Below are 288,358 nucleotides of genomic sequence, written 5' to 3'. Positions count from 1 at the left end.
CTGCCGCTCCAGGACGCAGAGCAATCTAAAACTGTCTTCAGGAAGTACATCCCTCCCCAGACAGAGGAAAAATGAGATCCACACTGAACGCAGGGAAAAGGGAAAGGAACTTATTTACAGGGAACCAATATTTAGCTGAATTTCCTACCGTGCAACTAGTCTTCAAATTTTATGCACTCAAGCAAAAGTTTGCATATCTGTTCTCTAAGAGGAGCATTGGGGCCACTGCAATCTTTATTTTACTCCCTGATAATTGGTGTATAATAATCATATACTTCTTGTTTAATGCAGTGTTTCTTACTTTTGATATAATGGGCGAAGTGTCAAGCAAGATGATGCTATGGTTGGTTTTGATGGTTTAGATAGACTTCCCTCATCAGTGAGGTATTATTGTAGCATAGTATATTGAATATTCATGTTTAGTATTAATACTGAAACATTTTAGTTCTTTAATATCTTCAGAATTTCAATTTCAGAATAATTAAAGCAAATCTAATTAGCCTTATAACAGCTGTTGTATTTATTTTTAAGAATACATTTAAGTACAGGCAGTTTTGCAGCTCTAATTTATTTTCAATGGAAATTTGTACTTACAAATAGTAGTAGACACCCCTATGGCACTTTAGGTATATAAAGTATCTTTTCTATGTAATAGGGGTCTGGCTAATGAGGCTCCAGTCCTAGGAGCATACAGGTCTGGTGGGTTTATTTCTAGAAATATGATATATCTAGAGTACTGGCCCTTCACTTTTGAAGATGCACAGGTATTAATATATTTCCTGTATACTTGACTCTGGTGAAGGAAAGCCTTTTGATTGGCTACCGAGCTGGAACTGACCTTCACAGTAAGTGGAAAAGGAGCTCATAGGCCAAAGTCAGTCTATCAAATAAGTCAATCATTAACATTTACTTTTTTCAGTCATTTTTCAGTTGTGTTCAACTCTTTGTGATCCAACTTGGGGTTTTCTTGGCTAAGATACTAGAGTGGTTTGTCATTTCCTTCTCCAGCTCATTTTACAGATGAGGAAACTGAGCCAAACAGGATTAAGTGACTTGCCCAGGGTCACACAGCTAAAAAGTGTCTGAGGCCACATTTGAACCCAGGAAGATGACTCTTTCTGACCCCAGCTCTGGCACTCTTTCCACTGTACCACCTAGCTACTAACATTTAATAAGTGCTTACTATATCCCAGGGATTATAGTAAGTGCTATGCATTCAAAGAAAGTAAAATAAACAAGCAAACAAACAAAAAACAGCCCCTACTCTCAAGGAGCTCTCAGTTTAATGAAGGAAGCAACATGTAAACAACTGCGTATAAACAAGATGGTGTACAAAGTGAATTGGAGATAATTAATGGAGGGAAGGCATTAATATTAAAAAAGATAAGAAAAGACTTTTTGTAGAACATGGAATTTTAGCAGGAACTTGAGTGAATTTATGGCAGGAATAGAAAACATTTCAGGCATGAGGGGAATCAGTGAAAATGCCTAGAGTTGGGATATGGAGTCTCGGAGGAATAATAGAGAGGCCAAGATCACTGAATCACAAATTATGTAGTGGGGCATATGGTATAAGAAGACTGGACAGATGGGAGTGAGGCAAGTAATGAAGGACTTTGAATGTCAAGCACGAGATTTTATATTGGATCCTAGAGGTGATAGGAAGCCACTGGAGATTGTTGAACAAGGAGGAAGGCGTGATGTGGTTAGCTTTGTGAACTAAGAATATCATTTTGAAAGTTGAGTAGAAGACGGGGTGGAATGGGGACTGCCTTGTGGCAGGAAGACCAACCAGCAGGCTATTGCAGTAGACCAGGATTGAGGTGATTAGGGCCTGCATCCAAGTGGAAGTGTTTCTCTCTTCCTGGTTACATGTGTGTGAGGAAGATGAACTACTATGAGCCTCCAAGTGACCATCATAATTCAACGAGTTCAATACCAGTGATATCCTGGCCCCCATTTTAGAGATGTAGAAAGTAGGTAACTTTTTTCTGCAGTAATATAGCTATTGAGTGCCAGAATCAGAATTTGGATCCAAATTACTCAAGTTTAGCATTCTTCCCATTACCCCATACTTCCTGGAAAGATAGACTCAAAGTCTGGAAAAAGTTACATCAGATTCCTGCTTTTAGTGCTTACTAGTTGTGTGACCATGGACAAGTCACTTAACCTTGAGGGTGAACCATACTTCCTTATCTTCTTTCAGTCTCTCCAACCTCCTTCCTCATCTTACATGGTCCTTCCTCTCCTCAGCATCCTGCATGCTTTGATCCTTGATCCTTTCATAGATGCCTGATTTCATAGGTGTCATTACTCATTTCAATAATGCCGTAGACATTTCTTCAGATCTTATTCTAAATGATTTTACCCATATTTTCTTATAAATCTATTATAATTCATATATTCTGGGTTGTATGCCTTCCTCTTGTTTTCATATCTCTGATATGTCAATGAAGCATTTAGACTATCCAGCTGTTATCTCTAATTACCATGTAAACAGCGTCCCCTAGTCTTCCTATGCTGATCATCCTTATCCTCAATCACGTCTACTACTTCGGGCTGTAAGTCATCATGGGTAACATGCTAATCCCTGGTTATGCCCACTATGCATCTTTCATTGCCATTTAAGTTATTTATAATTTGTATAGCAGCATGTTTGTTTTAGACAAGTGCTCTAAATGGATAATGAGCTGGGGCAAGACTTGAGTAGCAGAGAAGATGGTGTTGGATTGCACTTGGAAGACTCCATGGTGTTCCTAATGATCCCAAAGTTCTGGTTGCAGCTGCTGCAAAAAAGAACCAATATTATTGAACATCAGGTTTCTCTTAGTGATTTTCCAATGGTACGAATTGTCAACATTACTATTAAAGCATCTTTTAAATAAATAAATGGACTATAATTTATGTAAAGTTACCTTATTGCCCAGTGTAGAAGTCGTAGACTTGACTTACATATAATTTAGCTTTATTTTTCTGTATGATATACATGTATATGTGTACAGGTACATACATTCTAATTTACATGTTACATGCTTGTATGTTGACTATGTATATTATTTAGTTATATATAATAACTTGGCAACAAAATAATGTGATGTATCATGTGTGCAGTTGCTAGGTGGCACAGTGAAATAGAGTACCAGGCCTGGATTCAAGAAGATCTGAGTTCAAATCTAGCCTCAGATACTGACTAGCTGTGTGACCCTTGGCAAGTCACTTAACTTCTATTTGCTTCAGTTTCCTCAATGGCAAAGTGGGGATAATAATAGCATCTCTCTCCCACCATTATTGTGCTGAACAAATGAGATAATAATTGTAAAGTACATCTGGCATATGGTAGGTGCTATATAAATGTTAGCTATTGCAATTATTATTATTTTATAATATATATTACATATTCATAGGATCATAGAGATCATTGAATCCAAGCTCTTCATTTTACAGATGAGGAAATAAAGGCACAGGAGATTAGGTGATTTGCCCAGGGTCACACAGCTAATAAGTTTCTGAGGTGATAGTTGAACTCAGATCTTCCCGACTCCAGATCTAATTCCCAATCCGTTATCATTCCTAATAACTAAATATGATATTCTCATTTATGCCTATTATACAAACCTATGTATTAGTAAGGTTTTTTTTTCTGTATGAGTGAGTCAGATCTTTGCTCTATCATTTTTGAATTGTGGTGTCTTTTCCAGGAATATTATCACTATAATTTAGGGATTGCCTGTACATAATAAATCTTATGACACTTTTATCTTATTTTATGATTTCTAGGCCAGCTGAGATTTGGGAATGGGCAATAGTTTTCTTTGCTTCTTTGTTTATCAAATTTATTTAGATTCCAAATATATGACGTCTAACGAAGTTTTCTGCAAATGATGTTAAATAGATGTTGGATTAACAAACTAGGGAAATCAAGAGAAAATGAAGATTGAGATTCAGATGACTGATGTGGGTTTGGGCTCGATCCATTGCACACTTCCAGTCAGTTTACATCCTGGAGTCGCTAAGCCTCCCCCTCAGAATCTCCTGAGGATTGCAGGCAACATCATCCCTTTCACATCCCAAGCTTTATTACATACCCTAGGGCCTGTGGGTATATTAGTTTTGAATCTAACAGAATCAGTTTCCTTTTAATTCAGAACTATGATTCATCAGGTCTTACTTTCCTCAGTACTGGCTGGAAATGAATGGGAGAAAGGCAAGTTACACCCATATTATTACTTACAGAAGGCAGCTCACAAACAGAACCCCTTCCCCTTCATACACACATACATCCCTTTTCAAAGAGCTAAAAGGTGATGTTGTCAGTTGAGATTATGATATCTATAGCACTAGTATGGAATGGCCACACACAGTAGTGCCTCACACTTCTCAAATAAGAATATGGACATCTATTTAAACTCTGGATTATCTTACTCTCTCCATATAGCCCTCACACTTGCTGGCCTTGGTTCCCAGAAAAGGAATATCTTCACTATTAAATTCTCTCAGGTCTCTAGGTGTAACTCTACTATGGGGGGAATATTTTCACCCTAATTTCTCCTTTAGCTTTTGGTCTCCCACCATATGCTTCATTTATACAAAACCATTCACTTACAATAAAGACACTTTTGGATCTTAAACATAACTTCTTAGCAATAAGTCCAAATAAACAACAGAGTGATAATATCGCAAGTACTTATAGAAGATACACATACAGGAATGATAAATAAATTATAACCAACAGTCAAGGGCAGCTAAGTGGTGCAGTAGATAAGGTACTAGACTTGAAGTCAGGAACATTCATTTTCCTGAGTTTATCCAGCCTCAGACACTTACTAGCTATGTGACTTTGAGCAAATCATTTAACCCTGTTTGCCTCAGTTTCTCATCTTTAAAAAAGTAGAGAAGGGAATGGCAAATCACTCCAAAATCTTTGCCAAGAAAACCCCAAATGGGGTCACAAAGAGTCAGACATGACTGAAATGAATGAACAATAACAATAGTCATGACTTTAGCTTTTGATCCCCTACTAGTTTGCTTCCATTTATACAAAACCATTCACTCACAGTGAAGACAATTTTGGATCTTAAACATGATAACTTAGCAGGAAGTCCAAATAAATGACAACAATAATAACACCACAGGTCCTTATATGCAAAAGATATGCAGGAATAAAAAATTATCATCAACATTTATTTATCTGTAAGGAAGAGTGGCATGCCCCTTGTTAGGAAGCATGGGAAGAAGGAAAAACCCATTTCCTCAAAGTAACTCACAACTCTGAATTCAGATTTGGATGGCATTGGTCCATCCAGGAACATGTGTTCCTCAAAGTAACTCACAACTCTAAACTTCAGACTTGGATGGAATTGGTCCATACAGGAACATCTGGACCACAGGAAGCCACTTCTATCCTAACTACTCCATTCTGTTTCTCACTGTTCTTCAGGTGAGCAAATCATGTTCTCTTCTATGCTCAAGCTAATGAATCATTTGCAGACACTTTCAATTCACCCTTAAAAATGGTACTGATGAAATATTGTATGATTTTTTTTTTTGGAAAACAACTCCGTAAGCTAAGGAATTACAAAATTCATCAGATTGGCTCTTTATGGGCAGGAATTCAGACAAGCTCAGCCAGCTGTTTACTCACCAGGATATGATATCAACCAAACAGTTTGTAGCAAATAGAGGTCATAGTAAAACAGCTCAGGTTGACTCTCTGGGCAAAGTACACAAGCCCAGGCAATTTTCCATTCACAAGGATGATTGCTGTGTTGTCAACCAGTCATCAACAAAACAGCTTTTCCCTTCAAACCAGAGGTGGGAGCAAAGGGCAACATACGCTGTTTATTATATATTATATTTCAGCATATATATTATATACTATATATATATATATATTATATATTAGTGGGGGTACCACTAATAGAAGCAGAAGATTTCATAATATTAGACAATTTGTAGAAGGAGATAGAGGGGATGCGTTTTTTAAATTTTCTCTTTTATTCTAGAACTTAAAACTATCAGCAAACAAAACATTTCAAGATGCAAAAGCGGTTTATATAACCTTCTATTATTTATTCTCTGTCCATCTATATATACACATGTCTATGTACATACTTATACATACAGAAAATATTACATACTTAATATGTAATATTTTATATTTATAAACACACGATCGAAAGTGGATCTATGATTTCACCCATATGTGTATGTATATATATATGTATATATATATATATATATATATATATATATATTTCAGCAACGTTAAATATTTGTGTGTGCGTGTGTGTGGCATGTGAGACTTGAACTCATGTCTTCTTGGTTTCAAGGTTAGCTGTCTTTCAACTATACCATGCTGCCTCTGTCCTACATATATATTTCTATATATACACACATGCATATAGATACCTATGTGCATGTGTGTGTATATATATACTCATCTATATGTATACATATATACACGCAAATACTCATATATATTTATATTTAACATATTATATATATGCATATTTAGCAGATTCTGTCTGAGTCCTGTTCTGTATTTTCTTAGCTTAGATAGAATAAGAATTTGAATTACTTAATCTCATGGAAGTTGAAAAATCATAACTGAACCCTTAAACAAACAAAAACCATCTTATACGTGGCTACTATTAAACATTAAAAGAAATAAACCCAATACTAAATGCATGATTTGAAAAGTAGAAAAATCAAGCATCATACTAAAACCTTTCTATATATGAAGTGGCTAGGTGGTGCAGTGGATAGAGTAATGGGCTTGTAGTCAGGAAGATGAAATCCAACCAGTCTCTGAAACATACTAGCTGTGTGACCCTAGACAAGTCCTCAGTTTTTCTCATCTATGAAATACGGATAATAACAGCACCTGCTTCCCAGGTGATAGGTGTTAAAGGATCCCTAGGATTTAAAAGATCAGAGGGAAGGACATTCCATATAGAGAATGTAGAAAAAATTAGCAAAGAACTGAGAGGACAAGGAGTAGGGCAGTTTGACTGAAATCTAAGGTTAGTGTAAGAGAATGCTAGAAGTTAAAAATGGAAGCATAGGTTGGGACTAAATTATGTAGGATTTTGTATACCAAAATAATGAACTTGGATTTTGAGGGGGATGTTTAAAGAGCTATCACTGTAGTGGTATGAATGAGAGAAAGAATGGATTTTGAGAAAAAAAATTAAATGGACTTAATGGCTGATTGATTGTGGGAGTCAAAGAGGGAGGACACAAATATTACTTGTAGGTCTCAAATTATGATGATTGGAGAATAGTGGTTCCCATTATAGAAGTAGGGAATTCAGTAGGGGGCACTAAATATTTATTTGTCAACATGCTATCAAGGAGCTACTATATGCTGGACAAAGTACTAGAGACAAAAGCAAAATCATCCTTGAATATAAGAAGCTTAATTCTGTTTAGAGGAGACAAAACCTACATAAATAAGCACATATGCCATATAGTCAAAATAAATACAAAGGCAGTAACATTGGTATAATAGTTACACAGTGATGTAACAATACTATTGAAACTTTCGAAAGCACATAATTAAAATTTTAAAATCTCTGGTTAACATTCTATGAATATTTTTGTTGTCATTCAGTCATGTCCAACTCTTCCTGACCATGTAGACTGCTCTTGTTCATGGAGTTTTCTTGGCAAAGATACTGGAGTGGTTTGCCATTTCCTTCTACAGTGGATTAAGACAAACAGAGGTTAAGTGACTTGCCCAGGGTCAAACAGTTAGTAAGCATCTGAGGCCAGATTTAAACTCAGGTCTGCCTAACTCCAGGCTCTGCATTCTATCTGCTGAGCCATCTAGCTGCCTCTTCTATGGATGTACACATCAGAAAACTTAAATGTGCATACCATACATCATTCCAGACATAGCAATAGTTAAGAAGGGAGTAATGTGTAGGGGGAGTGGGAAGAGGAATAGCAACAGGGGGAGGAAAAAATCCCTAAAATAAATATGGGGTTCCTACTCCTAGCAGATCCATCCCTCATCACCCAGAATTACTCTTCTCCTTGGCAGAAGAGAATGTCCATGTTCCACCCACCTTCATAGTGAGATAAAGAGGAGCCATCTCATCTTTTGTTCTTTAGAGGATTTCAATTATTTAATAAGTGCAAGTAATTAAGACATTAAGAATTAAAGTGGCTCCAAATGGCAGCTCTCGAGACTCTGAAGTAGAAGTGTTTCCTAGGTTTCTAAGTCTGAATTTCAACGTAACTGAAAAGGCCATGTTAGGCCTTTCTTATATGAAAGGAGTTGAGCTGTGATGTTTCTTTTTATCTGAATCTGTTTCATACAGTGCAGAAATTTATAGTATTTGATATTATTACAATTCCAGATAAAATTTGCAGTTTAAGTTGGAAGCACTGAATGTCTATACTAAATGTACATATTTTTCTTTGATAGTGTTGGATCTTTGGGGAGCAGGGAAGCAATGTTATTTCTTTATGTTTTATCTTTATTAATTATTATATTAGTGCTAACATTATTGTATTAATATGATCTAATGATGGTTATCTTACCATAGCAGACATAGACTACTAGATGATTCAGCTACTGGCCTATTAAATTCTTTCATAGCAACAAAAATATTTGACTAAAACAATAATTTATCATTAATTTTCTCCTCATCCCACACTCTTGCCTAGACTCAGACATGTTTGAACATCCCTGAAAACAAATTGTACTAATTTTGAAATACAAAATTTAAAAATAAATAATGTGAAAATTGCCTTGGAATTCAATTCATACTGCCAAGACCTCAGCTGATTTGAGAACAATTTTCACCTGCTGTCAAAATGGTCATTTTGTAACTTATATGAGAGTACTAAGCCAAAGTTTTTGAGTTTTGTTTGGACCACGTTAAATAATTTTACAAGTCTGTCTCTTGGCATGACTTGGAACACATAATCCTTTTTCCTTGAACACATCATTACATACTGTAGGAAGAAGTTTGTTCATTTTACCGATGTGATTTTGATAATTTTGGAAGGAATTAGGGAATTTTTTTAGAGTTGCTGCCTTCATTTAATTATGGATAAAGGCAAAGTAATCCTTTGAGAGTTACTAGGTATTAATATAATAATTGAAAGGGTAGATTTATAGGTTGAAGTATCCCTAGTTCAGGAGCATCTTTTCTTAGGAAATATCCAGTTTTGATTTTTATTTGTGTTTCATGAATTGGTCTAATTTTTATCCTTTTCAAACAAATCCATTTGTAGTTTTTTTTTTTAAATCTGTATATATAGTTATTTCATCTATAATAGTTGTATCAGGTATAATAATAAATTGGTCAATAGGGATAGATCTGTGTGAAGGTAGAAAAATAGAAAGTAGTAATTTTATGCTTTTCCTTAAGGGAGAGGGCCATAAACATCCAATTAGTACATTGGCACTTGCAAACAACTAAAATAGCCATACACAAATCTATTACCCTAAGATTTAGGGCAAATAACATGGTCAACAGGGGATAAGTGATGGATTTTGAACCCCATGTTGGCTCTTCTTCATAGTGAGAGAGCTAGTCAGTGTTTACAGTTGTTAATTGCTATCTGAGCTATAAAAATGGTCCAGATCATATTCTGGTAATTGTAATTGCTGAGCAGAGTAGGTTGAACTGAGAAACTGGTTCCGGGATGCATGAATACAAGGAATGTGAATCATATATTGAGCAGTTTCAGAAAATGAGAGTAGATTACTTGTATGAAAACAATATTTGAGTTTTTGAGAGCATATGACAAGAGAGTAATTATAGAAAAAAACATGACTTGAGAAGATATGGGTCAATGTTGCTGTTTATAAGTGAGTTCAAGTGGGTATACCTCTATAGTGGACCTTAGAACATCAAAATGGTGAGAGGTAAGATGATATAGTTGAATCACCGGTAGATTTGCGATCAGATGGACCCTGGTTCAAATCACATTTATCTCATTTAATAGCTTTGTCTGGTCTCAGTTTCCTCATATATAAAGTGGGGAAGTTTCACTGATTGTCCTCTAAAATGCCCTCTTGCTTTAAATCTGTGATGTCATATTGCTATACCATTCAGGCATTACACAGACTGTGCTGAAAACTGGTGAGATTAGCTGAGATCTTAGTCCTAGTGCCCTCACCGTAAAATAATTCTCATTTGCTCAGGAGAGTAAAAGAGCATTGAGGAATATTCTTGCTAAATGATTCTGTTCTATATCCCTAGAAGTCTCCACAAAAGAAAAGGCAACAAGCAGAGACTGAAGTGGATTGAGATTTTGAAGACTAATTGGGATGGATTGTGAATGGACCCATAAGAACCAAATGATTATTTCAAATTAAAGCTGATAAAATCATTTCTACTTTAATTGTTTGCTTGTTAGTTTTTTCTTGAATTTGTAGGGATAACTCAATTTACTTTCTGCCAGACTTATGCTAATATGACTGGAATGACCCCCCTTCTTACCTCTAAGAGGCCTTAATTTCCTTCAAAACTCACTTCAGGTGCTACTTTCTGTAGGGATCCTTTCCTGATCCCATTACTCATATGGACTCTCTCCCTACCTAAATGATCATGTATCTACTCTTCTGGTTATACAATATATCCCCTTCCCTTTCTCTCTCCCCAGTAAACTCCTTGAGGCAGGAACTATTTTTTGTTTTGTTTTGTTTACTTCGCTTATTGTGTTCTTATATCCCCAGAACCTATCGTAATGCCTGGTACAAACTATATACTTTATAAATGTTTGTTGTGTTGTGTTGCATTGTATTTCATTATATTGCATTGCATTGTGTTATATTTTCAAAGCCAGCTGGTAAGCTCAAATGATGTACTTCTTGTTATTTAGTCCTTTTATTAGCCGTGTCTGACTGTGATCCCATTTGGGATTTTCTGGCTAAAGATACTGGAGTGGTTTGCCTTTTCCTTTTTCAACTCATTTTATAGATAAGGAATTGAGGCAAACAGGATTAAGTGACTTGCCCAGGGTTACCCAGCTACTAAGTGTCTGAGGCCAGATTTAGACTCAGGAAGATGAGTCCTCTTGACTTTCACCCCAGTGATCTATCCGCTGTGCCGCCTAGCGGCTCTATACCTGTTGTATAGCTAGCTAGATAGGACAATTTTTCACATTTGGCATTCTTAAGGACTCCACCAAGAACTCAGGGTTATTGATCGGATCATTGAAGCTAAGTTCCAAGGCAATCCACAGAATGGATGTGCCATTATGGTGGGAGTAATGGAACTCCAAGAATAAAGGCGTAGAGTTGGTGGCACCTTTATACACTTTGTAGGCAATTGAACATTTGTCAAGTACAAACTTTTTGAATGAAGAGAATTTAAATGACATTTCCTTTTAAAGACCAAACTTGTGCTACCAACCTTTTTCACTGCTGGATTTGTTATTTTTGTATTCGTCTGTCTACATTGGCTTAATTCTAATCCTTTCTAGAGATAGGAAGATGGCCTGAAAGACCCAGCATTTAAGATTCTTTATAGTCTGACTCTATTCTTCTATTCTTGTCTGATTTTAATAGTATTTTCCTATATAACTCTTATTTTCTAGTTTCATTGGAATAATAGCTGTCCCCTAACTTCAACTTTTTGCTTTGTGGTCTCTATTTATTTATAGAGGATTCTCCACTCTCCCATTCCTGAAATGTACGGCTTACTGCCTCTCAGTATCCTTTTCCTTTAAAATGCCAAATATTTGAAAAAAAATTCTTAGAGTTCTCTGTCTCAGCCTCCTCTTTGATCCAATACTATTCTGCCACTACTTATGCATAACAAATGTAGCATAAACATATAATATTTAAAGTAATATATAGATGTATGTATGTATTACCCATCCGTCCATCCATCATCTATCTCTGACCTCCTCAGGGTAAGGTTAATGAGAGCAGGAACTGTCATTTCTTATCTTTGTATCTTCAGCATCAAGGACAGGTGTAGTGGATAGAGCATTGAGCCTGGAGTCAGGAAGACTCATCTTTGTGAGTTCAAATCTGGCCCCAGACATGTACTAGCTATATGACCCTGGGCAAGTCACTTAACCCTGTTTGCCTCAGTTTCTTCATCTGTAAAATGAGCTGGAGAAGATGATGGCAAACCACTCCAGTATCTTTGCCAAGAGAACCCCAAATGGGGTCATAAAGAGTTATACACAACCTAAAATAACCGAACAATGAAATCAACAAAATACCTAGCATCTAGCACAGGGTCCTCTATATAGTATTTTCCTAATAAATGTTTGTCAAATGAGTGAAATAATTTCATAGTTTCTTCCATCATTTCTTATACTTATTTCAGTGGATCCCTATATATATACTTCCTGATATTTTTCATTTTATTTCCATTTGTTTCCTCACTTTAAAAAAGTTATTAAATAAGCCCATTTAAAAATCTATTTACTACTAAAGGTAAATAATTTTGTAATTTTGTATACATTTAAATGATTTTGCACAGAAAATTAATGTAATTTGAATAAGAAAGGAGACTCCATTTTCGATATTCTCTTTTGGTGAAGACACCCAAACCAGGAAGGGAACTAGAGTGCTTCATGAGTGCACTAAAAACAAGGTGTGTTCAATGTGCAAAATAATTTTCAGTGTGACAGACCAGGTAAAGGAGGCCATATCCTCAAGGACTTCTGAAATGAAGCAGATGTTGAAGCCAATAGACAACAGCAAAATACTGGCTCAATACTAAACCAAACCAATTGTACATTTCTATTGTATATGGCACTGTTCTGTATACAAGGATGTTTAGTTCTTGGAGGGCCAAACATTATTTAAACTCTTCATTGAGTTATTCTGATTGTTTGAAGTTACAAATCTCAAGGTTAGGTGAGGGTTCCAGAAAGGTCTTTGGGAACTAGACAGTAAATCTTACGTCTATACTAGGTAAGCTGGTAGAACATGTAAATGTGGGTAGGTTATCTGAAAATTTAAGAAGTTTGTTGGAAGAAAGTCAACTTAGTTTCTGTAAAATCAAACTTATAAAGTTAACTTAGAGTCATAGAATTTTAGAGCTAAAAGAAACTTTGGATATTTTCTAGTTGAGTTTATTCTTTTTAAATAGATTTCTTTGAGTGAATAAACAAATATATATAGTAAACATGGGAATACTGGCATATGTAATGGATTGAGTCCTTTTCAAAATTATTAGAAAGTTTACAGTATGACAGTCATAAAAAAATGTACAACCTTGGGACAAGTACATTGGAGATAGGGAACTGGTTTAGAGACACAAACGAAGAATATTAGGTTAATAACCACAGTGTAAGCAGCTATCTTTCAGAATTAATGCAATTGATTTTATTTAGAATTTTAGTATGTAATCTAAAAGAGTGAATACACATTAAAATCTTCATTTGCCAACAATAGTAAGCATCCAGGTAGTTAAATCTTCTACAAAAGATATATTAAATTTATACTGCTTAGCCCCATACAGCAGTGTAGGGGTAATGGTTAGGGATTGCAGAGGAATGTTTAGGCTCAATGTAAGAAAGAAAACAACAAAAATGAGACAACAACTTCTTAATTATTTGAGCTATCCAAAAGTAGAGTGATCTGACTCGAGGCTGTTAGGCGATATAATAAATTGATTGCAAGGAAGACCTAGCCACTCCTGAGCTATGTCACCTGGAGGAAATCCGTTAACCTTTCAGCCTCATTTCCCACATACACTATGAAGGTTATTGTAAGGATCAAATGCGATAACATATACAAAGCACTTTGAAAACCTTAAATATTATATACGCAGTTATCTATTATTGGCTATTACTAAAATGCTTCCTCTTTATTCAAAGTCTTTAAGCAGGAGGAAAATATCCAATTGTCAAGATGCTGTAGAGGTATTCCTATTCAGGAATGGTAATGGTCCATCTATCCCAAACACTGACATGATAATGTTTGAATATCATATGTACAGCACTAAATTATCAGGGAACCCTAAATTTAGAGTTGGGAGGTATGATGTGAGAAAGCATGGAGAATCTGAGAAAGCATGACCTTCAAAATGAGTCTCAGATATGTTGCTACTTGCACAAAGTTACACATATTATAATACATATCAGGTGGAGCTGTAAAACACATACCCTGGCTCCAAATGCAGTCCTCATTCTATTTTACCATGCTACCAGAGCACAACTGTCCTGCCTGAACTCAGTTTCAAAAAGTTTAGGGATCAACTTTATAATATCCTTGTTTTCCTTTACAACTAATTATGTGCTAGGTATAGTCCTGAATTGCAGGAGTTTGAAGGAACCTCAAAGAAGGTCTAATGTGAGCCATACATGATGGAAAATTCCTTCTTCTACTTCCCTGACAAGTCTTTTCTTAAAGAATTTTAGTGGGAGAGAACAAACTACCTCCTAAGGCAGCCTATTCCACTTTTCAAATGGTTCAGTTGGTAGGAAATTTTTGCTTCACATTGAATGCAAATATACCTCTGCAATTTCTAGCCATTGTTTTACAAGCTGTAAGAATTCATTGAGTTTAGAATTCATTTTGTAAAGCAAAATCCCTTTCATTTGTTGTAAATGTATTTTCTTGTAGTCTCAAGGATTGCCCAATTACTTTTATACTATGATTAGGTGTACATGCCTATGTTCACCCTATCAATATTATTTATAGTTTTACCAGCTTTGCCCTTCTTTCCATTAAGTCTTCCTCCTTGAAATCAGAGTATTTGTCATATTTTTTAGTCAGTTGTCACACAGAAGTCAACCCATTTCTCATCACAGTTTAGTGACTACTTTAATGATTCAATACTTTGAGCACCTGTCATATATACTTTATAGATTTTAAGGGAAGATTTCTCTTCCATCAAAGGTCTCAAATTTCAGCCAGAGGGAGAATATGTATATGTATTTTTTTTCAAAAGAAGACTTTTACCTTGTACCCTGTAGTGGAAAAATATACTGGACCAAGAGTCAGGTTGCAGCCATATCTTTGCCCATTATTAACTTTGCAACTTTGGGCAAATCATTTGGTCTCTCTGGGACCCAGTTTCCTTAGCTGCAAAATGGAAATAATACCTGCTATTAACTACATGATGGATTTTGTGAAGACCAAGTGAGATAATGTATGTGAAGGTACTTAGAAAAAGCATGATGGAAGTAGAAGGGCAAGGAGATAAGAATTACCTATCAGTGAGTGCAGATTAACATGGTGTAAGAGGATTGACTATGTGTTGCTAGAGATGCTGAGCAGGAATGAATGATATCTTAAGAAGATAGGATTTGAGGCAGCTGAAAGGCAATCATGAACCAGTGTAAGTATTTCAGCAGTTGAGTGTCACTGTGCTTTCTATTATGAAAAAAAGAAATGACAGGAAAACCAAATAGGATAAGTGTGTAAGGTGACTTCTCTTTTGTTTTATGTGCTACATATAATCTTTATATGTGTCACTACAGAAAATGCTCTTGATCACATGTTGGTATTTTAACCATCACTAGTGTCAACTTCAAATATGTAAAACTCAAATTTAGAATTTCAACTAAGGGTCTCATCCCTCCATACTTTTTTTTTTACTTCTATCTATGGTCTTCTCTAATTTTTTAAGCATTTTATTTTTGCTGGAGGAAAATTGGATTATTGAAAACTATTCAAAGAAACTTTGACTACTTAGTAAATGTGAATGACTAGTAAAAAGTATTTTCTTTCATAGTGCTCAAATATATCACTTCAATGTGGTGTTTAGTTAGATGTTTAGTCAATAAGACTTGGATTTAAGGCCACATATTTTGGTTCACATGTTTTGGTTGTGCAACCATGGACAAATCACTAAAAGTCTCAGCACCCCAGATGACTTTGAAGGCTGTAAGCTACTGGTGAATGGAAGGATTTTCCTACACTAAAAATAGTATATTTAGATTGATATCCATTGCCTCCCTGGTTCACTAAAGCAGACAGATTTCTTTTTAGTCAGTCGATAAGCATTGATTAAGCACTTAATATGTTCCAGATACTGTGCTAAGCAGTGGGAGTACAAAACAAAACAAAAACATGGTCATTGTCCCTAAGGAAGTCACGTTCTAATGGAAGAGACAATATGTAAATAGCTATGTACCTACAAAAGTAGGTAGATAGAGGAGATGGAAGATAATCTAATAAATACGGTATTTAGGGGGGTGGGGAGGAAAGCCTGCTTTAAAGTCTGGGATTTGAGTTGTCTTGATAGGAACCAGGTAAACTAAGAGGTAGAAATGAGGTGAGGAGAGCATTCCAAGCATGGGGGCTAGAACAAAGAAACAGAGTCAGAAAATGAAACATTGCTTGTGAGAAATAGCAAATAAGTCTGTGTAATTGGGCCATAGGTCCTTGATCCGCTTCTAAAAGTCTTTAAATAATGGATAACTTTATATTTGATCCTTTGCATACTAAAGGGCCATTGGAGAATTTTGAGTATAAGGGAGGCATCAGAGAATATTGAGAATAAAAAGGATAATATGGTCAGATATGCCCTTTAGGAAACTCATTTTCATATCTGAGTGGAAGGTAGCAGTCCTGGAAAGAGACTTGAGGGAGGGAGACCAATTAGAAGGTTATTTTAATAATCCAGGTGAGAGGTGATGACGTAATAGAGTTGTAGCTGTATGCATGGAAAATAGAGGTTATACATGAGAGACATTTAGAAGGTAGAAACTACTAAGTTTGACAAAAGATAGGCTATGTGAGATAAGAGTGAGGAATCGAGAATGATACTGAGGTTGTGAGCTTGTGGGCCTGAGAGTTTGGTGGTATCCTCTGTGGTAACAGAAAAGTTGGGAAGACGAAAGGGAAAAGAAAGAGTTTTCTTTTGAACATGTTGAGTTCAATATGTCTATTCAATATCTAGTTCAAGATATCCAAAAGACGGTTGGTGATAGCAGCTCAGGAGAGAGGCTAGGGCTGAATATATAGCAACAGTAATGGTAACCATCTACATAGAAACTGAGACTGTAGGAGCCAATGAGATCACCAAGCAAGATAGCATAAAGGCAGAAGAGGGCTGAGGACAGAGCCTTAGAAGATATCTACAGTTAGTGAACATATAGCACGGTTGAAAATGTAGCAAAAGAGACTAAGAAGGAGTAATCACATAAGCAGGTGGGGAATCAGGCAAGATATTATCTATTTATTAAGAGTCTATTGCACAACCCTTGCTCTGTTCTTTATTATCTCTGTGACTTTGGGAAAGTTGTTTAATCTCCTCAGGCCTGAGTTTCTTCTTAGCTGAGTGACAAATTAATCAATTTATTTAATCTATTCAAAACTCAGATGCTTTCACTAACTACATTAAAGGGTCGTTGTGAAGATCAAGTAAAAGAACACATAAATTGCTTTATAACCATGAGTTATTATAGACATGTTAGCTATTATTATTATTTAAATCCTGTTAAAATCTACCTCCACCATTGGAAATATCTGATATTCAAATTATAATTTTAAGTAGAGATTCTGATCTATAAACATCTTTTTTGGATGAAGGGCCTTTAAAATAAACTGGATAGGATGATTAAAACCAATTTTGATATTTTTGGAAGAGTATTTTTATGATGTATATACCATGGCATGGGAAATATCCCCCTACTATGCATAAATAGAGAAACATCTCTTAATGTTTTCATCCCCTCAGTCTGGTTAAGTGGTTTTAATATTTTCTTTTGGTGATTTATCAGAGTATGTATCTTGAGCAAAGTGTGGTAGGCTAAGTATGTTTACAACACAGAAGTATGTGGTTTGCTGGCAGGCCCTAAGACATGGTGACTCATGTTGGTACATGGCATTTTTTTAAACATGCACTAGTTTTTGCAAGACTATTCACTAGTTGCTTTTAGGCAAAACAAAATCCTTATGTTTCCATTCTCATCACTGTCCAATTTCTTCATACTATTTGTGAGTATTTTGTTCTTCCCCTTAGCTACCAAAGTGGTACTCGGAACATTGGAAAGGATTAATATTTCTCTACATAGGTTTTATGAAACTGAGCACTTCAAACTTAACTGTAATATTCCTTTGTTTATAAAATATCTGCATAGTGATATAAAATGTGAAATAAATGAAACATTTAACTAATACATTGACCCTATAGTTTGTTAGACTGACAAAAGCAAGACAGAAAAGAAGCATATTGACACCTGTCAGCTTGTGAGCTTTAATAAGGGGATTTTCAGTTAAGTGATCAGATATTATATGAAAATGTGATTTCTGAAAAAGACAATTTTATAATAGTGAATAATTCCCTTTCTTATTTCTAGAATGGTAGAAACTATTAAATAATGCACATTCCCAAAGCCAGACTGAAACCTAGCAAATCCCTGTGTCATCATCAGCATTATTTAAAAGATGGCACGGATGGTGACATCTGGGAGCCAATTCATCATTTAATTAAATTATCCTGTAATGAAATCTCCTGTAATGAGATTAATTTTAATTATTAATCGGGAGTTGACATGGGCACAAGGTATCATGAATAATAAATGAAAGGCTTTGTCTGTTCCATTTCTAAGACAGGACCTACTTTACTGCAACACTGCTTTTTATGAAGCCATTCTAGGTCCTTGCAATGTGATAATCCATGTTGCGCAATTGATTTTCATTTCAAAGCCCATGAAGAAGAAAGATATTGATCAAGAATTTTAAACTGATTCTAAATTTGTAATTTGGGGAAAAAAACCACTGTACTTGGAGGTTGTGTAAGTGAAATAGTACTCTTCTTAAAGAGAGTATTCATGGACTGGTTAAAGTTGTCTATTTTTGGAAAAAAGGAGGTTATTCTTCATTGATGGAAGGCAGATTCATAATCTGGGCATTAAAATGGTAATTTTGGTTTTAGTGTTATATTTTATGATTGACCTCTGCGTTTGTTTGTTTTGTAAATTATTATAATTTTTCTTTGAACTTATCATGGAATTGAAAAGTGCTTTGCTAATCTAAACTTGTTTATATATGTGTGTGTATATTATGTAAATATGTGTTATAAGGTTATAAATTTGTTTTATGGATACACACGTATATAATGACATGCATAATAAGCAAATATATATATGTATAAATAACAAAATAAACATATATACATCTATCTGTACATATGTATGTGTGCTCAAATAACCTTATAGCAACTCTTGGTTACTTGCTAGATTAAAAGAAATAAGGTTTTAAGCTGAGAAAAACTGTCCCTTATTGTTGTTGTTGTTTTAAACTAGTGTGTTTCCTGGATAAACTTGTCAAAATTTACATATTTTCTGGAATATGTGTGTGTATGTGTGTGTGTATTCTTGAGTATATTTCAACCCTGAAAAGATTCTATGTGTGAACTGAAGACGCATGCAAATCTCAAGGAAGTGAGACACGTAGTGTTGTCTCCTTGACCTTACTACAAGAAGTCAGGAACAACTAAGTGGCACAGTGGGCCAGCCCTAGAGTCAGGAAGACTCATCTTCCTGAGTTCAAATCTGGCCTCAGACACTTACTTGCTGTGTGACCCTGTGCAAGTCACTTAACCTTGTTTGCCTCAGTTTCCTCATTTAGAAAATGAGCTAGAAAAAGAAATGGCAAACCATCCCAGGATCCTTTCCAAGAAAACCCCCAAATGTGGTCACAAAGAGTTGGACACAACTGAAACTATTGAATAATTACAACTACAAAAAGTCATGACTGTGCTGAATTCTTCCACCATTTCCTTTCAATAAAATGTATTTGTTTTTTGTTTGTTTGTTTTGGGGGGTGCATAATTAAGTAACTGCTACCTACAAAGTCCTGTGTTATGTGGGGATTTTTGGCAAAGATAATGGAGTGCTTTGCCATTTTCTTCTCCAGTCCATTTGACAGATGATGAAATTGAGACAAACAGTGTTAAGTGACTTGCCCGGGGTCACACAGCTAGTAAGTGTCTCAGGCTAGGTTTGAATTCAGAAAGATGAATCTTCCTGACTTTATGACTGGTACTCTATCCACTGTGCCATCTAGCTGCCCCATAATAGTTACGTACTAGAAAAGTAAAAGGAGAGAGCCTACACATAAAACTTATGTATTCAAATTGGATTTACTGAAGGATATTCTATGTAGCTACTAAGGCCTTAGGATAGCTGGACACTTGGGATACTGCAGTGGCTTCCCAACTTTCCCTTATCATACAGGAAAGGTTTGATCTCCCATGAGTTATTTCACCAATTTTCCACATTTCTCTGAGAGTCTAAGTCAGTGAGTCGTGAGGAAGTAAGAGGTATCTGCTAATTCTACCCTTGACTCAATACTTTGGCATCTTGAGCACTACTACTGGCCAAGGCTTAAGGAGGGATGAAAAGTGGGCAAGGGAAGAAGAGAGAACCTACTCCATGCCATGGCCCACTTTGCTTCTGTTGTAGAGACAGGGGTCTTGGCTAACTTCTGAAAAATTTTCAATCTAGCGGTCTATCCCTCTGTGAAGACCATGAGCTTATGAAATATTGCATTGCAAAACAGCAAAGAGAAATGTCAGCTTTCTCTTATGGCCTAAATTTCTTTTGTTTAATTCAGTTTATTTTATTCTGAATTTAATAAATAAAACAAGCATTTCCATAACATAGAAAAAAGGAGATGATTGTACACAAAACTGCAAATCTATTATGTACAACTTTCTATTCCCTTTAAAATAAAATAAAATTATCATAACTTTTCCCCTTTTTTCCTCCCCCTAGATATGGCTGTCATCAGACACAAATATGTGTGTATATAGACATACACACACACACACACGTATGTGTATATATATATATATATATATATAATTCATACATATCATATATAATATCATCCTTACTTCTATTTATCAGTTTTTTCTCTAGATGCAGATAACATCTTCCTTCATATGTTATTTGTAGTTAATTTGGGTATTTATAATAGTCAAAATGACCCAGCCACTCAAAATTGTTATTTAAAAAAGATTGTTGTTACTGTCTTGATTCTGCTGATTTTGTTCTTCATTATTTCATGCAAGTGCATTTGTGTTTTTCTAAGATAATCAAACTCATCATTTCTTATAGCACCATATTATTCCATCACAATCATATACCACAACTTCTTCAGCCATTCCCCAATTGTCAGGCATCCCCACAATTTCCATTTTTGTCACCACAAAGAGAGTTGCTATGAATATTTTAAAACACATAGGTTCTTTTCATTTTTCCCTAATTATCTTTGGAAACAGATCTAGAATATGAGTCATTTCCAATTGACAAATGGTCAAAGGATATGAACAGGGAGTTTTCTGATAAAGAAATCAAAACAATTTATAGTCAAATAATAATACTCCAATTAGAGAAAGCAAATTAAAACAACCTTGAGATATCATTTTATACCTATCTGATTGGCTAAAATGATTGAAGGGGAAAGTGATCAATGTTGGAGGGGACATGGAAAAATCAGGACATGATTTCACTAGCAAAGAAGTATTATCCTGAAGCAGAATCAGTTATCATAAAAGTAATGGTTGGATAACTCCCTATCATTTCTCTCATAGTATACGTAATTTCTGAGGTATAGATTTGGCTTGTTGGCCCCTAAGGTCTCTTTCAAATTTAATGTTCTTTTTTCTGTGATAAACTGTCCCAGAGACCTTAATGTACCTCCTGAACTTAGATCACACGTACTATTCAATGTCAGTTGCCTCCAAAATCTTTTCTGGTACCAAAGGAAAACAAAAGAACCACACAAATTATCAAAATCTGAAATAGAAAACTCGCATCCTTTCTGTGGCCTATTTCCTGCTGCTTCTGGCCTTTTTAAGGGTAATAACTTAAGGGTCCCGCCTGATTCTTGACTTTGCTTTTTTTTTTTTTTTTTTGCTTCCCATTCTTTTCTCACTTAGAGGTTGGAAGATTTTCTCTCACATTTAAGAGGGGCTTAAGAAGTACAGTAATGTCACTGTCTATGGTAGGCCACAAGAAGTGAAGAACAGAGAAGTGAAGGAGTAGAGTAGTGGGAAGTTTACTCTAAAAAAATTGAGAGCCTAATATGTAGAGACCACTATGCTAGAGTTCAAATTTTCAAGTGGATCTGTGATCGCTTCCATTTGATTGATCAAATGAATTCGAAAGGAACTGAATTTTACAAACCTTTAAGGCCCTCTATAAATGCCAACTAGAATGACTTTCGTCGTGGTTTTGTTCATTCATTCATTCATTTATTGGAAAATTTCTTCTTACGATGCAAGTCACAACCCATCTATGTTTCTCCTCCCAAAAGTTTACCACTGGGGACCTGCTCTCCATGCTAGTGGCCTTCCTTATTTTCTTTTGCTATTGAAAGAGTATCACTGAAGCAATCAGGCTATCCACCTGTCATCCTTTACCCTTGCCTCTTAACCAACTCATATTATCTTCCTATCAAATATTTTCTTAATTACTTGTTCAGTCATTTCAGTCATGTCTAACTCTTCATGACTCATTTGGGGTTTGTTTGGCAAAGATACTGGAATGGTTTGCCATTTTCTTCTCTGGCTCATTTTTCAGATGAGGAACTGAGGAAAATGGGGTTATGTGACTCACCCAAGGTCACATAGCTAGTAAATGTCTGAGGCTAGATTTGAACTCAGGAAGAGAAACTTTCCTTAGTTCAGGCTTGATGCTATCCACTGTGCCATGCAGCTGCCCATTCTTCTGTGAAGATCCTGATTAGTTTTATGTTGGAACCTGCTTACACCCATCATGTTCCTCTCCTTTTGGGTAATAATAACCTTTCCGGATAATAATCATTTTTAATTCTTCAGACACTGCTATATTCTGTCTAATGGCTACATAGCATTATTTTTTGGATATTGGTATTTTTTCATGAGCTTTTTTCCCAGTGGAAGTTTGGGGTCATTAAAATAGTTTTGTAATTTGCTGAAGTTGATCACATTGTGCTCTCTGTGGCTCGATGGGATTTATAGTCTTGTAGGTAAATATAATAGATACCCAAATACTTTCATATATGTGTATATACACACATGCATACAATACCATGTATTCATGTATGTATATACATATATATGAGAATTATAATTGTATATATATATATATATTTGTATATTTACTTATATATGCCATGTCCCAAAAGTCTTAATGCAATTTCAGAGTTTAAATCTGCATTAAGACTTTTGGGACTCATGTGTGTGTGTGCATGCATTGGCAGAAGCACTATGAGGAGTTACATGAAATTGAAATGGATAGAAGGGTCATTACCTAATAGAGGGATCAGTGAAGGTTCTTTGGCATTTGAGTTGGGCTTTCATGGATAGATAGGATTAACAGGTGAAGAGGGAGAGGGAGATGATTTTAGGCATGGAGAACAGCATGAACAGAGGTTTGAGGTGCTAATGCTTCTATCTTGGAAGAATGCATTCTGCAATGTCCTTTCTCCTACCCTGTTTCTAAAGAGAGATGGGCACCTTCTCAGCCTCTGCTTTACTGTTCTCTATGGGATCACATATTAATTTTTATCCTTCACAGAGTTCCTTAAACTTTACAAAATTTTACAACATTCACAGCACCATTGTGAAGTTGACAGTGCAAGCATCGCATGCTTGCTACAAATGCTACAAATATGGAAACTAAACCTCAAAGAGATTTAGCATCCTGTTCTTAGGGTTACATGACTAAAAGTCAGAAATGAAATTCAGCTATCCCATGACCCCAGGCAAACCCAGGCTGTGTGTGTGTGTGTGTGTGTGTGTGTTTGTGTGTGTATCTGTGTGTGTGTTTCATTATTCCGGGGGCAAGAAGAGAATCATTTTGTAGTTTTTTTTTTGTTTTTTTTTTGTGGGGGGAAGGAGGTTTAACTTAAAGGAACAAAAATTTGTCCACTCAATATTGAAACAATGCTTTTAAATACCAAAAAAGTGCTATTTAATTGATTGTAACTTAATAGGCTTTATTTTAATTCAATCTTCATTTTGTGGAGATATTAGATAAAACATGGTAAGAACTCAAAAATACATACAATCTCAAAGAAAAAAATAAACAGCTTTCCCAGGAGAACAGTTGGAATTCTTCAAATAAATGATGTAAGAGTAGTATTTTTTTCTAAAAGAAATAAGAAATACAAAAGAAAGACTTGGGAAAAGAATCAACATCTAAACAAAAGAGGTAAAAGACCTCACCACAATATAAAGGGAACAGATCCAATTTTTTTTGATAGTTTGCAATCCTTTTTTTTGAAACACATTTATTTCTTATTTGTTTTAAACATTCTTTTTTTCTCATTTTGAGTTCAAGATCTTCCCTCACCCACGGAGGTGAATGTAAACAACAAAATCATACCAATTATACATGTGAAAGGAAGGAAGAAGGAAAGAAAGAAGAAAGTAAGATAAAATTATATTTCAATTTGCTCTCAGAGTTTATTAGTTCTCTCTCTCTGAATGTGAATAGCATTTTTCATCAGCAATCCTTTGGAATTGCCCTGGATCAGCATTTTGATCTGAGTAGCCAAGTCTTCCACAGTTGATCATCTCTACAAAATTGTTGTTACTGTGCACAATGATCTCCCAGTTCTTCTCACTTTACTTTGCATCAGTTCATATAGGTCTTGTCATTTCTTTTTTTCTGAAACCACCTCCTTCAACATTTCTTATAACACCATAGACTCCATCAAAATCCTATGCCACAACTTATCCAGCTATTCCCCAATTGAGGAACATCCCCTCAGTTTCCAATCCTTTGCCAGCACATAAATAGATGTTCTAAATGTTTTTTTTTTCTTTACATATTGGTCTCTTTTCTTTTTTCTTTTCTCTTTGTGGTACAAACATAGTGGTGGTATTGGTGGTCCAAAGGGAATGCATAGTTTTAGAATGTTTTCTAGAATGGTTGGACAAGTTCACTACTCCACCAACAATTCATTAATTTACTTATATTACCTCATCCCCTCTAGCATTTGCCATTTCTGATAGATGTGAAATGATATGTCAGAGTTCTTTTCATTTGCTTTTAAGCAATAGTGATTAAGAGCATTTTTATATAGAACTATAGATTTCTTCTTCTGAAAACTGCCTGTTCATATCCTTTGAGCATTTATCATTTGGGGAATGGCTCTTATTTTGATAAATTTGATTCAGTTTCCCATATATTTGAGAAATGAGGCTTTTTATCATAGAAACTTGGTATAATTTTGTTTTTGATATTACTTTATTAAATATGGCATCTTTAAGCAAAATGTAGTTTCTCCAATTATCTCAATTAAGTTTATTTTTATTTTTACTTTGTCTGAGATCATGATTGCCACTGTTGCCCTCTTCACTTCAGCTGAAGCATAAGAGACACTGCTCCAACCCTACATTTACCTCTGTGTGCGTGTGTATCTTTCTGTCCCAAGTGTGTCTCTTATGCACAACATGTTCTTGAATTCTAGTTTCCAATCCATTCTGCTCACTGCTTCCATTCTATGGATTAGCTCATCACATTCAGCTTCATAGTTGTAATAATTAACTGTGCATTTCCCTCCACCTCATTTTCCTCTGTTTACCCTTTCTCTCTTTTTATCTTGTCCATCATCAAAAGTCTGTTTTGCTTTCACACTACCTCCCTTAATTTACCCTCTCCTTTATCATCCTTCCCCAACCCTTATCCCTTCCCTTCCTCTTTCCCTACTGGGTAACATAGGATTCTATAGCCATCTGAGTGTGTGTGTGTGTGTGTGTGTGTGTGTGTGTGTACACACATAGGTATATATGTATGTATGTGTATATAGATATACATATATGTGCATATGTGTTTATATAAATATATGTTTGTCCCTCTTTCAACCAATTCTGATGAGAGTGAAGTTTAAGCATTTCCCGGTACCCCCTCCCATTTCCCCATTCACTATAAAATCTCTTCCTTGCATGCCTCCTTGGGAACACTTGCCCCATTCTATTTCTCACCCCCCCTTTTCCCAGTGCATCCCTCTTTCTCACCCTTACATTCTTTTATTTTAGATCATCCCAACAAAATCGACTCACACTCATGCCCTCTATGTAAACTCCTTGTAGTTGCCCTAATAATGCTAACATTCTCAGGAGTTACATGTATTAACTTCCCATATAGTTAAGTAAATGGTTTAACTTTATTGAGTTCCCATGATTACCATTTACTGTTAACATTTTTATGCTTCTCTTAAGTCTTGTGTTTGAATGTCACATTTTTAATTTAGTTCTGTTCTTTTCCTCAGGAATGCTTAAAAGATCTCTATTTCATTAAATATTCATCTTTCCCCTGCCTGAATGATTATACAAATTTTTGCTGTGTGGGTTATTCTTGGTTTGTAATCTGAGCTCCTTAGTCCTGCAGAATTTTATATTCCAAGTCCTCTGCTCCTTTAATATGGAAGCTGTTAAATATTGTGTGATACTGAGTACGGCTCCACAATATTTGAATTGGTTCTTTCTGACTGTTTACAATAATTTTTCTCTTGACCTTGTGGCTCTGGAATTTGGCTATAATATTCCTGGGAGTTTTCATTTTGGGATCTCCTTCAGGAGGTAATCAGTGGATTCTTTATATATATATTTTAATTTTACCCTCTGCATCTAAGATATCAAGGCAGTTCATTCCTGAAGAATGAAATTAGCAGAACCTGAACAATTTGTATAACACTGAACCTATCCACAACTTTGAGCTGTAAAACTTATGAGCAATTCTGAAGGATCGATGATGAAACATTTTATCCACATTTTGCCAGAAGTGCTATATTTATGATACACACAAACAGAAACACACACACACACACACAGAAGCAGAAAGAGAGGCAGGAGAGGGAAAGGGGGGAGAGGGAGAGAGAATGTATCAGTAAGGAATGTTTTTGTTTGACAATGCATATTTGTTCCAAGTAATTTGTGCTTTTATTTTCTCTTTTTAATGGAGCATGAACTGGAGGAAGAGAAAATAGATTTCTTCTCATTAATAATACTTTAAATAGAGTAGGTGTGGACCAGTGCTACAGATATGAAACGTTGCATATATTTTTAGATGAAATGACTATATTATTGATTTTACTTGTTTTACTTTGTTATAAAAGACCTAGCGGGAAGTGGGAATAATATGTAAATGACTGTAATCAATCAAATAAAACCATCATATAACATCCATAAAACTTAAAAAAAATAAGCTCTCTTGTCTTTAGTTTCCTTATCTATAAAATGTGAAGGTTAGGCCAGATGACTTCCAAAATTCTTTCTAGCTCTAAATCTTGGAAACTCCATCTCAACAAATAAAAATAATTTGCAGAGCATATCGATTAAGTACACCTAATGCAGAGCTTGTCGATATTTAGTAAATGCTCAGTCATTGGTTAAGGCTGATTGACAAATAGTGTAAATCTCTTTTCATTTAATTTATAGAAGGATTTTGAGGACTACTCCTGTAATTTAACTTATCATTCCTTGGCTTATTGAATATCATCTGTATGAAAATTATCATAGCAATAATTTGAAAAATCCACTCATGTATAGGTATACACAATTCATGCTGTGTATAATTTTTAATTTATTTTAATTTTTTGAGAAATATCCATATCCTGACCAAATATCTCACTTTTTCTAGATATTTTATTGCTGTATAGATACCAGGGCTAATACTACTTAGCAGTGAGTTGCTGGAAAAAAATTTTTAAATCACTGTGATAGCCATAGGTAGTTTGTTTGCCAGCATATATTACCATTATAAAATGCTGATTAATATTATTGGTTTTCTTTGAAATATAAGAAAAACATAAGAGTTGTGAGAATGTGTTAAATCTATAATGCATAGAATCTGGCATTCTTTGCCTGACTTTGCCAGTGAAGAACATAGTTTAGGAGGGTGTAGCTGTTCTCTCTGACATCATCCAAATTATAAATAAAAGGTAATCTGAGTTGACACAGGCATATGCTATAGCTAAGTGGCTTTTATGGTTCTGGTCTCACATTAATTCCTGGTTTTTCCTGGTATATTTCAAATGCCTAATAGCACAGACTCCCCTTCCTGGATTCCTGGTCTTTAGTCATATGTAAGAGTAGAGAATCAAGTTATCACAGTTTTGCCAACCGTATTTTAATGCATTCCAGTCAAGAATGGTTCATTTCTTTCGATGTGTTCTGTTCAGTTGCAAGATGGTAGTAATAATAAGCTTTCCAGAATGAGATTGTTGTGTGCTTAAGTGGGACCTGGAAATTGTATTAGTAATTGGGATTAACAGCCTCTCCTTGGATACATTTCCCGGCCACCATGTGCCTAGTTTGTATACATTCATAAAGCTAAGTGTTTTCATAACAAGTAGAAATTTCGTTCAGTTTCAGTAATTTTCTTTGCACAATTGTTAACTCAGTTTTAATCTGTAAGACTGATAACCCTCATCATGAAGTTGTTTAAAAATGGCATAATTCTTTATAAAGCAATAATCCATAGAGCTACTGATATATTGCAAACGTGTTTTTAAACCACTGGTATTATAACAAATGCTTAAAATATGTTTATATCAGTGAACATATCTATTACAATTTCATTTCCTTTGGTAAGAATGTTCTTCCATTTTTGAACTTTTAAAATCTGCCAGCCAGAACTTGTTATTATGCAAGTCAATAAACAGTTTTTTAGCCACCTTTGAAAATGGGACTATTCAACCATTTGATGCAGTTTTTCCTCTATAACACCTTTCTTATAAAAGAAATTTCATTCGTGTTTGTGCATGTGTGTATACATATACATATGTACATATACATGTATCTCTAGGCATTCAATAAATGTTTTTTCCAAGACAGGATATTGATCCATTGATCTATTTTAATTCAAAATTTCTGGGGAAAATTTAACTTCAGTCACTTAGCAGCATACTCTTTTATTAAACTTTTGCTTCTCTGGTAAGCCAAATTCAATCATATTTAATAGAAGGCAGATACAGTCTGTGTAATTTAACAAAATAACATACCTTTTCTAAATGGTTTTTCAGATCTCTACAAGTGTTTAATGTTACTTTTTAATTGAGAAAGAAAGTTCATGCCATTCAGATCTCATTAAGCTGAAAGACTATATATCTTGAAGAGCTTTGATGATTCTCTTTGCAACATATATACACACATATATGCACATATGTATGAAATGTATATGTACATACATATGTATGAAAAGTTTATGCATATGTCTAATTATGTTTGCTGAAAACAATGTCAAACCATTGAATCTCACATCTCTTAAACAGTTAAGGCTGTGAGATATTTTTACTTACATTGTTCATTTTCCACAAAGCTCTATCCTTGCAAATAGAATCTCTCCTTTTATTTTTTTAACCATAATTAGAATTTTAAGAATGTAGGAATTTAAAGAAGCTATCTTCTATTTCAAAAATATCTTTATGCTTGGTTTATCATCCTAGTGTCCTTATCTATTTAATTTTTGATGCAATTTGCTGCTCAGTTAGTTTAAACTTGCTTTATATTTCTGCTGTACGCTGTTTCTCTAAAAAAAAAAACAATCATTAGCCAGTTATATGTATGATTATCACATTTTTATTGCCAAAAGACACTGGATTGGCATGTTTGCTTCATTTGAATATGTATGGATTTTATATGGCAGTGATACGGAAGGGCATAGATTTGTTTTTAGAATATAGGAAATATCTATAAAATAGCATTTCTATTTTTATATCCAAATTTCATTTCTCAACTTGTAAAAACTTTTTAAAAGTGATACATTGGGCAAAGGGCATAACTGGCAATTTTTGTTATTATGTTGAGAAATGTTCCATTGGCTCCATCTGGCATTACTATAGCTCATCTTTAACCATAATGCAATAAATATTAAAACAATGTAACTTTTAGTTCTCAATAAAACTAAATAATGTCTATCTTTAATTATGAAATTATTGCCTAATTGCTTAATTGTCATCTAGGGGATTGATCTTATGATATATATCAAATGCTAAATATTGTACTCCCAAACATATTTTCTATATGGTTTAAAATATCTCTTCCCACACCTTTTCAGCTGCTTAATAAAAATACTGAAAGAATAAAAGGATAGATTTAGAGCTAGACAGGACCTTAGAAGGCTGCGTGAAGTCATGGTCATCATCAGCATTGATAAATATTTAATTAGTTCATCTAATACAGCACTGTATTAGACAATGAGATGCAAAGTCAAAACTCTTTGGAAAGGCCTATTTTGGTATAGGGTCAAATGCCTAAGGTTGTGCATTGAGAGATCTGAGTTCTAATTTTGGTTCCACACTTTTTATACATCAAGCTGTTTAACCACTGTCTTAGTTTTCTCATTTGAGGCCAGGGCTAGACAACAGAATTTATAGCCCTAAGACACTTTCAAAATCACTTCATCCAGCACTCATTTTGTAGTTGGAGAAACTTATTCTTGTTATATGAATCAAGGGAATTAATACAAGTGAGCATATTTTAAAATAAATGTATCAATGGGAAGTTCTCCTTATGACCACCCCCTTTGATTGAAAAGAATCTTTTAGTTTAGCTGTCATTGAAAGAATTCAGTAGCTTTTTTTTCCTATCTTGAAAACAAGGAACTTTTGCAGCACTAAAGAAAATCATTGACTCACAAATGAGTTGGATATGGGAGGACAGGATTTCTAGATAAGCAAGACAAAAAACTTCCACTGTTTCTCACCAACTATGTAGCTAATGGGATTGGTGGCTATAAGCCAACCTCCACTTAAGGGAGAAAAAAAAATAAAGGCCCCACCATTCAACAAGTAAGAAAGTTAGTGTGGAATGGATAGCATCTAATGAAATTTGATTTTCACCAGTCTCCCCAAGTGATTGAGTCAGAAAGTTTTTAACCTGTTTAATTTTGCTATATGTCTCCTCACATGGCTAGTAAATTTTAGAGCTAATTACAAGACAGTAACTGAATTAGCTCTATAGAATTCATTGTTTAGTTACTTAAGAGTCAAGGTACCTAAGAAAAACTTTAAAATAATAGGAAACCTAGGTGACTATTTCTTATTCATGTCCTTTATTATTTGATAAATATGTTATTATAATTAAACAATGGGAAACCTAGGTGTAAATTTCTTATTCATGCTTTTTATTATCTTATAAATGTTATTGTAGTTAATAAAAAATAATACACTCAAATAAATTTGATGCATTTTTTTGTAATCCATAGAGAGTCAATGAAGGGAGTAAAAACCACTAGGTACATAGGATGGAGACTATTTCCCTGATTAGCTTTCCATGTAGAAAATAGCAGCATAGTCTAAGATGACTTAAGTAGCTATCAAAGGGACCTTTAATTTTAATTTGAAGATGCATGTAATTTTTCATGTGTTATAACCTTGTGGAAAATTTTAAAGGAAATTGTATAAATGTATATGTAAATATTCAAATTAAAAAGCTATATTTTCTTTTCTTTTTCAAAGGGAATAGTAGGATACTTTGTTAGAAGTTCAGCAAATTTTCAGATGCATTTTTCCCACTGATTCAGAAATGTGCTAAATTAAATGCTTAATTTAGCATCATTTTTGTTAAGAATAAATAACACATGCTTCCTTTTTAAAAGTGTTGATAGTTATGTTTTAAAATTTTTTTTTGCATTTTTTGCCTTTTTTCCTTCATATCATAAAAAAAGTTTCTATTGCTAAAGTTAACTATAATTTGATTATTCCTTGACATTGCTATTGCAGGATGTATTCTCAGATATTTCAATGAATTTAATATATGAAATGTCAAACATATGAAACTAGAGGAAACATAAAGGCCCTTTATATTCCATCCTATTCTTTACATCCCCATTTAAGATAGATCTAAGTTTTTTCATTCTAAATCTTTTAATAAAACTGACATGAACTGTCATCAATCCAGATCTTCTTTACTTTATACCTCAATAATTCATTTTAAAAATAATTTACATATCGGCATTTACATTTACTTATATTTCTCTATTTCAGTTGATCTGTAACCTGTGATGGAAAATGTTAATTAAATTCTTCTGTACTTTAATTTTAAATTAGTGTATTTTAACATCAAAACAAATATTTATTTTATGCTTGTGCTTCTTTAATGTGGAAATAGATTAGATTCTTACCATTAGTCTACATAACTATGTGAAACAACATGTTCATTTTAGGCTTCATTTGTATATATTTCATTTATTTATTTTTCATGGTATAGAAAAATATACATTTGCAAAGTTTTGAATCGAAAGAACTCTAAGGTTCCTTTCAGCTCTAGATTTATGGTCTTATGATCTTTGATTTAGGCTAACAAAAATATTAATTTATGTTCTTTGATTTGGTTAGTTTTATAGCTGAATTTTCTCTCTAGTGTTGACTTTATGGTAGGTGGCAAATAAATGAATTTAATGTTATGTGTCAAGGGAATGTTCTGTGAAAAGTAATGAAAATATTTTCTATTGTAATTGTCTATGTGGTGTTTGAGCATAACAGAATAATTTAGAAAATCATGATGGGCTATATGGTGACTGGGGAGGGGGGCACTAATTAATGATGATATACAAGAGAAATAGAAATACCTAACTTTTCCAAAGAGACAGAAAGTAAATAGAGCAAGTACTGTTATTGGAGTGTCTGCCAAGTATGAATGAGACTATTTTTTAAAGGAAAGAAAGAAACTTTCAAAAAAGGAAAAAGGAAAGGAAGGAAAGAAGGAAGAAAAGAAAGAAAGGACAAGACACACAGAACATGAAGGAAAGATAAGGGGGGGAAAGAAAGAAGGAAAAAGAGAAGGAAGAAAGAGGAAGGAAGAAAAGAAGGAAGGACTCATGTTTGATAGTGAGGTCTTCACATTTTCAATATTAACTTTACTTCAGGAACTTTGAAGTTGCCATTCAAATGGCCTACTTTGAGAAACATGAAAAATGAAAGTTTATTATACAAAAAATTAGAATAACTTACTATTAATTCTGTTTCACTAATTAGTGAAATTGCCAAAGGCAAATGCTTATAACTATTTTGGATTTTGGTTTTGTCACCATTTGTCCTGAATTTAAGGGGCAATACATATATAAGGTGTTCTCTCACTGTGTGTGTGTGTGTGTGTGTGTGTGTGTGTGCGTGCGTGCGTGTCTGTCTGTCTGTCTGTCTTTGTCTCTCTGTCTGTCTTTGTCTCTCTGTCTGTCTTTGTCTCTCTGTCTCTCTCTCTCTCTCTGTCTCTCTCTCTCTCTCTCTTTCTCCCTTCCTCCCTTTCTGTTCAGCAACAACATGAGAATTAGAGTTATCAGGGAAAGAATTTCAAAGGATAACTTGGAAGCAAATGCCAAGTGAAAATATTTTGTGGATGAGAGGACACATTAGGCATCTCTTCTATTAAGATTGCTCCATCTTATCAGTTCTCTCCCTAGAGATGCTAATTTGTAGACTCAGAAGAGGGCAGGGCATGACCATATTTTATAGGAACATGGAACCTTAGAGTTGGAAAGGATCTTACAGTCATCTTTTCCAAACTCCCACCCAATGCAGGAATTGCATCCCTAAGAAATGATCATTCAACCCCTGCTTGAACTCTTCTTATAATGAAGGGCTATTTGCTTTTTGAGAAAATCTGTGCAAGTGTACTAGAGCCACCAGCTCCAGCTCCTATGAGCCAATTGTTAAATTTTTGATATGAGCATTTATACCTCAGAAATTGGCAAATGCTGCAAGTCAGACCTTGATTTAATGTTTTGTTGATTGTCTAGACTCTAGACTTAAGAAAGTGATAGAGGGGCAACTAGGTGGCACAGTGAGTAGAGTGCTGGCCCTGGAGTCAGGAGGACCTGAGTTCAAATGTGGCCTCAGGCACTTGACACATGTACTAACTGTGTGACCTTGGACAAGTCACTTAACCCCAATTGCCCTGCCAAAAAGCAAAAAAAAAAGTGATAGAGAAAATATTAATGAAGATTAAACTTAAAAGTCTATTATAGAAATGTAAATTAAAACAACCCTTAGGTACCACCTCACTCCTCTCAGATTGACTAATATGACAGAAAAAATGATAAATGTTGGAGGGGATGTGGGAAAATTAAAATACTAATGCACTGTTGGTTGAGTTGTGAACTTATCCAACCATTCTGGAGAGCAATTTGGAACTATGCCCAAAGTTCAATCAGATTGTTCATATCCTTTGATCCAGCAATAGTACTGCCAGGTCTGTATCCCAAAGGGATCATTAAAAAGAAAAATACAAGGATCTACATACACAAAAACTATTTGTAGTAGCTTTTTTTGTGGTGGCAAAGAATTGGAGATTGAGGAAATGCCCATCAATTGGGAAATGGCTGAACAAGCTGTGCTATATTAATGTAATGGAATGGTATTTTGTTGTAAGAATTGGCAAGTAGGAAGATTTCAGAAAAAGCTAGAAAGACTTACATGAACTGATGCTGAGTGAAGTGAACAAAACTAGGAGAACATTGCACACAGTAAGAGCAACATTGTATGATGATCAATTATGAATGACTTAGCTCCTCTTAGCAATACAATGATTCCAGAAAATTCCAAAGGACTCATCATGGAAAATGCTGTCCACACCAGCATGAAGAACCGAAGGACTGTGAATGCAGATTGAAGCATACTATTTTCACTTTCTTTATTTTTTTTTTACTTTTAGTCTGTTTTTTTTCACAATAAGACTAATATCAAAATATGTTTTATGCAATTTCACATATATTACCTATTGCTTACCATTTTAGGAAGAAGGGAGAGGAGGAAGGGAAGGGGAATTTTGAAAATTTGGAACTCAAAATTTTGTAAAAATGTCAAAATTGGGGGGGCGGAGCCAAGATGGCCGCATGAAGGCAGCGTCTTACCAGAGCTCTCTCACAAGGTGTGTCAGATTCCTATAAAAAAGTGAATTTGAGCAGATCTGAGAGAGTCAGAAGCCGCGAGCAGTCTGCATGGGGCAAATTTCCGAGCCGGGAGAGTCTGAAAGGCCGGAGGCACGAACCTGTAGACTCAGAGAGTGCTCGGTGCAGAGCTACTCCAGATCAAGGCAGAAGCGGCTGGCCGGGAAATCCATGTGGGAGATGGGCTGGGAGAAAGCTGGGTGCCCGAAACCGGCGGAGATCCCCAGGACTCCCAACACAGGACGGCAATCTGTGGAAGCGACGAGAGGCAGCGCAACACCACTGGCCGTGAAATATCGTCTCCAGAAGTTTGCAGCCCACACGTATGAACCATGGCTTCTTGAACTTCCAGGAGCCTTAATGGCCAGGTAAACAGCTCTAATCCCTCCCCTCCCCACCCAGAGAATCCCTCAGGGGAAAAAAAAAAGAATGCTGGAACTGAGCAGAAAGTTGTGGGGCTTCAGTGGTCAAATAGCAGAAGTTCATCAGTCCCAGAGGGGCAGAGTCAGCAGGAGTCAATGCCAGGAGCCCAGACGTAACCTTGCTCCCCCAGGGGAAGTGCCAGACATCAGCTCAAACAACAAAAAGCTGAGACCATTGCTGAAAAGCAAGTGATGGAGAGCACCCACAGGGAGAGAGATGCCAGGGAGCCAGACCCCTCCCCCACACCTCAGGAAACTGAAGGTTATAATTCTAGACTCACAACCCCCAGAATAAGAAAGCTGGGACAGAAAGCCCTGAGGCCCACAGATAGAAATTCGTTGTAAAGCCAACAAAAGGCAAACCAACATGAAGAAGAACACAAAAAAACCGAGGACAATAGATTCTTTTTATGGAGACAGGCAGGATCAAAATACAAATATGAAAGAGGGAAGTAACGATATTGCAAATACATCAGATACCTCAAAAGGTAACATGAACTGGTCTCCAGCCCAAAAAGCACTGCTGGAAGAGCTAAAGGAGGATTTTAAAAACCAAATTAGGGAGGTAAAAGAAAACATGGAAAAAATGGAAAAGTCCCTAAAGAATAAGATTGGTGAAATGGCTACGGAGATTCAGAATCTAGAGAGAGAAAATCACACCCTGAGAGGCAAAATCAACCAATTGGAAAAGGAGACTCAAAAGCAAAATGTAAACACTAACTCATTAAAAATTAGACTTCAGCAAGTGGAAGCTAATGAATCTATGAGGCACCAAGAAGTAATAAAACAAAACGTAAAGAATGGAAAAAATAGAAAAAAATGTGAAATATCTGATTGGCAAAACAACTGACCTGGAAAATAGATCCAGGAGAGACAATTTGAGAGTTATTGGTCTACCAGAAATCCACGATGAAAAAAAGAGCCTTGACAGTATCTTCGAAGAAATTATCAACGACAACTGCCCAGAGGTCCTAGAACCAGAGGGCAAAATAGTCATTGAAAGAATTCACCGATCACCCCCTGAAAGAGATCCCAAACTGAAAACACCAAGAAATATTATAGCCAAATTTCAGAGCTATAAACTCAAGGAGAAAATACGGCAAGCAGCCAAAAAGAAGCAATTCAAATATCGTGGAACTACAGTCAGGATCACACAGGATCTCTCAGCTTCCACATTAAAAGACAGGAGAAATTGGAATATGATATTCTGAAGGGCAAAGGAGCTGGGACTACAACCAAGGATCAACTACCCAGCAAAACTAAGCATAATTTTCCAGGCAAGGCAATGGACATTCAATGAAATAAGGGAATTCCAGACCTTCCTGATGAAAAGGCCAGAACTCAATGGAAAATTTGATCTCCAAATACAAAATTCAAGAGAGACATAAAAAGGTAACCAGGGGGAAAAACCCCACAAACCTTATTAACCAATAAGGGCAGGTTGTTTACATCTTTATGTGGGATTATATCATCTTATGTATGTTTTATATATACATACATGTATAAGTCATTCTTGTGAATGGTACAGCTATTATGACAAATGAAAGGGATATACAGAGGTTGTGAATGCCTGTATAAATTAACTGATCTAAAGATATAAAATATAAGTAAGAGATATAAAGGGAGGGCTATGAGGGGAGTGGTAAGGAGGTAGTAGAAAAGGGTAAATTACACCAAATGAAGTGGCAGAAAAACATATTATAGTAGAGGGAAAGAAGGGAGGGAGAAGAGCAGTATTTGAGCTTTACTGTCATCTGATCTAGTTCAAGAAGGGAATTACATATTCTGGTAAGTTTAGAAATCTAACTTGTCCTACGGGAAGTGAGAGGGTAAGGGGGGAAAAAGGGAGGGGGGTGGTCAGAAGGGAGAGGAGAAGTAGCAAGTGGGTTACAGTAAGATAAGGGAGGGGAATAAAGAGGGAGGGTTAACTGAGGAAAGCGGTGGTCAAAAGCAAAACTTTGTTGAGGAGGAGAAGGGGAAAAGGAGAAATAAAAGCATAAACAGGGGGAATTAGGATGGAGAAAAAGACACAGATAGAAATCATAACCCTGAAGGTGCAGGGGATGAACATTCCGACACAACAGAAGCAGATAGCAGAATGGATTAAAAATCATAATCCTACAATATGCTGTTTACAAGAAACACATTTGAAACAGGGGGATACACATAAGGTAAAGGTAAAAGGCTGGAGTAAAATATATTGTGCCTCAGCTAAAGTGAAAAAAGCAGGTGTAGCAATCCTAATCTCAGACAAAGCAAAAGTAAAGATAGATTTAATTAAAAGAGATAAGGAAGGACATTATATCCTGCTAAAAGGCACCATAAACAATGAAGCAATATCATTGCTTAACATATATGCACCAAGTGGTAAGGCATACAAATTCTTAGAGGAAAGGTTAAGGGAGTTACAGGAAGAAATAGACAGTAAAACTATAATATTGGGAGACCTCAACCTCCCCCTTTCTGAACTTGATAAATCTAACCTCAAAATAAATAAGAGAAAAGTTAAGGAGGTAAACAGAATTTTAGAAAAGGCACATATTATAGACCTCTGGAGAAAACTGAATGAGGATAAAAAGGAATATACTTTCTTCTCAAAAGTACATGGCACATACTCAAAAATTGACCATGTACTAGGGCATAAAAACCTGACAATCCAATGCAGAAAAGCAGAAGTAGTCAATACATCCTTTTCAGATCATGATGCAATAAGAATCATTTTTAATAAAGTACCATGGAAAAACAAGCTAAAAACTAATTGGAAACTAAATAATTTAATTCTAAAGAATGAGTGGGCCAAAGAACAAATCAGAGAAACAATTAATAATTTCATTCAAGAGAATGACAATAATGAAACAACATACCAAAACTTATGGGATGCAGCAAAAGCAGTTCTTAGGGGAAGTTTTATATCCCTAAATGCCTACATGAATAAAATAGGGAAAAAGGAGATCAATGATCTGGGCATACAGCTGAAAAAGCTAGAAAAAGAGCAAATTGAAAACCCCCAATTAAATACCAAATTAGAAATACTGAAAATCAAAGGAGAGATTAATAAAATTGAAACCAAGAAAACTATTGAATTAATAAATAAAACAAAGAGCTGGTTTTATGAAAAAAACAATAAAATTGATAAACCTTTGGCCAATTTGATTAAAAAAAAGAAAGAAGAAAATCAAATTACCAGTATCAAAAATGAAAAGGGTGAGGTCACCTCTAATGAAGAGGAAATCAAAACAATAATTAGGAATTATTTTGCCCAACTCTATGCCCATAAATTTGACAACCTTAGAGATATGGATGAATATCTACAAAAACATAAACTGCGCAGGCTAACAGAGAAGGAAGTGAAATTTCTTAATAACCCCATATCAGAAAAAGAAATTGAGCATGCCATCAATGAACTCCCTAGGAAAAAATCTCCAGGGCCAGATGGTTTTACATGTGAATTCTATCAAACATTTAAAGAACAACTAATTCCAATACTTTGTAGACTATTTGGGAAAATAGGTGAAGAAGGAGTCCTACCAAATTCTTTTTATGAGACAAATATGGTACTAATACCCAAACCAGGTAGAGTTAAAACAGAGAAAGAAAATTATAGACCAATTTCCCTAATGAATATTGATGCAAAAATTTTAAATAAAATATTAGCAAAAAGATTGCAGCAACTCATTACGAGAATAATACACTATGACCAGGTAGGATTTATTCCAGGAATGCAAGGCTGGTTCAATATTAGGAAAACTATTAGCATAATTGACTATATCAACAACAAAACTAGCAGAAACCATATGAACATCTCAATAGACACAGAAAAAGCCTTTGACAAAGTACAACACCCATTCCTATTAAAAACACTAGAAAGCATAGGAATAAGTGGAACCTTCCTCAAAATTATAAATAGCATCTACCTAAAACCATCGACAAGCATTATTTGTAATGGGGATAAACTAGATGCATTCCCAATAAGATCAGGGGTGAAACAAGGATGTCCATTATCACCCCTATTATTCAATTTGGTACTAGAAACATTAGCTGTAGCAATAAGAGAAGAAAAAGAAATTGAAGGAATTAGAATAGGAAAAGAAGAAACTGAATTATCACTTTTTGCAGATGATATAATGATTTACTTAGAGAATCTCAGAGAATCAAGTAAAAAACTACTTGAAATAATAAACAACTTTAGCAAAGTTGCAGGATATAAAATAAACCCACATAAATCCTCAGCATTCCTATACATTACTGACAAAGCCCAACAGCAAGAGAGAGAAAGAGAAATTCCATTCAAAGTTACTGAAGGCACTATAAAACATTTGGGAGTCTATTTGCCAAGACAAACCCAGGGCCTATATGAACATAACTATGAAATACTTTTCATGTGAATAAAATCAGATCTAAATAAATGGAAAAATATCCGTTGCTCATGGTTAGGCTGAGCTAATGTAATAAAAATGACAATTTTACCTAAATTAATCTATCCAGTGCCATACCAATCGAACTACCAAAAAATTATTTTACTGAGCTGGACAAAATAATAACAAAATTCATTTGGAAAAACAAGAGGTCTAGAGTATCTAGGATATTAATGAAAAGACATGCTAAAGAAGGTGGGTTAGCCACACCAGATATTAAACTGTACTACACAGCAGCAGTCATCAAAACTGCCTGGTACTGGTTAAGAAACAGGAGCATGGATCAGTGGAATAGGATAGGTACACAAGTAGGAGAAATCAACAAGTTTAGCAATCTACTCTTTGATAAACCCAAAGAGGCCAGCTTCTGGGCTAATAATTCACTATTTCACAAAAACTGTTGGGAAAATTGGAAAATGGTAGGGCAAAAACTGGGCATAGACCAATATCTTACACCATATACCAAAATAAAGTCAAAATAGGTTCATGATTTAGGAGTAAAAGCTGACACTATAAGTAATTTGGGAAAGCAAGGAATAGTTTACCTATCAGATTTATGGAAAAGTAAAGAATTCATAACCCAACAAGAGATAGAGAGCATTACAAAATGCAAAATGGATAATTTTGATTATGTCAAATTGAAATGTTTTTGTACAAAAAAAGCCAATGCAACAAGAATTAGGAGGGAAGCAGAAAACTGGGAGAAAATCTTTGCAACTAGTATCTCTGCTAAAGGCCTCATTTCTAAAATATACAGGGAACTGAGCCAAATATATAGGAATACAAGCCATTCCCCAATTGAGAAATGGTCAAAGGATATGAACAGGCAGTTTTCAGAGGAAGAAATTAAAGCTATCTATAGGCATATGACAAAATGCTCTGGATCACTACTGATTAGAGAAATGCAAATCAAAACAACTCTTAGATACCACATCTCTCCTGTCAGATTGGCTAATATAACAAAACAGGAAAATGATAAATGTTGGAAAGGATGTGGGGAAATTGGAACATTGTTGCATTGCTGGTGGAGTTGTGAGCTGATCCAGCCATTTTGGAGAGCAGTTTGGAACTATGCCCAAAGGGCTATAGAAATGTTCATACCCTTTGACCCAGCAATACCACTTCTAGGGTTGTATCCCAAAGAAATCACACAAGCGGGAAAAGGACACATATGTACAAGGATATTTATAGCAGCTCTTTTTGTGGTAGCCAAGAATTGGAAATCAAAGGGATGCCCATCAATTGGGGAATGGCTGAACAAGCTGTGGTATATGAAGGTGATGGAATACTACTGTGCCATAAGAAATGGGGATGATGCAGACTTCGTAACAACCTGGAAAAACCTACACAACATAATGCTGAGTGAGCAGAGCAGAGCCAGGAGAACGTTGTGCACAGCCACAGATATATGGATTCCGTGAGGACCAACCCTGACATACTGCACTCTTCTCAGCAACCTAAGGGGCAAGGACAACTCCAGGGGACTCACAATGGAGAATGCTATCTTCATCTAGAGAAAGAACTGTGAAGCTTGAATACAGATTGAGGTGCACTACATGCTCGCCTTTTTTGCTTCTCTTTTGTTTTTGTTTTTGGGTTGGTTTTTTTTTTTTTGGTTCTGTTTCTTCTTTCTCATGATTCAGTCCATTGTTCAAAATTCTTCTCCACAACTTGACTAGTGCATAAAATAATTCAATGCGAAGTTATACATGACAGTTATATGAGATTCCATGCCGTCTTAGGGAGGGAGGGGGGAGGGAGGGGAGAAAATCTGGAACTCAAAACTATGTAGAACCGTGTGTGGTAAACTAAAAATAAATAAAGAAATTTTAAAAAAATGTCAAAATTGTCCTTTCATATAATTGGAAAAAATAAAATACTACTATTTTTTTCCTTTAAAAATTAAAAAGTGTATCATATAGCCACATTTTCCCCTGGAGAGCTGATTGTTAAACATTTAGTGGCACACCCCCACCTGTACGTTTATTGGACTACCCTAATTGTTAGAAAATTATTTCTTATACTGAGCTAAAAATGTGTTTCCTTATAACTTCTATCCATTTCTGCGACTTCATCTATTAAGGGAGCCTAAGATTATACTGACTTTTATAGGAGCCTCAGATACCTTGTGCTTTGACCATTCGTTGCTGTTAATATTAGAGAATAGACACAAATATTTCTGTGAATTTCAGATCTAAAATGTCAAGTTTACAAAAAGGCCCTTTCTCTATTTCTCCTTCCCTCATCTCCACTTGCCTTGCCTTTCCTCCTCTCTTCTCTCCTCTCCTTCCTGTTATTTCTCTCTGTCTCTCTCTGTCTACCTCTCTTTGTGTCTCTTTCTCTGTATCTCTCTCTGTCTCTCTATATATGTATGTATGTATATATTTTTATAAAATCATTACATCACTTTATATGCATGTAGATTGCTGTTCGTGTTTAGCCATTCAGTCACAGCTGACTTCATGTCTCCATTTGGAGTTTTCTTGGCAAAGATTCTGAAGTAGTTTGTCATTTCCTTCTCCAGATGTCCCCATTTTACATCTGAGCAACTGAGGCAAACGGGTTAAGTGACTTGCCTAGGGTTGCATAGCTAATAAATTTCTGAGGCTGGATTTGAACTCAGATCTTTCTGACTCCAGATCCAGTACTTTATTCACTGCATCATTTAGCTGGAAAATGTTGTAACTTGCTTATATCATCTATGAATCTTTCCATTACTCTTTGAGTTATCTATGTTTAATTATTTTGAGATGGTGATGATTTATGATTCATAGCCATCAACACCAGGAGAATATAAGCATTAAAGAGTTGGATTTTGTGTCTGCAAAAAACTTGAGAATATTGAAAGCACTGTGTGATTTCCAAAATGCTATCAAACTATCCCATCTATTCAGTTTTGGCCCCATCTCGTGGCCCATCTCTTCTAGCGAGTGAATGAGAGAGAGAGAGAGAGAGAGCGAGAGAGAGAGAGAGAGAGAGAGAGAGAGAGAGAGAGAGAGAGAGAGAGAGAGAATATCATAACCTGGGCAACATGAATTATTCATCCACTTTTTCTTCCATAAATGACTATTTTGATTTCTTTTGAGTGATCTTGCAGCATATTTAGAAATATCTGTGTTATCCCAGCATGGAATCCCTCTTCCATTTGTACTTTGACTAGGAAAGCATTAATCACACTAGTGAAAAATTTTGTTAATCATTATAAGTAGACATGATTGATATTTAAAATGGAATGTCCTTTGAAGAATCATATTAATTTTCTACAGTAAACTATATTGATGTTATAGTTAATCAACACTGGTGTTTTAACTGAAGCATATGCCACTAATACCAAATAAAGAATGCACATTGATGCAATATTATTTCAGAAATTACATAAGCATTATTTTTACCCTTCCCCTTTAATTTATTGTTCATTTTATCTCTTTCCATAAAGTTTTCATAAACATATGACAGATAAAATTCCCATACCATTATTAAGATTCTATATTACAGTCTGAGATTAAACAGATAAAAGAAATACATCTAAGGTTATTTTACTATTGGACAAGAAGTAAACAAACACCTTTTCCATGAGCTTTGCAAATTGTACATTGGTACGAATAAGGAATCACAGAGTTTTAGATTTGGAAAGCTCCCCAGAGATCTAGTCTAATAGCTTAATTTTATGGATTATTAAGCATTTATTATGTATTAGGCACTGGACCAAAGGTACTAAATATCCTAAAAAGTCTCTGAAGGGCTCCCCTATGAACTTCAACTTATTAAATAGTGGCAAGTGTCACATCTGCAAAGAATAATGCTATTACTATTACAACTGCCTGTAATAGACTTGGGTTAAGACATTGAAAGCCAGTAACTTGGCAAATATAAAGTAACTAGCCCAAGGTCACATAGTTATTATGAAGCAGACCCAAGATTTTAATCTTGATTTTTCTGTTTCCAAATTCAATGTGGTTCTTTCCACTGCACTACAACTATCAGAATATACAGGTGATGAGATACTTGTAATATCACGTCATATGTTCTAATTTGTGGCAAAAATGGGTACATTACCTCAACTATTCCATTCAAATAAATATATATTAAGAGCTTACCAGTGGTAAGGTGTTATATGCTGTGGATTTAAAGATAAAAATGAAATAGTTCCTACCCACAATAAACTTACTTTGTATGAGAAAGGGAAAAGGGTAAGAATAGAGGGAAATATTTTTTATAATAATTGTATGAGGAGTATGGCTAGTCTACGTGTATATGTATATATTGTTGTTCTTCACTTGTGTCCCACTTTTCATGACTTCCTGAACCATACTATACATGGGGTTTTCTTGGCAAAGATACTAGAGTGGTTTGACATTTCTTTCTCTAGTGGATTAAGGCAAACAGAGGTTAAGTGACTTTCCCAGGGTCACACAGGTAGTCGGCATTTGAGGCCAGATTGGAATTCAGGTCTTCCTGACTCCAGGCCTAGCATTCTATCTACTGAACCGCTAGCTGCCTGTGTGTGTGTGTGTGTGTGTGTGTGTGTGTGTGTGTGTGTGTGTGTGTTTGTGTACACACACATTTATATACTATACTGTATTATAAAAGATATCATACTCAGAATCCCATTGTATTTGGGATTTCCTGATTGAGGAAACTTCCACTACCCATGAAAGCTGGAATATATTCTCTGAAATTTACCAGGATAAATTGACTATTCACAGGCAGGAAAGTATCTCCAGAAAACGAAAATTATGAGGGTATGTGTGAATAAAGAATTTAATGTAAACTTCAAAAAAATTACTCTAATTATTTGACAGTAAGTAATCACATCATATAAATCCATAATAAGTTTGTATCAATATTAACTGATCAAAATACCCCTTTCCTTCCCAATTGTATCACTCCTTTTCTACAAAACTATATTATATATTCATGAAGCCTTATCAGAAGTAAACCTATATCCCTCTTTCGTCATGTTATCCCTCTAAACACCAATTAATGTTTTAAATTCTCTTCTATAATCTGAAGTTGTTTTTTTTTTCCACTCGGAAGGAGGGAATAAACATTTACTTAGCACCCACCATGTTTAAGGCATTGTCGTAAAACACTTTACACATATCTAATTTGATCTCACAAGACCCTGTGAAGTAGGTGCTAAGGACTTAACATAGTACATGGAGTACAGTAGGCACTTAATAAATGTTAGCTGATGATTGATTATTATCCCCATTTAACAGATGAGGAAACTGAAGCAGACAGTTAGTAATTGACTTATACTTTAAATGCCTCAAGGGTTGGGTAATGAGTATTTTATTTCCCTTGTGACTTCCTACCACATCTAAACCAACTGAGGTGCAGGGGAAACTCGGTGGAATCCAATTTATTGCTACTTAATAGTCATTGATTGCCTACCATGCACAAGGCATTATGGTAAATGCAGAGGATAGAATGATGAAACAAAATGGCATAGTCGCTGCCCTCAAGGGGCTACTGGAAGTGAGGAGGTAATATAATATAAACACAAATAAAAGAATATTTAAAAAGAATGGGAAAAGGGGAACGAAGAGATCCAAAAAAGCATGTCTTTTAAAACTTGAGGAAGGAAAGGACATTAGAGGCAATCAAGAAATACATCAGGGATGTGATAGCGCCTAAGAAATGCCTGAAAAGAAAGGAATGGTTTCAAGAGGCATCAATGAGGAGAGAGAGCATTGCAGCCATAAAGCCTAAAAGAGGATGAGCAAACAAAACAGAGCTCTATCAGGACAAGATCAAGAAAATATAATCCAGTTTGGCTGGAAAGTAGAGTCTGTGAAATGGAGTAAAAAAATGAAAGAAATCTGGAAAGGTGATAATATACAGGAAATAAGCCATTCTGGGCAAGAATTTAAAGAGACAGAAATAAGAAACTTTTTGAGATGTTGCTACCTTTCATGATTTTGTCTGATTGCTTGTTAGTTGCACTTGCAATGTTGAAGCCTAGGATAAACCAACCTTTTCTATATGTAGCAATTTGTAGGCAGCCGTGTGTAGCAGCCTGTAGCTGTCCACACTTTGGCTTAATTATACATTGTGTCCTTGGGGTTCATTTAGTCGATTCTCTGAGGGAAGCCTAAAGGGGTTAGGTGTCATACTTTAAGTTAACTTGATCACCGAACTTAAAAAAATCTCTCTGTTAAGTAAAACTTTTAATACTCCAGAGAAATATTGATTTCACAGGATCGTGTCTGTAAGCTCTTCTGTCTGACTGAAATTGAACTAAATAATATATTTAGAGAATATTTTCTGTCTGTTTACCTCATTGATCCCTCCATATACACTTCTCAATCCCATAACTGTATTGTGAATACCAGTAACTTTTAAAACTAAAACACCCCTCCCTTGTCACCAGACCCCTGTGTGTTTTTTCTTCTCTTAGAATATAAACTTCTTGTAGAAGAGTCTGTCTCTTTTCTTCTTGTATTCTCCAGTATTTAGCCATGTTTGCCCATGGCTTTTTTTTAAACCATCCATTCACTTGAGTTAATAAATATAATAAAAATAGCTCATTATTTAGAGTTAGGTGAACTTTACATAAAAAACCAAAAAGAACGAACATGAAATTTAAATAAAAGAAACTCTGTAAATGAGCTAAAAACAGAAAAATAGATAATTCATGTTTGGTTTTAATTGGATCCTTAACTTCTTACATATCCGTTGAAGTTCAACTCAAATATACTTGTCCGTGTAGCCTTTCCTTCCTCTCAGTCATTAATGATCTTCCCTGTAATGGACCCCACATATAGTAGTACTTTCCCTATACTTCACATGCTTACATCATATTGTGTTCCATATATTATTATAGTTCCTATTGAAGTACAACTTCCTTATGAAATGGATAATATTTAAAATTTGTTATCTCTTTAACATTCTAGCTCAGTGTACTACATAGATTAGGCACTTATTAAATGTTTATTGATATTAGTCTTATAAGGTAAGGACTGGACCTTTGGTCTCCTTTTTCATGGGTAAATTCCTATGTGAGGAACTTTCTCTACCAACGTAGACCAGCAGTTTCTCTATATTTTACAGTCATGGGGAGTTGTCTAGAGTGTTGAGACATCATGGAACTTGCGTTGGGTCACACAGACAGTATGTGGCAGAGCTGGGTCTTGAATGTAGGTTTTGTTGGTTTTGAAGCTGGCTCTCTATATACCATACCATGCTCTCCCTTTGTCTTATAGTTATTTTTTCTTGAGAATGGTTAGGATCAACTATATTAGGGGCACTGAAATAAGAGAAACGATTATCTCAAAAGAATCTAGAGAAAATTTCCATTTTGTATCTCACATACAAGTTCTACTGGATACTGATGAAAAGTAAATTTCATTTCTATCCATTTCAGAAATCAGTTTATGGAAATATATCTACCTCAGATTAACTATAAATGCCACTAAAATTAAATTTAGGATAAAATACAGTATTTTTACCATATGGAGGCACAAACTAGGCTTTGGGGAAATAACAGTGTGTGTATTTCACACATACACATGTATAAACATATCTATATATACATAGATGTATAAATGTATATTTCTTCTATTTTAATTCCTTGCTTTTCTTTTTTCTTACTAGCTCATTCACACTACTAGCTTTGTGACTCTGGGCAAGTTGCTTAACCTTGTTTGCTTCAGTTCCTCATCTGCTAAAAAAAAATTAACTATAGAAGGAAATGCATTGTTGGTTGAGTTGTGAACTGATCCAACCATTCTGGAGAGCAATTTGGAACTATGCCCAAAGTTCAATCAGATTGTTCATATCCTTTGATCCAGCAATAGTACTGCCAGGTCTGTATCCCAAAGGGATCATTAAAAAGAAAGAAAGGCAAGGACCTACATACACAAAACTATTTGTAGTAGCTTTTTTGTGGTGGCAAAGAATTGGAGATTGAGGAAATGCCCATCAATTGGGAAATGGCTGAACAAGCTGTGCTATATTAATGTAATGGAATGCTATTTTGTTGTAAGAATTGGTGAGCAGGAAGATTTCAGAAAAAGCTGGAAAGACTTACATGAACTGATGCTGAGTGAAGCGAGCAGAACCAGGAGAGCATTGTACACAGTAACAGCCACATTGTTCAATGATTGGCTGATAGAGTTAGTTCTTCTCAGCAATTCAAGGACCTAAAACAACTCCAACTTTTGCCTCTTTTTGTATCTCCAGTTAGTGCAGTACCTGGCACATAGTATTTAATAAATATTGATTGAATAATTGATTCTCATATGCTTTTATGTAGTTATTTGAGCTTCACAACAACTTTCTGGACAGGTTTTGGTTTCATTTAACAAATTAATAGCTAGCATTTACATAGCACTTTAAGGTTTACGAAGTGCTATATAACATTTCATTTGATTCTCATAACAAGGTGCTGCTTTATTCCCATTTTACATAAGAAGAAACTGAAGCAGGCAGAGGTTAAGACAAAATTGCTCAGGTTCACTTAGCTAGTAAGTGTCCAAGGCTGGATTTGAACTTGGGATATGCACTCAGGTCTTCCTGACTGCAGGTCTGGTGCTTTATCCACTGTTCCACTTAACTGCCTCAGATCAGAGAACTAAGTCTAAGAAAAATGAAACAACTTGGTGCCATACAGCTGCTAAATGGTACTCCTGGGATTTGAGCCTAGCTCTTTTAATTCCCAACCCAATGCTTCTTTTTTTTTCCCACTGCCTCCTTATGATAACTGATATATGAAATAAAAGAATAAAATTTCTTCTTTTGGTACTAATATTTAGCTTTCAGGGTCTTAAAGTTGCTTTTATGGGTAAACTCCAAATATCTGGTACTAACACTCAACTTTGTTAAAAATGGATATTCTCAAAATCAGCTATTTTGTGTAATACTCCCATTAATATCCTGTAAACTCAAAGTATTTTATAACCAGGCCATAACATAGTCTAACCGCTGCCCTCTACCCCCTCTTGGAGGAAATAATCTCCTTTAACTTCTTTTCATAACAGGAGTTCTTGACATTCGATACCTTTTTCAATGCTCTAGTATTTTTTTGTTGTTGTTTTTAAGCAATAGGATCAAATTAAATGACAGGACTTTAGATGACAACTGTGAACTAGAAAATAAAACCAGAAACCAGCTATAAATAATGCTTTCTTCAAATGAATTTGATTTAAATATTATTTTAATAATACATATAAACATTTACCCAATGACAGCCCATATCTGGAAAAAAAGAGCTGGCTTTTGATTTGAAAGCAGAACTTAAATATTTTCCATCTGAGACCTGCTGTGTAAGTACCTGTGTAGGTACAGAGGGGAAAGAGAGGGAGAGTGTGTGTAATGAGAGGGAGATTTTTGAATTATATATTTTCATTTTCTACCTAAGCTCGATTTTTGTATTTTAAGTAAGTTGATTTCTTCCTTCCTTCCTTCCTTCCTTCCTTTATTTCTTTCTCTCTCTCTCTCTCTCTCTCTCTCTCTCTCTCTCTCCCTTCCTGTCTTTCTTTTTCTTTGCCCTGGAATCATATTGAATACTACAAATAATAAAATATTTTAACTGATATATATGTATGTATATTTGTGTTTTTCTAGTAATTGTTCCGTCATGTCTGACTTTTTGCGACCCCATTGCAGGGTTTCTTGGCAGAGATACTGGAGTGGTTTCCCACTTACTTCTCCAGCTCATTTTACAGATGAGGAACTGAGACAAACAGGGTTAAGTGACTTGCCCAGGGTCACACAACAAGTACATGTCTAGTAGGAGGCCAGATTTGAACCCATAAAGATGAGTCTTGCTGACTTCAGGCCCAATACTGTATCTACTGAACAATCTAGCTATCCCACTTTTTTCTTTATGGATCACTGAAATTTTAAGACAGGATGGTTTCTTAGATATATTTCAGCCCTCTACTTTCTCAGAAGAGAAAATTTGTAAGGGCATTGTTTTCTTGAATATAAAGAAATTATTTAAATATGTTACAACGTTCCCTTAAGTATTCTATAACCCGATGAAATTGAATTATAGCACCTGATCTAACTAGATGGTGATTTTTTTGAGGACTTCACATACCAGAGAAACAACTGAAAGATTGGACACCAACCTCACCAGAAATCTCGGCATTGACACAAATCTAAATAATTCAGTTTCCATGTCAGGTCAAAAAGTTTAACTGCTTACTTTTCAGCAGTTTTCACAGATGAAGGAAATACTTTTTTTTTTTTTGAAGCAGCTGCATCCCTACTCACAATCATGTCTCTGAGAATGCATTCACACACAAAGGAGGGCCCTAACCTTTACTGCAGGTCAATTTATTTTGCAATCAACAAGGCAAAAGGCCTCTTCAAAGTTTTCTTTGGAGTACCTAATTTAAACTTAGGCACTGTTTCAATACAAATTACCAAACATTTTAAAAATCTTTAGGTTCTGTGAATGTGAGGTCTTCCCAGTATTTATATGGTTTCCTCTTGGATATTGTCTGACATATATAAAATATTGAAGAGAGGGTTAAAAAGCCTGGGTTTAGCCCAAAGAAAACCTCAATCAACTTTTGGATTTGTTTGGGATCCTTTTCTTCAGTATACTTGAACAAACTGATATGAAACAATATAGATATTTTTTTTAGTCATTTTTCTTACTCAGCAACAACAAAAAACAATTTTAAAGTACTCATTGTGAACAAGACATGAGTCGTTATGGAATATTTAAGGATGATTAAAATATGGCTCTCTGTGGCCTCAAAGACTTTGCAAGCTAATAGGGTCAATTAAGCAAATGAAAGAATATTCAGTAGTGATTCCATAGTATTCCAAAAATATATAATAACTCTTTAGCAGTTATAGTATAGAACATTATAGAGGACTATGTGAAAAGTGTAAAATGATATGTGACATTGGAGAAGGAATATATCATTTCTGACTTCAGGTGATCAGGAAAAACTTTTTGGAAAAAGTGGTGTTTTAGCTAAGTCTTGATGGATGGATCACCTTTGATAGTCAGGGGAAGAAAGTCAAGCAGAGGGAACACTTTAGAACAAAAGGCAGAGTTGGAAAAGTGTCATATATATGTATATGTGTGTGTATGTATGTATGTGTATATATATATGTATATATGTGTGTATATATATATACACATGTACACAGTGTATGAACCCATGAACACAAATATACCATATATGTGTACATGTTCTCATTTAAAAATATATACACCTATTGTTTTATTGTTGTAGGGACCTTCTTAATGTTTGGAGTGTAGGATGAAGGGAGAAATGAGAAGTTAGACTAGAAACATGTAGTTGTTCCAGAATGAAGGAGGGATGAATGGAAGCCATTGAAGGGTTTTGAACAGAGAAGAATAATTAGATCTAAATAAGGAAGATTCATCTGGGAGCTGGATCAGGCGGAAGGGAAAAAGCATGGCAGTGGGAAGGCTAGTCAAGTATTTCAGTCATGCATCTATGTAGTAATGTAGACCTAAGGTGGGCAACAGGAGTAAACATATTTGAGAGGCACTATGGATATAGAATTAATAGGGAAATAAGACAAGTGCTCAATAGCTACTTTGCTCTGCGGTAGGCCTGAGTGACTGCAGGATGGATTCATAGTGGACAATCAAACCTACTTTATAGTGTGGCCAAGAAAATGACCTTAAACAATGAGGAGAGAAGTGAGAGAAGGATGAGAGTTGGGTATTGTCAAATCCTTTCTGGAGTCATGAGCATGAGTGTGAACCTGTTGAGAGCGATAGGCCAGAAAATACTATACTAAAGCATTTTGTTGGTGTTGTTGTTTAGTCATGACTGACTCTTCATGTCCCCATTTCATGTTTTCTTGGCAAAGATACAGAAATGGTTTGCTATTTTCTTCTCCAGCTCATTTTACCGATGAGAAACTGAGGCAATCACAAGTCAAGTGCCTTTCCCAGGGTCACACAGCTAGTACGTGTCTGTGACCAGATTTGAATTCAGCTCCTCCTGACTCCAGGGCCAGCACTCTATCCATTGTGCCACTTAGTTGTGTGTTTACCAATTTATACATCATAGTCAATATTGTGAATGTTAATTGCTGTGAAATTATGCTTCCAGAGTTTCCTGCTTTCCTGTATGTACCATGACTGCACTCTTGGATTTGTTCTTTGCCCTAATTGAGACTCTCTCCTATAATCCACCTTCTACATGTAGTTTTTGTTTCACTTCTCTTCTACCACCATCTTCACCATTTTGATCAGCCATTCCAACAATATATTTTCCTCCATCCTTAACCCTTTCCCATTAGCCTTCCTAGTTTCTATCCCAAGCCCCATTTATTATCTGAATGAATCTCTCCATCTACCTCCACTGATCCCATTCCCAAACTACCAAACATAGCCATGACACTTCTGACTAAATCTGTGCTCTCTAGCCCCAGCCAGATTTTCTCTACAATGCAGCAATCCTTTTATTTATCACTTAAAATATTTACTTCTTATCACATTCCCCATAGTAGCTATTTTAAACCTTCTCTTCTCAAGTTCCCAACTCAACCTCCAACCTCTGTACCTCAATAATGTCTTTATTTCTTCTCTACACCTTGATATTGTATCTTTTCTCATGTACTCTTCCTTCCCTGCAATCTCAGAGGATGTCATCAGTGATTCCTCTCCATTGCTAAATTCAAAGGTCTCACTCTCTTTTACTTCATTACAACACTTGGTCTTATTGACCACTTCCTCTTTGATACCCATGATGCCCTTGGTGCCCATGACATCACTCTGTCCTGAGTCTCTTCCTACCTTTCAAAAAATTAATTAATTCATTCATTCACTAAAAATATTTATGAAGTGTTCACCTTAAAGTCTAATGCCGCATTTCTGATTATAAATCATCTGCCAGCACCTCAAATCTGACGGGAGCCAAACTGATAATTTTATCCTCAATTTTACCCCATTTGTCTTTTTTTCTTCAATATTTCTGTTGCTGTCACCACTATTTTTGAGGTGTATATATATATATATATATATATATATATATATATATATATATATATATATATATATATTTTGTAAAAGCTCCACTGTGTGTGTATATACATATATACACACACAGTGGAGCTTTTACAAAAATATTTACTTCAGCAGATAATTTTAAAATATACAACTTACTCCCCCTAAAACACAGGAGGCATAATCACCCTCCTGCCTTATACCACTTCCATTTCTAGGGAGGGGAAAAGGTTAAGTTTATTGTTTAGCAGAGTTCCTATACACACAGCCCGAGATCCAAGTCCAAAACCCCTCTCAGACTCAAATCTTGAGCACCTTGGCTTCTCTGGCTTCCATGCTGGCCTGACTGGCTGGGTCAGCATGGCTCAAACTCTGGGCTCCCATGGAGATCATCTTCAGTCCCTGAAATGGGACAAAAACACAGAGCAGAAACGAATACCACTAGACCCATTTCTTAGGACTATAGCAAAAGAGAGGTGAGCAGGGGAAGACAAGTCTCTCCCCTTTCACTGGTGCAGTTCATGGAAGTTCTGGTGGTAGAGAGGACTCCTTGAAAAAGTATGGCTGAAAGATGACAGAACAGAGAGAGAATGAATCAGTATCACCACTTTCAAAGATTCAAAGCTACCCTCATGGACATTTAGGGGACTCAGTAGGTTTCATGTTAAGTCAAACTGAGAATGCTCAAAGGCCCCTCAAGGCTGGCCCGTGCTAGAAATGGACATGTTCCAAAGCCCAGACTACATATGAAAGCCCAAATCCCTAAGTTTATCATCAAATTACTTTTTGACCATGTACCCAATCAGTTGCCAAATCCCATCAAGGATTCGCAGGCAGGGTAATGTCCGTTCTCTCTATTTTACTCTCAGCACTACCTCAGTTCAAAGCCTAATTACCGCTTGTCTCAATAATTGTCGTAGTCTCGCAACTGGCCTGCCTCCCTTTTCCATCTACTTCCTGCCCTCTGTCCTTTACAGTACTGTCAATTAATCTCCCTAATGCCAAAGTCTGATCACTTCATTTCCTTAATCAAAAATTTCTACTAGTATTCCATTGCTTACTGGAAAAAAGACAGACTTTTGGCATTCAAGATCCTCTATAATCTGGTGCTAAACAGCTTTCCACCCTTATTTCAAACTACTTCAGTTCCCTAACCTTTGCCTTCCCTTACATCTCCATGCTTTAGTACAGTGTCTCTCAGACTTAGAGCAAACTTCCCTATTGAAAGTTCTTCTTTCTTTTTTTTCTTTTTTTTGAGAGTTTTTATTTTTAGTTTACAACACTTGGTTCTACATAATTTTGAGTTCCAGGTTTTCTTCCCCTCCTCCGCACCTCCCTCCCCAAGACAGCATGGAATCCAATATATCTTCTATATATAACACACTAGTCAAGTTGTGAAGAAGAATTATGACCCATGAAATGGATCATGAGAAAGAGGAAACAGAACCAAAAAAACCCCAAAAACAAAAGAGAAAAAAAGGGGAAAAAGGTGAGCAAAAAGTGTGCCTCAATCTGCATTCAGACTCCATAGTTCTTTCTCTGGATGTAGATAGCATTCTCCATCATGAGTCCTTTGGAGTTGTCTTTGCACCTTGTGTTGCTGAGAAGAGCAAAGTCTATCAGGGTTTGTCACAGGATCCATATATCTGTGGTTGCATATAATGTTCTCCTGGCTCTGCTCTGCTCACTCAGCATGATATCATGTAGGTTTTTCCAGGTTGTTATGAAGTCCATATCATCCCCATTCTTGTGGCAAAATAGTATTCCATTACCTTCGTATACCACAACTTGTTCAGCCATTCCCTAATTGAGGGGCAGCCCCTTGATTTCCAATTCTTTGCAACTACAAAAAGAGCTGCTATGAATATTTTTGTACACATGGGTCCTTTTCTCACTTGTGTGATCTCTTTGGGATACAACCCTAGAAGTGACATTGCTGGGTCAAAGGGTAGGAACATTTTTATAGCCCTTTGGGTATAGTTCCGAATTGCTCTCCAGAATGACTGGATCAGTTCACAACTCCACCAACAATGTAACAGTGTTCCAATTTTCCCACATCCTCTCCAGCATTTATCATTTTCTTGTTTTGTCATTTTAGCCATTCTGACAGGAGAGATGCGGTACCTAAGAGTTGCTTTGATTTGCTTGTCTCTAATCAGTAGTGATTTAGAGCATTTTTTCATATGCCTATAGATATCTTTAATTTCTTCCTCTGAAAACTTCCTGTTCATATCCTTTGACCATTTCTCAATTGGGGAATGGCTTGTATTCCTATAAATTTGGCTCAGTTCCTTGTATATTTTAGAGATGAGGCCTTTATCAGAGATACTGGTTGTAAAGATTTTCTCCCAATTTTCTGCTTCCTCCTAATCTTTGTTGCACTGGGTTTTTTTATACAAAAACATGTCAATTTAACATAATCAAAATTATCTGTTTTGCATTTTGTAATGCTTTCTATCCCTTGTTGTGTCATGAAGTCTTTTCTTTTCCATAAATCTGACAGGTAAACTATTCCTTGCTCTCCCAAATTGCTTATAGTATCAGCCTTTATTCCTAAATCATGAACCCATTTTGACTTTATTTTGGTCTATGGTGTAAGGTATTGGTCTATGCCCAGTTTACACTTTCCAATTGTCCCAGCAGTTTTTGTGAAATAGTAAATTCTTAGCCTAGAAGCTGGATTTTTTGGGTTTATCAAAGAGTAGATGGCTATAGTCATTGACTTCTCCATCTTGTGTACCTATCCTATTCAACTGATCCATGACTGTGTTTCTTAGCCAGTACCAGGTAGTTTTGATGATTGCTTCCTTATAGTACATTTTAATATCTGGTATGGCTAGGCCACCTTCCCTAGCATTTCTCTTCATTAATACCCTAGATATTCCAGACCTCCTGTCCTTCCAGATGAATTTTGTTATTATTTTATCCAGCTCTGTAAAATAATTTTTGGTAGTTCGATTGGTATGGCACTGAATAGATAGATTAATTTAGGTAAAATTGTCATTTTTATTATATTAGCTCAGCCTAACCATGAGCAACTGATATTTTTCCATTATTTAGGTCCGACTTTATTTGCTTGAAAAGTGTTTCATAATTATGTTCATATAGGCCCTGGGTTTGTCTTGGCAGATAGACTCCCAAATATTTTCTGGTGTCTACAGTAACTTTGAATGGAATTTCTCTTTCTCTCTCTTGCTGTTGGGCTTTGTTAGTAATGTATAGGAATGCCAAGGATTTATGTGGGTTTACTTTATATCCTGCAATTTTGCTAAAATTGTTTATTATTTCAAGTAGCTTTTTATTTGATTCTCTGAGATTCTCTAAGTAAATCATTATATCATCTGCAAAAAGTGATAATTTAGTTTCTTCTTTGTCTATTCTAATTCCTTCAATTTCTTTTTCTTCTCTTATTGCTACAGCTAACGTTTCTAGTACCAAATTGAATAACAGGGGTGATCATGGACATCCTTGTTTCACCCCTGATCTTATTGGGATCTTATTTTTCCCATTACAAATAATGCTTGTTGGTGGTTTTAGGTAGATGGTATTTTTAATTTTAAGAAAGGCTCCATTTATTCCTATGTTTTCTAGTGTTTTGAATAGGAATGGGTGTTGCATTTTGTCAAAGGCTTTTTCTGCATCTATTGAGACGATCATACAGTTTCTGCTAGTTTTGTTGTTGATATGATCAATTATATTGACAGTTTTCCTAATATTGAGCCACCTTGCATTCCTGGAATAAATCCTACCTGGTCATAGTGTATTATTCTGGTGATAAGTTGCTGCAGTCTTTTTGCTAATATTTTATTTAAATTTTTTGCATCAATATTCATTAGGGAAAATTGGTCTACAATTTTCTCACTCTGTTTTGACTCTACCTGGTTTGGGTATTAGTACCATATTTGTGTCATAAAAAGAATTTGGTAGGACTCCTTCTTCACCTGTTTTCTCAAATAGTCTATAAAGTATAGGAATTAACTATTCTTTAAATGTTTGATACAATTCACATGTAAAACCATCTGGTCCTGGAGATTTTTTCCTAGGGAGTTCATTGATGTTTTGCTCAGTTTCTTTTTCTGAGATGGGGTTATTTAGAAATTTTACTTCCTCTTCTGTTAACCTGGGCAATTTATGTTTTTGTAGATATTCATCCATATCCCTAAGGTTGTCAAATTTATGGGCATACAATTGGGCAAAATAATTCCTAATTATTGTTTTGATTTCCTCTTCATTAGAGGTGAATTCACCCTTTTCATTTTTGATACTGGTAATTTGATTTTCTTCTTTCTTTTTTTTAAATCAAATTGACCAGAGGTTTATCACTTTTATTGTTTTTTTTCATAAAACCAGCTCTTTGTTTTATTTATTAATTCAATAGTTTTCTTGGTTTCAATTTTATTAATCTCCCCTTTGATTTTCAGTATTTCAATTTTGGCATTTAATTGGGGATTTTCAATTTGTTCTTTTTCTAACTTTTTCAGTTGTATGCCCAATTCATTGATCTCCTTTTTCTCAATTTTATTCATGAAAGCATTTGGACATATAAAACTTCCCCTAAGAACTGCTTTTGCTGCATCCCATAAGTTTTGGTATGTTGTCTCCTTATTGCCATTCTCTTAAATGAAGTTATTAATTGTTTCTATGATTTGTACTTTGGCCCACTAATTCTTTAGAATTAGATTATTTAGTTTGCAATCAATTTTTAGCTTATTTTACATGGTTCTTTATTACAAATAATTTTTATTGCATCATGATCTGAAAAGTATGCTTTGACTGCTTCTGCCTTTCTGCACTGGATTGTGAGGTTTTTACGCCCTAGTACATGGTCAATTTTTGTATGTGCCATGTACTGCTGAGAAGAAAGTATATTCCTTTTTATCCTCATTCAGTTTTCTCCAGATATCTAATATATCTGCCTTTTCTAAAATTCCATTCACCTCCCTAACTTCTTTCTTATTTATTTTGAGGTTAGATTTATCAAGTTCAGAAAGGGGGAGGTTGAGGTCACCCAATATTATAGTTTTGCTGTCTATTTCTTCCTGTAACTCCTTTAACCTGTCCTCTAAGAATTTGCATGCCATACCTCTTGGTGCATATATGTTAAACAATGATATTGCCTCATTGTTTATGGTGCCTTTTAGCAGGATGTAGTGTACTTCCTTATCTCTTTTAATTAAATCTATCTTTACTTTTGCTTTGTCTGAGATTAGGATTGCTACACCTGCTTTTTTTTTTTTTTACTTTAGCTGAAGTGCAATATATTTTACTCCAGTCTTTTACTTTTATCCTGTGTGTATCCCCCTGTTTCAAATGTGTTTCTTGTAAACAGCATATTGTAGGATTATGGATTTTAATCCATTCTGCTATCTGCTTCTGTTTTATGGGAGAGTTCATCCCATTCACATTCACAGTCATGGTTTCTATCTGTGTCTCTTTCTCCATTCTATTTCCCCCTGTTTATCCTTTTATATCTCCCTTTCCCCTGCCACTCCTCAACAGAGTTTTGCTTTTGACTGCCGCCTTCCTCAGTTTACCCTCCCTCTTGATTCCCCTCCTTTATCTTTACCATTTTCCACTTGCTACTTCTTCCCTCCCTTCTGACCACCCCCCTCTTTTTCCCCCCTTTCCCCTCCTACTGCCTGTAGGACAAGTTAGATTTCTATACTTATCAGGGTATGTTATTCCCTTCTTGAACCAGATTCAATGACAGTAAAGTTCAGATACTGCTCTTCTCCCTCCCCTCTTTCCCTCTACTATAATGTGTTTTGTGCCTCCTCATTTGATGTAATTTACCCTTTTCTACTAGCCTCCTTACCTCTTCTCACATAACCCTCCCTTTACATCTCTTAATTATGTTTTTTTATCCTTATATCAGCTATTTTATACAGATATTCACAGTCTATGTGTATTCCTTTCAATTGTCATGATAGCTGTATTATTCTCAAGATTGACATATATATATACACACACACACACACACACACACACACACACACACATATATATATATATATATATATATATATATATATATATATAACATACATAAGATGATATAATCCTGTATAACGATGCAAATAGAAGGTCTGGAATTCCCTTATTTCATTGAATGTCCATCTCCTTGCCTGAAAAATTATGCTTAATTTTGCTGGGTAGTTGATCCTTGGTTGTAGTCCCAGCTCCTTTGCCCTTTGGCATATCATATTCCAATTTCTCCTGTCATTTAATGTAGAAGCTGAAAGATCCTGCGTGATCCTTACTATAGTTCCACGATATTTGAATTGTTTCTTTTTGGTATCTTGCAGTATTTTCTCCTTGACTTTGTAATTCTGAAATTTGGCTATAATAATTCTTCGGGTTTTCAATTTAGGATCTCTTCCAAGGATGATAGTTGGATTTTTTCAATGACTATTTTGCCCTCTGGTTCTAGGACCTCTGGGAAGTTATCTTTGATAATATCTTCAAAGATACTGTCAAGGCTCTTTTTTTCATGTGGATTTCCGGTAGACCAATAATTATTAAATTGTCTCTCCTGGAGCTATTTTCCAGGTCAGTTGTTTTTCTTTCTTTTTTTTTTTTAAATGCAATTTATTTATTTAACATATTTGGTTTTCAACATTGATTTTCACAACAGTTTGAATTACAAATTTTCTCCCCATTTCTGCCCTCCCCCCCCCACTCCAAGATGGCTTATATTCTGGTTGCCCTGTTCCGCAGTCAGCCCTCCCCTCTATCACCCCCCTCCCCTCTCATCCCCTTTTCCCTTCCTTTCTTGTAGGGCAAGATAAATTTCTACGCCCCATTGCCTGTGTATCTTATTTTTTAGTTGCATACAAAAACTTTTTTTGTTTTTGAACATCTGATTTTAAAACTTTGAGTTCTAAATTCCCTTCCCTCTTCCCTTCCCACGCACCCTCCCTAAGAAGTTGAGCAATTCAACCTAGGCCACACATGTATTATTATGTATAACCCTTCCACAATACTCATGTTGTGAAAGGCTAACTACATTTTGCTCCTTCCCAACCCATCCCGCTTTATTGAATTTTCTCCCTTGACCCTGTCCCCTTTCCAAAGTGTTTGTTTTGATTACCTCCACCCCCATCTGCCCTCCACTCCGTCATCCCCCCGCCTTTTATTTTTTTTTTAATCTTCCTCCCTCTTCTTTCCTGTGGGGTAAGATACCCAACTGAGTATGTATGGTATTCCCCCTCGGGCCAAATCTGATGAGAGCAAGGTTCACTCATTCCCGCCTCACCTGCCCTCTCCCCTCCTCCCATAGAACTGCTTCCTCTTGCCACCTTTATGCGAGATAATCCACCCCATTCTATCTCTCCCTATCTCCCTCTCTCAGTATGTTACTCTCTCATCCCTTAATTTCATTTTATTTCTTTTAGCTACCTTCCCTTCATCCTCAACTCACCCTGTGTCTGCTCTCTCTCTTTTACATATATATATATGCACATACATACACATACATACATATACACATAGATACATACATACATACACATTCACTTATATATATACATAAACATATATATATATATACACACACACATATATGCATATATATATATATATGCATATTCCCTTCAACTACCCTAATACTGAGGTCTCATGAATCATACTCATCATCTTTCCATGTAGGAATGTAAACAAAACAGTTCAACTTTAGTAAGTCCCTTGCAATTTCCGTTTCTTGATTACCTTTTCATGCTTCTCTGGATTCTTGTGTTTGAAAGTCAAATTTTTTATTCAGTTCTGGTCTTTTCACTGAGAAAGCTTGAAAGTCCTCTATTTTATTGAAAGTCCATATTTTGCCTTGGAACATGATACTCAGTTTTGCTGGGTAGGTGATTCTAGGTTTTAATCCTAGCTCCATTGACCTCCGGAATATCGCATTCCAAGCCCTTCGATCTCTTAATGTAGAAGCTGCCAGATCTTGGGTTATTCTGATTGGGTTTCCACAATACTCAAATTGTTTCTTTCTGGCTGCTTGCAGTATTTTCTCCTTGATCTGGGAGCTCTGGAATTTGGCAACAATATTCCTAGGAGATTTCTTTTTGGGATCTATTTGAGGAGGCGATCGATGGATTCTTTCAATTTCTATTTTGCCCTGTGGCTCTAGAATATCAGGGCAGTTCTCCTTGATAATTTCCTGAAAGATGGTATCTAGGCTCTTTTTTTGATCATGGCTTTCAGGTAGTCCAATAATTTTTAAATTCTCTCTCCTGGATCTATTTTCCAGGTCAGTGGTTTTTCCAAGGAGATATTTCACATTGTCTTCCATTTTTTCATTCCTCTGGTTCTGTTTTATAATATCCTGATTTCTCATAAAGTCACTAGCTTCCACTTGCTCCAATCTAATTTTTAAAGTAGTATTTTCTTCAGTGGTCTTTTGGACCTCCTTTTCCATTTGGCTAATTCTGCCTTTCAAGGCATTCTTCTCCTCATTGGCTTTTTGGAGCTCTTTTGCCATTTGAGTTAGTCTATTTTTTAAGGTGTTGTTTTCTTCAGTGTATTTTTCAGTATTTTTTTGGGTCTCCTTTAGCAAGTCATTGACTTGTTTTTCATGGTTTTCTCGCATCCTTCTTATTTCTCTTCCCAATTTTTCCTCTACTTCTCTAACTTGCTTTTCCAAATCCTTTTTGAGTTTTTCTATGGCCTGGGGCCAGTTCATGTTTTTCTTGGAGGCTTTGGTTGTAGGCTCTATGACTTTGTTGTCTTCTTTAGGCTGTATGTTTTGGTCTTCTTTGTCACCAAAGAAAGAATCTAAAGTCTGAGACTGAATCTGGGCGCGTTTTCGCTGACTGGCCATATTCCCAACCAACTAACTTGACTCTTGAGTTTTTCAGTGGGGTATGACTGCTTGTAGATTACAGAGTTCTATGTTCTACGTTTGGGGGGGAGGTGCCAGCTCTGTCAGAGCCGCACTCCTCCTTCCCCAAGGACCCCCAGTCCAGACTGGGCTCAGATCTTCGGCAGGCTGTGCACCCCTGCTGTGATCCGCCACTTAATTCCTCCCACCAGGTGGGCCTGGAGCCGGAAGTAACAACAGTTGTAGCTGCCCCACCTCCGCTGCCCCCGGGGCTGGAAGCCGAACCGCGAACTCCTTCCACTCCCGCAGCTTTTCCCACTAACCTTCTCCGCAGTCTTTGGTGTTTGTGGGTCGAGGGGTCTGGTAACTGCCGCAGCTCACATATTCAGGGCGCTAGGGCCCCCTCCACCCGGCTTCTGGTCTGGATCGTCCACGCCGCTCAGGCTGGGCTCTGCTCCACTCCGTTCCCAGCTCCCAGCTCCCAGCTCCGTGTGGAATAGAGCTCACCCAGAGACCATCCGGGCTGTCCTGGGCTGGAGCCCTGCTTCCCTCTGCTGTTCTGTGGGTTCTGCCGTTCTAGAATTGGTTCAGAGCCATTTTTATAGGTTTTTGGAGGGACTCGGGTACGGAGCTCACTCTAGTCCGTACTTACCAGCCGCCATCTTGGCTCCGCCCCCCAGGTCAGTTGTTTTTCGAATCAGATATTTCACATTATTTTTCTATTTTTTCATTCTTTATATTTTGTTTTACTACCTCTTTATGCCTCATAGAGTCATTAGCTTCCACTTGCTCAATTTTAATTTTTAGTGAGTTGCTGTCTTCATTTTGCTTTTGAGTCTCCTTTTCCAATTGGTTGATTTTACCTCTAAGGGTGTCATTTTCTCTATTTAGGTTCTGAATCTCCTTAGCCATTTTGGCAGTCTTATTCTTTAAGCATTCAATTTCATCAGTGGATATTTTTTTTCCATTTTTTCCTCTTACCTCCCTAATTTGGTTTTTAAAATCCTCCTTTAGCTCTTCCAGTAATGCTTTTTGGACTTGAGACCAGTTCTCATTCCCTTTGGAGGTACCAGATGTGGGTATAGTGTCATTGCTACCCTCTTCTGAATTGGTATTTTGATCATGCCTATCGCCATAAAAAGAATCAATGGTCCTTGGTTTTTTTGTGTTTTTCTTCACATTGATTAGCTTTTTCCTGGCTTTACAGTGAATTTCTGCTTTTGGGGCTCAGGGCTCTCTGTCCCAGGTTTCTTGTTCTGGGGATTGTGAGTCTAGTTACTGGCTTTGTGTATTATAGCCTTCAGTTTCCTGAGGTGTGGGGGAGGGGTCTGGCTTCCTGAAGTCTCCTCTTCCCCTGCTTTCCAGCACTGTTGCTCTTCAGCAATGGTCTCAGCTGTTTGTTGTTTGTGCTGTTGTCTGCCAATTCCCCTGGGGGTGCAAGGGTATGTCTGGGCTCCTGGTGTCAACCCCTGCTGGCTCTGCCCCTCTGGGACTCAGGAACTCCCACTGCTCAGCCACTGAAATCCCACTTCTGTCTCCTCTATTCCAGCATTTTTCCCAAGGAACTCTCTGGGTCAGAAGGGTGCGGGGGAGGGATTAGAGCAGTTTACCTGGCCATTATGTCTCCTGGAAGTTCAAGAAGATGCGTTTCATACTTTGGGCTGTAAGCCTCAGGAGTTTATGTCTCATGGCTGGTGGCGCTTCCCTGCTGCCTCTCATCCCTTCCACAGACTCCCATTGGGAGACCTGGGGGTCTCCGCTGGTTTTGGGCACCCAGCTTTCTCCCATCCTGTGTCACTTGTTGGTTTCAGCAGCTTCTTCCGCTTTGGTGCTGTCTGGAGCAGCTCTGCACGCTGATCACTCTCCCAGCCTACAGATTTTTCACCATAGGCCTTTCAGACTCTCCTGGCTTGGAAATTTGCCCCACTCAGACTTTTCCACTTTTTGATATGTATCTGACAAAGCTTATGACTGAGCTCTGGTAAGACACTTTTCATGCAGCCATCCTGGCTCCGCCCCAAAAGCTCTTCTTTCAAATCAATTCAAAAGACATTTCTAAATCCCCATTATATCTAAGGCACTGTGCTTCATTCAAGGGTTAGTTAAGCTGTTAGCTCTTCCACAGACCTTTGACAGATTATGTTCCCTAGAAGTGAGCCATCTTCATTCTATAATCTCATAAATCATCCTTTTCTTAAAATCTATTTTTATGTCCACATGACTTGTTCTGACTTTATCAAGCTCAAAATACCTCCTGTACTACATTGTGACATCTATGGTCACTAAACAAGAGATTCACCTATCAATCTATCCTCAGAAGAAAAACCAAGAGGATGAAAAGTAAATGTTGCTTAAATTATAGTATGTAGTTGGATAAATAACTCTTTGATTTTGTCAATCAGTATATATATTTTGGATAAACACTAAGAATGAACAATGGGTTGGGCCCAAAATTGAATAGAAGAGGAAATATGACTGAAGTCTGTGGAATTAAATTTCTGAAAAATTAAACTCTCATATTTGACCTTCTACTGTGGACTGTCAAGATCTTTTTGCACTCTAATTCTGTTGTCTCTTCCATATTTATCTTCCATATCTTCCATATTTATCTTCCATATAGTCCATACTAACTGTCTCTTCCAAATTCATATCATCTGCAAATGGATCTTCCAAATTTATGTCATCTGCAAATGTAATAAATATGACATCTATGCATTCAACCAAGGCAGCCATAAAACTATTAAACAATAAAGAATCAAGGTGAAATCCCAAAGGTGTTAACTTAAGGCTTCACTCCAGGTTAATATCTCCCTATTAATCTTGATCTTATTCACCTTTTCTTACTTTAAACAAAACTGAACACTCTTACTGTTAATCAAGACATGGAGGGAGCCATCCTTAGATGACTGCAATTAGAATCAAATACTTTTAAACCAGAAATGATCTAAAAATCATTTGAGTCAACCTCCTCATTGTAAAGATGAGGGATTTGAGTCAGAGAAATTAAGTGAAGACTGTAGTCATGTAATTATTTTGTGATAACCTGGTGCAGAGCCCAAATTTCTTGATTATTATTCCAGGGCTTTTCTCATACCACATTGAATTCCAAAATCTTTTTCTTTTTTTTGGAGGGCAGGGAAATTGGGGTTAAGTGATGTGACCAAGGTCACGGAGCTTGTGATTATGTCAGGTGTTTGAGGCCGAATTTGAACTCTGGTCCTCCTGACTCCAGGGCTGGTGCTCTACTCACTGCCCCACACAGATGCCCTTCAAACTCTTTTCATGGAGTTATACATTGAGGGCAGGAAGACATCTCTGTAGCTATCTGGTACAACCTTCTCATATTATAAATGAGAAAACTGAGGCTCATGGAGTTTGTTTGCCTAAAGTCACACAGGTAGAAATTATCAGAGCCCCTGCATTCTTTACATATAATTTTGTAGACAAGGCTTACCTTTTCTTCTGGAACAAAGCCTTCCTGCCTAGTAAAAGCATCATACAAATATGATATATTATTAGCCGTGGATTCACTAAGGATAGTGTAACTTATGAGTTGGACTGAGGCAAGGAAGCCCAGGAAAGTTGTGGGAGGTTATGGGATGAAATTACTTGTCTTAAGCTGCTTGCATGTATTTCTTCATACTTCACCTAGACTGCTTTTAAAAAAATTCACAGAATACTATTCCATTTCCCTTTCTTTGTGAATGTGAAAGAAAAAACCCTCATCAATCATCCTTAGCATATTGTTTGAGCTTATATATCCTCATCAGAGTTTTAGGTATGGTTCACTGGGTCTTCATTGTGTCAGGACTGGCCTATATTATGTTTTTATGAAGGTATCTAGAGCTCTTAATGCTTTTGCTCCTTTAAATGACTGATACCTACTTAAGTGAATAGCCTTTTCAAAATTCTTTTCCTTTGTGGTTTAAAATTGAGCACTGTGCCTAGAAAATAATAACTACTTTCACAATTTTAATTACAAAGACTATTTTAGCTATAGTCTTTAGTAACCCTAGCCATCTGTAAAATATACCTGAATCACAAAAAATAAAAATAGGCAAAATGATAACATCCATATTCTGCATTAAACTTGATGTAGGTTTCTAACCCTTTTGATAAATCATGTTTTATTAACTCTCTGGAGCCAAGCTGCTACCTGTCATTTAAACCATGAGGTGGTGACAAAAACTGGAGCCAAAATATGCTGCAGGTGTAACTTTCACTGTGAACTTTTTTCTGAGCAGCAGCTAATGTGCATTCTCTGCTCCTGTGGGGAGACAGTGCCATCTTCAGTTACTTATGCCACCATCACACAGTGCAGACCTGCAAAGGTATGGAGAGCTCCACTCAATTTCAATCCATGGAGTGGTTTAACCCTTTAAACTGTAGCAACCTCAACAAAAAGAATTATGGGCTATTAAACTCAGAAAAAAAATGTTTTTAAAAGCTTGAGCATTTAGGTTCACATGGTAAAAAAAAATTAGATAGCAGATTTTTGACAACACTGGCACATATTGTAGCAGATATAGCCCTTCTAGGTTTAATTTTTTTAACTATAAGGTTATATAAGTTTACAGTAACCATAATGCTAGAGAGAACTATAATATGGTAGGAACTAGTGAGTAAACTGAATGATTCTTTTGAGATTTAGAGTGAATTTTATTTGAAAGTGACACAAAATCAGGAAAATATTATTTTTCAAAAAAGAATACTTTCTCTTATACTTAATCAGTTTAAAAAATCAACTCTTTGATCCTAGATGGGATACATAGTCCTGTATCTTGAAAATTATTCTTGTTGGATCCTATTTATATTTCTGCTGAACTAAACATATCATATCTCTTCTTTTTGAGATGATAAAAATTTGGCTTTAATATAAATCTATATAAATGATTATCAAATGAAATATTCTATAATGATGTTGTCTTAAATGATAATTTGATAATTAATTATATGAATGTATTACTTTAATACTAAATTTTTGCTATCTCCAATAAAATGCATATAATTTTAAATTATTTTTCCTTAAAAACATGTAATTTAACTATGAATGTAAATCTATGAATACTATACCAACAAAAACATATGTTTAGAGGAAGTGAACTTTGAGTTTTTTGTTGTTTTTTTTTACTTATAAAAGAAAACAATCTTTAGAATGAAATCATATAATATTTCCCCAGCATGTCTCAGTCTTATATTTGTATTGGGATAGGTGATAGGTGAAGTTGGGGTTAGGGAGCTTGAAGGAAATACTCTCCTATATTAAATTACAATGAAATATTTAAACTTTAGAAGTGACTTGCTGTAGCATTAAAAACATTCAAAAGGACATCCTGCTTTTTTCAACCCAACTTGTAATACGCAGAATTACCTATAAGAACAGCTATAATACAATCCATAGCAAGTGTGTCACCGTGACAGCAGGCGGGCAGAGACAAGGAGACATGGAACGTGGCTTCATTAAAGGCACCTCTGGGTAAATGCAGCACATTAGATACCCACTGAAAGACAGGAGCTGTTGATGGGGGTGACCTCTGACTGCAAGTCATCTTACTATAAACAGAAGAGTGTGGAAAGCCATTGGTCAGAGCCAACTGTGTTTACTATCCAGTTCTCTTAGTTAACCTAAATAACTACACCGATCCAGGAGCATGGTGACAGTTCACAGAAGAACAAGGTGTTTTTAAGGCTACCTGGATTGGTCCAAGAGATCAGCTACTGCTCAAAGAGTTCTCTAATCCTGAAACTACTTCTGATACTTCTGACATTGGATAGTGGAATTTAGTTGGTGTTAAGCTTCACAAAGGACTCTCTTTCCAAAGGTTGAGTTGGCAAATTGTGGAATTAATTTCAGCTTCTCGGAGGTGAATGAGGTAAGTTGTGATGGCCTTTTGATTTGAGGCATTATTGTTATATTATTAAGCAATACATTGTACTTGTAAGCATACAAAATCCTGTCTTAGCAGAAAAGTGAGCACTTTTCTGCGTATAATTCATTGTTTAGATTTCTCTTTTTCTCTCTGTCTCTCTCTGTTTCTCTCTCTTTGGCGGGATGGTAACAGGATAATACTTACTCAGAAGTTGAACAGGTAGCTCAGGATTCAGAAAATCTTTTATCTACATATCCTCTAAACACTACTTTATCTCCATTTTCAAGCTATTTCATAAAATGACTACCTTATTTATATTATCACATTGATGAGAAATTGCAAGTTAGTATGAAAGAACAGTGGCCAAACTATAAATTCAATGAACATATTTGAATGTGCAGAAGTTTACCATAATAGATCTGTATGTGTATTAGATGTGTACGTTTGTTTGTATGGGGGAAAATTATTTGTGAGAACTGTAGATATTTCAAATCAAGCATATTCTTTCTTATGATATTTCGCATTTTTAAGCTGTGCATAAACCATGCTGAATTTAATTGTTAAATATAATCAACTCTGCATTAAAAACCTTAAATTCTTAGAGAGACATTTTCCCTTTTTATAAGGGGGTGTCCTGAAATAGAGAGATCTAATTTAATTGTTGCTTTTCTGTCTATAGTAAACAATTTGTTTTGACCATATTTATCCTGATGTAAAAACAGTCTTAAGAATGGATTACACTTTCTGACATTGACCTGTAAAGCTATCTTTTCTTGGAGAGATTTTGTTTAATTCAAATACATTTCAGTAAGCGTGAGTTAGATGAGAGAGGAAGGTAACAGTCTATCCTACTGTATTCAGGGCCATGATGTGAGTTGGCACATGATTACTGGCTCTTAAGTGCCTGTTTCATTCATGACAACTCAGGGATGAGTTTTCATAGGAGGGCTGTTTTGTTAGCTTAGTAGGGAAAACACAGTTCAGGAGGGAATAAAGAATATCCTCTCTTGTTGGCTATCTGTGCAAATTGATTTATAGCTACAGAGAGTTTCATTGTTTAAGGGACCTGTTTTGAAGAAAGGTATGATAAATTATTACAGCCAATAAGTTCTTCAATTTAGTTTCAAGGGTCTGCTGAACAGCAATCAGTACTATCTAGTTACAAGCTCCTTTTCTTGGATTGCTTTCTACTTTCTGAGATATAGTTCAGTTCAGTAACTTTAATGGTCTATCCATGTTACTTTGCCTTTTTTGTCTTTGAAATAGTTTATTAGACCACTAAAATCCTGTTTTTAACTTTCCTCAAACAAAATAGAAAGTGCCAACTTTTGTCATTTCTTAAAGAAAAACAAATTGAGAATCCAAATATAACCCTTTTACATTTTTTTTTGATGTTTTCCCTCACCTCCCCTATATCCTTTGGCAAAAAAAGCAACAGTGATTTGTTGTTATTGAAACCTTCAAAAGTGCATGATATGACTTAATGAGTTAATGTGGCTCAAGCCACAGGGGGAAGCTTGTTCAGTGTGTCTGGTGTACGATCTCAAATTTAGCTTTGGGGGAAATGGAGTGTGCTTGTTGAGAAGGTAATGCAGCTGTTGAGGACACACAAAAGCCAAATGACTTCATGAACCTGTGCTGACTTAGCAATGATGTATTGTTCCTTAAACTACCTCTCTAAAAATCTTTAGATGGCATTAATGAGAAAGTATATATATATATATATATATATATATATATATATATATATATATATATACACACACATATATATACATATATATATGTTTATGTATATAAATATATTTTTCTTTTTTTTAAATTTTGATGGCTCATTTTCTTTACTACCTAGTTTCTCCCTTTTCTATCTAGGTGTCTATGTAAGTTGAAGTGATAAATAAAATACACGTGGAGCAGAACATTAAATGTATCATATATTTAGGGCCAAATGTGATATGTAGTTTTCTACTAAATCAATCTCATTGATCTTTGTTGGTTTTTGTACTTAATAAAATGCTTATTACATTAAATGGTTAGTGTTCAGCTGAAGTTAAGCAGTGATGATACCACCATTTCTTATGCTATATTTCTGTGTACAAAAATCCTTTTACAAGGAAGTTTAGTTTGTTGCAATTGTTGGCATTTAGTTCTTCAAAACCAATGTTATTTTGATTCCAATATGAATTATAAAAATGTAAACATGTAATTGAGTATTCTTCTACTTGGAAATCACTGAAATCTGTGTTTTGTTTTCAATTATTTGAATCAAGAATTACATTTCAGAGTAAACAAACATCTATTGAGAAATACTTTACAAGGAATTATAAAGGCAATGGCAAAGAATGTGAATATTAGCCAACTATTTAAAATTCATTTCCTACCTTAATATACAATACTTGACTCATGATGATAAAAAATCATAAGGTTGAAATGTTTTATTTATAACTGGCAGTTCTTCTTCTTAGGATGTGAAATTTAACTTAAAAATTAAGTACTATATGTAACAAACTATGTAATGAAAAAGTTATTTAAATACAAGATCAAAATATGCAAATTACTTGAACTTTCTGAAAACAATAATATTTTCCTCTTTACTGAAGGTAGTTACTCATCACATTTCCAAAGTTGTTAAGGTTCCAGTTACTTAACAAAATCCTAAATGTAAATACATGTATACCAAGTAAAAATGCTAAACAAAAATGTATTGAAAGTACCTAGGAATTTCTTTTTAAATTAAAGAAGTTTCTAAATGTTCTATAGGGAGTATAGCAGAATTGTAGATAAATAGGGGAAAAAATAAAATTCACTGAAAAGTTTTCTGTGAAAAAGGTATCTTAAAATTCAGAATGATTTTAACAATGGCTTTCATTAAATTTGTTGAAATAGTCATATTGTATACCAGACGATCCTGCATTCAATTACAGTTTGAATTGAAAACTCCCCATATCAATTATTCCTTATTTTCAAAACGTTACCTCCCCCAAAACATGTTACAAAATGATTGATATTTATGTTTTAAAGCAAATGAAAACTAATCTGTTCCTGTGGCAAATTCTTTTGAAGTTTTCTGACTATGATGAGCTGGATTATTAGTTAAGTAGTGGAAGTCTGCCTTGGACTATGGCCCTGTTGTGCTTGGCAGGTCATGATAAATGGGGGAATCTTTCTTAACCTTGTGGTCAAAACATTCCAATATTCATGCGGGGAGGAGAAAAGATACAAAAAATAAAACTCGTAGGAGTACTAGCAGAATTTCTTTATTTGAGAGTGTAAGGTAAGTATATTCTATTTGTTTTGTTTGATGTAGAATTTGACAAATTTTTTCCTGTAAAACCCTGGGTTAAACATAGTTGCAGAGGAATGATTTATTTGGATTCATAAATATCTTTTGATAGTAAAATTTTAATATTAGATTTCAAAGATGTTAAAATATTGAAAAACACTTTTAGCTTTGCGTCATGTGAAAATGCCTGTGAAAGTAAGCAATTTTATTAATTGCAATGAATTTTTATTACATAGTAAAGGCTAAGTAATACCTTACTTAGTTCTAGTATAATATTTTACTTTGAGCCACCATAATCATATATGAACCACTTTAAGAAGAAAAACTGCCAGCAAAATATACAAGTTGAAGTAAGTATATAACCTAAAGCAGACTAATGGCTATTGCAAAATAATCAATTTTATGCATTTGTCACAAATATTTTTGAAGTGAAAATCGCCATTTTGTGATTTTACCTTTAGTATCAGTGCAGAGAGTTAAGCCTGGAAATAATACTCTAAAGTGACAATCTGGTCAAATTTCCAAACTTGAAAAAAAATTAAAAATGAAACACTTTCATATGAGCCTGTAATACGATCCATCAAGGCATCTTGCGGTTCCTTCTGTGGCATTTTAAGTGCTGTGTTACCTCTGATGTCGTCCCTGTTGGGTAATAATGAAAAATATACCCTTGGAAGAAGGTCTGAATTTTTTTTAAATATTTCGTACAGTAAATGTGTAGTTTGAGGCAGGTGACAAAGATCTATAGCTAATCAGAGAAATAAATGTGCTTTGGCATTCTAATCACTCGCATGGTTTGGCTTTCTCTTTAATACATACGAATTCTACATAAATAATTTGTACTTGTTTTCCTGTGTAATTATTACCCAATTACTTTAAAAATATATTCAACCTTGCAATGAACCCTCAAATAAGATCATTAATATCAAAGGTATTTTGACAGTGGTAGTTGATTAAGAGTTATAGTCTATAGTCCCCAACCCCCAACCTTTGTAAAACCCAATTCGTCTCCAGTGTGTGATTCTGTATATCCCACCCTCTGAAACCAGAGGCTTGGTAGTCCTGAGAGAAAAGGCCAGAAATCAAGCTAAGGTGTTGTCCATAACAGCCCAATATTTGAAGGCTAAACTCATTTCTGCTTCATATTTTTGTCAATGGAATTTAATTTATTAAAATTTTTATAAAACCAATCTTAATCTTGATTTGAAGATAAAATGTGCATTTGAAACATAACATGCATTTTAGATATTTTGTTGGTGTACAGAAGGCAAAAGTTATAATTGCGTTGAAATGAAGTATTAGAATGTTTTCAGTTATGTGGCCTGGTTTGTTAATTTTCCTAATTAAGAAATAATGGCTAAGCATTTGGAAAACACATGAATGGGTTTCCTGGGAGAGGCTGTAGGGCAAGGATATGGAGATTAGGAAAAAAAAAAGAATAAAAAAAGAAAAGAAAAGGAAAACTTTTCTGACATGAAAAAGATAACTATACATTTATGGACACCGAAGCAACAAATGTTATTTCACATTAGGGACTAAGACTGTGAAGATTATGTTTATGCCATTTAATACCTGTATTTTGTCAAATTGACTTTTAATTAATTAGACTTTTAATTGTAGTATTTTAATATCTCAACAGTTTCTTACGGTCTCTTGGGGAAGTGCCATTTTAATTGATAGTTTTAATTTTAAAAGCCTTTTAATTTGATTTTGACATAAACAAAACAGGGTATTATCTTAAATCATTTAAAGGTGCATTCTGTGCTCTCATAAGCTTTTCTTTAACACATCTATGTGCATATATGTATACATACATGCAAATTTGTATGTATAGGGAGATACATGTTTCTGCATCTATACATACATATTGATTTTTAATGTGATCGATACATAATATAATGGAATATAGGCAGCCCTTTGGATAGTTTTTCTATCCTGAGAAAGTTAACATTTTGCCCCAAGTATCTCTATGTCTAGATATATAAAATGAAATAAAAAGTCTCATCTATATAATTCACATTATGAAGTAATTACACTCAAAATTAAAATATAGCATGGCATTTTTATTAAATTACCTGAATGGTCACATTAATATATTGTTTATTCATATGCAGACAGGCACAATTTTCAGTAAATTCTTCTGTAGAAATTATATGTCTGATTTTTGCTAACTGCATAATCTGGTTGCACTTATGGACTTCAGAGATATATCCTGGTTCTTAATTCATATCCCTACTTCAATCTCTACTTAGTTGTGTGAATATACACAAATTCTGAAAATTAGTAATGAATACCAGAATTTGTTTATGAAACTAGTGTATTGAGCAGGCAGGCGATGATGCCAAAGAGAGAAAATGAATTATTAAAACATGTATTGATAAATAGCCTTTTGTAAGTTGAATTCATCTTGTTTAATGAAAAACTTTAATTTTATATTTCTAGACAACAACTTTTACTTTCATAAAAATACTTTTAAAAGGTGTTTCATTTAACCAAAAAAAGCAATTATCCCATCTTTAGGGGAGTGAATAATATTTAAAAATTATTTCAGTTTCTCTAACGATATATTTTGTAGGATGGTAATTCCTTAAATGAAATAGCTTAAGTAATAAGAATCCAGTGTAATAAGGAAATAATTTGCACCCATATGCATATTTTTTTTGCAAAAATACACCAGAAATAATTTTTCTACATTTTTTCTATGTGTTTTTTGCAGGAATAGTTATGATTTGGGATATTATTAGTATAAAGTTGTTTTTAAGAAGCATTGGAAAACAAGTAGTGGTAGTATTCAATCAAATTCAGTTTTCAGTTTGTAAACTTGGAAAGCCAATGAAACTGACAAATCCAGTTCACTGTTGTTGGAAACAATAACCTTGTATTGCTTTATTTACAAAGAATTTCCCAAATAATTGTCCATAATATAACTAAACTGTATCCAGTTGTTTCTCTTGAGCTGACTATCTGACTCTGCATTTTATTTTTTCTTCATTTATAAAACAATCACATAGTCACAACAATATTATATTGCACCTCTGCTGATTAGTATAGACGTGTGTGACATGTATAAATAGAACATATAGATAACTCTTACAAGATATTTAATCATTAAAGCAACACACCTACTATATGATATAAAGCTTTACAATTATCATGTCTAGTCATTGGGTAGAAGTATTCTAATATATGATTATTAATTGATAACTGTGAAATAACATTTCAGCAGGGATTCTAATTTTCTACAATTGCCTTCCATTATATAATAGCTTTTTAAAATTATTTGCTATTTTGGCTATTGTAGATTTTATAAATAAAAGTTTGGTTTCCAGAAATAGGAAAGAAAACAACCAAAAGCAGAAAGCAAAAAATAAAAATTGATGTGTAAATTAAAACAAGGACAACCCCTTAACAAGTGGCAATGGATTTCAGAAATAAAAAAAATCAAACCCCAAAGGGAATTGAAATTTTTTAAAACAAATATAACCTACATTTAGAAACATGTTAGATAAGACAAAAACAAACTCAGGTTAGTATACATGGTGTTTGCAATTGTCTTATTTTTTCATGTGTATATAGTTTTCTTTCCCTGGACAAAGACTATAATCTCCTTAATGGCAGACTTTTTTCTCTACTTCTTCTGCACGCCCTATAAGAAAAGCAAAGTAAATGCATGCTTCTTGAATGTATGAAAAATTAGATTGTGACTAGACAACACAAAACAACTTTGGAATGAAGTCTATGCAGGAAAAGTATACTTTTTTGCAAAGTATTTGATTTTTATTTTATAAAGACAGAAGTATGTTCTCAATTTTCATGTCTCTTAGTAGCAGCTATTATATTGTTTATTTTACTCTTGTTGCTAAAACTTTGGTAGCCAGGGAGCAAGCAGCATTGTATTATTATATCTTTATAGGTTATAATAAATTTTAGACATTTATTCATGTAAGCAGCCAGCCTAGATAACTCAAATGAAGGGGAAAATAATTCATTTCCCTTGAGTCCTTTTGGATTTTCAAGTTCTATGGATAATTATTCCAATGCTCAATTTCACTCTGGCTGTGCATTTAAATGTTTAGATATACTTTTTTAACTCGTCACCAAATTTTTGTGAAGTGTTTTGCTTCAAGAGTGCAATTAAAATGTACTCTACATTAAGTAAGCCATGCTTTCTAAGAAAGATAAGTTAAGGCACTTGTTCTCTTGCTAGGCAGTGCCTTGTACCAAGGGTCTGCCTTCTTTCCCGTTTCATTGACATGGGACAAATGGGATCTGTTTGTCTAAGTCCTATTTGTTTCAGTTGTCAACATTAAGATTCACTTTGGTGCTTTTGATAGGATATAAATTTGTGTTTTCCAAATCATTATAAAGATGTATGTTTTTAATTCAATGTTTGGACATTGTCACATATGACCTTGTATATTGAATGTGCACTAGTACATACTAGGAAACCACCAAGTTATTCCTTTGTTGCATTTTACAAACTAGAGATACAAAGGCTTTGAACATGTATATTATTTTCAGTGTATCATTTTATTTCCTGAAGGAGAACAATAATATTTTTGGTAACTCCTTTGGTAACTCCTTCCTAGTAGGCCACTTTTTCTACCTACTACCTGTAGCACAGGAAGCATCTTGGTGTCAAAATGGGTAAAAGCATTGAACTTGGAGTCAGGAAGACCTAAGTTCAAATCCTGCTACAGACGCTTAATGGATATGTAACCCTGAAACAATCACTTAAGCTTTTATTCAACCTCACTTTCCTCAATATCACCTATGTCACAAGGTCATTGTGAAGACACATGAAATCCAAAACACTATATTAAAGCCAGTTATTTACTATTATTATTATTAACTATTAGTATCAATTAAATCTTACAATATTTTCCATGTGGGCTTAAATAATAGGCATGGTATGGCAGGCTGTTTCTTCTTGCATGTCCATTTTATCACTATTTTGTTGTTCAGTCATGTTTCTGTCAGGTCTGACTCTATCTGCCCAAACTGTTGCTATTTGTCAGTCATTTCTAGTTGTATCTAACCCTTCATGATTCCATTTTTCTTTGTTTTTTCGCAAAGACACTGGAATAGTTAGCCAACTTCTTCTCCAGCTCATCCTACAGTTGAGGAAACTGAGGCAAACAGGGTTATATGACTTGCCCAGAGTCACACAGCTAGTAAGTGACTGTGGCCAGATTCGAACTCAAGAAGATGAGTCTTTCTGAATACAGGCCCAACATCTTATCCACTGTGCCACATAACTGCTCTCTTATCACTGTACTGAAGCATAATTTAAAACCACTGAATAGTTAAGAAGGAAACTTGGTACAGTGGAAAACACACAAGAAATGGAGTCCAGGGAACTGGATTTGAATGCCACCTCTGCTGACTACTACCTGTGTGACCTTTGACTAGTCACACCTTCTCTGGTCCTGGATTCTTCATCTGGAAAATGAGAGTTTTAGACTGGAGGGCCTCTAATGTCCTTTAAAGTTTCAAGTTATAATCCTTTGATGCTGAGACTTTTCAGCAGAGCTTAGAACTATAGAATTATAGAATGCTTGAGCTGGAGGAGACCTTAGAGAATATCTCATCAGAGAGGTGAAGTAGCTGGTCCAAGACCTCACAGATAGTTAGTGGCAGAGCTGGGACTATATAATCTGTCAAATGAGGGGTTTGGATGAGATTATTTCTAGGTCTTTTCCAGCTCTAACAGTCTATAACTGTGGCTATAACCCAGATTCCCTGACTCCCTATACAGTGCTCTTTTCTTTCCACCAGGACTAAATGGAACAAACTGAAGTATTTGGATCATTTTTCCTTAATCATACTTGTAATAAACAAACAAAATGGGTTTTGGGGGATGAATGATCTGAGTAATTGTGGTTGAAAATGCATAGCCTTAGGAGACTTGAGAATTTTGGCTTTGTGATTTTGAAATGAATTTTGAAGTGATTTTCTTTATTTTGCCTTCTCTCCGGTTTTTCTCTTCTCTCTCAGTGTAGTTATGGGAAAGTATGCCTCTGTAACAAATATGTTATTTTAAAAGTGTTCTGAGAAGAATAAGGAGGGAATAATTTAATCAGCAGATTTCTCTTGGGATTCCTCAAGGTATTGCGTTGATGTTCCATCATTTAAGGGCTTTTCCAGGGGATCTTAATAAATCTTTGAAGCCAGAGTAGAAAAGAAGGAAATGAAAACAAGGTTTTGCTAAACATCTCTTATAGCCAAACACTACGCTAAGTGCTTTACAAATATTATCTCATTTTAGTACACAGTAGCTGCACATAAAACAGCAATATGTTCAACAAGAAGAAAAAATAAAATATATTCCGTTTTCCCAAAGCTAATGCTTGCCCCAATACCACAATAAAGATGCATTTTTCCTCAATTTTTATTATTAAACCATCACATATATATGATTCTTATTTCCTTCCCTTAAAACAATACTTTAGAAATATCTGTGCATTCCATGATGGAAGCTAACTAGACCTCTGAGAGTAGAGAACAGAGTACCTCAGCCTTCCCATCCAGGCCTTCTAAGGCTTAGGCTGCCTTCCAGAATGGGCATTTTAGCACTTGGTGCCACTTTTGCCATATTCAAATCAACTTCACAGACATGTAGAAAATATAGATGCAAATAATTAACAAGCATTTTTAAGTAAATACTATGTTCCAGGCACTGAAATAGGTTTCTGGAGAAATAGAAACAAAAATGAAATGGTCACTGATGAAAATGAAAGAGCTTCATTTATTGGAGGAAACAACATGGACTCTGTGAGCATTGTGGTGTCATAAAAAGACCGTAAGAACTGATGTGATAGGACCTGTGTTCAAGTCCCAGCTCTCTCTTACTCAAGTCTGTGTGATTTTAGGCAAGTTACCTTATCTGTTTGGGGCCTTAGTTTCCTCATCTGTGAAATGAGAGATTTAAATGAGATGGCCTCAAAGGGCTTTTGCAGGTCTAAACACGATTTCATTTGAGAGAGAAGAGACAGAGAGAGAATGAGAATCCTATTTAAATCCTCCCTATTAGTGTTTCTACAGACTCTGTGATAAAGCATGTTGCCCTTTTCCCTCTTTTACTAAAATTTAAGTTCTAAATTTAGTTGTCAGCTCTATGAAGGCAGGAACGTTTATTTCTTTTGCATTCCTCGTTCTCCATTCCCCACCTTCAAGTACCCAATCTGCATTCAGTTAATAAATACCGTCTGATCACTGACTTTCAAGTGAGATGCCAAAGAAATATTTTAAATAAATGAATACATAAACATTCATTGTTGAAATTGTTTTAAAATTCATGTGACTTACCTGTCACTTGATTCTCTAGTTCCTTTTCAAGAATGCCATAAAAATTTGTTTCTCTTCAATTCAACATTGAATCATAGAATCACAAAATCTCAGTTATTAGGGACCATAAAGGAGATCTTGGCTAATCCAGTCCTTTCTGAAGCGCATATATATATATATAAAAATGTGTGTGTGTGTGTGCGCGTATATATATATATGTGTGTGCATGCATGCATATGTATGTATGAATACTCCCTATCTTACCACCAACTTTGACATTACAAAGGTACAAGTCTCAGCATTTTGGTAAACTTTTTTTAGAATTTGTTGTTAAAGTTTTCCAGTTATACAGAAATCCAGAATTATTTCATAAGGATTAGCTATATGCACTTTGAAAAGATATAGCGATCAAGGCATATTTAGAAGAATATCAAATTTCTTTATGCTACTTAATCACTTTCTTAAGAGAGTATAACAGAGATGTCCCCACCTTTTGACAAATGAACTAGAATCCCAAATTTATTTTGGATACTATGCTTTGCAAAGTTGTGAATGTAAAGGAAGAAACACACACACACACACACACACACACACACACACACACACACAAACTATGGTTAAGTGACAGTAATTAGGGATAGCAAAGAAATAGGATATTTCCTGTTTTTAATCCTGTTTTAGTGATACAGTGACTTATTTGGAAAGGGAGAGATGAAAGGTTTGGGAAAATGTGGTTTAAAAAAAAAAAGGCCCTGAAAGTCTTTAGATGAATGTCCAGGTGAATATCACCTCTTCTTTTCACCTCAGAGGATGGCCTAGTTCTGGCTTATCTCTGAGAATGCATGCCCTGTCTAGGGTGTCTGTTTTGATCTGGAGATGCCACAGACTGCTTGGCCCACATTCCAGTCATGACCAGTGCAGAGGAGAGTTTGAAGTTCAGTGCATTCTTGTCAGCAGTGCATATACTCTCTCCTTTTCCCTGCTCTTTTACCTGTCTTATTATTTAAGACAAGACAAAACAAAATGTCTTCCACCCTTGCCCCTTGATTTTACAAATGCCTAATGCTAAAATTGAGACAGGCTTTGAATATCCTTTTATACAATTTTAATAGAAAATATTTAAAATAACTTTTCAAATGGAGATTTCTCTTTGCCTTTATCTAGTTTACCCTTTTGTTAGATACATTTTCAAGGCCTATCAAGGACCCTTATGGGGAAAATAATGCCACTTTATATATCTCCTCATGTTCCCATTATAATCTAACTGTATTGTCGGGGCAAGTTAAATTCTTTCAAATAGAGAAATGAAGCAACTTCAGAATGTGTTTGATATATGGCTGACTGTCCATTTATCAGACTGGATATGAGGAAAACTGGAATCTACTCCAAGTGCTACCATTATTAACAAGCTGTTTGACCTTAAATCACAAACTTTCTGGACCTCAGTTTTCTCCAATGTGGAGTGAGAGAGCTCTGTCCCTTCCAGCTCTCACATCCATTAACTCTGTTCTCTTACCACCATGCAGAGTTCAGAAGTGACTCATGAGCTTTTTATTTTTCTCTTGCATTAAGGTATTTTGGTTTTTAGGATGGACTCCAACAAAGAGTGAGACAAAAATCTTGTACTTGAATGCAAGTATGTACAGGAAAAAACCCCATAATTGGCCACAGAATTGTGTCAGAGATTTATGTGAATGCTATTTGTCCTTCAATTCCTTTGAAAAGAGAGAAAAAAATGGCCCTTCTGCCTTCTCTGCATGTTATTGCAGTAAAGCACTCTGAAAAAGTGAAGTTTCCATTTCCAGTGAGGCATAATGCCCTGTCTTCTATATGACTGAGAGATCCAGTGATAACCACTCTGAAGATACAGGAATGGAAAATTACAGTATAAGTGGCAGCTAATAGTAATGACAGGGAGGAGATCCTGACAGATTGTCTGGAGTGAGCGAGAGTGTAAGAATGCCAGCATAAACAAATGTCTGCTTAAGAACTTTTTTTTTCTATTAAGTTAGTTACTTTTAAAAAAAGAAGTAGATTTGTATTTTAAAATGTGTATTCAATTAAGAAACAAAATTGTGAGATTTTACTCCTTTTGTTGGGGTTAATGATATATCTAATTAAATATATTATCTTTCTGCATAGATATAATCTTTACATAAAGTAAAACATAAATGACTTCACAAATATTAGCATTTTCCTCAAATTCTTTTGCATTTATACCATATGTTTTTATCCAGTAGGTTTAACATTGCACAGATTCCAGAATTTCCCTTCTCCTCAGTCACCATTATCATTCTAGTTGCTATTAAGATCTGCATATTGGATTAGTATTTTGGATCTATTCACAATACCCACCATGCTTCAAAACCTCATGACCTGGATTATTGAAATAGCCTCTGTTTGGTCTTCTTCCCTCAGGCCTCTCCCCAACCAGATCCAACAGTGATTTTCCTAAAAGACAGATCTGACCATATTACCTCTTCCCTCACCTTGCCTCCTGCTCTACCCCGACCCCCAGCCCCACCCCACCCCACCCCCCGCTGCCAAGACACACATACATACATACTCTTAATAAACTTCAGTAATTCTTTATTGACTCTAGGGTGAAATGTAAACCTTTTTGGCATTTAAAGTTCTTCACACTCCAGCACCTTCTTACCTTTACAAATGTCTTACACAACATGTCCCTCCATGAACTCCACAGTCCAATGATACTGCTTTTCCATACACCTTTTTGCACTTGCTGTCTCCTTACTTTTGCCCTGGCTGGGCCTGGAATGTACGTTTTTCTCACCTAAGATTCTCCTGGATCCCTGATTTTCTTTAAGACTCATCTCAAGAGCCATCTTCTACATGAAACCTTTCCTGATTTCTAAAGCTGTTAGTTCACTTCCCAAATTACCTTGTATTCATTTCGTTTGTACTCTGAATGTACATGTTAAGATATATGCACATGTCATCTCCCCAATTTGATTGTAAGTTTCTTGAAGGCAGGGGCTATTTCCCATTAGGGTTTGTACCCCAGCACTTAGTCCAGTGTCTATATAGTAGGTATTTAATTTTAAAAATGCTTATTGATTGGTGTATATTTCTTCTCCATAAATCTGTATTTATCTTGGGAAAACTTTTAATTAATATGAAACCCATATTATAGTTGTTTTGGGGTGGTATTTGTGCTGTCTTCCCTTAAAACAATAGGTACTTGCAGTGGTGCTGTTTATTCTCCCTTCTTAGAGTCTACAGGGAAATGCCAGCCAAGAGAAGACTTTTAGGAAACATTATTGATAGTGAAGGTGACCTAATGTGCTCAAATAGAAAGACAACAAACAGACTTGCTATAAATATGGGGTGGTGCCTGGGTTTGTTTGTTTTGAAAATAAACAACACAGATTTTTATTAAGCTAACATTGGTTTTGTTTTGTGAAAAATGCTTTTTGAAATTCAAATTTTTAAAACAGGTACTTGCTATATATGCATATGTGCATGCATAAATACGTACACATTTGTTGTTGTTGCTCAGTTGTGTCCAATTCCTCATGACCCCATTTGGGATTTTGTAGGCAAAGATGCTGGAACAATTTCCCATTTCCTTCTCTAGTTCACTTGACAGATGAGGAACTGAGGCAAACAGGATTAAGCAACTTGCCCAGGGTCACACAACTAGTTGTGTCTGAGGCCAGATTTGAACACTGAAAAATAAGTCTTCCTGATTTCAGCCCTAGCACTCTATCCACTATGCCTAGTTGTCCCCTTCTTTCTCTCTGTCTTTCTCTGTCTCTATCTCTCTCTGTCTGTCTTTCTCTGTCTCTCTCTGTCTCTATCTCTCTGTCCCTCTCTGTGTCTCTGTGTCTCTCTGTCTCTCTCTCTCTCTCTCTCTCTCTCTCTCTCCCCCCTCCCTCCCCCTCATTCCCCCTTTCTCTGTCTCTGTCTCCCTCCTCCTCTTCCACCCTCTATATAAATACACATATGTGTGTATATCTATATATATCTATATCTATATCTATATCTATATATATATATATATATATCACAATAAACCTACACATACGTACATAAATAGTTTGTTTTTATCATTGGCTGGTTTTATGCTATCATTCCCACAAGGAACTTTCTCTACCAATGTGGGTGAGTGCCTTCTCTGAAAACTACATGCTTAGAGAGTTGTTAAGAGCACTTAGAAATGATCATATGCCAACTAGTAGGTATCAAAGATGTAATTTGAACCCAAGTCCTCTTAACTACAAGTTTATCTCTCTGTCTCCTATTATGCATGCAGATTATATACACACATACAGACACATGCACATGCATGTCTATATACACACAAATATGCATTGTGTATTCAAAGTTACATACATACAGACACACACACGTATCTATATCTATCTCTACATGTCTCATACACAGATAGATGTAGATACGGGTGTGTATATTATTGGACTTGAAGCCAGTAACGCCTGAGTTCAGATGCCATTTCAGATGCTTCTAGACTCTTGACCATGGGCAAATCACTTAGTCTTTCTCAGCCTCAGTCTCTTCACCTGTAAAATGAGGCTAATAATAGCACCTACCTCACAAGGTTGTTAGAAGGATCAAATGAGATTACATGTACAGTGATTTGCAAACCTGAAAGTAGCACATAAATGCTAGCTAAAATAGTTATTACGTGCAAATATTATAAGCATAATATATACACAAAATACATATATAGAGTTTATATATAGTTATATATATATATACATATATATATATATACACATGGCAGAGTTTAGGAATCTTAAAATTAAATATGTAAATATACAGTTATACATATTTTATTGTCTATAATACATAAAATTGGGACTATGGCAGAGTGAGGAAAGTTATGGAATTATAGGATTGTAGATTTAGTGCTGGAAGAGTCTTCAGAAGTTATCTTCATTTTACAGGTGAGAAAACTGAGGCTCTGTTTCAACAATCTGGATAGCAGCTGCTGTGAGGGTGTAAAACCAACAACAACCAGCTCACAGAACGCTGCAAGCCCAGATCCTTTTGATCTGCTTTATTAAGGAAAACAACGTTAAAGGGTTAACAATCTTACTTTAATCCAGCATACAAATATCACTTACTTAGACCAGCACCCTGAATTACAGACCAAATACAATTCGTAGTTATCAACATCTGAGTCTTCAGCCTGGGAGCTCCTTAAAACAGCTGGCCCAGAGTCACATACCACTCCTGCTGTGGCTCAGAGCTGCAAGAGAGAATGCTAACCTCAGGGCTTATATATCCTGTTCAGGGCCTGGAGGGCCCCGACCTTGCCCAGGCTGGGTATGGAAAAGTTCCCCACCCCCAATATCACATCAGATACAAATCAATGACTCCCAATTGTCTCAGTACTGAGAAATACAAAAACATCCCACTTTATCTGCCCTATTCAAACAAAGGCCAGAATCATTAAAGGTCAACAGCAAAAAGTCCCACCTTAATGACTATTACAGGCTCAGAGTGATCTTGGTTTGAATCCTGCATTTAATATTTAGTAGCTGTGTGACCATGAACAAGTCACTTGACCTCATACAGTCTCAATTTCTACATCTACAAAATAGGGATAATAATGCCTGTAAAACCTTGAAAGACTAATGAAATAAAGCATGGCAGATGCCTTTTTAGCCTTAAAAATTACTATATAAAAGAGAGTAATTTTATGAGGATTTTTTTAAAATTAACAATACATTTACATTTAAAGACCTTGATACACCTCATTTTGCCAATTGAGTTTAATGGATCAGCTATTTGAATTAATAATGGCTACCCATATCTAGAAATTATCTTTCCCTCCTTCAATACCTTTTTTTGTTACTGGATTTCTCTTCTACAAACTTACTGCATTCTCAGTTGCCTTACTTAATATTTCATAGTTTTTTTTTTCTTTACATGTTTTATCCTTCCACTTAATTTGATTACAAATTCCTTGAGGGCAAATTACATTACAAATTCCTATTTTGATATCCCCAGTACCCATTACTTTGCACTGGAAAAAAAATGACTTTAACTTAATTAAGAAGTATAATATGTTGAAATGTTTCATCTTAAAGGGAATTTTCAAATCATCTCATGGTTCATTCTTTTGTTTCAAGATTATTATGTTCAAAATAATAGCAGCAGCAGCACAAGTTTTATAGAACAATTTTAAGATTTGCAGAGAACTTTGCATACTTCACTTATTTTGGTATTTTACAGTTGAGGAAATTGAGTCTTATAGAAATCAAGCAACTTATTCATGGGTCACACAGCTAATAAAGGTCCAACCTGGGGTTTGGCCTTTGGTTTTCTGATTCCCAAGTTCAGTTCTTTGTCCATCCTGCCATAAAGTTGCTCGTGACCAAAATGAATTTGGCCTTGCCTTCATTTTAGGTTGTGTTCTATACCCTGTTGTCCAGAAATGGACAGTAGTAAATAGCACTTTATACTGAGAGATGTTTTCATTCTTTAACTTTTGCTAGCAGTTAACCATCTCCAAAGCTGAGTTTTTGAAGGCTGAAATATAGCCTGCATAAATATACTGCAAATATGTGTGAGAAGTCTGCACTCAGTACCTGAACTTAATTGACATGCTGAGAAAATATATGAAACATATAGTCACCGGATTCAGAAAATGAAAATTAATGTATGAATTATTTAGCTAACACTGCACTTTGCCCCAGAATCTGGTGTTTATTATTGTGAGTTTTAGCAGGAAACAGAAGCAGTATCAATTGGGAAAACATTTCTTTACTGAATTGAGAACAGTATGGCTTTCTAGTTTCTAAGTAGAGAAACCTGGTTCTTTGGTTTCTTTGTTCCTAGTTAGACTACTCCCAAGCTATTTTAGCTCAACATTTTACATACTAATGGAGTCTAGGGAAGTGCAGTTGGCAGCTGTTCATGGGATAATAATGAAACACACTGTTTGGTACTGCATACTGCTGCTGTAAAATGCGGGAAGTATTTTATAGAGATCAGGGTGAGTCAAGCTATATCCACTTTAAGCACTGTATGTGTGTGAACTGAGAGTGAGGAAGTTGTATTTTCATATGAGAATAACTAGCAATCCCTTTCTCCTCGCAGGTAAAGAAAACGTGCACAGAAACAGATGTTTCAGAGCCTCAGAATTCCAGGTACAGTCCATAGAGGCAAATGCTGAACTGAGGAAATGTGGGGGGAACTAAGAACCTAAAAAAAATTGATCTGCAGGCATAAATCTATCAGGTGACCCACTATCAGGTTCTTTTTGAAGTTTTAAAAATAGGAATTTACTTGGCATAATACAGAGGGTATAATCATTTAAATAGTAATGAGAGGCACTCAACATTGGACATAGGGAAATTTTCAGATCAATAGTAGGAATTTGTCACTGGTACTATTTGAAAGAAAATTACCATAATATTGTATATGGGAATAAGAAAAGTGGATATTAGTAGTACTGAACCTCTTCCTGTAAGGATCTGGTATGTTTTACCTTTTTAATTAGTAAAATGAGTTTTAATAATTTTTAAAATGTATTTTTGAAAGCTTGAGTTAAAATTACTTTTAAGAAGTATTTAATATTTTACAAACTTTTAAGAAAATAAAATTTCACAATCACTTGTTTTTTTCAAATATTATTAAATTTCAAAAGCACCATTCAATTAGAAACTTCAGAAATTTAGAATGAGTTTACATGAAGTTGGCATATGGGGTCTATGGGCATGTGGGGCCTATGGAACAGTAAGTATAGAACCAAAGGTGAACTGGAGATTAAGGAACTTCCTCCATATTGTGTTTTTTTTAATAAATTGACCATATGCTTTAAGTGATGCTCTTCCAGAAGATATACGTATATATGATGGTATATCATATCATACATCACATCATATTTTGTTATATTACAGTAGTGTTGTAGATTTTATGGCAAATCTATATGAGGGAGTGGGGGGGTGATTTCATTGGTGTTGGGAGCCCCCAGCAAGAAAAGCCCCTCTGCCAATGCAGCAACTGTTCTGTGCCCTAGAACCATAAAGAATTTCACCAGGTCATGGAAAGGACAGAGTAGCTTGCTCGATATCACACAAACAGTTTGTGTCAGAGCTGAACTTGAAGTCGGATCATTCTGATTGAGTTCAGCTACACAACTGAGAAATGTAATTGGCCATTTCCTAAATCAGGACTCTAGCATATTAGGAGATACAGTGTTGCAGCCTAATTATTGAAACTATCCTACCTTGGCACACAAAGTGTCTAAGACATCTAGATGTATACTAGCGGCTTTTTTTTAATGACCACGCAATTACTTTTTAAGACACAAGCAAGTACCGATCAGTATTAGCTAATGTAAATAGAATTCTGCATTTATAGAATGCTAATCACCTACTTCATTTAATTGGAACTTCCTCATTTTAAAATTCTTGGATACAATTAGATACAGTATGTGTAACATTGGTATGGTTGCATTCAATCAATCAATCAGCAAGCATTCTGTTAAGCCCTGGGTACACAAAGATAAAAATGATACTGCCCTGGTCCTCAAGGAGCTTGTATTCCAACAAAGGAGACAACATGTACATAAATTAGAATATTCAGAATAAAGGGGGTTCATTGAAGAAGAAGAGGCACCAGCACTGGAGACATGAGAAAGTCTTCTAAAGAAGCTACAATGAGTGAAGTTTTAAGGAAGTAAGGAATTCAATTTGACTGATGGGGATGATGGGGGAAGCACATTTCAGGAATCAGGGTTAACTAGTGCAAAGGAACAGAAATGGGATATGGAGTATCACATGAGAGGAAGAACAAGAAGACCACCATGGATAGATTGGGGAGTACAGTAAGGGAAGAAATATATAATACGAGTGGAAAGGTAAATTAGGGCTGGGTCGTCAAGAGCTTTAGAAGTTTAAAAGGACTTATATTTGATCCTGGAGGCAATAGGATGGTTATTGCAATGAATTGAGTAAGAGAGTCAGATATTAGATCCATTGCTTTGAATTATCAAAATCACAAGAATTTTGGCCTTCATATATTCTGGGTATTCTAGATTATAAACAAAGAACTTTGGCTTCTTGAACACCAGTTCCATTCCCAGATTCTGGAGATCTGAGATCCTTTTACTCAATTCTAAAAGGCAATGCAAGTCAGTGGGTTAAGCAAAGAATTTGTCATTAGAGTCATCCTGTGTCCTTACACTAATTTAGATCCCAATCAGGTTGATGAGACAATTTGGAAGTCCAAATCATTGAGTTGGTCAGATCATTTCCAAGCTTTTGGCAAGCATGGGACTGCATTGCAGAATCACAGAAATGAAAGGGGATTTAGAGGCCATCTAGACTAATTCATATCTGCCCGGGAAACCCTGCTATTCAAAAACCTCTAGTGAGGAAGAACCCCTTCCATTTGGGCATGTCTCCAATTATTAGGAAGGTTTTTTTCCTTATTTGGAGCCAGCTGCTTCTACCCTTGTCCCTTATTATTTTGCCTACAGGGGCCAGTGACACAAGTCTAGTCTCTTCTCCTTCAAATATTTTGAAGAGAGCCCAATTCTCTAAATTAGTGTTTAGTATCATCTAAATGTTACAACTGCAAACAGTTTTGGGTATCTCCTAATCCTCTCATTTTATAGATGAGCAAACCAAGGGCCAGAGAGTATGGGTTGCCTAAATACAGAGTCCATTAAGAAACAGGGCCAGTCCTGGAACCTCAGGATCCATGCTGCAATTCATTGCTCTTTCCACTGTCGTGTATGCTGAATTTTTTGACAACAAATATTTATTAGGCAAGAACATTTAGTACTACGTTCAAGGCTTCAGGGATGTAAAATGTAGCACAGTCACAGCCTGAAGTTACATTCCACTTCAGGGAAAGTTGGGTGAGGGCAAGAGAATTAAGGCAATAACAACAATAATAACAACCACACAATTTACACAACATTTTCAAGATTTGCAAATATTTTATATACCTTACCTGATTTGATCCTCACAACAACACTGAGTTTTGTTATTGTTCAGTCAGTTTTGAATTGAGTTTGACTCTTCATGACTCCATTGGTGGTTTTCTTGGCAAAGATATTAGGGTGGTTTGTCGTTTCCTTCTCCAGCTCATTGACAGATAAGGAAACTGAGGCAAACAGGGTTAAGTGACTTGTCCAGGGTTACACAGCTAGTAAGTGTCTGAAGCCAGATTTGAACTAAGGAAGTCCAGGCCTGGTACCTCCACTGCACCACTTAGCTGCCCAACAACTCTGGAAAGTAAGTGCTATTTTTATGCTCATTTTTCAGAGGTTAAGTTACTTACCCAAGGTCATAAAGCTAGTAAGTCTGAAGAAGGAAGCAAATCAAGTTCTTCCTGACTCCAACTCTAATATTCTATCTACTAACTGCCTAGATATGTACCCAAGTGAATATAACAGAAAGTTATAGGAAAGATACAATCCATAGATTATCCTAGGAATTTTGAAGAAGGAGAAAATACCTGAAGGTTTGAGAATCAGGGGAGACTGCTCATAGGTGGCAGTACTTGAATTAAGCCTCGAAGGAGGAAATGGGTTTGGAAAAGTGGGGGGAACATCTCCTGATGATGATGAAAGTAGTATTGAATGATCTACTCCTTTGATTTATCATTCTGAATGGAAGAATTGTTCCTTTAAGAAGCTTTGATTTTTTTTTTAAATCAAGCAATAACTATTTGAATAAACATCACTTCAACCAAACAAGTAACACAATTAACAAATTATATGATTGCTGAATTTGTAGCTAACCTTAAGTATAGGGAAAATCTGTTAATTCAGAAACCTGTGAATTTAAGATGAAAAGCAAAGGCGTGAGGGGGTAGAGAGATGATTTTAGAATATCTTTCATAGTGGAATAAAAGGGTACAAATATACCTAGAAAACCACATGGTTTGAAGCCATGTTCCATATACACCACACACACACACACACACACACACACACGCACACACAGAAATACACACAGACTCAGAGATACTAACACAGTCTGAACCAAGTAATTCTTTTCTAAACAAGTCTTAAGTGAAAACATTGAACACAAAATGACATATCAGCATAAAATGAATGCTGTAGATACACTGCAAAGTAGTGCCTGGATTGGAACGTAAGGCTAATCTCATGCATTTATTTAGCTAGCTTTATAGTGTGTTGGTTTTGGATTTGAAACTATTAGAATAAATGCAGATGGAAAGTGTTTTTACAGTAGGGAAGTAATTAAATTGGGTGTGGGAACTTTGTCAGGAGAATTCTTGGAGTGACATATGTGTATCAGCAAATTCTTTGTCTTGCTTGGCCTTCATTCCTCTTTTGGAAAGAAACACTTGGGCTACAGATGTGACTGGCACATTGGGATAAGGGGAATTTAGAAACCTATGCAATATAACCAAGGCCAAGAATGTCTTACCAGAAATATTTTTTGTTTATGCATTGAAAGCCAGGCATTAGTGGCAATATTTTTTCAGTTACGCAAAACTGTATTTATCTTGATGGATGATTAACATTAATGGATACACTGTGCTTCATTGAAGAATTGTCATTCTTCAAAAAATCTTCTGTTTTACTTGTTCTTCTGTGATGTTCCCTTGTCCAGAACACACTCACGCACACACACACAAACACACACACACACACACACAGAGTAAGCAGTATATTTCTCTTTAACACTATGATTAGTGCTAAGCAACTAACCATAAAGAAAACTGAAATTTATGTTGTTTCTTGATCAATGCTTAACTTTATGGATAGATTGAATGAAAATTGAAAAATTAAGGATGCTTTTAGCAGCCTATACTTGACAGTTCTTCAAATCTATTAATTTTTAGCAAAAGAATCAGTAATTCTCATTTTTTAAAAAAAAATCCATTTTTTGAATGGCAAAGCCTTTCCTATCTCTGGACTATAGGAGATGAAACTATTTTTCTCATATTTTGACAATATTGCTCACAATTTTATCTCATTCTGTTGAAATCTTCCCCTCAGAATATAAAAAAATTGTTGAATTTTTTTATTTTAACTATTGATTGTTCAGGTGACTTATTAACAAGACTTTTTGCCTGCTTCCTGTTTTTTTTTTTTTTTTGGTAAATTCCCTTTCAGCACTTTTACCAGAGGGTGATCAGGGACATAGAAAGGAAATGAAACTGAAATCAATCAATTTCGTTGCATGTTTGGACCATTAGCAAAAGTTTGGTGAAGCAGAAAGTCAAAACCATTGGCTGAGATGAGGATTTGTATTTCTCTGTGGATTTCATCATCAAAAACATGTGTTGAGTGACTTTTGGACATGGCACTGTATGAATCATTGTCCTTGCCCTATAGTGGCTTAAAAACTAAGACTACTAGCAATCATATATAGACAGAACTATGGATAGAATGACATAAGGGAAAAATAAAAGATTAAGAAAATATTTGAAATATTTATAGCTTTTATAAGGTGGAAAGAAATATAATTACTTTATCAATTCTGTCCCCATCCTCCATTAGCCTAGGTGATTGGGGATTGCCTATATGCCCCATTTTTCGCTCCATGAGAACTTTAATGATTTCCCTGAGATCACACATGGTGCTAGTAGCTGAACCAGAAATAGATCATAGGTCTCCTGGCTCTGTTCTCTAGTTACTTGGCTATTATCAGGAGAAAGACTAAATGAGTAGGATGGGTTCCCCACACTACATATTCCAACTATTTTAGCAGACACTTGGAACTAATTTTGATTTACCAGTTAATTTTAAAGTCAGGCACAGGAAGTTTAACTGGCCAATTTCTATGCAAGGCCAGAGAAATCATACAACTAAATCACCTCATTTTAGCAGTTATGAGTAAATATTGAGGTAGCATATACATACAAGTTTTCTCTGTGAATAGAAAACATGCTATTCCTGTATTGTCTGTATAAGTATGCAGAAATCAAATTATTCCTCCTTTGCACATCTCTTCCAGCTGTCCCCTTCTCTCCACTTATGTAATTACAACCCAAGGTCAGACCCTTATAACTTCTTGCCTGAACTGTTCCAACAGCCTTCTAATTAGCCTTTTAGCTTCCAGTTTCTCCAGTTTGTTCTCCACTCAGTTGCCCAAATAGTACTCAAAGCACAAGTCTGATTATGTCACCCTGCTCCCCCCACTCACCCACACAATGAAATTTGAGTGGATCTCTGTTGCATTTAGAATAAAATTCAAACTCCTCAGCTTGGCATTAAAATCACTTCACAATCTGGCTCTAGCCTAGCTTTCCAGGCTTGCTGCCCACTCTACATTCCAACCAAACTGCTTTACTTGTTGTTTTCCCAAATGGACACACAATCTCCTCCCCCTGTTCTTCCTCAGTCTTCTTTGTTGGCTCATCATCCACACAGTTCACCCTTACTGCTGATATTCTGCAGTGTTGTCTTGAGTCCTCTTATCTCTCTACAGATCATCTCTTGGTGACATCATCTGGTACCACTGTTTTAATTATCATCTTTATTCAGAAGACTCACAGATCTATAAATTAAGTTTGAGGGTCTCTCTTGAGAGTCCATCCCACATTAGTAGCTACTTGTTGGATTGTAGGTGCCAGGAACATTTCCAGCTTACCTTGCCAGTTCTCATTATCTCTAGTCCTAAATCTGCCCATCTTTCAAATTTCCCTGTTACAGTCAAAGGTAACACTAGTCTCTCAGTCTCCTAGGGATGTAACCTTGAAGTCATTCTCAATTCCTCATTCTTCAAACTCCACATTTGGCAATTATTTGCCAAATCTTGCCATTTCTACCTCCAATACATCTCTTGCTTATGGCCCTGTTGCTTTACTCACTGCCCTCAGATGAGTTTAGATGCTCATTACATCTTGTCTAAATTATTTCAATGGCCTCTCCATCATCAAACAAGCTTTTCCTGAAAACTTCATTTTATTTACTTACCAGAGATGCAATTGGTCTTCTGTTATATGCAAGACACTGTTGCATTCACTTTGTAAACTAAAATTACCAATAGAACCACTATTTTGTTTCTGTTGTCAAAGATTACAACCATAAAACCATAGAATGTCAGAAATGGAATGGACTTACACCTAGCCCAACTTGTTCTCCTTCAGGACTCAGCTCATGTTGCACATCTTCCATGAAGCCATCAGTGGCAATTTTAATTCTTTGCTCTAAACGTGGACAGTATTTTGAGTCTTTTCTATACAATTTAACCATACACTATCTTAAAGGGATTGCTGTTTTGTGTATGTTAATCCTGTTTGTCCAAATAGACCATTAGTTAATTGATAATAAGAATCCCGTTTTATATATGAGTCCCACATGCCCTTCTGTGCAGTATCTTGCTGGTCAATCCATACCCTAGCACTTCCAAGTGAGGCAGAAATTTGAAAGGTGTACGTAATAAATGTATGTAATTGATTCATTAATTATTTCTACCTAATCCTAAAATTTATATGTAACACCTTATTATAATAATTAGTTCATTTAAAGCCTTGGAACAGAATAATGGCATCTAAGATCTACATCGTTCCTTCCTCTTGAGCTTTACGGAGTTAATTTTAGATGCAAAGTTGTAAGTTCAGTTACAAATTTTTCAGACCTCAAGCTAGGATAATTAGTAACGTTTAGGCAGAAGTTGGACTTTCTGACTAGCTTTACATTTTTATCTGTCTCATCCTTGGCTTATTGTGGTTTAAACCAAAATGCAGTTTTTTTGGAAATGGTTTAGTAGCAAAATAAGAGATTGTATTACACACACACACACACATACACACATGCACACACAGACACACAGACACACACACACACACACACACACACACACACACACACTTTGAGGAGAAAGTGGGGAGAAATGCAGCCTTTTCTCAGAACTTCTCCACCCACCCCAGTGTGAGTCTTCTGCTTGAAGATACATATAAAGCCAATGACCATTCTTGATATATTCCTTTTCTGCCATAGCTCAGCATTACCTTTGTTCTTCAGACATGCACTAGAATGACATACTTTCTTCAACCTCTTTCATTCTCTCTGTGTCCTAAGATAGCTCCTGCTTTTTATACAGATTACTTATGGCATAACCAAGTTTATCACACAATGGCTTTGATTCATTCAAGGAGGTATGCAGACCCTATTCAAATTAAATTTTGATTGACTGAACTAATCATGATTTGTTCTTGCCTAATAAAAGAAATTACTTTTTAAATGGGTAAAATAATCAATGGAACCCTATCTTTGTGTGTGTGTGTGTGTGTGTGTGTGTGTGTGTGTGTGTATACATACATATATATATATATATATATATATATATACACATACATATATGTGTGCGTGCCTGTGTGTGTAGTCAGTCAGAGGTCATGCCTATTTTTTTGGTTCAGTCATACTTCCTGATTTCCTTCTCTCTTGTTGCCCTCTTTATGGAAGATTCGCTGATCACTTCCCCATTTCCCATCCATTCCTTTCTCATAAGTTAACATCATTATATGTTTACCTGAAGAGAAGAATAATTTTCCCTTCTCATTATTTTCTTAAAATACCACTGATGATCCCACTGCCAAATTCAGTGACCTTTTTATGAGTCTTTATCTTCCTTTCTCTTTTGCTTTTGACAATTAACCATGTTCTCCTACTAGATACTCCTCGAAATCTCAGTCTGTCCCAAGAACTCAGCTGTCACCCTAATTCAGATCACTCCTAAATAGATCTCTAGTGCTGACCTCTTATTGATCTGCTAGACTACACATTTTTGATATCGTTTATAGGCATCTTTGACTAGATACTCTGTTGACAACTTAAACTCAACATGTACAAAACCAAACTCCTCTTTACCCCATAACTGTTCTCCTTTTAGATTTCATAATTTCTGTCCATAGTGCTACCATTTCCCCCAATCTAATCACATTCATGTCTTTGACTTTTCTTCATCCTCGCATGTCATAATAATTGCCCAATGGCCAAATACAGACAAATACATTCCCACAAAATCTCTCACACATCACCATCCTATTTCCACTGCTCTTTTTCTAGGATAGGTCCCTTGCTACTTGCCTGAAATATTTTAATAGCCTCTGAATTCATGAATGTTTGTCCCTCCCACAAAAATAATCTATCTTAGAAATAGATCTACTTGTGTCACTCAGCTGTTCAAAAATCTCCAGTGACTATTGCCTCCTGACTAAAGTTCATATTAATTTGCGCAATATTCAAGGCACTCCACAAATTGTTTCAAATCTATGTGTCTTCCAGGGGTTCTTAACCTTTTTTTTCCATGGACCACTAGTGAAGCCTATGGAACTCTTCTCAAATATATTTTTCTTTTTAAGTAATTGAAGGAAATATTTTATTTCAGTCAGAGATTAATGAAAATAAAGATAGATTTTTTCCCCCTATCAAAGTTCATAGATCCCTCTGAAATCTATCCATGGGCCTGAGGGTAAGAACCTCTGTTTTCGTTTTATCTCATATTTTCACTCTGCACTCCATTCCAACTAGTCTACCCTCTGTTCCTTGCACATGCCATGCACCATCCCTCTTTTGTGCCTTTTTTTGAAAAATGAGCACAGGTACTTGTATGTGCTCTAAATTGTGTGTATTTCTAATCTTAGCTGTGCTCTGTGCACAGCAAGCTCTAGATGCATATTTGCTTAATGAATTAATGATGATTGTTAATATAGAGACAATAATGGGAACTATCGTAGTATTGTTCCTATAGATTACTATCACATCCTTTCTCTTCTCCTCTCTATCTTGCCCCCTCCCTCTCCCCCACCCCAACACACAACATGAAATGATCAAAAAGATTTCTGAATATGGAATCAACATGATATGATTTAGAAAAGAGTTCTGAATGTGGAATCAGGGGGCATAAGTTTAAATTCCAGCTCTAACGTTTCCTACCTTAGTCACCTTAAGCCAGTCCTTAACTTCTCTGACCCTCAATTTGCTCATAATGTTCATCACTGTCTCTCAGGGTTATTGTGAGGGTCAAATAAGATGATTAATGTAAAAGTTGATAAACAGAAAGTGCTGTATTATGTATTATCAATATACTCTTTTAGTCTGACAGAAAATTTACATATGTTAAGGTGTTAGAGCCTACCATTTTTAAGACCAGGGTCAACAGCTTAAGCCAGTGGAGTAGAAATTCCAAATTATAGGGAATAATTTGTCTTAGGAGTTTAGAGAAAGTAGTAATGTGGGCTGGGGGCTGAAATAATCATACAAAACTGCATAGTGACTGAAACGTGACCTTGGTCTTGAAGGATGATGAGGGCTTTAGCAGGCAAAGATATAAGGCATTCTAAAGAAAGGGAATAAGATGAGACCAAAGGTTCAGGTAGGAATGAACCAGGTGTGTTTAGGGGAAAATAAGTAGAGTAGCTTATTTGGAGTGGAAATATCTTGCTGAACAAAGCTAGAAATTCAGCTTATAGCTAGATTATAAAGGACTTTGGTTGCCAAATTAAGAATTTTAAAATTGTGATATGTGAATGCAATCAAATGGTATTTGTGCTGGAAGAAATGACAAATAGTGATTCTGGGAAGAATGGGAAAACATTAATAAACTACTATAGAATTAAGTAAAAATCATGTGAATGAAATACAAAAAGACTGCAAGAATTCAAAGGAAAGATCATTTAACCCAAAATCTAACATTGAGTTATTGTAATGATCAATCTTGTCCCAGAAAAGAGATGAGGAAGTAACTCTTTTGGGTAAACAAGTGAGGAGTAGGATGTTGCATATATTGTTAATGAAACATAATAATAGCTAACATTAATATAGTGCTTACTATGTGCCAGGCACTGTGCTGAACACTTCACTTAATTCTCTCATTCAATCCTCCCAACAATTCTGGGAGATATGTACTATTATTATCCTTTTCTTATAGATAAGGAAATTGAGACAGACCATAATGAAGTGACTTGGCCAGGGTCAGATAGCTAGCAAATGTCTGAGGCCAGATTTGAACTCTGATGTGCCTAAACTCCAAGCCCAGCACTATCCACTGCTTCACCCAGCTGCTATCATTAGATACTGTCTTGAGGGTGGTTTGTTTTGCTATCTGGTTTTCTTTGTTACAAGGAAAGGCTCATTTGTTTCTGGGGCAGGATATATTGAAATCAGTCTGATGCCAAAAGAAGAGGCATCCTACATGAGTGAACAGATCAATTAAACAGTCTTGACTGAAAGTGGGAAATGAGTTAGAATCATAGTACTCTAGAGTAAAGTGATAATAGCTTAAACTAAGGTTGTGTGAATGTGTGTGGAAAGGCCATGGTAAATTAGAAAGATATTGGTTAGGAAAAAGTGGCAGATGAGATATTTGTTAGGAAGAAGTAGGGAATGGATGGCTCAACATGAAGATTTGAAAAAGAAGAGTCAGTGATGACTAATTCTTAAGACTTGTCTACAGAACGTATTACTCTAATTTCAACTCTATGTTCTCTGGTCCAGGATGTGCTTTTGTGGTATTATATGGTTGCCACTTAGTGTTGAAGAACTATAAAAATCCCATTTTCCTTAGCTGTATATATCTAGCTCATAAGTTATAAATTCCAGTGTCAGTACAAATTTGGGCTACATAGAGTTTGTACAAGGAAGTGAGATCAATTTTTAGAAGTTCCTTTTTCCTTCTTAAATAATAAATACATTTCCTATAATAAAAATTTCCCGCCTATGAAAACTTCTCACTTGAAAAGCTGTACATGTCTCCCTCTAAATCTAAAGTTGTTATTTCCTACTTATTAGCAGGCTGGATACCTATTTCCTGCCAATTTGTACTGCTCCTCAGGTACGAGAAAATTCAGGATTTCCTCTCATGAAAATGGTTGATTCCAACTCACAAGTCTGCAAATGGTTATAGTACTCATCCAGAAAACAGCCAATGTCTTCTATAATGAACTCAACAACTGTTATATCTTTAAGAGCATAGCATAAGACAAATCTTGTTTCTTGGTAATTGTCTGCTCTGAGTGAATATAGTTATAGTACCCAAATAGCTAAAATAACAGTCAGATTGTATTTATAGCCTTGAAGAACCATAAAAACTGTAAAAATCATCTCTGTTCCATTTTGCTCTTTTTCATTTTGAGTAGTCTCAAGATATTCTAGAAACATTTATTAAACACTTATTGTATACCAAAAAAAAAAAAACGGTACTACAGGATGGGATTAAAAAAAAAAGAAAAGAAAAGAAAAACAGTCTGGACTCTTAAGCTTACAGTCTACAGTGTTGGGGTGATACAAGGTATACTTAGATAGGTAAATACAAAGTAATTTTAAGAGGGCAAAAGCACACTTTTAGACAAAGGTGGCACCTAACCCAAGATGAAAGTTATTTAATAATAGACTGTGATCTGTATAGTGCTCAAAGCAGTAGTCATTTAATATCTTTTGCAAGTATGAATAGTCCCGGTTAGGTAGTGAAGAGTTTCTCAGCTAGTATGGCAAGAAGCAAAACAAATTATAGACAGCTTTGGAAGACAGTCAGCCACTCACTCCTTGCCATCTGGCTTTCATCTGCACAGCCCTCTTGAAATCTGGAAATAGCTCTCTCTATAGGATTCTTCCTATGTCTGATGGTGCAGTTCATTATTGAGAGTGCTTGCCTTTTCACTGACTACTCCCCCTGACCAAAATGCTCTGCCTTCTCACCCCCATCTACCTACATTTCTGGCTTCTTTCAAGATTCAGCTCCAACCTTGCCTTCCGCAAAAGGACTTGCCCTGTCCGCCACTGGTAATGCCTTTCCTCTGAGATTGTGTTCCATTTATACTATCTATATCTTGTACATTTTGATTTGTGTATTATGTCACCTTTAGAATTTGAGTATCTTAAGGTCAAGGAGCCTGTTTTTTGTCCAGCGTTGTATCGTCAGTACTTAGCAAAGTGCCTGGCACATAGTAAAGGTTTAATAAATGGTGGGGTTTATTTTGACTGGCTGGGAAATTCACTTAGTCTGCAAGGTGAAATAATTTAGTCACTCCCAGAAATAAACATAAGCACTTGGGATAGAATTAATAAAAAGAAAGATATTCCCTACCCTCAAGCTTGTAACCAAATGGGGGGGGGGGAGGGAATAACACATAAAAGGAGGCAGGAAAGGGGGAAGAAGGGAGAGAAGAGCTGAGAATGTTGTTGTATGGAATTGAAACCAGGAAGAGCAACAGATACAAAGTAGAGTAAGCCCAAAAGTCCAGCTTCTGCCTTCTATAAAGGAAGGCATTGGGTGGAGTTTGGTACTCCTCCCTCAAGGCCTCTCATCAAAGGGGAAAGGAGGCTGAGGGAATTAATGTCAGTCAAGGCTTCAATTAGCCTAGTGACAAGATTAGAGGTGATGACCTTAATATGGGAGACATATCTTATTCCATGGAGTTGAGACCAGGAAGGGCAGTAGTTTCAATCAAGCCAGTTGCAAATATTTATCCTTTAGTTTTTTCTTGTGACATATTCCTCTGGATTCTAACCAATACTGTCTAAAAATAAGTTAATTGTTAAGACCAGCCTGAACTCCTTCCCCCCTTGTAAACCATACTTCCTCCCTTACCCTTTCTACAATTCTCAATACTATTATAACCCCAATAAGATTGACCCCTTCTGATAATAATACTTAAAAGAGCTTCACAGATAAAACTCAAAATCCCTGAAATTTATCAGTGAAGCTGATGTAGTTTTAGATATAAAAGTAATATAAAAGACATTTGATTTCACAGACTGTACACAGGATATTCATTGCCTCATACTTGATTATGAAGCTTTATTAATCCCATTTTACCAATAAAATGACCTTTCTTGATTTGTAGTAAGTGTTGGGAGCAGAATTTGAACATAAATCTCCAAATAACAGGTCTATCAACTTTTCCACTATACTACATACACACTGCTAGAAGACCAAAAAAATCACCACTTAAAATAATTTAAATATTTTTTTTTAAAAATCTGTGCTTGAGAGAAAATAAAATACCACCTAAAACCTGGCTATCCAGGATGATTAACTTTTTTTCTCAGAGTTCTAGATATTCAAAGATCATACACAAACACACACACATGCACAGACACACATATACACATACATACATATATACACATATGTATATATAATCTTTTCATTCTCCGTTGACTTACAATTATAACTAAATGTGCATTAGTTAGTTTTTTTTTTCCCCACAAAATCCCTAAATTGAGCAGCTTTTCATAGATACAGCTATATCTATCTGTATGTATGTGTGTGTTTTTTATATATATATATATATATATATATACGTATATATATATATATATATGTATATACATGTATACATATATATATAATTTTCAAAGGAATTCTTGTATTTTTATATACATTTTTTCTCAACATGGTTATAGATTCTCTTGTTTCCTCCTTTATCACATTCAGCTGCTGTGTGTGTGTGTGTGTGTGTGTGTGAGAGAGAGAGAGAGAGAGAGAGAGAGAGATGGATGGGAGGTATCAACGAACAAATGGCCCAGACAATGAATGAGCAGATAAATGGCTATGTTAATGCCATCCCATGAATGACTAGGATAGGAAAAGTGATGGAGAAGACACTCATGTATTTTGATGAGTTCACATATGTTTTGTGGAATGAAAAGTGTTAGGCAAGAGGACCTGGCTCATGGTGCTAATGGAGCCAAGTTTCTGGGTTTAATCCATGTATGAGACACTTTGTCTTGCACCAAGAAAAAACTATTTGTTCCATAGCCATGGATGGCCCTACTAATTCTAGTCATCTGTTAAACAAATGTGTGCCCTTGGTACAAGGGGGTCCCAGAAGAGAATGTAGATGGATCTGCATATCCCATGAGAACAACAACTCCACGGCAATTTTCCACTGACAGCAACATCTCCTAATAAAGAAAGGATGATGTACATATTTTCTTGATTCCTGAGAATGGGTAAACCCTGGGTCCCCATATTTCAAGGGCTCACAACCCTTGATGAAACAAGAGTGTGCCGATCTCAGGATTCTTATGGTATTCCCCAAAGTCACTACTAGTTTCCATGCCAAATGAGATAAGCTTTCCTGTGTTTCCTATGCTGTTTCTAAAGAGCATTTCTGTCAGTCTTCATATTAAGTCACTCAAATATTCACAGAATTGAGTTTCACATCAGAGGAAAAAAAAATTAATTTTACCCTTTTAGGATAATTGCCAAAGACAGAATTGTCTTTAAAATATTTTGATGACTTTTTTTCTAAATTTTGATCATCTTAGACAGATTTATCATTTTAAATTTTAAATGCTGTGTTTCATTTACTCTATTTTTACAAAGAAAACTATGTATAGATCACTATTTCAAATTTCCAATAGAGAAAAATCTTTTGGATCACTATAATCTCAGATAATTTAGGCAGCTAGTTGGCACAACGAATAGAGTGCCAGGACTGGACTCAGGAAGATATGAGTTCAAATCAAGTAGATCTAACTTCAAATTAGTCCCCTAAATGCTTACTAGCTGTGTGACCCTGGCAAACCTCACCTTATTCAACTGTAAAATGGGAATAGTAATAGCACCTAACTCCCAGAGAGGATAAAATGAGATATTTGTAAAGTTCATAGAGCAGTGCCTAGCACACAATAGATAATAAATAAATGTTTCTTTCTTCTTACATATTATATATATAATATATATATATATATATATATATACATATATGTGATGTACACATATCCATATATTCCTACATACATATACATGTGAATGTATGTCTGTATCTTTACTGTTTACAAAATGTTTTGTTCACAGCCATCCCACGAACTAGGTGGTACTAAGTATGGCTATCCTTATTTTACAGAAAGGAAAAGTGAGGGTTAGAAAAGTCACTTGTTTATGGTCACATGACTATTAAGTCATGGAACTGTACCTGGAACAAGGGTTTTATGACCCTATCTCCAATACCCTTTCTACTGTGGCACAGTTCAGTCTCTTGGGAAAGTCCTTGTAGCACAGATACATCATTGCAGAATTGACTGTGCTGAATCCTTTACTTTGAGCTTGCACCTGGGCTCAGTCCTCAAGTATTTGTTATCTACTTCATATCCAGTACTGTATGAGGTGCTAGGTGGGTGTATCAGAAGTATAAAACGTATTCCTCATTTTTCAGTCTGGATCCAGATAAACAACAATGATGTTTGATGTCCATTATTTTGTGACCTCAGTATAGAAAGCTGATTTTTTGGTTTATTTTCAAACACAGACTAATGATACTTATTTGTGTATTTTAAAGACTTTGTAATTACGTTCTGTGGAGTAGTGCTGGTGGTATTTTTGAAGTGGTTTATCTTTTTCCCAAAAGGGAAAGGGCCTATTCATGAATATTCAAAGAACAGAATTTCATTTAACAAGACTTTTACCTGCAAATTGTCCTTCAGCTAAGAAGACATATCAGTTTGCACAGTTCTCCCTAAGTGAATGAATATCAAGACAGATTTCAAAGTGTACTTATTTAGGTAGTCTGGTTTATTCAGCTGCTAAGATTTTTTTTCATATTTTCATATTACTTTTAGCCAGTTGGCTTTTCTGTTTATAATGTCACTCTTAAAGAGTAAGACCTACTTTGTCTGACATGTGTTTTTTATTTCAAAGTACTCTTCTAATATTACTCCCTTTTCATGAATGCTGTGGGAGCTTTGTTTGAAGAATTGGGGAAGACACTGAATTGGCTCAGTCCATTATCCCGCCAAAAGTCTGATCATTTTGATTGGTAAATAGACTGTCTTAAGGAATGAAGCCAATTCCCACAGGTGAACCTTGATAGGGCCTTTTTTTTGCCAGAAGGCCAGCTATGGATAAGGTTCCATTTAATGGAGTTTTTGCTACCATTCAACCCTTCAGAGGAAAAAAAAAATCTGTGAGTTAATTTCTGACACATGGTTTTTAAGCTTAATCATAAAGCCACCAGAAGAAAGTGAGTGAATTTTCAATGTCATTAATGATCAAATATGACTGTGCATATAAAGCCCAGCACAAGCTATTGAGTCCTATACAAAGACAAGATGCTATTGTTATTAGCAAATATATACTATAGGTTTTTGTACATATTTATGCTAACCTTCTAGATAAAATTCGGTTACAAACAATTAAATAATGCCAAAGTAGAATTATCATTCCTACTGTTTTCCATTTCCTTTTTAAAATGAAGCTCCATTTGTCCTATATGTGCATTCTGCATTATGTTCAGTTAAAGTCAGTATTCTATGATTTTTGCAGCCTAATTTGTGTGTAGATTTATTTAAGGTGTAATTTCTATTTTTTTTTAGTGGAAATGAGTGTTGTATTTTGTCATAAGCTTTTTCTGTGATTAATGCTGGAGAGGATGTGGGAAAATTGGAACACTGTTACATTGCTGGTGGAGTTGTGAACTGATCCAGCCATTCTGGAGAGCAATTTGGAACTATGCCCAAAGGGCTATAAAAAAAGTGCATACCCTTTGACCCAGCAATACTACTTTTAGGGCTGTATCCCAAAGATATCACACAAGTGGGAAAAGGACCCATATGTACAAAAATATTTATAGCAGCTCTTTTTGTGGTGGCAAAGAACTGGAAATCAAGAGGATGCTTACTAATTGGGCAATGCCTAAATAAGTTGTAATATATGAATGTAATGGAATACTATTGTGCTATAAGAAATGGGGATGATACGGACTTCATAATAACCTGGAAAAACCTACACGATAAAATGCTGAGTGAGAGGAGCAGAATTAGGAGAACATTATACATAACCACAGATATATGGATTCTGTGATGACTAACTTTGATAGACTTGGCTCTTCTCAGCAATACAAGGCTCAAAGCCAACTCCAAAGGACTCATGAGGGAGAGAGCTATCTACATCTAGAGAAAGAACTATGGAGACTGAATGCAGATTGAGGCAAACTGTTTGCTCTCCTTTTTTTTTTTTTGGTTTTCTTTCTTCTTTCTCATGATTCATTCCATTGGTCATAATCCTTCTTTACAACTTGACTGCTGTGTAAATAAGTTCAATCCAAAGTTGTATTTAGAAGATGTATCGAATTTCATGCCATCTTGGGGCGGGGGGAAGAAAATCTGGAACTCAAAATCAGGCTAAACTGAGTGTTGTAAACTAAAAATAAAAAAATCTTAATAAATAAAAGATGTATTTTCTATATAATCAATTTCAGCAGTGTCATGTACAACAATTTTAATAATAACTTTTATTTATTTCATTAAATATTTCTTAATTACATGTAAAAGATTTTTAACGTTTCATTTTTTTTTTTAATTTTGAGTTCCAAATTCTTTTTCCCTCCCACCCTTCTGTCCTCCTTGAGAAGACAAGCAATTTGATATCCATTATACTTGGAAGTCATGCATATCGTATTTCCATGTTAACCATGTTTCAAAAGAAAGCACAGTCAAAAAAAAGTTTTAAAAATGTGCTTCAATCAATATCAGAATTCATCTTTTCTATCTCTGAAAGTGAATAGCTTTTTCATTATGAGTCCTTTTGAACTGATCATTGTCTTTATTGGAGTAGCTGACTTTCACAGTGGATCATACTTACAGTTTTGCTATTTCTGTGTATAATGTTCTGATTCTGCTCGCTTCAATTTTCTTGCATTCATATAAGTCTTCCCAGGTTTTTCTGCCTGCTCATAATTTCTGATAGCACAATAGTATTCCATCAAAATCATATACCACAACTTGTTTAGCCATTCCCCAATGGATAGACATTGATTTCCAATTCTTTGTCACCACAAAAAAAAGAAGTTGTTACAAATATTTTTGTACAAAAATGGTCCTTTGCCCTTTTCTTCTATCTCTTTGTGATACAACCTAGAAGATGGTTCAAATGCTATGCAAAGTTTTATAACTTTTTTGGTTTAGTTCCAAATTATTCCCCAGAATGGCTCTTCCCATAGTGCCTTAGTGTCTCAATTTTTCAACATCCCCTCCAGCATTTGTCATTTTCCTTTTCTGTCATGTTAGACAATCTGATAGATACAAAGCAGCATCTCAGAGTTGTTTTGATTTACATTTCTCTAATCAGTAGTGATTTAGAACATTTTTAATGTGACTATTGATAGCTTTAATTTCTTCTGAAAACTTACTATTCATATCCTTTGACCATTGATCAACTGGGGAATGGCTCTTATTTTTTTTTTACAAATTTGGCTCAGTTCCCTATTTATTTGAAAAAATGAAACTTTTATCGGAGACATGTACTATATTTTTTGTTTCCTATTTTCCTTCTAGATAGCTTTGTTTCTGCCAAAGATTTTTTTTTAATTTCATGTAATCAAAATTATCCATTTCATTTCCCATGATCTTCTCTATCTCTTGTTTGATCATAAACCCTTCTTTTTATCCATAGATATGACAGGTACATTTGTCTATGCTTCTCTAATTTAATTACCTAATTTACTCATGATATTACTCTTCATGTTTAAATTATTAACCAATTTTAATCTTATCTTCATATAGGGTGTAAGATGTTGGTCTATGACTAGGTTCTGCCTAAGCACTTTCTAGTTTTCTCAGCAATTTTTGTCAAATGGTGAGTTGTTAACCCAAAACCTTGAATTGTGAGGTTTATGGAACACTAGGTGATTATGGTCATTTACTTCTATGTATCATATGCACAATCTATTCCATTTATCCATTACTCTACTTCTTAGGCAGGACCAGATTGTTTCAACAATTACTGCTTTGTAATATAGTTTGAAATCTGGTACTGCTACGCTACCTTTCTGCTCATTTTTTTCATGAATTCCTTTTATAGTTTTGACCTCTTGTTCTACCAGATGAATTATGTTATTATTTTTTTCTAACTCTACAGAATGAATCTTTAGTAGATTGATTCCTATGGCACTGAATAAATAGATTAACTTGACCTACCCATGAGTAATTAACATTTCTCCATTTGTTTAGATCTGTCTTTATTTGCATGAAAAGAGGTGTGTAATTGTGTACATATTTTCCATGGTTTTGTCTTGGCAGGTAGACTGCCAAGTATTATATATTGTCTGTAGTTATTTTAAATGGAATTTCTTTTTCTATCTCTTCCTGCTGGGTTCTGTTGGTAGGACATAGAAATTCTGATGATTAATTGGGTTTATTTTATATCTTGCAACTTTACTAAAGTTGATAATTGTTTCAACTAGTTTTTTAGTTGATTCTCTAGAGTCCTCTAAGTATACCATAATTTCATCTGCAAAGATTGAGAGTTTTGTTTCCTTATTGCCTATTTGTATTCCTTCAATTTATTTTTCTTGTCTTGTTGCTATAGCTAGCATTTCTAGTACCATATTGAATAATGGTGGTAAAAATGGACATCCTTGCTCCACCCCAATCTTATTTGGAAAGCTTCTAGTTTATCCCCCTTGCAGATAATCCTTGTTCTTGGTTTTAGATTGATACTACTTTTCATTTTAAGAAAGGTTCCATCAATTGCTATGTTTTCCAGTGTTTTTAATAGGAATGAATGTTGTATTTTGTCAAAAGCATTTTTCTATAGCTATGTAGATAATCATATGATTTCCATTGTTTTTTGTTATTGTTATGGTTAGTTATGCTGATGGATTTGCTAATATTGAACCAGCCCTGGTTTAAATCCCACCTGGACATAGTGTATGATCTTTGTGATATATTGCTTGAATATCCTTGCTAGCATTTTATTTAAAAATTTTCACCAACATTTATTAGGAAAATTGGTCTATAGTTTTCCTTTTCTGCTTTGCTCTCCCTGTTTTAGGCATCAGAATTATATATCTGTCATAAGAGGAAGTTGGTAGGACTCTTCCTTTGCCTGTTTTTCCAAATAGTTAAACAGTATTGTAATAAATTGTTATTTAAATATTTGATAGAATGCACTCATGAATCCATCTGGTCCTGGGGATTCTTTCTTAGGGATCTCATTTATGGCTTGTTCAATATTTTTTCCTAAGATAAGATTATTTAAGTATTTTATTTCCTCTTCTGCTAATCTGAGTTATTTATACTTTTGCAAATATTCATCCATTTCACTTGGATTATCAGGTTTATTGTCATGAAATTGGGCAAAATGGCAGCTAATAATTGCTTTAATTTCATTTTCATTGGTGATTCATTCACCCTTTTCATTTTTGATATTTATAAGTTAGTTTTCTTCTTTTTTAAAAAATTAAATTAACAAATAGTTTGTTTTATTGGGTTTCTTTTAGAGGGGGCTACCGCTTAGTTTTATTAGTTCATTTTTTTAACTTTCAATTTTACTAATTTCTCTGGATTTTGAGCATTTCCAATTTGATATTTGCTTGGGGAGCTAATTTATTCTTTTTCCAGTTTTCCTTTTAATTGCATGCCCAATTCATCGATCTTTCCTTTCTCTGTTTTATTCATATAACAGTTTAGGTATATAAATTTCCCCACAAATTTTGGTATACTGTCTCGTTGTTGTTATTCTCTTTCATGAATTTTTTTTTCTATGGTTTGTTTAACTCACTTATTGTTTAGGATTTGATTATTTAATTTCCCATTAAATTTCATCCTTGTTCCATGGCCCCTTATTAAATACAATATTTATTGTATCATGACCTGAAATGGATCCATCTAATATTTCTTCATTTTAGTAATACAGTTTTTGTGCCTTAACATGTAGTTAATTTTTGTGAAGGTACCATGTATAACTTCAAGGCATACTTGTATTTCTATTCTGTTTTCTCCAGAGGTCTTTTATATCTAACTTTTCTCAAATTCTATTCATCTCCTTAATTTCTCTCTTATTTACTTTATGGTTAGATTTATCTATTTCTAAGAGAGGAAAGTTGAAATCTCCAGCCAGTATAGTTTTTCTGTCTATTTCCTCATTTAACTTTTCCTTTGAGAATTTGGATGCTACTCCATTTGGTGCACGTACGTTGAGTATTGATTTTATCTCATTGGCTGTCATCCTCTTTTAGTAAAATGTAATTTTATGATATATGTTTTAGTTGAGTCTATTTTTGTTTTTACTTTGAGATCATGACCAACATTTTTAAAGTTAAAGTTTACTCTTTATAGCAAATCATTTAATTTTGTATATGAATAAGTTATTCCTAATGAAGTTGTAGTGACAGAATTAAATAATTAGGTTAAACTGGTGGTGATTAGTGTTTTATTAACTCCTTTTGAATGGAATATTAACAATGGGAAGCTTATATTCTCTTCTATTCATTATCCAGTATATTACTGGATGGAGATACTGATATGTGATATGGAAAGTTGGTAAAAGTTAGACAGTTAAAACAGGTTGATACAAGCTGTTAAAAAATCAACACAAGATCCTCGTGTTTTAAATCAAGGATATGTTTGCTGTGAAAAAGTTTTTTAGACTCTTACTACATCTGCTAAAAATCAAAATCTCAGTAGTAATACAGCATTGAATGTTGGCATGCGTAAACTCCATGCTGTGAAACAAAGTTCCTGCTAACTGATTATATGTATGGCATTTTCTGGATATAAAAACTTTAGTGACTCTTTTCTATATATTCATTGTTTTCCCCTCTGTATTTGTTTCCTCTTTATTATGAGATCAAAGTAAGCAGCGTGTCTGAGAAGCTTTTCACAAATCATTTTTTTTCTCAAAATACGCTGATGGGAAGATGGTCACTCAACCTCAAGTTATACAATTCAACCAAATCTTCAATGCTTCACTAAGAAGAGGAAAAAAATAGAGAACATTTTTCTCTGATGATTACTATTCAAATCTAAATGGGAAAGTATTGAGCTATTGGAATGCCACCAGGGGGCCAAATCACATAGCTGCTTTGGTTCCTTACTTATATGGGGATTCTTGTTAAGTTGCTTCATCTTTGTATATCCATATTTTTCATTTAAAAATCAGTAGGATGCCATTATCAACCTGCATATCTATATGGACTTGTTGAGGCTGATACCTTTATAAATTATTAGATGAAAAGTGACATGGGGTTATCAAAAAACATAGCTGTCTGCTCCAACTTACATGAAGTAGCATATAAGCATAAAAAATATATATTAAGTGCATACTACTTTTATTACCAAATATATTTATTTACGCATTTGAAAACAAAAGCTTCAAAATATGTTAAAGCTACCTTACCTAGGAATCATTTCATATTATTCTAATAAAGATAATTTAATCTCAAGAAACCACAACACATTGTAATGAAGGACTGTGTCATACTTAAAGGTATTGCATTATTGACACTATTCATGTTTTCTTCTTGTCACTTTCAAAATCAAATAAGGTTGTATTATACATATTAAAAGTGCTTTGCAAACCACAGTGTTGTATAAACGATCATTATTGTTACTTATGTTATTACTATTTTTTTAAAATGCATTAGTGTGGTCCAAATTTTTGTTAATTTGTCAATTCTGATTTTGCCTTCCTCTTTTATGTTAGTTTAGTTATTTTTCTTTTGTTCATAGGTATAAATGCTACCTAAGGAACCCAGAAAAGAGGATTTATATAGTATACATTAGGACAGATTAAGCCTTTAACTTGCAGAGGTAGGTACAACTAATAAATAGTTTAGGCCAGGTACAGCTAAAGCAATGTGAATTTGGGATTGTCTTCTCGGTCGGCGGACATATGACCAAGTCTTGCTGCATCAATGATAGATGGCCCGGGAGGGTTGTGAGCTCGGAAGTGAGTGAAGAGCAAATTAGAATGAGCAACATTGGTGTTAAGAAGTGTCCTCTTTCAACCTCTCTCTAATTCCACAATGTAGCAACTTTATAGGATGTCCAGAGGAGAGGAGAGACAGAAGAATTTGCCAGTGTTGTGCTTCATTTTTCCAGTCTTGGCAGATACAATAGGAGTAGTAAATTAAGAGGAGAGAAATAGACATCCAACTATCAAACTAGCAGTTTATAGGATTTGCTCTCCATTACCTGAACAAAGTGTGTTCCTTCTTGGTGATTTGTGGGGAACTTTCCTTTTGCTTCGAATCTTGGGCCCATTACTTTATGTAGTGATACTATCTTTTCTTACATATTAAAAAGTTCTCCCAACACATGCTCTTTTAATAAAATTGTGCAAATAGTTTTCTTAGGTCATATTTAATTTCAACTAAAGCTGACAGATGAACATTTTTGTAAAAATGCAAAATATTCAAAGTGATGCCTAAAATAAAGTGGGAAATAGTTGTGCTTCATTCACTATCAAAATCAATTAGTTAATAAGCCTTAATTAAGACCTGCTGTGGGTCAGACAGTGTGCTAAGTGTTCCCTGACTTCAAGGAGCTCACAGTCTAATAGCAGAGAAAGGAAGCAAACAAATATATACTAACACTCCATAAGCGGAATAAAAAAAAGAAAGTAATTGGCAGAATGTAGGTGCTAGAAATAAAAAAGAATTTGAAAATTTCCTATAGAAGATGGGATTTTAGTTGATGCTTAAAGGAAGCCAGGGAAATCAGTAGGCAGAGATGAGGAGGGAGATCAACTAAGGTACCAGAGATGTAGGCAGGGAGAAGGGGTGAAAGTTGTCTTCCTTAATGCTTGGATACATCCAAAGATTCCTGGGCTGGGAAGGTGGGAGGCAGTGAGAGGAGATGTACTGTTAAGGGGAGCAAGGGAGTAGAGGTGGTTTTTCTTTGGCAAGGTTAAAGTATTTGAAGATTTCAACCTCATGGTTCCTGACAAGATCGGTTTCTCAATTATTGTATCAGTTTCTCAATCCATTATCTTCCCTTCCTTGCATTCTAGTCTCTGACAGCCCTCCTTTCCAGATTGCTATGGCAACTCCATTCTGACTGTGATATCTTGGGAAAATACTGATATTGAAGTTGTTCCAGAAATCTACAGTGGGAATAATATTAGGACTTGGGATTTGTTTTTTTCCATTTTGAGCAGAAGACTTACCAATGCTGTAGTACATCCTTACCTATCTTAGCAGATTTAATAATAACAGCAAAGTAAGAGGAAAGAAGTGATCATCCAGCCAAGCAAATTGACAGTTTATGGTATTTCCTCCACATTACCTGAACCAGGGTATTCCTCCTTGGTGACTTGGGGGGAGGCTTCCTTTAACCTCCAATTATAGGTTAGTGGTTCCTAGATTCTATGTAGTGACAATAATACCAGCCACTTTACACACAGAACAAATGAAATTCTTAGATCATACTGAATTTTAAGTAAAATTTAAAATATATTTTTTACATAAACATTAACAAAACTTGAAAACACGATGCAAGTAACGCACAAAACAAAATGTATAATAGATGTGCCTTATTCATTGTCACAGTATAATAGAGGAGCAAAGGAAAGAATCCTTTGCAGTGATAATTGTATCTACATCTTAGATTGCTCTGCTGAATGGAATGCTATACTCTGGAGCAGAATCTTTAAGAAGTACATGTGAATCCTAGCTTGCTGAGTCTGCCTACAAAAATTCTCTTCTGTGAAATGTGTGTGTGTACATGAGGGTTTTTTTAATATTGTGCTAGAACACAGGAAGGAAATAAGGCCATGCAGAATGGAATTAGGGTCAACTAGAAGGAAACCATTTACCCCTTTCCACCAAAAAAGTTTTGGTAATCATAAAACCACGGCTCAGGGCAGTCTGATTCTTTTACTTTTTTGTTTGTTTTTATACCTGAATCTTGTTGCTTAATTGTCTGTGACTGAGAGCTAGAAGATTAAATGGCATCCCTCTAAATTTGAATGCCTGCACAAAGTCCTAATTCAGTCTGCATACCAATATTTGAAAGAACTGTTTTTTGTTTGCTTGCTTTTTATATTGATTCTCCTTGCACCAATATAGGTCTTACAATTTCTATGCCATAAGAATTACTCTTTAGGAATTACTGGAACTGATATATTAAGAATTAGTCTTTGGGAGTTAGTGAAGATAAGTCTTTCTGAAAGTAGAAGATTTGACCTTAGATGAAAGATACAGAGTCCACTGAACCTTTCCAACTTAGTAGGACCTATTAGAGCATGGACTCTGTAGCATGATCTTTGAAAGATCGGGGTCACTTTCACATCAGGATAAGGCATTTGAGCTTGGAAGAGTAGTGAAAAGCACCCAAACCATCTTTTACTTAAATAGTGGAGATGAGGGTAAGAGGGCTTATCAGGATACCCATAATCAATTCATTTCCTCCTTATACAGTTGATGTAATCAGAGAAAGTAAGGGGTAGGTAACAAAGACAGCTAGTTGTTATAGTCCAAGTTGAAGTGTCAATAAAAGCTCATACTTTGTTACCCTATTATAAGATGAAAAGAAGCTCTTACAAGACCATCCCAGTAAATGCTTTTGAATTAACTGTTTTTACTGTCTATTAAAGGTAAGGGTACTGGTGGGGCCTTTTGACCTCTAGCTTTAGCACTGATTGGGTAAGGGGGATATTTAACAGGGAGAACATTTCAAGTGAATATCTTGATAATCCAGGAAAATGTTTTATTGCTGCTTATTTAAGTATATTTTGTGGCTCCAGGATTTGAAATTAGTCTAATTACTGTCCCGTAATATGTTTAGTGATAGATGTTAATAGTGATTCACTGACAATTGTGAATTCTTCTTGAGTGACTGCAAAGATGAAGGAGCTCAGAACTGTTCCATGTGGTTGATTGAAGAATGTTTGGTCTGGAAAAAGTCTTGGATGACATGACAGCTGTCTTCAAAGATTTTCAATATTGTCCTGTAGAAGACAGATTAAAATGGCTTTGCTTGGTCCCCAGATGGTAGAACTAGAACAAAGGTGTAGATATTATAGGGAGGAAGATTTTTTCTAAACATAATGGAAAACCTCTAAATAATCATACTTTTCTTTCTCTTTTGGAGGCAATAGGGGTTAAATGACTTTGTACCGTTAATAATTTTCTAAGGCTCAATTTGAACGCAGGTCCTCCTTACTTTACTCCAGGGCCAGTGCTCTATCCACTGTATCACCTAGCTGCCTCGATAATTGTAATTAAAAAGGGAATGGGTTACATCAAGGCAGTGAGTTCCCCATTGCTTGAGGTCTTCAGATAGAAGCAATATGACTCCATGATTGTTATACTATAAAGAGAGTTCATTATTTGGGTAAGGGTTGGGCCAGATGGTTTCTGAGGCTAGAGGCCCTTTCAACTCTTATGTTTTATATGTAGAATATAAAAAATAACCTGTTTTTCAAAGGTAATTTGCTATAGTCATGATTTTTCTAAAATGAAAATTATTTTTATCAATTACTGCTAAGTAGCACTTAAAATAATAATTTCAATCTTCTAGTTGGTTTGTGATACTCCAGATGTGATAGGATTCTTCCATTGTGCTATCCTCAGTCTTGGTTCACTGCTGCCTCCTTCAGGTTTCTATCTCCCATTACTTATGTCTTACCAGGATTTTCCAAATCTCTGGTTCCTTGCGTAAAGACCACAGAGGGTTCCTTTTCACTGCTTTCCCGTTTTGTAGTGGTGGAACACCAACTTCGTAAGTGCTTTAAATGGGGATTTACTATACTATACTACAACTCTCAAATGAGTCAGTCCCTAGAGCAACCTATTGTCTGAGGTAATCATACAGGTAGAAATATGCAAGGATCAGCAGAAACTGTACACTTTTTTTCTTGTATATTTAAGTAGAACTTTGATCATTCTACCATCTCAAGGTTAAGAACATCTGGACACACTTGAGATTTTCTCCCCAGAAAATGGATGCTAAAAATTAGATCTTGTTAGGAAAGAAAATTATAAACATATATTATCCCTCCTACATGCACAGTAGTCCAACAGTCATTTCACTATATGATATTCTGTTCTAATTTTGTTTTGTCTGGGGTATTTTTCATATGTTAGTTATAATGTCCTTCCAAAAGTCCGTCTTTCCTTAAGTAAAAAGCTGTCAAAATGAACTACCTACCTACATTTTCCAGTCCTTTTGGACTTAGTGTGCTCACAAACACATTCTCTCTCTCTCTCTCTCTCTCTGTCACACACACACACACACACACACACACATCACACACCCTAAAGTGAGAAGGTTGTTAATTATTTCAAGGCTCACGAAAGTACAAACTAGTTGGGTCCTTGCAGCATGATTGACAGAGCACAGCATGTAAAAACCATACACTCTGACTCTCTTTTCAGCTATATTCTATATGGGTATTCTTGAGAATTAAGTCTTTTTATTTTCATTGGGGAGCTCTGAGATTTTTATTCTAAAACTTATGTCCTTTTAGTCTAATGGTAGAAAGAGGGGTAAGAGGAATGGTTTGGTTAGGGGGGTTACTTGTAAATGAGAATGAAGAAACATAAATTTTGAGGGCAAAGGAACTTTTGACTAAGCCAAAGAGTTTAAACCCACTGTCATCTGAGGAATTGCTGTGAATGCCTATTATTCATTACCTAGCTCATAAATATTAAACACCACAGGAACCAGGCTACCTACATTTTTTGGGACAAGGATAAAAATTTTAAATTGAGATGAACAATGGAATTATTGCTTTTGAAAATAAAGTTTTAAAAAAAATCTCGTGAATGGAATGGAATGGAATGATGAAAAGTAGAACTGTCTAAAATAATAGAGAGCCTGGATTTTAAAGCCTTTTTTATAAGAAATTTGCTTTTATTCCTTTTAAGTAGTCTATAGTAATTTAGCAGGGTAGCAAGTTTCCCATAGCTTGAGGTCATCAGATAGAAGCCATATGATCCCATGGTTGGTATATTGTAGAGGGCATTCATGATTTGGGTCAGGGTTGTGCTAGATTGCCTCTGACACTGAAGGTCTTTTCAACTCTCAATGTTTTATGTGTAGAACATAAAAAGGACAATGTTTTGTCAAAGTTAACTTGCTATAGTCACACATTTTCTAAAATGAAAAGTATTTTAAATATTAACAAATGAATATTTTCAAGTTGGATATTTGCAGGGCCATCTGCAATGAATACAGATATACTTAGATGAACATACTATTTCTATTTAGAAGTACCTTTCCCATGGCGTACTAAAGTTCTTTAAAAGCCTGTTCTCCTTACTGAGTAAATAAATTAATAAATCAATCTTTCACTTTAAATTTACTTTCTTCATGTGTTCATACAAGGGCAGTCACCCAACTGAGGCCCCATCATCACAAAAGCTAATTTATTACTGTTAAAAATCAGTGACCTTTTTTTGCTGCATATAAATAATAATAATAAAAATTACTAGTATTTATATAGTGCTTTAAGGTTTATAAGGCTCTTTATAAATATCTCATTTTTTTTCCTCAAAACAACCCTGGGAGGTAGGTTCTATATTATCTCAGTTGATAGATGAAGAAACTGAGGCAGACAGAGGTTAAATGACAGGTCAAAGTCATACGTGTAGTAAGTATCTGAGGCCAGATTTGACCTCAGCTATGCCTGACTCCAAGTCCAACTCTCTATCTACTGTGAACTGTAGTTGTTATGTTAAAGATGGGATATATATATATCTAGGACAATTTCAAAAGACTCATGATGGAAAATGCTGTCCACATCCCGAGAAAGAACTATGGAGGCTGATTCAGATGGAAGCATCCTACATTCTCTTTTTGTTCTTTCTTTCTTGTGGTTTTTCCCTTTTGTTGGGATAATTCTTTCAAAACACAACTAACGTGGAAATATGTTTAATATGATTGTACATGTATAGCCTATATGAGATTTTATACTATCTTGGGGATGGGGGAGTGGAGGGAAGCGGAAAATTTAAAACTCAAAATCTTATAAAAGTGAATGTTGAAAACTAAAAATAAAATAATTTAAAAAGATGGGATGTGTAATAGAATTAAGTTCAGTAGAAAGAATACTATTATTATAAGACTTAGATACATAATTATAACTCAAAATACTTGTAGTAATTCACTAATTGAGCATGAAAGTAGTGATATGTTGTTATAAGCAACTCTCTTTTAATTAGAGATTCATTTCGCCTCATACCTCCTGCTATTCACGGTTTGTCTATTTTAGAAGTCATGTTCCCGGACCTCTGGGGCAGCACCGGATAGGGATGGACTTCCCAGGGCTTACCATATTCTCTGTCTACATTCCAGGAATATTCTCAGGGCCACACTTTGGATGTGCCCTGCTGTCCAGCATGCATGGAAATAGCACACACTATATGTAATATGATTCACTGAATACCATTTGACCATTGCATTTATTCATTCATTAAATAGTTACTACTGTGTGTAGCCAAGAGATCTGTCCCCACTTATGTTGAGTATAATAGGAGATTCAAATAATATACAATCCCAATCCTCAATAAATATAGAAGACTGAAATATATGGTAGATAAGAGATTTTGTAAAATACAATTATGTGTCCTACAAGTGGTGTAGACAACACAAGTACTGTCATTTCAGAAGATGGAAAAATCACTGAGGGGTGGCATGGTGTTAGAAAATTTCATGAAGGACATGAACAAGGTCAAACCTTGACATAACTTTCCAGGAAACAAAAGCCTTGGCTTGGTAGACAGAAAGGAAAAGGCCACAGTCAAAGATGTGGAGGGAATGAGTTGGGCATTTTGGGGGGTAATGAACAGATCAACTAAAAGTAGTTGAGGTTAAGGATGGGGATGTGTGAAGACAGTTGGGGCTAGATTATAGAGGTTGTTGAATGGTCAGACAAAACCTACTCCCTCTCCCTGGAATATTCTGGAATTGAGAAATGAGTTACACACTTCTGTGTCTGATTATGCATGTATATATGTATATGCGTATATACATATGTGTGTGCGTACATATGCATGTGCAGTCTTTCCAAACAAATAGCTGGCCAAAATTATGATGTCAAAACTTAGCTATATTCCATTCCACATCACATTGTCTTATTATTTCTAGATTTTCTATCAGTTATTTTCAGTGTATTTTATTCAATTTTAGATGAATTTTAGCAACATTAGAACAGATACTATATTAGATAAAATTATTAGACCTGACATTTTTTAGGCATTTATCAGACAAGGATGCTATTTTTCTGATGTTGAAGTGAGTCAGTGAATTTGATGCTGTTACAGTATAGCTTAGTCAACTGAAGGTTTCAATCTATTAGAGCAAGTACCTACATCACATTCTCCTTTGAACACAAGCTATTCAATGAAAGCCTACTATAAGCTTTTTTTTCCATGATTTACAATAGTGCTGTCAAACTAAATAGAATTAGGGACCCCTAAACCATACATAAGGATCCTTGATGGTTGCATATTGATTTACTTAGTAAATCACATGTTATTATATATTTTGTTTTTTTAATTAATTTTATTAAATATTTCCCAATTATGTTTTAATCTGGTTTGGGATACAACCATGAATGTTGCAGGCTCCATGCAGCCTGAGAGTCACATCTGACAACTCTTTTACAAGGGTAATATCCTGGACCCATCCTGTCTGTCTGAATTTATTAGCCTTTTGTCTATACTTATTTATCTGCAAGTTCATCTTTCTCCTTTCTCAAAAAGCTCAGTACCTCACTAACAGTAATTCTTTCCATTTCTTTTTTTTTTTTTACTTTTTGTATATGTCTATTTCAGCGAGACAACTGAACATACCAACATATTTGCATAAATAATCATCATATACTAGTAATAATAAGGTTAATTTTTGCTACAGACAATAGAATTAGTTAATTATATTTTTTTTTCATTTTTCATTTTTTTTAAAATTTTATTTTAAACTCAAGGGCCAGAACACAAATACAGAATAGAGAAAAGAAACAAATTATACACTTACATATTGAAGCTTAAATACAAAGTAAGAAGAAAAGCATGCTGTGTGCATAGCAGAATGTAAGAGAGGATTCAAAATATATAACAATAGATTTTGATTTCAAGAAAGCCTATATGATAATGCATGTTGTTTTGAGACTTGTTCATCTTTTCTTTGCTTCCTTGTGAGTTTTCTTTTGTTCTCTGCTGTGCACTTTTTTACTTTGTTCTTTTTTCCTCTCTCACCTACCCCCTCCCCAAAAGGCTACAGTAAAGTTATAGGTATGTTTCTCTATAGCTATAGATATATACATATGCATATACATATTTGCATATATATATATATATATATATATATATATATATATATATATATATATATATATATATATATATATATAGACATGTACTTTCCCAAACATACTCTAGTCCTGGTCTTTGTTTTTACATTTGTGCATATCTCTTGTTTCCTATCCCTCCAAATTCCTCTACTCTACTTGACTGACTACCTTGCCCTCCTATTACTTGCCCACCCTCCTCCAAGGATCCCTCCCCTATCCTCCCATTCCCATAAGTCTAAACACCCTTTTACACCCCCTTTTTACCTATTCCCTCATTCTCCCCTCTAAAAGCCCCTCCCTTGTCCTCTCCCCCCTCACTATACTCCTACCATCTTATTACTTCTAAATTTAGAAAGCTTTTATACTCTTCTAAATATATATGTATTGTTCCCTCTTAAACCCATTCCTGATGAAAGTAGGTTACCATAACTACCAGCCCTCCCCCTCATCTAAATTCTTTCAATTTCCAACTACCTGCTTTCCTAGTTGAGGTTTTCAATATGTGTGTTGATGCTTCCTCAAAAACCATGGGAATTCCATTACATGAATCTCCTCCACTCCAATGGCCTACATGTTCACTACCTCAGTCACTCACATTGACATGCCTACATTTTATCTCACTATGACACATAACTGTGCTGCCTCCATAATCCTGAACTCTAAAATTTCCTTCTCAGATTATTATCTCATGGTCTCTCATCTCTACTTTTTTATAACTTCTACTGTTCTTCATCTTTGACTGTAACTTCTAGTTTTCTTCTAGTCTCTCTACTTCTCCTTGCTCTCCCAGTTTCATCCCTGTATTGTCTCAACTCAGTCCTCTGTCTCTTAGTAGATAACCTTGTCTGGAACTTTAATGAGAATTTAAGCTTGTGCTTCATGGGCTTCCTAATCTCTATTGCACACTTTCAAATCTCTCTCCATCTTCACCCATTCTCATTTCAATTACTCAAGTCTACCAGGAAGTGGCCACTCAAATTTGTAACCCTGGAGTAGTCCTTTCTCCTTGCCAAGACCAAGCCAACTCTTAAAGACCTCAACCCCATTCTTTCCTATTTTTACTGGGAACTTGTACCATTGTTCAATCATTCTTAGTGTTCAATTATTCTCATATTCTCTCTGTCTCCTGGTTCCTTTGATTAACATTCTTAGATCTCATCGATCCTTGAATAACTCTTGCTTGACTTTGACATACTTTCAAGTTATTGGCCTGCACCTTACATTCTTTCACTTCAAGCTTCTACAGAGAATTGCCTATAGTCACCATATCCACTTTCTTACCATACACTCACTTCCAAATCCCTTACAGTAGGACTTCTAATACCAGTATTCTAAAGAAACTATTTTCTCCAAGGTGATCTCTTAAATGCTACATCTCAGGGCATTTTTTTTTTCTTTTCAGGTACATTGACCTCTGTAACTTCAACTTTTAACACTATTGACCATTCCCTCCCTTGGAATATTTTCTCCTTCTTTAGCTTCTGTCTGACTTCTCCTTCTCTACCCCCATCCTTCTCATCTGGGTGTCATCAAATAGTTTGTCCTTAGTGATATTCACTTGCCTCTATGTCATTTTCTCCCTCCTTGATCTCATCAAATTCCATGAGTACAATTATCATCTCTACATGAGTGACTCTCTAGTCCTAAGCTCCAATTTCTACTATATCACCAGTTGCCCATTGGACACCTCCCACCTCAATATCAGCATTTTCAATTCAGCATGTTCAAAATAGAACTGATTTTTTTTCAGTCTCCCTCATCCAAACTTCCCTGTTTGGGGCAAAGGCACCAGTATCCTCTGAGTTAACCAAGTTTGTAATTGATCATTGATATTTTCCTTCAGTGTCCTTATCCAATGAGTTATTGTTTAATTTACTTCTATGTCTCTCAATTCTATCCCCTCAAGTCTACCCACAAGCCTCCCATAATTTTTCAAATTCTGATCACCACTAACCTAAACTATTAAAATATCTTCTTAATTTGTATTCTTATTTCCATTCTCTTCTTTCCCAAATATATCACCCATACAGTTACCAAAATAAATTCCCCAAGGCTTGTGTGTGGCTGTATCACTTCTTCACTTACAAAATTTAGTGGCTTGCAATCACTTCTAAGAAAAAAAATATGCTCCTTATCCCAACATGCTTCTTATACCACAATATGGCCTAACCTTTCTTTCTAGCCTATTTAAAATAAATCTCATTTAAGAAGTCTATGTTCCAAGCAAAAATAATGGCTTCCTATTACCTCCAAAATAAATACAAAATCCTCTGTTTGACTTCAAAAGCCTTCATTATGTGTCCACTTTTCTGATCCCTTACTCCACTCTCTTCTTATCCAGTGACATTGGTCTTCTTAATATGCCTAAAACAAGAAATTCTATCTTCTGACTTTGGCCATTTTCACTTGCTATCCTCCACACCTGGAACTCTCTCCCTCTTCACCTTCACCCATTGGCTCTACCTTTTGCAAGTGGTCTTTTCTGGTCCTTCTTAATGCTAGTGCCTTCTCTCTGTGCTTATCCCCAATTTGTCCTGTGTACAACTTGTTTCTGCATAGTTTGTTTGCATGTTGCCCCCACCATTATACTATGAGCTTCTTGAGACCAGTGAATGTAATATTTTTGTTTGTTTTATGTTCTTGTTGCTTTTCTTTGTGTCTTCCAATTCTAATATCTGGCACTTAGCAGGCAATTAATAATATTACATGTACTTGACTTGTTTTCCCCAAACTCATCATTACATCTCCCACCACCATGAATTCAGACAAGCTTGTTTCCCCATGCCTGAAATATACCCCATTCTCACCTCTGCTTATACAAATCCTTATATTCCTTCAAGGCTCAGCTAAAATATCACTTACGTGAAGCTTTTACTGATTCCACTGAGTCCCTAATACTCATTCTCACGATAAGTTATGCTGTGTTTACATATCCATGTACCAGTTGTATCCCTTAGCAGAACATACACTCCTCAAAGGCCGAGATGAATATATGTGTGTGTGTGTATGTGTATGTGTGTGTGTGTGTGTGTGTGTGTGTGTGTGTAGTTTTATATGGTTTTGCTGTATTTGGATCTTAGATGAGGTTTTGCAATGATAGACAATATTTTCTTTAAATTCTTGAAAAATTTTCTAGTCAGTTATAATATTCATAGTCTGATACCATTTAACAGATGAGGAAACCAAGGCAAAGAGCCAAGTTAAGTGATTTGCCCAGAGTCACAGAGCTAGTAAGTCTGAGACAGGATTTCAGGTCTTTCTGACTCCAAGTCTAGAATTATTATCCACTGCTTTATGTAGCTTCTTCTAGCTGGCTTTAGATTGTGATTTGTAGAATGAAGGGAATTTAGAAGCAAAAGTCAGTGTCATTTAAGTGATTTTCTTCTGACTGATAATATAATTCTGTGAACCTTGTGAAGCATTAACATAGGCATTGTTATGGAATAAATCAAAGGGGGATCAATCTGGCCCCTTAAACTTTGTGATTTTGTGTTTCTTAAATTGGAGTAAATGTCAAAACAGATAAAGAAGGAAGGAAACGAAGGAAGAAGGAAGGAAGGGAAGAAGGGAGAAAGAGAGGAAAAGAGGAAGGAAGAGACAGAGGGAGGAAAGGGGGAAGGGAGGGAAGAAGAGAGGCAGAAAGAAAGACATTCTTCACGAATGCATACAGTCCTGGCAAGGAGTTCTGTTTCTTGTTCACTCCAATCCTTGCCTCTGAAAAAATCTTTCTCTGTGGCCTCACATTACATTGAAGCATGAGAAGAAATTCATTCTCTGAGCCACCTTTCCTAACACTCCTGGATAATCTGAAGAGACTCTCCTTGTGCCAAAGATGAAATTCAATAATTTATTTATTTAGCTTAAACTATTTTCTATTGCCAGATCCAGTTGACCTGAGCCTGACCATAATTTGCATATAAAACTAATGAGCCAAAAGTAAATACATCCAAATTTAAATTTATGTTTTGCATCTTTGGATTGGGTTTTCTTTTTAAGGGTAAACAAAGTTTGTTAGTACTTTCCATTTTTCATGTCCCCAGTTCTTTATTGCACATTGAGTTGACCCTGATTTGTTTCTAATTTCTGCACTGTCTACCACACATTGCAACCTATTTCCTAAATGATGAAGTCAGAAATTAAATGTGGATTATTTTTATTTCCTGGTTTTCCCTTGCATTTTTTGGAGGCCACTGAAAATGGAAGAAATATAAAGCTGAAAGATCAGAGTAAACCCTGATTCATTAATTGAACATTGAAAACTAGTCATATAAAGGAATATAGCCAAAGCATTTCTGTTGTGTGCAGATATGGTTTTGTCTTTTATTGAATAGAAATTCTTTCTATATGTTCAAGAGTGCAGATTTAACACATAATGTGTTTCACATTTGGACTATATTCACATAGTAATCAGTTCATCACTCCTCTGCATCCTCTTATATGAAAGGCAATTTTAAGATACAGATGACAAGCTGTGGAAGATATTCATCCATCAGCAACATCAGGCTCCTTGGCAGTTTCCTCAAGGACTTTTATTAATGGGTTTACATTTGCCCACAAGTCTTTTATGTGGTTAAATTACAGATGGACCTTATTTAGAGCCTTGTCTTTTTTAATGTCTTATATATGTTAACTTTGGAATTTACACACACTATTTTTACCCATTGATAAGTTTTGTGTGTACATATGTGTGTGTCAAAAGATTCACAGTTATAGAAGAAATCAGAAAGCTCATCATACATACATACATACATACCTATGTACACACACATATTATATATATATATATATATGTAAAATGTGCATGCTCACTTCTTGACATGTAGCTTTGTAGTAAGTTCAACATTAACTGCCAAAGGCTATAATCCTGTATTACTTAAGTCAAAATATTTGGCAAAGTTCTTTGGGAATTTCAGTGATGTGTGGTCAGTTTAAGTACTGAATAACTTCCCTTCATCTTTAGATGATAAAAAAAGGACTCATCTTTGGTGAACTGGGCTCCTATCTTTTCAAAACCACACTTCTTATCTGGAATTTATTCCAAGTGAAAATGATTTTGATGGTATTAATCCTGCCCTTAGAGAATGTTGCCACATTATAAAGGAAAGTTCCAGATCTCAATTGGCAAGAGTCTAAACCTAAGATGAGCTAGCTAAATTTTTCAGAAGCATATCTGACTAAAACTCAAGCAAAAGAACCTACTTATATACATCCCATTTTCATTTGTCCAAGTACATATTTAAGTTCTATCATCAGTTTTTAATTTTAATAAGTTCTGACACTACTCAAACTTTAAAGCACATATATAATATATGAAAATCTACACTCACTGAAGTCCTAAATTTTGATGTTTTTTATATGTAACATTTAAACCTTAAATTATATCTGTCATAAAAAAAATAGTAGAGACTCATGTCAGAAAAAATGTTTGGTAATTTTGCTTCTTTTTAGCTGTATTAAGACCTGCTCCACCAAACTTATATATTTTCCCAGTTTTTGACTGGCTAAAAAAGATTTATCCAATAAAATTATTAACTTGTAAACATTAGAGAGAATCTAGTCAAGCCCCTTCATTTTACAGACCTGGAAATGAGGTTACCTGAGAGGTAAACTTACTTTCTTGTGGTCTCCCGGGTTGTATCAGTGCCTAGGATTTGAACCTAGATCTTCTGTATACAAATTCCAAACTCTAAATACCATTCAGTAAGACAATCCATTAATTTTTTTAAAAAACTAATTTTTTAAAGATACTAACACAGTCATTTTTATAAGACTACAGAGGTAATAGCTATAATTTCCCTGAGAGAATTAAATAATTTGGCCAAGTATAATTGACGTCAATGAAAGCTATCCCAATTGAATGTTATCCATTGGTTGCCAAGTCTAGTTTCAGAGCTGGCATTTTATATCAAACATTATTTAAAAGAAGGTTGTATTAATGTTCTTTCTCAGCTAAACCTGTATGCTAAGACTTCTCTACATTTGATTTTGGCATTTTAAATGGAATGAAAATATACGTTTGTCTAGTCTGGAGATTAGGAGAAAAGAGAAAGCTCATAGTATTGAGGAAAGCTCCCGAAGTTAAAATAATTGGAGGAATATTTGTGCTTGAATATGAAGGTTGTATAAAGCAGTGCTCACTTAGCAGACTTTTAAAAAGCATATTTATTTTGCAAAGCATCGGTCATAAGTAATGTATTTTTTTAAATGAGATGATCATAATTTAGCTTCAGGGGAGTTATTTTTTGAAGAATTTTTCCATGATTTCTTTTTCAACTGAAATCCTAATTTCTCCCATCAGTCATGAATGTCCTTCTTTTTGCTTAGAAGTTCACATGAAACTCTAGTTCCCTTTTTATTTGACCCTAGTTTTTCTTACCTCCCATGGTCTCCCCTACACTCTACTTCAAACATGGCTCTAGTCTCCTAGTGGGTCAACTAAATCATTGGCCCCAGTTGTTGAATCCTGCTGATCACTGTTACACTGGTCCTCTCTCCAACCCTTATATAATTGTGGGGAAAGTGGGGGGAGGTTGGAAGCAGATCAAAGTAATTGTGCCATGGCCAGAGGATTGGAATGAATACCCTGCTACCATAGGTCCCTCTTCCAGATTTCTGCCCCAACCTCTGTTCTCACTCTTCATCAAAAGGCAAATCAGGTACTATTATTGTCTTTTGAAAAGTGATAATAAGTAGCACACACTGTGACTATGTGTGCAGGAATTTTTGTGTGGTAACTTTTTTGAAAAGTCAAAGAATAAAATTTCTGCATTTATGTTCTAAGTAGATTTAGTAATTAAAGCATAATATAGTTTAGAGCATCTGAAGGCTATTGTAGCATAGAGAACGCTGGCACAATGGAAAGAGTAGCATGGTGGAAAGAGAACTCAACAGGGTCATTGTTTTAGTCCCAAATATTTAGATTACTACCTGTCTGATGTTCAACAAGTTACTTATTCTCTCTGAATCTCATTTTCCCCTTCAGTAAAATGAGAAAGTCAGACCAGACAATAGCTAAGGCCCCTTCCAGCTTTAAAGTACTTCAATTCTTGAATTTTAGTATATCTATATATCTGTTTATCTATCATCCACTGACTAACTACATACACATACACATAGAGTCAACTCAGGAAAAGAAAGAGTCATCCCTTGCATAAGTATTTGGACTATAAATATCTGGGAAATTTTAGTTGTGTTGAAATTGACATTAAGTGAAGCGTGGAAACCTGGAAAAAAATGTCGAAGGTTGGCAACCTTTCTTGGATTGAATGGGAAAAAAAGATGGCTCAGGGGACAGAAAATTTTAAAACATATCCTCTGTTCTTATATAACTAAGCTCTTGATGTAGTAAAATTTTGATTGTAAGAGCAGATTTTTTTTTGGAGTGACTAAAACCAAGAAAAGTTATAAATTATAGTAGAAATAGTGCATAAATAACTTGATGATTTTTTTTTCAAAAACAATGTGCTATTTTATTATATTGGACAACTTCAATTTATAACCAAGGTACAGAATGAAAAAAATAAATTTTGTTAATTACCATTTTGTACAGTCAGTTTAGCCCTTGCCAGAGGAAACATGTTGGATGATATTTTATTTTGGGTGACTGTCTATGAAAAAGAGTCTCTTGTATCTGCTTGGCAAAGGGTAAGCAGGATCAGTGAAGGTTATTAAGGAGAGGTGGAGAGGACAGGCTTAGTTTCTAGGACTTTGAGACTGATAGCAGAAAACAACGATTGGAGAAGCCATCCTGGTACTATAATCTTATTAAAACTTAGCCACCTGGTATTTATTTTTCCTGTTGAGTTTCCAGCAACCACCATAAGGCATCATGCCAACAAGGGCTATGGATAAAGGAGGCAGGAAGGGAAGTTCCATGGAGATTGGACTGTTTGTCTTAGTCCTTTTCTGTCTTGGCTAAATGACATTGACCCCTAATGAACAGGTGGCCTCCTTGGTACATAGTTACGGTAGCATGAGACACAAGATTCATTCTTAATGATTTTTAGTGACTCCTGTAGAATTTTGTGGGTTTCTTTAATGGCCACCTTAGATATCTGGACAAATAGAAATGTTTTTCATACATTTCATGTCAGTTATTGGCAGATTGGCACATTTTAATATTTCAGTGTTTTGACAGGTAATTTGTTAATACAAATAAGCGAATGCTATATTGGAAAATCTTATCAAATCTTACAAACATGTCAATATTTTATCTTGATCTCTCTTTTTCTACAAAGTGGCTTCAGATATTTTAGGTAGTCATTATTATTTAATTAGTTGTATTCAACTCTTCATGACCCCATTTGGGATTTTCTTGGCAAAGATACTACAGTGGTTTGCCATTTCCTTCTCCAGATCATTTTTTACTGGTGGGGAAATTGACGCAAACAGGGTTAAGAATTGTTCAAGGTCATACAACTGTTAAGTTTCTGAGGCTGAATTTGAACTCAGATCGTCCTGACTCCATGCCAGGCACATTATCCACTGTACTACCTAGCTTCTCATTTAGGTAGTTAGTTATAGCTTATTTACAAATAATGTTTTTGGATTATTTTTACTGCTCTGTGTCAAGTTTTTACTGCTGGCCACCAAATACAGGGATGAAATTCCGGCCACAGAAGTGACTGTAGTCAAGGTGTCACTGTAGACACTGTTGGATTGTGTCTCTAACCATATTAAAATGCCATATAATAATGATACTCATGTGCTTTGCATTATCCTTGCCATTACTCTACAACGTTATAAGAGATGATAGAAACTTTTGAAGTAATAACATTATACTACCTTACATTTTCTAATGCTTTATGGCTTTCAAAGAATATATATATGTGTGTGTATATATATATATATATATATATATATATAGTCTTCTTAAAAATCATTCTTTCTGACTCACTTTATATAACCTTAGGTTTCCCTGGAAACTTCAGAAAATGTAATATGACTAGATCTCTAGAGCTATGCATTAAAGGACTACATAAGAATTAACATAACATCAAGAGTAAGATGGACTCCCCCCAATCACTAAGAATACCACCTAGGAAAGATTGTGCAGTAATACAAAGGACTTGCAAGAATTCATGACAGTAATAATAAACAAACAATTTCCTTCTATCCAGTGAGTTTCACCTTCCATTCCAGAGACCTCTATAAAAGAGAAAAGGATTGAGCTGATTAAAGTATTGAAGGCCGGGAGAGATTTCAACAAAGGAAGGGTATGCCACATATAGAGAATGAGCTGAAGAAAAGCATAGAAATAAGAAAGCAATCAATCAATACATATTTCTTGAGCACCTACTATGTGCCAGACACTGTGCTACAATTCTAAAAATGGTAAATAGTCCAATATGGCTATGGCCTAGAGCACATAAAGGGGGAAGACATGAGGAGACATTGGAAATTTTAGAGTGTGGTTACTTTATATTATTCCTTTAATACTAATGTGCAGAGTTTGGATATTAGTGATTCAATTCAATAACCATTTACCAAGTACCTACTATGTGCCAGGCACTGTGCTAAGTGAAGAAATACAATTTTTTTTTAAAAAAAGTAAAGATTGTCCCTGTGCACAAGGAGTTTACAGTCTATAGTTGAAGACATTATACAAAAGGAAACTAAAAAGTATATTGGGGAGTCAATGGGGAGGGGAAGAGTTATGTTTCATGGAGCAGAAACCAAGCCTGAAACTGAAGGAAAAAGAATTACCTAGAAAGTTCTGAGTCCTCTATAAAGGAAGGTTTTGGGAAGATTTTATTGTTCTGCTGTCCACCCCTCCAGTCAAAGGGGAGAGGCCACTGAAGAAGCTGAGATGCTGTTGAGTATCAAAAGCTAAGACTCTACATAGTGATGAGACTTCAGGTGATCAGATGTCCTTAGAGTCAGAACTAGAAACCAAATAGAGCTGCTAGTGGAAATAGTTATTAAACCATAGGGAGCTACTGAAAGCTTTGGGGCATAGAAATGACAGAATCTTTGCCTTGATTTAAGCATTCCAGTAAGATGTGTTGTGAAATGACTTGAGATTCTATTTTGAAGTGAAAGACTTGTAATCAGGTCAGAACCTCTTAGGTTCTCTGACCTTAATTCTTTCCTCTGCTACTGATCTGAGGTGGGGAAAAATGCTTCCAGGTATGCACTAGCTAAGGGAGCTTGAGGTTGAATTTCCTCATAGGCATTCCCCACAGTGATTTATCTGTTCGAAACCAAACTCTTAGCTTACTCTTTTGATGCCATAGACACAGAAACAAATGGAAATCTCCAAAAGCCCTTCACTCTTACAGGAAACACATAGGCAGGGCTTGTGCCTTGCAGGTGATTCCTGAAGTAAAAAACTACAGAGAACCTCACAAATGTTACACCAAAAGGTGTATGGATCTCAGAGGCCGTGGAAACTACTTTGATTCTGTCAACAAAGTTCAACCTGACATCTGTGGACAGGACACACAGGATCACAAAAAAGTGCAGCTGGTTTGGTTGTCAATGTCTACTTCTGAGATTCCACAAGTCCCTCAGTTACCCTCACCCATACTCCAAATCATTATTATTGAAACTTTCCTCAAAACCAAAACTTTCCTAATCATGTATGGTAAGCATCTAGCCTTGATCTCCCGTACATCTGATTGTCTGCTAATTCTTCTTATCAGGAGCATCTAACTTTGGGTTTAATTTAAGCTCCTATTCAGTATTTAGCCATGGCACATAGACCTCATTAGTCAATCAATAAAAAAATTAATAAACATTTTCCTTGTGCCAAGCCTAGCTAGGTGCTATGGGGAATAGATAGGAGTTTAATGTTGGGGAGACAGAATTAACTTATAATATAGTGAATGTACACCTAAATGCTGAAATATATATGACACAGACTATATAAATATTATCATAGAATTTACAAAGGATAGATTAGCATAAATTAGAGGAGACAGAGTAGGCTGTCAGGGAAGGAGAAGGTAGAACTTGAGCTGGATAAGATTTGGCTAGGCATCAAGGAAGTGAGAAGAGATTCAAGGAAGAAGAAACAAGAGTCAAAGAAGAACAGACTTAAGAATAACTGTGACATGTTCAGGAGATGGTGAAGAGACTGGAAACTTGAATGACAGGTTTGTGTAAAAAGTGGCAAATTAAATAGGTCTGATAGATCCAGATTATGATTAACTTTGAAAGTTAAGTAAGGGAATTTGGATTTGATATAGTATCCGGTGGAAAAGAGCCACTCATTGTAGGTTCTTAAGTTAGGGAGTGACACAATGAACATGCCATGTGAAAAAAACTTTAGAGGGGAAAGAGATGGGAGACAGGGAATCCAACTAGGAAACTATTTCCAAAATACATGTATGAGATGATAAGTAAGAATGAAGTAAGAATAAAGAAGAAAGCTTGAATCAGAGGGACACTGCAAAGGAAGAAATGAGACAATGTAGAGATACACTAGCTAAAGGGAATAAAGGAGAGGAAAAAGCCAAATATGCATGATAGATATAAAGGATATATGATATCATTGTGATATCATGTGATATATGATATCATATAAATTATGCATATGGAGACAAAAATCATGGAATCACAGCATTTGAGCATTTGAAAAGACCTTAGTAAATATCTTTTTACTAGGAAGGCTTTCCTGATTCCCCCTTAATTCTATTGCCAACTCTTTATTGATTTTTCTCAATTTATCCTGTACTTAAATATAGCATCTATACATCCTATACATATATAATATATGAATATGTTTATATATATATACATATATATGTACTCATATATGTTTTGTACATAGCTATGTGTATGTTGTCTTTCCCATTAGACCATGAACTCCTTGAGAGCAAGGACTGTCTTTTGCTTTTCTTTATAGCCACTGTGCCTGGCACAAACAAAGTAGGCATTTAATAAATGTTTATTGACTGACTGACTGACTGATACTGATAAGGAATCCCTACTATAATATACGTGATGAATGGCCATGTAACCTTTGCTTGAAGATCTCCAAGGAGGGGGGGATGCCACCCGCAATTATCAAAGCAATCCATCCTATTTCTTTTGGCTACCATGTCACACTGTTGACTGATACTGAGCCAGAAGTCCACTAAAAACCCCAATTCTTTTTCAGACCAATTACTCTCCAAAGTTGGTCTCTCCCAGTATTCCTCCCTCCCCCATCTTTGATTTGTGATATATATACCCTACTGTAATCTATTCTTCATGTATATCCCACTTACTTAGTAGAATTCTATTGCAACATTTTTTCTATGCCAGTGACTACCTGCATTCTAGGGTCTTCTACTGGTAATCCTAACTTCCTAGTGCGGTACCTCATATGTCAACTAAAATTTATCGGGAAGCAATAGAGGATATCTCTGGTAGACCAGCAAGTCCTTTTGTGTATGCCCATATAAAGTTCTCTTAGGGCAGAGATCAAGATCTGCCATACTTCTTGGTTCCCATCAGACAGGGTGTCCCCAAAGTTTAAGCACCGTTCTAAGTGTTGGAAGCATAAAAATATATTTAGATTTTGGGGGTATCTTATATGTTGTCACAGAATATTAGAAGTAGAAGAAACTTTAGGATGACCCATTTTGCTCCCTTTATTTTTCCAATTCGTAAACAGGCCCACAGAGGAAAGTGTTACTCATTTTAATGAGCTTCTCTATAACCAAACACATCTTCACTTTTATATTGTGCAACAGCACTTTGTTTTTGTTTCTTTTAAGTGATTCACATAGCCATTAGGAGCAGAGCTGAGCCAAGCTGAGACTAGAATTGAAGTTTTTCTGACTCCAAGGTCACCATTTAGCACAGTGCCTTATATATAAGTAATTGTTTCCTAATAATTTTTGGATGAATCAATAAAGATTAAGCATTTTTATCACACCTTAAATTCTGGTTCAGTCAGGATGTTGGTGTTGCATTTATAACATACTCTTATGATTACTTTTTTTTTCTGGTACTGGTTATTTATTTATTTATTTTTATAAATTTCTTTATTTATTTTTAGTTTACCACACACAGTTCTACATAGTTTTGAGTTCCAGTTTTTCTCCCCTCCCTCCCCCCTCCCTCCCCAAGACGGCATGGAGTCTCATATAACTGTCATGTATGACTTTGCATTGAATTAATTTATGCACTAGTCAAGTCGTGGAGAAGAATTTTGACCAATGGAATGAATCATGAGAAAGAAGAAACAGAACCAAAAAAAAAAACCCCAAAAACAAAAACAAAAGAGAAGCAGAAAAGGCGAGCATGTAGTGTGCCTCAGTCTGTATTCAAACTTCGCAGTTCTTTGTCTGGATGAAGATAGCATTCTCCATCTGATGATTACTTTAAAGAAAGACATTAGGATCTATACCTTATTTATTTAACACAATAGGCATTAGTAACTTCAAATGCTGACAAGGTTCAGAGTGAAATATTATGAATAAATGCTTTTAAAAAGTAGGGAGGGAGGGCTATAAAGAAGAAAAAGATTGGAAAAGAATGGCAAGGAAACTAGTAAATACATTTCCTTAAAATCCCCTCCCAAGCCTTATTTTTTCTGTCCCTCATGTCTTTTCCAACTTCTGTTGCCTTAGAACCTTTCCAAAATTCCAGTTTTCACCACCTCACTCATTCTGTTTCAGTCTTTTTCTTCAGATAGCACTGCTGACAGTGTTGCATAAAAACATATGGAGGCACTAAGTAGAAAAGTCTGCTAGCCATGTCACATCACAGAGAAGTCATACAACTATTAACACAACCACACAGCACTTTTAAGTTACAACTCAGTGTTTAAATCCTTCCCTCTTTGTGCCGTTTCCTAAAACTTACTCATTAGTATGCAACTGTACTGTTTTTTTCTTTTCTTTTAAGATTATTTTTAAGGATACCTTTTATTTTTATTTATGTTTACTTCCCTGATATAGTTCCCCTTCTCTATTCAGGAAACTTTCCCTTGTCCACAAGATAAAAAAAAAAGAAGGAAAATAATCCAGCCAAAACAAATACATCAAATGCATATGCAGCATTTTATACCCATATTCTTCCATATCTTACCTAAAGTGAGTTAAATGCATTTTCTCCTTCCTTCTCTGGACTTTTTGGTCATTATAATTATAGAGCTTTCTGTTTCATTTTATTGTTCTTTTGGTTTACACTGTTGTAGCCATTTTGCATATTGTTAGTCTGGCTTTGGTTACTTGGATCTACATCAGTTTATATATCTTCCTTTGTCCCTCTGAATTCTTCATATCTAAGAGTCTAGTAATATTTCATTACCTTCATGTTTTTCTAGACATTCCTCAATGAAGGGTCACTTTATTTCCAATTCATTTCTATTACAAAATGTGTTGCTGTGAATATTTTGGTATATATGAGATCTTTTTTTCTGTCTTTGAAACCTTTGAGTGGTATATCCAGAGGTATGCTGGTAAATTTTTAACAACTGACTCTTTGAAAAGGCAAAACAAACTTTTAAGTTTTTTATTAACATTTTCACCAACACTTTCTTAAATCTAGACAATCAACAAAACAATAGACCAAGACCTAATCTGTAACATTTGTCAAAATACAAGACAAATATTCACCCAAAAAATCTCATGAGTTGATATGGGCTGTCTCCAGCACAGCCTTGGATAACCTGAGCAAAGTGATGTCTAGATCAAAAGGTATACATATTTGAGTCACATTTTTAATGGAATCAAATTTGCTTTCCAGAATGATTAGGCTGGTTCACAACTTCACCAACAAGACATTAGTGTACATCTGCATCTGGAAAATTCAGAACCATTTGCAGTTTTTAGAAATTGCTATATTTCCAAAGAGTTGTTATTGAACTAAAAGAGAAGGATTAGGATTACCTACACACTTGCAAGTATCATGGATTCCTGACAGATGACCACCCTGTATTTGTTGACGGTTTTCAAATGAAATAATATTTGCATCAATCTAAGTCAAATAAGGAATTATTCCCTTAATTCTAATTCATTTATTACTCTGTCATTAGATATGTGGTCTTTACTTGTGTATGTTTCCTGCAAATGAGCCCTCTTATTTTCTGTAAACTTGTATTATAGAAATTCAACTTTGAAAAATTCAAATTTCATTTCAAAGTTCATTTCACTGAACTTGAAGCTCTTGACTAAAGGAATTTTCAAGCCAAAGTGCTTATTTGACGAGTGAAACAGGATACTGGAATTTAGCTGTTTTATATAGCTAAATTGTAAGCACCCTGAGGGAATGGATTTTCTTTTATCTCTAGCATCTTTCAGTGATTATTACATCTTTGATACTTAAAGGCATTGTGATTTTGTCCATGTAGATAAAAACTCTGTCTACCAATGTAATTTGAAAATTTTTTCATGCTGTAAATAAGTGCTCTTTTTGAATTACTGTGACATTTATTCATCACTTAGATAATAGAAGTGACAATATAATTATCCTGTCTCCCCAAGATAGAAAACTCATCAAAGGCAAGAACTATGTACTGTTTCCTTTGTACCAACCATAGTACAGTTCCTTACACATGGTAGGCATTTAATAAATATTTGCTGTATTGGAATGAATGGGGAAAATTCCAAGAGTGGAGAGTAGATGGAACAACAGGAGAATTCCTGGAGCTGGAACAGCCCTGCAAAAAATACTTCCTCTGTCATGATCCCCAAGATGACACAGACTTTTAAACTTTCCCTAAAATAATGCTCATCAAAATCTTGTCAACTGAAGAATTATTTTTTCCTATAGGAACATTTCTCCAATTTTAAAATGGAATCAAAGGAAAAATAATAACATACCATTAAAATCAACTTTAAAGTAATTTTTGTTAGAAGACATCTGTCCTTTGAAGCAAGATTCATTCATAATTTTCCTTTGGCTCTATGTACATTGGTACAGGGATCTAGAGGTAATTATTGTTCTAATAAGTGCTCTTGTAATTAATTGGTAGAGAATTAGAGATATGATGAATTGTAGAGAGATTAAAATGACTTGTATAATGTTGCATATTAAGTTATGACCTAACACTGTAGCCTAGGTCTGCTGAATCTTTGTCCAGTGTTTCTTGCACTATATCATATTCCCTCTCTGGTCACCATAGACTCAAAATTCTCATCCTAGCCACCTGAACATGACTTTCTAAAAATCATTCCAACTCTTTGGTCCACATTTTCCTCATCTCTAAAATGACATGGCTGTGTGACATTACTTCCGTGGATCCTTCAAACTCTTAAATTCTGTGAATCTATTTGTTGATGTTATTTCCTTTTTAAGTATGTGTCAATATTAATAGTTTCAAAGGTATGTCTTCATGTCTTTGGCAAATTCACAGAATCTCAACATTTCAGAAATGAAAGGAAACTTAGTGGTCATTTAACCCAACCTATAGCTTAAAAATGCTCTTTATCCCACTTTCCCTTATGATCAAAGCTCTGTTCAATTCTTTTCCATCTCACCTCTGGAGGGAAGACCCACTGAAATAGATCATTTGCACTGCTATAATTGTTTGGAAGGGCTTTTTTTGTTTACTTACATTAAGCCTAAATCTGCTTCTTTGCAACTTTCCTTAAGAAAGTTCTGCCCTCTGAGGCTGAAGAGAAAAAGGGTGATCTCACTTCTACATGATAGATCATCAGATTCTTGAAAGAGGCTTCACTCTACCTAGAAGCCTTCTCCAGACTAAACATTCACAATTCCTCTAGTCCATCTTCCCATTGCATGAATTTGAGATCCTTCCTCATTTTCATTGTCCATCTCTGGAGGGTTTAGAATTTACCAATTCCCTTTAGAAAATGTAGAATACAGAACCAAAAACAATATTCAAGCTGGAGTTTGACCAGGGTACCATACAGTGGGGCTCTTACTTCTTTATTCCACAGTGCTGTGCCTCTCTTTATGAAAACTAAGATTCATTTTTGTCAACTTAATTATTGGTTTTTCTTATAGGAACATTTCTCCAAATTTAAAATGGAATCAAAGGAAAGATAAGAATATGCCATTAAAATTACCTGGAAAGTTCTTTTTGTTAGAGGACATCTTCCTTCTAACAGTTGTGTCTTACATGCCACATTGTTGACTCAAATTGAGCTTGCAGTCCATCAAAACTCTCAGATCTTTTTGAGACAAACTGATGCCTAGGCATATCTTAAATTCTGTCATCTAGGCCGTTGGCTATCCCTCCTTTTGTGTTCTCTACAAATTTGTTAGGGTACCGTTATTTTCTTCATTTAAGTCATTGATGAAAAAAATTAAAAAGCAAAAGATTAACATAGATCCCTGGGGCACACCAATGATGACATCATTTTAACTTGATATTGAACTAATCTCAGATTCCTTGGGGACAGCTATTTGTCCATTTCCAAATCTACCCAATGGTAATATTGTTTAGTCCACATCTCTTCATTTTTCCAGAGGAGTAGCTTTGCCAAAGACTTTGGCAAAATCTAGGTAAACTATAACTCTATAAAATTCTGCTGACCTATCGATTGGATAACTCTGCTTTTGATAAAGTCATTCTGGTTCTTTGAAATTACTGCATTTTTTCTTGATCTTCACCAGCCATGGTTTTAATAATAAATTCCAGAATATTGACCTTAATAAAAGTCAATCTTATGGCATATAATTTTTGTGTGTTTTAAAAAAATCCAGACAGTGTTTTCCCTTCTCCAACCTTGCAGAACTTTTCCTTTTTCTCCATAATTTTTCAAAATCACTGACAATATTTTGTAGTTTATATGCACTATTTTTAGGAGATTTGAACTCATCAAGGATAGCTAAATTCTCTCTTACCTTAATGAATTGGTTTTCCACTAACAGAAGTCACTTTTGTTCTGTCTTTTCACTGCAATGATCATTTTCCAAGGCAGGGAAACAGAAACAAAATAAGAGTTGAACATCTCTGTCTTCTGTCTCTCATCAGTTATTGACCATGCCATCCAGCCCAGGTGTCCCTCATAGCTGAACTGTACTTTGTCATAATTCCACCTCTTAGAATCCTTAAGTTCCTTCTAATTTTAGTTAATTGGGTGTATAAATTACCTCTTAGCAGGAAATCATTGACTACCATCAATTGTCTTTTCTTCCTTTGAGTTCAAATCCCAGCTCAGCCATTTTCTACTTGCCTTTTATCAAGTCATTGACCCATTCAGGATCTCAGTTTACTCATTTGTAAAAATGAGGCAGTTGGACCTTGTGGCTTCTAAGTTTCCTTCCAGTGATCCTTTGATTTTCCTGAATGATATCTAATTTAAAAAAAACCTGTGGATCACATCATAATTCCTTGAAAGAAAACAGTTGTTTTGTTTCAGAGAGTTCAGGACCCTCATTTCTGAAAGAAATTCATATACATTTCTTAGCTCCAGATGTCTAGTGGTACTTTGTCCCTTTCTTCTCTGTGTGAGATTTATCAAACGTACACCTCCTGAGCACAGGTCAAAGTTTTCTTTCGCCTCTGAATAATTTTTCTTCTTTATTTTACATTGCAAACCTTCCTCCCTTTTTGAAAGGAACATTGCATTCTTCCTTCTACCCTGGAAAGTGGCCCTCTCCTCCTTGAGCCTCTTTACTTACTCTTCCAAGAAAGAGAACAGCTTATTCTTTCAACATGGGTAGCAGTCACCTGGTGAAAGTAAACATGTACATTTCAAACACAGTATAAGCCTCTGCAAAATCCTCCCTGCTCTCCATGCTTTTTGTGGAAATGAGATTCTCAGTCTTTCTTTCTAGTAGGTGCTGTGGAGAATTACTGTGGCAAACAATTTTTGGTAATTAAAATTTTTGAATTTTTATACTCTTTATATGTTAGCCCTTTGTTAAACACATTGAAAGTCAAATCTGACATCCTTTTTCTTATCACACTGATATGCCTTGTCTACCTTCTTTTCCTTAAGGCCTTAGTCTCCTTTGCTTCCACCAGATTATGTTTTCTTCTCTCCTCATGTATTAAGTAGAGACTTGTTGAAATACCAACTTTATTTGTTTTAAGTGGTATATTGTCACTGTACCCTTCTACTCCCTAAATTTAGAGACAGACCCTAACATACTTCCTTTCTGAATGTGAATTCCTCTAAGAGCATCACTTTCATTCTCTTCAGCTAAATGTCACAGTAAAAAGACCATTGGGACTAAAGTCAAGAAGACCTAAGTTCAAATCTGTACTTGGTGACTTCATGGCTGAAAGAAATATAACAAACATTTGAAACCTTTGGAAAGATCTGGACTATACGGAAAGAGATAGGGATAGTGCCTGAACCTGTATTTTTACTGGCATAGGGAACTCAAGGATAAGGAAGCTTTCCCTGTCAATGTGGGTTGGTACTTTTACTGCAATTTATAGCCTTAGAAAGTACCCTAGGCCACTGAAGAGTTAAGTATGTCTGTGTGTCAGACAGTATGTTAGCATTAGGACACAGATTACGAACATCTGGATAATTAGATGAAATAGTCTGGGATTCTTTCATCCTCCCTTTTCTCCCCTGGGGAGTACATTGAGAAGATGTTCTTCCTAAGCATGGTGAAATGTTTTTGTCCCTTCATCCTAAACACAATTCCAGGATGCCTAGCACTGGCATAGTGGAGGAGCTAGGTAGAACCCCTTGTATCAGCTAGATGGCAGAGCAAAATTATCTGTTTAAAACAGTGTTGGATGGATGGGGATGAGGATGCATTGTTTAGTCTAGGAAAAGAGAGATGCTAAATGGAAGGATTATTGGGAAATGCAATAATAATGTTAATAATGAGGGAAAAGGTGATAAAATTACTTAGAGTGCTTACATGAATAAAATAGAGAAAGAGGACATCAATGGGTTAGGCATGCAACTAAAAAAGCTAGGAAAAGATCAAATTAAAAATCTCCAACTAAATATCAAATTAGAAATACTGAAAACCAAAGGAGAGATTAGTAAAATTAAAATTAAGAAAACTACTGAACTAATAAATAAAATTAAAATCTGTTTTTATGAAAGAACAATAAAATAGATAAACCTTTGATTAATTTGATTTAAAAAAGAAAACCAAATTACCAGTATCAAAAATGAAAAGGGTGAATTCACCACCAATGAAGGAGAAATTAAAGCAATAATTAGAAACTATTTTGCCCAACTGTATGCCATTAAATTTGACAATCTTACTGAAATGGATGAATATTTACAAAAATATAAGTTGCCCAGATTAACAGAAGAGAAAGTAAAATACTTAACCCTATTTCAGAAAAAGAAATTGAACAAGCCATCAATGAACTCCCTAGGAAAAATCTCCAGGGCCAGATGGATTTACAAGCAAATTCAATCAAACATTTACAGATCAATTAATTGCAATACTATATAGACTATTTGGAAAAATAGGTGAAGGAGTCCTCAACCAGGAAGAGCCAAAACAGAGGAAGAAAATTATGGATCAATTTCCCTTGTGAATATAGATGCAAAATTTTTAAATAAAATATTAGCAAAAAGATTACAGGAACCCATCATGAGAATAATACACTATTATCAGGTAGGAGTTGTACCAGGAATGCAGGACTGTTTCAGTATTAGGAAAACTATGAGGGTAATTGATCATATAAACAACAAAACTAACATAAACCATATGATTATCTCAATAGATACAGAAAAAGCTTTTTGCCAAAATACAACACCAATTTCTATTAAAAACTCTAGAGAGCATAGGAATAAAGGAAGTCTTCCTTAAAATAATAAGTATCATCTACCTAAAACCATCAGCAAGCATTATATGTAATGGGGATAAGCTAGGAGCATTTTCAATAAGATCAGGAGCGACACAAGGATGTCCATTATCACCTCTGTTATTCAATAGGATACTAGAAATGTTAGCTTTAGCAATAAGAGAAGAAAAATAAATTGAAGGAATTAGAATAGGCAAAGAAGAAATAAGCTATCACTCCTTGCAGATGATATGATGACATGCTTAGAAAATCCTAGAGATTCAAGCAAAAAACTACTTGAAATAATAAACAACTTTAGCAAAGTTTCAGGATATAAAATAAATCCACATAAATCCTTGACATTCTATATACTACTAACAAAACCCAACAGCAAGACATAAAAGGAGAAATTCCATTTAAAGTTACTGTAGACATAAAATATTTGGGAGTCTACCTGCCAAAACAAACCCAGGAACCATATGAACACAATTACAAAAGACTTCTCACACAAATAAAGCCAGATCTAAATAATTGGAAAAACATCAGTTTCTTTTGGATAGGCCAAGCTAATACAATAAAAATGACAATTCTACTGGAATTAATTTGCTTATTCAGTGTCATACCAATCAAACTACCAAAAATTATTTTACAGAGCTAGAAAAAAACGATAATAACATAATTCATCTGGAGGAACAAAAGGTCCAGAATATCAAGGGATTTAATGAAAAGAAATGGTAGGGAAGGTGACCTAGCCATGCTGGATCTTAAATTCTATTATAAAGCAGCAATCATCAAAACTATTTGGTACTGGCTAAGAAATAAATTGGTGGATCAGTAGAATAGGATAGGCACACTAGATACAGTAGTCAATAACTATAGTAGTCTACTGTTTGATAAACCCAAAGACTCCAGTGTCTGGTAAAGAACTCACTATTTGACAAAAACTGCTGGGAAAACTAGAAAATAGTATGGCAGAACCTGGGCATAGACCAATGTCTTACACCATACACCAAAATAAAGTCCAAGTGGGTGCATGATTTAGATATAAAGGCTGATACTATAAGCAAATTAGGAGAGCAAGGAATAGTTTACCTGTCATATTTATGGAAAACAGAGGAATTTATGACCAAACAAGAGATAGAGAACATTAGAAAATGTAAAATGGATAATTTTGATTTCATTAAATTGAAAAGTTTTTGCACAAAGCCAATGCAACCAAAATTAGGAGGGAAATAGAAAATTGGGAAAGAATTTTTACAACCAGTGACTCTGATAAAGGTCTCATTTTTAAAATATATAGAGAACTGAGTCAAATTTATAAGAATACAAGTCATTCCCCAATTGATAAGTCATCAACGGATATGAACAGGTGGTTTTCAGAGGAATAAATTAAAACTATGTATAGTCATATCAGATTGGCTAACATGACAAAACGGGAAAATTATAAATGCTGGAGAAGATGTAGGGGGAATTGAAACACTAATTCTTTGTTGATGGCGTTGTTAACTGATCTAACTATTCTGGAGAGCAATTTGGAATTGTCCAAAGGGTTATAAAAATGTGCACAGCCTTTGACCCAGCGATACCACTTCTAGGGCTGTATCCCAAAGAGATCATAAAAATGGGAAAAGGATGCACATACGCAAAAAATATTTATAGGAGCTCTTTTTGTGGTGGCCCAAAACTGGAAATTGAGGGGATGCCCATCAAATGGGGAATGGCCAAACACACTGGTATATGGATATAATGGAATACTATTGGGCTATAAGAAATAGTGAGCAAGCAGACTTTAGAAAGAACTGGAAAGACATATATGAACTGATGCTGAGTAAAGTGAGCAGAACCAGAAGAACATTGTACACAGTAACAGCTACATTGTGTGATGACTGACTTTGGTATACTAGCTCTTCTCAGCAATGCAAGGACCTAAAACAATTTCTTATGAAAAATGCCATTCACATCCACAGAAAGAAATATGAAGTCTAATTGCAGATTGAAGCATACCATTTGCTTTCTTTTTTTGGTTAGTTTAGTTTGGTTTTTCTTTCTCATGGTTCCTCACATTTGTTCTAATTCTTCTATACAACATGACTAATGTGAAAATATGTTTAATAAGAATGTATACGTAGAGCCTCTATTGGATTGCATGTCATCTTGGGAAGGGGAGAGGGGAGGGAAGCAGAGAAAATGTAAAACTTATGGAAGTGAATGTTGAAAACTAAAAATAAATTTATTTATTTAAAAAAATATTTAAAGACACAGTCTGTGGAGATACGTGAAGATAATGATAATGAGGTGAAACAGAAAAAAAATATTGCTCCCCCCAACAAACCAATATATAAAGGTATAGAGTGCTAATATTTGCTACTCCATCACAACTCTTTGTGACTTGCTACTGAGAGTTTAGCCTTCATTGGAGAACCACTAGTCTAGAGAAATCATTTAAGTATTCATGCACATTCCTTCATTAAACAAACATTTCTTGAACATCCCCTTCAAGTCTCAGCTAAAGTCCCATTTCCTGTAAGAAGCTTTCCCAGTTGGTCTTAATCTTAGTGTCTTTCCTCTGAGATTAACCACAATTTATCCTGTTGTTCTGTCATTTCAGTCATGTCCAACTCTTCATGACCCCCTTTAGTTTTCCTGGCAAAGATACTGGAATGAATTGTCATTTTCTTCTCCAGCTTATTTCACAGATGAGGAAACTAAGGCAAACAGGGCATAATGACTTACCTAAAGTCCCACAGCTAATAAATCTGAGGCCATATTTGAACTGAGGAAAAGGAGTTTTGCTGACTCCAGGTTGGGTACTTTATCCACTGTGACACCTAGCTGCCCTAATTTATCTTTTATATATTTTGTTTATATACAGTTGGTTGCATATTGTCTCCCCCATTAGACTGGGAGCTCCCTGAGAGAAGAAATTGTTGCATTTTGTTTACTTGTTTTGCATTTCTTCATATCCCCAGTGCTTAGCACAATGCCTATTACCTAGGAAATACTCAATAAATGCTAGTTGACTGACTGATTGACTGACACATTGCTAGCTAGCCTGGCAGATGTGAGATGAGCAGCATGATAAAAACACCTTTTTTTGGTTTAAGAACATTAAAAAGCAATGCAGCAGGTTCCCATTTTTTTTTAGTTAAAACAGGACTAGAAGGAAAGAAAAAAAACTGAGGAACAGGAAAAGAGACAAACACAGAACACACCATGCCATACCTGTGATGTGATTGTTAGCTAAAAAAATAAGCCCTGTGGCATGTTTGAATTTTGAACTATAAACCACCAATGCAACCCTATCCATGTGTACAAACTGTAAGAGGTAGGGTTAATCAAGGTGCAAGCCCATGGAATCTGACAACCAGCTCTCTAACAATCTGACACTCTGACAATTTAATGCAAGATGAGTAGGCCCCTGGTATAGTCCAAGAAGCAGCTGTGCACTGTATGCAGACCGTGCCAATATATAACAGCCCATCATTTGACTCTTAGTTATTCTCACTTTCTAATACTACTACTACTGCTGTGGCTTACCTACCCTGCCCTACGTATTTATCATTCTAGCAGGAAGGATAAGAATATGAACCTTTAAAAGTACATTTTTTTCCACATCATATTATTTCAGTTCAGCTTATTCTCATGCTTTGTGTTTCCTTGTGGCCTTTGCATAAAACAAAAGAGCCTTGAGGGAACTAAGGTTGATCTGTATCATTTTTTCATGAGTAGGCATATGCAGTAGATGTATTTTCTTGCACAAAGGGCTACTACTATTAATTGGGCATTGCCTTTTCAGATTTACTATAATTATTGATGTATTCATGCTGTACACCTTTGTATTTGCTTCAGATCTCTGTTTCCATTAGTATATGAGGTTCCTGATAGCGAAACTTCCCCAAATAATGCAGGCCAGCATTTGGTTTGTAACATCATCTTAGAGAATTGCCCAGTACATGGAGAAGTTAAATTACTTGCCAAGGTTCACAGACTCATATGTCAGAGAAACCCAGGTTGTCTTTTCCAAGGCAGTTCTCTACTCACTCTCCTTACATAACACTACCCAACACTGCCTCAGGTACCCATGTTCTTGGGCCTCAGTTTCTTCATGAGACAACATCTAGGGAGGGAGGGCATGCCTAAGAGTTAATGAGAATTGGCTTTAAGTCCAATCTGTGAATCTGTCTATCTATCTGTCTGTCTGTCTATCCATCCATCCATCTATCATCATCATCATCATCATCATCATCATCATCATCATCATCATCTAGCCATCTACTATCTATCCTATCAATGTACCTATCTATCTTTACCTATCATCTATCCCTCCATCTATGCATCTTGTCTACATATGCTATTTGTATCCTATATCTGAAACAGCTAGCCAGCAAAATTTATATAATGTTTTAAGGTTTACAAGGGGCTTTGCAAGTATTATCACATTTATTCCTCACAACAACCCATGGAAGTAGGTGCTATTTTTATCTCCATTTTGCAGATGAAGAAACTAGGGTAGATAAAGGTGAGGTGACTTCCCCAGGTCCATACTACTAATGTCTGAGGTTGGATTTGAACTTACTTTCATGATTCTAGGTTCTTCACTTCCAGTTTCTTTATATGTTAATATTCATAAACATATCTATATGTGTATGTATACATAACATATATGTATATATGTATATGTATGTATACACACATATTTTCTAAACCTACACCCAGGGACTCTTGTAGAAGCCAGAGAGATGATAATGATGAAAATGACTGACACTTACAAAGCCTTTAAGGTTTACCAAGTGCCTTACATGTATTTGATCCCCATAGCAACTGTACAATTGCTGTTATCACTATTAGTAATTACTATCATTATTCCCTTTTTAAAGAAAAGGAAATGGAAGTTCTTAAAGGTTGGATGACTTGTCAAAAGTTACCTAGTGATTAAATGCATCACGTAAGATTCAAATCGTATCACAGGAATCACAGTATAATGGTGGAAGCGTGAGGAAGAGGAGAACTAGAATGACCTATACATCCTTGAAAGATAAGTGGATACTTCCTGGCCTGGGTCCAGTTGAAGGGACCACATGTAAGCTTGGGACAAACTCTAATGTTAATCAGGGCAAGATTTTTTGCTGTAAAGTGCCTTTAATGAGTCTGGCCTTTGTTTGAATGGGGCAGGTAAACTGGGATCTTTTTTGTCTTGGAGTGTTTCTCAGCATTAAGACAATCGAGAGTCATTGAAATATGATGTGGTGCTGGTGGTTGGAGTTTTCCCACACTGTTAGTGTTGGTGATTTCTTACACCCTAAATGATGAGCCTCGAGCCCTCAGGGTCCTGAACAGGGTATATTTGTTGGAAGGTTAGTATTGCACTTTTGGGGGTATACTCGTTAAAAGAGTATGGGCGATGAGACCCTCGCATCCCCGGGCTTTGATAACCCAGACAGATTTTGGTGCTTCTCTGGTAACTAGTTATTACTATGAATAGACTGGTTTGTGTTATTTGCTCTGTTTATAATGTATGATTTGTAATTTTTGTTTGTATTTGCCCTGGAATTCAGGAGGCTGACCTTTCCCCCCTAAACTAAGTGAATGATAAATGTATGTTTAATTAAACTGAGATTGTTAACCCCTTAAAGTTGTTTTCCTTAGAAAAGCAGATCAAAGAACCTGTGTTGGCAGCCCTTCCTGTGTGCTGTTGTCTTTGGTCTTACACAGCCACAGTAGCTGCTAGCAACGTTGTTGTTATACAAACCCAGGCAGGAAATTTCTGTGCATACTCCAAGAGAGACTCCTCTAAGCTATTACAATAGGATCATAAATCTACAGCTGAGAGAGATAACAGATACCAACCATATACTTCAATATTATCCTTTTGCAGATGAGGAAAGGGAAGCTGAGGGAAATTAAATGACTAGGTCAACATAACACAGTTAAGTAAGTATCAGAGGCAGGATTTAACTTCCCATTCTCTGGTTCCAGAGCAGGTGCTCCTTCCAGTGGGCCATGCCACTTCCTACTCTACCCTTTATACCCCAGGCTAATAGGATATTGAGTAGCTAGGCTGCACAGTGGATAGAGTGCTGGGACTAGAGTCAGGAAGATTCCTCTTCTTGAGTTCAAATCTTGCCTCAGATACTTACTAGCTGTGTGACACTGGGCAAGTCATTTAACCCTATTTACCTTAGTTATTTCATCTGTAAAATGAACCAGAGAAAGAAATGGCAACCCACTTAAGTATCTCTGCTAAGAAAAACCCAAAAGGGTTCAAGAAGAGTTTGAAATGACTGAATAACAAAAGTAGGATATTAATCCAAATACACAGAGGAACCTAAATGCATCAAATATGGTCCCACTTGGAAAAGATTAAACCTACCGAATCTGTAACAAAATATGATGTTTTCCATCTGGCTGTCATCTATAAAATATATTTGTATTATATTTTGTTTAGTATGGAGACTTTTAGGAAAAATTTGTTTGTTTCATTTTTTTAATTTCAAAACTATTTTTGTAGATGTCTGTGAGGTCTTCACTCTGTATGATGAAATGCAATGTAGGTGAAATGTAGACTTCAGAGTTTCCTGAAGTAATATTGGAGGGTATTAAAATGATTTTCATATAGCAGTGTTTTAATTTTTGTTCTTCTGCTGAGGAAAGATAGCAGCTTAGCTATGAAATGATAGCATGTCTATAAAACCAGTCCAGTTACCAAAGGACGAACCAATTACAATAAGTGATCAGGACACAATTGGGGCTAATTTGACATTACTCTGAGGGTTCAGCAATGCATAGATGGGAACTTTGAATGAAAAAAGAAAAAAAATAACCTTAATTGTGCCCCATTTAATTTGGACATTTAAAGTTAACAAGTCAAGTAAATAAGCATATACATTCTTGCTACATGCCAGGCACTATGCTAAGTGAATGCAAATATCAGCAAAAAAAGAAAGACATTCCCTGCCCTCAGGGAGCTTATATTCTAATGGGAGAAGACAGCACATTAAAGGAGAGCTTAATAGAGAGGGTAGGAGAATTTAGAGAGCCTAGAGTTGAGCCACAAGAGAAATAAAGGATTAAGCATGGGACTGGCCTGGATACTTCAAAATGGAAGTTTCAAGAGGAACATACCAGTCAGAGGAGGTGGGGTGCAGGGGCAAAGGGATCTTCCAAGGTGAGAAAACTTCTGGAGTAGAAGCATCTTCCAGAGTGGAAGGCTTTTGGGACCTGGAGGGGAAGTCCAGAGAGTCAGGAGCAGAAGGGGGAGGCTGTTTTGTAGTGTAAATGAGATGTTTAATAATCCTCATATTTCTTTTTTTTAAGCATCTGCTTTTAAAACTTTGAGTTCCAAATTCTCTCCTCTTCCCTTCTCACCCACCCTCCCTAGGAAGGCAAGCAATTCAACATAGATCACACATGTATCATTATGTAAAACATTTCCACAATGCTCATATTTCCTTCCATCCTATCCTGTCCCCCTTTATTCAATTTTCTCCCTTGACCCTGTCCCTTTTCAAAGGTGTTTGCTTTTGATTACCTCCTCCCCCTACCTGCCCTCCCTTCTATCAGCCCTCCCTTTTTTATCCCCTTGCCCTTACTTTCCTGTGGAGTAAGATACCCAGTTGAGTGTGTATGTTTTTCCCTCCTCAAGTTGAATCTGATGACAGTAAGATTCACTCATTCCTCCTCATCTGCCCCCTCTTACCTTCCAACAGAACTGCTTTTTCTTGCCACTTTCATGTGAGATAATCTCTCCTTTTCTCCCTCTCTCAATATATTCCTCTCTCATTCCTTAATTTGATGTTATTTTTTAGATATCATCCCTTCATATTCAGCTCATCCTTTGCCCTCTGTCTATGTTCCCTTCAGCTCCCCTAATACTGGGAAAGGTCTCATGAATTACACACATCATCTTTCCATGTAGGAATGTAAACATAACAGTTCAACTTTAGTGAGTCCCTTATGAATTCTCTTGAATTCAAGAATTATCACTTGATTCTTGTACTTGAAAGTCAAATTTTCTATTCAGCTCTGGTCTTTTCATTGCGAAAGCTTGAAAGTCCTCTATTTTATTGAAAATCCATATTTTGCCTTGGAGTACGATACTCAGTTTTGCTGAGTAGGTGATTCTTGGTTTTAATCATAGCTCCTTTGACCTCCAGAATATTATTTTCCAAGCCCTTCGATCCCTTAATGTAGAAGCTGCTAGGACTTGTGTTATCCTGATTGTGTTTCCACAATATTCAAATTGTTTCTTTCTGGCTGCTTACAGTATTTCGTTCTTGACACAGAAACTCTGGAATTTGGTGACAATATTCCTAGGAGTTTTATTTTTGGGATCTTTTTCAAGATGCGATTGGTGGATTCTTTCAATTTCTATTTTACCTTCTGGCTCTAGAATATCAGGGCACTTTTCCTTGATAATTTCTTGAAAGATGATATCTAGGCTCTTTTTTTAATCATGGCTTTCAGGTAGTTCAATAATTTTTAAATTCTCTCTCCTGGATCTATTCTTCTGGTCAGTAGTTTTTCCAATGAGATATTTCACATTGTCTTCCATTTTTTCATTCCTTTGGTTCTGTTTTATAACATCTTGATTTCTCATAAAGTCACTAGTTTCTTCTTGCTCCAATCTAATTTTTAAGGTGGTATTTTCTTTTATTTTTAATTTTATTTTTAATTTTTTTAAATTTATTTATTTAACATATTTAGTTTTCAGTGTTGATTTTCACAAGAGTTTGAATTACAAATTTTCTCCCCATTTCTACCCTCCCCCCCACTCCAAGATGATGTATATTCTGGTTGCCCTGTTCCCCATTCAGCCCTCCCTTCTGTCACCCCACTCCCCTTCCATTCCCTTTTCCCTTCCTTTCTTGTAGGGCAAAATAAATTTCTACGCCCCATTGCCTGTGTATCTTATATTCTAGTTGCCTGCAAAAACTTTTTTTTTTGTTTTTGAACATCTATTTTTAAAACTTTGAGTTCCAAATTCTCTCCCCAGTAAAAAAAATAAAATAAAGGCATTACATGGGAGATCTGGATAGTGGAATTCTGGTCATGGTTCTGCCACTGATTAGCTTTGTGACTATGTGAAAATCATTTGGCATTAGTTTCCTTATATATAAAAAAATCATTTGGCATTAGTTTCCTTATATATAAAACAAGAGGGTTGGGCTAGATAGCCTCTAAATTCTCATCCAGCCCTAAATGTTCAGAATCTTGTATCTGTGTACTCAAAAATATATTAAAGACCATGTCTAACTCGAACTTAGTAATCTTGTTATCATTGAAATTTTTACAATGGTCTCTGCATAAAATTAATAATAAGTCTCTCATTGCTAAATTGTATCATGTACGGGAAGGGGTCCATTGCTAAGTTGTATAGGAAGGAGTCCATTGGAAAGGTAGCTGAATGAAGACTGGCAAAAGTTGGCAAACTTGAACTGAGTCATAAAGAATGAGGAAGATCTGGATGAGCAGAGGGGGAGGAAGTACAGACATTCTATTTCCAAAGAAATGACATGAGTAAAGGCAAAGGAAAAAATGAGCATGACATAATCATGGGACAATGTAAGGAAAGCTTGATTCAATGTCACAAAACTCTGGGGAAGATTAAGGCATTAGAGCCGGCCTAAATCATAGAAAAGATTGAACCAAGCAAATTTAGATGTGGTAAGGTAAGAGACAGGGAATCTTTGAAGGCTTTAGAACTGGAAAGATTTTGTGTGTGTGTGTGTGTGTGTGTGTTGTTTTATTTTGTTTCTTACTAGTATGGAATCTTTCAATCTGAGGGGTTAAGAAGTTGCTATGAGGAAAAATGGAAGAAAGACAATGGCTTAGAATGAGCTTTGAAAAAGTAAGGGGGAGGGAGTAGAGACAAGGGAGCCAAGAGAATCTCAAGAACTAGAAGGGACCTCAGAGGTCATCTAGTCCAATAGCATTGAGCATATGCTGAATATTCATGACAAAAACAAACACACAAACAAAGAAATGGCCCTTGACCTAAAGCTGTTTCACATTGTACTGGATAAGAATCTCCTTTACAACCAGTGCTCACCTACATTCTGCTCTTCTCAAAGATCAGCAGTCAATGTATTACCTTCTGATTGAGCCCATTTTGAGGACTGATGATAGATATATATGGATATTTAGGAAATTTGTTCTTACAAATCTAAATCTATTTCTCTGCAGCTTCCACTACTGTGGAAAAATTAGGAAGTTCTGCCCTCTGGTGTCAACAAGAACAAGACTAATCTTTATAGCCTTTCAATTATTATATTCTTCTATTCTCCACTCCCAACAACCCTAATTCCTTCAACTGATTCTGACATAGTCTCCAATCTCTTCCCTGTTCTGACTACTCTTCCCTCCATACACTACAGCTTATCAATGCCATTTCTCACCTGTTTTGTCCAGAATTGAACAGAACAGAGGCAGAAGGAATAGTGGTACTACTGAAAGATTTACAGAAATTGAATATGAGTGGATAATGACAAATTTGGGACATTTTGAGCAGCAGGTATAGAGGCAGCTAGAGATGTCACAATGTATAGAGCACTGGGCCAGAAGTCAGAAAGACCTGAATTCACATCCAGCCCTCAGACACTTGCTAGATATGTGACACTATACAGGACACTTAATAATCTCCATCTGCCTCACTTTCCTGATCGAAGAAATGAGAATAAAGGCACCTTCCACAAAGAGTAGGTGTGAGTATCAAATGAGATGAGTATTGTTCATTGTAGCTGTTGAATTGCTTTCATTTATTCCATGAAATATTTCCCAATTACGTGTAAAAATTTTTAAGTCATTTTTAATTTTGGAGCTTCAGGTTCTTTCCCTCCTTCTACCTCCTGATCCTCCTTGAGAAAGGAAGCATATTGATTTTGATTGCACATGTAAGGTCACACAAAAAATATTTCCATATTAGCTATGTTGCAAAAAAAGTAATAAAATAATTTTAAAAATAAAAAAGTATGCTTCAGTCTGTATTCAGAATTCATCAGTTCTCTCTCTGGAGGTGGATGATATTTTTTGTCATGGATTCTTTGGAATTGTCTTGGATCATTGTCTTTATCAGAGTAAATCTTTCACAGTTGATCATCCTTGCATTTTGCTGTTATTGTGTACAATGTTTTCCTGTTTCCATTCACTTCACTTTGCATACTAAGTTCATATAAATCTTCCCAACTATTTCTGGCAATAATTTCTTTTTAAAAAATATTTATTTTTAGTTTACAACATTCAGTTCCAAAAGCTTTTGCATTTTAAATTTTCTCTTCCTCCCTCTCCTCCCCCCTCCCCATGACAGCGTGCAATTTGATATAGGCTCTACATATATGTTCATTTTAAACATATTTTCACATTAGTCATATTGTATAGAAACATTATGACCAATGGAATGAACCACTAGAAAGAAAAAACAAAACAAAACAAAGAAGAGCAAATAGTGTGCTTTGATCTTCATACCGACTCCATTATTCTTTCTCTGAATGTGGATAACATTTTCATTCATGATCCTTTTGGTGTTGTCTTGGAACCTTGCATTGCTGAGAAGAACCAAGTCTGTCAAAGTTAGTCATCACACAATGTGGCTGTATCTGTGTACAGTGTTCTACAGCCCCTGCTCCCCTCACTCAGCTTCAGTTCATATAAGTCTTTCCAGGTTTTTTCTGGTCTGCCTGCTCAGCATTTCTTTTTTTTTTTTAAGGTTTTTTCAAAATTATTTATTTATTTAATTTGTTTTCAACATTCATTTCCACTAGATTTTCAGTTCCAAATTTTCTCCCCATCTCTCCCCTCCCCCCACCCCAATAAGGCATGTATTCCAATTGCCCCTTCACCCAATCTGCCCTCCCTTCTGTCACTCCCCCCCCATCCCCTTTCCCCTTACTTTCTTGTAGGGCAAGATAGATTTCTATACCCCTGTATTGGCAACCAAAAATGGGCTCCTTAGCACTTAGTCAACAAGTGCCCTTGACCAGTTTGGCTTTTTCCCTGAACTGAATGCTGTTTGTATGTTGGACTGGAGTAAGCTTGTCGGCCCCTTCACCTTGCTTCCCTTGCTTAAGCTGATGGAAAGAACCTGTGCTTTCCCGGTCAACCCCTTCACCTTGCTTAAGCAGATTGAAAGAACCTGTGCTTTCCCCGGCGTACCTTACACCCCCGCAGAAGCTGGATGGTTAAAAGCAGCTCCCGTTGGAGCCAGAGGCTGCTATAGCTATAGCCACAGCCGAAGCAGGAGCTGCCAGTAGCAGAGCTGACCTACGGGAGGAAGCTGAACAAAGACTTCAGGCCAGTGGGTAATCTTTTTACCATAGAGGGGGAAGTATGATTTTGCTTTATGCAATCATGCTTCTCTGTAGCCTCCTGGTTACTCTTTCAAGGCGTACTTATTGGGCCTGGAAGCTTTTGATCAATATATCAAAATGGGGTTGCTGGTTCATGGGTTGGTTACTGTGGAGCCTAAATATATGTTTTGATTCTTTTGCCTTCTACTTTGAGAGTTTCTTATATCCGGCGGTTCCGAACGTTTCAGACATGTTTATGATCCTCTTTGAGATTATAAACTCTGCCCTCCTAATACAACCCCATTGCCTGTATATCTTATTTCCCAGTTGCATGTAAAAACAATTTTTAACACTCATTTTTAAAACTTCAAATTCCAAAAATCCCACTTTTCTTCAGAGAATGTCCTACATCCTGTAACAGGAATTAGGCAGAAGGCCTTGTTACAGAGGATTTCTCTGCTTCTGAAGAGAGTGGTCTTCACCTCCGCCACCATTTCTTCCTTAGCTCCTCACCTGGCTCTCATGCCCACCACTCTGCTGAAAGTGCTTTTTCCAAAGTCAGCTGTGTTTTCAAATCTCCCAAATCAATGGCATCTTATGAGCCCTCCTCTTTGGCCTCTCTGCAGCATCTGACTCTCTTGCCTGTCCCTCATTCACTTAACTTCATCCTCAGTATCCCGAATACCAAGGAGTCTACATCCAGAAGTCTGCATTTTCCTCAGTTTTCTTTTTATTTATTTGTTTGTTTGTTTTTAGATTTATTTATTTAATTTATTTAATATTTTTAGTTTTCAGCATTGATTTTCACAAGTTTGAATTACAAATTTTCTCCCTATTTCTACCCTCCCCCCCACTCCAAGATAGCATATATTCTGATTGCCCCATTCCCCAGTCAGCCCTCCCTTCTGTCACCCCACTCCCCCCCACCCCTTTCCTTTACTTTCTTGTAGGGCAAGATAAATTTCTATGCCCCATTGCCTGTATATCTTATTTCCTAGTTGCATGCAAAAACATTTTTTTTGAACATCTGTTTTTAAAACTTTGAGTTCCAAATTCTCTCCTTTCTTCCCTCCCCATCTGCCCTGCCTAAGAAGTCAAGCAATTCCACATAGGCCACATGTGTATCATTACCTAAAACCCTTCCACAGTACTCATGTTGTGAAAGGCTAACTATATTTTGCTCCTTCCTATCCTACCCCCCTTTATTCAATTTTCTCCCTTGATCTTGTCGCTTTTCAAAAGTGTTTGTTTTTGATCACTTCCTCCCCCATCTGCCCTCCTTTCTATTGTCCCCTCCTTTTTATTTCCTTCCTCCTTCTTTCCTGTGGGGTAAGATACCTAATTGAATATGTATGTTATTCCCTCCTCAGGTCAAATACGATGACAGCAAGATTCTCTCATTCCTCCTCACCTGCCCCCTCTTCCCTTCCTACAGAACTGCTTTTTCTTGGCACTTTTATGCAAGATAATTTACCCCATTCTATCTCTCCCTTTCTCCCTCTCTTAATATATTCCTCTCTCATCCCTTAATTTTATTTTATTTTTTTTAGATATCATCCCTTCATATTCAACTCACCCTGTGCCCTCTGTCTCTCTATATATGTATATTCCCTTCAGCTACTCTAATACTGAGATCTCATGATTTATACACATTATCTTTCCATATAGGAATGTAAACAAAACAGTTCAACTTTAATGAGTCCCTTATGATTTCTCTTTCTTGTTTACCTTTTCATGCTCCTCTTGATTCTTGCATTTGAAAGTCAAATTTTCTATTCAGCTCTGGTCTTTTCATTGAGAAAGCTTGAAAGTCTTCTATTTTATTGAAAATCCATATTTTGCCTTGGAGCATTATACTCTGTTTTGCTGGGTAGATGATTCTTGGTTTTAATCCTAGCTCCATTGACCTCCTGAATATCATATTCCAAACCCTTCGATCCCTTAATGTAGAAGCTGCTAGATCTTGTGTTATCCTGATTATGTTTCCACAAGACGCAAATTATTTTTTTCTGACTGCTTGCAGTATTTCTCCTTGACCTGGAAACTCTGGAATTTGGTGACAATATTCCTAGAAGTTTTCTTTTTGGGATCTTTTTTTTCTTTCTTTCCCCACTAACCTTCTCTGTTGTCTTCAGTGTTTGTGGGTTGAAAAGTCTGGTAACTGCCACAGCTCACTGATTCAGGGTGCTAGGTCCTGTTCCAGTTGGTCCAGGAGCAGCTCATGCTGGGCTCTGCTCCACTCTGCTCCCAGTTCCATGCGATTTGTGTTCACCAAAATTCTTAGTTCTTTCGATGTTGTGTATTTTTACAGTGATATTGTTATACTATTATTTGTATTCCTGAGTCTGTTTAATTCACTCTGCATTAAATATACAACCCCTCCCAGGTTTCTCTAAAACCATTCATTTTGTCTTATAATATTTCATATTTTAATGTACCTTCATTTGTGCAATCATTCCCCAGTTTATGGGTAATGTCTTAGTTTTCAGTTTTTTTTTTCCTTCCACAGAAAGAATTTGTTGCTATAAATATTTCTGGAAGAATGTATTCTTTTATTCTTACTTTGATCTTTTTTGGGGGGTACAGACCTAGTGCTAGTAGAGTGGGTCAAAAAGTATGCACCATTTAACAACTTACAGTTCCATCAACAATATAGTAATTTTTCATTTTTATGCAGCCTTTCAAATATTTGCAATTTTCCTTTTTCACCAACTTTGACAATCCAATTGATGTGAGGTAGAACCTTTGTTTATTATTCAATCGTTTTTCAGTTGTGTCTGACTCTTCATGACCCCACTTGGCATCATCTTGGCAAAGATATGAAGTGGTTTGCTATTTGCTTCTCCAGCTTGTTTTACAGAACGAGGAACTGAGGCAAACAGGGTTAAGTAACTTGCCCAGGGTCACACAGCTAGTAAGTGTCTGAGGCCAAATTTGAACTCATGAAAAAGAGTCTTCCTGACTTCAGGCTCTGAACTCCATTCACTGTGCCATCTAGCTGCTCCATGTCCTCATTTCAAAATCAGTAAACATAGTTGTATAGTGGTAAGAATGCCGACTTTGGTATTCAAATATCATTTCTGATTCTACATGTGTGATCTTGAGGCCAAGGACTTGACCTCTCAGGGTTTTAGTAAGATGAGGAGGTTGGAACAGATGACCCAATATCTGTGACCTTATGATCAAAATGAAACAGGTGTGGGATTCAGGTCAGACAAATTGTGAACCCAGTTGATCAGACGTTATATCTGAAGGGTAATGTAGGGGCTATAAAGGGATGTGAGGTCAGGACAGTTAACATTGGCCCAGAGAAAAGATAGTTAATTTTCCAAATCAGCTCAGATAGAAAGATCACGAGTTCCCAGGATAACACAGCTAGTAAGTGTCTAAGGAAAAATTTGAACTCAGGAAGATGAGGCTTCCTAACTCCAGGCCCAACCCTCTATCCACTAGGCCACCTAACTGTTCTGAGATAGAACCTTAGAGCTATTTTAATTTTTATTAATATAATTATTAGCAATCTGAAGCATTTTAGAAGAATATTGATTTCTTTCTTAGAAAATTGCCTATTTACATCTCTTCACCATTTATCAATTAAAGTTGGGCTTTTATTCTTAACTATTTTAAAGCAGGTTATTATTTCTTTTTATCCAGAGAAAATGCAAAGATAATTTTCCCTTCAATTAAGTTTTCTTCTTTCCTCTTTCTTTTCTAAACTTAGCTGTTTTGGCTCAGTTTATGCAAAACTTTCTAACTTAATATTAAAAAAATTACTCCTAGTTTGTTTATAAAATGACCATTGATAACTGATTCCTTTTGGGCCTCCTTTTGGTATATGGAAAAAGGTGTTAATAACCATGTTTTGAATGGCCTACACCTATCCTTTTCAACCCCAAACCTCATTTTCTTAAGATAGAACCCAGTAGGATTAAGCATTTGTGTGGCCTTTGATAGAATTATAGAATAGACATAGTAAAGTGGCACTTAGATCAGTTTTTAATTGTTATACAGGATAAATTAAAGGGCAGGAGGGACCACTGTGAGGCAAGCATGTAACTTGAATCTTTAAGAAAAATCAACTTAAAAAGTTACAAAGTCATACTTTCATATACAACAATATCTTTGCATTGTATCCTTTTTTCTTAAACGTTGTATATGATTGACCAGCAAAAATGGTCTTGCTCTCTCTCTCTCTCTCTCTCTTTCTCTCTCTCTCTCTCTCCCTCTCCCCCTCCATCCCTCCATCCCTTTCTCTTTCTCACCATTATCCATGCGTGAAATAAGGAAAAACTAAACTAGGGTAGTGATATAGTGCAAATGGGGAAGAAGAGACAGATATTGGGTGCTAAAGTGATTAGAGCAATATTCACAACTGGTCCTAGAATCAGACACTTACCTGTGTGACTTTGGGCAGGTCACTTAACCTCTGGCTGCCTCAGTTTTCTCAATTATAAAATGGGAATAATAGTAACATCTCCTCCTAGAGTTGTTGTGAGAATCAAATAAGATAATATTATTAAACAGCTTAGCTTGGCATATAGAAGGCACTTGATAAATGCTTGTTTCTTTTACTTTTATGTGTAAAAAAAACAGAATTAGTCGATTAACAAGATTTATAATAAAAGGAATGTCAAAGATAATTTAAGGAAGAAAGAACAGTAGTATCATGGACTAGATATAGAAGTGTTGGATATGGATAAATAATAAGTTTGACGCTAGCCACCTAAGTAAGAAATTGAATATAAAGGATTGATGTTAGCTGGTGATAGAGTAAGGATTTAAGTTTTCCCAAAGTTACATTGAGGATAACATGAGATGGTTTGATTATAGGATTTATAATTTGAAATTATATAAAGGCCCAACACTCTCATTTTAAAGATGAGGAAAGTTGGGTATGGAATAGTTAAGTGACTTGCCCACAGTCACGTAAATAATTAACCAAGTCACATAGTGAGATTCAATTCTATTATGGGACAGTTTTAATTGTTAAGGAATTTTCCTTTACATTCAACAAAAATCTAGCTCTTTATAAACTCTCCTTCTACCCTCTGGAGTCAAGCAAAAGACATCTTCATCTCTATATGACAGCCATTATACTTCTAGCAGACAGCTCTCACATTCTCTCAAGCTTTTCCAGACCAAACATCCCTAGTCCCTTCAGTGACTCCACTTTTGGCATTGGTTTTGCATCTATTCACCCTCCTAATCACTGAAGTGGCTCTAAATCCAGTTCTCTTCCCACCAAACCATAGCTGCTGTGAAATCACTTCAAAAATATATTTATTTACTGACCTTAAAATTGTTAGGATTTGGAATTTTTAATTTTATTTTGAAAAATAATTTTGTTATTGTAAATTTTCATCAATGAACGCTGCTTATTTGAGGGATAAAATAGAAGTTATCTTCATTTTCTGGTTCCTAACTTGGCCTAATCCATTTTGAACTGCAAACAGTGGAAAATGTTCAATTCCAAGTAAAACAGCTTTTACTGGAATGTAGAAAAATGAAACATTGCCGCATATATTGTATCTCTGGTTTTTAAGAATAAAACAATGATGATTTCAATAAAAAAGCAGAAAATGCTCCAGGCAAGTCATAACCTCTGTTTGTTTCATTTTCCTCATCTCTAAAATGGCAATAAGAAAGGTACATAATTCCCATTGTTGTTGGGAGAACAAAGTGAGAAAATATTTGTAAAGCACTTTTAATATTTAAAGTACTATAAAAATTCTAGTTAATAATAAAAATAAATATATACTAAACTAACTGAATATATGGCTTTCAAAGAAAAACAACTACAATGGGGGATAGGTTCTGGTAAATTTAAAAATCCAACAACACCTCAAAAGTCTTTTATTAATGTAATAGGAAAGCAGTTTGACAGTCAAATGTCTGAAACATATGTAGTTTTATTACTTCTCTATATCTATTTTGAGCAACCGGGTAGCACAGTGGATCGATTACTGGGCTTGAAATCAGGAAGACTCATCTTTATGAGTTCAAGTCCAGTCTCAGACACTTATTAATTATATAATCCTGAGCAAGCCACTTAACCCTTTATGCTTCAGTTCCTCATCTATCAAGCGAGCTAGAGAAGGAAATGACAAACTACTCCAGTATCTCTGCCAAGAACCCCGCCCCCAAAAGGGGTCACAGAGTTTGACATGACTGAAACAACTGAACAATACCAACAAAATATGTGTCTTAATTCACACTAGCTTCTACCAACGTATTGTTAGTCAAAGGTTCTACTGAAGAAACGTCTCATTTGTGATCATATGAATTATTTGTAGGACGATTTGCATTGTATAATTTTTCTTAGATTTTTCATATGATTGATTGACTAGCAAAATCTGTCTCTCTGTCTCTGTTTCTGTCTCTCTCTCTCTCTCTCTCTCTCTCTCTCTCTCTCTCTCTCTCTCTCTCTCTCTTTCTCTCATTCTCACTCTCTCCCTCTCTCTCTCTCTCATACGAAAATATTTTACTTTTGCACCATATTGGCAAATATTTGTTCTGTAAACATAAGCAAAGGCCCAGTCAAACTACCAAAATTTCTGAATTATTTTGATCCAAGTTAATGAAGTTTTATTCTTGAAGGAGGTTTTTATTAAGTATTTATTAGCCTTATAAATCTGCTTGAGCATTCACTTAAGAACATTGTTATCTTCCCAAAAAATGTTAACAATTGGAAAATATATTAGTTCATGCAATATTTAAAAATTTTATTGGCAGTAAGGTTAAAGGGATGGTCATCCAAAGAATCTTCTCATCCTGTATGCTACAGAGCAAATCAGCAAATTTTATCAGTCCTCCAGGTCAGCATCTATACTTTCCAGACAAAAGATAAAGAGGAACCCTGAGTATAACAATAACAACTTCATCTTGTGACTTAAGCCTTGGAACAAATACACACACATACACTTTTTTTTGTCTCTTCTTAAACCACCAATCATTTCTCAAGTGATGCTACAAGTGGGAATAATGGATTATTGACTCTAAATGGTGCTTTCCACCTGGGAAAAAGACACTCATAATCAAATCCTTGGATGTTTGTGATATCATTACTCCTACCTGTCTGTCCCTCTTTTGCCCTAGCAGATGAAAAGATTCCCTAAGCTTCAGCCTGCCTTCCACCTGCCAGTTCCTAGTAGACATGAGGGAGCCAGTCAGTACCAGGTGGGAGAGTTTTGAATTGCACTCACTACACAGTGTGAGTAGATTGGCCGTAATTTTCCAATTGAATATTTATACCAGACTCATTTCATCTTGCTCTTTGGAAGAGATATCAGAGCTGGTCTCCTGTTGATTTCAGAGAGGAACTTTGTACTTGGATTAACTCCATGGGTTATTAAACCAGATGAGAAGTGGGCTTGGAGTCCCTATCACAAAGATGCCAGGCTGACTTTTAATTTTTTTCCGTAGTAACTATCAAGTGGTTTAATGTCATAAAGACTGAGGTTACAGGGGAGTTCCCTGATCTCTTCTGGCATTGCTTATCATATGAAATATAACACAATCATAACTCTTGCTTCCTGGTAGGTTGGTATGTTAAATGTTTGTGTTTGTATTCACACACAACTTTCCTTGGTGTCTTGCTGTCTTTTCCACATCTTTTTTCACAGAGGTTTTATTTTTGCTTCCTAATGCCAAACACTTATCACAGTGCTCACTCATCACATTTCACACACTGATCCTTCATGGCAGGTGTTAGCTTCCTTGCACTTAATGTGAATGGGTTGAATAACCCCATAAAGAGACAGAATGTCTTGGCATATAAAAGAATGGAATACAACATGACTGTCTGTGGATGAAACACATCTGTCAGCAAGTTGAATTCTATAAACTGGAGAAGGGGTATGAGTGGGGCTGTCAGTGGGCTTTCTAAAAATGCGTCATGTCAGTATCAGATCAGGAACTTGAATCCACATTTCCTGATTCACTACCCAGTGTTTTATTTCTAATACTTGATAATAATGATGAAAATTGAAAAAAAACTATGGTTTATATAGAAATACATAGAAAGGTTTCCATCTTCACCATTTTCAAGATATGCATACATTATTTTATTTCTGCATACAGTATATTACCCTGGATCTTCCTTTGTTGTTGTTGCAGATGGTATCAGTGTTTGCTTATAGAGATTCTAAGCATGTTATCAGTCCTACAAAGAGAAGGCTTTATATTGGACTGATGCTAGTAAGGATTACCCACTACAGAGTATTCATCTTTACATTCATTCATTTTAAAAAAATAGTCCTTCACTGATTGATTTCCTAAATGATAGAAGCACCATATATCTCTTGGCATAATGGAGAACATTAAATATTTTTGCTGGTATGATTCATTCACCTTCTTGCTAGGTAGGTGCTAATAATTCTCTGCTTCATTAACCTTAGGTCTACAACAGATCTGAATCAAGTTTTAGCCTTACATCTTTCAAATGATGCTGCTAAAACATTTTGGTTTTGTTGTATTTGTTTTTCCCCATTGAATAACAACTGTTTGAAGGAGCAGAAATCATTGGTTGAAAATGAGATTATTTTTTTAATTAAAAAATAGAAAGAACATTGATATTTATTTAGTGAATTGAATAAAATATCTTATCTAGTGGAAAATGAAATGAACAAGAGATAGCTAACTAAAAGGATTTGTTCTTATTAATAATAATAATAATAGTAATAAAATAGTTATCATTTATATATTACTTTAATGTTTGCAAAACACTTTACTAATGTCATTTCATTTTTATCCTCAAAACAGCCCTAAGGAATAGGTACTATTATTATCCCCATTTTACAGATAAAGAACCTGAGGCAAAAAAAAAGATTAAGTGGCTTGCCTTGGGTCATACATGTCTTAGGTTGGATTTGAACTTAGGTCTTCCTGATTCCAGGTCCATAACTCTATCCAAAAGTCACTAATTTGAAGAAAATACAGTAATACTTCTTTGAAAAGACTATGTATAATGTGTTATATGTATTATATATGTATGTGTGTGTGTGTGTGTGTGTGTGTGTGTATATATATATATATATATATATATATATATATATATATATTTAAAGAGACATTTTCATCTTAAAAACTCCCATCCCTTTCACCTTATATCCCACTGTCAATGGTTAACCTAAAAGGCAAAATATTGAAGACCTGTTCACATTTGTGGTGATGTAGAGAACTATGAGCTAACATCATAATTCTGCCACTGCCTCATGTTATCCAGTGAACATTTATGTTGTATAAATAGAGAACACATAGGTAAGATGTGTATATTGTATAAATAAAAGGCATAGGTAAGACCTAGCATCTGTTATTAAGGAGATTTTAGTTTATAAGTGCCTAGGGAACAACACTGAAAACATATGTTGTCTACCTCATTTGTTTGACCTTAAATCTGATTTACTGTGTGACTCAGTTACTTAGTACCTGTGTGACCTTGAGCAAGTCACCTAACTGATTTGGGCCTAAATTTTGTTTCTTGGGCTAAATGAGAAAAGGTCTGTGTCCTTTATATCCTATAGCTCCAGTCCAGTAACTATAAGTATTCCCTTCAATGGCTAACCTAATATCCATCCTGCCCACAACCAGACATCATTCAACCAAATCTGAACTCTGAAACACCAAGAAAAAAGTAGGTGTTATAGTCATTATGTTTTAGTAATTGTTTCCTCAGCCTAATTATTGTAACTGGCTTAAACTCTTGATTTTAAGTAAATCACATCATTCCATATGCATTTTTCTCTCTTCCTATGATATGGGGAAAAAATGATAATATTATCCTTATTTTATAGACAAGGAGAGTGAGGATATTAAGAGGTCTAAAGCTAGATGAGATTTCAGAGGTCTTCTATTCCAACCTCATTCATTTTGCAGATGAGGGAACTGAAGTCCACGAAGATGAAGTAATTTGTTCAAATTCAGACTGGTAGTAACTCAGAGGTGAGATTTGAAACTAGATCAAAAGCCAATGTTCTTTCCCTTGTACCATGATGCCTTCTCATGTCTTCCGCCAGGTTAAAGAAGCAGTTCATGGGTAAATACTAGGACCATGATCATATGGCCCTATTAATGGGACGGACTGTGACATTCCCTCATGCTAAGTTCTAGAAACTGTTATCTGGAAAAAATGGGAATGGAGTAATATAAACAATTCTACTCACCTTGCACAGACCTACATTCTTAATTCCAAATTATAGAATTGGACTAAATTTTTTCAAATTATTTTTAATTTATTATTTTTATATAAATTATAAATTATTTTCATTTATTTATAATAAACAAATGGAATGGTTATTTTCTCACAAAGAGGTGTAGTGCCAATGTCATACTCACAGCACCGACAGCAGCTATGAATATGCTGGCATAGTTCTGAACCACAAAATATAATAGAATCTCTTCATTGAAGGCAGAACCAAAACATTTATTCAAACACCAGAAAGCCAAAACTATCATAGCAACAAAGAAATATATACACATTAGCAATGCAGGGGGCCTCGCCGTCCGCAAGCCTTCCCTCTGTTAGGGCCTTCCCACAAGCAAGCACCCTCAAGCAAAATCGCTCCTTGGCTCTCACTCATGCTAGCTGCTGCTCTCCCTCTCCTTCTCCCCCTCCCCTTCCCCCTCTCCCTCTCCCTCTCCCTCTCCCTCTCCCCTCTGACTGCTCTGTCTCACTTCCTCTCAGCTCTGCTCCACCCTTCCTGCTCCACCCCTTCCTATTCCACCCATTCAGCAAGCTCCTCCCACCACAGGGTCGTGTGACTCAGACAGGTCACACAGGCTTATTAATGGATGGGAAAGATCTTCAAACTGCGTTGACAATACATTCAATACATTAACAATACAAGAGGTCAAATAGTTGTTCAATAAATCACACAAGTATGTGTATGCTGGGCTTGGAGTCAGGAAGAACTAAATTCACATCCGAATTGGGACACTTATTAACTCTGTGACCCTGGGCAGTCACTTAACCACTGTTTGCCTCAGCTTCGTCCTCTGTAAAATGGGGATAATAATAATACCTATCTCATAAGGTTTTTGTGAGGATGAGAAAATATCTGTAAAGGGCTAATTATTCAAAAAAGAATTACAGAGTAAGTATAGGCAATTCATTTATATAACTTCATTAACACCATTTCTTACTGGATGAACCCTTAGCTAGTTAAACTTTTATTACCACCAAAAATTGACAGGAAGCTAAAGTGGCCAAATTCAGTGAGGGAACCTGACATTAGAGAATCAGAGTTGGAACTTAAGAGTTTCTTGGAATACTTCAGGAGGGTATTCTCTGCCTCAAAGGAGATTGCAGTCCCTCCCTGGTTTAATAGATGATTTCTGAGAGTTGTTGCAGTCGTAAAATTCCTCTCCCTACACATGATGTGACTCTCTAACCTTAGCTAGATTTCATTGAGAAGGATTCACCTGAGTTCAAATTCAGCTTCAGGCACTTACTAGTTCTGTGACCCTGACCAAGTTATTTATCCTCACTGTGCCTATTTCTAATAAGCAAATTTAGTGAGTTGGACTTGATATCCTGTAAGGTATGTTTCAGCTCAAAATCTATGCTTCTGTGACTCAGAGAAAACAGACATTCATTCCATGATCCTTCCTGTAATCAGAACCTTTCCAAATTAGGGCATTGTTCATTTTCTCCTAAAATCTTCTCCTGTAACCCAGGAACATATCTTCACAATCAGGCATCAGAATATGACCTCAGAGGTGGTATCTTTGAGCATAATTATAAAATCATTCTATATATTAACTGTAAGCATGGTCTTTAATTACCTTGTATTTTAATGACTAATTGATTTTAATAAACCCTCTGACATTGGTGGCATATAATTAAATGTACTTTGGCAAATTTAAAAAGCATTATGCTAGGTTCTGGGAGCTACAAAGATGAGTAAGATATACTCATTGCCTTCAATGGGAGATAAAATTTGCATAAATATCACAATACAAAATAGGATATTAATGCATAGAGAGCTAAAAAGATGAGCTATACATGAGAAGAGGTTTCATTTCCAATTGAATGGATCACAGATAGCTCTATGAATGAAGTGGCATTGAAACTAGAGCTGAAAAGGTGGATGGTACTGGAAAGGCATGTTAAATATATGAAACAGTATGTGCCATAGAGATAAAAAATATATAGAACATGTTGATACATCACTGAGTACTGCAGTTTGACTAGACATCAGCTATCTCTTATCTTGACCAAGGTCAAATAATAAATGTGGATCCAGGGCACAAATTCTGATCTTTGGACACCTAGTCCAGTGCTGGTCTTAGTGTGTAAGTAAAGACACCAAGAAAGCTAACTCTCTTCATCCAAGCAGACAGGGACTATAATCAATATTCTACATAGGCTCAGTTTTAGTTTGTTTCAGTTCAATATCCTTCACATACACCAATCCATACCCCTGAATAATCTTTAGGTTGTAATTTTAACCCTTATCCATGATTTGGTGACAATTGACTAGTCCTAAGAATGACTAACTTGGGAATGGGAATTGACTAACATGGAAATGAAAACGAAAGAGACTTTTGTGATTATAATGATTAATCACCAGTGACCTATTTACGGGAGGGACTTGCTTCTTCTTATGATAAAACAAAGCAGAGGTAATACATTTTACATATCCTGGGATCATATCTTGCCTTTATGAAATGATTACTCTTGCCAATACACATCCTTGTTCATATGGATAATAGATAGACACATAGATATGCCCACATACACACAAACATATATAAATACATACATACAAACACAATACATGTTTGTTTCTCTTCAAAATACCTCATGTAGGCTGTATTCCTATGTAGGCTGTATTCCTATGTAGGCTTATGTGCAGTATTGGTTCCTGAATGATAAATATATTTTGTATTATAAAGGTTAAATGGCACTATATCTTTTAGAGGGGAAAAGGATCTTTTTGTGTAAAAATAAAATTACAATGTTGAACAAATAAATATTATTCTTTCCAATTTGGGATGCAACTTTTACAAAATTATAAAATTTAATTACGTACATTTCATGTTGTAATTTCATTGATGGAGAGAATTTTAGGTGAAGAAATTCCCTCTGCCAGTACAAATCAGCAACTATTCTCCAATTTAAAATTTTAGAGAGTTGTTTCTCTTAAGAAGTTAAAAGACTGTCCAGGCTTAGACAGACGGTATTTGTCACTGACAAAACCTAGGTCTTCATGAATCCACAACAGAGGCCAACCTACTATCTACTGTACTACACTGCCTCTCACAGGTCTGAACCAAAAATGAATTTCTATTTGATTCTTTAAAAATAGACGGGCATTTCTTATTTGAAATACTACTAGCAGCAGTGGTGGTAGAATAAATCAGTTTGAGCCACAGCAGAACATTTTTTAAGGCACAATGATTAAAAAAATTCCATTTTAATCAAACTTCAATTTTCATATCCTTATTATTATGGTACCTAGTAACGGTCCTAACAACTGTAAAATAATTGGCCATATGCCTCAGTAGAATAACATGTATAGGTTATTAAAGAATGATTGCTGAGATTTCAACTTTTTACTGTGCTGCTTCCTGCTCTAACAGGTCTATGGAAATGCAGGACCTAGCAAGTCCTCATACTCTTGTTGGAAGTAGTGATACTCCTGGTAGCTCCAAACTGGATAAATCTAATCTCAGCAACACATCAGTTACAACAAATGGGACAGGAGGTAAGTATATTACCCGGAAGTTGGACAGAATACGAATTTCAATGCTTAGTGTTAGGCATGTGCTAATAAATGAGTAAAGGTCCCCTTAATTAACACCATGTCTCCTCATTAGGCCCAAATATATATTTAAAGAATGTATGATTTATTAATAGGTCAACTCTATTTCTGTTCTTTGTAATCTTCTAAAACTGGAAACATCCAAGGATAATAAAAGACTGGTTCTGCTTCTGAGCACAGCATGTGGCTGGGGGTTCACACTTCATTGTCCTTTTTATATATCCAAAGAGTTCACTTAAGGATGAGAAAAGGGAGTCTTGGACACTGATTTCAAAAAGAGCAGACTTACAGTGCATCCAAAGCATCAGAGTATGGTTTTGAGCTCTGGCTCTGAATTTAATAATAAAAGCTACTAAGAAATTGACTTAACTAGTGTTCAAGATGATTGCTGAAGTGGGAAAAAATTAAAAACAGGTGTTCAAAATTTTCTTTTCAAAGGAAAAAGTTATTTGTTATTTGTTCAAAATAAGGGTGATATTATGCTACCTTTTTTTCTTTAGATATATTCAGTTAGAATATGTGTTATAAGCAACATATAAATAGTTATTACAATAAATTAGAAATTCAAACTGCTCTGAATACAAGAGACTATTGGAAGTGATCAGGTATAGAAAAAAGCCATGAAATGCTTTTTAAAAAAAATTAATGATTATTTATCAGTATAATTTAGTTCTTCCAACTATTGAGGTGGGGGGTGTGCAGAGGAAAATCCAGTGTCTATATAGATAGATTCAATTTTGAAATTATTTTCTGTGTGAAGTTGTGTACATTATAAGTTGCCTGCATTAAAAACTTTCCCACCAAACTCCTTGTAGCTTAGCTTTTTTCTTGTTTATAGATGACCGTTCATCTCTCCATATGTGCACATAATTCCAGTTAATGTCAGTGGGCTTTTCTATGCATATAAAGAGGAAAGACTAGGCCACTTAGTGATGACTTTTAGATTAAGTACGTTTGCATTTAAAACTCAAATCAAGTACAAATATTAGGATTAAAAGACTCTCAAAACATTGGAAACTTGCTTTCAAGGACACTAATAATCATGTGCACATATTTTATTTGAATAAAATAAACCATACAAAATAATACTCATAAAAGCAATGCAGCGCAGTTAAAAGACTTGGCTCAAAGTGCAAAAACACTTACAAGCATTGAAGATTATTCATAGACACTGAGCAGGCCTTCAAACAATGAACCATTATACCATTCCTGTTCTCAGGAGACACCATGACTGTTTTAAATACTGCAGACTGGTTGCTGAGTTGCAGCACTCCTTCTTCTGCAACAAGTATGAGAGACCATGGTACACTGCATGTGTGTGGCTGTGTGGGTTTGCCCTTATGGTTTGTGTCCTTGTTTCTGTTCTATGGCTTGTGCCACTGCTATGTGTTTCATTACTTCTAAGAGAGAGAAAAGAAAAATAAATACATTTTTTGCTTAACAGTTCCCAAATGTTAAACTATTTTTCTACCATAAAATTTATGTTTTTTTATATGAGGATTTTTCAAAATATACCTTAAAGGGCAACTTTTGGAGATATATGTGCACATGTAGTGAGCTTGAATAAACTGACCAGTTACTAATCAGTTAAAAGAGGAGAGGTTTGTTTTTTTTCAGGGTTGGGAGCGGGGCAGAGAGTGATTTTGAACTTTAAACTTTCCTAATGAGACACCCAAGTCAATTTAGAATGTCAAAGAGCTTCTGAAATCCAAAAACATTTTTATTTTGAATTATGAAATCCAAACATAATCCATTAATAAGCTGTATGGCATGAAAGTTAGCTGTTCAGTCATTTTGGTCATGTCTGACTCCTTGTGACCCAATTTGGTGTTTTCTTGGCAAAGATACTGAAGTGGTTTGCCATTTCCTTTTCCACCTCATTTGACAGGTGAGGAAATGGAGGGCAAAAGGGTTAAGTGACTTGCTCAGGGTCACACAAGAAGATGAGTCTTCCTGACTCCAGGACAAGCATTCCATCCACTGCACCACCTAGCTGCCCTACATGAAAGTTAATAGGGTCTTTAAAAGTTAGTGAATTTTATTTTTTTTCTCTATAATTCATCATGATGCCATCTTTAGGAACTATTTTGACGATTGAAAAAAGGAGATGTATATATTGGGAACTGAGTTACACTAGTATTTAAATTAATTTAACTCAGTATTTGCAGTTAGAATGGGCTTAGTTTTCTTTAGGCTTCAGGCTGATGTCAGTGATTTCTTGATTAGAATTTATAAAAATGTAAACATAATTGGTTTCTGATATCTTTTTCTTAGTTTAAAAAATTATTCTATTCTCATTTTTTTTGCTAAAATCATAGTTCTGAATATTCAGCAAAATGACAATAGTTCTAGAGGAAGCATGATATATTAATCTGAATAGGTACAGGGAGTTTCTTCAATGGTAGTTTCCTATAGCAAGGAAATCACACTGGATCTGGTTAAAAATAATAATAATTATGGAACATATATATTTTGCTAATCCATGCCACTGAATCCTGTTTTTGAAGTGAGAAATTGAAATGTATTGTTATTCCAATAATCACTATATTTAAAGTTTTCTTAAAACTCTTATACTTACCTTATAAGGAACACTTGGTTACCTATTTCCCAATGTTAAAATACAGTCATCAACTCATAGCTGTCAAAGATGGTTAACAAAAACTTCAGTTTTCACATATTATAAAAAGAATCTTCTTTATTGTCAATGGCTACATTACATATAAGTTAATCAAGAAAAATGCTAAGGATATATTATGTACCAAAGTTACTACCTGAAAGCCAGAATATGATACTGGTTTTATGAATTCTTAATGCCTCTCCATAAGTGTTTGGGACATACTTTTCCACTTGAGTTCAAATATTTTTAGTTCTCTTGTTAACATCATATTTGAATATGGAAAGCAATGGAGTCACCAGCTAGGGCCGTTGGCCTGGAACCAGAAAGACTGGAGGTCAAATATGACCTAGACAATTGCTAACTATGCAAGTTACTTAATCTCTTTTTGCCTAAGTTTCTATAACTGTAAAATGGGAATAATTATAGCATTTACTTCCCAGGGGGTGTTGTGAGGATCAAATGAGATATTATTATAAAGTGCTTAGCAGTGCCTGGCACATAGTAGGTGCTATATAAATGCTAGCTGCTACTACTACTACTATTATCATTATTATTATTATTATTATTATTATTATTGGTAATGTTAAAATAAAGTTTCTATCAGTAAAAGTTTTGGAATTCTGATTTAAAAGGTTTTCAGTAATTTTCTTCCACTGTCATTTGAGTTGTAAATGTATGAAAATGACTATTTATGCTACTAGCTCTTGCATTATAATTGTAAAAAAATCCATGTAATTAAAAAGACATGCCTTGTGACTATGTCTATCACCTTTCATTTATTCTTAGGTCAATAATTAAATTAGCTCTTTAACTAATTTATTCCAATAGGAGAAATACATAAGGACTGGATTTAGTTTATGTGGATAAGAATATGATATCTCCTCAATCATAGTCATCAAGAATAGAGCAAATAATTGAATTACTTTTTATAAAGTTACTCTCTTGTCAATACTTTTTCACTAACTGGTTGTTCTCAAGAACTCAAATACGTAGTGACAATTATTTTCAAGTGATAAAGTTTTATTTTCCTGGAAGTTGTTTGAATAAATAACTGACCACTTTTGCTAATCAAATATATCAATAAAAGTACTCAGGATAATGGCCACAAAAATGATAGGGTTTTCATTTTTTAACTCTGAAATTTATTATTTGGGGAAGAGGCATATCAAAATTTGACCAAGGACAAATTCGGATTGGTTTCACGTACTTTTTTTTCTGATTTAATTGTACATAATCCAATACAAATGGAGTGTTTTAGAACTTTGGTATTCAAGGAGGTCTCTTGAATATAATTTTTTTTTCTGGGAAAAAATAATGTTACCCTGTACATAGTAGGCCTTTAAATGCTTACTGGGTTGAATCATAAATCTAAGAACAGCTGGGGCCAGTGGTATTAAAATTCAAGAATATCTTAATACTGTTGATACAAATGTTGTTATTTGTGACTATCACAATTTGTCTCATCATTTAGAATGGTATGTCAAATTTAAAACTTTATGATTATTTTTGGAAAGAATAGATACCAAGAGAAAGGTATCTTTCAAGAAAACATATTGACTTAGAATAAAAGTAAAATTGTAGGCTATTCCATTTATTAAGACCACTCACAGTTTAGAAAAATGTTGTTTGTGACCTTGATTTAGTGTTAACATAGTGTAACCACTTTGATTCAACTACCTTTAGAATCTTCTTCAGGACAAAGACTGCTAGGTATTACACAACATGAGTTTGTGGTATGGAGAGATGTCCAGTGGGAAATTTATGTAGGGACTAATCCAATCATCTTGAAAACTCTGACCAATTTAATCCTTGCTCTCCAGAGATGAAAAACTAAAATGTAAATAAATGAATCCAAATGTGGGATTATAGTACCTAAGACAGGCATTTTTTGAAGATAAGGCAAGTTGTCTTTGCAGTCCATTCATCTCAAAAGACAACCTAAGCAGATTGTGGCCAAGTCAAAATGACAGGTCTAAAATAGACTTCAAGGAAGAGGAAGAAAATGCAAAATGATCTCTTCAGTAGTTTCTAAGAGATAGCAATTAACCAAGTCTACAAATTTAATAAGTGCCCCTTCCCACTAACATCAAAGATGTGGCTATATAAAATTGGTTCAACCAATTCATTCTTCTCTGGACTAGACTCTTATTCATGTTAGCTACTTTGTTATAAACATAAGCTGGTTGACAGTGAAAATGTGGTGTAAATTGATGGCTTTGTTGATGGAGACTTTGTATGTAGTATCATACATGTTACATTTGTATTTACAACTACTTCTCACAATCGCATAACTTGCTCAGAAATCATGATGCTGAGTTACCTTTTAATCAGTAATTTTTATCATGTAGAAAATTTCACCCACAAAATTGTCCCTAATAATCATTACTACTCCTGTGGTCATGAAAAAAAGTTTGCTTTTTCCCAATAAACTAAATGATTGATTTGTTAGATGGACAAACTATAAGAGCCATCGAATTTTTATTATAGAATCAGTATGCCTCCTACCTGTTATAGATATGTGTTCTTCTTACAACATTATAGTAGTAAAAAACATTCAGTGTTTTAAAAACATTGTAATCTTTAAAACTGGCATTTTCACCCACTATGGAGATTAACCACAAAAAAATCATGGTACATAAAATACAAATCTAATGAGCCTAGAAGCATGTTTCTAATAAGTTAGAATTGGAAAATGTTTCAAGTTCTGAATAAGTTAAAGAATAAATGATTTTTCCATGACTGAAATGTCCTAGACAATGTATATTTAATAAATAAATATATGAAAAATATTTATAAAATATTTCCTGTGTGCTAAGCACTAAGCCAAGTGTTTGGGATACAAATTCAAAAGCTGATAATCCCTGAAGTGAAGGAGCTTACATTCTGATAGAGAGAAAAATGCATATAAAGGAGTGGTGGCCAGGGACCAATATTTTGGTCTCAAGGTTTCAGAGAGGATGAAGTCATAAGGAGTCATAGGGCAATAGATTGACATACCTTTCTAGGAACAATAACAGAGCTGATTTGATTATAGAATTAAAGTATTTATCAAACTTCAGAGAAGAAATCAGGGAAAGTATACGTATTCATAAAATTTGCAGAAAAGGCTGAAAGAAAATCCATAAATATAATTTTGAGGTATTCTTAGTAATAATAAGTTATTTGGGAAAATATTTCTGTTTTCCCTAATTTAATTTGCTGCCTGTATATTTATAGTTACTGAAAAACAATTATAATTATTTTGTATCAGCTATTAAGACCATTAATATAAATCTAATTTGTATTCTGCTAATTAACAAATAATACAGTTAATGAAGGAAGGTACAATTTAATCATTGTTTTCTCCCATTCTCTTTGCAATGCAATTTTTTGCATTATCTTTATGCAGATAATACCAAGATCTATATTTCAGCCCTAATCTCTCTGTTGAACTTCAGCCCCATACCACCAATTGCCTTTTGCACATTTCAAATTTGATGGCACTCTGGCATTTCAAACAATATGTTCAAAAGAGAGCCCATTATCTTGCCCTGCAAATGCACCCCTTCTCCCAACTTTCTAATTACTGTTAAGGCCACCACTATCCTTCTAGTCACTGGTAAGTAGAATCCTGGTATCATCTTTAATTACTCATTGGCCCTACCATGATATATTCAATTTATTGTCAAATTTTGTTTCTACCTTCATGGTATTTCTCTTACATTGTATAGTGCATCATCACCTCATACCTGGACATTTACAATACTACTACCTCCCTTGCATTGTGTGATCTATATACATTGGCATACTTGGTCTTCCCTACGTATAATACTTCATCTTTTCACTTTCTGTCCCTTAGGCCTGGAATGCCCCCCCCCCCACTCCATTTCCAACTCCTAGCTTCCTTGACTTCCTTCAAGATGCAGCCCAGTTCTTCTTCTTCAGGAGAACTTGCATTCCTTCCTCCCCCTTCCCAAATGAGTTTCTTCTGAGATTACCTTATATTTACACAGTATTTATCTTGTAGATATATAGTTTTTTGTATCTTCTCTCCTCCATTAGAATAGGAGCTTCCTTGAGAAGAGGGATCACATTGTTGTCTTCGTTTGTATCTCAAGTGCTTAGTGCAGGGCCTGGCATATAGTTGGTACTTGATAAATTCTTGTTCACTGACTAAGGGACTGATTATTCAACTATATATACATATATGCACATGTATGTATGTGTGTATATATGTAGTAAGTGTTTCTGGCCCAGCATCCCAGTACCATATAGGATACATCTTCCCCTTAGTGCCCAAGTGTTCCTTGAGAGATTGGAGATAGGTATGTCTCCTTTCTAATATTACTGGCTGTTGTCTCCACCATTCATGTTTCTCTCATTGTTAATCATCAGTGAATAGCATTGCAGTTCTATTTAACAACTTAACATTAGCTTTTAGAAAGAAATATTTACTTCAAAGTTTCAGCAATAATTGAGGTATAAATGTTTCCCCCTAACAACTCGGGGACACATTTGCACATATACCATCTTAGTCTCTGGGAAGGGTAAGCTCAAGTTCCTACATAGAATTGGGTCACCAAATTCGTGTCCCAAAGTAGAACTGCTGTTAGATGAGTCTTCCTCTCAGCTACTGCTGTGTTAGCTCCCAAAGGTCATTCCTGGAAGTCAGTCATGCTCATCTGATGATTGCTGTAGAGCTGGCCACAAAGCTAGAAGGCCAGGACATATATACACTTGTTCTTCTGAGCATTAAAAACATACAACATCAGAAGCTCCAATCCCTTCACCTAGATGGGAAGGAAGAAACTCATAGGCCAAAGACCAAAGTCCATTTAAGAGGGCTAAATTCCAACCTCCAAAGTCCTGTATTTAAACCATTGTCTCTCACCAGATGCCACTGGTGAAGGAGTCCAACCAATCTCACATAGCCAAGAGATTGAGACAAAGAAACTCAGCAGAGGCTGACCCAACCCTTTTAGAATACAATTCTAATTCTGGCTATGCAGCCAATTGAAAATAAAGGCTTCTCCTACCTATGTAATTAGCAGACCAAAATCAGTTACAGGATGTCTATACATGCTCCACAATCTCTCCAAGACATTTCTATCATAAATCATCAGAACTTTTCCCGAAGCAAGATATCTCACCTCTCCCACGTGGGGAATGTCTATAAGCTGAGGATACTTATGTACAGCACATGTACCCCACCCCACTCCCAGTATCTATATCTATATGATAGACATGTACACATATATGCAAACACACACACCTATATGTATGTGTGTATAACTATAATACATTCCAAACATATATGTGTGTATATATACACACACACATAAAATATTCATATATACATACACAGAGTTCCTTTCCCATCCTCACCATTAAATTAACCTTCCTTTTAGTGTTCTTGTTCCACTGTTTTAAAAATACCATATAACTTTGACAATATAACTGAGTCACAAACATACACTCCTGATATGTCAAAAATCTTTATAGACCATAAAATCTGTGATAGCTTTGGGTGAGATTTCAGGTTTCCATATATTAAATGAAAGGGGTAGAATTAGGTGATCTCTCTTTAGTCCTACAACTCTGTTAAGTTTCAAAGAAAACACTAATAGCTGCAACTTAAAATTTTTTAATACTTTTGAAAAACACATATTTCAGAATAGTGAATACATTTTGGTGTTTTGCTGCTATGTCCATAGGCCCCACTCCACCCCTGGAACAATGAATCTTCTTTGGCCAAAGGCAATTTGCCATATATAATCTTGACTATTTGGAGGAGGTGCCTTGTAACTAGTATGAGTATATGAGTAATGTACAGTTAAGAAGGGAAACATAATCACATGGGTAATCTAGGTATTTTTAAGCTCTATGAAGTGGTTTTTGTTTCCCATACCATCAAGTAAGCACACATATAATAAGTGGAACATTCATTACCAATAGCTCATTCCTGATGCTTTTTATTTCTTCAGAAAATAAGGAATAGTAATTCTCATTGATTCCTATTTTAAAAAGGCAAATATTGCTATCCCTCTCCTACAGATGTCATAATGCTTTGCTTAAATCCAAAGAGGGCCAAAATTAAAAATTCCTGGGTAACATTTCTTGACTAGGTTTTGCTGATCACATATTTTACTTTTTGTTACAAATATCAAATGTTGAAGAATATGTTGCATCAAAGAGGATAGCCATTCTGCCTGTGTGTGTCCATCTGTGTACATCCATAGGGTTAGTCCGTACAGCTGAAAATCCTAGTTAATTGAAGATCCTAGCATCCGAGTAGGATCACACCCAACCTGTTAGTTTATCAATTGACTTCCTTTTAAACATTTCAAGATGAAGTTCTGAAGGAAACAAAAAACAATCCATCCATACTTTCTAATATGTAACAATTTTCATGGTTGGGAAAGTTTTTTTTTTTTTTTCTGATCACGCATTCTCAGTTTCCATCATTGTTGAATCTTTAATGAAAGTGAAAAAGAGTCATCATCCTCCAAAATATAAATCTCCTCTGTTCCTGAAAATTTTATACTTGCCCTGAAGAGGAAAAAGAAGTCCTTGCCTTCAAGGAGTTATATTCTAATAGAGAGGACAACATATAAAAAGAAACTGAAAAATTGGGGGAAGGGAAGAAGGCATCCTCACTGGAAAGTTGGAGAAAGTCTGGATAATTAGGAGTGGAGCCCAGAGAGGAATGAAGGCATGATTGGATTAGGTACTTTCCTAATAGAGTTTCTGGAAGAAACCAGTCAATTAGAGGAAGAGACCACAGAGGCAGAATCTTCTACAAGTTCTTTGTGCCACTCAGATTGCAGATAAAAATTTTTTCTTCTTACTCCAGTACTGATTTGATTACTTCTGACTCTTTGGAAGGATTGCCTAATTGTTGCTGTGCATATCCCTTAGGATTACTTTTCTAATAGAATAGCATTGTGTGTGTGTATATACATATATATATATATATATATATATATATATATATATATATATATATATATATATATATATACTTGGTTATATTCAACTATTTCTCACCTTGTATTCCCACAATTTATTGCTGCTGCTAGACCATGTTATTCACTTTGTGACACAATGATCTCAAGGGTGCTAAATGGAAAATTATTCACAAACATTCAATTTTTGTTTTTTCTGCCTTGACATTTTCCAGGACCTTTTCTACAATAATAAAAATATGGCAGAATCTTTATACTTCAACACATGTATATGTTGTGTACATGTCTACAACAATGTCTTTAATATTCCTCTCTAATAAATATAGCTGATAGAGCTGGGAATTTGTGATACACTTTAACACCCATACAACAGAATTTTCCAAACCATATGCCTATATAGAAATTGTATACCAGGATACACAAAATTGCATATTGCATCTAAACCTCAATATTTGTTATTAAGTTGTGTGGCTACTTAGTCTCTCCTAGAAACAGGAAATAAATTGGTATGGAATAAAATATAATTGCCTTCCTAATGCATCAATTAGTCCTCAGTTCAACATCTTTATGTAGTCTTATTTTATTCTTGTGCTTTTTAATGGGCTTATTGGAAAGACCAAAAAGCATCTTTTGATCATGAGTAAGATTGAACAGAGAGGAGTGACCAAATATTTCTTCAATCTCCTAACTGCAAATTCAGTGTGTCAGTGGTTGCACTAAGAATTAAACTGTGTGATTTTGTTTTACTTAAAATCAGCTACCTTTCAAAGCCAGGTTCTTGAGGAAATTAGTCTAGCCAAAGTGTTTTGAATTAAATTCTACAAATAAATGCATGCTTTAGAAGATGAATTAACAAGACCTTATCAAATTCTTATTTTTTTTTCCTTTGCATGCACATGCTAGCTAGAAAATCTCACTGTCAAACTGGGATGAGATCTTGTATAAAAATTTAGAAGTAAAACTCATGTCTGCTTATTCTTCTACATAGTGTCTCTTCTTGCAGTCAAAACAGAGCCCATGAACAGCAGTGAAACAACCACAACAACTGGAGATGGAGCGCTTGACACTTTTACTGGGTCAGGTAAAGCCTTAAGCTCATGTGTTGTTATGTACACATTGGCATATTCATCATCCTTTCTCATGAATAAGCCTCATAAATACACCAGTAGCTGCAGCTGTTAAAATATTTAGAATCATAAATGTTACTTTTACAAAGTAAAAAGAAAAAGAAACACTTCCCTTTTAAAGAAAAACTTACTGGTCATAAATCCATGTTTTTAAGAATTATACCTGGTTCTACAAAAAGGTTTTAATTAAAGTAGAATTTTGTGTATTTTGGATAACTTTTTTTTAAAAAATTAACATTGTAACTCTCATGACAATGAAATAATCATAGGTGGTTTTGGTAGTAATTATTGTACATAAAATTTTATTAATTTAATAAGTGGTTTGTGCTAGCCATAAACTTTATCCCTCCAGCATTGATAGTTAAATTATATAAAAATTGCCTTCTATCCATGACTGAGAATGTAAAATTATCCATTTGATTCTCTCTAAGTAACCTCGTTTCCTCTGTAGATTTTTTTTTTAAATTCCTCTTTGTAAGCAGCTGAGTGAAAAGTATTAAAGGTTAATGGACTGCAGGAAAGCACATGTTGCTTGCATTAGAACATTAAATTGGATAGTGCTACCTTTAACATTAATGCATCAAGGAGAACAATAGTATAACTGTAAACATCAGCCCATTTTAAATGTAAATTTCTATGTAACTCCCAGCAGGTAGGCAAACAACTTAGTCAAAAGTTTTACAAAGGAAAGTTAAAATACTCTGCCGCTCATTTAGTTCTTTCTGGAAGTAATGGATTTTTACATTGCCTAAGAAGGCAAATATTTAACATATAAAGCATTTAAAGTAATAGAATTTGGCTGGGTGTTATGTGTGTGTGCATTTGTATCTATATAGAGTAATGTGTTTGTGTGTGTGTGTGTGTGTGCACATGCACGTATATTTTAATGTGCTTATACTTTATGCCATGAAAATTTAGCTACATTCTTCAAATAAAAGACCTAATAACATATTTTTGTAGCTAGTAGATATAAATGATATTCACCAAATTTCAGTATCAAAATAAATGGAGACTCATATTAATTAGTGTACACATATTCATTAGTGGCAGAAGCCGCATGAGAACCAGGCCTTCTGACTCTAAACCCAGTGTTCTCATGAGTAGATTGTTCTACATAGCTAATGTTAACTTGCCCAGAACACTGGGCAAGAAGTTAGGGAAACTTGAGATGAATCCTTCCTCCAACATTTACTAACTATACAAACTGGGGCAAGTTACTTAATTTCTATTTACCTCAGTTTCCTCATCTCTAAAATGGGATTAAAAGCATTTACCTCCCAGAGCTGTTGTAAGTACAAAATAAGCTAATATTTATAAAGCAATTTGTAAATCTTAAAATACTAAATGTTAGTTATTATTGTTATTATTAAGGTTGCAGAAGAAAATTCTGTGTCCCAAAAATACATTGAAAGTAGATGTTAGAAAATCAATTAAAATTTATAAAAACACAAAGATATAGCATGCATGCAAATAGCATAAATCATGTATGCTATGTATCAATCCATGATGTTTTGTATAGCCCAATAAGCAATTAATGTAGCATTTTCTACTACTGAAAAACATTAATATAATCCCTAAACTAAGCAAATATGCATGCAAATAATCTGAAAGAAAGGAAGGATGAAATTATAGAGTTGATGATATAATTAAATAGCATCTTAAGTCAGTTAAGAGAATAATACCATCCTATAATAACATTAATTATCAGAATGTTTTCTATGGAAATTAACTAATCCAACACACTCATTTTCAAATGAGGAAAAAGGGGCTTAGAAGGTTAAAGTTAATAGCTGCAGATAATTTACTGATATCTCAGTAAGTGCTTATTATCAACTTACTGATAGTTCAATGGCAGAACCAGGTCTGATTCCTTAACCTGGTCCTTTCATTGTTCTATCGTTCTACATGAAATTGTGTTACGATTGACAGATAAATGTGTATGATCTGATGATGCATTAAAATCTTATGATCAGAGTCCTTGACCTATACTGCCTCTTAGTATACTTCACCAATATAATTTGGTATCACAACACCAAAAACATTTAACTTTTTATTTTATTTATTTGTTTTTATTTAACTATTTATGATAATGATGATTCACTTATATAGTACTTTACAATTTGCAAAGCATTTTTCTCATGACAGCTCCTTGAAGAATTATAAGTATTATCCCCATTTTACTTATGAAGAAACTGAATCACAAAAAGGTTCAGTGAATTTTTGATAGTCATACACCCTCCTAAGTGATGGAGGTAGAATTTATATAACCTTGAACTTGTAAGACATCTGCCTCCAAAGCTGAAGGTATTAAAGGGAATTTATTGAATTCATTTTCAGAATATATTAGTCAAGGGGTAAGTTTACTCCCTTTATTTGATAACAAGGAATTTCATTATGTCCAAAAAAATCATGAAGGCAATGGTCAGTGTCCCAGGGCCAATCACTGGCAAATGTGAAATAAAGACATTCTCTTAAAGTGATGCTCACTATTGGCAGAATTATCTGAGTACACCCTCAATTTGGACAACTTATCCAAGTAGATGCTTGACTTGATGAAGTCACATACCTAGGATCACATTAATTTTAGGCCCTTGTATTAGTTACCCTTATGTCTGGAAGAAATAGAACAAAGTATGTTTGCCTTTTCAAAAGATTATATGTGGCTTTTGCCCATCTAACAACACTTAACATGTAAACATCTTATTTTTAATCAGGCAAAAGAAAAGTTAACTATTCAGATTACAAACAAAGAAATTTGTAATACTTCATATATTTTAAGTTAGATTATTTATAATCAGGTCTTCTAACCATCAATCAACAACAAGCATTTATTAAGTACTTACTATGTCTCCAGGCACATTACTAAGCACTGGGGAGACCAAAAAAGAAAAAAAAAAAGAAAAAAGAAGTAAAACTAGCCCTTGCCCTCAATAAGCTTACAATTTTGATGGGGGAGAACATGTACATGAATTGATAATATAGACACTTCCAGAATAGGTGAAGATAACTTTAGGAGGGAAACATCAGCAGGTGGGGGGTCCTGGAAAGAACTGTTGTAGAAGGTATTGTTTAATCTGAGTCTTGATACTTCTGTGGGAACATTTTTAAAATGGTGTCTAGATTCACAAACTAAAAGAAAGAAAAGCAGAGTCATCTTTAATTTCAATATGTGGGATTGCTGTGATATATGTGAATGTATATATGTAACGATATACAAACATTACTGATATCTTGCTTTGGGGAAAAAAGGGCAGTTCACTTAGCTGTCGTTAAATTTCTATCCATCTATCCTTTGCCACAGCTTTGCAGTAAAACCTCACATTTTCCAAAGCTGAGAAAAATGGATTTTTAAAACATATAAATTTCAAATTTGCCAGAGTTTAGTCGTTGAGGCAAGTGGGTATAATGATGTTTCATCTGTTCATATTTTTGGTTAAAAAATGTCAGAGACATAATTAGAGGAGGGTTAAAATTTTCTCATGTGACTCAAATAAGCTAGACTTGAATTTTCCATGGCAAACTATTATGTGATGTTTACTAAGTTCCCACATTATGGAACACACAGCTTTTTTTCTGAAATGAGTTCAATTGATAAATCTTAGCCATTTTAAGTGCTTAATAATAAAAAATAACCTGAATAAGGCAATGGTTCTTTTACTTTAAATTGCATAAAACACCATGTATGATTGTTGTTGTTTTGCTGAAACTGTTACTATTAAATCAAAATATCATTGACCAACATTTATTGATGTTCAAATCTGATTCAAAGAGTTCTTGGAAGGGTTGATTTTGTATCATTGCTTTAAAAACTGTTTAAAATGTACTTTAAAGATTCAGGACACAAAAGTTAAAACAGTGCCTTAAACCTGTTAAATTCTACATGCTTATAAAGCAATAGATCACAAGTTCCCTTAATGATATTTGGATGTAGAAATATATCATGTTTCATAAAATAGGTAGGAACCTAAACCTATTTGTCACTTAAACAATTCTGAAGGTTTGGTTCTGGTATTATTATGAACAACGTAGGAAGGATTTAGTACTTTGAAGTATAACTATGATTGATTAGACTAAAGTAATTCCAGTGCTACACTGTGTACTACTTTAATCTTTTTGAAAAGTGAATGAACAGCAGATGGCCTAATAAAGACACTCTGTATTTTTGCCCAGTATGGATTTGCTCTGAAGGGATTGGTTCAACACTTTAGTGTACATATATTTGGAATACATCTGTCTTAGTCAAGACAGATGGCTAAAGGGAAGAGAAACTTCCAAACTACCGGAATTAGTCCAGTTTGGGTCAGTATTCATGGACGAAATGTAAATAAGATCTGACTATCACACTTTAAGCTCTTCTTGGAAGAGTATTTCTTTTGATGGGTTAGAGATACCACGGTAAAGGTGACTACTGCTATATTATTAAAAGTTTGTACTTTTATTTTTTTTTAATGTTACCACTGCTATTACATTAAAATGTTGTATGTGCGCTTATGGCTAAAGGATGATTTTCGCTATCCTAAATATTAATCCCCTACATAATGAATTAAAATGACAAGGCAAAACTGGATATAACTGAATCAAAATTTGAATGTTAAAAGCTTAACATTTGTAAACTTCAACTTGGGGGAGGGAATTGGATGTTGGAATAGATATACGCATGAAGCTCTGTTTGCTGCCCCTTCATTTGATATTAAAATCAGTATTTGTAATGAGTTATAATATTTTCTGCTTGTGAAACTTCAAAGTTTGCTGCCACAGAAATCTATATTGACTTCAAATGATGTGTCTGTGTTGCTTTCAGAAAACATTTTCCCATGGGAGAGAAGCTTATTGGAGAGTTTGAATGCATGTGTTCAGTGCTGGTATTAAAAACCACTAAGTCAAAAAAAATTGAAGAGTATTGTTACTTGTGATACCAAATATTGCTCAAATAAATTTCAAATACTAATACTTATTTCATTAAAATTGTTATCATGTATCTTAATGAGATATATTTATGTTGCAACTTTTTGTATTATTTTTTTGTGTCTTGCAGTAATAACAAGTAGTGGCTACAGTCCCAGATCAACACATCAGTATTCCCCACAGTTGTATCCCTCCAAGTAAGTGATCACTTTTCTTCTGGAGCGTCAAAGCAAATAACCAGAATTATTTTATGATTTTACAAAAATCTCTATAGAGTACAAATGACAGATTGTTTGGTAGGCTAACTACAGATGAAGGTTCATCCAGTTCTATCTGAGCAAATCTTGTTTTGGAAATGTTAATTTCCATATTGTCCTAAGAAAAGTGATAAATTCTGGTAGATGATACAGTTTTTACAAAAACAGATTCAACACTGGCATGCCATATTTAATTGAATTTAAAGACATAATGTTTAAGCAAGCATAAACATCTCTACAGTTACAAGTTCAGACTTTACTGGTTGAATTATGAACATTTGGTGAAGACTAGATATTTTAAAATATTATTGGATTGAAACATTGTGTCAGATTTTTATTTATGCTTCATTCCCTGAGGACAGTTTGTATTTTGGGGGAGTGGTTTATAATTGTTTTGCCAGACTTATTCAGGTATATTCCACGTATACTAAGTTTTAACACTATTTAAGAGATAAATATAGATTTGTCTGGAAACAACTCTGTGTTCCCAGGCTTTGGATTTTATGCATACACACACACACACACACACACACACACACGTAATGTATCAATATAAATTCACTATGACTATTTTCTAAGGAAGTAATAATACAGCTAAATAAAAGTTGTCATTTTCTTAGGTAGATATGAAGGATTGCATAATCAAATAGAGTCATTACCCTTAAGGGGGAGCAGAATAAATTGTAATGCAATTCTTTAACTTTTCTTTTGTCTCACACTTCAAGTATTCAGTTGCATGTGTACCTAGGGAATGGAAAAGTTAGGCGAAACAGACTTTTGGTTTATACATAGCTTAGGCATGTGACTTCATTCCATAAGGCTTTTTGACATGCACTTATTTGAGGCAATTTATCATAATGCAAGATTAATATTACTTTTTTTTACTTTAAGGATATGAAATTTTATGCATTTCCATATATAGAGATGTACGCACTCTTCATATATTATCCATGGGAAGTTTTTGATGTAAAACATTAATCTTAATTTTTGTTTTAAACAAAACTTAAGCAGTTGAAGAACTACATTTTTTATTTTAATGACCTTTTTTTTTAGAATTTATAAAATAATTCTAATCTAAAGACAAAATATATAGTTTTAATATTGCGGGGTGAGGGTGAATAATATGCTCATTAAAGTTTACAGTGTTGTTGCTTTGGACTTTTTGGTTAACTTTTGGTGTGTTTACACAATGAAAGTTGCAATCCTAAAAGTGGGAAGCATTTAAGGTATTACACTGTGTGACCATGACCATATCACTCAATTCATAGCACCAACTTCCTGTTTCATGTAAATGAAATACAATGCATGCTTAATATGAAGAATTATTAAGTCACTGCCAATGCTGGTGACACTTTCCAAATATATACCATGAAACTTAAGCCAGACAGAAATAACTATTTTAAGATTCTAAGTAAGAATAATATATGTGTGTGTGTATGCATATATAATCTCTTAGAACTAGAGGGAAACTTAGAAATCATCAAGTCCAAGAACCCCATTTGTCAGACGAGTAAACTGAAGCCTAGGGAAGATCAGAGATTTGACAAAGATCACATAGCTCATTTGTGGCAGAGCTAGGACTAGAAATCAGTTTGCCTGACTTCTAGTCCGCTGCTCTATCCACTGCGCTACAAAATAGACAATTAGATTATGGATTGTTGATCAGCATTTCAGTTGTGTCTGACTCTTCATGACCCCATTTGGGGTTTTCTTGGCAAAGATACTGGAGTGATTTGCCATTTCTTTCTCCAGGTCATTTTACAGATGAGGAAACAGAGGCAAACAGGGTTAAAATTACTTGCCCAGGGTCACACAGCTAGTAAGTGGAAACTGAGGCAAACAGGGTTAAAGTTACTTGCCCAGGGTCACAGAGCTAGTAAGTGTCTGAGGATGAATTTGAACTCAGACCTTCCCAACTCCAGGCCAGTGCTCTATTCATTCTATCACCAAGCCACGCAAAATAAAGAGATAGATTCCCATTTGGAATTTTAAAGGCTTTATTATTTGAAAATTGATAAGCTGTCTTAATGAACATCAGTCTTTGTTGCCACAGTAATGCTATTTTTCTGATATTTAGGCCCTATCCACACATTCTTTCTACACCAGCAGCTCAAACAATGTCTGCCTATGCCGGACAGACTCAGTATTCAGGAATGCAGCAGCCAGCAGTGTACACAGCCTACTCACAGACAGGACAACCTTACAGCTTACCTACTTACGGTATTTTGCATCTTATTTCTGTTTTTTCATTATAAGTGGGAGACTCTGCTAGTTGGTAATTTATTTTCTCGTTCCATCTGCAACAGAGGATTTTAATAAGTTAATTATTAAATTGCTTTGAATGTTAATTGCTCACCCAGATTTAGGTGTGATGTTGCCAGGCATCAAGACAGAAAGTGGACTTTCACAAACCCAGTCACCACTACAGACGGGGTGCCTCAGTTACAGTCCAGGGTTTTCAACCCCCCAGCCAGGCCAAACACCCTATTCTTACCAAATGCCAGGTGAGTAGCTATGTGCTAACCACAGTAGAAGATGACTTCATAGGTTGCAGACTGGAAATAAAGTCCTTGATAGAAGGAAATTTTCTATGGTGTTTGCAAAAGTTCATCACAAAAGATAAGGAACAGATAGAAATATAAGGAAAAGCTTTAAACATACCTTGTGAAAACTGATCTAGTCTAAAGTTTAAAAGTATATGACATCACCCTGATCCCAAGTCCAGGCAGAGTGTTCTCCAAACCAGTGATGAAAAAATTATCCATTCAATCAACACTTTCAGTATCCATTGGGGGCTCTCTAAAATATTCTTAACAGAAATGATTATTTTTTTTTTTTACTATTTACTAAGTCCCAAATGCTCTTTAGTTAGCTCCAAAATTGGATTGGCAATTTTGAGCATATTTTTACAATAATCAGTGAATATTGATGTATGTAGCTTTTTTTTCCTTGGTAAAGTAATTTTATCCATAATGTAATATCTGATAAGTAGGAATTTCCATTTTTTTTCCTTTCACAAATATTCAACTCTGTCTTGTTTTATAAATATCATTTGATTTTTATTTTAGTGTCCATAATATCTGAGATTTTTTTTCTTTTTTTAAGGGAGGGCGATTCTGGTTATTATGCGGTACTAGCAAAAAGAAACTGGTAGTCAAGTGGAAATATTGTTACAAAGGAATTTATTTTTATTTTCTTCAATGTTAGTTTTGAATTTCAAATCATGTAAATGGAGATACTAATTTTTGACTGATCTCTGTATTTAATAGCTGATTCAACAATTAGTTAATTAAGCTGTAAAAAGTCAGATTGATATGACTAAAGTTAATTGTTTGAACGGTCTGCTTCTCTCCCTTCCTCTCTCCTCCCTGTCTTTTCTTTCTGCCTTTTTTTCTCCCTTTTTATCTTTCTCTCAACTCTAAATTTGTTGCTGTTTTTATTTCCGCACTTCTTACTAGACAAGAACCACAGAAATAATTAATTGGATAAAGCATCCATATTTGGTGTTTGTAGTCAAAATGGGTATAACATATAAATATGTTTTTGTATAGTGATTTAGGGCTTACGATTTGTCATAAACAATCTCATGTGAGTCAGTACCTTGGAGCTTAAAGTGTTTTAGGATCTATGAACTTTTAAGCCTTGGAGGAATTTTTTTTCAGTGATAACACAGTAGAATTCCCAAACTCATGCTTATGAATAACACGATAGACACTTTATGTGGATGTAATAAAAACATATTTTAAAATATTTTCTTTAAATTTGCTTTTAGAAAATAGCACCAAAAAAAAATAACCCACTGTATAGAAAATAACACCAAAGCTGGGAGTGTTTCCTTTTGTTACGTAATAGAAGATTACAAATAATCATTGATGTCTTAACTAAAATTTGTGTTGTTTTTAAGTGAAATATTTTCACATATGCTCTAAAAATTAATTTTTAAGTATAGTTTATTCTTTACTCCTAGGTTCTAGTTTTGCACCATCATCTACTATTTATGCAAATAATTCTGTTTCCAATTCAACGAATTTCAGTAGCTCACAGCAGGTATGAATAAAAAAAATTAATCAATATTATATGTTTAATGAAAATTCTTCAGGTCACAAAATAGCTGCATATTAATATTTGATTTGCCTTCTTACAAATGACTTTTCAGTATAATAAAATTTCTGTTATTTGAAATCCTGAGGAATGGTTTTGTTCTTGGTTGCAAAGATTTTAATCTGTGTCCAAGGGTTTCTACTATTAAGACACAAAACTTTGTTATTTTATTCATTTTAATTCAAATTTTTTTTCCAGAATTCATTATATAGCCCCTTGACCTCTTAAGTAGTGAACGTGGATCACAATTTAGATTTTTTTGATATCCCAGGGTTATTATAAATATGATTTATTGTGCTAGACCATAACTCTCTGGCTCCATTGTTCTCCTCCTATGTTAGCAGGCTGTTAACTGTCAGTTCTCAGGCAAGTTGGAGTGGGTGCCTTTAACATTCCCCCTCATTCTAATTTGTTGCTACTTGTCTGCCATGGATTTAGAAAAAAAATTCAGTTTTGTTAGAATTTGGGTAAATCAAGAGTAGATAGGCTCAAAGTGAAGGCCTAACGAGCCCTCTTTCTAAGCGAGAATCTGAGGGATGGTCTTTGTAAGTGTAAGGAATTACTGATATCCATTTTGTTTGTGTAAAGGTATTTTTGTTTGTTTCTTTGATTCCTGGTTCCGAGGTATGCTTGCAGTCATAGAAGCTGTCAGAAAAATGAATTTCAAATAAATGAAATATTACTATATGCTAGAATGATTTTATATAAAATGTATATATGTGTGTACATATATACATATGTACACATATATATACATATATATATGTATAAACATACATATATATGTATATATATATCATTAGAATTGGTAGTGATTGTATCCTAGTTAAGGCTGTAACTTACCCTCGACTCAGTAAATGGTTTTTAAGAATTATCATAGCTTAAAATTTCACCACACTATGGTCATCTTGAAGATGAGTATCTCCAAATTAAATAGGCTAGTACTCAGATGACAGACATCTCAGGCCAATAACTCAAAACTTATTCTTGTTGTTTGTTGTTGCTGAATATGTTGCTGTTTCCATCTTAGTACAAGCTGCCAGAGCTTGTATTTTGCTGGCATGAACTCAGAGAACCCAAGGTGGCCTCCAAGTTTAAGTGAAGAGTTGGAGTAGGCCTTTAGTGTAGACTTTACTGGACTTTTGTGTAGTTATTGTCATATTAATGTGTTTGAAATACTTCCATAGTTTTTCACCTTCCTATTACTAACATAATTATTTCTGCTGCTTTCTAAGGAATTATTTTTATTATTGTAAAGATGATTACAATAACATAGAAATCATGGATATGAAAGAAAATTAGGGAACACATGTATTTAGGACATGGCTAACAAATTGACTCATTCTACTTAACTGCACTTATTGTTTGAAAGAGAGGGCTATGTTTTGTTGTGGTGGTTATTCTTTTTATTGGTTTGGTTTGGTTCTTTTTGTTTGTTTTTGTAAGGGTGAGATAGTAGAGAGGGAGAGGCACTCATTGGAAAAGATAATGATATATAAAAAGAGTAAAATTTAAATTATGAAAATATAAAGAGAAAATTATATTAATTAAAGACATATGAAAATAGTATTTAAGTAGGTTTTTCCTACATTTAGGAGAATGTAATACATTCAAAATAAAATTTTAAATCAAATGTGAAAGGACAATCTAAAAGTAATTGTCATAAAAGAGCTGAATAGAGAAGTTTGTAATAACCCCCTTCCTTTTTTATTCTATAGATATACTTTCCAATAGGAAAGAGAGAAAATCAAAACCATTCTATGTGCCTTAGACCTATAGTCAAAAGTTAGGATCATTACTTGCAAAAATAGCCTCAGAAAGATAAATGTTTGAACATAGAGGCCTTTGTTTAATGAAACAAAGGTCTCAGGAAGTATTCCGATTGTGAGAGATTAGACCTGAGGAAGTCTTCAAACATGGTCCTCTCATTCGTCTACCCTTTTATTTCCTCTTCGTTTTGCTATCAAAAAAAAAATACTGGGAGATACTTAAAGTGTCTGCTTGGAAAGTGAGAAAGGAAGTCACATTCCTTTGTATGGATAAGGATCTCAGGTATTTTTGGATAGATTATGCAGACCCTCAGGGCTTTTTAAACTCCTCCCTTGCTTCCCTCTCTTCCAAGGGTCTGTCTATTAGAATTGCTGCCCAGGATAGTTAAGCACCTTTCAGTGTGGAAGATGCCTACCAAAAAATATCTTTACTCCAACAGGCTTAATTTGAAATATAATGATGTGGAGTAATAGAGTACATGTATAGAGTACATATAGTGTAAATACTAATGACCCCATTTTACACATGAACAAACTGAGCCCCAGAAAGGTTAAATAACTTGTCTATGATCACTCAGGTAATTAGTTATAGAACTGGAACTGCAGCATAGGTCTCCTTGCTAAACCTCCAGTGTCTAGCATGTTCCTTCTCTTTTAACCTCCTGCTCCTTTGAAGTCAGTGGAACCAAAAAAGAGTTTATTTGACTGCTGAGGATATCTCAGATACTACAGTGATATCCAGGAAATAGAAAAGAGAGGAAAGCCTTCAACATGAGGATCATCTATGGAAGATTTGTGGAAGGGTATGGAAAGGCATTGCCCCAACCAAGGTATTGAACAAATTATTATTTGTACCAGTATAGGAAGAACCCACATGGATAAGATTGCAGATTCACTGAAGTATGGCAGGATAGCTGACTTGATTAGGGTAATTCTGTGTCCTGTACTTCTTTGTGGTACATATAGAAGTTTGAACCCCAATCACAGCAGTATCTTCAATTAATGCATTTCAATTATTGTTTCAGGATTATCCATCCTATACAGCCTTTGGCCAAAACCAATATGCACAGTATTATTCAGCATCAACATATGGAGCATATATGACTTCAAATAATACAGCTGATGGCACATCTTCATCCTCATCGACCTATCAGTTGCAGGAATCTCTTCCTGGACTGACTAATCAACCAGGTACAGATCTCCATTCAGGTGAAATACTTTAATATTTTGGTTGTATATACTAAAAGTGTGGGAAATATTTCAAAATGATGACTGAGATCATTCAAACGGCTACCCTCATGGTATATAAGGTCAGATGTCATGCTTATTTTGATATTTTAAGAGAATTTTTCATTTTGTTGAGCAACAATTGAAAGAGATTGAAATCATAGAAGTGACAGTATAACTATGAGTGTAAGTTTTTCCAAAAGGAATGGACCTTTCAGCAAATCATTCGGAGTCATAGCTAGAGATGTTGTTGTCTAGAGCAAGTGGCTGAGTGCACATCCTTAACTGAGGAAAGGTTAGGATACTTCCCAACTGGGGAAAGCAAGCCAGAAACTAGGAAAAAGCATACTCCAGACCATGATCTTATATCTTAGTATTTTAGGAAATTATTTTTGTTAGCTCGGTCTAAGCTTTGTTCTGTTTATGCTATGGAAGAATGTAGGTGCTTCTACCTTTTTAATTTGGTACATGGAGGAATCCTGGTTGCTTTGCCCTGATTATGGCTCTGAGTAATACAGTTTATCATGTAAACAACTTTGATGGTCTAGCATGCAATGTTGTTTTCAGAGAATGTGACTAATAATAACTTCATGCTTATTGGGTTGTAAATTTCAGTCATATATTTGGGGCACCCATTATTCTAGCTATTAGCTATTTCCTATATTCTAGAACTTTATATTACTAGTAGAGAGTCATTGCCTCTCTATGTTTGATCAGTGCATATGTCTTTGATACCAGTTTAGAAAAATCATGTGTATACTTTAGCTCTAGGTTTTTTCCTGTAGTATTTTAATGAAACATTATTTGTTGCTATATACATATTTGAAATAGTATGTACAAATAAATAAAATGTGAAAAGGGTTTATTAAACATTTTCAATATGTTTAAGAAGGATCTAAATCATATCTGCTTCCTCTCCCTATGAGTCTTTTCATAGACTAGCCACTTTATATTCTACTAAAGGCTCAGGCACGTTATTGAGAATGCATATTATATCAGTCTCTGGTCTTCTGCCAGAGTAGGAACAGGGTATAAAAGATTTTGAGTCTGAATCTTACCCCAGGAACCAGTTCATCATATCATGGGAGGAGAACCAGGGTGAAAATTGCCTAGGAAGGAGCAGAGCAGGAATGCTTATAAAATCCAAGCTATAGTCTTCAAAGGGAAATCTGTTTGTAAAAGTTTGGGAAAGGAATAGAGATTAAATGTATAAAGAAAGGAGTAAATCATGGGAATTAGCTAATTAAGTAAGTAAAATTCTAAAAAAAAATAGAAATTCAGTGAGGCAAGATAAGTTTTATGTCGCTGGCAAACTGTAAATGATACTTAAATACTCATAGTGTTTTCTAAAATTTTCACATGTTTCAGGTATTATATAGTTTAATACACTCATAGTATTAAACCCCTACCTATATCATTGCAAAGAAATAATTGAGAAAGGAGGACAGGGTTGTTTTGGTATATTTTTAAAGACCAGCTCTCTGATTGTAGATAGATAGATAGATAGATAGATAGATAGATAGATAGATAGATAGATAGATGTATATATGTGTGTGTATTTAATATGTGTATATATATATATGTATGTATGTATGTATGTGGCTAATATACATGAATATAAGCAATTATTCTTTCCCCATTGCCATCCCTGTTATTGGAATTGCCTTCTAACTAGGCTCTGCTGTCCAATAGGATTATTCTACTCACCAACTTAGTAGCTAAAAAAATAAATGTTTTCTTAATTATTGTATTCAGAACCTGCATGGAAAAATGAATAGTTGAGCAGACAAGAGGAAATAGGACTGAATGCTAAGTGCCCCTCCTGGGTTCAAAAAATCAGTTTGACAAGGAATGATGACTAGACAACAGCTTCTGGAGGAAAAAAAAAAAGATCTGGAATCTTTTTGAACCACAATCTCAACATAATTAAATAATGTGACATGATGGCCAAAAACCCTAGTGCTATCTTAAGCTGCATTAAGAGAGGCATTGTGTCCAAAAGAGAGAAAATTATAGTCTGCTGATATTCAGTCCCAGTCAGACCAGATCTGCAATATGGTGCCCATGTTTGGTCAGTACAAAGTAAGAACATAGATAGACTGGAGAATGTCCAAAAGAGTGTGGCCAAGTTGGTAAGAAGGTGGGGTGCCATGCTGTGTAAGGATGAATTGAAGGACTTGAAGATGAGAACATTTATTGGGCACTTGAGATTAGGTTTGTTTTGCTTGAATCAGTAGTAATAACATATTTTTTAGTAATGGGGGGGTGATAAGTGAGAGTAATAAGTGGAAGACTCCAGTTCAGTGTTAAGAAAAACTGTTATTATGATCATTGTGATCATTACTATTGCTGGGGGATCTAATTTGAGAAAATAGTTTTTTTTCTTCAATTATAGCATAATTGCAAAAAACTTATTGTCCTGATATACTTTAAAAAGGTAAGCTTCTGTTAAGGAAACAGTGATTAATTTTCAGATTAACATTTGGTTTATATTAATCAACAGTGGCAATCAGTTCAATGTTTTGAATACATATTTATGTACATATATATAATACACACATACACATTCATATGTGTGTACTCAGAAAAATATATGTATATGTATACATGTATGTATTCATGTCTATGAGTAAATATTAATATGTGTATACATAGATGTATAAATGCATAGGTAAGCTGTTCAGTGCTATAGCACTATCTTTCATGAGAATTTTAGTAAAGAATTTATTTACTTGGAAATTTAAAAAATAATGTCTTTGGGTTACCATTGTTTACTGATGCTCAGTAGCATGGCTAATATGATTTTGAAATTTAAAGACTCATTACTGCCTGTTTTGATTTTAAAATAAAGTTTATATATATATATATTTTTTTTTCTTATCCCACTAACAATCACTTTTTTAAAAAATTCTCTTTTCTTTGAGAAACTGTGACTTTATTCCACCAAAGATATTTTAAGTTTGGTCTTACTTAATGAGATAATGCTATATCAAAAAAATAAACAAATTTTGCACCATGAATTTTTTTCCTTGACTGAAATTGGAATTTGGTGTATAGAGTTGAGAGAAACCAAACTGCTTCCCCTTTAATACATGTGCATATGTCACAGTAAAAGATGAAAAGAAGGGACTACATCTACATTTGTTTTAAAAAATACTACTGACTTTTGCCATCTTTAAAATAGAAACATACCTTTTGTTCAAGAAAAGACAGCTGGCAATTCTGATGTCAAGATTATCCTAATGAAATAAAGTCGGATATAAGTACCTAGAATGTACAAGGTGCAGTTATTAGTTACAGTACTGATTAAAGGATAATTATGCAATCATGTACTGTGTTGGTTTAAGAATAAGCCTAGGGCAATTGGTAATGGCTAAAAGTAGATGGAAATTGTAAATAGCATTCAGTTATTTATTTTAGCTATTAGGCAGTCTTTATGAAAGACTTAAGGAAATTGGACTGCAGTAATTAATAGCAGACCTTTTAATTCATTATCTTTATAAGGATTTTTGGCTGCCATTAACATGAAATTTATAGTTATTTGAGATTATATTTTCTAAGACGAAGATTAAAATGTTAAGAAAAGCTAGAGAGTGTGCTTTCCTAAGTTCCATAGTATCAAATATACTTTTAAAATCTTTGAAATTAGCACAATTTGTAATTTGGAAAAATTTTGCTTTTCACCTGTGGACCTCAATGCACTTTACAACACATTAGCTAATTAAACTTCACAAGTATGCCAGGAGAAGTAAGTGATACAGTGAGATTACCTCACCCTTTGCTGAAATGAAGCCAGCCTCTTGGGCAGGAACATAGCACTGTTAAAGAGCCCCATGGTATCTTACTTTAGGACTATAATGGGGGAAGAGCACTGAATCTAACTGAAATACATGATGATTTTGAGAGGATGGACCCCATTACTATTCTCCATCAATGAAGGTGATAATTCTAAAACCCCAAGCAATTTTAATTTCCACCTGTTCCCACAGAGTATGTAAATGTGACTTGTAATTACTTGAATTGGAATTTGGCACAGGCATTGGAATGAACAACTTTCACCTTGTTTGATTGAAAAAAAAAAAGTGTCACCAAATGTTTAATGACTAGTTGAGCTCAAATTCCAGGCTTTACTCTCTTATGCAATGACATGACGGAACCTCCAGCAGGTCCAAGGAGCTAGTGTAATTCCACTTGGGTTAGCTTCCATAAGAGACTATCTATAATACATGCCCATTCTAGGATATGCTTGCCTACTTCTAGGGTATTCCTTGGTCTCATTGTCATAGAAACTGGACAAGATTTCCAATTTGTTTGGGCTGCCATTTCAATGAAGAATTAATCAGAGGGAGATTTATCTGCTTTCTTTTTCACAGGATAGATCTCCTAGTGTTGTTGTGGTTGTGGTTTAGAACATTCATAACTTTCTTAGATCTGCTGTCCTTTCATTTCTGTCCACCATGAGTTCCATCTATCAATGTGATGGTCATAAGATACCAGAGACCCCTGGCTCATTGAAATTCCACCCACCATTTACAATTAGTAAATATTGGGTCATCAGTAAATCTTGAAGTCTTTGCTACTGCTCAGGTATTGGCTGGTTCTTCTAGCAACCACCTTCTTCCTCTTTCTGTTCAATATGTCTGACTTCATGGCTTTGGTTTGGTGTAGATTTTCTCTTCAGCTGATTCCTCAGTCAGGAAGTTTCCAGGAGTCTATTGAACCTCCCTCATTGTAGTGATCATCTTACACACCTCCAGAAATGATTATCTACTTCTGCCTCTTTTAATGTTCTAGGAACAAGGCTATGATGATCTTAGGGACATCAAAGACATTTGATTACAAAGACTATAATGTCTGATCTTGGGGCATTTTACCTCAAGGATATTTTCAACTAAACCTTTTAACTAGCAGCATTTAATTTGAATGAATATTTGTATTTGTATTGAAAAACAGCATTTGATTTATAATGTGCAATAATTTTGTAAAAGTCAGCATAATAAGACATCCTATGCTATGGTCTAAAGCAGGGCTATCCAACTTTAGGTTTTTATTGAAACAATAGACAATATATTTTGATTTGCTATTTTAATGAGAGCCTGCAGTAGCTCGGCTTGGCTTCCTTTACTAAAGCATTTATGTAAATTTCTATGCTTGTAGGCAGGCTGCATAAATCCCACTGTGGGCCACTTGGGGCCTGCTGGCCCCATTTTGGACAGCCCTGGTCTAAAGGCATCACAGTGGATAGAGTCCCAAGCTAAGAGTCAGGAAGGCCTGAGTACAAGTGCAGCTGATGATCTAGAATTATGGGTACATGTCTTCATTTCTCAGTGCAGTGATGTAGGTGACTAAAACCACAAAGATAACATGATTTACAGACTAGTTGCTGAACTGTATTAGTAGAAGTTACCATTCTATTTCTTCATATGTGAAATTACACATCTCTCTCATGACAATCTCTCCCCATGACAGCAAAAAACAAGCAGACATATTTAAGATCAGTAATCCATGAAAAAAGGAAGAGACTTTTAGATTACCTTTTCTTTTTTGATACAAATCTCTGTGAATTGGAAACTCAAACTCATTTGTAATTTAAAGTCTTAGAATGTTGCCTGTGGCAGTATGGATTTAAATGACTTCCCCATAGTCACATAAATTGATCTATTCACTATGACACATTGCTTTTTTGTTAAATGAACAATTGTAAGGAGGGAAGGTGAAATGCTATGTATTGCAATATTCAAGGTCTAATTAATTTACTGGTCATTTTTTTTTTTGGAGGGAGGAAGGTAGGGCAATTGGGGTTAAAAGACTTGCCTAAGGTCACACAGCTAGTAAGTGTGTCGAGTGTCTGAGGCCGGATTTGAACTCAGGTCCTCCTGATTCCAGGGCCAATTTGCTGGTTATTCTTACACTGGTTCATAAATGGCAAAAAACAAAAAAAACAAAACCTTGCACACTAAAAGCTAGTGTGTACATAGTTGTTTGCATGTTGTCTTCCCCATTAGACCATAAGCCCCGCAAGGACAGTGACTATGTTTTGCTATTCTGTCTATGCTCAGTGTTTACAGTGCCTGACAAATGTTGTTGTTCAGTTGTTTTTTTCAGTGGTGTCCATGACCCCATGGTTTTCTTGGCAAAGATACTTGGAGGGGTTTACCATTTCCTTCTCCAGTTCAATTTACAGATGGGGAAACTGAGGCAAGCAGGGTTAACTGACTTACCCAGAGTTGCACAGTAAATATCTCAAGACAGATTTGAACAAGAATGATTCATCATGAACAAGTCAAGTCAATCGAACAATAAATACTTATTAAACACTTAATGTGCCAGACACTGATCTGTCTTGGGGATACAACAAAAGTCAGAAAATCCCTACCCTCAAGGGGATTACATTTGTTAACCTGCCCTGTAAAGTGGTTTCACAGCTTTGGTTCTAGGTAGCAAGTAGTGTTTAAAAAAAAAACTGATTTTACTAGTTTTCATGATGCTATTACAGCAGTCAGAATGTTTGCTCCTGGGGAAAAAAAAGGTTCATACAGTCAAGCAATGTGTTAGAAATAAAAAATAATTTTTCCGCCCATATGGGTACAGAGAGAGGTTTTTTGTTTGTTTGTTTGTTTCCTATGTATTTTTAAACAAATGTTCTGTGGAAAAGACCATGAAATTTCAAAATATTTTCAACTACAGCCCCTTTACAATCTTTGTATGTGTGTTGAAAAGGTACTGGAGAAAATGAATGATGATTTCTCCATTGTACTAGTAGTTATCTAGAACTTGGAAAGAACTTAATTGCTACTACCTCCCACTTAAATTGTCTTTTTGCTATTATTTTTTTTAATTTTCCTCAGTTGACTATTTTTAAATATATCATATGACAATTCCACTAACAAAATACCTGAAAAAATAAATCTTTAGGAAAAAAGGTCAAAGGGGTTAAGTGTACTAGCTTCTGGTTTGTTTGGAGTGTATAGTTCTTTGACATGTAAGCTAATTACTCCAAAGTCACAATAGTTCATAGTTTGGAGAAGCAGATAAATAGAGATGGTTTCTGCAAGATTTAAGAGTAAAGTAAATGGATATGGACAAATCGATATCTCACTTTAAAAGGAATTAAAAGATAGTGATTAATATAATTAACATAATAATAATCACTACTACTTAAGATGCCAAAAAAAGTTTACCTATGGCTAGAAAACTGACCTCTCTGATTTTTTTTTCTTTTATGTGAATTGAATTTGATTAAACTTTGACTTTTAATTTAAATAACTACATGAAAGTCACTTTTCAGATAAGTGTTTTTTTATTTTATGACTGTTATGTCATTTAATTTCATAACTGCTTATCTGTCTTAGCAATTATTTTCAGTTCTGTTTCATAATAGAGTGGATAAAATTTTCCCATGGAAAAATTATATGATGGAATTGAAATAATGTATTTTGTTAACTAAGGAAATGTTGCATTTAACTCATGGTAAAAAATAATTTAAATCTTTTACCAAAACTTTTAAATCTTAAGATATGCTAGAAGTGAATATTATAAAAATAAATATTTCCTTATATAATTTTTCAGGATAAAGGTTTGTAATAGAAGCACAGAGACCCCACTCTGCCTCATGCAGTTTAAATTAATTTTGAGGAGAATATTATACCAAGGAAATATGAAGTAGACAGTACTCCCCAGGATAAAATGTCATGTCATAATGACTTTTCCCAAATGGCAAAACCAAGTGGGACTCAAAGGCATTCTTCATACCTAGGCAATAGCATAACATTTGTCTTTTGATGTTTTTCCACCCCCTTTTTGATACCCTTTTTTATTTCATCATCCCTTTCACCCCCACTGGTGCCTTTATATTTTATTTTTGATTCATTGGCTTCCTTCTTGTTCCCATAGAATCCCAATTCACTTTCTACCTTCCAAGCAGTTCATCACAGTTAGCCCCATTAGTTCTCATCTTACTAAAAGTTATAATCAATGTGTCCCTGTTCCATATAGTCCTGCCACTTGATTGGCTAGGTAATCTGACCAACTGATTTGTGATGTGCTATTAAGTCATCATGTCACCTTACTCTGACAGTTGGATTTTAACTGGGGTCCAGTTCTCTTATAGCAGCGTGATGTTGGTGTCTTAGATATGGTCTTATGGACTCAATAGTCCAATTTCTTACAGATATAGCTAATTTTCATGTCTTTCTTATCAATTTTCCTTTTTATAAAAAATATAACTCTTTGTTAAAATAGCTAAATATCAATATTAGCTATGTCATTAACCACAAATCACAAAATACCATAATCAAAGCAATACTCAAACAAACACCAAGACATATTTTTCTCCATTTCTCATTGATCTTTAATGCATAAATTGTGGTTTACAGTCATTCAATAAATCAACAGTTGTTAAGTGTGTATTATGTGTAATGCATTGGAGATGAGTCAAAGATAAATAGAGAAGGAAGGAAACGTGCATTTATCAACCACCTACCATATGCCAGGCACTATGCTTAGAACTTTACAAATATGATCTCATTTGATCCTCACGACAGCCCTGGTGGGGTAAGTGCTATTACTATCCCTATTTTACAGATGGGGATAGCACACAGATGTTGTGACTTGCCCAGTGTCACACAGCTAATAAGTCTCCGAGGCTGGATTTGATCTCAGGTCTTACTGACTCCGGGCCCAGTTCTATCTACTACACCACATATTGACCTCTATACCTCTATGACATAGAAAGGGAATTGGACTTGGAAACAGGAGACTTGGTTAACTATTCACTATCTGTCTTCTAAATGAAGAAGTTGAAGTAAATAACCTTTAAAGATTCTTGCTGTTCTAGATTCTGTGTGTTGTAGGCATGGCACTCACTCCCAGACCCACTTAGTTCAGATTCTATGTTGGAATGAATTAAGGCATGCAGAAGTGACTGAATGTTTAACAAAGGAAGAGGTTTACTTTGCACTAACACACCAAGAATATGCAGAAAGGATACAATGACACTCTGAAGGCATCCCCTTTCATCTCTGTCTGGGAATGTTTCTGGTCAGTAGGTCATCAGGATACAGAGACTGTCTTAGTCTCTGGCACCCACCAAGTCTGAGAGGCCCAAAGTACACATTAGCTGGGCCCTTTTATGCATCCCAAGGAACCCAAGGCCTTCAGGAAAGCTGAGAATGAAGGAACTTGGGTTTATCCTATTATATAATGATTATGTTTTTCTAAGATTTAGAATCTATGTGATAAATGTAGAAACCTTTGTTAACATAATACTTCTGTAGAAAACATATAGATGAACAATGGAGACTTTCCCTCTGTTTTCAGTGCCCTTAAATTGAAATAGTTGGTGGCCTTCCACTATACATAGCCCTAACTGCCCTTCTTCTGCATGCCTCTATTTCCTTCATTGTGAATCCTCCTTTCTCTCCACATGCTTCTCTACCTCTCTGTGTGCCTGCCCTTCACTGACTAGAAATGATCCATCAATGATTGTTTTGCTTCATTAAGATGTACTAATGAAAAGTTCCAAATTCATTTTGTGTTATAAAATAAAAATGGAGAAAAAGCATCTTTGGTGAGAATGACAGGTGACTCTTCATTGTCAGTTGCAAGTCTTCTAATGATTATATATCTACTCCCTTTTAAAAGTAGGATCTATCATACAGTAGCCAAGGATTCCTCATGTGTATCAGCATTGAGTTCCATGTAAAGCCATTTTCTGAAAAATGAATTTTCATCTAAATTGCAGGTGACTAAAATGTTGCTAGGTAAAATACTTATTTCATAATTGAAACAAACTAAAAAAATTCTACTGCTTCTATCATTTTAGAATATTAATTCTTGTAACAACAATGTGGCTAGCAGCTATTGTGGCTGTGTAAAACCAACAATAATAGCACACAGGAAGGGCTGCCAGCACAGATTCTTTGATCTGCTTTTCTAAGGAAAGCAACTTTAAGGGGTTAACAATTTCAGTTTAATTAAACATAAATATATCATTCACTTAGTTCAGGGAGAAAAATCAGCCCCCTGAACTTCAGGGCAAATACAAACAGAAATTACAAGCATACAATATAAAAAGATAAGCATTTCTGTCTAACCAAATCATGATACATAGTTACCAGAGAAGCACCAACATCTGGGTTACAAAGCCAGGGAGAGGGGACTGATTCAATGGCTTGCCCAGAGTCTTGGCACTCTTTCAATGAGTGTACTCCCAAAACAAACCACCAACCTTAGATCTTATATAGGGGTCTCAGGGCCCTGGGGCGCTTGATTACCTCAGTGCTGAGAAGCACTCAAAAAAAAGTACAGTGAAAAGTCCCTTTTTGCTTGCCATTACATTTGAAAGGCAAGACTCATCAAAGATACTTGATTACCTCAGCATTCCAAAACAGAAGACAACAAAAAAGTACTGTCCTGAATACCATTATGGTTCTAATCAATGTAAAAGCTCACTTTTGTGTACTGGCATATTTTGCATTCTGTCTTTTCTCTATATGCCTTTATTACATACTGTCCCTCATGCTTGGAATAGTCTTATCCTCACCTCTGCCCCTTGGAACTCCCGGCTCCCTTTAAGATTCAGTTCAAGCACGCCTTTCTAAAAGAGGCCGTTCCCCATTCATTCCATCATTCCTTCCCCATCTCTCCCCCTCCTGCAATTACTTTGTACTTATTTTCAATATATTTCGTATTTATTTATCTCCACCATGCCATTTCTCTTATTCACCCTAACCTCCTTGAATGATTTTTCAGTTGTGTCCAACTCTTGATGACCCCATTTGGGGTTTTCTTGGCAAAGATATAGCAGTGGTTTGCCATTTCCTTCTCCAGCTCATTTTTACAGATGAGGAAACTGAGGTAAGCAGAGTTAAGTGTCTTGCCCAGTGTCACACATCTAGTAAGTATCTGAGGGCAGATTTTAATTCAGGAAGATGAGTCTTCCTAACTTTAGAGCCAATACTCTATCCACAGCACCACTTAGCTGCCCAAACCTCCTTGATAGCAGGGATTATTTCATTTTTTTCCTCTGTGTCCACGGCACCTGGCACAGTGCTTGTTGAATTGTCTTTGGCAATCTCTTCTACAACACTAGTAGGACAAAGTATAGTGAACACAGTGAAATTCAAAGGGACAAAAAGAAGTCATGTTTGAATACTGTAGGTTATGAAAAATACACAATCATGCTTGGGTCCATGGACATGTCATTAATCAAAAACCTTTGCTAAAATTTTCCACTTTTTTCCTACCAAGAAAGATTTTCCCCTCTCCTAGGTCCCATTGCACAAAATTCAAAGTAAAAGTAAGTGTAGGAAGTATTTTGACAGCATTTAGTGGAATCATAATAGTTTCAGCAATGGATTCTGTTCCAGAAATGTCTGTGGCTCACAGAAATATTTTGGCTAAAAATTATATGGTTGATGCACAAGAACGCTCCCATATTAAGTGTGTTGAAAGAAAACAAAATAACACTGATGGCATGTTTACTTGTGTCAACAAAGAAAATAAAATTTTCTAGCACCTTAAAGTCTATAAGATTAACTTTTATTCATAAGAATGTGAGAATTTCTGCTATCCCTTGTAATTCAGCTTTCTGAGCTGGCATATCTCCACATTAGAAGGCAAAAAGATGTAAGGCTTAAAGGAAATCAGGCAGTGGGCCTAAAATGCATTTGATATCTTGGGCTGCACTCCTTCTGTCTATTAGATTGTGTGAGGTTTACATAGGAATCTGTATTTGTGGGAAAATTCAGAATACATTTTACAGCATGAAATCACATGTGAATGTAGCAGGACAGAGTAAGTCTACTATGAGAGATGAGGTAGTCAGATAAAACCAATACAGATTCTTTTGGAGAAGAAGTAAGAATGTAGGTCAACCAAAGTATTTTTTACTTTATGGTATAATATTTTTAAATTAGGTTTTGGATTCATTAAAATACTTTTTCTCAGGCACTTCGAACTTTATGTGTTTGATGTTTCAAGTATCAAGTTCATGTTGAACTTGCCCCATCTCATCTATTTTGAGATCATTATATTATTTTGACGTGATCAATACAGAATCATAACAATAAAACAAAAATGCTACAAAGTGCCGCTAACAGTTCATAATGGATAACATCATTTGGGTGCATCTTCTGTTTGTATTGTCATATTAATTGGGTCAGGGACTTTCAGATGTATGTTAAATCCCATTGTAACACCAAGGGATTCTGCACATCTTTCTGTTGTATTGGTATTTTGTTGCATTAGATACTGAATGAAACAAGACAACAATTAGCCGAAGCTTTTGAATCTTTTTGTTATCTGTATGTTGTTCCTATTAAAATGTGATTTGTTAATATGAACCATAACCTGTATTATTTCTGATGGCTTATCCCTATTTGCAAATGAAGCACTACTTTGACATGCATGATTGTATTTACAGGAGATTTTGATACAGTGCAAAGCCCCTCCACACCCATCAAAGACCTTGATGAGAGAACATGTAGGAGTTCTGGGTCAAAGTCCCGAGGAAGAGGCCGGAAGAATAATCCATCACCTCCGCCAGACAGTGACTTGGAGGTATGCCCTCTTTTAATTGATGAATGGTAAAAAGAAGTTTTCTTCTGCTGAAAAGTAGAGTCTGCCTTCTGTAAAGCAACAGACATGGTTTCAAGTTAAATGGTTGAAAAAAGACCTCTGCCAAAAACCTGATGTATAGTTGTTTATCTGCTTTGTAGCAGGCACAATTTAGGGCTTTCATCTTTTATAAATGGACAAAACAAAACTGATATAACTTGAAAATGATATCCCTTTGCACTTTCTAGTCCTGAGAAAATTTCTTTCTCCAATTCAGTGTGGCACAGAGAAGAGAGATGGTTTAAAAAGACAAAAATTGAGGAATGATTGTTGGTCATTTTTCTGATTATCACATTTGGTACTGCAAGATCATAAAAGGCATTTATTATCAATACTTCATTAACTAAATTCAACCCACATGTTAAAGAAAATACATCTTCCAAAAACACGTATGTGAAATACCATAGCTTTATATGAATCTATATATCTCTATATGGTTTGGGACTCACAGAGCTTTAAAATCATCTCTGTGCATCATTTCAAAATTGAAGTTAACTTGGAGGAGAGGCAACATGATGTAGTAGGAAGAGCACTGTATTTGGAGTTAGAGGGTCTGTAAAATGAGTATTTTGCACTAATTATCGCTAAAGCCTGTCCCCAGCTCTAAGTCCCTTGAAACCTTCAGAATCAACCTGTATCAGAAATTACTGAGATGAGCCATTATTAATGCTAAAAACTTTTCTTTTCTGGTGTCAGGTACTTTGCCTAAGCAGAAACAACATAAAAAAATCCAGATAATGCAAACCAGAGATAATTTAAGGGATAACTATTTTCTTCCCAAGATGATTCTCTACTTTCCAAGGGAACTCATCACAGGTTTCTTTTAATTAGCCAGGTTTAAAATCTGAATCTGTGACTTATAAGACTTATATGTACAACACATTTTGAGAGACACCTATTCTCATCTTCATTTTTACTTTTAAAGTCTATGTTTTCTGTTCAGGAAAAAATAATTCAAATATATTCACCAGTTTTTTTTTTTCTGAACTGATGGTGAGTGATAAAAGTAGCTGGTTAAGTAATGTCACCCATTTAAATCTAAATTACTTTTGAAAATGTCATTTTGTAGTGCATTTTTGCTCCTCAGATCTTACAGAGGTTATGTTTTACTAACTTTAAAGTAAATTAATAAGGTGAAATGTTTTTCCATGATGCAGTGTCAAGATTATATCCATCTATGAAGCATGGTGATTTTCTACTTGTAAAGGGATTTCTGTTTTCCCAGAACACTGTTATGTGTTGATGTTTATCATTTATGTCTTCAGCGTGTATTTGTCTGGGATTTGGATGAAACCATCATCGTTTTTCACTCACTGCTCACAGGGTCCTATGCACAGAAGTATGGCAAGGTAAGGGAATAATAAAAGATTCTACTTCTAATTCCTATCATATTTTTATTTTCAAAAATTGGCAGTCGTATTTTCTTTGATGGCCTTCTTTTCTACAGGTGCTAATTTTGCAACCTGTCAGAATAGCATTCTTGATCAGGATTTAGTGGTCCTTGACTTGAGCAGACAACTTTGACGGTACAAATAGAGAGGTATGGTCAAGCAGATTCAAAAATAAGGGAAGTCATTCCTCCTCTCTTCATGGGGACTTTCCTATCTTTGCATGCCAAGAAAATGTTTCTTATCTTCATGTCATGATCATTTCAAGAGCTAGTTATCAAATTCATTTAATCTTATTATTTCCTAGCGATGGGAAAAGTGGTGGAGTGGGAAAAGTGGTGAGGTGGGAAAAGCATTGACTTAAAGTCAGAGGACCTGGGTTCAAGTCTTAGATCTGCTATTTACTAGCTGTGCGACCATACCAGAGTTATTTAAGCTCTCTCAACTTTCAACTTCAGTTCATTCCTCTGTAAAAATGGACATTATTAATTTTGTATTCTATTCTATTTGTACTATATATTGATCCAGATATTGACAATATATATGTATGTATATACACACAACATATATACCTATACACATACAGATATGTATACATGATTTGTGTATAGATACATATATGTACGCATGTGCCTAATTGTACTTGTTCAGCTACTTCATGGGGCTCTTGTGAGGAAAATACTTTGTAGACCTTATATACAAAACATTGTTATGATAACAGAAGCCAAATTTTAGACAGGTAGAAGAAGAACTGGCCAGCTCTGATTTTGGTCCAAAACTATGATTGGTGTGGCAGACTCCAAGGGAGGAAAGCTCTTCTATCAAGGCAGATCAGCAACTATCTTGCAACTTCTCCTCTTAGAGAGTTCCTGGAATTCTACGAGGAACCTTGACTTTGCTAAGCTAATGTAACCAGTTTGATTCAGAGATAGGACTACAGTCAGGTCTTCCTGACTCTTGGGCTAGCTGGCTGCCCACCATGTACCTCCTCCTTTTGTGCCTGACTAGTATATTCAAAACCTTATTGGTCTTTGTGGTAATCACTCTGGATTCTATGTCAAGTATACTTGTTGCCTTTATAAAAAGAGTTGGTGTACACCTACTCTGATGAAGCTTACATAGGCTCTATTTCTATTTCTATACCTTGGCTCTGTTTCTACTGATGTTTTGTTTCTTCCCTTCTGCCTTCTGTATTCCTATTTTCCCCTCATTTTTGGCTTACTTCAAAGTTTTGTTTAAGCATTCTTCCATGATACCCTTGCTCTGTGATTTTTAAGAGTCCCAATAGCCTCCCTGATGCTTTTGTTTTTCTTCTCACCAATGGTTCTTACCATCCACCATTGCTGATATTTATCTATGTGTATAAGCGCCACTGAGAAGGTGGACACAATTCTAGAATTATACTGCCGAGCATACGATATATCTATACTGACTGTTGGTGTTTATTGCTGCTAATAGTGACACCCAATACTTTTGTTCTAAGTGAACCAATCCATCATGGATTACTGCCTTACCATTTGTTCTGTCTGAAGCTTTTGTTTCCTAGGATTCTGCATAACCGTGCAACTGGAGATGTACACCACCATGTTTTTATGATAGTCCTTTTGCAAAATAGATATAACACTGAGTAAATTGTAATTCTGAACTCTGCCCATAAGACAAAGATTCACAGAAAATGTTGCCTGAAGACAAAGGCCCCACCAAATCTGAGTTGTCTTAACTTCTAAATTCCATCTCACCAGATCTTGAAACAGAATTCCTGAGCTACCAGCATTACTCTCTTGGAATCTCAGTCAGTAACAAGGCATTCCAGCATGTGTAAAAAGAAAAGAGTGGGGCTCACAATAACTGTAAACCATCCAGTTTTGAATGTTTTACAACATTCTGACTTTTCCAGAATGGACTGCCCAGCATTAACAGTTGGAAAAGGAATGAACTTTGGACCTGACTTTACTCACCTACAAATAAGAGGATTGTATTAGATGGCCTCTAAGGCTTTTCCTACAATGCTAGGTGGTACAGTGTGCACTGGGGATAGAGTCAGGATAGGCATGGGTTCACTTACAAGATATGTGATCATGGGCAAGTTATTTCGCTTCAATTTCCTTACCTGAAAAATGGGTATAATGGTAGCACCTAACTCACAGTGTTGCTGGGAGGACCAAATAAATAGCATATAAAGAGAATTTTGAAAATCTGAAGGTGCCATGTAAATGATGTCTGCTATTATCATTGCAACTTTAAATCTTTGATCCCAAGTCCTCTGAAATTTGTCTGTAGGCACATGCATACTTTGGGGGAAATACAAGTGAGAAATTCCCTTTCTACTTTTCTTATGGCAGCACGGAATGAAGTCTAAAACAGGGTAATTGACTGCCACTGTGGCCATATATATTTACTGACCAAGTGGTCCTGCTTGCTACTTTTCATTTGATCAACATGCATGGCTATTGTTTAAAGTAAAAAATAAAATCCATACTATTTTCTTACTTATTTTTTTAAAGAAAATAACTCCATCAGCTCAGAACATAGCAAATAATCCATCAAGCCTCACAATCATGATTTACTCTGTCTGGCTTAGTGGAGATAATATTAAGTACATCTTCCAAAACTTCATTTAAAAATATTCTTTCTTGGAGCCTTTGATCTTAACTATGATTCTAGGTTATGTTGATGAAACAGATGCTGCCAGAATCTTGCCATAGAAGTTAGTCCAGCTTGTAATTGTTGCTGAAATTAGCAAAGAACAGCAACATGCTGGGTAGCTGGTATCTGCAATGGATCATCAGCATGGGCAGCTGAGGAAGCACTAAATGAGCATGGGAAAGCCTAGTTCACTAACACGTATCATTATGGGAGGGAAGGTCTGGCTGAATGTTGGGGAGGCAGCAGGGAACCAAGGCATCAGATCCAAAGAGACTAACAAAGAATGTAGGCAAATAGCTGAGTCTGAGTCACAGAAACCGTGAACATGGTTCCCAGAGAAGGCATCTGAGCCAACTGGGACAGAGAGAAGGGAAGCCTGGAATAAAAGAGGCCTCGGTCAGAATCATGGTGGAGCTGGCTAGAGATTGGCAGGGTGGATGATAGCCAAGAGGAATTATCTGGCAATAGCACTCCTTCTGACTGGTTCCACCCCTAGGGCAGTGCTATCCACACTGGTGTCTTTAAAAACTACAGCTCTGTTGAAGCCTACATCCCAATGTCTAAAACGTTATGATTGGTTTAGATCTTATAACCACATGAGAGATCCTTTACTTGTTCATTATGATCACTATCAGCTGAAAGATTTCTTCACGACTAATGCCAACACCCAATGAATGTTCATCAGATACTTTTAAAACCAAATTAACTATGCATCCAATTCTATTTGATTTAACAGCATTAATAAACACATTACTATATGTCAGGCAAGGGCACGCTGGTAAAAAATGTTTAACAACCAGGGCTTTCTGAGGAAAAAAAAAGTATGCATATCCACCTTAAATTTTAATTTTCATTGTTTATACTGCCTTAAGTCTAGGAAAACAGAATAATAATAAAACAAGTCATGATTTGTAATATTTGCCTATTTCCAAGGTACAAATGTTCACACTAGAAAGTATAACCATCCTGCAAGCCAGTTAAGGCTGGTGGTGTGGTCTTAGGTGCTATCCATACAAAGACAAAAAGAAAAATGGTCTCTGCCTTCAAGGAGCTTACATTCTATTGGGAGGAACCAAGATTTACTTATGTAAATAAAGGTAAATGTCAAAGTATAAGCCCTTTGGATACTTGAAAATAATTATCATGATTCTTCTAAGTGTTACCCACTGTCTTCTGAAGAATTGATCTTCATTGGGCAAGGTCTCTAGACCTTACCATGCTGACTATGGACAAATTACAACTTGCAAGTGCCCTTCTGAAAATGTGAACGAATACATACAAAATGTGGTCTGAGTAGGGTTTAATACAGACATATCATCGCCTCCTTTATTCTGGACACTATGTCTATGTCAATTCAGACTTGGTTTTTGTTATTGTTTAGTCATTACAGTCATGGCCAACTTTCAATGGCTTTGTTTGGGTTTTCTTGGCAAAGATATTGGAGTGGTTTGTCATTTCCTTCTCTAGTTCATTTTATGAATGAGGAACTGAGGAAATCAGTGTTAAGTGACTTGCCCAGGGTTACATAGCTATTAAGTTGTCTGAGGCTGGATTTGAACTCATGAGGATGAGTCTTCCTGATTCCAAGCTTACAAAAGCAAAAGTTTAAGTCTATGGTGGGAAACTGATATAACATGATCTTCCCTGGTCCCACTCTCAGGGGCAAGGCTGTTACATTTTAGCACCAATTCCCCCTCAGGGTGCTCTGGCCCACTGAAGGTATTAGGAAGTCTCTTTTCTATACCATCAACTTAAGCCTTCATCCCACCATGTGAGTTAAGAAGTCCTTCACCTTCAGATGCGAATGCAATAAAAGCCTTGCGATGCCCAGGTAGACCATTTTAAAAACATAGACAATTTTGCTACACACCTAATGGGAAAAAAGCCTTCTCCCAACTACATGCTAGGCCAATACAGAATGACCACTCATGGTTCAGTCTCCCAGTTTTCTGGAAACAAGTCCCCTAGTATCTTCCACGCCAGGGTCTAGGTATGCACCAAACTCTCATTTCAGTGAGAATGAGGCTTATGGAAATATAATCAAGTATCTATCTTTAAGTTCGTAATGATAGTGCAATATGAAAAGTACTTGGTGATACTCAGACATTTGAACAACTGGTCTTGAACCATCAAGATGTCTCCATAAGGCTCTAAGTACCTTGTTTCTTGTCTACCTACTATATGGATATGTGATTTTATTTGTATGAACACTCCCTCCACCAACACATAAATACAACCGCTTTGCAACTTAGTAGAAGGGCTTTAAGAATTTCTGTGGCCAAAAATTCACTCTGGGCAACAAGACCATGAGAACTGGCATTACTGCAAAGAGTAGAGAAACAGATTTGGGATTAGGAGACCTCGCTTTGGATCTTGTCTTAAACACTTACTGGTCTAGTATTTGATCAAGGGCAGGTCACAACCTTGTAAAGGCTTATTTCCCTGATCTACAAAATGGGGATAGTAATATTTTTACTGGGTTCTTCATAATACAGTAGTAAGAACACTTTGAAAACCTTAAAACATTATGTAAATGTGAGTTAGTTTTGATAGTATTATGAACCTCCCTGAATTGAGTCGGGTTGACCTATGAATGACATACATACAGTCTGTCACAGTTCCATTTCTGAGACCTTTCCTGTTTTATAGAACCTTCTAGAACTTATATTTTGTTCTAGCATAACCTTTAACATCCCAGGAATCACCTCTGTGCCAGAGTAATATAATTACAGAAACATATTCACAATTTGTATATTCATCATGAATGTTAAAATATAGATAATCTTTGCAGGTGCCTTCACAACCTGCCTCCAACCTACTTTTCCTACTTTATCACATATTACTCCCTCACATACACATTGCAGTCCAGCAAAATTGGCTTTGATGTTCTTCCTCATTTTCCACTTCCATGATTTTATACTGCCTAGCTTCCATGCCTGCAATGTCCTCTTTCCTCAGCCTTGTCTTTCAAAATCCCTAGTTTCTTTCAAGCTCAGCTAAAGTATCATGCCTATATGAGGCCTTTTGTGTTCCTGCCAGAGCCTTCCCACCAAATCACTTTTTATCTATTTCATATTTACTAGTATATGTAATTATCAAGCAGATGCTTGGTTATTTCTGGAGTTTATTAAATTGTGAAATAGACATATGTCATACAAAACATATCTTCCAATTGACTGTTATATGCAGATAATGTCCTTACGACACTCCATTCACATATTTTGCTGATTCTTTAAATTTTAGGGAATTCAGTGAAATTCAACAGGTATGTATGAAGTGCCTTCTGCATACCAGACATTATGCTAGACAGAAACAGCAATTACAAAAGCATACCAACATGCCTAGAGAAGTGAATAGACTTGAATAATTCTGAATTTATCTCTCACGAATCCTTTGATATGCGTATTTAATTCTCTTTTATATTAATCAATATCTTACATTTCTCAATCATTATATTGATCATTGACCCATTTAATATTAATTATAGTGATTAAACAGACTAATGAAACAAATAAGGAAAAAGAGAATTATGGTTTCAGTATGATTCAGAAGCTTTCCAAGTAGAAAAGTGATTACTCAGACATAAACTATAGATAGCAAACCAGAAATCAAAGAATTTAAGTTACACCAAATATTTTCAAGGAACACCAAGTGGACAAGCTGTACTGTCTCCACCCCCTTGCCCCTCTTCCAAACATTTATCTTTTCCGTGCACTATTTCATCTCATTCCCCCTCCATTCAGATACAAAGTAGAGCAGCCATGAGGACCGTCATTGTTGGTGAATGTCATTTGCCCTGAGTGTTGAAAGCCATTAACCTAGCTTATTTATAATAATACCAGCTGTTAGTTTTGAGGAAATGCATCAATGTTTTCAAGGCTTTTGGGGTACCATTTAATAGTTGGAAAGGGTAATAATTTAGAGGTACAGCACTATGGAAAACTATGTGGCAACTCTTCCTTAGTTTTAAAAAGCTGTAATACTAATGTAGATAATTTTTTCTCTGATAAATCTCCAGCAGTAAGACTACATGGGCATCAAAGTGTCAATAATGAATATGTTTTTCTTTCCTTTTTTTTAATCCCTAAGTGGTACACTAGCCTGACCAATACAAAATTACCCCTGTATCCAATCATGGAAAAAATAATAAACAAATCATAACAATGATGATTTTGTGTTTTCCTGACTCGGAAAGATAAACGTTCCTAAGACAGGATGGAAGATGACTCAGGAATGCCTTGTTACTCATAAATCTCTACATTAAATGGCCTTCATGCTTTTATTTAAAAAAAATACTGGAATTTCCTGTGTTCCTTTCTAAAATAAGCATCACTCTCCAAATTTGCCTCTAAAAAGGCAACTTAATTAGTCCTTCCTTAAGCAGCAGTGACAGTTTTTGGTTTTAGCTCAGCTCCTTTGTTGACACTCTCCATGCCTGTGTGTATCTATTTTTGGTTATTTATCCCAGTAGCAAATGATGTACATCGGTATTTGAGCTGCTCTGACCTGTAAGACTGATGATGGATTTTGCAGCTGAGTACCAGTTGGCACATAGAGTTTTCTACAATGCAAAACTCTTAAATAAGTTTGTTAATGTGATGGGAACATGTGTTAGAAGTCTACCATCATCTGTTAAAGTTTATAAAGAACATTCCTATTCCCTGATTAATAGTATATATTATTTTACCTGATATGTCCCAACTAGTCTTCACTTTGAGAGGGAAGAGGGGGTGTTGAGGGGGAGAATGAAAAAAATGTTCTTTGGCAATTTTGTTCCTTTCAGAGAATTAGCATTTCATACTGGATGAAGTCATGGTTTTCTTAAGTCACCCCAAAGAAGAAAGATGCAAAGGAAATAGCATAAACCATGGATCAGAATGAGAAAAGAGAAAATGGCTGCCTTAAAAGGAAAGAAATTCTAGCTCCTGAAACTAATGTTGAGTTTAGAGAACCTGTTAAATATATGCCAAAGGTACCACCAGAGCAACCTAGAAGAAATAATGCATTCAAGTGGATAAAACCAAATTGTATTTTTAGGATTAAAAAAAACCTACAACATATATACAAAAGATAAAAATTTGGAAAGGCACTACATGGATTTTGTTTGATTAGTACAGTCATGAATAACACCACCAGCCTAGATCTTCAGAGCTTTAAAAAGTATTTATCAAATGACAGTGTAATTTTAGCAAGATATTATTCCACTAGAATCAAGCAATTAAACAAGTGGATCAGATGATGTTTGATGAAAATCCTGAGAGACTCTTTCTGTGCTTCCCCCTACTTTTCATATTTCTGATAATTACTTAAGTGAAATGGAGGACTTTTTAAAAATATCTTCTTAGTCTATTAAAGGAATGAGTCCAGGATGACCAAGGAAGGAAGATTTGTTTAGAGGCCATCTAGGCTAGTTACTGCACATTATGGATGAGGAAACTGAGGCCCAGGAAAGCTAAGTAACTTCCCTTAGTTTTTTTTTTTAATTTTACTTACTATATTTTTATTTTATGAAATAAAACAGAAATTTCCATAATATAGTAGAATAAAAAATGCCCATGAAACTGCAAATCTATTTTGTACAACTTGCTATTACTTTCAAATAAATAATAAAATTATGATGTAATTTTTTTCTTCCCTTTCTCCCTACCCTAGAGATAGCCACCGTTAGACACAAACATACACATATATACATATATGTATGTATAGGTAAAATCATACTATACATACTTCTATTTATTTTTTTCTTTCTTTTGATGCAGATAACATCTTCCTTCATAGGTCCTTTGTAGTTAATTTCAATATTTGTAATTGTCAAAATGACTTAATCACTCAAAAGTTTAGTAAGTTTCAGAGGCAGGATATAAACTGAAGTCCTGCAACTCCAGAACCAATCCTTTCCCCACTACTACACTGTACTTTTAATAAGTGGAATAAATGCTAACTTTAAAGTCCAAGTAATTTTTGAAACATTTGCAAGCATGTAAAAGGTCAGAAAGTGAGAAAATCTTCTAAGTCCTTCTCACTTTAAGAAGATGGTAATTGGAAAGCAATGTGGGTATATCCCCTAAGTCCTTTTTTTTAGAAACTATATTCTTTGTTTTGTTTTAATGTTTTTTTTAGCCTATGCTCAATCAAAAAAACATTTATTGAGCACCTACTATGTGCTAGGTGGCAGCTAGGTGGAACAGTGGATAGAGCACCAGGTCAGGAGTCAGCAAAACCTGAGTTCGAATTTGGTTTCAGCTGGTAGCTGTGTGACCATGGGAAAGTCACTTAACCCTATCTGCCTCATTTTCCTCATCTGCAAAATGATCTGGAGAAGGATCTGGCCAACCACTCCAGTACCTTTGCCAAGAAAACCCCAAATGGGATCACTAAGAGTGAGACACCACTGAAAAATGAATGAACAACGAATGCACTAAATGCTGATGATACGAAGAAAGGCAGTACACCTTGCAATGGGGAAATAACATGCAAATCACTATATACAAACAAGACTTATACAAGATAACTTGGATATCATATTAGAAGGAAAGTAATATCATTAAGAAAGTGCAAGAAAGGGTTCTTGTAGTAGGTAGGGTTTCAATTGATTTGAACGAAGCCAGGGAGTTTAAGAAGTGAACATGAAGACAAATAACATTCCAGGCATAAGGAGCAGTCAGTGAAAATGTAGGTACGCATTAGATACAATGTTTTCTTGTGAAGAACAACAGGGAGCCCAATTGTCCTGGATCATAGAATACATGGAAAGATGTGAAATGTTTAAAAAAATGGAAAAGTAGGAAGGGGCTAAGTCATGAAGGGCTATGAAAGGCAGACAAGTGCTTTTATATTTGGCTATCAAGAATATATTACATCTTCTAGGTTCCAGGCACTGTGTGTGCAAGGTCATGGGGATGTGAAACCCAAAAATGGAATATCAATACCCAAAAAGCAATCTTTGCCTTTAAGGTACTGATATTTTGTGAAAGAAAAGTAATTTTAGAAATAACTTATTTTTCTAATAGTATTTTCCCCTGTTCCAGTCCAGGCTTACATACTATTAAGTTAAGCTAACGGTTGCTAGGTGGTACAGTGGTTGAAGTGCTAGATCAGAGTCCAGAGGATCTGAATTCAAATCCTCCCTCAGGCATCTGCTCATCTATGACTTTCAGCAGGTCACTTTCTCTCTGCCTCAGTTACTATACACACACACGTGTATGTACATATGTATACATACGTATATATTGATATTTTGAAATTTTGGTTTTCAGTTGTGTCCAACTCTTTGTGACCCCATTTGGAGTTTTCTTGGCAAACATATTGGAGTGGTTTGCCATTTCCTTCTCCAGTTCATTTTACAGATGAGGAAGACAAACAGGGTTAAGTGACTTGCCCAGGGTCACACAGCTAGTAAGTGTCTAAGCCTGGATTTGAACTCAGAGGAATCTTCCTGTTTCCAGGCCTGACACTTTATCCACTGTACCACCTAGCTGCTAGAACTATAACTGTTAATTATTTTTTCTAAAAACATCTTTGCACTACTTAGCTCATTAGATTGTTTTGAGACAAACACTCAATAAATTCTAAAGCACTATATACACATGAATTATCTATATTTTGTTCACTGATCATTCTGTCTTTCTTTTGACTTTCCTTTACCCCACTTGCTTTGTACTTTAATCTCCCCCCTCAGAAACAGACACAGCTGTTCTATTCACCAGTCATTTAAGGATAACTTTCCTTCATTTTTGAGGTTCATGAACTTGGATTGGTACAACCTTTAACATAATCCTTCACTTTTAACTTCTTGTTTCTACTTTTCTGAGCTGGGGGGTCTCAGTTACTTTCCTAAATGGTTTCATTTCCAGTCCTGTTATTTACATTAGCTAGCTTTCATTTGTATGCACAATTATAGACTTGATGCTTGAGCTGAGCAATTACATTTTGAATACTTTTTAAACACAGGGTGGAATTAGTAAGTTGTCCAGCTGTTTTAGGCACCTGTGCTAGTGAGGAGTAATTGACTAGGCAGGTAGGACTAAGATCCCACAAAATCCCTCACTAAATGCATTCTTTTCAGACTCAAATTTTTTTTTAGAGAATTTTGTCAGGGCCTCATAATTGCTCCTTTCACTTAATACCCGATGCTATGTATGTATGTGTGTGTGTTTGTATGTATGTGTGTATGAATATATACATATATATACGTGCATGCACATATATATATATTATACTCTTACATGTGAAATTATCTATAAAATTTAATATATAAACATACAAAATTTAATAATATACATATATAAATTTCTCCTCCCATTCCCCAGTAGATCGTAAATTTCTTGAGAGAAAGGATTGTGTCTTTCTCCTCACCTGTTTGATTAAAGTTTGTTGGATTGAACTGAATATGGTCAAAGTCAGGATGGTCAGTTTAGGTTCCTTGAGTTAAGTCTAGGGTTACTCTTCAAAATCCAAGGGGCGGGCCTAGCCTGCCATGCTTTTATTTTAAAATTAAATTATCATTTTTATTATTAACTGACATTTGGAAACGTAACACATTAATGTACAAAGAACATGAAAGCATACACTGTGAGCTTCTGTTATACACACTTCTTGAAAATTTATATATATGTTAAATTTAACCATACAGTAGGCAGCTATTTAGTTGTGTCCCATTCTACACTATTTTGTTGCTTCCAAGATATATTTTAAATGCTTTATCAATTCTTTTTTTTTTGCATATCTATCATTACTCACTAATCTACTGTCCTCAAATCTTCTCCCTCATTAGAAGCCCTTGTCATTGTTCTTCCTTCCTTCTGGAAGATAACCAAAGACATCAGGAGGGTGATGTCTTTACTTGCAAGTGAAATGGATTTAATTGAGGCAGAACTGTGAAAAGTCATCAGCCTCACTCTCTCCTCCAGTCACTGACATAGGTCACCTTGTAGTGGATATAAATAGTCCAGCAAAACAAATAAAAGACATTGGCCACATCTTAAACTGCATTCTTCATCTCTAGAGTCAATCACCCCTCTGTGCTGCAATTTTTAAATAACCAGAAAGGCTCATCTGAGCTGTATGGTTGATCTAGCTTCTGCCTCACTATTTAGAACCTTGTGATCCTTTAGAAACATCAGGAGCCTGTAGAGAGCCCTCCAAAACTGGTTGGAAGTGCCAAATTCTAGAGTCTCACAAAATGTTCCTGGCCCTCCTTCATCAGGTTAACTTGACCTCATGAAGTTCTCAAATCAAACTTCCACTATCCTACCGTCCAATTTCTCAGTGCCTGTAGAGTAAATGCAGTAAGGCACTGGGGGAAGGCCAGGATCAAGAGCTTATTGGGGGAAGGATAATAACCAAGTTAGATCTGACATAGCAGCTGGGTTTATTTTGCATTGGTATGAATCAGTCTCAAGGGTATAAATTCAAGAAATTTGCAGGACCTGGATTGAGTTCAATTTAAAAATAAATGCACAAGCACTTGATAATGTATTATATTTTTACTCCAGTATAATTCTGCATCTCAATTGGCATCTCTCTCTCCCAACCTCAATCACTATAAACATTTGATGAACAGAGGCTAAATGTACCCCCACCGCCACCCCCCACCCTATCTGCTCTCCAATTGGCTAACAAGACTACTTTCAAGTGATGCTTTTGATGCTGTTTGTTGCTCTGCCTAATCCCCAGGGATTTAGCTAACCACTTCTGAAGCACTCTCTCAGCTCCTGCTGTCAACACAAGAGAGAGATCAGAATTCAACCCTGAATCAAGAGTACTACCAACAATTGGCTACAACCTTAGGGTTTCACTTGCAATCATCTTCACTTCAGTTCTTACACTTAGGGAGGCAGATATTTTCCCCACATGATCCCTTTGCTGTCTCTATCTAAAGTCAAAATTCTCATTGTATGTTAACCTGGTTTTTAGTTGCTTAGTTTGCTTTAGCTTTTATTTAGTATCAGTGGGTTCATGATTTTGTTTCCTAATGGATAAAATATTGGACTTAAAGTCAGAAAGACTTAAATTCAAATCCCACCTCAAATACTTAGTTGTGTGACTCTGGGCAAGTCACTTAAACTGTCTGTTTCAGTTTACTCATCTGTAAAGTGGACATAGTTATAACACCTACCTCATAGGATTGCTATGAGGATCAAATGAGTTAACATATATTAAAGTATTTTGAAAACTGCAAAACATTGTATAAATGTCAGCTATTATATATATATATGTGCATATGTATACGCACACATATGTATATGTATATACATTATATGTACATATACATATATTTGGCAGTTTAATAAAATCAACATTAATTTAAGTACTAACTAGATGCAAGACATTGAGCTAAGTAATGTGGCTAAAAAAAAAAACCCAAAATGTAAAAGTCTCTTCTTCCAGAAAACTGACATTCTTCTAGGGTGGGAAGAGTAGGACAGGTGTGTAGATAAGTATAATGAAGGTAATTTGAAGAGGGAGACAGCTCCAACAGCAAGGGTGATCAGGGACAGCTTAAGGAAGATAAGAATTCTGAGAGGATGCATTCCAGGTAGCAGCAGGCAATATAGTTTAGTAAATAGGTCTATGTCCTTTTTGTCCTGAATATGAGCTATATGGAGTACAGTAATGTGAAATAATTCTGGAAAGAGAAAGTGAAGTATGCTTTTAGAGTTTTAAATGTTAAGTTGATTTTTCTGTATTTTACCTTCAAGGCAAGGGGGATCTTATAAAGGTTTTTGAGTAGGTTTTTGAGGTTAGACCTGAACCTTAGGAGCATTATTTTTGTCAGTGCTGTAAAGAATAGATTGGAGAGATGAGAGTTTGGAGAGATTAAACCAGTTTGGAGACTATGACAATGCTATTGTCCTGAACCCAGCAGGGTAGTGATCATGGGAACAGAGAAGAGTACAATGAGAAAAATGTGCAGTGATACGAGACTTGACAAATGACTGGATATTGAAAGTGAGAGAAAGGGAAGAGCTAAAAGTGATTGTAAAGGTTGTGAGCCTGAGTAATAGGGAGAATGGTGTTTCCTTCAGCAGAAATATAGAAGTTGGGAGGAGAGATGATAAGTTTCGATGTGGATGTATTGATTTCAAGTTGCCTATGGGATGTTCATGTGAAAATTTCCAACAGGCAAGTGGTAATATCCAGTAGGTACCTGGTAATGTGGGCTAGAGTTTAGGAAAGAAATAAAGGCAGGATATATAGATTTGATAGGGATCTAAATATACATTAGATTTGAAACTGTAGGTTTTATTAACATGTCATTTCATACCCTGATTCATAAACTTAGTTCCAGTGAAATTCTGTGTATCACTGTAAAAGAAGGATCATAGCCCTACCCAGAGATAGGTGGCTCAGCGGATAGAGTACTTGGGGTTGAGTTAGGAAGACTCATATTCTTGAGTTCAAATCCAGCCTCAGATATTTACTAGCTATGTGACCTTGGGCAAGTTGCCTCAGTGTCCTCATTTGTAAAATGAGCTGGAAAAGCTCCAGTATCTCTGCCAAGAAAATCCCAAATGGGGTCACAAAGAGTCAAACACGACTGAAAAAAATGACTGAACTTAAAGATCTGGAAGAAATCCCAAAGGCTGTCTAATCTAACCTCTTTATTTTATGCCTGAGGACACCAAGTCCCAGAGAAGTTAGGGTGTTTGTCCAATGTCACAAGTGATAGAGGCTAGATTTAAACCTACATCCTTTGAGTTCAGAGCACTTTTCCTTATAGCACACTGCTTAAGATAAGAGATCCCTCTGCTCCAGTACATCTAGTACTTCCCCTCCATCCTTCCTTTCAAACTTGGTTTGACTTTCCTCTACTTCAGTAAACTTGAGCTTCTTCTGCCTGTATATGCCTTCACCTACTGAAGTGTTGCTGTTCCCAATGGAATAATTATTTCAAGTACTTAAGCATTGCAAGCTCTTTTAAAAAAAATCCAAAAGCCCTATCTGTCTGTCTTTTAAAAATACATAATTGCTGGCTCTCCTGAGATATTTTTACCTTGTGTCCCATGAGGAGGAATTCCATTTGATGGCCCAATCCAGTGGAGAGGTCCACAGACAGACAGTCTGGCTCCAATTTATACTCTGCACTAACACAACTAAAAGGCATTAGTATTTTGATATAGAGAAATGCTGTACTTGATCCTGACTTGGTTATACACTGGTAATATCTGGCTTGGAATCACATATGTAAGGGCCAAAGAACTGTTCTTTTTTTTTCTTTTGTATTCAACAAAATATCTAGGGAAAAGTTCCAGGATTTTTAATAGAGCAGTACACAAAGTAAATTGGCAGAAGTTCAGTTTGTCTCATATTAAATTTCTCTGTTAGCCATTTTTGAACCTGTATAGAACTACTGTATGTGAATGTGTATCCATCCTTCCCTTTCTACCCACCCCAACACACTTTTCATTTAATTTCTCCATTCCCACACTGCCTTCTCTTTCCAAGTTTTTAAATACCTCTTCTTAGAACCCAAAGCCAAAATTCACTACAGCTGAACTGAAGAGTGTCAGCTAAATACTGATTGCGAGAGTATGCCATTTTCCTAAATGCATCTGATGAAAGTGAACAAAGCATGTATATGTCTCCGCCTGGAATTTGGGATCTAGTCCAGAAATGAGTTTCATTTTCAAATGTCTGATAAACTAGTGGGACTGCAGGCCTCGGCAGCTTCTTCCTTGGAGTGTGGTAAGGCAAGGGACTCTCAGAGCCCTCCCTAACATCACATAGCTAAGTTGCTAGGGCTATACCCACCTTACCCTGGGTCAACTTCAGTTCGCAGAGCTCTGGACCTTTAAGTTGAAAAAGTGCGGCACCATGCATATTATGCTTGTTTTGAATTAGCAATCTTGGTGACTTAGTTGGCTGGGGGAAAAAATTAAGTATTTGAAAGCAAAACTTTAGACTTTCTCTTAGAAACAAGATCACAACCTCTGACAGGCTCAGTTTTTGTTGGCTTGTGTCAAATTTGTCTCTAGCCTCTCCAGCACCATTGGTTAAATGTTTCTCTCTGACAACAGGTCCCTGGCCCAGCTCACTGGAGAATTTTCTTTAACTAGTTTGAAATCTTGGCACAGGCAGGGGTGACTTGAGGTGGAGGGGATGGGAGAGGGGGAAGTGGAAACAGCTAGTTCACACTCCAGCAAGCCCCGAACCAGTCCTGGATTTGGTAGCACACATATTCTAATACATTTTTCATCTTTCCGATTCCCATGCTTGCTTGATAGAACATTGTTGTTTAGCTTTTCAAAATTTCATTTGTCTGCATGGTTATAAAATGCATAAAATGGATTCTTCATGGGTTTTTTCCCTACCCATACTTCAGCTATGCATAGAGGTTTTATAGGACTCCAGAAACATGGAGTCAATAAAAAGATTGACCAACAAGAACACTAATTTTTTCCCTTTCTCAATAAATCTGATACAAGAAATAATACCATAAGTAATTTTATTTGGAATTTTGAAGGACTCAACAATTCTAATAGCTTAACCAACCTACCTTGGACAAATTCCTTTAAAAATCACACATTTCTGAATATCCAGCTGTCATGTGTGTCTTAAAGACAATAATCATTGGTAACATAATGCGACTAGTATGGATATCAGATTTTTTAAAATTGCATCAGTGAGCATTCCACAAAAGCATATAGCATCTCTAATGGAATTATGTTTTCATGCTGTAATTACATTTGATGTTTCCTGATATCCCTTCCTACATTTCCTTCATGGTCCTATGAAGAGTTTGAGTGAGCAGTTAGCACAATAGTATTTTGGATCAGCTATAATATTTACTTTTTAGTCAAGCCCAATCTAGCAAATTGATAGTTTGAGGGTGAGGGATAGTGGTGGGGAGCTGGCATCTAATAGAAGGAATTATTTGCAAGTTCCTAACTATGAATGTGTAATTTCATTGGTGTTGGAAACTCAAGGGGAGCAAACTCATTCTGCCAGTAGAGATCAGCAATTGTCCTGCAGCTTATAGTCTTAGAGAGTTGCCTGGGACCACTGAAAAGCTAAACGCCTCCCCTAGGATTACATGGTTAGTATGTGTCAGAGATGGGACTTTAACCCAGGTCTTCCTGACACTGGCTTTCTATCCACTATAACAGGCTCACTACCAATTTTAACAATAAAAGGACAAAATGTATTGAAAAACCATCTTTTTGTTTAGTCTTTAGTAACTTCCCTGCAAACTTAAGTACTTTCCTAGTAACTGTGATCAACAGGCACTCATATAAAGTAACATAGTTTATATTTCAAAGAATTTGTGCCAGGGTAAACTCTGTCCTTATTCTTCCAGTCTTGCTTTTAAAGAGTTCTATCTATTTGACTTTCATGACATGGTAGAGGGTCCAGTTATTAAAATGAGTATACCTTCACCCATCCATAAACTGAATCTGGGAAAGAGACAGAGTTTGGACCTTGATTTCATTGAGATAGGGAACTCCCAATGAGGAAATTCCGTCTACCGATGCAGGTTGGCACCTTCCTGCAACCTATTGACTTAAAGAGCTGCCTAGTATTCTGAGACATTGCCTGGGGTCACATAGATTATATGTGTCCAGGGGCAACTTGAACTAAGATCCTCCTGAATCTGAGGTCAGCTCTGTATACCCTATACCTCATTTACTGTGCTGTTGACAATTCAGTGTAACATTAAATTGGATCAAATTTTCTGATCTAAAAATAAGATAAATATGCGTAGCAAGCTCATAAAATATTCATGATTGAAATCATCACCTGAATGATGGATTTCATCCTTTGGTATGACCCTTTGAACCCTCTAGAGGTCAGGAGACAGAAGGGTCTAGTGGACAAACGCCATCCTGGCCATAAGTCTGTTTGTTTTGCTTGACTGTACTTACTTGTTATATATGAGGGACTTTATAAATGAAGGAGTAAATGAGAGAAGGTTCCAGGGAACATGAGTTTAAGTGCAGCAAGAAAAATGAAAGAAAAAAAGAAAAGAACATCCATAAATATTTTTTGAAAAATAAAAGTTCAGGAGAAGGGAACATAAATAAAGCAATTTATTTTACTATCTCATTAAATTAAATACATATTTTAAAGCTGATTACAATATATATTCTGTATATAATACTCTTTTTATCCATGCTATTTATATTGAAATTTGTGTGTATGTTGATTACTAAGTTCAATTTTTTAAATTAAATTTATTATAATGATGTAAAAGTAAAACCAAAATAATAATAATAACAATAATAACAATAATAATAATAATAATAATAGCTAGTATTGGTTCAATGGACAGAGTGCCAGGAAGGAAGTCAGGAAGACTTATCTTCCTGAGTTCAAATCTGGCCTCAGACACTTACTAGCTGTGTTACCCTGGATAAGTCACTTAACTCTGTTTGCCTTAGGTCCTCAGCTGTAATATGAATGGAGAAGGAAATGACAAACCACTGCAATATCTTTGCCAAGAAAACCCCAAACAGGATTATAAAAAGTCAAACACAACTAAAATGACTGAACAACAAATTTATGTAACACTTTAAGGTTTGCAAATTGATTTGCAAATATTATCTCACTTGATCCTCACTATAACTCTGAAAGGTACTTTTATTTTTGTCCCCATTTCACAAATGAGGAAAACAAATTTAAAACAGAATCACACAGGTAGAAGTATCTGAGACTAGATTTGAACTCAGGTCTTACTAACTCCAGATACACTGCTCTATCCACTGAGGCTAACTAGCTGTCTGGTAGACAAGAGAGCAGATTCAACACCTAGTGATACAGCCTTGAAAAAAAATATGTATATATATATATATATATATATATATATATATGTATATATATATATACATATACATATATACATATATATATATATCTTTTGGGCTTTTATTTTTTCATCTGGAAAATGTATCAAAGTCTTATCCAATTTTTGCAATTAAGATATTGTGAAAATAAAGTGAGATAGATTGGCAAAAAGCTTTGGAAGTAATAATGTAATTTAATATTATTATGATATCTTACATAAGAAAATCCCTTTCCATTGACTCATCATGACTTTGAGGTGACCCTGGGTCCTTATGCCAGGCGCAAGCTCTGAAAGATCCTACCAAACTGCAAAGACCCACCAAGAGGTTACACATCTCTCCCGAGAAACCCAACCTCAGCAGATTCTCACTGGATTGTCTGCATGGTAATGAATTTTTGATTCACAGCATCTCTCAAAGACAATCAACCAAATCAGAGGGGTGACTATTCATATTATTCTCTTGATTTTCATTCCATATGTATTAATGCTTCAATTTGTTTTCTGTTCCACTAGAATGTAAATTCTTGGAGAATAAATATTGCCTCATTCTTTATATTTGTATTCCCATCACCTAGCACAGAACATGCTTAATACATGTTTCTTAATTGAATGAATACAATATGTATCAGTAAAGGAAACACTTATGGATGATCTCCACCTGAAACATCTTTCTTCATGGCAGGTCTTGGGTTCACACAAAACACTGCTTCCTTTTTTATCTTTTTTCCCATCTTTATCTCTCTTTCTTTTCTCCCAGAACAATTCTTTTTCCTTTAAACTACAGGATCTCAAGCTGTGGCATCATATTTCTGAGCCCTGGGGAGTCTGTGAAAAAACCCTGGGGTATATCATAGGCAGCATAGAAAGGAAATGAGCTTTTGAAGCATAGGTGTGCAATGAGAAACTATAAGTGGAGTCTGTTTAGGTGAGTGGATGAAGACTACTTGGCTTAGACAAGATGGCATGTTTCTAATCATAACTTGAAAGAAAAATAGATCCACATTTCACCCAAATTTAAATTCATTTCTTGAAAGGTTAACTTTCAGAAGTTAAAAACACTACCTCAGATTTCTCCCCTCCGAATTCCTCTTCAAACTTCTATAATCTGGCTCCTGGCCCAGCAACTCAACTGAAATCACCCTCTAAGGTCTTCCAAAACCTCTTCTCAGCCAAAACCAATAATCTCTTTTCTCTTCTCATCCTTCTAGACTTGTCAGCTATATTCAAAACCGCATTCCACTCCCCTCTTAAACACCCTTTCTGGCCTGAGATTCGGAAACACTGTCTTCTGGTTTTGTTCTTATCTTTGAGTCACACCTACAAAATCTTCCCTGGCTCTCTTCCTGCTTTGATATATTCCCTAGCTTGTTTTAATATATGTATTTTCCTATAGGGATCACACCAACTTTAACAGTTTTCAGTGGTCTCCTGACTTGACGTCTCCTTAACTTTTCAGTTCTATAGATCTTGATATCTTGCCCCCAACTCAAATTAAACATGGTGAGTGACATAAGTGAAGTAAAAAATTTTTACTCCCAACCTGCTTTTATACCCATCACTGTTTTTAGTCCTTCATAAATTTCTATATCACAGTTGTTGTCTTTTTATTGTGTTTGTTGGCTCTGCCCTTTTCTCCCCTTCCAATCTCCATTCTTGTCACTGAGCATTGTGATATGTTCTCATGAAGCCCAACCCCCCAGATTTGTCAAAAGACTGATTTTTATCCTCATTAATGAGAACAGCGTGGTATAACAAAAATTTAAATATTGGTCACACAACCTACTACTTGTGTTGCACTTAACCTCCCTGGGACTCAGTTTCCTAAACTGGAGGATAAAGTGGTTGCACTGGATGACCTCTGAAGCCCCTTCCCACTCTGAATCTATGATCCTATCCTGAGAGTCAAAACTCATCTCATTATGACAGACTACAAGACCCTCTACCAACTTGCCCTACTATGTGTCACCACAGCATAATTTCTTACCTCCACTTTCTATGACCTCTGATGCAGCCAAGCAAAATTTTAATTATGTCTGATCCATGGGCCTCCCTCTCTTATAGCTAGATATTTTTCTCATCCTTCTGGGAGAAATCCCCTATTCTTTTCCTCCAGTCCCCAGCCAACATATTGTTCAGAATTCCATTTAGATCCTACTCCCTTCCTGAGCAAATGTATACGAGGTCTTTATAAAACATCACTGGTTCTTTTCTTCCTCTCCACTCTAATATCCCCTAGCATTCATGTACATGGGGTAGCTAGGTGGCACAGTAGATAGAGCACCAGACCTGGAGTGAGGAAGACCAGAGTTCAAACTGACCTGAGGCACTTACTAGTTATGTGACCCTAGGCAAGTCACTTAATTCTGTTTGCCTTAGTTCTTCATCTGTAAAATGAGCTGGAGAAGGAAATGGCAAACCACTCCAATATCTTGCCAAGAAAACCCAAATGGGGTCATGAAGAGTAAGAAATGACTGAAACAACTGAACAATAACAAGTTTATGTTCATGTGTGTGTCTGTGTGTACTGAACTATTTTTATGTGTATTTAAAAATCTTCTAACATACTAATCTTAGTGTCCCTCAATAAATGTATGTCTAATCTCTCCCTTCCTCCATTTTTGGACAAGGTTATTAGAGTAATTTGATTCTGTAGGTATATCATAGCTAGATTTCAGCAAGTCTTTATAGCATCCTTGTATAAATGGAGAAGAGATGTAGGGTAGTTAATAATACTGTGAGGTGGATTCTGAACTGTGTGAACGAGAGAAAGAAAAAGTGGTCTCTGATAGACTAAGGTCACTTTGAAATAAAGCATCTAGTAGAATACCCAAGAAACAATGTGTAATAATGCAAAGGGCATGGACTAAAAGTCAACAGTGACCCAGATTATTTTTTTTTTGCTAAATATGTGGCTGTGAGAAAGTTGTTTAGCTTCTCTGAGCCTCAATTTCCACCTCTTGAATATATGAATACTAGGTACATCATAAGGTTGTTAGGAAGATCAAAGGTGATAATGTAGATAATGAGTTTTATGAATGCCAGCTATAATTATTCCTCTGTGCTGTTGAATATTTTTCTCAATGACTGATAAAAGTATAAAAAGCAAATTTATCAGATTTATAGAAGACACAAAGTTGGATGGGATAAAGAATGTATTAGTTGATAGAATCAGAATCCAAAATTATTTCAATATTCAGTGTTTGTTGAATGGATGAATGGGTCAAATTTAATAAGAATAAAAGTTAAAAGATAGATGTAAAGTCTTATACATGGCTTATACATGGCTTATATATACTGTATGCAAGTACAGTATGAGAATGGGAGGAGAAGATCTGGCTACACAACCATTTGTGTGGAAAAAAAAAGACTTAATGGTTTTAGTGGACCACAAGCCTAACATAAATAAAGAATGACATGATAGACCAAAAAGGTATGTTGCTCTTAGACTCCATTAAGAGATCTATGATGTCAAGAACAAAGGAACTGGTAGTCCCACTGCCCTGTTCAAACCATGTCTAGAGTTAAAGAAACCCCATTTTAAGAATGGAATTGACACCAGAGGACATCAGAGAAGAATCACCAAGTTGGTGAGCCTATCAAAGACCACAGACAAAAAAAAGTGGAGAGGATAGAAAAATGAGGGATATTTAGCCCAGAAGGTCCATAGAAATGCTAGGTGTTGTTACCAGTAGTTATAGTTCACATGTACAAAGTGCCTACTACGTGTCAGCATTGCTGAGTGCTTTACAAATACCTCATTTGATGCTCACAACAATCCTGGGAGGTAGGTGCTCTTATCTCGATTTTATAGTTGAAGAAATCAAGAGCAACAGAAGTTAAATGACTGCTCCCAGCTTGTGTCAGAGGCCAATTTGAACTCAGGTCTTTCTAATTCTGTGCTAAATCTACTTGGGCCACCTAGATAGCTGTTAATATTATTATTATTATTATTATTATTATTAGAAGGGAAAAGATTTAGAAGGGACATGATAACTTATCTTCCACCATTTGACAGGTTGGTATTTGGAAAAGAAGTTAGATTTACTCAGGGGAAATGAGACAAGTAGAAGAAGTACTGAACTTAAAGGCAGGAGGCATGGGTTCAAATCTTCCCTCGTAAAGTTAGTGCCCAAGATTGTTACTTGACCTCAATTCCATCATCTGTAAAATAAAAAAAAATAATAATAATGCTCATTCTACCTACTTTGCATAGTTGTTGTGAGGAAAGTACCTTACAGTGCCATAGATTTGGGAGTTTATTATTCTATTTAACCCCAAGGGGAAAAAGGTAGAAGTTGTTGAGGGCAGATGTCATTTCAATATATGGAAAAAATAAAACAAAACACCACGCCCCATATTTAAAGAAAGATAAATGAGAAATGGGCTATCTCAGGAGGTAGAGAATTCCTCATTATGGCAGCTCTATAAGTTGGACCTATGTGACCATTTGTGAAAATGCTATAGAGGAGATTCCCTCTAAGGTAGGGGTTTGAGATTGCTAGATTTTGAGGCCTCTGCCAACTCCAAGATTCCTTGATTCTGCAAACATTTGTATGCCCTATCTCTCCTTTGAATTGTAAATACTTTAAGCACAGGACTTTTGTCTTAATGCTAGCTGAGCCTATACTGGCATCTTCATTGTAGGCACTCAAGAAGTGGTTTTTGCTGCTGATGGTGGTTTCAGATAACTTACCTCACTCAGGATATGTGTGTTTTCCTTTTAGGATCCCCCAATGGCGGTAACTCTTGGATTACGAATGGAGGAAATGATTTTCAACCTTGCTGACACACATTTATTTTTCAATGACTTGGAGGTAAGGAAAAAAATAGACCCCAGTAACAGATTCTGAAACTTTTAAATGAGTGGACCATATAAAAATAATTTAATAATGATAATAACTTTAAAAGAATATCAAAAATTATTCCAAAGGTAAAAATAAGACTGAACACCTAACAACATAAAGTGTATATAAAACCTAAGCACAGAACTAAAGACTATGTTCATTGTTATTAGATTATAAGCTCCTTGAGGACAAGGCCTAGTTTTTGGGTTCTTTTTGTATCCCTAGCACTTAGCAGGTACCTAGCACATAATGGGTGTTTAATAAATGTTTATTGGTTGATTGATTACTCTATTGGCACAAATTTAACTCCACAAAATATTTTATAAATTTAATAAATACTACCTTAGTTGGTAGTAAAATAACTATTTTCTATTTCTACTATATATACAATCCACTTCTTTCATTTCCCAAAGACCAACCTTTTATGATGTGCCTTTAGATAGAGCAGAAATTCTTTCTGGCCACCAGGTTTATTTCAATTTTGTTCAAAAACCTTTATATGGCTTGCCCATTGTAGGTACTTAATAACTGTTTTTAAAATCAGATTCAATTAAAATGCAATTTAGGCTCCTTAATATTTGTTATTTTTCCCACAGCAACAGCATAGATAATAGAAATTGACATGTAACTCAACTAACTTCAGCAAGCAATTTTATTCACCTACCCACAAAACCTTTTGCACCAATTACCAACACATAGCACTTCTGAATGGTTTTAATTTTATCTCCTTTTATTTTCCATGCCTACCTTGCAGTGGGAGATAAAGTATCTAGGAGGCAGAGGGAACAGAAAGAAAGAAAGGGCCTAGATAATCTACATGAATAATTAGCCCTTAAATAATTGAGAATTAACTGTAATAAGATGAGCAATCAATACTCTAGTATCCAGAGTTAAAACAGCCTCTCTTTAGGATCCTACTTTGCAGTTATTAAGTCATTTGGGCATTGGAAAAATTTTCCTTCACGCATAAGTGAAAATAAAGTTGCTGCAGAGGTTTTCTTGTATGCTTGTATTGTGTTAATACAAAATATTTAAAATTTTTGTATATTGGTCTACAGCAAAATGAAAATCTTCCTATACAGATGTTATTTTTAAAACTAAGTTAGTAAGTGACTTAAACTATTAAAGTTACTGAGATCTTTGAACGCATTTTAGTAGCATTTGAGATCGATCCATAAAATGAATAATTCTATGCATCCCACAAATATATGTTCTATAAGTATGTTGTATAAATAGCATTTTTGTTTGAGGATAGTAAATCACTGTGTGTGTGTGTGTGTGTGTGCGTGCGTGTTTCTGGATGTTGAGATTACTTTCTATGTAAAAGAAACTTTTTTAATGGGCAGTAGGAAGATTCATTACTCTCATGTCAAATTTACAAGTTTTAAAGAATAAAAATTAGTCACTGAGGCCTGCTTTAAATTAATTCTACTACCAAAATAAGTGTGGTATATAAATTGATTTTTTTAAATGTGGTAATAGGAAATATATTTTAAACTCACTTAGGTTTGATCATCCTACATTAAAAAATATTTTATCTTAATGTTCAGATTTTCATCCTATCTTAAGACAGGTCACATTTCTTCTGATGGTAGAAAAAAAGGATAATTTTCCTAATTTGTATTTAAAAGCAATTTTTCCCAAAAATATTTTAAAATAACATTTTAAACATTTTAGAAATTCCATTTTCACTTTGCAAATTTTATCAATAGCAAATGCGGAATCATCTTCCTTTTTGGCATTGTAGAGAACAGATGACATATATTAAAAGTATTACTCTTTATTTTTGGGTAGAGCACTAAGGCAGAGAGGGTAGCAATAACATGCTACAAGATTTTTTAAATTCCATGAGAGAGGTGAACACTAGAAAATGTAGTGTATGTACATATCATATAGATATTTTATTATAGTCACTATTAAATACAAGACATGGGTCTCTGGCAGAAAGAGAAAGTTAGATATCTTCTTTCCTATTCTATGAATTCATTATAAAAACTATGGTGGCTGGGATTTTTGTTGGTGAGTTATTTTTAAGAACTTATTACAAATTCCTTTTTAATCAAAACTAAAAACCCATATTACCCAACATTGGATTTATCAATCACTTCAATAGTCTTCTGGAGTATTACTTGGGGGCCATCTTCAGATACTGAATCCCCTTTGAATAAATTGATTTTATATAGTTAGTCAGACTGAACTGAGAAAAATGAGCACAGCATATGTTTAGAATGAGATAATCCAGGAATAAATAAAACTCTCCAACAGCAATTAGGTCCAGCATTCCTTATCTCATACCCGGAGATGAACAATCATTACTCTAGAGGGCATATTTATTTGGAAGTGACCTCATTTTGTTTTTCATTTTAATCGACATGAAATTCATTTCACTGCCAGCAGAAAATGACAGAGCAATTTGTCCTGCTAGGTGGCACCTTTCCCACCACACACATATACATATACAATGCATGTTTGCACACACACCAAGACAAACACAGAGTCTCCTCAAACAATAAACTTTGGGTACTGTGCTTAACTACAAGGCAAATTTTAGGAAGGTTGTGACTTGTCCTTCCTTAGATACTCAAGATCAAGCTGCCAAAAAGTAACTTTCCCTTCATTTTATGATGGTTTTACTCAAGAATCTAAATCTTAGTAGCTAGCACAACTTGTGTGGTCACAGCTGCTGGCAACTTCTATAGTTTCTGAGAAGATACAAATTAAAATTCTTCTCTTTGATAACCACTGTTTTTATTTTAATAATAACTTCCTGCCCAACTCTGTTTTCGAAATTTGAACTTTAATTCTGTGACTACTTATTACTAGGGAAAAAAATACAGGAAAATCTGGGATCATATAAATGTTGAAAATAAAAAGCCTAATGCAGGATATTAAGTGATCATTCAGCTTTAGATCTCTGAGTCATCAGTCTTACAATTTTATGGCCCTATTGTAATGCACTACAAATCCCAGTCAGTTCTCAAATCTTTATTGCAACATCATTCTCAGATCACATGATTTATGAGTGACAATCCTGTGTTCCCCTAATTTATTAATAGTAGATAACTAAGCTATCTAGGATTACTTATAGAACTTTTTTTAGAAAAAAGTTTTAGTTATAGAATTGAAAACCATGCTAATTAAAAGCATGATTTCACTTTAAGGCCTCTCCCATCTCTAAAATAAAAAAAATGGGAAACAATTATTCAGCAAGATATAGATCCCAATTTGGCTTTCCATCACCATCACTTACCCAAGAGAGTATTCCAGATTCAACAGGCATATTTACCTATGCATAGATTTGAAGAAAATAAAACTAAACAAAAAACTTTAAGCACATAGTTCATAGTAAATATTTAGATTGGATACTTTTGTATTAGTTTTCAAAAGTCTGATTATATGTTCATGAATCATGTGAGTTAATCCTTATAATATGTGCAGAATTCCTCTACAAATCTAAATGTAAGGGTATTCAAACCAGAAGTAACTTTTAAAATTGGCTTTAAAAATCCCTGCACCAATGAAATCACACAAGCCGTCCAAAAAAAAAAAGTTACCACCTCGACACATGGGCTTCTCTCTGAATAAGATTGTATCCATTGGTCAATTCATTATGGTGATGACCTGGGTTCTGCAGTATGGCGGTGGAGCTCAATTTACAAATCTTAACGACTCAGAGAGACTTAAAAAAAACAAGTTCTTCATCTGACATCAGATGCCAAACTATCTGAGTTCAGAAAAGCTCACAAAATTAGTACCAAGATGATGAATCTTTCTGGCACAAAATGGACCAAAATAGTTGACCTGAGGCATAAATAAGTCATTAACCATGGAAAAAGCACCCACATGGATGAAATAACAGGACCTGGAGCTTTGGAAAAGCTAACTCTGGTGAATGTCACCATTAAATGTCATCAGCACCATATTCACAGCTAACTTCAGAGACTACCGTATGCTGCTGAAAACCAATTGTAATATTTCCATACTCATTTTAATTTTCATTTTATCATATAAAAGACTATTACTATGTTCATATTATACATTGTAAAAATGTTTTCTCTGTAGAAAATATTCCTATATTTATCTATGAACTTAGGGAATAATGGAATTTTATGAAAGCCAGGAAGCGATGTATGTTAAATTTTCAAAAATGTAATTCATAAATATCGGAATCACACAAATTATATAGATATATATGTGTGTATATATATAATATACATATTGTGTACAATATTCATATATGTATACACACATATATACATATAGATATTCATGTAGATGTACATATGCAAATATTCATACATACATATGGATGGATGGATGGATGGATGTGGGGGGCATATAAAGGCCTTATGTAAGGAAATCCATCATAAGAAATCTCTCTTTTCTAGTGCAGATGCTCAGTTGTTCTCTACATTAGGATCTTAAAGGGTTCCCTAGGACACACGGTCCACAGTCACAGAGTCAATATGTGTAAATGGCATGATTTGAACCAATCTTCTTGACTTTAATTCCAGCTCTACTTCACTGCCTCAAAATAATATAATCACACACACACACACACACACACACACACACATGCATGTATATTATATGTACTCAGAGTTACTCTGCAGTGACCTACTGATGAAATCTCAGGGATAAAATGAAAACTGAGACAGTGGCTAGAAGTTGCTTCGGGAAGGTCTTGTTGCTAAGCATTAGGTATTTGGTTACTAGACTATCAAAATCATCCAATAAATGTAAATAATTATATGATTATATTAACAAAAGTAATATTCTCCTATAAGGGATAATATCTGAAAAATCTCAGAGAGGCATGCCATCATATTTGTTTTTAATAAATGAGTACTTAATACACTTGAGCAAGCAGAGATGAGTAAAATGATTTAGAAGAAAAATAAGATGAAAAAATCCAATTGTTAATTAATAGACATATATAATTAGACATACACACACACGCATATACACACACATATATATACATATACATATATATATATATATATATATATATATACATACACATATATATGCATGTGTTTGTATCTATGTTATCAAATTCCATCCACATGCAGGCAAACTTTCCATGATTTTCTGAGAGGACCATTCCTATATATTTACATATAAAAACAAAGCAGTAAGTCTGACGTATGATGCACCCACACCTGAGAAGGTTTTCTTTTGTGTGATACTCTAAGCAAGATAACACTTTTGTTTTTTCTAAAAGTTCCTTTCCCTCCAAATCAATCAAAGTCACTCTAATCAGTGAAAAAAAAAAAAAACACCTGCACATAAGAAAAAAAGCACAATTTTGACAGCATTTAGCATTATTAGATTAATTAATACAATAAGAGAATCGCTCCTCCACCCCTTTTACTATTTGGACCTAAATAGATAGACAAATAGATATGACCTCCTGGAGAGTGCTCTCTTGCTCTCTCTCTCTCTCTCTCTATCTCTCTCTCTCCCTCTCTTTCTCTCTCTCTCTCTCTCTCTCTCTGCATACATACACACAGACATATATGTGTGTATCCTTGTGTACATATGTATATGTGTATAAACACACACACACACACACACACACACACACACACACACACACACATATATATATATATATATATATATATATATATATATATATATATATATATATATATATAGCCATCTTGGTGGTACAGTGGGTAGAATACTGGGCCTAGAGTCAGGAAGACTCATCTTCCTGCATTCAAATTTGGCCTCAGACACTATCTATGTGACAACAAAGCAAGTGACTTAGCCCTGTTTGCCTCAATTTCTTCATCTATAAAATGAGTTGGAGAAAAAATGTCAAACCACTCCAGTATCATAGTTAAGAAAACCCCAACTGGAGTCACAAGGAGCCAAACACAACTGGAAGGACCCAACAATAAAAATATATGTATATGCTACATATGTGCATGTGTGTATATCCGATATGTGTGTATGTGTGCGTACATTGCCAACCCTGCTTTTTTATACTATTTCTTGGCCAACTAAATGCAGGAAAACATGGAAAACTCATAGGAAACTATAATCTGTGAAACCACTTTGTAGAAACACAACAAATGATAAATAACAGTGATCACCTGGTTTTACACCAAACAGGATTTGTTTAAACTTAGATCTGCTTTACTCCCAATCTTTCAGATTCACACCAAAAAGAATCACTTCAGAAAAATTTTGCTTAGATGTAGTAGTGGTAGTAAAAAAAAAAAAAAACAGAGGAAGATGAGGAGGAGGAAGGGGAAATAGGAAGAAATAGAAAAGGATGTTGAAATAGACTTAAAGAAAGGAAGTAGAAATAGAAATAGAGGAAGGAAGAAGAAGAGAGGAGAGGAGAAGAGGAAAAACTTTGCTGATTTTTAAAATAACTTTTAACAGATTCTGCTTTTGCAGGGTAGAAAATTTCATGGTTTTTCAAGCTTGAGAAAACAATAGAAAATAGAGTTTAGGAGACAAATGTCACTGTGTCAATACTGCCATCTTCTGGCCTTGGTTGCTTGCTCAGTGAGGAAACACAGGTTTGTACATACACAGACACACACACGCACTTTAAAAAATGAAAAAAGAAAAACATGGTGGAATGTTGCATCATTTGAAAAGCAAATAACTTTTTAAATGTCTTCGACAGGAGTGTGATCAAGTTCATATAGATGATGTTTCTTCTGATGATAATGGTCAAGACTTAAGGTGAGCATATTTTTCAGTAATGCTGTTTCCTATAGAAATTGAATAAATGAGATTTGCAAATGTAATTATTTCTTTTATTTATTTTTAATGTATTTTGGGTGTTGCAGTACCTACAGTTTTGCAACTGATGGCTTCCATGCAGCTGCAAGTAGTGCAAACCTTTGTTTGCCAACAGGTGTTAGAGGAGGAGTTGACTGGATGAGGAAGCTGGCTTTTCGTTACAGAAGAGTAAAAGAATTATATAATACCTACAAGAACAATGTAGGAGGTATGTGTGTTTCTTGTTTGTTTAATTGCATAAAGATGCCCTAAGGGAGAGGTTCTTAACATTTTTGTTCTGTCCTGGATCTCTTCAGCACTCTGGTAAAGTCTATGGACCCCTTCTCAGAATAATATTTTCAAAGACATACATTTTTTTAAAAATTATAAAAACAAATTAAAACAAGTTTACATACTTTAGGTTAGAAACTTTTCCCTGAGGAAATGGTAAAATCTCAGACAGTAGCTGCGTTCCAATGACAGTAAAGAAATTGCAATTCGTTGAGGCTGAATGACTTTGAACCATCATTTTGAGTTTTTAGAATTGATGCCAATTTTGCATAAAAGAAGGAACCACCTATGAATGAGCAGCTGTATCAAGAGGATCCCTGTGAGGTTTTCTCTTTACTAAATTTTGCAGACAGGTATTTAATCAAAACGATTAACAATGGAGGCTATTAAGGGCTCTCCTTTGGTTGGCCGTCCAGGTGTTTTAAGCATAACCACATAGTTAAAAGAAAAAAAAAAAAACAGGAAGCTCTGTAGACTGTACCAGTGGGAAGATTTCATAAATAAAGAGGGAAAATAAACATATTAGCGAATCATGTTCAGTTGATTTTTTTGATTCTAAAAGAGAAAAAAGAGAGACTTCCTATGATTTTAGGTTATTCTCAATGGACTCCATTAATATCCCAATTTTAAACTACTCTTATGCAAAGAGACTTAATTAAGGTTATTATTTTTAAAATAAAAATTTTACAAGGAGTAAAAGAAAAGAAGAAAGAAAAATAAAAAGAAAGAAATTTCCTATGATTTTAGGTGATTCTCAATGGACCCTATTAATATTCCGATTTTAAACTACTCTTATTCATAGAAATTTAATTATAGTTATTATTGTTTGAAATAAAAATTTTACAAGGAATAAAAGAAAAGAAAAAAGAAAGGAAAAGAATACACTCAATAACTTGGCATCTCCTCTGGATAGAACAGCCCACCATCAAAATTTTATAGATATTATAAGAATTGGGAATGAGATCACTTACTGAAGCTTTGATTCTTACTATTCTTAGCCTAACTTCAGTTCATTATTAGATTATATAAAGCTACAAAGGTAAAAATCCTTTATCTTATATTCTTTTAAGTATCATGGATACAGGAGTGATGGATAGAAACTTTTCATATATAAAGAGAATAGAACCCAAATATTTTAAGAAGCAATAAAGAAGACACTACAAATTTGTAAAATTAAATAGACCTAAATCTTTCTAGATGCCATTCCAATTTTTTTATGCAGCACATTCAACTAAATCTCCCTTATAGAAATAGACAGTGATTACAAAGAGGGGTTACATTCTGATTCCTTTTCATAAGAGTCCTCTTAAAAAATTCATAATGTAATCATCTGTCTCCTTTTTTCTACATCTGCAGTGTAACCATGAAAGAGAGGGATGTGAGAAGGAAGGAAGGAAGGAAGGAAGGAAACAAGCTTGTACCCCACTGACCTAGTAGCCAAGAATCTATACTCCAGAAGGCAGTATTAGAGTAGGACTTTAAAGTAGGGTTATTAAACCAATTCGTAAATAACCCAGAAAATTTTATTGTATAACTAATAGAATTTGTTTCTCCTCTTTCTTTGCTCTCCAAATTATACAAGTTATTTTTCTACTAATGTTTATGATTTAATTCATAACCTTCAAGACATTTCTAGAATAGAAGCAGCTAGATGCTGCATTGGCTAGATAGCATGCTGGGTATGGAGTCAGGAAGACCTTACTTTGAATCTAGCCTTGCATACTTCTTACCTGAGTGACCCAGGCAAGTCATTTAATCTCTGTCTTCTTCCTTTTCTTCATTAGTAAAATAGGAATAAGGATATCACCTACCTTCCAGGGGTATAAAAATCAAATAAAGTAATACATGTAAAGTTCATCATTATTTAGAAATATGATACATCTGAACTTCTGAGGAAAAAGATGCACTAGGCCTTCAAGATGGACTATTATAATTATTTCAAAGTGCCATTAATGATGATTAATAATAAATTGAGTGAGAGGCAGCATGGCACAGTGGATAGATTCCTCTCCTTGGAGTCAGGGCTTAAATCTTGCCTCTGACACATACTGACTGTGTGACCTTGGGCAAATCACTTAACCTCTAAGGGGCCCAGGTCACTCTCTAAGACCATAAGTTGCTAAAGAACTGTGGATCTCTTTTGGCAAAGGGAATTTCTTCATTGGGAGTTCCCTTTACTAGTGAAATCACAGGTCTGTGCAGGGAGAAGAAAAGAACACTTTATAAAGTCAAAAAACCTTATTTTTGTCAAATGTAACATGAAGACTGTATTCCTAACATTAGTATCAATCAATCAACATATATTTATTAAGCACCTACTATGTGCCATGCACTGCGCTATGTGCTGGGATACAGAGACAAAAATAAATGGTCCCTCCTCTCAAAGGGCTTGCATTCTGATTGAAAAGATAATATAATAAGAACTAGCATTCATATAGCACTTTAAGGTTTGCAAGACACTTTACATGTTCCTAAATTGGATACTCACAACAGACCTGTAAAGTAGGTGCTATTATTATCCCATTTTATAGACGACGAAACTGGGACTAGGAGAGATTAAGTGAGTTGCCCAGGGTCACACAGCCAGGTGGCACAGTCCATGGAGCATCAAGCCTGACGTTTGGAAGACTCATCTTCCTGAGTTCAAATCTTTCCTCAGATGTTTACTAGCCATGTGGCCCTGGACAAGTCACTTAACAAGCAACTTGAGAAGTCACTGTTTGCCTCAGTTTCCTCATGTATAAAATAAGCTGGGGAAAAAATGGCAAACCACTCCAGTATCTTTGCCAAGAGACCCCATGAGGGGTCACAAGGAGTCAGATGTGACTGAAATGACTGAACAACAATAGATAGTTAAGTCTCTAAGACTGGATTGAAACTCAGGTCTTCCTGATTCCAAGTCTAACACTTGACCCCAAATATCTACATAGAACTAGCACATATACCAGCATAGATAGATAGATAGATAGATAGATAGATAGATAGATAGATAGATGGATAAACAGACAGACAGGCAGATAGACACATACATACATACATACATACATACATACATACATACATACATACGTACATACATACAAACAAAATATTTACAATTCAGATCCAGGTTATACTTGGTGGAGGAAGGCATAAGCAGCTAGAGAAATCAGGAAAAACCTCATGTAAAGGGGAATGTTGACCTGAGTCTTAAAGGAAACCAGGAGAGATGAAAGGCAAAGGTTAGGAAAGTGAGCATTCCAGGCACTGAAGATAGCAAGTTCATAGCACAAAGATGAAAGGTTAAGCATCATGTACAGGAACAGTAAGAAAGCCAGCATGGCTAGGCCACCAAGTGTGTGGAAGGGCAGGTTCTGTGGTCTGCCCTGCACTTCAAGGAGTTCACTTTGGTAGCTGTGGGGAGGATGGATTAGAGAAAGGAGAGACTTGAAACAGGGAAAACAACCAGGGTCTTCCTCTCTTTCTAATTCATAGCAGAGTAGAATAAATCCAGACTCCTAATTAGAGTATTCCTGTTAAATAATTACAATCTTAACTTTTGCCTTCTTTGTTGTTACAGGACTCCTTGGCCCAGCTAAGAGAGATGCGTGGCTGCAATTAAGAGCAGAAATTGAAGGTCTAACAGACTCCTGGCTGACGAATGCACTTAAATCCTTATCAATTATTAGTACTAGGTAAGTCATTCAATTTGCCATTGAAACAATGAATATATTTTAATTCATTCAATAAAGAGTACTGATAAGACAGCTCAGAAAAGGTAATTGTGGTCAACGTATCTTAATATTTCAGTTTCCCAAAGGGATAGTTTGTCCTCATAAACAAAATCATGCAATTTGTTCAAGAGAAAAGGACCACAGTCATCATTTAGTCCAGAATTTGTCAAATATTTAGGTCTCAGAACCTCTTTACACTCTTAAAAATGACTGAGCCCTTCAAAAATCTTTTGATTATATGGATCATATCTATCACTATTTACTGCATTCAAGATTGAAATATCTTAGTGTTGCTACAAAAGTAGCTTTTACCTGATGGACCTCTTGATAAGGTCTTAGGCATCCCAAGGGGTCCTAGGGCCTCTTTTTGAGAATTGCTGATCTAGTATAACTCCCTCATTTATACAGATCAAGAATCTAAGGCTCAGAGAGGTTAAATGAGTTGGTTGGTAAACATTTAGAAAGGGAAACAGTTATTTAAGAAGACTCAGCATAGCTTCATCAAAAACAGATTATTTGTTTTAAAACATTATTTCCTTTTCTTGAGTGAGTTACTAAACTGGTAGATGAGAGGAATGAAGTAGATTTAGTTTGCCTAGATTTTAACCAAACTTCTGACAAAGTATATCATACACTTCTTGTGGAGAAGATGAGATGTAGATAAAGAAGTCAACAAGAGCTAATTAAGTTCTTACTAGTACTGTGCTAATCAGTGATGCAAACTTAAAAAAAGAAGACTACAGTCCCTGCCCTCAAGGGGTCTACCTTCTAAGGAAGAAAGATTATGCATAAAAGGAAGCTAAAGGGAGTGGAGAGGAAGGAAGGTGCTTGTGGAAGGACATGGTGGAGAAATAAGTCTGGAAACTCAGGAGCACGGGCCAGAGAGAAATGCAAGAGCGAACATGGCTGGCCTGAACCCTTCTTTGAAATGGAGCTTCACTTGTATAGATTCAGAACTGGTTAGATGACTAAACTCAAAGAGTAATCATTAGTAGTCTAAGGGTACATTAGGGTACTTCAGGCCCTGTCTGGTTCAACAGTGTTATCAATGACTTGGATGACAGCATGGATGGCATGTTCATCAGATCTGAAGATGATATGATCGTGAACACATGGGATGGCAGTCAGGATCCAAAATCCATACTGACAGGGTGGAACATGGGCCTGAATCAAATGTGCTTGTATTCAGTAGAGATAAATATAAAGTTGTTACACTCAGGTACCAAAAATAAAAATTGAAAAATCAACTTTTCAAATGCAGGGTAAAGAAGGGAAAATTAGACAGCAGTTTGTCTGAAAACAATCCAGGGAGTTTAACAGAATGAAAAATCAATGTCAATAGTTTGATGCAGTAGCCCAAAAAATTTAATGCTTAATGTTATAAGAGATTCTTTTTCTCTGTCTTCCCCTCGTAAGGCTTCATCTGGAGTATTGTGTTTAGTTCTGGCCTCACAGTTTAAGGATATTGGTAAGCTAAGAGAATGCAGGGGAGGCCAACAAGAAGGGTGAAGGGCCTAGAGTTAATGCTGTATGATGATGGGATATAGGAAGATATTTTGCTTAGAAAAGCAAAAAAAACCACCAGAGGGACAGGGTAGCTCTGTTCAATATATTTGAAGGACTATTACGTGGAAAAGTGTTACTCTGTTTATCCCCAGCTAGCAGAGCCAGGAAAAATGGATGGAAATTGCAAAGTGACAAATTTAGGTTTGATGTCAGGAATGATTTCTGAACAATTAGAACTATTCAAAAATGAAATGGCTACTTTTAGAGTATTGAGTTGTCCTTCCTTGGAAGTCTTAAAGCAGAGACTAGGTGATTACTTCTCAGGTATTTTGTGGTGGACATTCCTTTCTGACTTTGGGATTAACTTAATAGCTACTGGGATCCCTTCTCAAATTCTGTGATTTTCTTTTAGACCTTTTTTTTCTATTACACTGCTTTTAATTTTTATTGTTATAACAGTGACTAGCTAGGGATAGCTGGTAAAGGACTAGTAATCAGGCCAAAGAAAAGGTTAGATGGATTTTTAGGCTTTGTAAAATGTTATAAAAATAAAATTTAAAAACTTGAGCTATGAATGTTTGCAGACAACGTAGAAAAACAAGGGCTAAATGATCATATTGTTCTGTGGGTTCATATCTAGTTGAACAATTATACCCATCGTGCTGATGGATTGATACTTAGCTGCTTTAGGGTTCTACGCTCGGGCTTTGCCAGTTCATTATTATTATCAATTGACTTGAACGAAAGCATGTTTTATCAAATCTACTGATGCTACATGACTGGGAGGACTAGCTAGCAAATATGTTTCTATTTTCAAGATTCAAAAAGATATTCACAGGTCAGCACAACAGTCACAAACTAGCAAGATGAAATTAAATCAGGGAAAATATAAAGTCCTGCTCTTGTATTAAAAAAAATCAAAGTCATTGTAGAGACCTGCCTATAGCAGTATTTCAAGAAAAAGACCTAGGGGTTCTCATTTATTTCAATTTTACTGTGAATCAACAACATGGTGTGGTGGTCATAAAGTTAGTGTCATCTTAGCCTGAATTAATATAAGTATAGTATCCAGTATAAAGGAAGCCCCCATTAAACCACATCTGGATTGTTGAAGACTACATTTAAAAAAAAAGACATTAACAAACTGGAATGTATCCAAAGGAAAGACAGCCACAATGGTGTTAGATCTTGAAACTAGGCAATATTAAGGAGGACTGAAGGAATCCTACACAGCAAAAACAGGAGTAATATGAAGAAACTTCAGAGGCATAGATTTTGATTCAATGCAAAGGAAAAAAAAGAAAAATTAAAGCTGTCCAGAAAATGAATGGGCTAACTTAAAAGGTAGTGGCATCTCTCATTGATGGTTTTCAAGCCAAGGCTAGATGTCCCTTTGTCAGATGTGTTGTAGAGTGGATTTTTTAAATAAGACTTTGGTTAAATGATCTCTGAGGTTGTTTCCAACTCTGAAATTTTTTTCTACTCTGAATTGGAGGACTTATAAACTGAAAAAGTTAACACAGGCAGGCACTTAGTAATGTGCCTTGGTCAGACCACTTCTGGAATACCGTGCTCAGTTCTAGGTATGATATTATTTTTTTAAAGGACATGGATAAGTTCAGAGGATGGGATCATCAGGATAGGCTAACCAGGATTCTAAGAAAACTTGAAGCCAGACCACTCCAGAATCAGTTAAAGGAATTATTGCTATTTAGCCTAGGAAAGGAGAGCAATAGCAGGAGATGATAATTGTCTGGAAGTAGCTAAAGTGAAGTAAAGCTGTCAGAATGGTTTTGTTTGGTCCCAGGAAACAAAGTTATATTGGGCAAAAGTTATAGAGAGGCAGATTTAAGCCATACCTGAGGAAGAACTTCCCAAGAACTCAAAGGGTATAAATGGAAAATGATCCAACTGTCTTGGGAGATTATGAGTCCCCTGACAGTTGTTCAAACAGAACATGGACTGTTCAAAAGAATCTGCAAAGGCTGTGAATCTGCAAAGGGTGAAAATCCTTGCTCGAGAGTGAGTTACGTTAGGTGACTTCTTCGGTTTATTCTACCTAGGAGATCTTATGATTTTGTGAATCTGGCTTCAATTATATTGAAATTGTATTGATTTGTTTTACTCACCTCCCCCCAGAAAACAAAAGTCATATCAATTGTTGGAAGTTTAAAAATGGCAGATTTGGGCTCAACATAAGGGGGGAAATGCACGTTAGAATTTTTTTTGGTATATAAAGTGATTTTTGTCATTTTTGTCTCTTCTTCTGTTTCTTTAAAAAAAAAAACTACCTTTATTTTAAGAGGTAGCTTTCCAGTAGGTGGCAGGAGAAAGAATCTGGGGAAAATGAATTTAGGTCACTCATTGTTTCCATAAGATTTGGGATTATTTCCAATTTAGTCTTAGCCCCTTTTAATGAAATTTGAGGGAATAAGATTATTTCTGCTAACATTATTAGAAAGGCAATGTAAGTATTGAAAAGAGTTATGAGTTATATTTGAAAATATTAAAGAGTACCATATTTAGAATTATGAGGCATGGTTGCAATGCAAATTCTGAGAATTACAGAACTGTTTGATCATGAACAAGTCACCTGATCTCTACCAGACTACATTTCTCTTATCTATAAAATTAGTATAATAGCTTTCATATGGCCTACGTTTTAGGGAGGAAAGCACTTTATAAGGCTTAAAATATTATATAACTAGAAATGTTAAGATTATATTTATTTACTCTAATACTATCATCTGTATCTTCATATTTTAGTGTGCAATATAGTACATACACACATTTATTTATTTGTTATTCAATATTAAAACAAAAAATAAACATTTTTCCCTCTTAGGAGTAACTGTGTAAACGTCTTGGTAACAACAACTCAGCTTATCCCAGCACTTGCAAAAGTCCTACTATATAGTTTGGGAGGTGCTTTTCCTATTGAAAATATTTACAGTGCAACTAAAATAGGTAAGCAATTTTTTAAACTTTAGAAGGAATATGATTGTATTTTGTGAGATTTTGTATTTTTATCACTTTTTTCTCTCTTTTCAAGTTAGGCTGTTAGGTAATCAAACTTGTGAATGCCACAAATCATGATTATGGTGGCCACTCCCTAATTCTCTTTCTACTCCATCCCATTAAAAAAAAAACTATTGGAAGTTTTTACCAGATCTCTACCTGGTTGAAACACTTTCCATATATTACTTACAGGATAACATACTATCAAATAATATGTGGCAACTCTGCCCATGCTACATAATCCTTAATTAACATGCATATTAAATACTGGGCCCTTATATGTTCAGTTATGTAGATCTGAAGTTCAGGTCCCTTTTTAGCATTACAAGAAAGTCTCAGATGGAAAAGAGTTACAAGGCTCAAATAACATAATTGGAATATTCCCATGTCCTGAGCGGATAGAAAAATTTCATTTATACTATGTGCAATGATCAATAAGCATAATCACGTGTATGTGTTTATCTCAGAGGCTGTGGGCACACTTTGAGAGCTATCCCATCTAATATATATTTAAAATAAATCTTAACTTCCAGTTTGAAAGAGTTAAAAGAAGAGAGTACATGTATGCATTGACCTATCAAGGAAATGCCTGATGAAGTAGATGGACTGTGCCCTGAAGGTCAACAAACTTAGGCTCTGGGCACACTGACAAGGGAAGCTCAAGAGCCAAAGATCTTCCACCAAAAATAACCTGCCTGCCTCAAGTGCTTCAAAGTTCAAATAAAAGACCTGATACCAAAAGTACCCAATTGCAGCTGTTTCAATGATAAATCAGGAGAGATCTCAGCCTTTAAAAATGTGGGCATCAGAATGTCATAAAGTCCCATTTTAAGTACTGGTGTAGATATATCTTAAAGAATCAGAATCTTCTGTTGCTTTGAAAAGCAGTTTTAAGTGAAATGAAGAGCATAGAGTTACTGAATTCAAAATAACAACTTTGTACCCTGGTACTAGTAAATGATGCCTTCTATGTAAGATATCACTAGTATTAATTGATTTAATGTGTTCATGCAAATATTTGCATTTGCTAAAGAGCATACATTTTGGAGTCAAGAGACTTGGATTCAAATCTCACTTTTTTCACCACCCGTGTAACTTTAGGCATGTCATTTAACGTCTCTAGCCCTTGAGTTCCTCATCTGTAAAAGGAGAAGGTTGGAGCAGATGGATTCTAAATGCCCTTCAGTTCAAAAGCAATAATCCTAATCATATATTAGATTTTTATTTGGATTTTCATTTGGCTTTTTCACCAGTCACAGTCCTCCATAACAGTTTGCATGCTTTAAGGAATATATTTTTAACGAGGAAATTAATACTAAATCAAGTTAAGTAAGTTTTCATTTTTTGCTTTATAAATTTTAGAATTACCAAATAATGAAAAAATATAAAACCATAGTTAAAATGCATGAGTAACCCAGTATTGATGTTCATGAAAATGAAAGTAAATGTGAGCATTGTAAAAGTCTCAGAAATTTTTGAATAAATCACAAAATATTCATAGTGGCGCTCAAAAAGGAAGAGTCAGTGAGTGCAACTAAATTAAATTGAACATTGTCTATGAGATGATGTTGAAATGGAGCAAGGAAGGTCAAGGACTGGTTTTCAGAATCTGATTTTATTTGTTTCAAGCAGTTTTATAAGCACCATAAGCTATATCTCCCTTATTGCCATTTGCCCTGAACATCATAGACTTCCCAATTCTTCAAAGAAAGGAGCTGGTGACTGGAATAATTGCCATCACACTACATTGTTCTTTTTTGATTAAGTGACTCTTTTATTCTTTTTGCTTGATGCAGTATATCCTTCATAAAACACAATTTTAAAATTGCTATTAGAATCAGACTGGTTCTTAATCATTTTTGTGCCATGGACCCACTTGGTAGTCTTTAAAATGTTCTTTAAAAATCGTAATTGAAACAAATGCTAAATTTCAGTCGGAGATCAGCAAAAATAAACATATAAGTCCACAGACTTTCTAAAATTTATGTTTTTATTTTATTTCATTTAAGAGCCCCTGAATTTAACTAACAATTATTAAATTATTTAATTGATTATAATTCTGCTTTTGTATTTCGAGGCTAGCAGTGCTAACAGTCTCACACTGCCAAAATTAACCTTACTTTTTTTTCTTTCCCAAAAAGTCTTCAATAATCTACCCTAACCAAGTTCTTCTGTCTTTCAGCGGTGTTATTTATGTACAGAGGTCAGAGGTCTGTAGCAAAGTTTAGTAATCTTCAAGCAAATTCATTTAACCCTTTGCAAATCTTTTTGCAAATTGAAATGGTGGCTGAAAGAATAAGCGGTACATTGTTTTTCAGGAAAAGAAAGCTGTTTTGAGCGTATAGTGTCCAGATTTGGCACTAACATAACTTATGTTGTGATTGGAGATGGCCGAGATGAGGAGCATGCCGCTAACCAGGTAACTTCACTCTGAACTTTATCTCATTTATCTTCCAGGAAAAGAAAGTTGCTTTGAGCGAATAATGCAAAGGTTTGGCAGAAAAGTAGTATATGTTGTAATTGGGGATGGTGTAGAAGAAGAACAGGCAGCAAAAAAGGTAACCTGTCTCACAAAAATGTTGGTGTGCTACTTCCAATGCAAGCTGTTTTGTTTGCATTCCTGTAGTTTGGTGCAGTGGCAGATTGGCAAATGATTTGAATTTAAAGACGAAACCAGAGCATGAGGTCAATACTTGCATTTAAATTAACCATTTGGATTTTAGCATTTTTGGTTGTTGGTTTTCCTAAAATTTGATAGGAAACATGGGAAAATTTCTTTTGCATCACATACATTTAACTTGAATGCTATTTAAAATAGGAGGACTCATAAATGTTGGGTTTTTTTTTAAAATGTATTGCTAAGGCAAGAACAAAAGGAAGAATGCTCATCCTCAAGCAAATGAAATTGAATAAGATAAACAGCCCTCCTGAAATCTAGAGAAGAAAGTTTTAGAGGATCAATTTCTCACCATCTCCCTCATCTATCCTCTTTAGGGCAATAGGGAGTTTTTTAATGTCTTTTTAAATAAATGGAACCTTTGTAGCTTCAAAGGAATTTTAAAGTTTTAATGAAAATGAACAAGAATTTCTGAAAGGAAATTTTGGTAAACATCCTAAAAATGTTAAATTTCTTTTTACCATCTCCAGAATGCTTTTGGCATATACTCTTCAGTTTAGGCTGTTCAATATATCATAAGAATAATTGTTCAATGGACCCAGAGTATTTAGAATGTCACATCTTTCTAAGGCCAGAATTATGGAAACATAGAGCTAGAAGTGACCTCAGAGATGATCTATTCCATTTTATATTTGAACAAGAAATACCTGGACAGTATGGTTGACAATTGGTCAGCCAGCCTTTATTTAAAGACCTCGATTGGAAGAGAATCCCTTACTTTCTGAGATAGCCCATTCCACTCTGGGATAGTTTTAATTGGTAGGCAGTTTTTCCTTACAACAATTCCATATTTACTTCTTTGTAATTTCTCAACATTGTCCTTCATTTTGCCCACATGCAATACAGAGTACTGAATTTCGAGCTTGCCGGACTGGGTTTGAATATAGTTTCTGTATTGCTATCTGTATTGCAAGTTATTTAACGATTCTGGTATTCAATTTCCTCTTCTATAGAATGAAAAGTTTAGTGTAGTTCCTTCTGAGGTCCTTTCCAACTCTGAATCTATGATCTGTGATCTTATTAAAGCTATTTCCCCTTAAACATGACGAGCTTTGAAATACTTGAAGAGAGCTTAGCATATCCTCCCTTGGTCTTTCTCCAGAATAAACTTGAAAATAGCTTATTATGTCCTCCCTAAGTCTTACTTTCTTCAGGATAAATATCCCTTCATCCTATATAACATGAATTTGAGGGCCTTCACCATTCAAATTATTTTGCACTTGACACTTTCCAGATTATCAATGTCTTTTCTAATATGCAGTCCCAAGAACTGAACACAATGCTCCAAATGTGATTTAGCACAGCAGAATAATCATCTCCCTAGTCCTGAACTTCTTGCTTTTCTTTATGAAGCCTAAAGTTACATTAGCTTTCTTAATTGCCATATGACCCTGTTTAAAAAGGCCTTCTCTGTTCTCACCTGTCACTAATTTAGAAACTGAGGCAATTCAATTGCTTTAATTACCTAGCTCAAGGAACAGTGCCCAAACCTAAAATTATCAGTCAACAATGTGCTGAGTTCATATTTGATAATTATAGATTTAGACCTTGATGGGACCATAGAGACCATCTGGGCCCACTTTCTGATGTTATATGTGAGAAGGATGAGTCCACGTGATTTGCCTGAGATCTCAGAGTAGTAAGTGGCAAAGCTAATATGTGAACCCAATGCTTAGTACATAACAGGTATACTTGACACATAATAGGTACTCAATAAGTATTTGTTGATTTGACTTGTCATAGATTCTTTGTCTCTAACTCTAGCAGCCTTTCCACTATATTCGTTTCAACTAGGCAGATGGGACAACACATGATAGGTCAAGATAAAACAAAAATCTCATTAGAATGCTATTTCCAAATGGTTGTTTATGTAGGTGTGGTAATGGTGATGGTAAAAGCCTAGAATCCTGTTTTGAAATAGAGGTGATTGGTTTCTCTAGATCCTAGAATGCATGCTTTTCTTGGGATGTAGCTGCTATTGCATGTACAGAAAAATCATAAACTATTCTGCGTGTCACAAATAGATCTGAGCTGAGTAGAAATAAATGTTAGGAAATTCCAGAGCTTCATGAAATGTAAATTTTCTTTTTGACAAAAAAATTATGGTTTATTTTGAAAATCTCTTAACTTGTCCAAAATTCCTATTAGTTTTAATACTATTTCCAGCAAAGTGTGTTTCTCCATTGAATTTAAAGTAAAATCTCAGATACTGAGATGGAAAACACACCAGATTAAAACAATATCAAAATTTATCAACCTATACAGATGTGAATATACATTCACAGTCCTCCTTTCAGCCTCCCAATAGTAATGTAATGGGGAAAAATCACTATTTTCGACCAAGTATAAATTTTGACTTTTACAGGCAATAGCCACTTTAATGTTTCTTTTCTACATAGTGTTTTTCACATCAATTGTCCAATTAAAGGGGGGGGGGAATCTAATTATTTAGAAAACAGAAAGAGATTTTCTTTGTCTTTGCTAAATGAGAGAGTTTGATGAGTGACTAAAACTTGCTTATCAATGAATGAATCCAGAAGTATGTTTCAAGCATGTGGGAAGCATTGATTTTCTGGTTCATGAAATATTCTGAAAAAATATGAACATTAATAAAGACATATTAGAAGATTCTGGTATTCTTCTCTGTTGTCATCCATAAAATCCAGTTCAGATCTGTTTCTTTACAACGTTGATCATGCCATTTTGTTAGTACCAATCCTTCAAATTTAATCCTCCCTTTAAAGTACATCTTTGGAACTTGACTGACTTCACTTACTATGTATACAATGCTAATTTGCTTAGACCATGGTGATGATCTCTCTTTCCTCTCCTTCCCCATCCCTCAACCACCCCACCCTTACCCTTTTAATAACCACAGCACAACATGCCCTTTTGGAGGATATCAAGTCATTCAGACCTCTTGGCTCTACATCAAGCATTGGAACTAGAGTATTTGTAACTGTGTTCTGTTGTTGGAGATCCAGTTTTTTTTTTTTGTTTTTGTTGGGTTTTTTTATATATATCTCAAGTACACTGAATTTTTATGTGTGATTCAATGCCTCTGGCTTTACACATATAAATTGTCTTAAAGGATGAAATCATATTTGGAATGAAAATTCCAGAAGGAAGAATTCAGATTGCTGAACGGAGTTAAAACTTTAGTGCTACAGAAAGGAAGCTCTATGGTCTTATTTGTGCAACACTTTAATGAATTATAAAACTGTGGAGGTTGCTGGTACACACCGAATGAGCCCTAACTGGAGTTAAACAGCTTTAGCAATGAACTCTTATGTTGGCAAAGCAGCAACACGCATTTCCCGTCTGACAAAGTGGTGTTCAACAACATTCCTCATTATGGGATATATTCTCAGCACTGAGGTTTGAATCAGACTTTAGCCTCCCTTACCCAGAAAATCTGAATTGAAATGCACTCAGACTGTATAATGACAATTCTGTCTAGACCTGTAATTTGTGTAAATTATTGATGAAAATAATTTACTGTGACTTTATTAGCAGCTGACTTTGGAAATGGATGCAATTTTTTTCTTTCTTTTTTGGGGGAGGGTGGGGGAAGGGGGGGAGAAATGGGAATATAATATTGTCTCTTTTATAAGTTTGGCAAACAGAATGTGCATACTGATGTGCTGTGCCTTAAAGACAAGACAAGACAGTGTTTGTGTGTTAAGATGTAACTTTGGTTAAAAACTATGTTGATAAAGAAAAAAAAACTTTGTGATAAGTTTGACATGACCAAATTTCAAATTCAAGTTATCAGAGCTCAAGACTAAAATGAATAGTAATTAAGTATTTGTTGCAGTGAGGGAGGGGGGAGGGAAAAGGAAGTTTGTATTTTTATTTGGATTCTGAATAATTCCACTGATAGTATGAGGCAAAATAATAGCTCATCCAAACACAAGTAGAAAGTTTGGGGGAGATTGCAATGATTGTGGGGACCTTTGCTTTGGAAGTAAAATGGATATTTAAGTCTTGAGCAACCTCTCTATATTTTTGCATGAGAAAACTGAGGGCCATATTCATGGTTATTTGCACTGTTTTGAGTTTGAATTCCTTAGGGTTGTGTGTCATGGAGGGAAAAACACCCTCATGAAAACCAATATTTGTCACCTAGTAACAGGACTTCTGATCCTGTTCATGGAATGAGCTGAAAGTGAAAAGAAAGATAAATTTGAATCCCCCCTCCCCCAAAACATAACGTCTCCAGTAGTTTAAGTGAGATACATGCCCCTAATAATAAATGTTCTCTAGGGAAAGGGAAAATGTGTGAGCTTTCCATAGAGCAGTATCAGGTAAATCAACATGTCACACTGATCTTGGCAATGTTATAGAAATGACATTTTATTAGAGTCAACCCTGTTCTTATAATTTTTTTCATTAATGTTCTGACTTTTGAAGGCTTGTGTGTTACCCTTTTCTATCTCTTATCAGTATTGTAACAGTTCAAAAAGAATCCCCCTCACTTATGCCTGTGTGCTTGCTTCTTTTTTATGAGTGACCCAGGTTGGCAGTACAGTAGAGCTTCTCCTGTTGCTTCCTGATATTTTTCTCCTAATGGTCCTTATTTCAAAGTCCTAGAAAATCAAAATGTCTGGGTGATTCTTGTATCCACAGTTCTTTGTTAAAAGTGTGTCCGATGTCCTGTCACCTACGTCATCCCACCTAACCAATGGGAAGTCCATGACTTATGCCAATTTGAGATTTTAATAGCAGCAGACTTTCATGGCTTAGAGAATGATGGCATCTGGTCTGTCTACCAAAATATCATTTTTAGAAATATGCTTTTAAATTTCTAGGCTGGAAAACTTGCCTTTGTCTACAACAGCCAAAGAGAGAATGAAATCACCGAGCCTTGTGTAAGACTGTCAAGCCATTATAAAACTTGAACTCAAGCTTTGAATTATGTACTATTTTTGTCCCTGGCACATTAGCCCTTATTAGAACCAAGCCGAGGAAATTTTGTACAAATTCTTTGGCTGCAGGCAGTTTAACAAAGTTAAATTATCTTACTCGGTATTTAAGTCAACCAACTGAGCATGTGAGACATCTCATGCATCGACATCTAGTTGTAACAACTTTACACAACTGCTTAGCAGATATGCCTGAAGGACAGTATTCTAATGCTACACCAGAAGCTTGTAATCTTCCCCACGCTAAGAAAGGAATTCTAATGTTGCCAAACTGCGGGTTCAGAAAGGAAAGTCCTTTAGAAGGGCAGAGAAACAGAGAGCTCGTGGCACATGCAATTTGAGGATTGTTGCTCATTGAATCCATGCTCAAATTAGACTGAGAGCCACCAGACCAAAGATGAGGGTGACAACAATCTGTACATCCAGTTACTCCCTAGGGGAATCAAACAGGGCCAAGTCGCAGTCTGGTGAATCAGACCTTGAACATGTTTTAAACTATTAACTTTGTCTTTCTGATCATAGACAAAGAATACCTCCCAACCCTAATTCACAGACACACGTGTGCGTGCATATACACAGACATATACACACAGGTCCCCTTTCTCTCTAATCTTAGGGAAAAAAAGTTGGCAATTGCCACATACTATTTAAGTATAGGATATTGTGCCTTATTATTATGACTATTTTGAATGACATTCTATAAATAAAATGGGTTTTCAGCTACTGTACGAATACGGATTTTGTATAGTACTAGAAATAACCATGTTTAGTGTTGCACCTGCAGAATATTAATAGAGTATAATTTCAGTAACCAAATATAGGTGGTCAGTACCTTAGGATATGGAAGTAAGTTAATCTACACCAGTAAAATTGTATAAATCAAGGCCAGAGGAAACATCTTTTAGAAACACATGCAGTTTTATGCACAGAGAAATAGGTGGCAAATGCCACTCTGAATCTGATTAACTTAGTCTCTCCTAAAATAAATATTCAAAGTAGCAGCCACAGCATGTTCCCCTGTGAATTCGCTTCCCTCTCAGCACACTTGCTTATGACAAGCCTACATTCTGAGTGAATACGATTATTTAGTCTCTCTAAGGGAAAACAAGCATCGTGAGCCAAAGCTGCGTTTTGACTCCCAATAATAGAAGCCTTTTGGAAATCATAACTAATCAAAATTGAGGGTCTCTGTCATTCATTAGTAAGGTATAGTTTATATTGGGATCTACATAATTTAAAGAAATGTAAATTAATATTAAAAGCTTGTAAAAATATGTACATCTTTACTATTTCTCAATAAATTCATTTGGAAATGTTGTCATTTTCTGCACCTTCCCATGTTGCAAAGTGTTTATTGTGTGCATTCATATTACTCTGAAAAACTGGAATCTCTAGAGTCTTGCTAATATAAACTGAACATAGCTTTCCTTGACATATTCCAATTTTCCTATCTCTCTAGCTGAATCATGGATTCTGACATTTGGGATGAATTGAAATATATCTAACAAAATCTCATTAATTCACACTGACTAAGCATGTCCCTATCTGAATTAGTGAAAAAGTGTGACATGTAATTTTTTTTAGAGAAATACAGTATTGCTATAATTACATTTGCTAATGAAGTGAATTTTGAACTGTAGTCCTTCCTTTTTTGCCCTCATGAAAAGATTGTCTCCCACAAACATAAACACACACATACTTCCTTTGTGCCTATAGAATACCTTGGAGAATTTCTTTTAAGGAATAAATAAAAATGTTTTTCTATAAATTGTTTTTATCTAAAGGGATATTTCTGAGGCAGCTGGAAAAAACTTTACCCTCATGTACAATTTAAATATTCCCCTTAAAATTTTTTGCTCTATTAATTTCTTTAGCAAACTATAGATAAAGCAAAGGCAAATTTCAAATCAGCTTCTATCCAAGTTTTCTCAGTTGCTGACTGACTTAATGAAGTTCAAATGAAATAAGTTTAATTGTATTTCAATGCTAACAATGCTAATAGCTGTACTTGCAAGACATATAATGCAATCATAGGTTTAAATAAATTGAATATTCCATAATCTGTTCCTTTCATTTCTTTTTCCCTTCTTGTACCCATTGTCACTCTAGCTGGTAGAAAAATTCCCTGTCTCCCATAGAAAGCGACTTATATAGTCATAGTATATAAAGACAGGTAAAATTTAGAAAATGGTGGTAGTGGACTAAGGAATAAACATGATTGGACACCCTCCAAAATTTTTTTTGCCGCAAACTGAGCTTTTTATTTATGAAGACTATTTTCAATATATTTCAATATATTAAGATTTATTCAACAAAATAATACATTTGAGCAAAAAATGTGATGTTTTCCATCTCTGGAGCTCCAGACCTTCAATCCTATATACCCACCTCTTGAATTTTTCCAGTTTGTCGAGATCTTTCCTGAGATGTAGTGCCTAGATGTGGTGTACTTTTTGTGCATCTCATAGAAGCATAAAATGGTTATCCTGGAAGAGATCCTTGAGACCATCTAGGAGGCAGCATGATAGAGTGAGACAGAGGTGTCAAACTCTTGACCAGTTACTGCAGAACTCCCTAATGCCATTGGAACCAGATTAAAATGTAATTGGGAAATGTTTAACAAAATAAAACCATAATACAACATTGATAATGTTAATGTGTGGTCTTCTAAGTCAATATGCAGCTTGCAGGAAGTCATTTCTATTTAAGCTTGATACCGCTGGAGTAAAAGATGGAGTTTGGGAACAGAGAATTTATGTTTGAAGTCTATCTCTGCTATTTGGTTAACTGTATAACCTTGGACAAGTCATGTGACTTCCCTTAAGTTTTTTCTTTATCAAAGAGTTAAACTATATAGCTTCTAAGATTCCTTTTAGCTCTGAATCCTAGTCTAATTAACAAGTTCCTCATACAGTGGGGAAAACTGAGGCACAGAAGGATAGTGTAACATTCTGAGAGTTAAATAGCTAATTGGTAGAGCTGATATCAGAATTTTTATTTAGTTTATTTATTTTTAGTTTTCAACATTTACTTCCATAAGTTTTCAATTTTTCCCTCTGCTGCCCTCCTCTCTCCCCAAGACAGCCTGCACTCTGATATACCTACACATACATTCCTATTAAACATTTTCACATTAGTCATGTTGTATAGAATGAATACAGATTTCCCGATTCCTACTTCAGAGATCTTTCTACTACACAGCCTACATGTAACAACCACCCTGGCTCCTTACCTTAATATTATTCCCACCTGAGAGCCCTGTTCCAATGACAGAGTGCTCCTGTCAGGTCCTTCTGTACTTGTGTCCCTGTTTTGATTCCCTGTCTATTACTCCCACTCCTCAAAGTTAGTATCCTACCTGCTTCCCCCTCCTGGACTTCCTGAGGACTAGCATTCATAGTTCTGAGGCTCAGTTCCTATGGATGAGTCCTGCTACCTGCTGCTATATCTCTCTAACCTCCCCCACTACCTGCTACTAGACTCCCCCCAATGCTAGACTGGGGCTCACCTGCTGAGACATTTCCGGATACCAACTGCTACCCTATCTAGATTTCCTCTTAGTTGGCTAACAGGCATTTATTAAGCAATCCTGTGCCACGCTCTGTGCCAAGCCTTGGGGATACAGAAAGGCAAAAGACAATCACTGCTTTCAAGGGGCTCACAATCTAATAGGTGAGCCAACATGATAACAAACTATGTGATAAATCAGAGATATTCAACAGAGGGAAAATACCAGAACCCGGGGCCTCGGGGCTGACTGAGTTCAAGTTTTACAGAACAAATCCTTATTAAGGGGGTTTGTTCTGAGAAGTTTGGATTCACTCAAAGGGCTGCACTTGAGGATCTAGAGTGCACATGTACCCTCAAGGCCACAGGTTCCCCACCCCTGCCTTAGGATTATAAACTTTGAGATGTAAGGGATCTCGGGGACCATCTAAATGAATCCCTGATTTTACATATTACCAGTTACTACTGACTCCTACCCTGACCACTGTCCCACAATTTATGGATCCTGGTCTTCCAAGGTTCAACCCATCCCACACCTGATGGCCCATGTTCTAACATCCTATGTAGCAAATAGATATTAAAGTAGCACAGTTCTACTTTTATATGATTTATATGATGGTTATTTTTTAAGTTGTTTAATTTTCTTTTGGAGGTATTCCTTGGGGGTGAGTTATCATATAGTATGAATGACCAAGATAAGTTTGAAAATATCTGACAAGACTATTATAGTTGTCCCCAGCAGATGTCACTTTGGAGGGCAGTTTGGCTGAGGAGAACTTTCCCCTTTGAGGAGTAGTTAAAACTGATTATCTCCCACTATCCCTATCTCCTCCCATTGGGGATAGCTCAGGGAGTGATAGCCTCTTCTCCCCTCCTTTCTCTCTGGGTTAGAGATATTAAGTCATTATGTGTATGTATATGATATATATTATATCATATATGTATATATTATAACAGTGTATTTATTATGTGTATAATAGTGATAATAAGTCATTATTATTCAAGAAGACCTTTCTGCAGGGAAAAAAAAAGATTTTTAGCTTGAGTGTTAACCCTAGGGCAAGAATTCCAAATTCACTGAACTTCTTTTCATGCAAAGTTAAAACACTTTAGCATATAGAGATTATTAATAAAATGCAGTAAAGTACTGAGCCTCTGGTCAATATTTAGTTACCAGGGTGGAAATAAGGTTTCCTTGCTGGTTAAATTTGACTCAGTAAAATGTCCACTGGCTGTCCCTCTAAGCTCTCCCACCACATGTACACACATACACTGTAAAGCAAAGACATTGAATCAAGTCATAATTAAAATCAACTTTAAGCAAACCATAATTAAAGTACAAACAGATGTCAAACCAATTTAAAATAGCAGGAAAACAGTGGTAAATGATGCCAACCATTTAGGTGCAGCATTAAAGCAACTCAGGCATTGTTCATTGCCTCCTGTGGGATTCTCTTAATAAATGGAGTCTCAAAGGTGGGGTAGTGGGCTCCACTGCTATAATGTTTTTGATTATTTCTTGTGCATATTACCCTCCATTTGCTGCCACTTCTGCTGCTGCTGCTGCTGCTGAGGCCCCTACTTTCTGTCTCCCTGGCAAACTAGTTCCAAACTTCGCTGCCTGGCACAACCCCCTGCTCTCTCCAAAGGAGGAAAGTGATAGTTTCTGTCTCTTCCAGGGCTGGAAAGGTAGTTATCTGAGGAGCTGAATTTCATTTCCAATGAGGCCCATGCAGATAAACTCTAGATTTGCTCTGCCTGCAATCTGTTTCCAAAATAATGATGAGATGATTTTGTTTGCTTTATGACATAAATTGGAAAACAGAAAAAATGATTCTCCCTCCAAATCACACCCCTTATCCATCCTGAGAGACCCTCTAAAATGATAACCAGCCACCAAATCTAATTTCTTTCTCTACATCTCTAAACACTCACTTAGCCATAATATATGTAATAACATAGCATAACAATATAAGATAATAAATTTATAAATATAAATAAAATACATGATATATATAATAATCCTTGTTCATTTTCTTTTTACCTCCCACCTAGACTGCAATAACCTCCTAATTATTCTCCCTCATTCATCTCTGTATCCCTTCCAATCTATCCTGCACACAGCAGCCATGATTTCCCGAAGCATGGGTCTAACCATGTTGCTCCCCTGCTCAATCAACTTCAGAGGCTCCCTATTACCTCAAGGATCAAATAAAAACTCTTTTGTTTAATATTTAAAGCTCTTCACATCCTGTGTACTTCCCATCTTTCCAACCCTCTTCCAAATTACTCCTCTCTATTAACAGTATTGTCCAGCCTGTTGTATCTGCCTACTTGGAAGTTTTCATACACAATGTTCAGTCTCCAATTTCCATGTTTTTGCATTGGCTGTCCTCCCCACATGTGCCTCTTGGACTCCCTCAACTCAAACAACATTTCCCAGTCCTCCCTACCCCAGTTAATGCTCTCCCTGTGAGTTACCTTCTATCTGTATACAGAATGCACATTCATATTATTTCTCCAAAAAGATTGTAAATTCCCTGAAGGCAGAAACCATTTTTTAAAAATGTATCCCCAGGGTTTAATTGAGTGCCTGGCACATAATAAGAAAGTAATAAATGCTTGTTGATTGATTAACTGACTAAGGTGGATTTCCTTTCCTATTTTAGTGGGTATAACTGTGAGAGATTTTCTAAACCTAATTACAAACAGTGATTTCACACCTAATAGCAAAGAGATTAAAACTTGTACAGTGATAGTGTGCTCAGCTGCAGTGATCTACAGGAACAAATTTCAGTGTGTGCCAGTAAACTACATTAGTCCCCTCCAGCAACTACCAAGAGAAAACATTTAGCTAAGGGGTTATAAATCCAGAAATAGGGCAATATAGAGTAGGCAAGAGAGCTTATTGGGACCCCAACACATGAGATTCTGGATTAATAATCCCTAGACTATGGGAATTCTAGGAGAGAAGCAGTTAGCTATGTTCTGCATCTCTTTACCTAAGAACATAGCTTTGGAGTTCAGAAGGGAAATGGCTTTCTCCTGCTGGGGATTTGGACATCATCTGGATCTTCCCTAGGTCTTAGCCAGGGATGAAGATGTTAAGCGTAAAGAACAGCGTGATAAAAGGTATGGAGCTAGGAAGGCATGAGATGTGTGAGTGATTGGCTACACTGGGAATTTGGAGATAAAAAAGTCTTTCCTAAGACATGCACTCCCACCCCACAATTTAACCCACATTTTAGGAATAGAGAAGTAGATTCCTGAAGTCTGGGAAAGGCAGTCCTGGCTGTCTAAATTCATTCCAATGAACTAAAACTAAGTAATACCAAGGCAAAGCCTGGGCAAAAGGACATAAAGCAGAGCAAAGGTAAGACAACCATGAGGGACTAAGCAATTTGGGAAGCTGCTTGGTGGCACAGTCAATAGAATTTTGGGCCTAGAGTCAGGGAGACACCTCTTTCTGCATTCAGATGCATTCATTCTGGCTTCAGATACTTTCTAGCTGTGTGACAGTGTAAGCTGGGCAAGTCACTTCACTGTTTGCCTCAGTTTCCTCATCTGTAAAGTGAGCTGAAGAAGGAAATGACAAACTACTCCAATATTTCTGCAAAGAGTCAGACATGATTGAACAACAATCTTTTCTTCTCTTACCATAAATATGATCCTGTGATATGCTTCTCTGGAGTTCTTCACAGTCAATTCCCATGAAAACAAGTGAGAGACTAATGTGCAATTATTACGGAATGAGGGGGAAAGGAGTTTGGGAGAAAGGAGAAATAAAGTCTCCTAGATTCAGACCTAAACAGGACTCTAGAGGTCATCTGGATCAAACCCCTCATGGCACATATGATTGACTTGCCCAAGATCACAAAAGAAGTAGGTGCAGAGCTGGGATTTGAACCAGGTCCTCTGACCCCAAATACAGTATTCTTTCTACCAAACTCCACTTCTCAATGCTTGCAGACTTCTTCTCTTTTCCAGGAGTCCTGAGATTTAGGTGAGCAAGTCCAATAAACAGGAGCAATGTCATTTAAAATCCTGAAAGAGGTACCAATGAGCCAAGACTTAAGCTCATAGGGAAAAAAATAGGGTTACCAATGCATTGAGGTACAGAAGACCCAGTACACTTCCATAGCAACACAGAATCACTGGAAGGTTGTGAGTTTGAGGTAGATTAGCCTGATAAAGGTATGAAATGTGGATTGGAATGGGGAGAAATATAAAAGTTGAATAATTAACCAGTTGTTTGAGCTGAGTTAGTATAGTTTGGAGTAAATGGACCTGAGGTTAGTATGCAGTCTCTTAGTTCACTACTTTAAAAAAAATGTGCCCAGAGGCAGACCCAAGATGGCAGCTGGAAAGCAGGTAGTTGCTTAAGCTCCCCCTCAGGTCCCTCCAAACACCTATAAAAATGGCTCTGAACAAATTCAAGAGTGGCAGAACCCACAAAATAGCAAAGGAAAGCAGGGCTCCAGCCCAAGACAGCCTGGATGGTTGCTGGGAAGGGTCTATCACATGGAGCTGAGAGCAGAGCAGAGTACAGCACAGCATGAGCCATACCAGGACCAACCAGACCCGGAGCTGGGCAAAGCAGGTATAGCTCCCTGAATCAGGGAGCTGTGGCAGTTACCAGACTTGTCAACCCACAAACGCCAAAGACAATAGAGAAGGTTTCTGGAAAAAGCTTCTGGGACAGAGTGAAAGGAGTTCAAAGTCAGCCACCGCCCCAGGGTGCAGCTCTGAGGCTGCTTCCAGAGCTACAGCTGCAGTTTCTTCCAGCCCCAGGCCCACCTGGTGGGAGGAATTAAGTGGCAGATTAGAGCAGGAGCGCAAAGCCTGCTTTGCCCTGCCTGGATCTAAGCCGCAATCCTAGTTGGCAGTTCTTGAGGGAGAAGGAGCACTGGTGTGGCAGAGTTTGCTGTGTAGAAGTAGCTCTGAAAATAGCAGTGCAGCCCCTCAAGCTTGGAACAAAGTACTCTATACTCTACAAGCAGTCATACCCCGAAAAAAGATCAAGGGTCAAGTAGTTGGCTGGAAACATGAACAGGCAGTGAAAAGGTCTCAGATTCAGACTCAGACTTTGGAATCTTTTTTTGGTGACAAAGAAGACCAAAACATACAGCCAGAAGAAGTCAACAGAGTCAAAGACCCTAGATCAAAAGCCTCCAAGAAAAATATGAATTGGTCTCAGGCCGTGGAAGAACTCAAAAAGGATTTGGAAAAGCAAGAAAGAGAAGTAGAGGGAAAATTGGGAAGAGAAATGAGAGTGATGCCAGAAAACCATGAAAAACAAGTCAATGACTTGCTAAAGGAGACCCAAAAAAACTGAAGAAAACAACACCTTAAAAAGTAGACTAACTCAAATATCAAAAGAGCTCCAAAAAGCTAATGAGGAGAAGAACGCCTTGAAAGGCAGAATTAGCCAAATGGAAAACGAGGTCCAAAAGACCACTGAAGAAAATACTACCTTAAAAATTAGATTGGAGCAAGTGGAAGCTAGTAACTTTAGGAGAAATCAAGATATTATAAAACAGAACGAAAGGAATGAAAAAAATGGAAGGCAATGTGAAATATCTCATTGGAAAAACCACTGACCTGGAAAATAGATCCCAGGAGAGATAATATAAAAATTATTGGACTACCTGAAAGCCATGATCGAAAAAGAGCCTAGATAACATCTTTCAAGAAATTATCAAGGAGAACTGCCCTGATATTCTAGAGCCAGAGGGTAAAATAGAAATTGAAAGAATGCACAGATTACCTCCTCAAAAAAATCCCAAAAAGGAAACTCCTGGGAATATTGTCACCAAATTCCAGAGCTCCCAGATCAAGGAGAAAATACTGCAAGCAGCCAGAAAGAAACAGTATGAGTATTGAGGAAACACATTCTACATTAAGGGATTGAAGGGCTTGGAATATGATATTCAGGAGGTCAATGGAGCTAGGATTAAAACCAAGAATCACCTGCCCAGGAAAACTGAGTATAATGCTCCAAGGCAAAATATAGATTTTCAATAAAATAGAAGACTTTCAAAAGCTTCCTCAGTGAAAATACCAGAGCTGAATAGAAAATTTGACTTTCAAATACAAGAATCAAGAGAAGCATGAAAAGTTAAACAAGAAAGAGAAATCATGAGGGACTTACTAAAGTTGACCTGTTTTGTTTACATTCCTACATGGAAATCAAATTAAGGGATGAGAGAGGAATATATTGAGAGAGGCAAAATGGGAGAGATAGAATGGGGTAAATTATCTCACATAAAAGTGGCAAGAAAAGGTAGTTCATTGGAATGGAAGAGGGGGCAGGTGAGGGGGAATGAGTGAATCTTGCTCTCATCGGATTTGACTTGAGGAAGGAATAACATACACACTCAATTGGGTATTTTACCCCACAGGAAAGAAGGAGGAAGGGGATAAAAAAGAGAGAACAGTAGAACAGAGGGCAGATATGAGGAGGAGGTAATCAAAAACAAACACTTTCAAAAAGGGACAGGGTCAAGGGAGAAAATTGAATAAAAGGGAACTGGACAGGAAGGAGCAAAATATAGTTAGTCTTTCACAACATGAGTATTGTGGAAGGGTTTTACATAATGATACATGTGTGACCTATTTTGAATTGCTTGCCTTCTTAGGGAGGGTGGGTGGGGAGGGAAGAGGGGAGAGAATTTGGAACTCAAATTTTAAAAGCAGGTGTTCAAAAAAAAGTTGGTTTTGCATGCAACTGGGAAATAAGATATACAGGCAATGGGGCATAGAAATATATCTTGCCCTACAAGAAAGTAAGGGAAAAGGGGATGGGGGGAGAGTGGGATGACAGAAGAGAGGATTGACTGAGGAATGGGGCAATCAGAATATATGCTATCTTGGAGTGGGAGGGAGGGTAGAAATGGGGAGAAAATTTGTAATTCTAAATCTTGTGGAAATCAATGCTGAAAACTAACACTAAATAAATAAATTTTTTAAAATGTGCCCAAGATCCAATCAAAGTAGTTACTATCTCCATGGTTACAGACCCAAACCCTACCAGGCTTTCTCCTGCTGTATGACTCTCACTTATATGAATCAGGTCTAGATCTGTGTTTCTATTGGCATAGAGAACTCCCACAGGAGAAAATTCTATCTACTGAGGTAGGTCAGCACCTTCCATGCAACTTACAGTCTTAAAGAATTTCCTAAAGTACTGAGAAGTCAAATGAAGTCTAGAAAGAAGGCAAGGGTGCCCAGAATCACATATATTGACATGTCAGAGGCAACATTTGAACTCAGTTTTTCCTGGCTTCAAGGCTAGTTTTTTATCCACTATATTACCCTGACTTCCACAACTTTCATCCATGCTTTTCTATCAATTATCCATTTGTTTTTTTCCAGTTCTTTCAGACTCTCTGGGGTTTGTTTTTTTTGGGGGGGTAGGGGGTGTTTCTTGGCAAAAAAGATACTGGAGTGGTTTGCCATGTCCTTCTCCAGCTCATTTTACTGATGAATAAACTGAGGCAAACTGCGCAACCATGGAAACTGCACTAAGGCCACCAACTAGTTTGATATTTTCACTTGATTTTAGCATGGGTTAAGTAAGGGTTCTGGGTTTAAAACTCTAAGGAAATAAAATGTTGAAATTCTCTCATATACTTTCACTTCAATAGGTTTTTTTTTCCCCTGGTGGTTTTCTCTTGGTGGAAGTCACAGATAATTTACATCTATTTGGAAACAGACACATCATTTTCACTTATTTTCCAAAAAAAAAGTGCAAACCATAGAACAAAGTACTCCACTAGAAAATCATAGATGGTTTAGCCACTTCTTTTGGACAAAATAACAAATTTCCAACATATGGTTTCCATTTTTTAGTATGTCTAATTATATATGTGCCAGGCTAGCTGTACATGGCTTAGCGGATTCCAATTTTATTGGCAACCCTCAAAGCGCCACATCTGGGGAAAAGAGGACACGAGCCCTAGTCTTTCTATTGGGCTAGCTAAACATATTGACCTTAGCCAAATCTTTGTCAAAGCTTTTTTTTATTTTTTGCTGCTTGCTAAACCTGATACTTATTGGCCTTGAGAGCCATGATAAATACCAGAATGGAGTTGTCCTCAGTGTTCGTAGCTGACTCATGAGGCAGGAGAATCTTGATGGTGGCACGGTGATCACGCTTGTTCCTTCTGGGAACACGCTTCTTAAGATTCTGGAGCTTCCTGTGGAGCTATAGCATCTTGAGTTTTCAAAAGGTGATCCATATTTCAATTTTATTCTTTCTATGCTTTTGGACATTCTTCATCATCACCTTTTTGGCTTTCAGGGTCTTTAACTTGTTCTTCATCTATATAGGGCTATAAGAATGTGATATTTAAAAAGTTTGAGAGATACGGTTTCTGAGTAATTAAACATTTTATTAACAATGCTAACATATTGTTAATAAAGTGGTCAGTGACACTCTTGAATGCCAAAGACCCTTCATGGAACCTATTCAAAGCTTATATGCTCTTGGAAGGGTGGATGTGAGGGTGACAATCTCATTGGTTAACAAATAATGAGAGAGAATGAATATTATAATAAGAGGTGGGTCTATTCTAATGAGGGTTTAGGGGATGTGTGACTTTGAATATGTAATTTGCTTCCAAATCACTCCCAGCCTTTGGGAAGTCTAGAGAAAGGATCTATTTCCGCTACCCAAGCCTGAGTAGAACACAATGAGCCAGAATTTCACCTTAAATTAAATTCCTTGTAAGGTTGGGTGGAGTAGCAATACTTATCTACTATCATTAGTATTGTCCTTCAGAGGCTGAGCCTTAACATGAGGACTTAAGAAAAAGGGAGAAAACACTGTATCTCCCCAAATCATTGGTTATTTATAATCATTTTTCTAAAGAATATAGACCTACAGTTGTAAGGAAACTCAAATATCTATTTTGGGGATTCTAAATCTAGGGTTTGTGAACTTTTTAAAAATATATGTATTTTAACTATTTCAATAAATTGGTTTCTTTTGTAATCCCATGTCATTTTTTTTGTATTTTAAAACATTATTGTATAGACTTTGCCAGACTGCCAAAGAGGGTCTGGATATTTTTGTCTACTCCTTCCATTTTGACTCTAGCCTTTTCCAACACCTAATATCAAGGATATCAGCTAGGATAGTGGATAGAGCTCCAGACTTGAGTCAGGAAAGACCTAAGTTCATATATTGCCTCCATTTATTAGCTCTATGACCCTTGATAACAGCACTTAGTTCACCTGAGCTAGTTTGCCCTTCTTTAAACAACTTGGTGGCCTCTGTTCCTGGGGTCTTACCATATTGCAGTGATATCAACTTTAGCCCTGGAGTAGCTCAAGGGATCTACCAGCCTCAGCTTCAGAAGGAGAAGGAATTACAAGGGTGTACCACCACACTCAGCATAAATGCTGACTACTAACTGCTAACTATAGGACTCACTCTAGTCTAGGTCAATAGGATTGCACAGACAGTAGTGTAGGCAGACCAGCACAACTGGCTCACCTTTATGCCTAGCTACAACCCTTGGCATTATTTCACAAAATACTCTTTCTTTCTCAGGCCTCAAGGAAAGAAGAGGCTGAACTATCAGAGTTTAGTTCCTTCTTAGTTATTGCTGAGAACACATAAACATTTTCTTAGCTAATTCTCTTCCTTCCATTCCTCTAGTCTTATGGGGTTGTTTGGTATGTGTTTTGAAAGCTACCCACCTTTTTCTGAAATGAGGACACTCAGAATTAGGATCCCAGTGCCCTTCTTAGATGTCCAGATCGCCGATGGAATGCCAATTAGAACTAATCAACCTAAGACAGCAGCCGTTGCTGGATGTCAGACCCCTGAGAGCTCTATAATTTTTCTATCTTTAGCAAACTTGTGAACCTGGCTCGAAGCCTGCACATATGCATTTAAAGGCTCACCAAGAAGGCCATTGTGAAGACACATGAGCTCTCTGAACTATTTACCAATCAGTACCAGCATGTTTATTGTTATTATTGTTATTTCTCATGTAATTTCAGAACACCTGCTCTTGGACCCATGCTGAGAACTGGCTTCCTGAGCTCAGAACAGGGCTTCTTATGGCCAAGCAATAAGCTTTAAAAGCAGGAATTTATATTGGAATAAGGGACATGTTCTTCTGGATGAAAAATATATCACAAAGCAGGAAATCCCAACAGTTACTTCAATTCCTATCTATTTTTTACAGGATAGTTACATTAGGCTTGAAAAGGGATATTTTAAAACTGTGCATTTTAAAACTGTTGCTAGCCTTCTCCTGATCTAAAGTTGCCCTGCAACTTTAAAATGGCAGTTATTCAGAACTAATACATTCACCTTCTTTTGAACATTTATTTTTTTTTTAATTTTGAGTTCCAAATACCCTCTATCCCATCCCTCCAGGCATCAAAAAGGCAAGCAATATGATACCCATTCTACATGTGAAGTCATGCGAAACATATTTCCATATTAGCTATGTTGCAAAGAAAAAAGCAAAAAGCAAGAAAAATAAAGAAAGTGAAAAAATGTGCTTCAATCAGAGTTCATCAGTTCTCTCTCTGGAGGTGGAAAGCATTTTTCATCATGGAACCTTTGGAATTGTTGATTCGTTTTCTTTTGAAAAGGCATGGTAAGGGTAACATTTTTAAAAAATCCTTCCTTAAAGTTTGAGTTAAATCTTATTTATTAACTACAAACCTTGACATGTTTGCCAATTTTAGTCTTAGGATGTATCATTGTGAACACTGTAGTCTTTGTAGAAAAAGGACTGCCATTTCTAAAATCACACTATTCACATCCTCAGGAACCTCTCTCCAAGCATTGCTTTCTGACCTTGGAATTTTCAATCTGGAAAAATAAAAACAAAACCAGCCCTAACAACTGAGCCAAGCTGAGCTGAACTGCTTAGTCATACCCAACAACCCCAAAGAACTCAGAATGCATTAGCCATCCATGGCTTAATAAAGTGACATGTTTACAACGTTAAAGGAAATCAGGTGTTTTCATGTTAAATGAAAAAAAATTTATGTACTGTTATTATACTATTCTTTGCCTGGTCTCTCTCACTCTATCCATCATTCAGTTACTCACTAAATACTCTGGCAAACTGTCTGCTGGAATATTGGGTGGTAATAATTCAGAATCCTCCAAGCATAAGTATCTGTGTGAAGTCTTAGGAAGAAGCAAAGTAACAAACACAGAAAAAGAAAAAAAATATTTCTCAATCACAAAAGGATGACAAAACAAAGACTCACCAATCTGTCTTCTCCCTCTCCAGAATGGAATATGTCCTAAGTACCAAGCTTATCAGCCCAGTACTTAGAATAGTTTTCTGATAATTTAAAGGGTGATTTCTATGAATATAAGGAATGGGCTGTCCCCTACACAATTGGAGGGTCCCCTTTGTTTTAATATGTCTGCTTTACCAGTCTTCTGAGATGCTGTTGATTCCTAGCATTAGAGAGGCAATATTCTGACTAAACAATTGTATTTCCAATAGAGTATAAGCTCTTGAGTAAAAAAAAAAAAGACTGCTTTTAGTTTTATTCTGTAATTAAGCCAGCTTCCAGCACCAGGCACATTATAAATGCCTGTTTTATTATTGGAATGGACCTCCTCCTCCCTCTCTTCCTTAAAATGCAAATATTTCTGGGAATGATAACATTTCACCCTATCAGCCACTACCACTTTGGTATACATTTATTTTTAATCACTTTGAGAAGCAAAGAGACAGGGATCGAGGTATGGTTAAAGGCAAAGACCAGGAATCAGAAAGGAACATAGGACATGGAAGGGTGACCTAGATTTGTTCGGGTTAATCCTAGAAGAAAAACCTAGGAGCAATGAGTATGCATTGCAACAAGGCAGATTCCAGCTTGATATGAGAAGCAGCTTCCTGAAAATAAAAGCTGTTCAAAAGTACAATGGTACTGGAGTAGTGAAAATGTCTTCAAATCAACCCTAAAAAGTGACTTGTCAGGATGCTTGTTTAGGTAGGGAATTGACTAGATCAGTGCTTTCAAAGTCAAATAGAAACAAATCTCTTGGAACTATGTATTGGCTTAGAAAGCCACAAATTATCATTGTCTATGTTTTATTATACACACACATACATATATATGCATAAATATGCACATATGTGTATATACATATATGTATAATTTTTTTTAATATATCTCCATTACACTTTAATTTGGTTGGTGCACTAGAGAAATTTGCTGACAGGCCAGTCTAGACTAGGTAACCTCTGAAGTCTTTCCTAACTGAAATTCTGTGATAAGATAACAGCTCAGGAGAAACCTCACATCCTGAAAATACTGGGTCAGGAGGTTAACAGAAACAAAATTTAGTAAGAGGTATCAAGATGAGGAGATGAGCTAAACAGAGCTCCTTCTGGACTTAAAATTTACCAACTTCACAATTTTTAGTGGGGCTGGCTCTGATCCCATATGATTGAATCTTAGTTTTCATTTCTAAAAGTTCAGAGCTTTTATATTCAGCATTGCCTCTCAGTTCAGATTACTTTCCATCTACTCTGTGAAAAATTTGCATATAGCTAGATATTTACATATTGACTTATTAGAATATATGCTCCTTGAAGACAGGAACTGAATTTTGTTTGGTTTGGTTTGGTTTTTCACTTTCTTTCTTTATATCCCCAGCATGGGCACATAGTAAGTTCTTCATAAACGTTTATTGATTAACTGGCTTTCTGATGTCAAATGCTCTAGTAAACTTTAAGCTCAGTATTCTCTTCTCAGGCCTTACATGTATTTTTATTTCCCATTCCGGGGAAGACCATATTTTCTAGAAGGAAATACCAATATGGACTGTTTTGTGCCTGGCCTTTCTCACCCTATTCATCAGTAAAAGCTTCTCACTAAATACTGTGCAAACTGCCAGATGGAATGTTGGGAAGCTTGGGAAGGCTCATGGGAAACTGGCCTCCATCAGAGTAAGGTTGCATTAGCTCCCTAAAGCTGACTGGGCAAGTTTCCACCATACCAATCCCCTTACAGAGTTTCCACAAAAGCTTTTTCCTCCCAACAGAAAAGTACAGGTCTCCCCTGTGTAAGTTTAGACCTACAGAATTCTGCAGTGGGAAGGGGCCTCAGAGACCCTCTAGTCCAATTTATACCTGAAATAAAGAACTCCCCTCCAATATGCCAGACTTATGGTTATCCATTTCTTTGTCACAGGTCACTAGGCAAAAGTGCCTATTTCCTGACTCTAAGGTCCAACTCAATCTAAATCTGAAATCAACTGTTGGCCTTGTTTTGTATTTGTCTTTTGAAAATTATTGGTTGGGTAACATCTTTGAAACTAAACCCATCACCCAGTTAGAAGTTTTTCCAACCAAATCATCATCTAATCCAACCTTGCAAATAGTGTCTTGGAAAAGTCCTCTACAACATGTATGGATGTGACCTAAATATATGCTTTAATAATGCTTTCTCCTTCAGTCCCATCCCTGCCACCATTCCTATATCTTTCTTCTTCTCATATCTCTAAGCTCAGAAAACTCAGGCACCCACCTAGAGTAAATACACTTAGGAGTTTCTACATAAACACAGGTTCCCAGAGAAAGCAAATTTTAAACGTATGAAAGCCAGTAGAGTAGAATACATTTCTTTTAGGCTCACTGCCCTGCCTGATTTTCATTATGTCCACCCTGATTTTTTTCGGTGCCTAGGAACAGCAGTTGCAGTTTATTTTCATGGAAAATTTAGCTAATTTAGAGCAATTGACTATTCCCTTTAGTTTTTACTTGGTCAAGCTGGTACTATGGTTTGGAGAAGAAAAGGTAACTATGATTCTACTTAGCTATACATCAAGAATAAAATGTCTTCCTTTTGTGGACAGGGGAGAGCCTACATAATATAGTGTCTAGAGAGAGAGCCTCAGAGTCAGGATAGACCTGGACTCAAGACTCACCTCTCTGATACATATTGGTGCTGTGACCTTGGACAAGTCCTGAAACCTTTAATGTTTTTCAAGTCTTCAAGACAGTAAATTGTAAGATCATTGCCCATCTTATTGGTAGATAGAGAGCTCTAAACCAATGAAATCCCAGGTCTAGTTTAAAAACAAAAGAAGTGAGTACGTGAAGAGGGGAAGAAACAGATTTTGTACACCCCCTTTCATTTCCTCTTTAGCACATCAGTAAGTATTGAAGAGAAATGGATCTCAACAGCTAACTACACATCAGCAATGAGCTGCACATTCTAGCCTAATAGAGAAAATTCCAAATGTACTGCAATTAGTGGTGTTAGGGGAGATGTAGAGTGCAAAGAGGCCACTCACTTTATAAAAGAATTCACTGTTGGGATCCTTCCAAGAGGGAGCTCACACTTTAAATTTTTGAAAAGGCTCAATTTCCACAATATTAGATACAGCCACACTTATTTTTTATCAAATTTCCTATCTAACTACTAATAGAGCACTCCCCAGCTCCTCTTATTTCTTTTCTTTTATTCCATCTAATGAAAATGTCACTATATTGAGAGTTTATCATTATGGGTCACTACACTTTCAGAGCATAAAATGAATTAGAAATGTTGGTAAATAACTCTTTTTTAGTCTTTAAATATTAAAAGGTTTATATTTGTCAATAATGGTTAAGTTCACAATGAAAAAAAATATTTTTGAAAGAAAATCTGCACAGGACTGAATAGTTTAAGAAGGACTTGACCCAGTAGCAATATGTAATCTCTCCAAGACATGGCCAAAGTACAATTCACAAGGTGTCCCTCTCCCCTCTACAGTATTTTCTGATTATTGACTAGATGTGAATTTTCTCTAATAATCCATTGTGCCAACTGCTGATTTGATTGTGTAGAATAGAAACAAAATTATAGTCTGTCATATACAAAAAATAAGTTGAATTAGCAATGAACAAAGACTGTAGAAAAGAGTATTGTCTGAGGTGGAAAGCTTTAGGGATCTATACGTGATCCTGTGCTTTTTAACAATTTTTGTCAGTGATTTGAATAAAGGGATAGATAAAATGATTTCTAAGTTGACAAAATATACCCAACTTGGAGGAGTAGCAAACACATTGAGGTAGTCAGGTACGCAATGGATAGAATGCTGGGCCTGGAATCTGGAAGACTCATCTTCCCAAGTTCAAATCTGGCCTCAGATACTAGCTGTTTCATCATCTGTAAAATAATCTGGAGAACTCCAGGATCCTTGTCAAGAAAATCCCAAATGGTGTCACAAAGAGTCATATATGATTGAAAAATGACTGAACCACAATAACAAGCAAACGCATTGGACGTATGTGAGAGCAAATCTGATAAAATACACTGTAAAAGTGATAAATGTAAAGTCTTACACCTGGGTTCAAAAAATCACTTCCACAGGTACAGGATAGAGACGTGTGCCTAAATATCAGTCATCCAGGAAAGATCATGAATTTTTATTGAACTTTAATTTCAATATATCAAGAGTATAATAGGCAACTAGAGAACATTAATGAGATCTTTTAGTTTTTAAGCTCTAAAACCTTCTTGCTCCCATTTAATTCTTCTACCATGATGGGAGAAGGATGCAGTCTCTTCAGAATTCCTGGCTTAGTGACAAAAACTTTCAACTTTGTTTTTGTAACTCTACCCACTAGTACAGTATCTGGAACAGTAAGCACTTCAAAACATTTGTTGATTTTCCACGTGACCACCTTTCTGATACTTAAAGATTGCTGTCATCCTGCCCCTCTAATATCCCCCGTGTCTTTAATCATTTCTAGACAATATGTTGTAACTGAATATAGAGTACACTGTTTCCTACTCTGTTGAGTTGTTCTGTATAAGACTGTGGGGCCTTGCATATAGACAGTCCTTAATAAATACTTTTAAAGGGCTGGTTGGCTGGTGAAGCCTCTTCTTAGAATAATGTTTTCAAATGCATAAAATAAAATACATAGGATTACAAAAGGAACCAGTTATTTGTTGTTATTCAGTCATTTCAGTCACACCCAATTCTTCATGACCCCATTTGGGGTTTCCTTGGCAAGGATGCTGGAATGGTTTGCTATTTCATTCTCCTGCTCATTTCACATTTACATATGAGGACACAGAGGCAAACAGGGTTAAGAGACTTATCCAGGGTCATACAACTAGTAAGTGTGTCTGAAGCCAGTTTTGAATTCAGGTCTTCCTGACTCCTGGCCTCATGCTCTAGTTACTGTGCTACCTACAAGCCCACAAACAAATTATATTGAAATACAATCATCCAAATACTTTTTTTAAATGTTCACATATCTCAGGTTAAGAACCCCTGGTCTATATCATCTCTAAAGTGTCTTTGGCTCTTCATCTGGAATCCTATGAAAATACCTACTTACAGACTTTGGCCTTTATCCTCTTAGGTATGCCTACTATTTCATTAATAAGAGGAGAGATTTACCAACAAAGTAGAGAGTCATGGACTGCTTTGTCTCAGAATTGAATCTGTATATCCCTTTGTATCCCTAAGAAGGGAGCACTGCATAAGTATCATAGGATCTTATTTAAGATAATGAGATTTCAGTAAGGTTGAGCTAAGGTATTATGAACTGGGCCCAGGTCCTTAAACAGGGGATGGAGGTTTAGAGGGTGGGGTGTTAACCACTGCAATCAAGACTCTGACTTATCTATCAATGGGTTGGGCATTACCTGGTCTGGAGAGATTGTGTCTTTTGGTGGGTATTTAACCCTGGGTTATATCTTAAGGGAAAATGATGGCTGATGATTTACTACGGGGCTATCCCTTTGAATCCATAGGAATCCAGTTCCTTTGGGAGAGAAGTCTCCCCTGGGAAAGATCTATTCTACTTCATTTACATAAAGAAAAAGCTGTAGCAACGGGAGCAGCTAGGTGGTGTAGGGGATAGAATTGTCACCCGGAATCAGTCAGACCTGAGTTCCAGTACAGCCTCAGATGCTTACCAGTGTGACTCTGGGCAAGTCACTTAAACTGTTTCCTCATCTGTAAAATGAAGATAATAACAGCACCTCTCTTCCAGGGTTTTTATGAGGATAAAATGAGATAATGATTATAAAATGCTTAGCATGGCACCTGATACATCGTAAGTACTATATCAATATTAGCTATGATCATTAGCAATGACTGACCCATTGAATTTTCATTACCTTGGAATGTAGAAATGCAATGAAATCCTCTTCAGCTTAACCATGATAAACAGACATAAACACACATACATTATTCATATATATATATATATATATATATACACATATATATACACACACATATATATGAACATACATATACATATGCACATATATACATAATATGTTATATAATACATATAATATATACACGTACAATATGTATATACACATATATACACAAACCACATTTTTTTTTCCTTATTTGTTTTTTTTTTAATTTATTTATTTTTAGTTTACCACATACGGTTCTACATAGTTTTGAGTTCCAGTTTTTCTCCCCTCCCCAAGACGGCATGAAGTCTCATATAACTGTCATGTATAACTTCGCATTGAATTAATTTATGCTCTAGTCAAGTCGTGGAGAAGGATTTTGACCAATGGAATGAATCATGAGAAAGAAGAAACAGAACCAAAAAAAAAAAAACCCAAAAACAAAAACAAAAGAGAAGCAGAAAAGGCGAGCATGTAGTGTGCCTCAGTCTGTATTCAAACTTCGCAGTTCTTTCTCTGAATGAAGATAGCATTCTCCATCATGAGTCCCCTGGAGTTGTCCTTGCCCCTTTAGGTTGCTGAGAGAAGCGCAGTATGTCAGGGTTGGTCCTATATGTGTGTGTGTGTGTGTGTATACAAACACACATTTAGAACAATGAGTGGCACTTGGTAAATGACATATAAATACTTATTCCCTTTCCCTTCCTCCAGCTAAACCTTGGTTTTCAATCTGTAAAATGAGGGAGCTAGACCAGATGGTTTTAAAGGTTCAATTCTAGATATAAGTTTGAAATTCTTCACTGATTTTGTTAAAGGGAACACTTCAGTGACCCAATAGATCCATAATCTCATCAATATGTGAAGTCCCACCAATAGTACACATTGCAAACTATTCATCCATTCTAATCTTGTGTAACTCTTGCCCACATTCTAACATAAATTCTCCACAGGGGATCCATCTAACATGCTAAGGGGCTTCCTCTTGGCAGGTACCAAAAAACCATAACTTATCTTTCACTCTAACTACATGGCATTCTTCTTCTCATATTTGATGACAGCTTGTATGACTTTTTATGTGCAGGAGCAAATGAATGAGTTAATGAAAGAATGGAAAAATTATTAAATGCATACTGTGTGCCAGGCGCTGTGCTAAATGACGTATAGACAAGTAGAAAAATTCCTGACTTCAGGAAGTCACTTCTTGACTTCAAAGAAGTTTACATTTCTTATAGGGGAAGAGAAATCATATAAGGAAGTACTGGTCAGAAAAGGGTTTTTTAGACTAGAAAGTCATAGGAATGATATTCATAAGGTATCTTTTGTAATATATTGCAGCCTATTTACACCAAGGGAATACATTTAATATCACAATGTGCTTCCACCAAAAGATATAAGAGGCAGTGTTATGTAGTGAAAAAACTGAATTTAGAGTTAGAGGATCTTAGTTCAAATCTTGACTTTGGCATTTACTACCTGTGTTGCCTTAGTCCAGTCATTTCACATTTCTAGACCTCAGTTCATCTATAGAACAAGACAGTTAAGACCAGATGAACTCCAAGGTCTCTTCCAGTTTAAAATTTATAATGATTAAAAGAAACTAGACTCAGCAATAAGAGCCAAGCTACCTTTTACAGGATTTAACAAAAGTAGAATGTACAAGGTCACTCTCTCTACTCTAAGTAAATTCTTGTTAAATAGATACAACTTGAAGTCCAACATTAACCACCCACTAAGACATAGAGAAACCATTCAAATGGGTATCTTAAATGAGACTTGGATGAAACCTTTAATTTTTCTTCATGGGCTTTGGATGTTAGAAGTTTTGTTTTAAGTCATTGGTCATGCTACCAGTGAGTCTGCCACACTGTTAAGATATTTTGCATTCTGAAGTAATTTGTGGTAAGGCAGCCTTTGGCTGGCTTACAGTTGATGGCCAATGCTATATTGCTTTTAGTCGTGGCTGTGGTCCCATCGAGCTTCAGGAATGCTTGCTAAGTGAATTTCCAAGCTCAAATGGTGACTTCTCCTCTTCACTGTGTCAACAGAATTCCTGAGTTCTTTGGAATCCTGTGCCATGTTTACATTCTGAAGCAAGACCATGCAAGGTTAATCCATTCTGTAGCTTCTCTAAGCTTGGAGCCCTGTATATAATGTATGAAATTAGGAGGTGTCATTCCACTCCAAAGCCTATGCAATTTTACTGGGATAGAAATGTTTTTGTGTTGATTGTCCATTTTTCATTTCAGTGACAAACAGCTTTCATTGCCAATCATTTTCAAGTGGAGACCTTTGCTTTATGAACCATGCCACAAAATATTCATTTTGAAGTTTAAGACACGATATTTTGCCATGAATTTTTATTGCAATCGTAGCATTATACACTTGGAATACACCTGAGAGATAAACTAGTCTAACTCTATTTTGCACATGGACTAACTGAAGCCTGGAGAGATTGTCACACAGCTAGTAAGCGGCAGTACCAGGAATGGAACTCCAGACATTGGCTTAATAATCAAACAACAATTATTCATTTAGCTGCTATTGTGCACGAGAGACCATGCTGGGTAACAGGGATAGAAAGAAAAAAATTCTAACAGTCCCTTCATTCAAGGAGCTTCTTTTTATCAGGTTCTTACTCCCAGGTTATTGTCTTTCCACTGTTCAAAATAAGATAAGATTTCTGTGGTCATTGTCTAGCAAAAGATAATCAATATGTGACCAACCTTGGTACAAGGTACTTTTCTAAAATTTCATTTAATTCATTTCATATTTGCCATGCGCTTATTATGTACCCAGAACTGCCTAGATATTGTAGAAGATACAGAAATATAAAATGTGATGGCTTTGACCCACAAGAGACTTTCAGTCTCATCAAGCTAGGAATGTTGATGAGAAATAATTGTAAAATATTATATCCAATCTGTCGTCTCTTGATGTTTTTTTTATTTGAAATGTCTCTTAAGTCCCCTTCCCTCTTCAACCTTTGATAATCCAAATCCCACCCCCCAAACCAGCCTCTGTATTAACATCATGCCTAGACTATTATAACATCATTACATCAATAATAACAGCAACATTTATATAGTTCTTTAAAGCTTGCAAAGCACTTTACGTAGATTATCTCATTTGACCCTCATAACTCTGTGAAGTAAATGCAGTTATTTCCCCCAGTTTACAAAGAAGACAACTGAGGCTGACAGTTTAAATGACTTGCGTAGGTTCACAGAGTCGGTCAGTATCTGAGCCAGGACTCAGACTTAGATCTTCCTCATTCCAGGGCCCCTGCTCTGAAGCTTTATATTCTCCAGTTCAGTTTATAGATCAGGAAACTGAGAGGTTAAGTAATTTGCCCAGGGTCATCCAGCTAGGAAGTATCTGAGGCTAGATTTGAACCCAGGAAGATGAGTCTTCCTGACTCTAGGCCCAGCACTCTATCCACTGGGCTATCTAGCTGCCCCTACTTTTTTTTCCTTACTGGAGAGAAAATATGTATCTGGGTTAAGATGGGGAGGACTGTAAAATTTTGCCTTCCTAACATGAATTTGAGCTTTAAGGCAGCCACCATCTGTGACTAAAATAACTCCACTATATCAAGAGCTCCACACACACACACACACACACACACACACACACACACACAAAGGGAGATTTTTCCTCTGGACTTAGCAATCAACTTCCTTAAGAGATGGGGGGTGTCAAGGGAAGGGCTCCAAACAGAAGAAAGGATTGACCAAGACTGAGAATGTCTGAGAATGAGAACTGGAGTGAATTACAGGAGTCCTATCTACTGTCTGTTAGGAACGTTAACTAGTACATGGCCATGAGGAACAGACTGCACAGGCCTTTGATAGGAAGATCCCTCCTTTGCAGTAGCTGATAGTTTTCCATGAGTTCTCATTAAGACCATTTTCTCCCCCTTAGGCAGTAAATACCACTTTTTGCTTTCCTTGAGCTTTGTGTCTGGTACAAAATTCATTTTGGCAGGGATGAAAGTGACAGAGCAGGGGATGATACAGAGGCTAGAGAAGGAAAGGTGTATAGGTGTGCAGAAGAACTGTCAAGGCAGGGAGGAAAGAGGGGGCCTTGAGCAGAGGACAGTCTAAATCATGTTGGCACTTTCTTTGTCACTTAATCTTAGAGAGCTGCCTAGAGCAATGAGGGGTTAAGTGCCATAGCCAGTGTCACTTAGGCAGCGTGTGTCAGTGACAAGACTTAAACCCTGAGGTTCCTGTCTCTAAGGCCAGCTCAAACCACTATATAACACTATCTATCTTTGTTTTGTAGCAGCTTCTTCATCAGCCAAACACTGCCACCCACCCCAAAAAGGACTTCATCTCTCTCGCTCTCCTCGCTCTCTGTCTCTCGCTCTCTCTCTCTCTCTCTCTCTCTCGCTCTCTCTGTCTCTCTCTCGCTGTGTCTCTCTATCTCTTTGTCTCTCTCTCTCTCTCTTTTGTAGATCATTTCCCCATCAACCTGACTCTATTTTGGCAGGTTATGGTTACCCAGAAGAAGAGGAAAGCTGCTACCACTCACTACTTCCAGGGTACTAGGGATCACTCTTGTGTGTGATTATTCCTACTAATAGCTGCTGATTAGCGCCCACCTGCATATTTCCCATTAACACATTGGTCACTACTGCTCAATTAATCTTTACTGATCTTATTAGCTATCTGCATCCTGAGAAATATCTAATATATGAAATAATTTTACACACATAAATTATACATATATGTATATATGCATATATGTGTATGTATCTATATATGTACATATATAGATATATACACACACACCTATTTGTGTCTAATGGTAGCCATCTCTAAGGGAGAGAGAAAAGAATTACATGATAATTTTGTGGTATATTTGAAAGGAATGACAAGTTTTTCATGGTAGATTTGAGTTTCACATGCAATTGTCTTTTTATTGTACTATGTTATGGAAATGCTTGTTTTATTCCATAAATTAAAATTTTAAATAAAATAAAAACTAAAAAATTGAAAATTAATCTTAACTAGAATATTTGTTGAAAAGAAAAAGTAAATACATAATATCTGCATAATAGTCCATCCATAAATCTCAATCATATTCCTCCACCAATGCAAATGCTGTCTGTCCATGGGGAGAATAAAGAGTTACTTAATAAGTCTCAGAGAAAATACACATGTATGGAATACACATGGCTAGTCTAGAACTATAGACTTCAATATTCTCTTTCTATGTCATCCTTAGGGCAGCTATGTGGCTCAGTGAATAGAGTACCTGGCCTGGAGTCAGGAAGACTTATCTTCCTGAGTTCAGGCACTTCCTAGCTATGTGACCCTCAGCAAGTCACTTAACCCTGTTTGCCTCAGTTTTCTCATCTGTAAAAATGAGCTAGAGAAGGAAATGACAAACCACTCCAGTATCTTTGCCAAGCAAACCCAAAATCGGGTCATGGAATCAGGCATGACTGAAAAACAACATCCTTAGTGACCATAGCTCCTGCCTTGGACAAATGCTGCCATTGCTAATGAGTTGGTCCACACTGTGCTGGTCTTAATGCCTCATTGGGCATGTACCACATCTTGGAAGGATCAGTCGATCCACTGGGCTGCTTCTCTGAAGTTCCTCTCAGCTAGGCTTGATCCTCAGTAGCAATTCTAGCTTCAGCCTTAGCTGATGGCTTCTGTTTAAGCAGTGATATGTTCCTTTCACAGAAAAAGGAGCAATGATTATCCTAAGATTGGTGAAAACTTCTCTTCCTCCATCTATTTCTTCTATACTCAGCAACAAGAAATGGAAATAGACATATCTTTCTTTCTTCTCAGCAGCAAATGACATTAGAAGCAGAATGTTCACCTTTTTGGCCAATCAAATTAGTGACAGGATATATGAGAAGATTTATGACTTGTCTTTGACGTAGCTCTGGGAAAAATGTGCTTTGAACTAGTTGTTTCATCACCTGGGTCCTCTATTTGAGAAACCTCACCTTATCTTATTGTTAGTAAATAAATTCTCATCTTCTGTCTCTATGCTATAATCAGGTAAAGTAAATTTGTCTCATAATCATAAAACGGTTCTAGCATTCATATGTCATCAATTATTAATTTCAATGTTGTCTAGGGCAAACTTAACTCAGTACATTCGTATAACTATAAAACATCCCCTGCCCTACAATTTTATTTGTTGTTGTCTATTCATTCATTTTCAGGCAAATCTGACTCTTCATGACCCCATTTGGGGTTTTCTCAGCACAATGCTCAAAAACGTAGAACAGTTGACAATCTGCATTGGTGGAAGGAGTTTACTCAGTAAGGATACTCTATACCAATTAAATCACATCTTCCCAAAAACATATCCCTCAAAAAACAAAAACAAACCACACCCCCCAAAAAACCAACCCTGTCCTTCTACTACTCTCTGACCTTCCATTAATTCTAGGCTGATTATAGAAAGGAACTATGAATATTTCCAGCTATATTTTCCTGGCTTTAGGATTCTCACTGGGTCATGTATAAATGGGGTTGCAAGACGTTCTACAATGAACACAAATATTTGCTTCAATAGCAAGGTTTCATCGGTATTTTTGGAGGCAAGTAGGGTTAAGTGACTTACCCAGGGTCACACAGCTGTCTGAGGCCCTATTTGAACTCAGGTCCTTCTGACTCCACAGCCAGTACTCTATCTGCTATATCACCTAGCTATTCTGGTATTTGTTACTATTTATTTATTATTATATACTTATAAAAAGTCTTCTGATATGCTTATAACTACTATTAACAAAGATAGCACCATTTAGAAACACAATACTCTATGTACCCCCTATATCACTGTATGTAATACTTTGGCAAATATGACTGACTTGCTTTGGGATATGATCATATAATCTTATTTCCATCCACTGACCAGAAGCCTCATACCTACAAAGCAATTTTATGAATTCAAGATGAGGTTGTTATACTGGGAAACTATCAACATGACTTACAGATATTCTTTTCCATTAAAAAAATTGCACATCATAAATTTTTATTTGATGGGCACTTCAACCATAAAGTTAAATATTTCCACCACCAAACACCATCCCTGCTTGCCTTCCTGAGGGTGAATGCCAGATGAGGATCTCTGATATATCAGATTGCAAGACTACATGTCTTCTGGGGTCTTCAAACCAGGATTCACTACGTAAATGAATAAACATGCATTAGCACAGTCTATTTTCAGCCCACACCTCAAAGAGGGCCGTTGCCAAGGTGCTAGCCTTGGAAAGGGTTAGGTCCCTGGCATAAGGCCTGTAAAAATTATGTCAGGCTCAATGAACTCAAGAAGGTTGTGTGGAGGTTTGGGTGTGTTCTGGGATTCTTTTTGAATGCTACTTTTTGGCACACCAGTGTCTCCATTTGCATTGGGCATGTCTAGTGCATCTCTTTGCTAAATAGTCTTTTTTCTTTCCTATAAAGCTTCCGTGGTTGAATACTTGCCCAGCATTTTGCAGCTGTGACACTGTGACAGGATAGCTGAACCCAGCTTGGTGCCAGGCACCTAACAAAATGAGGATTACTAAAACCTGTCCCAATGTAGCCAAGGGCTCGACAGCTGCTTCGAGCAATTAGTCTTGTCATCATTCTCTCAAGAAACCCCTGTTGATTTTTAAAGCCTAATTGGCAGGAGACACCTGTTTCCCCAATGGGTAAGGGGTTATAAAATTGCAGCAGGCACTGGAAAGAGAAAGAGAAAGAGAGAGAGAGGGAGAGAGAGAGAGAGAGAGAGAGGGAGAGGGGGGGGGCAGAGAGAGAGAGACAGAGAGGAGAGAGACAGAGAGAGAGAGAGAGGGAGAAAAAAAGAAAGAAAGAAAGAAAGAAAGAAGAAAGAAAGAAAGAAAGAAAGAAAGAAAGAAAGAAAGAAAGAAAGAAAGAAAGAAAGAAAGGAAGGAAGGAAGGAAGGAAGGAAGGAAGAAAGGAAGGAAAGATGATCGGGACATAATACCCATTCTGCTCTTACACGTTATCATTGAATATTGCTCTTCTGTTTAAGATTATCTTATACTAAACTGAGCTGTTATGGGCTGTCAAGACAAAGATACATTTGGCTCCCAATGTCTTTCTGTGACAGGCCCTTCCTGCTTCTCCCTAAGTGTTCTTCCTTTAGCATTAAGCACTCCTCCCTGTCTCTATTTCTGCCAGCATTCAGTCAGCATGTAGTTACTAAGTGCCTGCAGGCTGCATGAGCCAGATAGGCACTAGGGGTATACACATAATATTAAGAAAAGATCTAATTCCTGCCCTCAAGCAGTTTATCATCCAATGAGGAAAATGGTGAGAAAAAATTAAAAAAGACAGCAGAGAATATAAAAAAGTATTTAATTTCACTTTACAGAGTGAGTTATATATTGGGCTAGTAGGTAGAAGAATGGAATGATCATCTCAGCCACCCCAACAGTTTCCTTCTTGTGATTAGGAAACAAGCTGCAGATATGGTTTATTCTGGGAACTAACTCTGTTAGTGATTCCAATGTCTCATTGAAACCTTAGACAATAATCCATCCCAGAGATCCCTTGGGTGACCCAGATCGACAGTCAAGTGAGGTGACAAACAAGGAGACCATGGTTTCATACTTACATAAGCTTAGAGTTCAAAGGGGCCTCAGAGGACATCTAGTCCAATATTTACCTGAACAAGAATCTCTAGTAAATGTCTTTACTAAACAGTCTTCTAGCCTAGTGAAGTACTTTAGTGAGGGGGAGACAATACCTCCAGAAACCAGCTATTCCACTTTCTGATGATTTAACTGTTGGAAAGTGTTTCCTTATATGACATTTAAATATGTCTCTCTTCGACTTCTATTCATTGCTTCTAATTTTTTTCCTTTAGAGTTGGCAGAATAATGCTAACCCATCTTTCATATGATAGCCCATCAAATACTTGAAGACAACTATCCTGCATCCCCTTTCCCTCACACCCCATAAATACAAGCACAGTTTCTCTTCTCTAGACTATACCCCAGTTCCTTTAGCCAATCCTCATGGGGCCTGGCGTCTACTTATTTCACCATACTAGTCCCCCTACTCTGGACACCCCTAAATTTGTCAATGTCCTTCCCAAAATGAGGCACCACAAACTAATGTAACAATTAAGATGTGTGCTGCAAAGGCAGAATACATTGGGATGATTACCTCTCTCGGTCAGGACAATTTGCTTCCATTAATGCACTTTAAGATTATGTTACTTTTTGAGCAGAACCAGAATATTGTACACAGCAACAGCAATATGGTAAAGATGATATACTGGGAGAGACTTAGCTATTCTGATTAATACACTGATTCATGACAATTCCAAAGGACTCATGATGAAAAATGCTATCCGCCTCTAAAAAGAGAATTGATGAACTCTGAGTAGAGAATGAAATATATGTTTTTCCCTTTACTTCTCTTTTTTTGGCAATACAATTAACATGGAAACATATTTCCATGTTGTATGACTTCACATATATAATGAGTTGCTTACCTTCTCAAGTTAGGAGTTAGGGAGGGGCTAGAATGAAGGAGAGAATTTGGAACCAAAAATTTTTAAAAGATGAATCTTAATAAAAATAAAGCATATAACAAATTCTACATATTACTTAAGAAGATTGCATTACGTTTTGGCTGCCATTTCACTCCAAGTTCATGTTGAGCTTGGAGTCTAATAAAAATGCCAGATCTGTTTTATGAGAACGCTTATATACCATACCCCCACTTGTATTATCTTGAGCGGTTGATTTCTTGAACCTAACTGTAGGATTTTACAGTCAATGCAATTAAATTTTATCTTATTAGATATGGCTGATTATTCTAGCCTGATGAGATATTTTTATAAACTAACTCTATCATCAAATATGTTACTATCCTTCTTAGATTTGCATTGTGAGAAAATTATTTTTTCTTCCTTGATTTTCAGTGCTAGGTTGTTGGGTTACTGTGTGGTTTTAGTCTGTTTTAAAAAATAGATTTTATTGAGATTTTATTTTGTTATTTTTACATCACCTAGCTTTCTCCCCATTTCTCCCTCCCAGGGTACCATCCCTTATAAAAATAATTTAAAAAAAAGAAAAAGAAAGAAATAACTTCAGCAAAACTGAGCCAAACATTTTCAAAAACGTGACATCATGTGGAATTTCCCACAACCATGTACGCCAACCTCTGCAAAAGAGCAAGGGGAGATATCTTCCTGTGTCTCTTCTTTGTGACTAAGAGCAATTATTCTTTATACTTTGACAATCGTCAGTTTTGATTGTGGTAGAAAGAACTGAAAAGCAATTAAATACCCATTTATCTGGGAAAGGCTAAATAAATTACGGTATTTGAATGTAAGGGACAGCTAGGTGGCACAGTGGATAGAGCACAGGGCCTGGAGTCAGGAAGACCTGAGTTGAAATCTGGCCTCAGATGTTTACTAGGTTTGTGACCCTGGGTAAGTGCCTTTACCCGGTTTGCCTCAGTTTCCTCATCTGAAAAATGAGCTGAAGAAGGGAATGGTAAACCACTCCAGTGTCTTTGCCAAGAAAACTACAAATAGGGTCACAAAGAGATGGACGTGCCAAAAACAACTGAAAAACAACATGAATATCATTGTGCTATAAGAAATGATGAATGTATTGAATACAGAGAAACATGGAAAGACTTACATGAAGTGATGCAAAGCAGAACCAGGAAAAATACAAAATGACTTTGATCTGAAAATCCTACTGCCAGAAATACACACACACATACACACACACACACACACACACACACACACACACACACACAGCACACACTGAAAATGGAAAGAACAATGACGAAATAACCAACAATAAATCTCATGAAATTAAAAGAACAAGGGCTTTTGTCTGCATTATTATGAAGTGAAAGAGATGTTTGTTTGTTTTTCTTTAAATAACTATACCCTAAACTCAAAAATATTCAAACCATCTGAACCACCAGCTAATTGTACTTGCCATGTGGTTTTCAAAGGAAGGAAAAGCATTTAAGTTAACAGAGGCCTGAGAATCTATGATTCCCCTAATGCCAGTCGTCCCATTAACCTCTACTATGATTTTAGGTGCGTTACTGGTGCCTCCATTTGAAAGAAGAAACAGTGAAATTTCCTCTTAAAACCCTGCAGGAAATCTGTCTTAAATCTCCTGTGGACCATTTGGCCTTCCATACTTCATTCTGATTTGATTTTTGTTGTTTGGTTCTTTTGGTCTTTCTGACTCTTCGTGACCCCATTTAGGGTTTTCTTGGCAAAGATAATGGAGCCATTTGCCATCTCCTTCTCATTTTATAGATGAGGAAACCGAGGCAAACAAGTTTAAGTGACTTATCCAGGGTCAAGCATCGCCAGATTTGAACTCAGGAAGATGAGTTTCCTGACTCCAGACTTGGAATTTTATCCTCTGTGCCACCTAGCTGCCCTTCAGATTTGCTATGTCCTTCCATAAAGAGGCTTTCACTCTCTGCATTGGTCAGAGCTCAGAGATGGCCATATAAGGGGCCACTCAGGGAAAGCTTTACTTTTAGAGGCTTAGAACTGAGTGTAAATTCTCTGCGGTGCCTGGCTGCATCTGTGTGTTCATGATGCAAGGAGCACAGAGCATTACAAAGAATTTAGACGAGGCTCTCTGATTCATTCAGGAAGAAATAGCTTGCACCTGTGAGAATGACGAACAAGCCCTCTTGGCACCAATGATGGTGCTGCATCAGCTAGAAAGTAGGCTCTGTCCCCAAACGAACCAAAAGCTCACAGATATTTAACTCCACTAGGCCTCTCAAACTGTTAGGTTTAATTTTTGGAGTGTAAGCAATCTTGTGACTCACTTGGGAGCCTAGGAGAGGCATGTGCCAGCAACATTCAGCTTGGCAAGAGAAGCCAAGGCAGCGGCAATGGGGTGCCGTCTAATAAGCACATGTGTTCTTACAGTATGCCTCATAGCCAGGCCACTTTATCTTCAGTAATCCAGATCTATGCCCCAGAATCACATTGTTTGGCCACGGATCAGACTAGATGTATTCTTGGCCTGGGGAGTAATGAAATAAGATCTCTAGACAAGATAGGATCATGAGCTGATGAGATATGGATGCAGCTCTCTCCCACGGCCCCATAACTTCAAATGTAACAGGGCATCTGCTGCCTTAGAGCACTAAACTAAAGCAGAGTGTTGGGGAAGACTGGGAAGAGTTCATCCTGCCTTCTGAATCGAGATTTCATTATTGCTTTTCTTTAAAGATCTTATGGGTAAATTTACTTTTGGTAAAAATAAAATCAGAGAAGGAGGCTTTTTACCATAAATGAATTATAATACCAGTAATTTAATCTTATAGTGTGGCATACATGCCACTCAATGGCCTATTAGGAGGGAAAAGGACATGGGAGAAAAATAAATCCTCTCATAGTACAACGACCTAAAGAAAAACACCATTATACTTAAGGGGGCCAATATTTAAATGTCAGATAATATGCAGCTACATCAAAGAGAAGTATACTTAATTCTTTTTTTTATGCTCCCTTGTTTTGTTGTTGTTCAGTCATTTTCATTCATGTCTGACTCTTTCTGACTCCATTTGGGGTTTTCTTGGCAAAGATATTGGAGTGGTTTTCAATTTCCTTCTCCAGCTAATTTTACTGATGGGGAAGTTGAGGCAAGCAGGTTTAAGTGACCTGGCCAGGGTCACACAGCTAGTATCTGAAGCCAGATTTGAACTAAGGAAGATGATTGTTCCTGACTCTAGGCCGCTTTATCCCCTGCACCACCTAGCTGCCCTTGCCTGGTTTCCAGTAATTTAATGAACACATAAATACATACACACATATACATATATACACACATATATGCATGTATATATGCATATATACATACACACACATATATAACACACATACATATATATGTATATATGTATGTATGTGTGTATGTATGTGTATATGTATATGTATATGCATGAGTATATGTATATAAACTGCTCAAAGATATTGGAGGAAAATGCCCATGGAGGGAAAAATGATCCTCTCGTGGTATAACAACCTAAAGAAAAACACCTTTGTACTTAAAAGAGGCCAATATTTAAATGCCAAACAATATACAGCTACGTCAAAAGTAAGTATACTTAATTCTTTTTTTCTACTTGGATATAAAATAGCAGTTATTTTACCTCGAAGAAAATTCAAAAGATATAGAGGATTCAGAGAAACCCATGGACACATGCAGAAAACACATGTGATGTCCATAAAACCCATTAGCTTCCATTGGAAAAGACCTGAAGTTGAGGTTCCTGTCACAGCAGCTTTTTGACATGGTGACGATTCTCTCTTTTGCATGTAAGTCTACACTCCCAAAAGATTCATTGTAATACCATATGATTTGGACCATCCTTAGAAGCTAGTCATATATTGAGGGATGCTGAATAAGCCATCTTTTTTTTACATAAGTCTCTCCTCTCCCATCACCCTGCTGGTGCTCATCACCTCATCCCTTCATTCCTTGTATATTGCAGGAACTGCTGGTTGGTCTTCCCACTCTGATCAATCCTCCTTACTCAATAAGCTCCAATTATTTTCCTATCACTTCCAGAATCAATCAGAAATCCTCTGTTTGGCTTCAAAGGCCTTTGAAACATAACCTCTTCTTCCCCCCTCCCTCCTATCCCCTTTCCTATCTTCTTATACCCTACATCCTATACTCTTCAATCTAATAAAATGACCTCCTTTATTAAAAAGAAAAAAAAGAAAAGATTCAGAAAAATATTTTCTAAAACATCTGACATTATATGAATTGTTCCACATCCATGTACCCCAACCTTCACAAAGGAGCAAAGGAGAATATCTTCTTTTCCCTGAAGAAGACACTTCTTGTCTTGACTACCAGAATTTTTTTCTGGCTGTCTCTCATGCCTGGAATGCTCTCCTTCATCTCCACCTCCTGGTTTCCTTCAAGTCCCAACTGAAATCCCACTTTCCAGAAGAAACCTTTCCCAGTCAGGGCAACAATAGGGCACAGTGGATAGAGCAATGGGCCTAGACCAGGGATGGGGAACCTATGGCCTCAGGGCCACATGTGGATCTCTAGGTCCTCAAGTGCAGCCCTTTGTCTGAATCCAAACTGCACAGAACAAATCCCCTTAGTGAAAGGACCTGTTCTGTAAAACTTGGACTCAGTCAAAAGGCCTCACCCAAGAACCTATAAGGCTACATGTAGCCTTGAGGCTGCAGGTTCCCCACCCCTGGCCTAGAGTCAGGAAGACCTGAGGTCAAATCAAGCCTTTGTAACTTACTAGTTGCATGACCCTAGGCAAGTCACTTAACCTCCATTTGCCTCATTTTCCTCAGCTGTAAAGTAAGGGTAATTATAACACTGACCATTCAGGGTTGTTGTGAGGATCATATGAGAATATGTTACAGTACTTAGCACATAGTAGGTGCTTAATAAATGCTTATTTTTCCAATCCTTCTTAATTCCAGTGCCTTTCCTCAATTATTTCTTATTTATCCTGTACATGTTGATGTGCATTTATCCACATGTTATCTCCCCAATTAGATTGTGAGCTCTAAGCAGGGATTGTCTTTTGCCTTTCTTTGTATCCCCAGAACTTAGAAAAATACCAGGAAAAGTGTAGTTGTTTAATAAACATTTATTGACTTATAAACTTATGAACGTTCCAGTAGCATGGAAGTCCAGGAGAGCACAGTGACTGAGAGGGAAGCCTGTAAAAAGGATTCCGTTAGCTCTGGTGATTTTGTCTTCCCCTTCTCTCAGTCTTAATAGCCATTGCTGCTCTCTGAGGTTGAAGGTTTTGAAGGCAATGATAACTTACTGTAGAAAGCTGACTTTATGTAACTGTGTAGTTACTTGGACATTGCATAACATCATTTTGCACATTCCCAAGACATTCCCAAGTTCTTTCATTTCCAAAATTTACATGTGTGCATATGTGCATGGTGTGTACACATATGTATGAATATGTTATATGCCATATGGGCATGCATATATACAAGCACAAAACAGGGCTTTGGTGCATGCCCAGAACCCTCAAGATGAAGACACCAATGTGGAAGCCATCAGGAACCTGCTTCTAGAAGAAGATATCCTATGTTTACTGCCTACAACATGGATGGGAACAGTCTCTTTCACTGGCTACACAGCCATAGCTAGCTACATCTTTGAATCTTTTGTTGTTCAGTCATTTTCAGTCTCAACTTTCTGTGACCCCCATTTGGGGTTTTCTTGGCAAAAATACTGGAGTGGTTTGCCATTTCTTTCTCCAGATCATTTTACAGATGAGGAAACTGAGGCAAGCAAGGTTAATTGATTTGCCCAGGGCCACACAGCTAGTAAGTGTCTGAGGCTGGATTTGATTTCAGAAGATGAGTCTTACTGACTCCAGGCCCAGCACTCTATCAACTGCACCAACTTGATTTAATAGTTACTCTTTCTGTTTCCAGTTGTATCCAGGGGTGACAGTCTCATTCACTCACGGCAGGGTCACTAAACTAGGCCAGGAAGGGCCCTTCAAACCTTATGTCACTGAGAATTAGATTTGGGGTTTTGTTCTGTTTTATTTGTCCTTTTTGGTTCAAGGTGTACAACATCAAGTCCCAGGACCCAGGAGCTCAAACTATGGAGACCTTGGAGCCTGAATTCCAGGTCAGAGGTTACAATCAATCCATCAGAGAAGCTCTGAAAAAAACAAGGTTTGGGGATGTAAGTCCAGAGAGGTTTTGAATTTGGAACTTTGTGGGACTAATGCTGTGTAGGAACTGAGATAAACGGTGAACCTAATGTTCCTACATCACCCCAGAGACGGAGGGGGTTTAGAGGATCTTACCTCTAGGTGTTGGAGAATGCTGACGTGTTTATTCACCTTTGGAGTAAATTTTTCTTTGTAAAAGTCAATTTCACAGTTAAATAGTTAAATGGAACTGGGAAACTGGAGATCCCTAAAATTGGGGGAACACAATCACTGAGGTCTACAGGACTAGACACCTCCCTCAACCTCGTTATGGGTACTGAGATAACTCTGTGAGAGGAAAGAATTATAACAAATCTAGCCTGGGGTTGGGGGTTATTAGGGGAAGGAGCAGAGAATTCCAGCAGACAGATTATATGTAGATAGGATGATCGAAAAGTCAAAGTGAAGTGTTAAGCTGTTAATATTTAAAACTGCACTGATTATTGGGACACCTTGTAAATAAATGGATTTTGTTTGTTGGGACCAATGATTTCACTGGAATAGAGAGATCCAGTGAGAAAATTGTCTCTATCACTTCAGATTGGTGACTGGTCTACAACTTAAAAATTGTCTGAGCCCCTGAGGAGTGAAATGGAATGCCTACTTCTTTCAGCCACTATGTGTTAGACGTAGAGTTTTAATCAGTGATTTACTTGCTCTAAGGCCGCTATACCACAATGTCTCTGATGAGAGAGCTAGAGAGAAAGAGAGAATATTTGTATGTGTATGTGTATATGGATGTATATGTGTATGTATGTATTCATATATACGGGCATTGCATATATGTATTTATATGTGCACATTTATATGCATATATATGTGTTTAAGTATATATATACTCGTATATACACGTATACATATGAATATCACACAAACATATTTAATATGTGATGACACACTTATGTAGCACTTTGAAGTTTCACAAAGCGCTTTTCCTCATCTGTGAAATGGTTTAGACTGAAAGGTCTTTAACATTCCTTCCAGCTCCAAATCTGATTCCTATACATATACCTTATCTTATTTGCTCTTCAGGACAGACTCTTGAGGTAGGGGCTATTTTTAGCCTTATTTTATAGATCAAGAAACTAAATTAGATAGTTTAAGTGATTTGCCTCAGGCTACAGAGCTATTAAGTGTCTAAGGTGGGGTTTTGAACCAAGTCTTCCTGGCTCTAAGAACAGTGATCTAACCATCATCCCACACAGCCTCTTGTAGTATGTAAAGAGAATGTCTAGGGAAGGAAATACAGTTTTGTAACTCCCAGGCTTGCTACCAACATTAAGCAAGTACATTGGACAATTACATTTTGGCATGATTATTCTTGTGAACAGAGCAACAACAGCAAAAGATGTCTCAGAGGACTTTGAAGTTCTGATTTCACATAGATGCCCTTGAATAAGTTTCATATGAAATGTTACTTTTTCTTGATTGAATCACAGTCCAAGAGTTTTTCTCTAATTTAGGCATATTGATTTAGGTCCGGGAAGGGTATTAAGGGAGATCATCTTGACGGCAGCCAGCATTTTACATGTTTTATACCTAGAGAGGTTAAGTGACTTGCCCGAGGTCATACACAGGTAGCAAGTGGCAGGTCTGAAATTTGAACCAAGGTCTTTTGCTTCCAGATCTAGTACGCTCATATTTCCATTATAAATAAAAAAAAGCATAATGACAATTCATTCTTCCTTTTCGCAGAGGAAGATAACTGTGACACTTGATTTTGTTAAATTATTTGTGGAGTTGAGCTACAACCTCTTCCAGTCACATTCTTTTCTTTTCTCCAATTCATCGTTGTGACCCTTTTTAGTATCATGGTCCACAGAAAGCGCACTGGCTCCCAAGTCACAGAACCTAAGTTCAACCTCATTTCCAATGCTGCCTGACCTTGGTCAAGTCATCATCATCCCTGGTCCTTGGTTTCCTCATATGCAAAATAAGTGGATTCGATTTGATGGCATCTTTGGTCTTTTTCAGCTTTAGATCTGATCCTGTGCAGTACAGTGACTTGCACATTGAAAGACCTCAGTAAGTGTTGGCTGAGTTGAATCCAACGGCACAGTTTTATTAGCTCTGTTATGAGTGCACATTGGGGAGAAGCAGATGCAGTGGAACACTGCCACCTCCTGGCCACATTTCCACATCTGCTTCTGGGGGCTGTTTTGTTCAGGGATGCTGTTCAAAGTTGTAATGAAGGAGATGTGGACGCATTACTTAGGGAACAGACCAACAGGACAAGTATTTTCTCAGTTATTTCTTGGCAGCACTGTTTTTTTTAATTAATGCAAAGTTTTGTGAGAGATTGTACTCTATTGACTAAACCGGGGTTTTAATTTCATTGGCTAACATATGTTTTCCCTGGCCTTGATTAGCATGAATAATTGAAAGTTGGATTATTATCAATTAAGCAAAAAGGTTGATTAATTCATCTCCCGCTCTCTAAAGCCTGTGGGAAGATATTCATAACTTGGCTTGCTTTGAAAATACATTCACTAAAAATAATGAATGTATTTGGAAAATATGGGCACTGGGGCAAGATGAGCAAAATGGGAGGATGAGGCAAAATTCATCACATCCCAAAGTGTATTGTCATGTGTTGGCTTGGTCTTCAGAGGTGATACTTGAACTTGAGTGATTATAACAGGGTACCAGAGGCTGAAATGGCCTACGGGAGAGTGTTTATGAAATGAAGAGTTGAAAGTAGAAAATGAAGGAGTTGCTCATATATAATACTGGTCATGTCAAGCTAAAGAGATGGGATTCTCTTCCTTGAAGATCTGGGCAGGCACCCAATTATGCTGCCTTCTCTTTCACATGCCACATGTTAATTTTCCCTCAAGATGCAGCTCATCCAGCAAAGCAGATGACTTGGGGTGTGAAAACATGGTGGAATTAAGCACTATCATCTTTGTCATCACTGCATTTTTCAGTAAGGACTGGAGCCTGGACTGATTAAGTCCCTAATTTAACATGACTGCTTTTGAACTTTAGAAATTGGCGAGAAGAGATGTGCAGCAGTGATTTTCATGATTTGTGTTATGTCTGCTGCCAACATCACCTGAAGCATATTACAATGAAACTAAACCTCTTTTTACAGCATTCTTATTGGTCTGAAACAATTTCAGATCTTATAGGGGGTCAGGAAGAGTCCAGTCATTCTTAACAAATTTATTAACTGTGCTGAAATACAAACAGAAAAAATGAAGTACATGTGTTTCCCCACTCTCCCTCCTCTTCCCCCCGTCCTTCTCTTCTTTCCTCTCTTCTCTCACCACTTCCCCTTTCTCACTAAGCTTTCTTCCATTCTATCCCCTCTCTTCTTCTGTGCTCTCTTCTCACTCTTCGCTTTTCTTGTCCCTTCCTTCCCCTCCTTCTCTCTAGACTTTCTCTTTTCTCTCCTCTTTCTTTATCTCTCCTCTCTTTGTTCTTCTCCTTCCCCCCTTTTCTCCAATTTCACCTGTGTGCTTTTTCTCCCTCTCTCCCCTTTCTCTCCACTTTCTTCCTCTCTTCCATCTCTCCCTCTCTCTCTTTCCCTACTCTTTCCTGTCCTCTCTATCCCATCTCTCCCTTCTCTCTCCACTTCTTCCTCTGTTCTCTTTATACCTTCTCTCTTTCCCATCTCACTCCTCTTTCTTCACTTTGTCCCTCTCGTCTTTTTGAAGAATTTTCCTCAAATACAGATTCTTTATGATTTATGTCCAGATTCCCCCCACCCCTCCCCGCCCAACAAATAGTTCCAGTAACAACTTCTAGGGGACATCTTCTCTCTGTATTTGATAATGACCGCCCTGCTTGATTTTTAAATCAAAAAATTCAACTGAATGTTTTCCATATTTAAAATCTGATGCAGTTTTTAGACTGCGAGAATACTGCAGCTTTCAATCATCTATTATAAATATGCATGTGGTTAAAAACAAACAAATGAAAATTGTAAGATATTATTTACATTTTAATGTAAATCGTAATAAAACAAATTTAACTAAAGCATCTGTATGGGCTTTCCTCAAGGGACCAACAGATCTTTCCCAGGGGATGGGTTATTTTCCCTTTCTTAATCTTAATTTAGGCTTTCCCAGGAAAAGCTACCTTAAAAAGCAGTAAAAATGTATTTATACACATGCCTCCAATCTGTGGGATTGCAATAGGGTGGACATGCATCCCTAAAGAAAGTACTATGCAATTTGGTATCCTAAAAAATTCTTTTACAGCAAACAATGGGAATATTTATTAATCCATCATAAGAAATCATGTAACTTGCAGGAAATGTTATGAAGGGAAAATAGTCAGAACAGTAAAAACAGGAATTCATGGGAGAAAAGAATAAATTGTGGGGAAATGAGAACTGTATTTATTTAAAATATAATGAGAAGACAGCCAGGCATAGTGGTGTTTGCTATAGTCCTTCCCACTGGGGAGGCTGAAGCTGATGGCTCACTAGAATTCAGGTCGTCCACACACAGATATCATAAGCCTTGTAGCAGTGTGTGTATGTGTGTGTGTGTGTGTGTGTGTGTGTGTGTGTGTATGTGTAGGGAAAGATGGGGGCGGCAACACATTCTCTAAGGAGGAGTTGTTGTCATTCAGTCACATCCAACCATACTGTCCATGGGGAACTACCTTGGCTTAAATTGGAAACCTCTCATGCTGATCAGTAGTGAATTCCACCAGTGAGGAATGGCTGAATTTTTGAATCACAAGACAGAAAAACCTTGAAGCAAAGCAAAAAACAACCAAAATGGAATGGGAAGCTCATGCTTGACTGATGGAAGAGGCTGCCTACTTCTGAAAAGACATGATGATGCATTAGGAGTTTGGTATGTGCACTAATATTCTGTAAATGCTTTAACCAACCAACTGCATGGTGAAGAGGAACCTTTTTTGAGTGACTGTGATGCCAGAATGAAGTGCTGAAACTAGGGTGCATTCAAAAGGCACTAAATCACCAAAGTATTCAATCAATATTTATTAAACACCTACTATGTTTCAGATGCTGTGCTAAGCGGTAATGTTTGAGGACAAATATTCTATAAGCCTCTGAATGAGTAGAAGCCTAAGGCCCCATTCAAGGCCACCACATAGACTGTGAATCCAGGTCTCTGTTTTTCGACTCTTTGCATTTGTTTGTTCATGGGGTTTTTTTTGGTTTGTTTGCCAAAGGAGTCTTAAAACTATGTATACCCTTGTGAGCCTTGAAAGGTTGAGATGGTGAGCAACCAGAGATGCATGAGTCAGAGTCCTTACCAGGCATGGCTATCTCCCCAGCCCCTCAGTGAGGCCCTAAGTATTCAGCCCAGTAGTAGCCTGCGCCATCACCAGCCGTCTTGATTTTTGTCTTGCCACTGGACTTCTATGACTCTGGAGGACAGAGTGAGGCTGATGACTTTGCACAGCCTTACCTCACTCAAATGTCTACATCAACACATCACCCTGCTGATGTCATTGGTCCTCTTT

General features: G+C 35.7%; 1 protein-coding gene across 1 annotated transcript; it reads left to right on the top strand.

Moving 5' to 3' along the window:
• Positions 1 to 84,920: 84,920 nt before the first annotated feature.
• Positions 84,921 to 245,040, top strand: EYA4 (EYA transcriptional coactivator and phosphatase 4). The gene is made up of 18 exons (XM_036769391.1): positions 84,921 to 84,953; positions 163,242 to 163,366; positions 164,643 to 164,711; positions 173,973 to 174,065; positions 179,147 to 179,213; positions 181,351 to 181,493; positions 181,634 to 181,777; positions 183,241 to 183,320; positions 186,169 to 186,352; positions 198,795 to 198,931; positions 200,254 to 200,337; positions 223,531 to 223,620; positions 230,303 to 230,361; positions 230,469 to 230,629; positions 234,251 to 234,365; positions 238,756 to 238,877; positions 241,386 to 241,486; positions 244,484 to 245,040. Exons 2-18 carry the CDS (start codon positions 163,246 to 163,248, stop codon positions 244,562 to 244,564), a joined length of 1,851 nt encoding a protein of 616 aa, XP_036625286.1. The 5' UTR covers positions 84,921 to 84,953; positions 163,242 to 163,245; the 3' UTR covers positions 244,565 to 245,040.
• The last annotated feature ends 43,318 nt before the right edge of the window (positions 245,041 to 288,358 follow it).

This window comes from Trichosurus vulpecula, chromosome 7, assembly GCF_011100635.1.
Source record: "Trichosurus vulpecula isolate mTriVul1 chromosome 7, mTriVul1.pri, whole genome shotgun sequence".
NCBI classification, from domain to species: Eukaryota; Metazoa; Chordata; class Mammalia; order Diprotodontia; family Phalangeridae; genus Trichosurus; species Trichosurus vulpecula.
The sequence above is the reverse complement of the archived record's forward strand: the minus strand, read 5'-3'. Positions and strand labels throughout refer to the sequence as shown.

Bases quoted from the DNA above. Each gene is read 5' to 3' on its own strand.
- EYA4 (XM_036769391.1), top strand. From the start codon at position 163,246: ATGGAAATGCAGGACCTAGCAAGTCCTCATACTCTTGTTGGAAGTAGT. The intron at 181,494-181,633 runs GTATTTTGCATC...TTGCTCACCCAG, and splicing joins TTACAGCTTACCTACTTACG to ATTTAGGTGTGATGTTGCCA. The intron at 223,621-230,302 runs GTAAGGAAAAAA...TGTCTTCGACAG, and splicing joins TATTTTTCAATGACTTGGAG to GAGTGTGATCAAGTTCATAT.